The sequence below is a fragment of the Carcharodon carcharias genome, chromosome 22 (assembly GCF_017639515.1).
Source record: "Carcharodon carcharias isolate sCarCar2 chromosome 22, sCarCar2.pri, whole genome shotgun sequence".
NCBI lineage: Eukaryota > Metazoa > Chordata > Chondrichthyes > Lamniformes > Lamnidae > Carcharodon > Carcharodon carcharias.
Window position 1 is genome coordinate 68,017,594 of NC_054488.1, and position 207,500 is coordinate 68,225,093.

Sequence of the window (207,500 nt, forward strand, 5' to 3'; positions counted from 1 at the left end):
ACCTACACCACAGGACAAAACCGGGAACTCCCTCCCAACAGCACTTTGGGTGTACCTACACCACAGGACAAAATCCTGAACTCCACCCTAACACGACTGGGTGTGGTGTACATCCACAGGGAAAAATTCCTGGAACTCCCTCCCTAACAGCTCTGTGGGGGTACCTACACCACATGGACAAAATCCTGGAACTCCTCCCTAAAAGCGCCGTGGGTACACCTACACCACAGGGACAAAATCCTGGAACTCCCCCTCCCTAACAGCGCTGTGGGTACCTACACCACAGGGACAAAATCCTGGAACTCCTCCCTAACAGCGCTGTGGTACACCTACACCACAGGACAAAATCCTGGAACTCCCTCCCTAACAGCACTGTGGGTGCACCTACACCACAGGACAAAATCCTGGAACTCCCTCCTAACAGCGCTGTGGGTGTACCTACACCACAGGGACAAATTCCTGGAACTCCCTCCCTAACAGCGCTGTGGGTGCACCTACACCACAGGGACAAAATCCTGGAACTCCCTCCCTAACAGCGCTGTGGGTGTACCTACACCACATGGACTAAAACCTGGAACTCCCCCCCCCTAACAGCGCTGTGATGTACCTACACCACAGGGACAAAATCCGGAACTCCTCCCTAACAGCCCGTGGGTGTACCTACACCACATGGACAAAATCCTGGAACTCCCTCCCTAAAAGCGCTGTGGTGTACCTACACCACAGGGACAAATTCCTGAACTCCCTCCCTAACAGCGCTGTGGGTGCACCTACACCACAGGGTCAAAATCCTGGAACTCCCTCCCTAACAGCGCTGTGGGTACACCTACACCACAGGGACAAAATCCTGGAACTCCCTCCCTAACAGCGCTGTGGGTAAACCTACACCACAGGGACAAAATCCTGGAACTCCCTCCCTAACAGCGCCATGGGTGTACCTACACCACAGGGACAAAATCCTGGAACTCCCTCCCTACCAGCGCCATGGTTACACATACACCACAGGATCAAAATCCTGGAACTCCCTCCCTAACTGAGCCATGGGTACACCTACACCACAGGGTCAAAATCCTGGAACTCCCTCCCTAACAGCACTGTGGGTGTACCTACACCACATGGACAAAATCCTGGAACTCCCTCCCTAACAGCGCTGTGGTGTACCTACACCACAGGGTCAAAATCCTGGAACTCCCTCCCTAACAGCGCTGGGTGTACCTACCCCACATGGACTAAACCCTGGAACTCCCTCCCTAAAACACCGTGGGGGTACCTACACCACAGGACAAATTCCTGGAACTCTCTCCCTAACAGCGTGTGGGTGCACCTACACCACAGGGACAAAATCCTGGAACTCCCTCCCTAACAGCGCTGGGGTGTACCTACACCACATGGACAAAACCCTGGAACTCCCTCCCGAACAGCGCTGTGGGTACCTACACCACAGGACAAAATCCTGGAACTCCCTCCCTACAGCGCTGTGAGTACACCTACACCACAGGGACAAAATCCTGGAACTCCCTCTAGCAGCGACATGGGTGCACCTACGCCACAGGGATAAAATCCTGGAACTCCCTCCCTAACAGCACTGCGGATGTACCTACACCACATGGACTAAACCCTGGAACTCCCTCCCTAAAAACGCCGTGGGTGTACCTACACCACAGGGACAAAATCCTGGAACTCCCTCCCTAACAGCGCTGTGGGTGCACCTACACCACAGGGACAAAATTCTGGGACTCCCTCCCTAACAGCGCTGTGGGTGCACCTACACCACAGGACAAAATCTGGAAGTCCCTCCCGAACAGCACGTGGGTGCACATACACCACATGGACAAAATCCTGGAACTCCCTCCTAACAGCGCAGTGGGTACACTACACCACAGGACAAAATCCTGGAATTCCCTCCCTAACAGCGCTGTGGGTGTACCTTCACCACAGGACAAAATCCTGGAACACCCTCCCGAACAGCCATGTATGTACCTACACCACAGGGACAAAATCCTGGAACCCCCCCCCTAACAGCGCCATGGATGGTACCTACACCACAGGGACAAATCCTGTAATCACTCCCTCCCTAACAGCCCTGTGGGTGCACCTACACCACATGGACAAAATCCTGGAACTCCCTCCCTAACAGCGCTGTGGGTGTACCTACACCACAGGGACAAAATCCTGGAACCCCCCCCCTAACAGCGCCGTGGGTGTACCTACACCACAGGGACAAATCCTGGAACTCCCTCCCTAACAGAGCCATGGTACACCTACACCACAGGCTCAAAATCCTGAACTCCCTCCCTAACAACACTGTGGGTGAACCTACATCACATGGACAAAATCCTGGAACACCCTCCCTAACAGCTGTGTCGGGGTACCTACACCACAGGGACAAAATTTTGGAACTCCCTCCCTAACAGCACTGTGGGTGTACCTACACCCACAGGACTAAACCTGGAACTCCCTCCCTAAAACCGTGGGGTACCTACACCACATGACAAATTCCTGGAACTCCCTCCCTAACAGCGCTGTGGTGCACCTACAACACAGGACAAAATCCTGGAAATCCCTCCCTAACAGCGCTGTGGGTGTACCTACACCACATGGACAAAATCCTGGAACTCCCTCCCTAACAGCGCTGTGGGAGTACCTACACCACAGGGACAAAATCCTGGAACTCCCTCCCTAACAGCGCTGTGAGTACACCTACACCACAGGGACAAAATCCTGGAACTCCCTCCCTAACATCAATGTGGGTGCACCTACACCACAGGGACAAAATCCAGGAACTCCCACTCTAACAGCAATGTGGGTGCACATGCACCACGGGGAAAATCCTGGAACTCCCTCCCTAACAGCGTCGCGGATGTACCTACACCACAGGGACAAAACCTGGAACTCCCTCCCTAACAGCGCTGTGGAGTACCTACACCACTGGGACAAATCCTGGAACCCTTCCCTAACAGCGCTGTGGGTACACATACACCACAGGGACAAAATCCTGGAAGTCCCTCCCGAACAGCACGTGGTGCACCTAACCACATGGACAAAATCCTGGAACTCCCTCCCTAACAGCGCTATGGGTTCCTACACCACAGGGACAAAATCCTGGAACTCCCTCCCTAACAGCGCTGGGGGTACACCTACACCACAGGGACAAAATCCTGGAAGTCTCTCCCGAACAGCACGGTGGGTGCATATACTCCACATGGACAAAATTCGGAACTCTCTGCCTAACAGCACTGTGAGTGCACCTACACCACAGAGACAAAATCCTGGAACTCCCTCCCTAACAGCACTGTGGGTACCCTACACCACAGGGACAAAATCCTGGAACTCCCTCCCTAACAGAGCCATGGATGTACCTACACCAAAGGTCAAAATCCTGGAAATCCCTCCTAACAGCGCTGTGTGCACCTACACCACAGAACAAAATCCTGGAACGCCCTCCCTAACAGCGCTGTGGGTGTACCTACACCACATGGACAAAATCCGGAACTCCCTTCCTGACAGCGCTGTGGGTGTACCTACACCACAGGGACAAAATCCTGGAATTCCCTCCCTAACAGCGCTGTGGGTACACCTACACCACAGGGACAAAATCCTGGAACTCCTCCCTAACAGGCTGTGGTACACCTACACCACAGGACAAAATCCTGGAATTCCCTCCCTAACAGCGCTGTGGGTGTACCTACACCACAGGGTCAAATTCCTGGAAATCCCTCCCGAACAGCACGGTGGATGCACATACTCCACATGGACAAATCCTGGAACTCCCTCCTAACAGCACTGTGTGTGCACTTACACCACAGGGAAAAATCCTGGAACTCCCACTCTAACAGCGCATGGTGTACATACACCACATGGACAAAATCCTGGAACTCCCTCCCTAACAGCTTCGCTGATGTACCTACACCACAGGACAAAACCCTGGAACTCCCTCCCTAACAGCACTGTGGGTGTACCTACACCACAGGGACAAAATCCTGGAACACACTCCCTAACAGCGCTGTGGGTGTACCTACACCACATGGAAGAAATCCTGGAACTCCCTCCCTAACAACCCGTGGGTGTACCTACACCACAGGGACAAAATCCTGAAATCCCTCCCTAACAACGCTGTGGGTGTACCTACACCACATGGACAAAATCCTGGAACTCCCTCCCTAACAGCGCGTGGGGTACACCTACACCACAGGACAAAATCCTGGAACTCCCTCCCTAACAGCGCTGTGGGTACACATACACCACATGGACAAAATCCTGGAACTTCCTCCCTAACAGCACTGTGGGTGCACCTACACCACAGCGGACAAAATCCTGGAACTCCCTCCCTAACAGCGCCATGGGTGTACCTACACCACAGGGACAAAATCCTGGAACTCCCTCCCTAACTGCGTCGTGAGTGTACCTACACCACAGGGACAAAATCCTGGAACTCCCTCCCTAACAGCGCTGTGGGTGTACCTACACCACACAGGGACAAAATCCTGGAATTCCGTCCCTAACACCGCTGTGGGTGTACCTATTCCACATGGGACAAATCCTGGAACTCCCTCCCTAAAAGCGCTGTGGTATACCTACACTACATGGACAAAATCACGGAACTCCCTCCCGAACAGCACTGTGGGTGCACCTACACCACAAGGACAAAATCCTGGAATCTCTCCCTAACAGCACTGTGGGTCCAACTACACCACAGGGACAAAATCCTGGAACTCCCTCCCTAACAGCGCTGTGGGTACACCTACACCACAGGGTCAAAATCCTGGAACTCCCTCCCTAACAGCGCTGTGGGTGTACCTACACCACATGGACAAAATCCTGGAACTCCCTCCCTAACAGCGCTGTGTGTACACCGACACCACAGGGATAAAGACCTGGAACTCCCTCCCTAACAGCGCCGTGGGTGTACCTACACCACAGGGACAAAATCCTGGAACTCCCTCCCTAACAGCGCTGTGGGTGTACCTACACCACAGGGACAAAATCCTGGAACTCCCTCCCTAACAGCGCTGTGGGTGTACCTACACCACATGGACAAAATCCTGGAACTCCCTCCCTAACAGCGCTGTGGGTGTACCTACACCACACGGACAAAATCCTGGAACTCCCTCCCTAACAGCGCTGTGGGTGTACCTACACCACAGGGACAAAATCCTGGAACTCCCTCCCTAACAGCGCTGTGGGTACCTACACCACATGGACAAAATCCTGGAACTCCCTCCCTAACAGCGCTGTGGGTGTACCTACACCACACGGACAAAATCCTGGAACTCCCTCCCTAACAGCGCTGTGGGTGTACCTACACCACAGGGACAAAATCCTGGAACTCCCTCCCTAACAGCGCTGTGGGTGTACCTACACCACACGGACAAAATCCTGGAACTCCCTCCCTAACAGCGCTGTGGGTGTACCTACACCACAGGACAAAATCCTGGAACTCCCTCCCTAACAGCGCTGTGGGTGTACCTACACCACACGGACAAAATCCTGGAACTCCCTCCCTAACAGCGCTGTGGGTGTACCTACACCACAGGACAAAATCCTGGAACTCCCTCCCTAACAGCGCTGTGGGTGTACCTACACCACACGGACAAAATCCTGGAACTCCCTCCCTAACAGCGCTGTGGGTGTACCTACACCACACGGACAAAATCCTGGAACTCCCTCCCTAACAGCGCTGTGGGTGTACCTACACCACACGGACAAAATCCTGGAACTCCCTCCCTAACAGCGCTGTGGGTGTACCTACACCACACGGACAAAATCCTGGAACTCCCTCCCTAACAGCGCTGTGGGTGTACCTACACCACACGGACAAAATCCTGGAACTCCCTCCCTAACAGCGCTGTGGGTGTACCTACACCACGGACAAAATCCTGGAACTCCCTCCCTAACAGCGCTGTGGGTGTACCTACACCACACGGACAAAATCCTGGAACTCCCTCCCTAACAGCGCTGTGGTGTACCTACACCACACGGACAAAATCCTGGAACTCCCTCCCTAACAGCGCTGTGGGTGTACCTACACCACACGGACAAAATCCTGGAACTCCCTCCCTAACAGCGCTGTGGGTGTACCTACACCACAGGGACAAAATCCTGGAACTCCCTCCCTAACAGCGCTGTGGGTGTACCTACACCACACGGACAAAATCCTGGAACTCCCTCCCTAACAGCGCTGTGGGTGTACCTACACCACACGGACAAAATCCTGGAACTCCCTCCCTAACAGCGCTGTGGGTGTACCTACACCACACGGACAAAATCCTGGAACTCCCTCCCTAACAGCGCTGTGGGTGTACCTACACCACACGGACAAAATCCTGGAACTCCCTCCCTAACAGCGCTGTGGGTGTACCTACACCACACGGACAAAATCCTGGAACTCCCTCCCTAACAGCGCACTGTGGGTGTACCTACACCACACGGACAAAATCCTGGAACTCCCTCCCTAACAGCGCTGTGGGTGTACCTACACCACATGGACAAAATCCTGGAACTCCCTCCCTAACAGCGCTGTGGGTGTACCTACACCACACGGACAAAATCCTGGAACTCCCTCCCTAACAGCGCTGTGGGTGTACCTACACCACACGGACAAAATCCTGGAACTCCCTCCCTAACAGCGCTGTGGGTGTACCTACACCACACGGACAAAATCCTGGAACTCCCTCCTTAGCAGCGCTGTGGGTGTACCTACACCACACGGACAAAATCCTGGAACTCCCTCCCTAACAGCGCTGTGGGTGTACCTACACCACACGGACAAAATCCTGGAAATCCCTCCCTGACAGGGCTGTGGGTGTACCTACACCACACGGGACAAAATCCTGGAACTGCCTACCTAACAGTGCGCTGGGTGTACCTACACCACACGAGACAAAATCCTGGAACTCCCGCCCTAACAGCGCTGTGGGTGTACCTACACCGGACGGACAAAATCCTGGAACTCCCTCCCTAACAGCGCTGTGGGTGTACCTACACCACACGGACAAAATCCTGGAACTCCCTCCCTAACAGCGCTGTGGGTGTACCTACACCACACGGACAAAATCCTGGAACTCCCTCCCTAACAGCGCTGTGGGTGTACCTACACCACACGGACAAAATCCTGGAACTCCCTCCCTAACAGCGCTGTGGGTGTACCTACACCACACGGACAAAATCCTGGAACTCCCTCCCTAACAGCGCTGTGGGTGTACCTACACCACACGGACAAAATCCTGGAACTCCCTCCCTAACAGCGCTGTGGGTGTACCTACACCACACGGACAAAATCCTGGAACTCCCTCCCTAACAGCGCTGTGGGTGTACCTACACCACAGGGACAAAATCCTGGAACTCCCTCCCTAACAGCGCTGTGGGTGTACCTACACCACACGGACAAAATCCTGGAACTCCCTCCCTAACAGCGCTGTGGGTGTACCTACACCACACGGACAAAATCCTGGAACTCCCTCCCTAACAGCGCTGTGGGTGTACCTACACCACACGGACAAAATCCTGGAACTCCCTCCCTAACAGCGCTGTGGGTGTACCTACACCACACGGACAAAATCCTGGAACTCCCTCCCTAACAGCGCTGTGGGTGTACCTACACCACACGGACAAAATCCTGGAACTCCCTCCCTAACAGCGCTGTGGGTGTACCTACACCACACGGACAAAATCCTGGAACTCCCTCCCTAACAGCGCTGTGGGTGTACCTACACCACACGGACAAAATCCTGGAACTCCCTCCCTAACAGCGCTGTGGGTGTACCTACACCACACGGACAAAATCCTGGAACTCCCTCCCTAACAGCGCTGTGGGTGTACCTACACCACACGGACAAAATCCTGGAACTCCCTCCCTAACAGCGCTGTGGGTGTACCTACACCACACGGACAAAATCCTGGAACTCCCTCCCTAACAGCGCTGTGGGTGTACCTACACCACACGGACAAAATCCTGGAACTCCCTCCCTAACAGCGCTGTGGGTGTACCTACACCACACGGACAAAATCCTGGAACTCCCTCCCTAACAGCGCTGTGGGTGTACCTACACCACACGGACAAAATCCTGGAACTCCCTCCCTAACAGCGCTGTGGGTGTACCTACACCACACGGACAAAATCCTGGAACTCCCTCCCTAACAGCGCTGTGGGTGTACCTACACCACACGGACAAAATCCTGGAACTCCCTCCCTAACAGCGCTGTGGGTGTACCTACACCACACGGACAAAATCCTGGAACTCCCTCCCTAACAGCGCTGTGGGTGTACCTACACCACACGGACAAAATCCTGGAACTCCCTCCCTAACAGCGCTGTGGGTGTACCTACACCACACGGACAAAATCCTGGAACTCCCTCCCTAACAGCGCTGTGGGTGTACCTACACCACAGGGACAAAATCCTGGAACTCCCTCCCTAACAGCGCTGTGGGTGTACCTACACCACACGGACAAAATCCTGGAACTCCCTCCCTAACAGCGCTGTGGGTGTACCTACACCACACGGACAAAATCCTGGAACTCCCTCCCTAACAGCGCTGTGGGTGTACCTACACCACACGGACAAAATCCTGGAACTCCCTCCCTAACAGCGCTGTGGGTGTACCTACACCACACGGACAAAATCCTGGAACTCCCTCCCTAACAGCGCTGTGGGTGTACCTACACCACACGGACAAAATCCTGGAACTCCCTCCCTAACAGCGCTGTGGGTGTACCTACACCACACGGACAAAATCCTGGAACTCCCTCCCTAACAGCGCTGTGGGTGTACCTACACCACACGGACAAAATCCTGGAACTCCCTCCCTAACAGCGCTGTGGGTGTACCTACACCACACGGACAAAATCCTGGAACTCCCTCCCTAACAGCGCTGTGGGTGTACCTACACCACACGGACAAAATCCTGGAACTCCCTCCCTAACAGCGCTGTGGGTGTACCTACACCACACGGACAAAATCCTGGAACTCCCTCCCTAACAGCGCTGTGGGTGTACCTACACCACACGGACAAAATCCTGGAACTCCCTCCCTAACAGCGCTGTGGGTGTACCTACACCACACGGACAAAATCCTGGAACTCCCTCCCTAACAGCGCTGTGGGTGTACCTACACCACACGGACAAAATCCTGGAACTCCCTCCCTAACAGCGCTGTGGGTGTACCTACACCACACGGACAAAATCCTGGAACTCCCTCCCTAACAGCGCTGTGGGTGTACCTACACCACACGGACAAAATCCTGGAACTCCCTCCCTAACAGCGCTGTGGGTGTACCTACACCACACGGACAAAATCCTGGAACTCCCTCCCTAACAGCGCTGTGGGTGTACCTACACCACACGGACAAAATCCTGGAACTCCCTCCCTAACAGCGCTGTGGGTGTACCTACACCACACGGACAAAATCCTGGAACTCCCTCCCTAACAGCGCTGTGGGTGTACCTACACCACACGGACAAAATCCTGGAACTCCCTCCCTAACAGCGCTGTGGGTGTACCTACACCACACGGACAAAATCCTGGAACTCCCTCCCTAACAGCGCTGTGGGTGTACCTACACCACACGGACAAAATCCTGGAACTCCCTCCCTAACAGCGCTGTGGGTGTACCTACACCACAGGGACAAAATCCTGGAACTCCCTCCCTAACAGCGCTGTGGGTGTACCTACACCACACGGACAAAATCCTGGAACTCCCTCCCTAACAGCGCTGTGGGTGTACCTACACCACACGGACAAAATCCTGGAACTCCCTCCCTAACAGCGCTGTGGGTGTACCTACACCACACGGACAAAATCCTGGAACTCCCTCCCTAACAGCGCTGTGGGTGTACCTACACCACACGGACAAAATCCTGGAACTCCCTCCCTAACAGCGCTGTGGGTGTACCTACACCACACGGACAAAATCCTGGAACTCCCTCCCTAACAGCGCTGTGGGTGTACCTACACCACACGGACAAAATCCTGGAACTCCCTCCCTAACAGCGCTGTGGGTGTACCTACACCACACGGACAAAATCCTGGAACTCCCTCCCTAACAGCGCTGTGGGTGTACCTACACCACACGGACAAAATCCTGGAACTCCCTCCCTAACAGCCGTGGGTGTACCTACACCACACGGACAAAATCCTGGAACTCCCTCCCTAACAGCGCTGTGGGTGTACCTACACCACACGGACAAAATCCTGGAACTCCCTCCCTAACAGCGCTGTGGGTGTACCTACACCACACGGACAAAATCCTGGAACTCCCTCCCTAACAGCGCTGTGGGTGTACCTACACCACACGGACAAAATCCTGGAACTCCCTCCCTAACAGCGCTGTGGGTGTACCTACACCACACGGACAAAATCCTGGAACTCCCTCCCTAACAGCGCTGTGGGTGTACCTACACCACACGGACAAAATCCTGGAACTCCCTCCCTAACAGCGCTGTGGGTGTACCTACACCACACGGACAAAATCCTGGAACTCCCTCCCTAACAGCGCTGTGGGTGTACCTACACCACACGGACAAAATCCTGGAACTCCCTCCCTAACAGCGCTGTGGGTGTACCTACACCACACGGACAAAATCCTGGAACTCCCTCCCTAACAGCGCTGTGGGTGTACCTACACCACACGGACAAAATCCTGGAACTCCCTCCCTAACAGCGCTGTGGGTGTACCTACACCTCACGGACAAAATCCTGGAACTCCCTCCCTAACAGCACCGTGGGTGTACCTACACCACACGGACAAAATCCTGGAACTCCCTCCCTAACAGCGCCGTGGGTGTACCTACACCACACGGACAAAATCCTGGAACTCCCTCCCTAACAGCGCTGTGGGTGTACCTACACCACACGGACAAAATCCTGGAACTCCCTCCCTAACAGCGCTGTGGGTGTACCTACACCACACGGACAAAATCCTGGAACTCCCTACCTGACAGCGCCATGGGTGTACCTACACCACACGGACAAAATCATGGAATTCCCTCCCTAACAGCGCCGTGGGTGTACCTACACCACGGACAAAAACCTGGAACTCCCTCCCTAACAGCGCGTTGGGTGTACCTACACCACACGGACAAAATCATGGAATTCCCTCCCTAACAGCGCTGTGGGTGTACCTACAAAACACGGACAAAATCCTGGAACTCCCTCCCTAACAGCGCGGTGGGTGTACCTACACCACACGGACAAAATCCTGGAACTCCCTCCCTAACAGCGCCGTGGGTGTACCTACACCACACGGACAAAATCCTGGAACTCCCTCCCTAACAGCGCTGTGGGTGTACCTACACCACACGGACAAAATCCTGGAACTCCCTCCCTAACAGCGCTGTGGGTGTACCTACACCACACGGACAAAATCCTGGAACTCCCTCCCTAACAGCGCTGTGGGTGTACCTACACCACACGGACAAAATCCTGGAACTCCCTCCCTAACAGCGCTGTGGGTGTACCTACACCACACGGACAAAATCCTGGAACTCCCTCCCTAACAGCGCTGTGGGTGTACCTACACCACACGGACAAAATCCTGGAACTCCCTCCCTAACAGCGCTGTGGGTGTACCTACACCACACGGACAAAATCCTGGAACTCCCTCCCTAACAGCGCTGTGGGTGTACCTACACCACACGGACAAAATCCTGGAACTCCCTCCCTAACAGCGCTGTGGGTGTACCTACACCACACGGACAAAATCCTGGAACTCCCTCCCTAACAGCGCTGTGGGTGTACCTACACCACACGGACAAAATCCTGGAACTCCCTCCCTAACAGCGCTGTGGGTGTACCTACACCACACGGACAAAATCCTGGAACTCCCTCCCTAACAGCGCTGTGGGTGTACCTACACCACACGGACAAAATCCTGGAACTCCCTCCCTAACAGCGCTGTGGGTGTACCTACACCACACGGACAAAATCCTGGAACTCCCTCCCTAACAGCGCTGTGGGTGTACCTACACCACACGGACAAAATCCTGGAACTCCCTCCCTAACAGCGCTGTGGGTGTACCTACACCACACGGACAAAATCCTGGAACTCCCTCCCTAACAGCGCTGTGGGTGTACCTACACCACACGGACAAAATCCTGGAACTCCCTCCCTAACAGCGCTGTGGGTGTACCTACACCACACGGACAAAATCCTGGAACTCCCTCCCTAACAGCGCTGTGGGTGTACCTACACCACACGGACAAAATCCTGGAACTCCCTCCCTAACAGCGCTGTGGGTGTACCTACACCACACGGACAAAATCCTGGAACTCCCTCCCTAACAGCGCTGTGGGTGTACCTACACCACAGGGACAAAATCCTGGAACTCCCTCCCTAACAGCGCTGTGGGTGTACCTACACCACACGGACAAAATCCTGGAACTCCCTCCCTAACAGCGCTGTGGGTGTACCTACACCACACGGACAAAATCCTGGAACTCCCTCCCTAACAGCGCTGTGGGTGTACCTACACCACACGGACAAAATCCTGGAACTCCCTCCCTAACAGCGCTGTGGGTGTACCTACACCACACGGACAAAATCCTGGAACTCCCTCCCTAACAGCGCTGTGGGTGTACCTACACCACACGGACAAAATCCTGGAACTCCCTCCCTAACAGCGCTGTGGGTGTACCTACACCACACGGACAAAATCCTGGAACTCCCTCCCTAACAGCGCTGTGGGTGTACCTACACCACACGGACAAAATCCTGGAACTCCCTCCCTAACAGCGCTGTGGGTGTACCTACACCACACGGACAAAATCCTGGAACTCCCTCCCTAACAGCGCTGTGGGTGTACCTACACCACACGGACAAAATCCTGGAACTCCCTCCCTAACAGCGCTGTGGGTGTACCTACACCACACGGACAAAATCCTGGAACTCCCTCCCTAACAGCGCTGTGGGTGTACCTACACCACACGGACAAAATCCTGGAACTCCCTCCCTAACAGCGCTGTGGGTGTACCTACACCACAGGGACAAAATCCTGGAACTCCCTCCCTAACAGCGCTGTGGGTGTACCTACACCACACGGACAAAATCCTGGAACTCCCTCCCTAACAGCGCTGTGGGTGTACCTACACCACACGGACAAAATCCTGGAACTCCCTCCCTAACAGCGCTGTGGGTGTACCTACACCACACGGACAAAATCCTGGAACTCCCTCCCTAACAGCGCTGTGGGTGTACCTACACCACACGGACAAAATCCTGGAACTCCCTCCCTAACAGCGCTGTGGGTGTACCTACACCACACGGACAAAATCCTGGAACTCCCTCCCTAACAGCGCTGTGGGTGTACCTACACCACACGGACAAAATCCTGGAACTCCCTCCCTAACAGCGCTGTGGGTGTACCTACACCACACGGACAAAATCCTGGAACTCCCTCCCTAACAGCGCTGTGGGTGTACCTACACCACACGGACAAAATCCTGGAACTCCCTCCCTAACAGCGCTGTGGGTGTACCTACACCACACGGACAAAATCCTGGAACTCCCTCCCTAACAGCGCTGTGGGTGTACCTACACCACACGGACAAAATCCTGGAACTCCCTCCCTAACAGCGCTGTGGGTGTACCTACACCACACGGACAAAATCCTGGAACTCCCTCCCTAACAGCGCTGTGGGTGTACCTACACCACACGGACAAAATCCTGGAACTCCCTCCCTAACAGCGCTGTGGGTGTACCTACACCACACGGACAAAATCCTGGAACTCCCTCCCTAACAGCGCTGTGGGTGTACCTACACCACACGGACAAAATCCTGGAACTCCCTCCCTAACAGCGCTGTGGGTGTACCTACACCACACGGACAAAATCCTGGAACTCCCTCCCTAACAGCGCTGTGGGTGTACCTACACCACACGGACAAAATCCTGGAACTCCCTCCCTAACAGCGCTGTGGGTGTACCTACACCACACGGACAAAATCCTGGAACTCCCTCCCTAACAGCGCTGTGGGTGTACCTACACCACACGGACAAAATCCTGGAACTCCCTCCCTAACAGCGCTGTGGGTGTACCTACACCACACGGACAAAATCCTGGAACTCCCTCCCTAACAGCGCTGTGGGTGTACCTACACCACACGGACAAAATCCTGGAACTCCCTCCCTAACAGCGCTGTGGGTGTACCTACACCACACGGACAAAATCCTGGAACTCCCTCCCTAACAGCGCTGTGGGTGTACCTACACCACACGGACAAAATCCTGGAACTCCCTCCCTAACAGCGCTGTGGGTGTACCTACACCACACGGACAAAATCCTGGAACTCCCTCCCTAACAGCGCTGTGGGTGTACCTACACCACACGGACAAAATCCTGGAACTCCCTCCCTAACAGCGCTGTGGGTGTACCTACACCACACGGACAAAATCCTGGAACTCCCTCCCTAACAGCGCTGTGGGTGTACCTACACCACACGGACAAAATCCTGGAACTCCCTCCCTAACAGCCGTGGGTGTACCTACACCACACGGACAAAATCCTGGAACTCCCTCCCTAACAGCGCTGTGGGTGTACCTACACCACACGGACAAAATCCTGGAACTCCCTCCCTAACAGCGCTGTGGGTGTACCTACACCACACGGACAAAATCCTGGAACTCCCTCCCTAACAGCGCTGTGGGTGTACCTACACCACACGGACAAAATCCTGGAACTCCCTCCCTAACAGCGCTGTGGGTGTACCTACACCACACGGACAAAATCCTGGAACTCCCTCCCTAACAGCGCTGTGGGTGTACCTACACCACACGGACAAAATCCTGGAACTCCCTCCCTAACAGCGCTGTGGGTGTACCTACACCACACGGACAAAATCCTGGAACTCCCTCCCTAACAGCGCTGTGGGTGTACCTACACCACACGGACAAAATCCTGGAACTCCCTCCCTAACAGCGCTGTGGGTGTACCTACACCACACGGACAAAATCCTGGAACTCCCTCCCTAACAGCGCTGTGGGTGTACCTACACCACACGGACAAAATCCTGGAACTCCCTCCCTAACAGCGCTGTGGGTGTACCTACACCACACGGACAAAATCCTGGAACTCCCTCCCTAACAGCGCTGTGGGTGTACCTACACCACACGGACAAAATCCTGGAACTCCCTCCCTAACAGCGCTGTGGGTGTACCTACACCACACGGACAAAATCCTGGAACTCCCTCCCTAACAGCGCTGTGGGTGTACCTACACCACACGGACAAAATCCTGGAACTCCCTCCCTAACAGCGCTGTGGGTGTACCTACACCACACGGACAAAATCCTGGAACTCCCTCCCTAACAGCGCTGTGGGTGTACCTACACCACACGGACAAAATCCTGGAACTCCCTCCCTAACAGCGCTGTGGGTGTACCTACACCACACGGACAAAATCCTGGAACTCCCTCCCTAACAGCGCTGTGGGTGTACCTACACCACACGGACAAAATCCTGGAACTCCCTCCCTAACAGCGCTGTGGGTGTACCTACACCACACGGACAAAATCCTGGAACTCCCTCCCTAACAGCGCTGTGGGTGTACCTACACCACACGGACAAAATCCTGGAACTCCCTCCCTAACAGCGCTGTGGGTGTACCTACACCACACGGACAAAATCCTGGAACTCCCTCCCTAACAGCGCTGTGGGTGTACCTACACCACACGGACAAAATCCTGGAACTCCCTCCCTAACAGCGCTGTGGGTGTACCTACACCACACGGACAAAATCCTGGAACTCCCTCCCTAACAGCGCTGTGGGTGTACCTACACCACACGGACAAAATCCTGGAACTCCCTCCCTAACAGCGCTGTGGGTGTACCTACACCACACGGACAAAATCCTGGAACTCCCTCCCTAACAGCGCTGTGGGTGTACCTACACCACACGGACAAAATCCTGGAACTCCCTCCCTAACAGCGCTGTGGGTGTACCTACACCACACGGACAAAATCCTGGAACTCCCTCCCTAACAGCGCTGTGGGTGTACCTACACCACACGGACAAAATCCTGGAACTCCCTCCCTAACAGCGCTGTGGGTGTACCTACACCACACGGACAAAATCCTGGAACTCCCTCCCTAACAGCGTGGGTGTACCTACACCACACGGACAAAATCCTGGAACTCCCTCCCTAACAGCGCTGTGGGTGTACCTACACCACACGGACAAAATCCTGGAACTCCCTCCCTAACAGCGCTGTGGGTGTACCTACACCACACGGACAAAATCCTGGAACTCCCTCCCTAACAGCGCTGTGGGTGTACCTACACCACACGGACAAAATCCTGGAACTCCCTCCCTAACAGCGCTGTGGGTGTACCTACACCACACGGACAAAATCCTGGAACTCCCTCCCTAACAGCGCTGTGGGTGTACCTACACCACACGGACAAAATCCTGGAACTCCCTCCCTAACAGCGCTGTGGGTGTACCTACACCACACGGACAAAATCCTGGAACTCCCTCCCTAACAGCGCTGTGGGTGTACCTACACCACACGGACAAAATCCTGGAACTCCCTCCCTAACAGCGCTGTGGGTGTACCTACACCACACGGACAAAATCCTGGAACTCCCTCCCTAACAGCGCTGTGGGTGTACCTACACCACACGGACAAAATCCTGGAACTCCCTCCCTAACAGCGCTGTGGGTGTACCTACACCACACGGACAAAATCCTGGAACTCCCTCCCTAACAGCGCTGTGGGTGTACCTACACCACACGGACAAAATCCTGGAACTCCCTCCCTAACAGCGCTGTGGGTGTACCTACACCACACGGACAAAATCCTGGAACTCCCTCCCTAACAGCGCTGTGGGTGTACCTACACCACACGGACAAAATCCTGGAACTCCCTCCCTAACAGCGCTGTGGGTGTACCTACACCACACGGACAAAATCCTGGAACTCCCTCCCTAACAGCGCTGTGGGTGTACCTACACCACACGGACAAAATCCTGGAACTCCCTCCCTAACAGCGCTGTGGGTGTACCTACACCACACGGACAAAATCCTGGAACTCCCTCCCTAACAGCGCTGTGGGTGTACCTACACCACACGGACAAAATCCTGGAACTCCCTCCCTAACAGCGCTGTGGGTGTACCTACACCACACGGACAAAATCCTGGAACTCCCTCCCTAACAGCGCTGTGGGTGTACCTACACCACACGGACAAAATCCTGGAACTCCCTCCCTAACAGCGCTGTGGGTGTACCTACACCACACGGACAAAATCCTGGAACTCCCTCCCTAACAGCGCTGTGGGTGTACCTACACCACACGGACAAAATCCTGGAACTCCCTCCCTAACAGCGCTGTGGGTGTACCTACAACACACGGACAAAATCCTGGAACTCCCTCCCTAACAGCAGTGTGGGAGTACCTACACCACACGGACAAAACCCTGGAACTCCCTCCCTAACAGCGCTGTGGGAGTACCTACACCACACGGACAAAATCCTGGAACTCCCTCCCTAACAGCGCTGTGGGTGTACCTACACCACACGGACAAAATCCTGGAACTCCCTCCCTAACAGCGCTGTGGGTGTACCTACACCACACGGACAAAATCCTGGAACTCCCTCCCTAACAGCGCTGTGGGTGTACCTACACCACACGGACAAAATCCTGGAACTCCCTCCCTAACAGCGCTGTGGGTGTACCTACACCACACGGACAAAATCCTGGAACTCCCTCCCTAACAGCGCTGTGGGTGTACCTACACCACACGGACAAAATCCTGGAACTCCCTCCCTAACAGCGCTGTGGGTGTACCTACACCACACGGACAAAATCCTGGAACTCCCTCCCTAACAGCGCTGTGGGTGTACCTACACCACACGGACAAAATCCTGGAACTCCCTCCCTAACAGCGCTGTGGGTGTACCTACACCACACGGACAAAATCCTGGAACTCCCTCCCTAACAGCGCTGTGGGTGTACCTACACCACAGGGACAAAATCCTGGAACTCCCTCCCTAACAGCGCTGTGGGTGTACCTACACCACACGGACAAAATCCTGGAACTCCCTCCCTAACAGCGCTGTGGGTGTACCTACACCACACGGACAAAATCCTGGAACTCCCTCCCTAACAGCGCTGTGGGTGTACCTACACCACACGGACAAAATCCTGGAACTCCCTCCCTAACAGCGCTGTGGGTGTACCTACACCACACGGACAAAATCCTGGAACTCCCTCCCTAACAGCGCTGTGGGTGTACCTACACCACACGGACAAAATCCTGGAACTCCCTCCCTAACAGCGCTGTGGGTGTACCTACACCACACGGACAAAATCCTGGAACTCCCTCCCTAACAGCGCTGTGGGTGTACCTACACCACACGGACAAAATCCTGGAACTCCCTCCCTAACAGCGCTGTGGGTGTACCTACACCACACGGACAAAATCCTGGAACTCCCTCCCTAACAGCGCTGTGGGTGTACCTACACCACACGGACAAAATCCTGGAACTCCCTCCCTAACAGCGCTGTGGGTGTACCTACACCACACGGACAAAATCCTGGAACTCCCTCCCTAACAGCGCTGTGGGTGTACCTACACCACACGGACAAAATCCTGGAACTCCCTCCCTAACAGCGCTGTGGGTGTACCTACACCACACGGACAAAATCCTGGAACTCCCTCCCTAACAGCGCTGTGGGTGTACCTACACCACACGGACAAAATCCTGGAACTCCCTCCCTAACAGCGCTGTGGGTGTACCTACACCACACGGACAAAATCCTGGAACTCCCTCCCTAACAGCGCTGTGGGTGTACCTACACCACACGGACAAAATCCTGGAACTCCCTCCCTAACAGCGCTGTGGGTGTACCTACACCACACGGACAAAATCCTGGAACTCCCTCCCTAACAGCGCTGTGGGTGTACCTACACCACACGGACAAAATCCTGGAACTCCCTCCCTAACAGCGCTGTGGGTGTACCTACACCACACGGACAAAATCCTGGAACTCCCTCCCTAACAGCGCTGTGGGTGTACCTACACCACACGGACAAAATCCTGGAACTCCCTCCCTAACAGCGCTGTGGGTGTACCTACACCACACGGACAAAATCCTGGAACTCCCTCCCTAACAGCGCTGTGGGTGTACCTACACCACACGGACAAAATCCTGGAACTCCCTCCCTAACAGCGCTGTGGGTGTACCTACACCACACGGACAAAATCCTGGAACTCCCTCCCTAACAGCGCTGTGGGTGTACCTACACCACACGGACAAAATCCTGGAACTCCCTCCCTAACAGCGCTGTGGGTGTACCTACACCACACGGACAAAATCCTGGAACTCCCTCCCTAACAGCGCTGTGGGTGTACCTACACCACACGGACAAAATCCTGGAACTCCCTCCCTAACAGCGCTGTGGGTGTACCTACACCACACGGACAAAATCCTGGAACTCCCTCCCTAACAGCGCTGTGGGTGTACCTACACCACACGGACAAAATCCTGGAACTCCCTCCCTAACAGCGCTGTGGGTGTACCTACACCACACGGACAAAATCCTGGAACTCCCTCCCTAACAGCGCTGTGGGTGTACCTACACCACACGGACAAAATCCTGGAACTCCCTCCCTAACAGCGCTGTGGGTGTACCTACACCACACGGACAAAATCCTGGAACTCCCTCCCTAACAGCGCTGTGGGTGTACCTACACCACACGGACAAAATCCTGGAACTCCCTCCCTAACAGCGCTGTGGGTGTACCTACACCACACGGACAAAATCCTGGAACTCCCTCCCTAACAGCGCTGTGGGTGTACCTACACCACACGGACAAAATCCTGGAACTCCCTCCCTAACAGCGCTGTGGGTGTACCTACACCACACGGACAAAATCCTGGAACTCCCTCCCTAACAGCGCTGTGGGTGTACCTACACCACACGGACAAAATCCTGGAACTCCCTCCCTAACAGCGCTGTGGGTGTACCTACACCACACGGACAAAATCCTGGAACTCCCTCCCTAACAGCGCTGTGGGTGTACCTACACCACACGGACAAAATCCTGGAACTCCCTCCCTAACAGCGCTGTGGGTGTACCTACACCACACGGACAAAATCCTGGAACTCCCTCCCTAACAGCGCTGTGGGTGTACCTACACCACAGGGACAAAATCCTGGAACTCCCTCCCTAACAGCGCTGTGGGTGTACCTACACCACACGGACAAAATCCTGGAACTCCCTCCCTAACAGCGCTGTGGGTGTACCTACACCACACGGACAAAATCCTGGAACTCCCTCCCTAACAGCGCTGTGGGTGTACCTACACCACACGGACAAAATCCTGGAACTCCCTCCCTAACAGCGCTGTGGGTGTACCTACACCACACGGACAAAATCCTGGAACTCCCTCCCTAACAGCGCTGTGGGTGTACCTACACCACACGGACAAAATCCTGGAACTCCCTCCCTAACAGCGCTGTGGGTGTACCTACACCACACGGACAAAATCCTGGAACTCCCTCCCTAACAGCGCTGTGGGTGTACCTACACCACACGGACAAAATCCTGGAACTCCCTCCCTAACAGCGCTGTGGGTGTACCTACACCACACGGACAAAATCCTGGAACTCCCTCCCTAACAGCGCTGTGGGTGTACCTACACCACACGGACAAAATCCTGGAACTCCCTCCCTAACAGCGCTGTGGGTGTACCTACACCACACGGACAAAATCCTGGAACTCCCTCCCTAACAGCGCTGTGGGTGTACCTACACCACACGGACAAAATCCTGGAACTCCCTCCCTAACAGCGCTGTGGGTGTACCTACACCACACGGACAAAATCCTGGAACTCCCTCCCTAACAGCGCTGTGGGTGTACCTACACCACACGGACAAAATCCTGGAACTCCCTCCCTAACAGCGCTGTGGGTGTACCTACACCACACGGACAAAATCCTGGAACTCCCTCCCTAACAGCGCTGTGGGTGTACCTACACCACACGGACAAAATCCTGGAACTCCCTCCCTAACAGCGCTGTGGGTGTACCTACACCACACGGACAAAATCCTGGAACTCCCTCCCTAACAGCGCTGTGGGTGTACCTACACCACACGGACAAAATCCTGGAACTCCCTCCCTAACAGCGCTGTGGGTGTACCTACACCACACGGACAAAATCCTGGAACTCCCTCCCTAACAGCGCTGTGGGTGTACCTACACCACACGGACAAAATCCTGGAACTCCCTCCCTAACAGCGCTGTGGGTGTACCTACACCACACGGACAAAATCCTGGAACTCCCTCCCTAACAGCGCTGTGGGTGTACCTACAACATGGGGACAAAATCCTGGAACTCCCTCCCTAACAGCGCTGTGGGTGTACCTACACAACACGGACAAAATCCTGGAACTCCCTCCCTAACAGCGCTGTGGGTGTACCTACACCACACGGACAAAAACCTGGAACTCCCTCCCTAACAGCGCTGTGGGTGTACCTACACCACACGGACAAAATCCTGGAACTCCCTCCCTAACAGCGCTGTGGGTGTACCTACACCACACGGACAAAATCCTGGAACTCCCTCCCTAACAGCGCTGTGGGTGTACCTACACCACAGGGACAAAATCCTGGAACTCCCTCCCTAACAGCGCTGTGGGTGTACCTACACCACACGGACAAAATCCTGGAACTCCCTCCCTAACAGCGCTGTGGGTGTACCTACACCACACGGACAAAATCCTGGAACTCCCTCCCTAACAGCGCTGTGGGTGTACCTACACCACACGGACAAAATCCTGGAACTCCCTCCCTAACAGCGCTGTGGGTGTACCTACACCACACGGACAAAATCCTGGAACTCCCTCCCTAACAGCGCTGTGGGTGTACCTACACCACACGGACAAAATCCTGGAACTCCCTCCCTAACAGCGCTGTGGGTGTACCTACACCACACGGACAAAATCCTGGAACTCCCTCCCTAACAGCGCTGTGGGTGTACCTACACCACACGGACAAAATCCTGGAACTCCCTCCCTAACAGCGCTGTGGGTGTACCTACACCACACGGACAAAATCCTGGAACTCCCTCCCTAACAGCGCTGTGGGTGTACCTACACCACACGGACAAAATCCTGGAACTCCCTCCCTAACAGCGCTGTGGGTGTACCTACACCACACGGACAAAATCCTGGAACTCCCTCCCTAACAGCGCTGTGGGTGTACCTACACCACACGGACAAAATCCTGGAACTCCCTCCCTAACAGCGCTGTGGGTGTACCTACACCACACGGACAAAATCCTGGAACTCCCTCCCTAACAGCGCTGTGGGTGTACCTACACCACACGGACAAAATCCTGGAACTCCCTCCCTAACAGCGCTGTGGGTGTACCTACACCACACGGACAAAATCCTGGAACTCCCTCCCTAACAGCGCCGTGGGTGTACCTACACCACAGGGACAAAATCCTGGAACTCCCTCCCTAACAGCGCTGTGGGTGTACCTACACCACGGGACAAAATCCTGGAACTCCCTCCCTAACAGCGCTGTGGGTGTACCTACACCACACGGACAAAATCCTGGAACTCCCTCCCTAACAGCGCTGTGGGTGTACCTACACCACACGGACAAAATCCTGGAACTCCCTCCCTAACAGCGCTGTGGGTGTACCTACACCACACGGACAAAATCCTGGAACTCCCTCCCTAACAGCGCTGTGGGTGTACCTACACCACACGGACAAAATCCTGGAACTCCCTCCCTAACAGCGCTGTGGGTGTACCTACACCACACGGACAAAATCCTGGAACTCCCTCCCTAACAGCGCTGTGGGTGTACCTACACCACACGGACAAAATCCTGGAACTCCCTCCCTAACAGCGCTGTGGGTGTACCTACACCACACGGACAAAATCCTGGAACTCCCTCCCTAACAGCGCTGTGGGTGTACCTACACCACACGGACAAAATCCTGGAACTCCCTCCCTAACAGCGCTGTGGGTGTACCTACACCACACGGACAAAATCCTGGAACTCCCTCCCTAACAGCGCTGTGGGTGTACCTACACCACACGGACAAAATCCTGGAACTCCCTCCCTAACAGCGCTGTGGGTGTACCTACACCACACGGACAAAATCCTGGAACTCCCTCCCTAACAGCGCTGTGGGTGTACCTACACCACACGGACAAAATCCTGGAACTCCCTCCCTAACAGCGCTGTGGGTGTACCTACACCACACGGACAAAATCCTGGAACTCCCTCCCTAACAGCGCTGTGGGTGTACCTACACCACACGGACAAAATCCTGGAACTCCCTCCCTAACAGCGCTGTGGGTGTACCTACACCACACGGACAAAATCCTGGAACTCCCTCCCTAACAGCGCTGTGGGTGTACCTACACCACACGGACAAAATCCTGGAACTCCCTCCCTAACAGCGCTGTGGGTGTACCTACACCACACGGACAAAATCCTGGAACTCCCTCCCTAACAGCGCTGTGGGTGTACCTACACCACACGGACAAAATCCTGGAACTCCCTCCCTAACAGCGCTGTGGGTGTACCTACACCACACGGACAAAATCCTGGAACTCCCTCCCTAACAGCGCTGTGGGTGTACCTACACCACACGGACAAAATCCTGGAACTCCCTCCCTAACAGCGCTGTGGGTGTACCTACACCACACGGACAAAATCCTGGAACTCCCTCCCTAACAGCGCTGTGGGTGTACCTACACCACACGGACAAAATCCTGGAACTCCCTCCCTAACAGCGCTGTGGGTGTACCTACACCACACGGACAAAATCCTGGAACTCCCTCCCTAACAGCGCTGTGGGTGTACCTACACCACACGGACAAAATCCTGGAACTCCCTCCCTAACAGCGCTGTGGGTGTACCTACACCACACGGACAAAATCCTGGAACTCCCTCCCTAACAGCGCTGTGGGTGTACCTACACCACACGGACAAAATCCTGGAACTCCCTCCCTAACAGCGCTGTGGGTGTACCTACACCACACGGACAAAATCCTGGAACTCCCTCCCTAACAGCGCTGTGGGTGTACCTACACCACACGGACAAAATCCTGGAACTCCCTCCCTAACAGCGCTGTGGGTGTACCTACACCACACGGACAAAATCCTGGAACTCCCTCCCTAACAGCGCTGTGGGTGTACCTACACCACACGGACAAAATCCTGGAACTCCCTCCCTAACAGCGCTGTGGGTGTACCTACACCACACGGACAAAATCCTGGAACTCCCTCCCTAACAGCGCTGTGGGTGTACCTACACCACACGGACAAAATCCTGGAACTCCCTCCCTAACAGCGCTGTGGGTGTACCTACACCACACGGACAAAATCCTGGAACTCCCTCCCTAACAGCGCTGTGGGTGTACCTACACCACACGGACAAAATCCTGGAACTCCCTCCCTAACAGCGCTGTGGGTGTACCTACACCACACGGACAAAATCCTGGAACTCCCTCCCTAACAGCGCTGTGGGTGTACCTACACCACACGGACAAAATCCTGGAACTCCCTCCCTAACAGCGCTGTGGGTGTACCTACACCACACGGACAAAATCCTGGAACTCCCTCCCTAACAGCGCTGTGGGTGTACCTACACCACACGGACAAAATCCTGGAACTCCCTCCCTAACAGCGCTGTGGGTGTACCTACACCACACGGACAAAATCCTGGAACTCCCTCCCTAACAGCGCTGTGGGTGTACCTACACCACACGGACAAAATCCTGGAACTCCCTCCCTAACAGCGCTGTGGGTGTACCTACACCACACGGACAAAATCCTGGAACTCCCTCCCTAACAGCGCTGTGGGTGTACCTACACCACACGGACAAAATCCTGGAACTCCCTCCCTAACAGCGCTGTGGGTGTACCTACACCACACGGACAAAATCCTGGAACTCCCTCCCTAACAGCGCTGTGGGTGTACCTACACCACACGGACAAAATCCTGGAACTCCCTCCCTAACAGCGCTGTGGGTGTACCTACACCACACGGACAAAATCCTGGAACTCCCTCCCTAACAGCGCTGTGGGTGTACCTACACCACACGGACAAAATCCTGGAACTCCCTCCCTAACAGCGCTGTGGGTGTACCTACACCACACGGACAAAATCCTGGAACTCCCTCCCTAACAGCGCTGTGGGTGTACCTACACCACACGGACAAAATCCTGGAACTCCCTCCCTAACAGCGCTGTGGGTGTACCTACACCACACGGACAAAATCCTGGAACTCCCTCCCTAACAGCGCTGTGGGTGTACCTACACCACACGGACAAAATCCTGGAACTCCCTCCCTAACAGCGCTGTGGGTGTACCTACACCACACGGACAAAATCCTGGAACTCCCTCCCTAACAGCGCTGTGGGTGTACCTACACCACACGGACAAAATCCTGGAACTCCCTCCCTAACAGCGCTGTGGGTGTACCTACACCACACGGACAAAATCCTGGAACTCCCTCCCTAACAGCGCTGTGGGTGTACCTACACCACACGGACAAAATCCTGGAACTCCCTCCCTAACAGCGCTGTGGGTGTACCTACACCACACGGACAAAATCCTGGAACTCCCTCCCTAACAGCGCTGTGGGTGTACCTACACCACACGGACAAAATCCTGGAACTCCCTCCCTAACAGCGCTGTGGGTGTACCTACACCACACGGACAAAATCCTGGAACTCCCTCCCTAACAGCGCTGTGGGTGTACCTACACCACACGGACAAAATCCTGGAACTCCCTCCCTAACAGCGCTGTGGGTGTACCTACACCACACGGACAAAATCCTGGAACTCCCTCCCTAACAGCGCTGTGGGTGTACCTACACCACACGGACAAAATCCTGGAACTCCCTCCCTAACAGCGCTGTGGGTGTACCTACACCACACGGACAAAATCCTGGAACTCCCTCCCTAACAGCGCTGTGGGTGTACCTACACCACACGGACAAAATCCTGGAACTCCCTCCCTAACAGCGCTGTGGGTGTACCTACACCACACGGACAAAATCCTGGAACTCCCTCCCTAACAGCGCTGTGGGTGTACCTACACCACACGGACAAAATCCTGGAACTCCCTCCCTAACAGCGCTGTGGGTGTACCTACACCACACGGACAAAATCCTGGAACTCCCTCCCTAACAGCGCTGTGGGTGTACCTACACCACACGGACAAAATCCTGGAACTCCCTCCCTAACAGCGCTGTGGGTGTACCTACACCACACGGACAAAATCCTGGAACTCCCTCCCTAACAGCGCTGTGGGTGTACCTACACCACACGGACAAAATCCTGGAACTCCCTCCCTAACAGCGCTGTGGGTGTACCTACACCACACGGACAAAATCCTGGAACTCCCTCCCTAACAGCGCTGTGGGTGTACCTACACCACACGGACAAAATCCTGGAACTCCCTCCCTAACAGCGCTGTGGGTGTACCTACACCACACGGACAAAATCCTGGAACTCCCTCCCTAACAGCGCTGTGGGTGTACCTACACCACACGGACAAAATCCTGGAACTCCCTCCCTAACAGCGCTGTGGGTGTACCTACACCACACGGACAAAATCCTGGAACTCCCTCCCTAACAGCGCTGTGGGTGTACCTACACCACACGGACAAAATCCTGGAACTCCCTCCCTAACAGCGCTGTGGGTGTACCTACACCACACGGACAAAATCCTGGAACTCCCTCCCTAACAGCGCTGTGGGTGTACCTACACCACACGGACAAAATCCTGGAACTCCCTCCCTAACAGCGCTGTGGGTGTACCTACACCACACGGACAAAATCCTGGAACTCCCTCCCTAACAGCGCTGTGGGTGTACCTACACCACACGGACAAAATCCTGGAACTCCCTCCCTAACAGCGCTGTGGGTGTACCTACACCACACGGACAAAATCCCGCAACTCTCTCTCTAACAGCACTGTGGGTGTACCTACACCACACGGACGAAATCCTGGAACTCCCTCCCTAACAGCACTGAGGGTGTACCTACACCACATGGACACAATCCTGGAACTCCCTCCCTAACAGCGCTGAGGGTGTACCTACACCACACGGACAAAATCCTGGAACTCTCTCTCTAACAGCGCTGTGGGTGTACCTACACCACACGGACAAAATCCTGGAACTCCCTCCCTAACAGCGCTGAGGGTGTACCTACACCACACGGACAAAATCCTGCAACTCCCTCCCTAACAGCGCTGTGGGTGTACCTACACCACACGGGACAAAATCCTGGAACTCCCTCCCTAACAGCACTGTGGGTGTACCTACACCACACGGGACAAAACCCTGCAACTCCCTCCCTAACAGCGCTGTGGGTGTACCTACACCACACGGACAAAATCCTGGAACTCCCTCCCTAACAGCACTGTGGGTGTACCTACACCTCAGGGACAAAATCCTGGAACTCCCTCCCTAACAGCGCTGTGGGTGTACCTACACCACACGGACAAAATCCTGCAACTCTCTCTCTAACAGCGCTGAGGGTGTACCTACACCACACGGACAAAATCCTGGAACTCTCTCTCTAACAGCACTGAGGGTGTACCTACACCACACGGACAAAATCCTGGAACTCTCTCTCTAACAGCACTGAGGGTGGACCTACACCACACGGACAAAATCCTGGAACTCCCTCCCTAACAGCGGTGTGGGTGTACCTACACCACATGGACAAAATCCTGGAACTCCCTCCCTAACAGCACTGTGGGTGGACCTACACCACATGGACAAAATCCTGGAACTCCCTCCCTAACAGCACGGTGGGTGTACCTACACCACACGGACAAAATCCTGGAACTCCCTCCCTAACAGCGCGGTGGGTGTACCTACACCACAGGGACAAAATCCCGCAACTCCCTCCCTAACAGCGCCGTGGGTGTACCTACACCACATGGACAAAATCCCGCAACTCCCTCCCTAACAGCGCTGAGGGTGTACCTACACCACACGGACAAAATCCTGCAACTCTCTCTCTAACAGCGCTGTGGGTGTACCTACACCACACGGACAAAATCCTGGAACTCCCTCCCTAACAGCGCTGAGGGTGTACCTACACCACACGGACAAAATCCCGCAACTCTCTCTCTAACAGCACTGTGGGTGTACCTACACCACACGGACGAAATCCTGGAACTCCCTCCCTAACAGCACTGAGGGTGTACCTACACCACATGGACACAATCCTGGAACTCCCTCCCTAACAGCGCTGAGGGTGTACCTACACCACACGGACAAAATCCTGGAACTCTCTCTCTAACAGCGCTGTGGGTGTACCTACACCACACGGACAAAATCCTGGAACTCCCTCCCTAACAGCGCTGAGGGTGTACCTACACCACACGGACAAAATCCTGCAACTCCCTCCCTAACAGCGCTGTGGGTGTACCTACACCACACGGGACAAAATCCTGGAACTCCCTCCCTAACAGCACTGTGGGTGTACCTACACCACACGGACAAAATCCTGGAACTCTCTCTCTAACAGCGCTGTGGGTGTACCTACACCACAGGGTCAAAATCCTGGAACTCCCTCCCTAACAGCGCTGTGGGTGTACCTACACCACACGGACAAAATCCTGGAACTCTCTCTCTAACAGCACTGAGGGTGTACCTACACCACACGGACAAAATCCTGGAACTCTCTCTCTAACAGCACTGAGGGTGGACCTACACCACACGGACAAAATCCTGGAACTCTCTCTCTAACAGCACTGAGGGTGTACCTACACCACACGGACAAAATCCTGCAACTCTCTCTCTAACAGCGCTGTGGGTGTACCTACACCACAGGGTCAAAATCCTGGAACTCCCTCCCTAACAGCGCTGTGGGTGTACCTACACCACACGGACAAAATCCTGGAACTCCCTCCCTAACAGCACTGAGGGTGTACCTACACCACACGGACAAAATCCTGGAACTCCCTCCCTAACAGCACTGAGGGTGGACCTACACCACACGGACAAAATCCTGGAACTCTCTCTCTAACAGCACTGAGGGTGGACCTACACCACATGGACAAAATCCTGGAACTCTCTCTCTAACAGCGCTGTGGGTGTACCTACACCACATGGACAAAATCCTGGAACTCTCTCTCTAACAGCACTGTGGGTGTACCTACACCACAGGGACAAAATCCTGGAACTCCCTCCCTAACAGCGCTGTGGGTGTACCTACACCACATGGACAAAATCCTGGAACTCCCTCCCTAACAGCACGGTGGGTGTACCTACACCACATGGACAAAATCCTGCAACTCTCTCTCTAACAGCACTGTGGGTGTACCTACACCACAGGGTCAAAATCCTGGAACTCCCTCCCTAACAGCGCTGTGGGTGTACCTACACCACACGGACAAAATCCTGGAACTCCCTCCCTAACAGCACTGAGGGTGTACCTACACCACACGGACAAAATCCTGGAACTCCCTCCCTAACAGCACTGAGGGTGGACCTACACCACACGGACAAAATCCTGGAACTCCCTCTCTAACAGCACTGAGGGTGGACCTACACCACATGGACAAAATCCTGGAACTCTCTCTCTAACAGCGCTGAGGGTGTACCTACACCACATGGACAAAATCCTGGAACTCCCTCCCTAACAGCACTGAGGGTGTACCTACACCACACGGACAAAATCCTGCAACTCTCTCTCTAACAGCACGGTGGGTGTACCTACACCACACGGACAAAATCCTGGAACTCTCTCTCTAACAGCGCTGTGGGTGTACCTACACCACACGGACAAAATCCTGGAACTCCCTCCCTAACAGCTCTGTGGGTGTACCTACACCACATGGACAAAATCCTGGAACTCTCTCTCTAACAGCACTGAGGGTGGACCTACACCACATGGACAAAATCCTGGAACTCTCTCTCTAACAGCGCTGTGGGTGTACCTACACCACACGGACAAAATCCTGGAACTCCCTCCCTAACAGCTCTGTGGGTGTACCTACACCACATGGACAAAATCCTGGAACTCTCTCTCTAACAGCACTGAGGGTGGACCTACACCACATGGACAAAATCCTGGAACTCTCTCTCTAACAGCGCTGTGGGTGTACCTACACCACACGGACAAAATCCTGGAACTCCCTCCCTAACAGCTCTGTGGGTGTACCTACACCACACGGACAAAATCCTGGAACTCTCTCTCTAACAGCGCTGTGGGTGTACCTACACCACACGGACAAAATCCTGGAACTCTCTCTCTAACAGCACTGAGGGTGTACCTACACCACATGGACAAAATCCTGGAACTCTCTCTCTAACAGCGCTGTGGGTGTACCTACACCACACGGACAAAATCCTGGAACTCTCTCTCTAACAGCACTGAGGGTGGACCTACACCACACGGACAAAATCCTGCAACTCTCTCTCTAACAGCGCTGTGGGTGTACCTACACCACACGGACAAAATCCTGGAACTCCCTCCCTAACAGCTCTGTGGGTGTACCTACACCACATGGACAAAATCCTGGAACTCTCTCTCTAACAGCACTGAGGGTGGACCTACACCACATGGACAAAATCCTGGAACTCTCTCTCTAACAGCGCTGTGGGTGTACCTACACCACACGGACAAAATCCTGGAACTCCCTCCCTAACAGCTCTGTGGGTGTACCTACACCACACGGACAAAATCCTGGAACTCTCTCTCTAACAGCGCTGTGGGTGTACCTACACCACACGGACAAAATCCTGGAACTCTCTCTCTAACAGCACTGAGGGTGTACCTACACCACATGGACAAAATCCTGGAACTCTCTCTCTAACAGCGCTGTGGGTGTACCTACACCACACGGAGAAAATCCTGGAACTCTCTCTCTAACAGCGCTGAGGGTGGACCTACACCACACGGACAAAATCCTGCAACTCCCTCCCTAACAGCGCTGTGGGTGTACCTACACCACACGGACAAAATCCTGCAACTCCCTCCCTAACAGCACTGAGGGTGTACCTACACCACATGGACAAAATCCTGGAACTCTCTCCCTAACAGCACTGTGGGTGTACCTACATCACATGGACAAAATCCTGGAACTCCCTCCCTAACAGCGCTGAGGGTGTACCTACACCACATGGACAAAATCCTGGAACTCCCTCCCTAACAGCGCCGTGGGTGTACCTACACCACAGGGTCAAAATCCTGGAACTCTCTCTCTAACAGCGCTGAGGGTGGACCTACACCACACGGACAAAATCCTGGAACTCTCTCTCTAACAGCGCTGTGGGTGTACCTACACCACACGGACAAAATCCTGGAAACACCTCCCTAACAGCGCTGTGGGTGTACCTACACCACACGGACAAAATCCTGCAACTCTCTCTCTAACAGCACTGTGGGTGTACCTACACCACACGGACAAAATCCTGGAACTCTCTCTCTAACAGCACTGTGGGTGTACCTACACCACACGGACAAAATCCTGGAACTCCCTCCCTAACAGCGCTGAGGGTGGACCTACACCACACGGACAAAATCCTGGAACTCTCTCTCTAACAGCACTGTGGGTGTACCTACACCACACGGACAAAATCCTGGAACTCCCTCCCTAACAGCGCTGAGGGTGTACCTACACCACACGGACAAAATCCTGGAACTCTCTCTCTAACAGCACTGTGGGTGTACCTACACCACACGGGACAAAATCCTGGAACTCCCTCCCTAACAGCACTGTGGGTGTACCTACACCACAGGGACAAAATCCTGCAACTCCCTCCCTAACAGCGCCATGGGTGTACCTACACCACAGGGACAAAATCCTGCAACTCCCTCCCTAACAGCGCTGTGGGTGTACCTACACCACAGGGACAAAATCCTGCAACTCCCTCCCTAACAGCGCCATGGGTGTACCTACACCACAGGGACAAAATCCTGGAACTCTCTCTCTAACAGCGCTGTGGGTGTACCTACACCACAGGGTCAAAATCCTGCAACTCCCTCCCTAACAGCGCCGTGGGTGTACCTACACCACAGGGACAAAATCCTGGAACTCTCTCTCTAACAGCGCTGTGGGTGTACCTACACCACAGGGTCAAAATCCTGCAACTCCCTCCCTAACAGCGCCGTGGGTGTACCTACACCACAGGGACAAAATCCTGGAACTCCCTCCCTAACAGCGCCGTGGGTGTACCTACACCACACGGACAAAATCCTGGAACTCCCTCCCTAACAGCGCTGTGGGTGTACCTACACCACACGGACAAAATCCTGGAACTCCCTCCCTAACAGCGCCGTGGGTGTACCTACACCACACGGACAAAATCCTGGAACTCCCTCCCTAACAGCGCTGTGGGTGTACCTACACCACACGGACAAAATCCTGCAACTCTCTCTCTAACAGCGCTGTGGGTGTACCTACACCACACGGACAAAATCCTGCAACTCTCTCTCTAACAGCGCTGTGGGTGTACCTACACCACACGGACAAAATCCTGCAACTCTCTCTCTAACAGCACTGAGGGTGGACCTACACCACACGGGACAAAATCCTGGAACTCCCTCCCTAACAGCGCTGTGGGTGTACCTACACCACATGGACAAAATCCTGCAACTCCCTCCCTAAAAGCGCCGTGGGTGTACCTACACCACACGGACAAAATCCTGGAACTCCCTCCCTAACAGCGCTGAGGGTGTACCTACACCACACGGACAAAATCCTGGAACTCCCTCCCTAACAGCACCGTGGGTGTACCTACACCACAGGGACAAAATCCTGGAACTCTCTCTCTAACAGCGCCGTGGGTGTACCTACACCACACAGACAAAATCCTGGAACTCCCTCCCTAACAGCGCCGTGGGTGTACCTACACCACATGGACAAAATCCTGCAACTCTCTCTCTAACAGCACCGTGGGTGTACCTACACCACACAGACAAAATCCTGGAACTCCCACCCTAACAGCGCTGAGGGTGTACCTACACCACACGGACAAAATCCTGGAACTCCCTCCCTAACAACGCCGTGGGTGTACCTACACCACACGGACAAAATCCTGCAACTCTCTCTCTAACAGCGCTGAGGGTGTACCTACACCACATGGACAAAATCCTGGAACTCCCTCCCTAACAGCGCTGAGGGTGGACCTACACCACATGGACAAAATCCTGCAACTCCCTCCCTAACAGCGCTGTGGGTGTACCTACACCACATGGACAAAATCCTGGAACTCCCTCCCTAACAGCACTGAGGGTGTACCTACACCACAGGGACAAAATCCTGGAACTCCCTCTCTAACAGCGCTGAGGGTGGACCTACACCACATGGACAAAATCCTGCAACTCCCTCCCTAACAGCGCTGTGGGTGTACCTACACCACATGGACAAAATCCTGGAACTCCCTCCCTAACAGCGCTGAGGGTGGACCTACACCACATGGACAAAATCCTGCAACTCCCTCTCTAACAGCGCTGAGGGTGGACCTACACCACATGGACAAAATCCTGCAACTCCCTCTCTAACAGCGCTGAGGGTGTACCTACACCACATGGACAAAATCCTGGAACTCCCTCCCTAACAGCGCTGAGGGTGGACCTACACCACATGGACAAAATCCTGGAACTCCCTCCCTAACAGCGCTGAGGGTGGACCTACACCACATGGACAAAATCCTGGAACTCCCTCCCTAACAGCGCTGAGGGTGGACCTACACCACATGGACAAAATCCTGGAACTCCCTCCCTAACAGCGCTGAGGGTGGACCTACACCACATGGACAAAATCCTGCAACTCCCTCCCTAACAGCACTGTGGGTGTACCTACACCACACAGGACAAAATCCTGCAACTCCCTCCCTAACAGCGCTGTGGGTGTACCTACACCACACGGACAAAATCCTGGAACTCCCTCCCTAACAGCGCCGTGGGTGTACCTACACCACACGGACAAAATCCTGGAACTCCCTCCCTAACAGCGCTGTGGGTGTACCTACACCACAGGGACAAAATCCTGGAACTCCCTCCCTAACAGCGCCGTGGGTGTACCTACACCACACGGACAAAATCCTGGAACTCCCTCTCTAACAGCGCCGTGGGTGTACCTACACCACATGGACAAAATCCTGGAACTCTCTCTCTAAAAGCGCCGTGGGTGTACCTACACCACATGGACAAAATCCTGGAACTCTCTCCCTAACAGCGCTGTGGGTGTACCTACACCACACGGACAAAATCCTGCAACTCCCTCCCTAACAGCACTGAGGGTGTACCTACACCACACAGGACAAAATCCTGCAACTCCCTCCCTAACAGCGCTGTGGGTGTACCTACACCACACAGGACAAAATCCTGGAACTCCCTCCCTAACAGCGCTGTGGGTGTACCTACACCACACGGACAAAATCCTGGAACTCCCTCCCTAACAGCACTGTGGGTGTACCTACACCACACAGGACAAAATCCTGGAACTCCCTCCCTAACAGCGCTGTGGGTGTACCTACACCACACAGGACAAAATCCTGGAACTCCCTCCCTAACAGCACTGTGGGTGTACCTACACCACACAGGACAAAATCCTGGAACTCCCTCCCTAACAGCACTGTGGGTGTACCTACACCACACACGGGGACAAAATCCTGGAACTCTCTCTCTAACAGCACTGAGGGTGTACCTACACCACATGGACAAAATCCTGGAACTCTCTCTCTAATAGCACTGTGGGTGTACCTACACCACACGGACAAAATCCTGGAACTCCCTCCCTAAGAGCACTGAGGGTGTACCGACACCACACGGACAAAATCCTGGAACTCCCTCCCTAACAGCACTGTGGGTGTACCTACACCACACGGACAAAATCCTGGAACTCCCTCTCTAACAGCGCCGTGGGTGTACCTACACCACACGGACAAAATCCTGGAACTCCCTCCCTAACAGCACTGAGGGTGTACCTACACCACAGGGACAAAATCCTGGAACTCCCTCCCTAACAGCACTGAGGGTGTACCTACACCACATGGACAAAATCCTGGAACTCCCTCCCTAACAGCGCTGAGGGTGTACCTACACCACAGGGACAAAATCCTGCAACTCTCTCTCTAACAGCGCTGAGGGTGTACCTACACCACAGGGACAAAATCCTGCAACTCTCTCTCTAACAGCACTGAGGGTGTACCTACACCACAGGGACAAAATCCTGGAACTCCCTCCCTAACAGCGCTGAGGGTGTACCTACACCACAGGGACAAAATCCTGCAACTCTCTCTCTAACAGCGCTGAGGGTGTACCTACACCACAGGGACAAAATCCTGCAACTCTCTCTCTAACAGCACTGAGGGTGTACCTACACCACAGGGACAAAATCCTGGAACTCCCTCCCTAACAGCACTGTGGGTGTACCTACACCACACGGACAAAATCCTGCAACTCTCTCTCTAACAGCGCTGTGGGTGTACCTACACCACAGGGACAAAATCCTGCAACTCTCTCTCTAACAGCACTGAGGGTGTACCTACACCACATGGACAAAATCCTGCAACTCTCTCTCTAACAGCGCTGTGGGTGTACCTACACCACAGGGACAAAATCCTGGAACTCCCTCCCTAACAGCGCTGTGGGTGTACCTACACCACACAGGACAAAATCCTGGAACTCCCTCCCTAACAGCACTGTGGGTGTACCTACACCACACACGGGGACAAAATCCTGGAACTCTCTCTCTAACAGCACTGAGGGTGTACCTACACCACATGGACAAAATCCTGGAACTCTCTCTCTAATAGCACTGTGGGTGTACCTACACCACACGGACAAAATCCTGGAACTCCCTCCCTAAGAGCACTGAGGGTGTACCGACACCACACGGACAAAATCCTGGAACTCCCTCCCTAACAGCACTGTGGGTGTACCTACACCACACGGACAAAATCCTGGAACTCCCTCTCTAACAGCGCCGTGGGTGTACCTACACCACACGGACAAAATCCTGGAACTCCCTCCCTAACAGCACTGAGGGTGTACCTACACCACAGGGACAAAATCCTGGAACTCCCTCCCTAACAGCACTGAGGGTGTACCTACACCACATGGACAAAATCCTGGAACTCCCTCCCTAACAGCGCTGAGGGTGTACCTACACCACAGGGACAAAATCCTGCAACTCTCTCTCTAACAGCGCTGAGGGTGTACCTACACCACAGGGACAAAATCCTGCAACTCTCTCTCTAACAGCACTGAGGGTGTACCTACACCACAGGGACAAAATCCTGGAACTCCCTCCCTAACAGCGCTGAGGGTGTACCTACACCACAGGGACAAAATCCTGCAACTCTCTCTCTAACAGCGCTGAGGGTGTACCTACACCACAGGGACAAAATCCTGCAACTCTCTCTCTAACAGCACTGAGGGTGTACCTACACCACAGGGACAAAATCCTGGAACTCCCTCCCTAACAGCACTGTGGGTGTACCTACACCACACGGACAAAATCCTGCAACTCTCTCTCTAACAGCGCTGTGGGTGTACCTACACCACAGGGACAAAATCCTGCAACTCTCTCTCTAACAGCACTGAGGGTGTACCTACACCACATGGACAAAATCCTGCAACTCTCTCTCTAACAGCGCTGTGGGTGTACCTACACCACAGGGACAAAATCCTGGAACTCCCTCCCTAACAGCGCTGTGGGTGTACCTACACCACACGGACAAAATCCTGCAACTCTCTCTCTAACAGCGCTGTGGGTGTACCTACACCACAGGGACAAAATCCTGCAACTCTCTCTCTAACAGCGCCGTGGGTGTACCTACACCACACGGACAAAATCCTGGAACTCCCTCCCTAACAGCGCTGTGGGTGTACCTACACCACAGGGACAAAATCCTGGAACTCCCTCCCTAACAGCACTGTGGGTGTACCTACACCACACGGACAAAATCCTGGAACTCCCTCCCTAACAGCGCTGAGGGTGTACCTACACCACACGGACAAAATCCTGGAACTCTCTCTCTAACAGCGCTGAGGGTGTACCTACACCACACGGACAAAATCCTGGAACTCCCTCCCTAACAGCACTGTGGGTGTACCTACACCACACGGACAAAATCCTGCAACTCTCTCTCTAACAGCGCTGTGGGTGTACCTACACCACAGGGACAAAATCCTGGAACTCCCTCCCTAACAGCGCTGTGGGTGTACCTACACCACACGGACAAAATCCTGCAACTCTCTCTCTAACAGCGCTGTGGGTGTACCTACACCACACGGACAAAATCCTGGAACTCCCTCCCTAACAGCGCTGTGGGTGTACCTACACCACAGGGACAAAATCCTGCAACTCTCTCTCTAACAGCGCTGTGGGTGTACCTACACCACACGGACAAAATCCTGGAACTCCCTCCCTAACAGCGCTGTGGGTGTACCTACACCACAGGGACAAAATCCTGGAACTCTCTCTCTAACAGCGCTGTGGGTGTACCTACACCACAGGGACAAAATCCTGGAACTCTCTCTCTAACAGCACTGAGGGTGTACCTACACCACACGGACAAAATCCTGGAACTCCCTCCCTAACAGCGCTGAGGGTGTACCTACACCACACGGACAAAATCCTGCAACTCCCTCCCTAACAGCACTGTGGGTGTACCTACACCACACGGACAAAATCCTGGAACTCTCTCTCTAACAGCGCTGTGGGTGTACCTACACCACAGGGACAAAATCCTGGAACTCTCTCTCTAACAGCACTGAGGGTGTACCTACACCACACGGACAAAATCCTGGAACTCCCTCCCTAACAGCACTGTGGGTGTACCTACACCACAGGGACAAAATCCTGGAACTCTCTCTCTAACAGCGCTGTGGGTGTACCTACACCACAGGGACAAAATCCTGGAACTCTCTCTCTAACAGCACTGAGGGTGTACCTACACCACACGGACAAAATCCTGGAACTCCCTCCCTAACAGCACTGTGGGTGTACCTACACCACAGGGACAAAATCCTGGAACTCTCTCTCTAACAGCGCTGTGGGTGTACCTACACCACAGGGACAAAATCCTGGAACTCTCTCTCTAACAGCGCTGTGGGTGTACCTACACCACAGGGACAAAATCCTGGAACTCTCTCTCTAACAGCACTGAGGGTGTACCTACACCACAGGGACAAAATCCTGGAACTCTCTCTCTAACAGCACTGAGGGTGTACCTACACCACAGGGACAAAATCCTGGAACTCTCTCTCTAACAGCGCTGTGGGTGTACCTACACCACACGGACAAAATCCTGGAACTCCCTCCCTAACAGCGCTGTGGGTGTACCTACACCACACGGACAAAATCCTGGAACTCCCTCCCTAACAGCACTGAGGGTGTACCTACACCACACGGACAAAATCCTGGAACTCCCTCCCTAACAGCGCTGTGGGTGGACCTACACCACACGGACAAAATCCTGGAACTCTCTCTCTAACAGCGCCGTGGGTGTACCTACACCACACGGACAAAATCCTGGAACTCTCTCTCTAACAGCGCTGTGGGTGTACCTACACCACACGGACAAAATCCTGCAACTCCCTCCCTAACAGCGCTGTGGATGTACCTACACCACACGGACAAAATCCTGGAACTCCCTCCCTAACAGCGCTGTGAGTGTACCTACACCACACGGACAAAATCCTGCAACTCTCTCTCTAACAGCGCTGTGGGTGTACTCACACCACACGGACAAAATCCTGGAACTCCCTCCCTAACAGCGCTGTGGGTGTACCTACACCACACGGACAAAATCCTGCAACTCTCTCTCTAACAGCGCTGAGGGTGTACCTACACCACACGGACAAAATCCTGGAACTCTCTCTCTAACAGCACTGAGGGTGTACCTACACCACATGGACAAAATCCTGCAACTCTCTCTCTAACAGCACTGAGGGTGTACCTACACCACATGGACAAAATCCTGGAACTCCCTCCCTAACAGCGCTGTGAGTGGACCTACACCACACGGATAAAATCCTGGAACTCCCTCCCTAACAGCACTGTGGGTGTACCTACACCACACGGACAAAATCCTGGAACTCCCTCTCTAACAGCACTGAGGGTGTACCTACACCACACGGATAAAATCCTGGAACTCCCTCCCTAACAGCGCTGTGGGTGTACCTACACCACACGGACAAAATCCTGCAACTCTCTCTCTAACAGCGCTGTGGGTGTACCTACACCACACGGACAAAATCCTGCAACTCTCTCTCTAACAGCGCTGTGGGTGTACCTACACCACACGGGACAAAATCCTGCAACTCCCTCCCTAACAGCGCTGTGGGTGTACCTACACCACAGGGACAAAATCCTGGAACTCCCTCCCTAACAGCACTGTGGGTGTACCTACACCTCAGGGATAAAATCCTGGAACTCTCTCTCTAACAGCGCTGTGGGTGTACCTACACCACAGGGACAAAATCCTGGAACTCTCTCTCTAACAGCACTGAGGGTGTACCTACACCACAGGGACAAAATCCTGGAACTCTCTCTCTAACAGCACTGAGGGTGTACCTACACCACAGGGACAAAATCCTGGAACTCTCTCTCTAACAGCGCTGTGGGTGTACCTACACCACACGGACAAAATCCTGGAACTCCCTCCCTAACAGCGCTGTGGGTGTACCTACACCACACGGACAAAATCCTGGAACTCCCTCCCTAACAGCACTGAGGGTGTACCTACACCACACGGACAAAATCCTGGAACTCCCTCCCTAACAGCGCTGTGGGTGGACCTACACCACACGGACAAAATCCTGGAACTCTCTCTCTAACAGCGCCGTGGGTGTACCTACACCACACGGACAAAATCCTGGAACTCTCTCTCTAACAGCGCTGTGGGTGTACCTACACCACACGGACAAAATCCTGGAACTCCCTCCCTAACAGCGCTGTGGATGTACCTACACCACACGGACAAAATCCTGGAACTCCCTCCCTAACAGCGCTGTGGGTGTACCTACACCACACGGACAAAATCCTGCAACTCTCTCTCTAACAGCGCTGTGGGTGTACCTACACCACACGGACAAAATCCTGGAACTCTCTCTCTAACAGCGCTGTGGGTGTACCTACACCACACGGAGAAAATCCTGCAACTCCCTCCCTAACAGCACTGAGGGTGTACCTACACCACATGGACAAAATCCTGCAACTCTCTCTCTAACAGCACTGAGGGTGTACCTACACCACATGGACAAAATCCTGGAACTCTCTCTCTAACAGTGCTGAGGGTGTACCTACACCACACGGAGAAAATCCTGGAACTCCCTCCCTAACAGCGCTGTGAGTGGACCTACACCACACGGATAAAATCCTGGAACTCCCTCCCTAACAGCACTGTGGGTGTACCTACACCACATGGACAAAATCCTGGAACTCTCTCTCTAACAGCGCTGAGGGTGTACCTACACCACACGGAGAAAATCCTGGAACTCCCTCCCTAACAGCGCCGTGTGTGTACCTACACCACACGGATAAAATCCTGGAACTCCCTCCCTAACAGCACTGAGGGTGTACCTACACCACACGGACAAAATCCTGGAACTCCCTCCCTAACAGCACTGTGGGTGTACCTACACCACATGGACAAAATCCTGGAACTCTCTCTCTAACAGCGCTGAGGGTGTACCTACACCACACGGAGAAAATCCTGGAACTCCCTCCCTAACAGCTTTGTGAGTGGACCTACACCACACGGATAAAATCCTGGAACTCCCTCCCTAACAGCACTGTGGGTGTACCTACACCACACGGATAAAATCCTGGAACTCCCTCCCTAACAGCGCTGTGGGTGTACCTACACCACACGGACAAAATCCTGGAACTCCCTCCCTAACAGCGCTGTGGGTGTACCTACACCACACGGACAAAATCCTGCAACTCTCTCTCTAACAGCGCTGAGGGTGGACCTACACCACACGGACAAAATCCTGCAACTCTCTCTCTAACAGCGCTGAGGGTGGACCTACACCACACGGACAAAATCCTGCAACTCTCTCTCTAACAGCACTGAGGGTGTACCTACACCACACGGACAAAATCCTGCAACTCTCTCTCTAACAGCACTGAGGGTGTACCTACACCACACGGACAAAATCCTGCAACTCTCTCTCTAACAGCACTGAGGGTGTACCTACACCACACGGACAAAATCCTGCAACTCTCTCTCTAACAGCACTGAGGGTGTACCTACACCACACGGACAAAATCCTGCAACTCTCTCTCTAACAGCACTGAGGGTGTACCTACACCACACGGACAAAATCCTGGAACTCTCTCTCTAACAGCGCCGTGGGTGTACCTACACCACACGGACAAAATCCTGCAACTCTCTCTCTAACAGCGCTGAGGGTGTACCTACACCACACGGACAAAATCCTGCAACTCTCTCTCTAACAGCACTGAGGGTGTACCTACACCACACGGACAAAATCCTGCAACTCTCTCTCTAACAGCACTGAGGGTGTACCTACACCACACGGACAAAATCCTGCAACTCTCTCTCTAACAGCACTGAGGGTGTACCTACACCACACGGACAAAATCCTGCAACTCTCTCTCTAACAGCACTGAGGGTGTACCTACACCACACGGACAAAATCCTGGAACTCTCTCTCTAACAGCACTGTGGGTGTACCTACACCACATGGACAAAATCCTGGAACTCCCTCCCTAACAGCACTGTGGGTGTACCTACACCACAGGGACAAAATCCTGGAACTCCCTCCCTAACAGCACTGTGGGTGTACCTACACCACATGGACAAAATCCTGGAACTCTCTCTCTAACAGCGCTGTGGGTGTACCTACACCACATGGACAAAATCCTGCAACTCTCTCTCTAACAGCACTGAGGGTGTACCTACACCACACGGACAAAATCCTGCAACTCTCTCTCTAACAGCACTGAGGGTGTACCTACACCACACGGACAAAATCCTGCAACTCTCTCTCTAACAGCACTGAGGGTGTACCTACACCACACGGACAAAATCCTGGAACTCTCTCTCTAACAGCGCCGTGGGTGTACCTACACCACACGGACAAAATCCTGCAACTCTCTCTCTAACAGCGCCGTGGGTGTACCTACACCACACGGACAAAATCCTGCAACTCTCTCTCTAACAGCACTGAGGGTGTACCTACACCACACGGACAAAATCCTGCAACTCTCTCTCTAACAGCACTGAGGGTGTACCTACACCACACGGACAAAATCCTGCAACTCTCTCTCTAACAGCACTGAGGGTGTACCTACACCACACGGACAAAATCCTGGAACTCTCTCTCTAACAGCACTGTGGGTGTACCTACACCACATGGACAAAATCCTGGAACTCCCTCCCTAACAGCACTGTGGGTGTACCTACACCACATGGACAAAATCCTGGAACTCCCTCCCTAACAGCACTGTGGGTGTACCTACACCACATGGACAAAATCCTGGAACTCCCTCCCTAACAGCACTGTGGGTGTACCTACACCACATGGACAAAATCCTGGAACTCCTTCCCTAACAGCGCTGAGGGTGTACCTACACCACACGGACAAAATCCCGCAACTCTCTCTCTAACAGCACTGTGGGTGTACCTACACCACACGGACGAAATCCTGGAACTCCCTCCCTAACAGCACTGAGGGTGTACCTACACCACATGGACACAATCCTGGAACTCCCTCCCTAACAGCGCTGTGGGTGTACCTACACCACATGGACAAAATCCTGGAACTCTCTCTCTAACAGCGCCGTGGGTGTACCTACACCACAGGGACAAAATCCTGGAACTCCCTCCCTAACAGCGCTGAGGGTGTACCTACACCACATGGACAAAATCCTGCAACTCTCTCTCTAACAGCGCTGTGGGTGTACCTACACCACACGGACAAAATCCTGCAACTCCCTCCCTAACAGCGCTGAGGGTGTACCTACACCACACGGACAAAATCCTGGAACTCCCTCCCTAACAGCGCTGTGGGTGTACCTACACCACATGGACAAAATCCTGCAACTCTCTCTCTAACAGCGCTGTGGGTGTACCTACACCACACGGACAAAATCCTGCAACTCTCTCTCTAACAGCGCTGAGGGTGTACCTACACCACACGGACAAAATCCTGGAACTCCCTCCCTAACAGCGCTGTGGGTGTACCTACACCACACGGACAAAATCCTGCAACTCCCTCCCTAACAGCGCTGAGGGTGTACCTACACCACACGGACAAAATCCTGGAACTCCCTCCCTAACAGCACTGAGGGTGTACCTACACCACACGGACAAAATCCTGGAACTCCCTCCCTAACAGCGCCGTGGGTGTACCTACACCACACGGACAAAATCCTGGAACTCTCTCTCTAACAGCGCCGTGGGTGTAACTACACCACACGGACTGCAGCGGCTCAAGGAGGCAGCTCACCCCCCACCTTCTCAAGGGGCAATTAGGGATGGGCAATAAATGCTGGGCCCAGCCAGCGAAGCCCACAGCCCGAGAATGAACACGAAAGAATGGCTGTGATCTTTCAATTGTCCCCTGCCTCTGGGGTAGGCGAAGGGGCGGAAGGTGGGCGGAGCATGGCAGGTGGGCGGAGCATGGCAGGTGGGCGGAGCATGGCAGGTGGGCGGAGCATGGAAGGTGGGCGGAGCATGGCAGGTGGGCGGAGCATGGCAGGTGGGCGGGGCTTCGTGTGGATCTGTCGAAGCGGGTGGAGGCCCGCGTGGGCGGGGCTTCGTGTGGGCGGTGATATCTCGGGAAGGGCCGGTCTCCCCCGGACTGTCCTGGCTTTGGGAAGTGGCCAATCGCAAGTTGAACGCTCGGCGTTGAACATTTCCATTGGCTGTGGCGGCTGTCGTCTGGCGTGCTGTGACGTGAACATGCGTCTACGTAAATACGTCAGCGGTTTGCCGGGCGGCTTCTTGGAGCGGCGGAGATGGAGGCGGACGCGGATTTAGGGACCGGTGGCAGCGCGGGTACTGAGGGCCCCGGGCCCATCGCCCCGGACACTGAGGGCCCCGGGCCCGTCGCCCCGGACACTGAGGGCCCCGGGCCCATCGCCCCGGACACTGAGGGCCCCGGGCCCATCGCCCCGGACACTGAGGGCCCCGGGCCCATCGCCCCGGCTTCTCCCTCCCCTGCACCGTCACCCGGCCAGTCCCCGGCCCCGGGCAGCCAGCGCCTCCTGTTCGTGGATGACCTGGTGTCCGGCACCTACAAGGGGGCCCTGCGGCACGGCATCGTCGGTCTGATTCATGGGGAGGTGAGCAGCGGGGAGAGCTCGGACACGGACGAGGAGGGAACCGGCCGGGAGCGGCCTCTCAAGAAAGGTTATGTCCGGGTGCAGTGGTACCCGGAGGGCGGTAAACAGGATGTGAAGGAAATTAAGGTGAGTCGAGGGGATGCGGATGGTGATGAAGCCGAGGGAGGGGGAGGGGGGGAGGGACTGGAGCCCGGGTGGGGGGCGGAGGAAAGGGACTTGAGCCAGAGGGGGGGAGGGGCAATGATGATGGTCCTTTTTTGTGGGGGGCGGCGTGGTGAGCTTCCTCCTCCTCCTCCTCCCCCCCCCCCCCCGGGTTGGGGAGGGGATGTTGGTAATGATTGATGATGGCCCCGGGGGTGGGGTGGGACGGGACAGTGACGATGACGGGCCCTGGGGCTGGGGGTGTGGGCACATGGGATGCAATGACAGCCCCTGGGGGTTGGGCAGGGATGCGATGAAGGCCTCTGGGAGGGGAGGGGGGTTTGTGGGGGTTAGTGATGACGGTCCCGGGTGGTGGGAGGAGTGATGGTGGTCCTGGGGTGGATTGATGATGGCTCCTGTCGGGGAGGGGGGGAAATGGTGATAGTACCTGGGGGAGGGTGGGATGCCAGTGATGCGGATCACAGTGGTCCTTAGGCCCCTGTGGGGGTGGTGAGGGGTGGTTATAACCCTCCCAAAGGTGGGTAGGGGTGAATTTGATGGTCACTGGAGACGGGCATTGTAGGGGAAGAGAGAAGATAATGGTGGTCCCTGTCATGGATAGCGGGGAGACCATGATGGTCCCTGGGGTGTGGGGGGGAATGATGGTGATACAGATGTAACATTTGCAACTCTCCTGTCCTTTGGCACCTTTCCCATATCCAGACATTTGGCAAATGTGAAAGCGTTCTGGTATGGATAGCATCTGAGTTTGGGGACTTTTTACTTTTAGGGCAATTAGCGTTTTTGATCATTTTTTTAAACTAATCTCCAGTCGAGGCTCTTTCACATTATCATACAACCCCGCTTTCAACAACCTCAAAAGGATGCAGCATACTGGACATCTCTACCATTCTCACTGTCAGTTACATGATTATGCCCTTAGTTTGCTATCTTGTTACTTGCACATAAAAGTCTTACTATTTATTTTCATTTTGATTGCTGGTTAGCTCTGCATTAGTTTTACCAACGCATTTCTAGTATATTTTTCCATCTATAATACGCTGCTGGTTTTCTTTCCTGGTACTCCTGGGTTGGTACTGTCAGTGTAACCATTAGCTGCTGCTGACGAAGTCATTATGGTGGAAATGAAGAAATTACATTCTGAATTTCAGCAGGAAAGAGCCCTTGATTATATTTGACTGTTAATGTAACACCCCAAGATAAAAGCTTTGAAAATTTGCACCACCCTGAATAAAGACAGGGCTGCATCAGGCGTTCATTGTAAATGATCTGATATTCCCTCTGGAATAATGCAAATGGTTCTCGGAGTGATGTAATGGAAAATGCTCAATCCATCTTATTGTGGTAACACCTTGATCTCTAGTTATTTCTTATGAAATAATTATATTCCTTCCCTAACCTTTCCATCTTTTAAAATCCACTTTAACGTGCACCTTTTCGACCAAGATTTTGGTTACCCATCCTAATGTCTCCTCCTTTGGCCTGGTGTCAATTTTTTCTGGTTCTGTTTTTGTAAAGCACCTTGGGATGTTTTACTGCATTAAAAGCACTATCAATTGTTGATCTGGTTGGTGTTCAAATTCACCATGTTTCCATACGTGTTCTCACGTGTAAATTGCAAATTATGAAATATTATGCTATCTATAGAACAGAGGTAGCACCATATAATGCAGCCTATTGTTGTATTCCCAGTTCAGTGCCACTTGCTGGAGATCACAGGCTTGAGCAGCCTTGCACCATTTTAGGAAATCCTTAGCTCTGAAATAATGACATTCAGCGAAGGCAACATTTTGGGAAAACAGCTTGAACTCCTACCCATATGATGCTCTAATATAGTTTGTTAACATAACATTGTCATTACATTGCTGATCTCATTATTTAAGAAGTTTTGAAGTCATAGAAACATTTGTCTCCTTTCTGTACTTGTAGGATAGATTTGTGGAATAGTAGTGTTTTTAAAAAAAATCTGCAATCACAGCTTAGATCTGTCAGAATTCTCAATTTGCAAATACTGTATGTGGAATTGGCCAGTAAATTAAAGTTCTTGATTTTATTCGGCTAAAATAGCATCCTGACCTCAAATTGGAAGTTGCAATGTGTTTTCAAGAAAAGTTCCTAGTTTGCTCTTGTGACTTTCTAGCTATGTACTGTCTTGTCTGTACAACTGGCACAGTGATCTTGTGTCTTCATAGTGCTGTTCACTTGCTAACTTGTTCAAGCATCCTCTCATATTGACCTTTTCCCAACATGCTTCTGTCGAAGACACCTTGCTAACACTTGGCCTACTTGCCTGAACAGAATTTTCTTTTACTTGTTCTTGGGATGTGAGCATTGCTGGCAAAGGTAGCATGTAATGCACATCCCTAATTATCCTTGAGTTGGTGATGAGTTGCTATCCGAATCACTGATGTGCATTTGGTGCAGGTACACCATGTTGCTGTTAGGGTGAGAGTTCTAGAATTTAGACCCAGCAACAGTGAAGGAACAGCGAGACAGTTCCAAATCAGGATGATGAAACACTTGGAGGGGAACTTGCAAGGGTGGTGTTCCCAAGCCTCTGCTGCCTTATCCATGTAGGTGGTAGAAGCCACTGATTTAGAAAATACTGTTGAAGGAACCTACAGTTGCTGTGGTGCATTTTGTAGATGCTACATACTCCTGGCGCTGTGCATCAGTGTGGCAGGGTGAATTTTAAGGTGTTGGATGGGGTTCTGATCAAGGGCTGCTTTGACCTGGACGGTGTCGAAATTGAATGTTGTTGGAGTTGCAGTCATCCAGACAAGTGGAGAATATTCCATCACGCCTGACTTGTGCCTTGTAGATGGTAGACAGGCTTTGGGGAGTCGGGAGGTGAGTTACATATCAGAATTTCTAGCCTATTCTTGTAGCCACTATTTATATGGCTGGTCCAGTTAAGTTTCTGGTTGATGCTGCTGAAGATGGTTGGGCCAAGGACAGTACTCCTGAAGAACTATGGCAGTGATGTCCTTGGACTGAGATGACTGACTTTCAACAACTACAACCATCTTCTAATTTGTGCTAGGTCTGACACCAACCATTGGAAAGTTTTCCCCCTGGTTTCCATTGACTTTAGTTTTGCTAGGGCTCCTTGATGCCACACTTAGCCAAATGCTTCCTTGATGTTAAGGACACATCGCTCTTATCTCACCTCTGAAATTAAGCTCCTTTGTCTATATTTGTAATGAAGTGGGAACTAAGTGGTCCTGGTGGAACCCAAACTGAGCGTTGATGAGCAGGTTGTTTTTGACTAAGTGTCACTGATGGAACTATTGATGAGACCTTCCATCACTTTGCTGATGCTTGAAAGTAAACTGGGGTGGCAGTTGGCTGGATTGAATTTGACAAAATTTTAGTGACAGAACATACTTGAGTAATTTTTGACATTGTTGTATAGATGGCTGTGTTGCACCTGTACTGGAACAGCTTGGCAAATGGTGTGACTAGCTCTGGAGCTCAAGTTTCTGGTACATAGCTGGGATATTGTTAGGGTCCATAGACTTTGCTGTATCCAGTTCCATGAGCCATTTCTTGATATCAGGTGGAGTGAGTCCATAAGACCATAAGACATAGGAGCAGAAATTAGGCCATTCGGCCCATCGAGTCTGCTCCGCCATTCAATCATGGCTGATAAGTTTTCTCAACCCCATTCAAATTTCTGAAGGCTGTGTATATGCTGTGGTGTTCAGGAGGAGCCTAAGATAAGTCATCCACTTGGCACTTCTGGCTGAAGATGTTTGCAAAGGCTTTGGCCTGCTCTTTTACACTGATGTAAAAGTGATTGCTATGTACAGAATTTTTTAAAGTATATGTTGTAGAGAGCAGCATCAGTTTGGATGGTTTAAGTGGTCATTCCCAAAGTAGTAGTGAGTAGCCTTTAGTGACATTTTTTTGTTGCCAGTTTGTGAGCCACCAGCAGCGTATCTGTGTCTAACCCAATAACACTGAGTCAGTTACCAGATCCTGTAGTCTTTTAGAACATTCATTGTTTCCTCAAATGATGTAATCTATTGTCAAAGTTTGAATATGTGGTACAGGGGCAAAACCTGTGGCTGCTTCTTTGCAATGGTATCTTCTAGAGAATGAGAAGTACACAATACTATTCTCCGTTTGAGTGTATGTGCAGCTTGTCATGATTGCAGTGTTGGGTTTGCATTCCTTCATTTGTTGCTTTGCTTTTTCACAATTGTAGTGTCTTTAGTTTGAGCGATGAAACAACTGTTTGATTTTGGGTGGAGGTGGTGCTTGTTTTGCTGTGTGCTGACCCAGCTCTGCTGCATTGAGGAGAGCTGCTGAACAGATGTGCCACTATTGTGCAGTGCAGGGTGGGGGAGGAGCCTCTTGTTCACACCAGGAGATTGATCCTGCGCTGTCTGTTGCTGGATGCTGAATTTACAGCTGCCACAGCAAAGGGTTCTGACTTTTGGGCCACTGTAGTTTAGTTTATTCAATTGAAATTTCCTCTGACCTTGTGCTATTTGCAACAAGAAATGCAGTCTTGTGTAACAGGGCCGATGGCAATCAAGTGCTATGTGTTAAAAGCAAAATACATTGGATGCTGGAAGTCTGAAATAAAGTGCTGTGTGACCCTGGTAAGCTATAAACTGTAAAACGCACACACAACTGATGTGTTCAGTAGCTGGCATGCCTGTAATATTCTATGTAATAAAGATTGTGACACTCATTTGAGACTGATGATGTTTACAGCATATCATGTGGAATCATTCCATAAACTTCTTTATTAAGCACCAAATATTGTTCCAAAACTATATTTGCCTGCAACCATTTTCATCATTACTGTCCATTCCATTCCATTTGAATACAACAAATCGAATTCTCTTATATTGAGGGTTTTCAGCTTTTCCTTTTATCCATAGATTATAGAAGCCTTGGTATAAACGCCTTGTTGTAAATTATAGAAAGTTTGTTGCATATAATTCCGTGTAATTGTTCTGTGGAATAATAGTGGGGTGGTGTTGGCAGGTATTGGGGGGGGGGCATTGTTGGGCAGTGGCAAATAAAGCAGAAGGTGTCATGAAGCTATTAATGTATGTAATGTTATTGGAAATTTTTTTAAAAAATAGAGGTTTAGACTGTGGGTGTGTCAGTGTATTTTAATTGGATTAAAGCTAGCTAATCTGGGTATGCTAGTGTATACTAGTTTTGAGATGTAAATAGAGTTAGAGGGACATTTGCATTTTGTTGAATAAAGCATTCAAGAAGGGGAGTGTAATCTTGCACCTAGCTAGGAGACACCAAGCAATATTTTTATATTACTAATAAAATTGGTGCTATGAAAGGGGTTTTGTTGTTAGAAGAGGTGGAGTTCAAAGGGCCATATGCCTTGACTGTACCTGAACTATCTCTTCTTTAACAGAACAATGGGCTGTCTTTAAAGTTTTGCCACCAATCTTTACTCATAATTTACCTCAGCCAGATCATTTCCCACCCCATTGATGTTGGCTGTCCTCCAATGAATTATTTTTGCTCTGTATTGCCCTTGTTCTTCTCCACTACCAGCCTAAACCTTATGATCCACTGTCCCATAAATGTTTCCTTACTGGCATTTGATCCTCTTTTCCTTACTCATTCCCAAGAGCCAGGTCCAGCAGTCTCTCCTTTCTCATTGGACTGGAAAATATTGATGTAGAAAATTCTCCTGAACACAATCTAGGATCTGCTGCTCAACATGACTGGACAGCCTTGCTCAAAATTAAGCTTGAAAAATGCTTCCTGGACTTATAAGATGAGCTGCCGTGTGATATATCTGACAGTCCTCATGGCTTGCTGTGTCCAAGTATACATGGGCTTCCCAAAACACACAGAAGTGATGTCACTTTATGGCCTATCTTATCTATTACCGGTTCTACACAACATGAATCAGCCAAATAGTTGGGTGAATTGTTACAAAGAGTTTTGAGCAAGTGTTCCAGATACAAGGTGAAGGATTCCTTTACATTTGCAGACCATATAGGACTTGCATATCGATAGCAATGCTGTGTCCATGTGCTCATTTAACATTGCTAGCCTCTTCACCAATGTCCCACTTAAGGAAATCATAGATATTTGCGCTGCAGCACTATATCATGTCGTTCCAGACCACCACCATTGCATGAATCAGTATTCATTGAGCTAATGAACTCGGCAACTTGCACAGTTGAGTTCAATTTTAATGACACTATGTATACCCAAAGAGATGGTGTTGCCATGAGGTCCCCTCTAGGCCCAGCTCTCACAAACATCTTTGTTGGATTCCATGAGGAACGTGTCTTTGATGAAATGACACCTAACCTCCTATCCCCTCATGTTTCCAATATGTGGTTGAGACGGTTGTTATATTTTAATCCACAGCTGCATGTAATAATTTCCGTACATGTCTGAATGGGCTCCATCCTGTGCTCAAATTCACCTTTGAAATGGAGCAGTCAAATTAACTCCCCTTCCTTGACTTACCAGTTGAGAAATCTGCCAGGGGGTTCTCTACCATGGTCTACTACAAACCTACCTTCACTGGTCAGTATATGCTTCAGGATTCTTACGGTTCCACACGCTATAGGATTTTGGTCTTATCAGCAACCTTGTAAATAAGGCCGGAGCCATTTGCTGACAATGGAAGCTTGATGCTGAAATAGGGCATATCAGAGGCATCCTGCAGGCTAATGGCTACCCTGATCAGATCATTTCACACTGTATATCACACTCATGAACGGGCCCAGTCTACCTCAGATTACCCTGGAAGGGCAAGGTATCTCAAAAATATGAGCAACAGCTGTTTCACGCTGCTACTATGCTGTAGCAATTCAGCTGGTATTTGCTACTAACAGGATGCTGCCATCGTCAAAAAGATGTCCTGTCTATCACAAACGAGTAATGTGGTGTATGAATTTCAGTGCCAGTGTGATGCTAGCTTTGTAGGGTGTATGTCCCAAAGACTGGTGGATCGTACCGAACAGCATGTCCCTTCCGCTGTTTGCCACGGACAAGGTACGGACTGTACCCAATCAGTCCGTGCTTGCAAAACTCAGAACACAGTATCCAACATTAGATGTGATTCCGCAATTTATTCCGCTAAATAATCCTTGGTGTGCTAAGAATTACGCTGACAACCAATTTAAGATTGTCTTTCAGGCTCAGTGTGGTGCATTTGTGTGTACTGGAAGCTACATATAATAATACACAGAGCCCTGTTCTTTACAGACAGGAAGAACATGTACACACATTGCGCCTGTTTCATCTAAACGAAGTAAGTGACAGCCATTTGCTGCTTCATTCCCCAAGGCAATGTCTTGACCAATTGGAATCAAGCTGCCTGGTTAAAATTTCAAACAATACTTGTAATTGTCAATCACCATTAAATGGTCCATTCTCCATGGCAACGCCTCTACCAATCAGAGCACGCTTGCAATCAGCACTCTCTTCTCATGTAGTGTAAATGCTGTTTCCCCTGACATTGGTATAAAGTTCTGTATCTTCAGATGACCATTTGAGCTCTGATTCTTGTATGTCTCTAATTTCCTTGCAAATTTGTCCCTCTACATCTTTCTCACTAGTTGGCCTGTAGACTGTTAGCTCTAACCAAGTAGATTCTGTCCTGGCCCCCCTGGGACATCATCTCTCATCAGCACTGCAATGTTCTCCTTAACTAACACTGCCACCCCTCCTCCTTTTCTTCCTTCCCCATCTTCCCTGTGCACCTTGTATCCAGGAATTTTAATACCCATTCCTGCCTTCCTTTGAGTCAGGTTTCCATTATCAATACAACATCATGTTTCCATGTGGCTATCTGTGCCTGCACCCTGCCAACCTTATTTGCCACACTCCATGTGTTAACATAGATGCACAGTAATTCTAATTTCAACTTTATTACGTTCTCCTTTCTCTGAACTCATCTAACACCTTATTATTTCCTATTCCAGTGCTGTATTTCCCAATTCTCTGTAGACCTTGACGTTCTTCTGTAGGTTCACCTCTCCAATGAATAGTCAAACAGGGAGGCAAGGCCTGATTGACTTGCTGCTCTCTGTCTCAGTGTTGAACAGCTTCAGATACCATAGGTTGAAATTCAAATAGGGAAACTTTCACTCTGATGTCAATAAATGATGCTGATGGTGCAGGATTCACTGCACAAGCTGGCACACAAAAGCTGTGTGCAGCAGAATTCATTGTTGGTGAATGTTTGGTTAACTGCATGTGGTCAAAATGTGTTTATGTCAATAGGTAAAATCTAGAATTCTTCTGTTAATGGCTATTCAATTCTTTTGGAGAGTGCCATATTCCAAAGGCATGCAGAAAGTATCTGTCAACAGGGCAGATATTGATGGCTGAAATAAATTGCTATGCATACTTGGCAACAAAAGCAATAACTTGCATTTATCTGGCGCCTTTAATGTAATAAAATGCCTTGCAGTGCCTCACAGGCATTATAAAACAAAGTGACATCGAGTCATGAAATATTAGGGCAGATGACTAAAAGCTTGGTTAGAAGTGTGTTTTAAAGGTCTTCTTAAAGGAGGAATTGGAGTTGGAGAAGTTTAGGAAATGAATTCCAGAGCTTAGTGCCCATGGACCTAAAGGCACGACCAGCGATGGTGTAGCCATTAAAATTGGGGTGTCTCAGAAGATGAGAAATAGTAGAATGCAGGCATCTTGGAGAGTTTGAGGGCTGGAGGAGATCAGAGATAGGGAGGGGTGGGACCATAGAGGGATTTGAAAACAATTTTAAAATCGAGGTGTTGCTTGACTGGGAATCAATGTAGGTCGGCAAGCACAGGGAAAATTGGTGAATAGAACTTGGTGTGAGGTAAGATACAGACAGCAGAGTTTGCTGAAGGTAGAATGTGGGAAGTCAACCTGGCATGCATTAAAATAGCCAAGTCTAGAAGTAATAAAGATATGGATGAGGGTTTCAGTAGCAGATGAGCTGAAGCAGGGGTGAGGTCAAGTAATGTTACGGAGATGGAAATAGGCAGTCTTAATGATGGTAAAATGACCATTTGGAAGCTTTTCTTGGGGTCAGATATGACGCCAAAGTTGCAAACAGCCTGATTTCAAACTCTGTTCCCAAGGTGGTGGCTATGAAAAGAGTTTGTGGCAGGTATCGAAAAGAATAGTTTTCTTCTCAATATTTATTGACATTTTTTGCTCATCCACTACTCAGTATTGGACAAGCAATCTGACCATTTTGATTCGATGTAGACAGACCAGCTCTTGTTAAACCTGGACAATTTCAATGTTGGATGGAGTAGACTTAGAGAAAATAGATTTCTAACCATATGGTGGATTTTAGATATATCATTCATGAAGCTGGTAATGATGGGAAGATGTTGCTGAATTCTGGATTTTCAGATAATAATTCAGTTCTCTCTTGAATGTCTTGATGGAAGAAATCTCCACCACATGCTGCATGAAAAAGTTTCTCATGTCGCCATTGCTTTTTTTTTTGCCCATTACCTTAAAACTGTGCCCTCTTGTTCTCGATCCTTCCACCTGTGGGAACAGTATTTCCCTATCTACTCTGTCTAGATCCTGCATGAATTTGGATACCTCTATCAAATCTCCTCTCAACCTTCTTTTCTCCAAGGAAAACAATCCCAACTTCATCAAAAGGTGTGAATCAGTAGGTAAGCCTTAATGAATATATTTTCATTTAAGGAGTGAGGTGAGATTGTCTGTGGTACCCATCATATTCCTTGCTCTCACTAATGAGGTTTGAGCGTTTTGTTCGAAGTTCCAAAATTTATTCAGAAGCGCTCCTTTTTGAATTTCATGCATAGATATTGGACTTGCCTAGGAATCTTGTGCAGTTCATCTGAGCCACCTTGGATGGGAGAAACAGCTCCTCTTTTTATAAAGTATTATAGTTTGCATGTCTCAAAGAGATCCCTAATTTCAAAGAAAAACTAAATACTTCAGCCCAATTTGATTTTTTAAATTAAATAAGTTAAAACAGTCAGACTTTGGGACCAAGCAGTTAAAACAGCCAGATCTTGGCAAAAACAGCAAGGGGAGAGCCAGGAGTTGTAGTTTGGTGGAAAAAGTGAAGAGTGAGATTAGAGGAAAGCTGTAAATTGGTTGGTTGGTGATAAAATGCTGTTAGACAGAGTGTGGAAATAGCTGGAAATTAGAAAAATGGATATTTAATTTTTTTTTAAATGGTAAAGGCTATTCTCTTACTATGGTTAAAATTAAAGTGAGTGATGCTAAGGAGAGGCACGAAATCAAAAAAGTGAAATGAAATAATTAAAATTAAATAATTAGTTAATTAAAGCACATTAAGGATGGCAGGATAGGTGATGTGTTGTGCCTGCAGAATGTGGGACTTCTTGGATGCAAGTGTGATCTGGGACAAACATGTCTGCAGCAAGTGTTTGTGGCTTGAAGAGGTTTGTCTCAGTGTCATTGAGCTGGAGGCTGAGCTACAGGCACTGTGATATACCGGAGGGGGATATACCAGGAGGCGGCCATGCCTCTTAGGATAGCGTCTTCTGATTTGGTCAGGGGCAGGAAGGTGTGTCTGCAAGTAAGGGGACCCAGAAGACAGAAGTGCAGGAGCCTCAGCCCTTGCAATTGTTTAACAGATTTGAGATTCTTTTAGCTTGTTTGGATGAGAGTGGGGCTTCACGGTGGATGAACTAACTGACTAGGGCAAGAAGCCATTCCAGTGGTGTCGGGGTGGGGGGAGGGGAGGGGAGGGGGGAGGTGTGGGGTGGGGTGGGGAGAAGAGAGTAAATAGGAATGTAGTGGTAGTAGGGGCTAGTATAGTCAAGGGATAGAGACAGAAATCTGCAGCTGAGAGTGAGAGTCCAGATGGTTGTGTTGCCTACCTGGTGCCAGGATTTAGGACATCTACTCTGGGCTGGAGAAGCACTTGCAGTAGGAGGGGGAGGATCCATTTGTCATGGTCTATGTAGATGCCAACAACATAGGTAGGACTAGGAAGAGGTTGTACTGAGGGTGTATGAGCAACTAGGAGCTAAATTTAAAAAGCAGAACCTCAAGGGTAATAATCTCTGGATTAATACCTGAGCCATGAGCAAAGTTGGTGTAGGATTAATAGGATTAGGGAGATGAATACGTGGCTCAAAGATTGTTGTTTGTTTTTATTCATTCTTGGGCATCACTGGCTGGGCCAGCATTTATTGCCCATCCCTAATTGCCCTTGAGAAGGTGGTGGTGAGCTGCCTTCTTGAGCCACTGCAGTCCATGTGGTGTAGGTACACCCACAGTGTTGTTTTGGAGGGAGTTCCAGGATTTTGACCCAGCAACAGTGAAGGAACGGCGATATATTTCAGGATGGTGAGTGGGTTTGGAGGGGAACTTGCTGGTGGTGGTGTTCCCATGGCACTTGCCTGTGCGCGCCCCCAGCCCCCCCCAACTCATGTGCTCTCTTCACCCTCCACTTGCACTTGCTTGCGCTATCTCTCTCTCATAGAAATGATTGAAAAGTGATGCATTCGCCCAGCATTTAGGAAGCTCATTTAGCATAATAAAACATACCACGGCACTTCATAGATATGTTTTATCAAACAAAATTTGACACTAAGCCACATAAGACAATATGTCAGATGACCAAAAGCTTGGTTCAAGAGGTAGGTTATAAAGAGTGTCTCAAAGGAGGAAAGCAATGTGGAGAGATGGAGACATTTAGGGAGGGGATTCCAGAGCTTGGAGTCAAGACAACTCAAAGTGCAACTGTCAGTGGAAGTTTGATTTAAAATCAAGGACGTGCGAATGACAAGAATTGGAAGATTGCAGGTATCTTAGAGGTTTGTAGGTAAGTAGGAGGTTAGAGTTAGGGAGAGGTGACGTCATAGAGGGATTTGAAAGCAGCGATGGGGAATTGCCAGACTGGAATTCAATGTTGGCCAACAAGCACAGATTGATGGTTAAGTGGAACTTGGTGTGAATTAGGATAGAGATATTCTCTTTCTCCAGAATACCTTGTAAAATTTTGTTAACAAGATCATGTTTTTTTTACGGGATGTATGTATGTAGTTCTTAAAAGGTCATAGGGCAAGTTGAGAAGGTAATCGAGGAAGTTATATTTAATCTGTAAAATACTCAAGTGCATCTCAAGTGTTGTAACATGTAGGGCTATAGACCAAATTCTGGAAGGTGGGATTAGAATGGGTGGCTCGTTTTTTGGCTGGCTCAGACACAATGGGCCAAGTGGCCTTTTTCTGTGCTGTAAACCTTCTATGATTCTAACACTGGTGGACCTCAGCTGGAGTATTGTGGCCATTTCCAGGCACCATTTTTTATGAAGAATGTTTAGGACTAAGACTGTAAGAAATAGGAGCAAATGTTGGCCATACGGCCTCTAGAACTTGCTCTGTCATTTAGTTAGATGATTGCTGATCTTCCAACCTTATTACCTATATTGCATGATTCTCTTCATGCCCAAGAATCTATCGGTCTCCGTCTTAAATGTACTCACTTAGCATCCGCAGCTCCCTAGGGTAAATAATTCAAAAGATTCAGAATCCTCCTGTGGGGGGTGTGTGGGTGTGGGGAGATATCACTTCCACCCTCAGCACCGTCCTTTCTGGCCTGTTTCTGGGGTATTCCCAGCTGTCCCTTTTCTTCCCTAGCTACTTGCCTTCCTTTCCCCTCCCCACCTTCTATCGATCTTGGGTTTGTGGGAATGACAGAAAAAGGATTTAGATTCATGGACCACCTCATGATTGTCAGCCATCTCTGCTACCTGAATAGCTGTTTTAACCCTCAGGTCTTCAACATGGGTTCTAACTACTGGGGGAAGTGAGTTTTTAAATTCTTCCAAGAGCATTATTTCTCTAAGAGCTTCTTACGTTGTCTCTACCTTTAATGCCCATATCCAATGGTCAAAGGTACTTTGCTTTACTCCCTCAAACTCAGTATAGGCTTTCCACGGCTGTTTCCTTATATTCTGAAATTTCTGCTTATATCCCGCAGGGACTAACTCATATGTGCTAAGAATGTTTTTTTTTTTTACTGCATCATAATCTGCTGATACCTTCTTCTGAAAGTGAAGCATAAACTTCATGAGCTCAACCCACCAACCTACTCTGTAAGAGCAATGTCCACGTTTCATTTGGCCACTTCATTTGCCTAGCTACTTTAATCAATCGAAATGAAGAATGCCTCTACATCCTTTTTCTCAAACTTTGGGAGGGCTTGTACAAATTTAAACATCTGCAACCCAAAGCCTTGTGGGGAGGCTTTTTCATCATCAGAACCTTCCTCAGTATCTGAGGTCTCCTTTTTTTTAAGGACCAGCCTTTTAAGCTGGCATTCCTTTTCTCATTCCTTCTCTTTCCTATGCCTCTTTCTTTATCCTTCTCCCTTGCCTGAAATTCCAGCTCCAGCTTCCTAAGTGCTCTTTCTCTTTCCTTTTCTGCCCTTTTTCTTTCTTTTTCTTTTGCCTCTAATTCAAGCTTTTTCAGTTCCTCTTCATGTTCAAGTCGCTTCATTTGCAACTGGATCCTTGCTAACTTAATTGACTCCTATCTCTTCTCAAGAATTCCCCCAGCAACACACACACAAAGGACAAAGAGTTTCTCTGCAGAGTTAGGCTTTGGAGGATGGGCATCATAAAATAAAGGATAAATTCCAAAGTCTCGACGCTGTCGACCTGCCGCTGGCCCTGGTGGATACATTCTCACCACTGGTCTCAGCTTTGCAGACCCAAATGCAGACTGCTTACACTGGGATGAGGATTCTCTGGCAACAGATTGATAGCTGCTCACAATTTTAGGCAAGGTAGAGAGAGGGGGAGCCAGTCAAGGGAGCCTTGTTTTGTCAGCTGGTTCTCGAACAAAAGCACCTTCCAAACAAGCAAGCTCACAACTTCAATTTTTTTCCCTCTGCCATGTGATCGCCTTTTTGTCTCCCAGCATTTCATTAATTGAAGTGCTTTGCAATTCAACACACACAAGCAACTCCTCAAGTACCATTTGGTCAGGTGATTTCTTGGAAGAGGTCTGCTAGTTTACAGTTCCAAGGTGAACATATAACCTTTTAAAAATATCCCAGCATCTACATGTCCAGATCATATAAATCCTTCCTTTTCGTAAAAGGAAACTTCAGTCTTGAGAGATATGGTTCTGATGCCAGCTTCTGACCTGCTTTTCTAGTCACAGCATTTATATGGCTGGCCCAGTTCAGTGATAATGACCAGGTTATTGATGGCAGGGGATTCAACAATGATAATAAAGTTGAATGCCAAGGAGAGATAGTTAGATTCTCTCCTGTTGGAAATGGTCATTGCCTGGCACTTTTGTTGTTAGGAGCAATGTATATTTGTATTTGGCTGTTAAGAAAGGTGAAGCCTGGTTTTAAGTTTCATTTAGAGGTTCTTGAGAGCTGGGTGCCGGAAAGCCTGGGGCCCTGTTGTATGCATGCGTTTTTAATGAGGCTGTACAATTCTTGAAGTGAAGAGGTGGGTTACCAAGAGGTTAGTAGTTTAGTGAAGTTAAGAGAAATAGAAAAATCTGTGCTGTTGCCTAGCGACTGGGGTCCAGAGAGACACAGACAGGGAAACGCAGAAGGGTGGTCAGTTAGGTGTGTGTATACCGGAGAGTGCAGACAAAAGGCCTAATATCTTTCATAAGAAATCCCTTGAGCCTGCTGGGGAACTGAGTTTAGGGGACTCGTGTTCACTCTGAAGTTGAAGTAATAGTGAGTTTAGATTGCAGTTTTTGGGTGTCTCAGGGAGAGATATCAGCTGTAGAAAAGCATCTGCTGAATGCTCAGAAATCTGCCGAAAGAAAACTGTTTGAAACCGAGTTAAGCCAAGGAAGAAACCTTGGTTTCTCTCTCCTCCATCCCCACCCCCTTTCCGATCCCCCTTTTTTCTCCCCAATAATTTATATAGATTTTTCTTTTCCCACCTATTTCCATTATTTTTAAATGTATTTCCATCCATTGTATTATCTCTACCTTTTAGCCTATTTCGATCCCTTCCCTTCCCCCCCACCCCCACTAGGTCTATCTGTACCTTGCTCGTCCTGCTTCCTGCTTAATTACCACATTCCTTAGATAATATCACCACCTTCAACACCTCTTTGTCCTTTTGTCTGTGACATCTTTTGGCTATCTCCACCTATCACTGGCCCTCTATCCAGCTCTACCTGTCCCTCCCCCCCCAAACCAACTTATATTTCACCTCTTTTCTATTTTTACTTCTGTTGAAGAGTCATATGGACTCTAAACGTTAACTGTGTTCCTCTCCGCAGATGCTGCCAGACCTGCTGAGTTTTTCCAGCTATTTTTATTTTTGTTTTGGATTTCCAACATCCGCAGTTTTTTGCTTTTAAGAAAACTTGGTGTTGAGACCGTGGTAAATCTTCACTGGGGTTTTTGTACCTGTAAGGGTTGCTGGGATAAAATGAATAGAGAGTTTGAATCATTTTCTGGTATTTGTATTGAAGTCTTTCCAACCTTTTTGCCTAGTGTAATGTAGTTAATATTTTCCTGTTTAATAAATGTTTTATTCTTTGTGTTAACAGTCTGCACTCAGTGCTGTCTTGGGCTGTATTTGAGTGCTTCATTTAGAGTTGATGAGTGAGGGAGTTTTAAGAGTTAATTTATTTTAAGGATTAATTTCTATCAACAGTTTAGTCTTTATTTAATTAAGCAATTAACGAAAAGTTGTTTTTTGGGTTGGGAGAAGGCGAGTTTTAGTCCAGTTTTAAAACAGGGCTTATTCAGGCTCTGCTTGCAGCTAGTTAATTGGATAACTGACTTAAACAGGTTTTCAGAACCTAGATTCAGGGAGCATTAAAACAGGCTGGTTGGTGGCCGAGTGGTTGAGGCGATGCATTTGCAGTCTTTGGGGTTTTCTCAGGTGGTTTGAATCCTACAGTGCTGCCTTGTCTGCACTGATTGCTGTCTTGGGCTGCATTTGAGTGCTTCAGCTGGAGTTTGGTGAATAGGGAAGGAGTTGATCCCTTAATTTTCCACTTTTCCTCTGAAAGAAGAGCAGTGGCCTTATTAAGTAGGACTTGATGAGCCTTTCTACTGTCCTTAATATTTGCTAAACTAAAGAAAGTAAAAGTAAAGGGAGCAATTTAAGGGTAAGTCATGGCAGGGCAGCTCGGTCACATAGAATGCTCCTCCTTTGGGATGTGGGACACTCCCAGTGTCAATGGTGACCACGTGCAGGAAGTGTTTCCAGCTGCAGCTACTTGAAATCTGCCTTTCTGATCTGGAGCAGTAGCTGGAGTCATTGTGAAGCATCCGCAGGGCTGACATCTTTGTGAATAGCACATACAGTGAGGTGGTCACACCACAGGTAAAGAGTGAACAAGTAGAAAGGGAATGGGGGACTGCCAGACAGAGTAAAAGTCACCAGGCAGGTAGTGCAGGAGTCTCCTGTGTCTATCTCCCCCTCTAACAGACTTTCCATTTTGGATACTGCTGGAGAAGATGGTTTCTTAGGGAATGCAGCGAGAGACAAGTCTTTGGCACCACAGGTGGTTCAGCTGCATGGGAGTGGGGGGGGTGGGTGGTGTTGGGGGTGGGCTGGTGGGGAGGAAAAAGAGTGAGAGAGCAACAGTGATGGGGGATTCTGTCATAAGGGAAATAGATAGACGTTTTCGTGGCTGCAGACGTAACGCCAGGATGGTATGCTGCCTTCCTGGTGCCAGGGTCAAGGGGTGGGTGAACAGCCAGAGGTTGTGGTCCATATCAGTTCCAATGTCATAGGTAAAAAGAGGGATGAGGTCCTGCAAGTAGAATACAGGGAGCTAGGAAATAAATTAAGAAGCAGGACCTCAAAGGTAGTAATCTCAGGATTACTCCCAGTGCCGTGTGCTAGCAAGATCAAGAATAGGCAAATAGACCGCATGAATGCGTGGCTGGAGAGATGGGGTAGGAGGGAGGGATTTAGATTCCTGAGGATTGGGGCCAATTCTGGGGAAGATGAAACCTGTACATGCTGCATGGGTTGCACCCCAGCAGGACCGGGACCAATATCCTCACACGGCCATTCGTTAGTATTGTGGGGGAGGGTTTTTCTAGTGGCAGGGGCATGGGAACCTTAGTGAGGAGACACAAGAGAGGGGAACAAAGATTGAAATGAAAGACAAAGTTAAAAAGCAAAAGTGGAAGGCAGAGGAAATGGAGGCTTGCAGCAAATAGGGCCATAATACAAAAAAATGTGAAAATACAAGTCTAAAGGCACGGTATCTGAATGCACGGAGCATTTGCAATAAGGTAGACAAAATTAACAGCGGAAATGGCTGTAAATGGGTAGGATATGATTGTGATTACAGAGACGCAGCTGCAGGGTGACCAAGGCTGGGAACTGAATATCCAAGGGTATTTGATACTTTGGCAGGACAGGCAAAAAGGAAAAGGAGGTGGCGTGGCATTGTTAGTTAAGGATGAAATCAGTGAGAGATGATATTGGCTCAGAAAATCTAGATATAGAATCAGCCTAGGTGAAGCTAAGAAGCAACAAGGGTAGATAACATTAGTGGGAGTTGTCTATAAGGCTCCAAACAGTAGAGGTAAGGTAGGGGATGGTATTAAACAGGAAATTAGAGATGTATGTAACAAGGGTGCTACAGTAATCATGGGTGACTTTAATCTACATATAGACTGGGCAAACCAAATTAGCAATAATACTGTGGCAGATGAATTCCTGGAGTGTGTACGAGATGGTTTTTAGACCAGTATGTCGAGGAACCAACTAGGGAGCAGGTATTCTAGATTAGTTTTTGTGCAATGACAAACGGTTAATTAATAATCTTATTGTGCAGGGCCCTTTAGGGAACAATGACCATAATATGATAGAATTCTTCCTTAGGTTGGAAAGGGAAGTAGTCCAATCCGAAACACGGGTCCTAAATCCAACCAAAGGAAACTACAAAGGTATGAGGCGTGAGTTAGCTAAGATAGATTGGGGAACTTTGTTAGAAGGCATGATGGTGGATAGACAATGGCTAATATTTAAGGAACGAATGTATGCATTGAAGTAGTCGTATATTCCTTTCTGACAGAAAAACACAGCAGGAAAAGTGGCGCAGCCATGGCTAACAAAATAAAGTAAGGACAGTATTAGATCCAAAGAGGAGTCTCATAAAGTTGCTAGAAAAAGTAGCAAACCTGAGGATTGGGAGCAGTTTAAAATTCAGCAAAGGAGGACCAAGAGATTGATTAAGAGGGGAAAAATAAGAAGATAAAAGCGTGCTGTAAGAGCTTCTATAAATATATGTGAAAGATTGGTGAGGATGAATGTGGGCCCCTTGCAGTCCGAAACAGGAGAATTTATAATAGAGAACAAGGGAATGGCAGAGCAATTAAGCAACTTCTTTAGTTCTGTCTTCACGGAGGAAGACACAAGTAATTTCCCCGAAATATGAAGGAATTGAGGGCCCAGTGAGAAGGAGGAATTGAAGGAAATTAGTATTGTTAAAAAACAGTGCTGGAGAAATTAATAGGACTGAAAGCAGATAAATCCCTAGGGCCTGATGATCTACATCCCAGTGTACTAAAGGAGGTGGCCATGGAACTAATGGATGTGTTGGTTGTTATCTTCCAAAGTTCTGTAAATTCTGGAACAGTCCCAGCAAATTGGAGGGTGACAAATGTAACCCCTATTTAAAAAAGGAGGGAGGGAGAAAACAGCGAATTACAGACTGGTTAGCCTAACATCAGTGACAGGGAAAATGCTAGAGTCTAATATAAAGGATGTGGTAACAGGACACTTGGAAAATATCAACAGGATTAGACAAGGTCGACATGGGTTTATGAAAGGGAATCGTGTTTGACAAACCTACTGGAGTTTTTTGAGGATGTAACTAGCAGAATATATAAGGGAGAACCAGTGGATGTGGTGTATCTGGATTTTCAGAAAACTTTTGATAAAGTCCCACATAAGAGGTGTGTGTGTAAAATTAAAGCACAAGGGATTGGGGGTAATGTATTGGCATGGATTGAGAATTGGTTCGCAGACAGGAAACAGTAGGAATAATAAATAGGTCTTTTTCGGAATGGCAGGCAGTGACTAGTGGGGTACCACAGGGATCAGTTTTTGGGCCCCACCTATTCACAATATATATCAATGATTTGGACGAGGGAACCAAATGTAATATTTCCAAGTTTGCTGATGACACAAAACTAGGTGGGAGTATGAGTGGCGAGGAGGATATCAAGTGGCTTCAAGGTGATTTGGACAAGTTGAGTGTGTGCACAAATACATAGCAGATGCAGCATAACATGAATAAGCGTGAAGTTATCCACTTTGGTAGGAAAAACAGAATGGCAGGGTGTTATTCAAATGGTGATAGATTGGTAAATGTTGATGTACAAAGGGATCTGGGTGCCCTTGTACACCAATCATTGAAAGCAAACATGTAGGTGCAGCAAGCAGTTAAGGAGGCAAATGGTATGTTAGCCTTCATTGCGAGAGGAGTTGAGTACAGGAGCAAGGATGTCTCACTACAGCTGTACAGGGCCTTGGTGAGACCACACCTGGAGTATTGTGTGCTGTTTTGGCTTTCCTTACCTAAGAAGTGAAAAACTTGCCATAGAGGGAGTGCAGTGAAGGTCTACCAGACTGATTCCTGGGATGGCAGGATTGTTGAATGAGGAGGGATTGGGGCGACTAGGCCTGTATTCACTGGGGTTTAGAAGAATGAGGAGAAGATCTCATTGAAACATAAAATTCTGACACAGCTGGACAGACTGGATGCAGGGCTGATGTTCCCTCTGGCTGAGGAGTCTAGAACAAGGTGTCACAGTCTCAGGATATGGGGCAGGCCATTTAGGACTGGGATGAGGAGAAACTTCATCATTCAGGGTGGTGAGCCTATAGAATTCTCTACCACAGAGGGTTGTGGAGACCAAGTCACTGAATATATTTAAGAAGGACATAGCTAGATTTCTAGACACTAAAGGCATCAAGTGGTGTGGGGAGGGAGTGGGAGTATGGCATTGAGATAGAGGTTCAGCCATGATCATATTGAATGGCGGAGCAGACTAGAAGGGCTGAATGACTTACTGCTGCTGTTTTCTGTTTCAGTGTGTACTGGCAGACTTCAGTGTGCTCTGTAACTGACCTCCACACTTTCTTAAAGAAAACAAAGTTGGGATCCAACAAGCCAGGTTTCACGCTGGGATCATAACAGTGTGGTGCCACTTATCAGCCAAAACCTGGATGTTGCAAATGAACAGGGACTGTTTCAGCATCTGAGAAATTGTCAATGGTCGTGAAAATTGTGCAGTCATTAGCGAAGAGCCCCCCCCCCAACCTTTGTATTGGAGGGAAGGTCATTGAAAAAGCAGCTGCAGATGTTGGGCCCAGGACATTACCCTGAGGAACATCTGCAGAGAGGGCTGATATGATTGGCTTCCAACAACTGCAGCCATTTTCTGATATGTCAAGAAACAGTTGTGCCAGATAATGACCACCTTCACAAGAGAAAATCTAACCAACCCCCACTCCCCATGGCATGATCATTGTTCAGTCCCTCACTATCATCATTCTGGTGCTACCATTGACCAGGAAAGTAGACCAACCACATAAATATTTTAGCTTCAAGAGCAGGTGAAAGGCTGGGTATTCTGTGATGAGTGACTCACCCCCTGATTTCCCTCAAGACCTTTTCACTACCTACAAGGATGGGATATTCCTCACTCGCTTGGATGAGTACAGCTCAGCAAATTGCACAGGGATTAATCTGGTCATGACCATCCCTAGGACCCTAACTCTCACTGCCTCCACATAACTTCCAAATTATATCCTTTGTAGCTGGCTTCTACATAGACCATGACCCCTGCCTGCTTTCCCTCGTTTCAGAAGGTTTTCTAATTGCTCTGTTATGCCTTTCATCCTGTCCTGACGTTGAGCATCTGATTGTTTTGGTCAGTTTTATTGGCTTAGAATAAAGGCATTGTAATTCCTGTATTGCAGGATGGATTAATCTACACAGTTCAATTATATTTGATGATCGGTCTAGTGAACAGCTTCCCTTGTTTTTCCTTTATAGCTGAAACTGGAAGACCGATCGCTGATGCCCCGTGACTTGGTTCGGCGTATGGGTAAAAATGCTGTAAGTTTATTGCCTCTGCAACATATTTTCTCCAGTGGAGCCTGAAGCATTTCTCACTTTGCTTCTGTCAGAGATGTTCATGTACTTGGTTCTTTGCTAAGATCAATGTTTACTATCCTCCATCAGTATTTTTCCTCCCCACCCTTTCCCCTTGCCCTTTTCTTCTGCAGTGTGAGGGGTTTGCAAAATTCTGCTTTGTGGAGGTCTGTGCAAGTGATTTGAAAAGTTTTTCTGCAGTGCATAAACATTAATACTGATTTACCTTCAACTGATTTTGTGTCTAATGCAGACAGGATGATATTGTAGCCTAGTGTAGTCATTATGGTGCTAGAATAGTGAGTTTAGTTCCATTTCCACTATGGCCAAGGATGAATTCCAAGGGAGCTGCATGTTTTTGAGATGGCACCAGAATACTAATCATGGAGCTATCAGATTATTGGAAAAAACACTGGTTTGTCAATATAATTCACGGAAAGGATGTTGTCATCCACACTTGGATGCTAGTCACACACTATGTGGCTCTTAACACCCTGCGTTTGGAGGTGAAGGATGAGTGAAAACTGAAGGACAGAAAACATCAGGAAGGTTAGCTGCCCAAATGATGATAGGGAGGTGGAGGTGGTGGCCTGGATAATTCGCCTTGTTCAATCCCGAATGACCTGTTTGGTATTGCAGCCTGGATCCTATTATCTGTTTCTTCAGTTGATGTTTTGATCTATAAGCAATATCATGAGGTATATGTTAGATCTATTGCAGTAATTTCACTTACTTTAAGAGGATACCAGCAAAATGTTTGTGTTTTAAAAAAACTGTATGAGCCACAGGAACGAAGGGCCCGCTGGATTCTTCCTGTCGTGTATCATTTTGATTTTCACCTGGAAGGCCCCTTCTTTGACCCTGATTTGTGTTAAGTGAATTGATCTGAACTGTGATGGAGATGGGGCATTATAACTGGCGTTGGTGCTAATGGGCTGGAGAAGAAAATCCTGTGCAAGACCCCACTTCTTGCTATGAAGGCACTCAATTTTGCACATTGTCCACTTTCCTATTTTTCCCTGAAACTTTGGTGCTGTGGAGCTGTTGGTGTTGCTTCTTGGTTCATGGGATGAGTGTGTCGCTGGCAAGGCCAGGATTTGCTGCCATCCCTAATTGCCCTTGAAGGTGCAATTGCAATACTAGAATTAGCTGCCTTCCTTAAAACACATTGGGCTTTTAATCATTGTTTTTGTGAAATTATATAATTGAAATAACAGTTAATGTTTTGCCATCTTCATTGTGTCTTCTGTTCTATTGTAGTGAGATGCACTCAACTTGACTAAACATTTTGGACAAATGAAATTATGCAATGGTGTAGATTTTCTTCATTTTGTGTCTAACCTTTTACAGGATAATCAATGTGGAACAGTGATTGATGTGAATATGGAGTGCACGCTGAAGATTCTGGGAACAAATTACATTCTTCACCCAGTCAACAGCAGAGACTTGCAGCATATTTGGGTGCGTGATTGGGAAGCTGCAAGATTGTCATTTTTTTGCTAATGTTTACATTGCTTTCTGCTTTTAAAAATTAGGATTTCTTGCCATTTCATTTTTGGGATAAAACTTTTCAGATTATTGAGGTTTTGCCTATGGGTAGAACAGCTCTTCATGGAAAAACATAAACTATTGGTGTAATAAAAACCAAATACTGGGAAACCTCGGCAGATCTGGCAGCTTCTGTAGAGAGAGAAACAGAGTTAAAGTTCTGAAGCAAAAACAGAATTACCTGGAAAAACTCAGCAGGTCTGGCAGCATCGGCGGAGAAGAAAAGAGTTGACGTTTCGAGTCATGACCATTCAGCAGGGTCATGAGGACTCGAAACATCAACTCTTTTCTTCTCCGCCGATGCTGCCAGACCTGCTGAGTTTTTCCAGGTAATTCTGTTTTTGTTTTGGATTTCCAGCATCCGCAGTTTTTTTGTTTTTATCTTAAAGTTCTGAGTCCAATATGCCTCTTCAGGGAGTAGGAAGGTGATGGGTTTTATGATGTTGAGAAAGGGGGAGAGGCAGGTGGAACAGTAGAGAACATCAGGGACAGGTTAGGTCGGGGAGATTAAATGACTAAGATGTCGTGGGACACTAGGCAAAGGGAATGGTAATGATAGTGTTAAAGACACAAAGCATTGGTCCAGAGTAGGTGTTAATGGCAGAATAAAAGTTAGCACTGCCTGAAAGCAGAAACAGGAGCACTTTTTTGGAGGGTGGGGGGTAGGAAAGAAAACAAATTGGAGGACAGAGCTGACTGGAACATTGCAACAGGCCAAGGACAGAAATGTGAGCATGAGTGCAACTTGGTAAATAAAAGTCAGGGTCATGTTTCTGGGCTGAGTGAAGTACAGTGCAAGCTGAAGGAATAGCACCTTGTTTTCCAATTAGGCACTTTACAGCCTTCTGCCCTCAACTTTGAGTTCAATAATTTCAGATCATGAGCTCTGCCCTCCATTTTGAATTCCATCTCCCACCCCTCAAGTGCCAATCTGTATTTTGTTCTCATGTTTTTGCTTTCAGAAGGTGCTGACCTTTATTCTGCTATTAAAATAGCTAATCCGGACCAACACTTTGTGCCTTTAACCCTATCATTGCCACTTCTGCATTGTTTCCATTTCCTTTCCTTGTGTTCCGTGACATCTTTGTCATTTGATCCCCCAGCCCTCTAACCTTTCCCTGCCTCTTTTGCTCCACCTGCCCCTCCCCCCTTTTGCTTTTGAACCTTCCTACCTCTCTTCAGTTCCAAAGCAGATTCTTATTGGACTCAAAACGTTAACTCTGTTTCTCTCTCTCCACAGAAGCTGCCAGATCTGCTGAGGTTTTCCAGCACTTTTTTAAAATTTCAGATCTCCAGAGCCTGCAATGTTTTGCTTTTATTTAAGCTATTGGTTGTGATCTATAATGTTGAAATGATGTAGTACACTATGTGTAGGATGTGCAGCACAGGAATAGATCTTTCAGACCAACGAGTCTTTGCTGGTGCGTTTCCTTCTTCAGGAAATAATGTCAGTCACTCTATTTAGTTTACTGATATTTGTTTTAAATTCATTATGATTTCCTTCATCTTTTTGTCTGAAATAGATTGAGCAACAATTTTAATGTATCAAGTTTATAAATGTAAAGAGAGTTATTTGAATTTTATAAAACAAATCCAGGAATTAGAATAATGAAGTAGTGCCTGCAGGTTCTGAAGAATCTTTCTACAATCCAAGCCAGCATTCTGATTTACATTTCAATTGACTGTTATCTTTGAATTAACTCGTTCAGTGTTCCTTATCTATTAAACTTTATAGCCTTAAGGAGCAGACACTGACATATTAGTAGAAATATATATCTGTAGGTTGAAGCGCCACCTTTCCTGCAAAACTTTCCTCTTTTTTTTCACCTGATTAATTTAGCTAATGCTTTTGCTCACCTGATTTCTACAAGCCTGACCCCTAAGGTAAGTGTAACTGTTGTCATTGCCCTGGAATCTCCCAGTTCCATTTCAGGAAATGTCCACCGTTCCAGTAGTCTTTGGCCCATTGCTGGTTATTCCCCGACGCAGTTTTGCTGCCCTACTCTAATCTTTGCCTATGTTAAGCTAAGTAGAGCTTAGTCAGAGCCTGGCCTAAAGACCCAACTGCAGTGTTAGCCCCAATGGAACAAAGCTGTTTTACTACAATGTGTTTAGAATTCCTTCAGGACCAAGTGATCCTTAAGAATCCTGTGGTAGGAAAAGCGAATTTGGGGAACATAACTGAAGAAATAAGAGTGGGAGTAGGCCATTCGGCCCCTCAAGCCTGCCCTGCCATTCAATAAGATCATGGCTGATCTGTCCCTGGCCTCAATCCTCTTCTGTGCCAGCTCCTCATGGCCTCAACTTCCCGATATTTCAAAAATCTACCTACCTCCTCTTTAAATACTTTGTGATCTAGCCTCCACAATTCTGAGGTAGAGAATTCCAGACATTCACTACCCTCTGAGATGAGAAATTCCTTTGCATCTCAGTTTTAAATGAGGTCCCCTTATTCTGTAACTATGTTCCCTAGTTCAAATTCCCCACTAGTGGAAACATCTTCTCAACATTGACCCTGTCAAGCCCCCTCAGAATCTTGCACGTTTCAATAAGATCACCCCTCATTCTTCTAATCTCTAATGAATAAAGGCCTAACCTGTTTAGCCGTTCTTGATAAGTCAGCCCCTTCATCCCAGGAATCAGCTTAGTGAATCTGTTTTGAACAGCCTCCAATGCCAGTATATCCTTTCTTAAATGCAGGGACCAAAACTGTACACAGTACTCCAGGTGGAGTCTCACCAACACCCTAGATGGTGACTTCCCTATTTTAAACTCCAACCCTGTAGCAATACAGGCCAAAATTTCATTTTCCTTCTTAATTACTTGCTGCACCTGCATGTGAATGTTTTGCGTTTCATGCACAAGAACACCCAGATCCCTCCGTGCTGCACTTGTTTGGAGTCATCTCCATTCGAGGAATATAGTCTGCCTTTTGATTTTTCCTACCAAAGTGCATAACTTCACCATTTCCTACATTAAATTCTATCCGCCAAGTTTTTGCCCACTCACTCAACCTGTCTATTTCTCCTTATGTCCTCATCACAACATGCCCTCCCACCTGTTTTCGTATTGTCAGCAAATTTGGATACATTACACTCTGCCCACTCCTCCAAGTCATAATGTAGATAGTAGGGCCTAGGACTGATCCTTGTGGCACTCCACTAGTTACGTCTTTCCAACCTGAAAAAGACCCATTAACCCCGACTCTGTCTTCTGTGTGGTAACCAATCCTCAATCCATGCTAATACTTTACCCCCAATACAGTGAGCTCTTGTGCAATAACCTTTTATTTGGCACCTTATCGAATGCATTCTGGAAATCCAAATACACTACATCTACTGGTTCCCCTTTATCAACTCTGCTTGTTACATCCTCAAAGAGCTCTAGCAAATTTGTCAAACATGATTTCCCTTTCACAAAACCATGTTGACTCTGTTTGGTTGTGTTAAGCTTTTCTAAATGTCCTGCTATTTCTTCCTTAATAATGGGCACTAGCATTTTCCCAAATCATGTTAGGCTGACTGGCCTCTAGTTTTATGCTTTTTGTCTACCTCCCTTCTTGAACAGGGGTGTCAGATTAGCTGTTTTCCTATCCGCTGGGACCCTCCCGAAATGCAGTGAGTTCTGGAATATTTTGAGCAATGCCTCCACTATCTCTGTAGCCACTTTCTTTAAAACCCTTGGATGCAAGCCATCAGGTCCTGGTGACTTGTCTGCCTTTAGTCCCATTAGTTTGTCAAATACTTTGTCCTTCATGATAGGGACTATTACAAGATCTTTCCTCCCATTAGCTCCTTGCTTATCTGATACCTTTGGAATGTTTATTGTATCCTCCACCGTGAAGACCGATGCAAAATATTGGTTTAAATTATCTGCCGTTTCCCTGTTCCCCGTTATCAATTCTCCAGTCGTATCCTCCAAGGCTCCCAAGCTCACTTCAGCTACTCTTTCTTTTTATGTACTACTCCAAAGCATTTTAAATAATTGAGCTCCTCTTCTCCAACCCAGTCTTCATTAACCAGATCTTGAAGACATAGTCCATTATCTGAAACACTACTTTGTTGAGGGAAAGATTGCTTGTTTCTCTGCACTGATACGGATTAACAGGGCTTATCATTTTGCTGCCACAAGGCACTGCTCCAAAAGTATTATAAAGACTTTTTTTTCCTCCTTTCCTTTCCAAATGGTGATGAACACCTCTTCCTCTCTCTCCTTTCAGCTCCTGCCACTTAGCCTCATACTGTATGTCCACAGAATCATAGAATGGCTACAACACAGGAAAAGACCAGTTGAGCCACTTGTGGCTCCCTGAAAGAGCATTTTTTTTTCTATTCACTCATGGGATGTGGGCGTCGCTGGCTGGGCCAGCATTTATTGCCCATCCCTAGTTGAGAAGGTGGTGGTGAGCTGCCTTCTTGAACCGCTGCAGTCCATGAGGTGTAGGTATACCCAAAGTGCTGTTTAGGGATGGAGTTCCAGGATTTTGACCCAGCGACAGTGAAGGAACGATGATATATTTCCAAGTCAGGATGGTGGATGACTTGGAGGGGAACTTCCAGGTGCTGGTGTTCCCATGTGTTTGCAGCTCTTGTCCTTCTAGATGGCAGTGGTCATGGGTTTGGAAGATGCTGTCTAAGGAGCCTTGGTGAGTTCCTGCAGTGCATCTTGCAGATGGTACACACACTGCTGCTACTATGTGTTGGTGGCAGAGTGAGTGAATGTTTGTTGATGTGGTGCCTATCGGGTGGGCTGCTTTGTTCTGTGTAGTGCGTTGTGGGAGCTGCACTCATCCAGGCAAGTGTGGAATATTCCATCACGTTCCTGACTTGTGCCTTTGTAGATGGTGGACAGGCTTTGGGGAGTCAGGAGGTGAGTCACTTGCCACATGATTCCTAGCCTCTGACCTCTTTAAGCCGCAGTATTTACATGGCTAGTCCAGCTTAGTTCCTGGTCAATGGTAACCCCCAGGATGTTGATAGTGGGAAATTCAGCAATGGTAATGCCATTGAACATTAAAGGGGCGATAGTTAGGTTCTCTGTTGTTAAGTTGGTCATTGCCTGGCACTTTTGTGGCATGAATGTTACTTGCCCCTTGTCAGCCCAAATCTGGGTATTGTCTGTGTCTTTCTGCATTTGGACATGGACTGCATCAGTATCTGAAGAGTTGCGAATGGTGCTGAACATTGTGCAACCATCAGCGAACATCCCCACTGACCTTATGATGGAAGGAAGGTCATTGATGAAGCAGCTGAAGATGGTTGGGCTGAGGGCATTACCCTGAGGAACTCCAGTGATGCCCTGGAGCTGAGATGACTGACCCCCAACAACCACAGCCTTCTACTTTTGTTCTAGGTATGGCTCCAACCAGCGGAGAGTTTCCCCCCGATTCCTGTTTACTCCAGTTTTGCTAGGGCTCCTTGATGCCACACTTGGTCAAATGCAGCCTCAAATGCAGTCACCCTCACCTCAGCTTGGGAGTCTAGCTCTTTTGTCCATGTTTGAACATTTAGCTATTCCCATACCTCTGCACTTTTTCTGTAGTCCTGTAATTCCTTTCCCTTCAGGTTCTTATCCAATTCCCTTTTGAAAATCACAATTGAATCTGCCTCCAACACACTTGTGATTACAATCTAAAATGTACTTCATCTTGCGCAATTAATTTTTTTCTTCTATAACCTTTGGTTCTTTTGTGAATCTCTTTACATTTTTTCCCTCTGGCACTCAACCCTTCCAGCAATGGGATCAGTTTCACTCTATCAAATTTATCTGAAGGCCTCATGATTTTACTCACCTCAATCAAACACCCTCAACCTCTTTAAGGAGAACATCCTCCACCTTCTCTAATTTATTCATGTCATTGAAAACCCTCATCCCTGGGACCGTTATTCTGCAATTTTTTTCTGCACCCTCTCTAAAGCCTTCATATCCTTCCCAAAGTGGGATGCCCAGAATGGACACAGTACTTGGCTGAGCCTGTGCTTTATAAAGGTTGGTCATATCTTTACTTTGTACTCTATGCTTCTATTTATAAAGTCCAGGATTCTGTGTGCCATCTTAACCACTTTCCCAACCTGCTTTGTCTCCTTCAATGATGTGATCATAGATGTCTCCATTCCTGCATTTCCCTTGAGAATTTACTCGAGTTTATATTGGCCCTACGTGTTCTTCCTACCAGAGTGACTCATTTAAATTATGTTAAATTTCATCTGCCACTTGTCCACCCATTTCATCAGCCTGCCCCTGTCCCCTTGAAACCTCTGTCAATCCCTCACTCTTGAGAAATCTGCTTCGTTGTGTTTTGGTCAGGAACATTTCACAAACCCTGTACCAACCTAGCACCAAAGGACGATGATTGTGGTTGTTGGAGATCAATCATCTCATTCCCAGGACATCACTGCAGCAGTTCCTCAGGATAGTATCCTAGGCCTAGCCATCTTCAGCTGCTTCATCAATGACTTTCCCTCTATCATAAGGTCAGAAGTAGAGTTCTTCACTGCTGAATGCACAGTGTTCTGCGTCACTTCCCACTCCTCAGATAATGAAGCAGTTGGTGTCCATATGCAGCAAGACCTGCACTACATCCAGAGGTCAACGTTGGGCCGATAAGTGGCAAGTAACACTCATGCCACACAACTGCCAGGCAATGATCATCTCCAATAAGTGAGTGCCTAACCATCTCTCCTTGAAATTCAATGGCATTGCCATGCTGAATGCCCCACAATCAACCTATTAGGGGTTAGTATTGACGAGAAACTGAACTGGACCCAGCCATATAAATACTGAGGCTACAAGAGCAGTTTGGAGGCTGGGAAAACTGTGGTGAGTAATTAGCTTCCTGACTCCCCAAAGCCTGTCCGTCATTTACAACGCACAAGTCAGGAGTGTGATGGAACTTTCTTCACTTGTCTGCGTGCTCCAACAACACGCAAGATGCTGGACGTCATCCAGGAGAAAGCAACCACTTGATTGGCACCCCATCCACCACCTTAAACATTCACTCTCTCCACTACCAGCGCACAGTGGCAGCAGTGTGTACCATCTTCAAGATGCACAGCAGCAACTCACCAAGGTTCCTTTGACTGCACATTCCAAGTCTGCAACCCCTACCACTTAGAAGGACAAGGGCAGCAATGCATGGTCACATCACCATCTTCAAGTTCACCTCCAAACCACTCAGCATCTTGACTTGGAGCTACATCGCCGTTCCTTCACTGTCGCTGGGTCAAAATCCTGGAATTCCCTCCCTAACAGCATTGCATGTAACCACACCACATTGTCTGCAGCAGTTCAAGAAAGCAGCTCACCACAACCTTCTCGAGGGCAATTGGGAATGTGCAATAAATGCTGGCCTTGCCAGCGAAGCCCTCTCCTGTGAAAGGAATTAATAAAACAAAACCTTACCTTCCCATCCCTGTGTCCTGGCCTACTTGCACTCCCAAAAACTATTTGGTTGATTTCCAACCCAGGCCATTCTCTGCTGTTGGAGAATATTTTCTTAAATGCGTCTCTTCCTCAGCCTCATTCACTGTCTGGACTAAAGAGTTTTATTAGTTTAGTGGACTTTCTAACCATGATCAGTCACAGCCACTTTTTCCTTTACTGTTTTATACAACACAGGAGGATGTCCATCATGCCTGTGTTGACTCTTTAAAGAGCTGACTAATTAGTCCCATGCCCCTGATTCCGCACCACCCCCCACCCCCCAAAACACCCTCCACCCATAATTTTTTCCTTCTCTACTATAACTTTGGTCTTTCTGGCCTGTTGCTGTATGTTCCTGCAGTTAACTGTTCCTTCACCCCAGTGCTTGCGATACCCAAACCCCCTCAGCGTTGCCACCGAGTCTGCAGAAGCTATTCATGGAACTAAACATCTGTTTGTACAAGCATACATGCTTTCACATAACACTGATGACTCAACAAATTATTTTTGAAATGCATGATTGTTTCTGTGTGGCATAATGCATTTTGTGTTTTTAAAAAAAAGATTTTGATGCTAAATTAGAGCTGACTCCTTATTTAAATCTAACTATTTAATACCAAATGTTTTTTTCTCAGCCATTTGTCTATGGTGACTACATAGCCTTTGATTGCTGGCTAGGAAAAGTTGACAACATTGTGGCCCAGCTTATCCTAAAACTATCAAACGGAGCCAGGTACCGATCACTCCATGATCTATCATTTGAATTGTGAACATTATTATATGGTTGTGTTAAACGGAGCTATGGAAAGAGTGACTTGTCCTAGTTTGATTTTATAATAGTCACTGGGGCAGCAGTAGAAATATTGCAATTGACTTTTCTCATGTCGAGGAAGGTAAAGAATTAGCCAGGGTTTCTGCTCCCAATTTGTAGTAGATGATCATTTTGATAAAGTTCATATGTATGGGTATCTGGTTTAACTGATAGGACCCCCATATTAGAATATGACTATTTGAATCAGTTTTCACTTCAGGCTATGGGCATCACTAGCCAGGCTGGCAATAGTTGCTCATCCCTCATTGCCTTTGAGAAGGTTGTGGTGAGATGCTGCCTTGAACTGCAGCAATCTGTTTGCTGAATGCACTCTCACAATGCTCCATGCAGTGCAGTGAGTTGAGCAAACGTTGGAGGGCATCTAGTGCCGATTGAACAGCACAAGGAGTTTAATCCCTTAGGCAGTGAGAAAGGGGAATTGTTGCAAAATCTTTTTTCTTTTGTCGTACTTTTTTATTCCCACTATTTTCTGTTTTAAACAGCACATAATGAGAAGTTCGGAATGTGTCTAGTAGCCTATGAACTTCCCATTTGTATATCTGCTGTGAATAAATGATTCCTATGTGTTTCTTAACTTAGCTGCGTTTAACTGTTAAAATATGGGAGGTTAGGGATCCTAGTTTCTATGTTCCCACACAGTCAATTTTTCCCACTCAATGCAGCAGATTGAAAGATGCAGGAAATATTTTACAAAAACTTTTGGAATTTGTAACCAGCGAACTTATATTTCTATAATGTCTTTCATGATCTCAGGATATGTGTGTTTTACAGCCAGGGAGATAACTTTTTGAAGTACAGGTACAGCTTTAGGAAACACAACCACCAATTTGTGCACAGCAAGGTCCCATAACCAGTAATGAGATAAATGGCCAGATATTCTGTTGTTGAGGGATAAATATTGGCCAGGACACAGGAGAGAACTCTCTTACTCTCTTAAAAGAAAATAATACCACAGGATCTTTTGTGCCTACCTGGTAGGGCAGACTTCAATTTTTTTTTTAACATCTCAGCAGAGAGATGGCACCTCCTGACTGCAGCTATCCCTCAGTGTTGTACTTAGGAGTGTTGGCACAGATTATGGACTTGGTTCTGGTTTGGGGTTTGAACCCACTACCTCCTGACTTAGTTCAGAGAGTGTTACCAACTGAGCCACAACTGACATCTGTTACGATTTAAATCTAATTTGTTCTGTTACTCCCTTTTCCCCAACCCTATGTTGTTAGTGTCTCCTGTGTTTAACTGTACCATTTATACCGATACCCTATGTTGCCCTGTTTTTAGATCTGGTTTTACTTTGTGGGTCCCACTTAACACCAATGTAGTCCATACTTAATGTATTGAATGACAGTTTGTTCCTCTTTCAGGTGCTCAATGAGTACCAGTGATGGCAGTAAGCTCGTTGATCTTTGTCCCCATGTCAGTGATTCGGTAAGTTTATAATTGCCTGAATGGGAGAGGGTGTGGGAGTAGAAATTATCTTGGTATTCATGCTAACGCATTTATCCAATTAAAAATTTACATATTTGGTTTCCAAGTGAATATTGACGTACTGTGAGTTGAACCAAAGATGTGAAGTGTTTGATTGGAATGTTTGTGTACATGGGCCTATGATTGATGGATTGCAAATTTGTCTCAATGATGTGTTCTTTTATTATGTTACTTGATTAAAGTCTCGCTTTTAGAGATGGTGTCTATATGTCTTAAAATAATGAGTGGGCCACATGATTATACAGTGACGAATTGCCTTGCCTGAAAACGCCAAGCCCAACAGGCATACAACAAATGATCCACCTGTATAAGTACAAAAATTGTGCATCAGTCTATCTATCCTTTCCACTTTCATTACTATTGGTCTTATGCTTTACCATCAATACAGGGTGACCATCTTTGGTGCCACTAGCTCACTTCATTCAGTGATAGTAAGACGATGAATACACACACACGTTCAATGTTAGATCCTCCTAATAAGCCACAATGTGTGAGCCACAATTCTTTGCCGCCTTTTATATCTTTGCAAACCATATGTCGCTGATCTATGTGCCCTTGAGAGTCATGCAACTACCCCTCTCAGCTGTATGTGTATGAACTGTTGAACTATTGAGGCTTCAAACCTCATTATTCCCTAGGTCCGAACATAGATAAGAGTTGGATTCCAGAGGTGAGATGAGTTGAGACTGCCTTTGACATCATTTTGATTAGGTAAAATCTGGCACCAAGGAGCCCAAGTACAATGGAAAGCCAATGATGATCGGGGCAACAAAGCACCTGCAATTCATTCAACTTGGAATTCAGGATACTGAGTTATAAGGTCTGCAGGAAAGCTGGGGAAAATGGTGGAAGGATAGGAGTATTCCCTAATAATTAAGGATGAAATTGCTTTAATGGAAGAGATGTCAGGAGAGATAAGCAGACATCGGAGACTGTGGGTTAGAATTAAGAAATAGAAAAGGATTCCAGACTGTTATGGGAGGAGCATACAGAACCCCTGGTAGCAGCAATGAATTGGTGGACTGTCAGTGCAGAGATAAGACAAGCAAGTGGCAAAGGCAGAGTGGTTTTAATAAGGGGTTTTAACTTCTAGATTGGGATAAAACAAACTAGCACGTCAGAAAGTTGGTGAATCTCTCGAATATGTTGGAGGATAATTTTCTGCAGCTGTATGTCATAGAGCCAGCAAAAGTTCATCTGTGGAATGTGATTGTTGCTGGCTAGGCCATACATAATTATCCTCCAGAAGATGGTGATAAGCTGCTGCCTGATACAGCTGCAATCTTTGTGGTGTAGGTACCCAACAGTGCTATTAAAGAAGGAATTCAAGGATTTTGACTGATGATGGTGAAAGAATGGTAATGTAGTTCCAAGTGAAGATGATGTGTGACTTGGAGGGGACCCTGAGATTGGCAATATTCCAATGTGCTGCCTCCTGTAGCTTTGTGAGCCTTGGCAAGTTGCTGCAGTGCATGTTTTTGGGGAGTCAGGAGCTGAGTTACTCACTGGAGAATTGCCAGCCTCTGACCTGCTCTTGCAGCCGTGTGATTTGCCTGGTCCTGTTAGTTTTTGGTTAGTAGTAACCCCCTGAATATTGATGGTGGGGATTCAGCATTGATGCTGTTGAAATGTGAAAGGTGATGGTTAAATTTCTCTCTTGTTGGAGCTGGTCATTCCCTGGCATGTGGGTGTTGTGAACGTTACTTGTCAATTATCAGTCCAAGCTTGAATGTTGCCCACTTCTTGCTGCATCCACAGACTGCTTCAGTGCCTGACGAGTTGGAAATGGTACAGAACACTGCACAATCATCTGCAAACATTTCCACTTTTGACCTTATGATGGGGCTGAGATGATTGGCCTCCTACAACTGTCATCTTCCTTTGTGTTTGTGTATGGCTGAACCAGTGAAGAGATTTCCCCCTGATTTCTAATGACTTCAGTTTTGAAAAGGGCTCCTTGATGCCATTCTTAGTCAAATACTGCCTTAATGTCAAGAGCGGTCACTCCTATCTATCCCTGGAATTTGGTCCCAGACGGTAGTATGGTGATATTGTCACTGGACTGGTAATGCAGATATGGTGATATTGTCACTGGGACTGGTAATGCAGATATGGTGATATTGTCACTGGACTGGTAATGCAGATATGGTGATATTGTCACTGGACTGGTAATGCAGATATGGTGATATTGTCACTGGGACTGGTAATGCAGATATGGTGATATTGTCACTGGACTGGTAATGCAGATATGGTGATATTGTCACTGGGACTGGTAATGCAGATATGGTGATATTGTCACTGGGACTGGTAATGCAGATATGGTGATATTGTCACTGGGACTGGTAATGCAGTTATGGTGATATTGTCACTGGACTGGTAATGCAGATATGGTGATATTGTCACTGGGACTGGTAATGCAGATATGGTGATATTGTCACTGGGACTGGTAATGCAGATATGGTGATATTGTCACTGGGACTGGCAATGCAGTTATGGTGATATTGTCACTGGACTGGTAATGCAGATATGGTGATATTGTCACTGGGACTGGTAATGCAGAGGCCCGGGCTAATGCTGTGAGGCACAGGTTCAAATCCCACCATGGCAGCTGGTGGAGTTTAAATTCCATTACTAAATCTTGAATATAAAGCTAGTCTCAGTCATGGTCACCTTGACAACCATTATCGATTGTTGTAAAAATCCGTCTGGTTCACTAATGTCCTTTAGGGAAGAAAACCTGTCATCCTTACCCAGTCTGGCCTATATATGACTCCAAACCCACAGCAATGTGTTTGACTCTTTACTGTGCTCTGAAATGGCCTAGCAAGCCACTCAGTTCAAGGGCAATTGGGGATGGGCAACAAATGCTGACCTTGCCAGTGACACCTGCATTGCATGAAAGAATTGTCTATTGTCCATGTTTGGAAGAAAGCTGTAATGAGGTCTGGAATAGAGTGGCCCTGGCAGTTGAACACCCAGTGCAAACTATCTGCAGCTCAGTGATATGAGCCCCGGTGCAATGAACCTTCAGTTAGGAATTGAAGGATCCAAAGCTGATCGTGTTAGTAAAATCCTCCATCTGTCGAATCAGGTATTTGAGCGATAGTGCTTCTGTGGGAAGCAAGAACTGTTTTAACAATCCTTTACTTGAACAATGAGTAAGATGTAATTTATCTAATTTGTGAATTAATAATTTGTAATTTTACTTACAAAGAGGCAGTGCAGAGACAGTCATACCCTGTAGCTAATCTGTGCTGTACCTGCCATAGCAGTGTTTTGAAGCTGACACTGGGTGGAAGAGTTCTGTTTACTTGCACTATTAACCAATCATTTTGTCTTTGTGTAATGTCGTGTCACTGCAATCTGAGTACTAGATGTAGTTGCCAGTCCAAGTGTGTTTTAGCATTGGAGAGCTATGCAGCCAGTGTATAAATCTCAAATCAAAAGTTGAAAATGCCCTTTCCCCCTATACATGAGGCCACTGAGCTTCAATTGACAGACATGTTACTTGTTGCTGACAAGACTGGTTGCTGCACCACTCACTTCTGGGTTCCAGTGCTGATTCATGGTTGGCATCTTCAAAAAATCAGACTTTAACCCAATTCAAATAATCCTATACTGAATTAGCAATGGTTTCTGAAATCTTCAATACAATTTAATTATTATTAGACACCTCCATTACCATCCCTGCGTATGTCCTGTCCCACCCATAAGACAACACGCCAGAGGTGGTAGCACAGTAGTGTATAGTTGGAGGGAGTTGCCACTACTGCTGGCCAAGTCATGAAGGACATATCTGCCAGACTGGGCCTGTGGCTGGTGGAGAGGGAACCAACCAGATATGGACAAGAGCCAGGAGACTGCCCTGGGAATCAAGGCAGCATTTGACTGAATGTAGCATCAAGGAGCCTGAACAAAATTGAAATCAGTGGTAATCAAGGGAGACTCTCCACTGGTTGAAGACATACTTAGCATAAAGGAAGATAGTTGTGGATGTTGGAGGCCAAGTCTCTGTCACAGGACATCGCTACAGGGTTTCCTCAGGATAGTGTCCTAAGCCCAACCATCTTAACCTACTTCATTTATTGACTTTCCCTCCATCATAAGGTCAGAATTGGGATGTTTGCTGATGAATGTTCGGTACCATTCACAACTCCTCAGATACTGAAGTATTCATATGCAGTAAGACCTGAACAACATTCAGGCATTAGCTGCTAAGTGGTAAGTAACATTGGTGCCCCACAAGTGTCAGGCAATGACCCTCTCCAACAAGAGAGATTTTAACCATCTGCCCATGACATTGAATGCCATTAACATCGCTGAATCCCCCTCCTTCAACATCCTGAGATGGCGAGGGGTATGTTGTGCTGTGCAGTTATCATTGACAAACTGAACTGGACCAGACTCTAAATACTGTGGCTACAAGTGTAGGTCAGAGACTGGAAATTCTGTGAAGAGTAACTCACCTCCTGACTCCCCAAAGCCTGTCCACCATCTACAAGGCACAAGTTGGGAGTGTGATGGAATACTCCCCACTTGCCTGGATGAGTGCAGCTCCAACAATACTCGAGTTGTTCGACACCATCCAGGCCAAAGTAGCCACTTGGTTGGCATCCCAACCATCACCTTAAACATCCACTTCCTCCACCACCAGCACAGAGGCAGCAATGTGCACCATCTACAAGATGCAGTGCAGCAACTTCTCAAGCTTCCTCCCATGGTACCTTCCAAATCCATGACCTCTACCACCTAGAAGGACAAGGACAGCAGCCACATGGGAACACCACCACCTGCAAGTTCCCTTCCAAGCCACATACCATCTTGACTTGGAAATATATCGCTATTCCTTCACTGTCACTGGGTCAAAACCTTGGGCCTCCCTCCCTAACAATCCTCTGGGCGTACCTACACCACATGGACTGCGGCGGTTCAAGAAAGCATCTCACCACCACCACCTTCTCAAGGGCAGTTAGGGGTGGACATTAAATGCTGGTCTTGTGGACAATGCTCACATCCTGTGAAAGAGCAAATTCTTGAAGATACTTGAATTACAATTGCATTTTAAATTTGGAAGGAGGAACCTATAGCTGCACACCTTCTGTTCATTTTAATGCCTGGTTTCTGGCGATAGTACTGATGTCTGCCACAGGTGGGTCACTAATTTGCAGCCATTTCTTTCTGTTCAAGGGGCAGTTCTTTGATGAATCCTACGGTTTTTATCCAGGGCAAATGTTGTTTGGAGCAGCGAAAGTTTTCTCAAATGTTCAGTGGTTGTCTGGTGTTCGACCTGTGCTGAGCAAAAAGAGCAAGTTTAAAGCGGTGGTTGAAGAGGTAACTTTTTTTTCATTTTTAAGAAGCAAAGCAGAACAGTATAGATTTCAGCACAAGGTCTTGCTGTTTAATGTCCATCTTTCTAACCATTCCTGCAGATGATTTTATTTGAATGGAAACTCATTTTATGTTGCTGGGTTTTGGGTGTGCCCCAGTATGACCACCAAGAGAACCCTGATGAGGAGAGAGGCTTCACAGGATCAAATCCCAGGGGCAACTAAAGGAAATGGAATGAGCAATAACACCTCCAGGAATAAAAGATCAGTTCATCTTTGAAATGGAGTGGCTGGAAAACTTAAATTAGGAGCAGCTCCTACACAAACAGAGTGTGGATCTTGCAATAGTATACATGTCTTCTAAGATACTGTTGTTTAAAAGACTCCAGGAAAGGCTCCAATTTGCAAAGACTGTCCTGAGCTCCAGCAGTTCCTGCAATTACTATTAGTCTTAAAATTAGCTATACTAAGTAAAAGAAATGTTGCAAAGGACCATGTTCCCCACATACAGATCAGCTGCACTTTATGTGGGAACTGCATATGTTTGATACAGGGACCACAGCAGGTTATTGGTGAGCCGCTCTGGAGTCGAGGGTGTAGCTGGCATGGGGGTTGGTGGTGGTGGTGATGATCTAGGGTTGAAGGTGGATGGAGCAGAGAGCACTGGCTCTAACATCCCTTTTCTAAATTGATGCAAGCTGTACTTAAATCCTATTGAAGTATCTAAACTGTTCACAGGCTGTGTAGGCACCCTTGTGATTCTCACCCTGCTACAGTGGGAACTAAGCAGAGGCTGAACTGGCTTTTCACTGAATTTTGGCTCTGGGCAGCATCAGCCTGTTGGGTGCAAGTTGCCTATTCAACGCTTCCATTTAATAAAACGCTATATAGAGTGGCTAATCAGTTCTCTGAACTAAAGTGGCTGAAGTAATTTCATGATAGGGGGATATAGATATTTTTAGTACAAACAGGCCATTTGTCCCAATCGGCCCATGCCGGTGTTCATGATCCATGTGAACCTCATGATTCATGTGGACCTCCTCCCATTCCTCTTTTAAACCCTTTGACATATCCTTCAATTCCTTTCTCCCTCATTTACTTAACCAGCTTCTCCTAAAATTCTCCTGTGCTATTCACTTCAACCACTTCTTCAGATGATGAGTTCTACAGTCTCATTACTTTATGGTTAAAGAGGTTTCTCCCAAATTCCATATTTAGATTTATTAATTACTATATATATTTATAGTTCCTGCTTCTGGTCTTGTTTGATTTGATGGACTAACTGGGCCTCATTTCTTAGTACAAGTGACCTGGTGTGTTTTGTGTTTGTTCTAGGTGCAAGTGGTTGAGCTTCGAGTTTCCTGGATAACAAAGAGCTTTTGTCTTGGTGGAAGTGATAGTGTTTACCCTCCATCTCCAGTTATTACACAGGACAATTTACCCAGGTATGATGGGAGTTTGATTCTTTTACTTTTCAACAATTTGAAGGAGAAAGCTGAGCACTGAGGTGTGTAGAATTATATAGTGCTCCAAGTTCCTGTTCCATATTCCTATTAGAAATATAATAGAATGAAACATCACGGAAGGAGCTGTTTGGCCCAACATGCCTATGCTGGCTGAAAGATATCCAATTAATCCCACTTCCCTGCTCTTTCCAACCCCCCCTTACCCTTCCCCAGTAGCTCTGCAAATTGTGCGCTGTCAGTTATTTATTCCTTTTGATGGTCACTATTGAATTTGTTTCCACTAACTTCTCTGACAGTGCATTCCAAATCATAACATGAGGGACAAGAGGACATTTGGCCCTTGAGCCTGTTCTGCCATTCAGTTAAATCATGGCTGACCTGGAGCTCAACTCCATTAACCCACCTGTGATCCATGTTCTGAAATGCCCTTATCTAACAAAACTCTATCTGATTCACTCATCAAAGCTCCAGTTGACCCCCACAAGTTTTGGGGGCGAGGGTTCAAGATTTCCACTACCCTTTGCATGAAAAAATATTTACTGATTTGGGTCTTAAACAGCACAATGCGAATTTATGCTCCCTTGTTCATGGTTTCCCTACCAGAAAAACGAACTCCTCTGTAGCTACCCCGTCAAATCTTTGTGCTATATAAATTGCTAAAATTGGATCATCCCTCAGACTATTTACTTGAGTTAAATCATCTAGATTTATGCAACATGCCCTGGAAATTTAACTATTTTGTCTCCTTATATCAGGGAAGGGCAGGCACAAATTCTAGTGATAAGTGCACTGTGATCCGTGTTATGTAAAAGGAGTTAATAGTTTTCAAAGTGCCAGTGTTGTAACAGATAAACACAAATGAAATGTAACTGGATGAGACTTTAAAGTACTCAGCAAGGTTTAAAAAGGTGCTAGCTGTGTTTGCTAAGACCTGTACATCCACAGAATAACAACTTGCATTTGTATAGCACCTTTAACATAGTAAAATGTCCCGAGGTGCTTCGTAGGAACATCAAACAAAATTTGACATTGGGACTGTTAGCCGTAAATTTAATTGAAGAGGTAGATTTTATAGTGTGTCTTAAAAGAGAAAACATAGAACATAGAAGCAAGAATAGGTCATTCGGCCCTTAGACCCTGCTCTGCCATTCATTATGATCATAGCTGATCCTCTATCTCAATGCCATACTCCTGCTCCCTCCCCACACCCCTTGATGCCTTTATAGTCTAGAAATCTATCTATTTCCTCCTTAAATAGATTCAGTGACTTGGCCTCCACAGCCCTTTGTGGTAGAGAATTCCACAGGCTCACCACCCCCTGAAGTTTCTCCTGATCTCAGTCCTAAATGGTCTACCCTGTATCATCAGGACCCACCAGCCAGAGGAAACATCGTCCCTGCATCCAATCTGTCCAGCCCTGTCAGAATTTTATACATTTCAATGAGATCTCCTCTCATTCTTCTAAACTCCAGTGAATACAGGCCTAGTTGGCCTAATCTCTCCTCATATGACAATCCTGCCATCCCAGGAATCAATCTGGGGAACCTTCACTATACTCCCTCTATGGCAAGTATATCCTTCCTTAGATAAAATCAAATTGGCAGAGGTAGCCACGAGCAAGAATTCATAGTGTATTCGGGACTGTTTCCTAGAACAATTTGTTGTGGATCCAACCAGGGATCAGGTTAATTTGGATCTGGTAATGTGTAATGAGGCAGGCTTAATAAATGATCTCAGAGTAAAAAACATCCCCTAGGATGTCTGTGACCATAACATAGTGGAATTTAGCATCCAGTTTGAGAGTGAGAAACTTAATTTGGAAACAACTGTGCTAAATATAAATAAATACAATGGAACGAGGGCAGAGTTGGCTGCAGTGGACTGGGGAAAGAGTTTAGCAGAAAAGATGGTTGATGAACAATGGCAGACGTTTAAGAAAATGGTTCATGATTCTCAACAAAGATATATCCCAGTGAGGAAGAAGGATTGTAGGAAGGGAATAAACCAACCATGGTTAACCAAGGAAGTTAAAGATTGTATCAAAGTGAAAGAAAAAAAATATACAGTTTGGCAAAGATTAGTGGTAAGCCAGAGGATTGGGAAAGTTTTAAAAATCAACAGAAGATGACCAAAAAAGTAATAGGAGAAAATAAACTTTGAGCGTAAAATAATAAGTAATATAAAAACGGACAGTAAGAGATTCTTTAAATTTATGAAAAGGAAGAGAGAGGCCAAAGTGAACATAGGCCCCTTAGAGAATGAGGCTGGGGAAATAATAATGGAGAACCAGGAAATGGCAGAGGAGTTGAATAAATACTTCGCATCAAATTTCAAGGTAGAAGACACTAATAGCAATCCAAAAACACTAAATAATCATGGGGCAAAAAGGGGTGGGAGGAAATAGATACAATAACTATCACTAGAGAAAAAGTACTAGGGACACTAATGGGGCTAAAGGCCGATAAGTCCCCTGGAGCTGATGGGTTGCATCCGAGGATATTAAAGGAAGTAGCTACAGAGATAGTGGATGCACTGGTAGTAATCTTCCAAGAATCCTTAGATTCTGGAAAAGTCCCAGAGGATTGGAAAACTGCCAACATGACGCCCTTATTCAAAAAGGGAGACAAAAAACGTAACTATAGGCCAGTTAGCTTAACGTCCGTCATTGTGAAAATGTTAGCGCCTATTATGAAGGATATAATAGCAGAACATTTAGAAATACATAATCTAATCAAGCAGAGTCAGCATGGCTTCATGAAGGGGAAATGATGCCTGACAAATTTATTAGAATTCTTTGAGGAGGTAACAAGCAAGATAGATAAAAGGGAACCAGTAGATGTAATATATTTGGATTTCCAAAAGGTGTTCGATAAGGTACTGCACATCAGGCTGCTTAATAAGATAAGAGCCCATGGTGTTGGGGTCAGTATATTAGCATGGATAGAGGATTGACTAACTAATGGAAAACAGAGAGTTGGGATAAGGTGGGCATTTTCAGGATGGCAACCTGTAACTAATGGAGTGCCACAGGGATCAGTGCTGGGGCCACAATTATTTACAATATATGTTAATGAATTGGATGAGGGAAGTGAATGTACCATCACCAAGTTTGCGGATGACACAAAAATTGGTGGGAAGGCAAGTGGAGGATGACATAAGGAGTCTACAGAGGGATATAGACAGGTTAAGTGAGTGGGCAAAAAAAGGGGCGGATGGAATATAATGTGGAAAAATGTGAGGTTTTGCACTTTGGCAGGAAGAATAGAGGAGCTGAATATTATTTAAATGGAGAAAGACTGAAGAAAGCTGCAGCACAGAGGGATTTGGAGGTCCTCGTGCATGAATCCCAAAAAGCTAAAATACAGGTTCAGCAGGTAATAGGGAAGGCAAATGGAATGTTGGCCTTTATTTCAAAGGGAATGGAGTATAAAAATAGGGAAGTCTTGCTAATACTATACAAGGCACTAGTCAGACTACACTTAGAATACTATGAACAGTTTTGGTCCTCTTATCTAAGGAAAGAAATACTGGCATTGGAGGCAGTCCAGAGAAGGTTCATTAGGTTGATCCCGGGGATGGAGGGATTTTCTTATGAGGAGAGGTTGAGTAGGTTGAGCCTGTACTCACTGGAGTTTGGAAGAATGAGAGGTGACCTTATTGAAACATATAAGATTCTTAGGGGCTTTACAGGGTAGATGCTGAGAGGTTGTTTCCCCTTGTGGGAGATTCTAGGACCAGATAGTATAATCTCAGAGTAAGGGGGTGCCTACTTAAAACCGAGATGAGAAGGAATTTCTTTTCAGAGGGTAGTGAATCTGTGGAATTCTTTACTGCAGAGGGCTGTAGAAGCTGGGTCATTAAGTATATTCAAGGCTGAGATAGACAGATTTTTAATCGTGGAGTTGAGGATTATCAGATCAGCCGTGATCTCATTGAATGGCGGAGCAGACTCGATGGGCTGAATGACCTACTTATGCTCCTATGTCTTATGGTGTAAGACCACCAAAACTGCACACACTACTCCAGGTGTGATCTCACCCGGGCCCTGTTTAGCTGCACTAGGACATCTTTGCTCCTGTACTCGAGTCCTCTTGCAATGAAGGCCAACATACCATTTATATAAAAGCAAAAAACTGCGGATGTTGGATATCCAAAACAAAAATAAAAATACCTGGAAAAACTCAGCAGGTCTGGCAGCATCTGCGGAGAGGAACACAGTTAATGTTTCGATTCCGTATGACTCTTCAACAGAACTAAGTAAAAATAGAAAAGAGGTGAAATATAAGCTGGTTTAAGGGGGGGAGTGGTGGGACAGGTAGAGCTGGTTAGAGGGCCAGAGATAGGTGGAGATTGCCAAAATATGTCACAGACAAAAGGACAAAGAGGTGTTGAAGGTGGTGATATTATCGAAGGAATGTGCTAATTAAGGGTAGAAAGCAGGACAAGCAAGGTCCTAGTGGGGGTGGGGGAAGGGAAGGGATCGAAATAGGCTAAAAGGTGGAGATAAAACAATGGATGGAAATACATTTAAAAATAATGGAAATAGGTGGGAAAAGAAAAATCTATATAAATTATTGGAAAAAAAAGGGGGGATCGGAAAGGGGGTGGGGATGGAGGAGAGAGTTCATGATGTAAAATAGTTGAATTCAATACTCAGTCTGGAAGGCTGTAAAGTGCCTAGTCGGAAGATGAGGTGCTGTCTGTGCCACCTTACCATTCGCCTTTTTTAACTACTTGCTGCATCTGCATGCTTACTTTCTGTGATTAGGACCCAGGCCCCTTTGTACATCAACATTTCCCAATCTATTGCCATTTAAATAACACTTTGCCAATGTTTTTCTTACCAATTTCATGCTTGTTCACGTTATTCTGCATCTGGCATTTATTTGCCCACTCACTCAACTTGTCCAAATCACCTTGAAGCCTCTTGACATCCTCCTCACCACTTTCATTCCCACCTCGTTTTGTCTTCAGCAAACTTGAAAGTATTACATTTAGTTCCCTCATCCAAATCACTGATGTATATGGTGAACAGCTGGGGCCCACGCTCTGATCCTTGCGGTACCCCACTAGTCACTGCCTGCAATCCCAAAAAAAGACCCATTTATTCCTACTCTGTTTCCTCTCTGCTAGCCAATTCTCAATCCATGCCAATATATTACCCCCAATCCCATATGCTTTAATTCTGCACACTAACCTCTTATGTGGGACTTTATCAAAAGCTTTCTGAAATTCCAAATGCACCACAGGTGGAAAGGTTCAGGGAGGCAATTCGAGTTTAGAATTTTGTTGACTGAAAGCACGGCACCAATGATGGAGCAGTCAAAATTGGGGAAGCACAGAAACACAGAGGCCAGTATTGGAGGAGTGCAAAGATCTCTGGATTGTAGACTGAAAGGGTTAGAGAGATGGCAAGGAGCAATTTCAAAACCAGACAGAAGGTTTAAAATCAAGGTGTTGCTTAACCAAGAGTCAAGTCAGTGGGCCCAGGTGTAATGAGTGAAGCAGCAAACAGCACTGCTTGTACATGGGTCACTTGTGATTATCATTAAGGATCTCTCAGTTGAAGCCTCAGGGAAAGCTTTTAGTCCAGGCACGATACTTCTAATTATAGAGGGATAAGTAATTAATGCACAGATTCCTGTGACATGCACACCCTGGATATGTAACTGCCATACTTGGAGCTACAAATATACGTCAGTATTTTGTTTGGTTGGCAATGTTCGTACTCTTCTGTCTCTATTACAGGGTGGATTAAATAGCTATCCTGTGACCACAGTACTTGCTAACCTCTACTGCCAAATCTTAATCTAACCTTGAGGATTTGCCCCTGCTATTCAAAGCTAGACGTGTTCTTCCCACAGCAAGTGATTTTAAGAATTAACATTGTATAATTCCACTTTGCATATAAAGTTTGATTAAACTTGTATACAAACATTTTGCTAAGGGTGACCAAACTCTTAATGGGAAGGCATTTTTCTAATCGAAGGGCATATTAGTTTAAGAATCACTATAGCACCTCCAAAAAAAAAGATCAATTTGAAAAATCATACATACATTTCCTATACAAAAACCTTGCTTCCTTTTGTCATGTCCTTTTATGATGATTTGACTATTATAAATGAGAAATTTCCTAAGTGAATGTTAACTTTGACAAACCAATTAAATCACTGCTTTTTCAAAAAAACTTTATATTGCCACTTTTTCAGTAACTGACATGTATAATTCCTAAAAGACGGCTTTACACAAAAGGACTGCATTTTTTGCAATAGCTTGTTTAAACTTGCCCACTGACCTGGCTCGTGTCTTTTAACGATTTAATTTTGACTTCAATATTTTAGTTTGTGTTAAAAGCTAGGATTTAAAAATATATATATTGCCGCGAGTTATGGAAGTTCTAGCCATATTTGGCAGCATGCGCAATGTCATAGGTTGGTGGAATGGGCAGACAAGTGGCAGGTGAAATGCAGAAAAGAGCAAATTGATTCATTTTGGTAGAAAGAACTTGGAGATTCAATGTAGAATAAAGGGTACAATTCTAAAGTAGGCGCAGGAGTTAGACGAGAGGACCACATGTAATATATCTAAATTTGTTGCGGATCTAAAACTAGGTGGGAAAGTAAGCTTAGAGAAATTTGCAAAGAAGCTGCAAAGGAATATAGACTGCTTAAGTGATTGGGAAGAAGTTTGCAAATGCAATATAATGTGGGGAAGTGTGCGATTATCCACTTGTTGGGAAGAATGAAAAAGCAAAGTTTTTTTTTAAAAAGTGACCCACCAGTAAATGTTGATTTGGGTGTCAGTGTCATAAGGTGAATATATGTATACAGCAAAACAGTTAGGAAGACAAATGGTATGTTGGCCTTTAGTGCAAGAGAGTTGGAGGACAAAAGTAATGAAGTCTTGCTGCAACTATATAGGGCTTTGATGAGACCTCACTTAGGACTCCTATTTTACAGTTTGCTTCTTGTAGAAGAATATACTTACCTTTTACAGGGAGTGCAACAAAGGTCCACTAGATTAATTCCTGGGAAGATAGGGCTGTCTACGAGGAGAGAATGCGTAGAATGGGCCTGTACACTCAAGCTCAGAAGAATGAGAAGTTATGTCATTGAAGCATACAAAATTCTTACAGGGCTTGACAGGACAGGTGCTGAGAGATGGGTTTTGCTGGCTGAAGAGGCAGGAGCTGTTCATTTTCTTAGGATAAGAGATAAGCCATTTAGAAGTGGCATGAGGAGACATCTATTCACTCAGTTACGACCAGGGTCCTAGTGGACAAGATAAATAGGGCGGTCACAAGGATTTCAAATTTAGTGCATTGGTGGGTTGAGGGGAAGCAAGGGTTCAAGTGAATACTTGAAAACCAAAGGAAAGTAGCTTCTGTAGTCCCTCGGGATCAAGGATGACTTGCTTCCATTCTGGTTGAATGGATTCTGAAATAGCCGATAAGTCCAATATGCGATCTGCAGAGGCTGCCATATTTAAAGGCAGATGGTGCTTAGAGAGTTGGTTAGATGAGTTGTTTGCGGTTTTGTGTGCTCTCTCCGATCTCTTAACTTCATCTCTGCATGTTCTCGATGAAGTCTCTGTTCAGTACGTTCCTGAATGAACCTTCTCCATTTTAGTTGGTTACAAGTCAAGATCTCCCATGGGTCGGCAGGCATGTTTGTTCTCTTCAGAGATGCTTTGAGGACATCGAAAGCTTTTATGCTGTTCTCCTGGAAATTTCCTGTTGTAAACACATTCTGAGTGGAGTATTGAGCCTGAAGAGACTTCATACAGACTCGAAATGTTAACTCTGTTTCTCTCTTCACAGATGCTGCCAGACCCAAAGTTTTTCAAGCATTTTTTGTTTTTATTTTGAATTTTTAGCATCAGTGTTTATTTTATTCCGAGTATAGCAGTTGCATTAAGAGTCTGATGTCAGGCATATGAACAACCTGTTCTGCCACCAGAGCTGATTTTGAGTGATTATTGTAGCATAATAGGTTAATAGTTATAGTAATGAGATAGTGATGTGTGTCATGATGTAACAGTGACATCAGTGATGTGATAGAGACTCTGTAGGGCAGATGGACTAGTCTGTTCGTAAGAGATGTGCTTACCTAGTAGCTCATCATGTATATAATGTAAATAAAGTGGTTTTGAAGTAACCTGAGTCATACCACAGTTACTCATGTGTAGAGGGAAACCTTTCAAGCAAAGATTAGGTCATGAGACAAGCCACAAAACATGGAAGCAGCTGTGGTGACACCATCTAACAACGATTTGCTGCCATCAACAGAACACCTACGGTGAGAAAGTAGAAGAAGACTTGTTTGTAGCAAGAACCTGAAGTCATACTTTGGTGGGAGGCACACTGGGAATCGGTCACGAAGTCAGCGCCAGTTGAGCAGCCACTGCCCCATCCGCAGCTGTTCGAAAACCTCGAAGGTCCAGAGAGGCCAACGTTGGGAGATGTGAAAAAATAATTCCTAAGCATGCCGAAGAACAGAAGCACCAGGCTAGTTCATTGCTCTATCCTATAGAGCCTGCCGCCGAGATGGGATCGAAGAGCTTGGGGTAGACAGCTTGGCAAAGCTTGCCAACAAGGTCTCTTCACTAAAATTGACACTAATAGCATTTTTTGGCAAATACCCAACAACCAGGAGTCCAGGCTGTTAACAACATTTGTTATACTGTTTGGATGGTTCTGTTTTAATTGCCTTCCCTTCGGGATACCATCAGCTCTGGAGAAATACCAGCACACTATGTCAAACATTCTGGAAGGCAAATTGAATAATTTTGTCATATGGGTGACCACTTATCCATGGAGTCACAAGACAGGAGCATTATCAGAGTTTGTAAAGTTTTCAAAGCGTTACGAGAAGCAGGTCTCACCTTAAACGAGAAATGTGCATTTGTGAAAGCTACCATTAAATTCATAGTACACATCACGCAACAACGGGCCATAATGGTAGACCCTCAGAAAAACAAGTCATCAGTGACTTACCACAACCAAAGTGTGTTATTGATGTCCAGGATTCCTTAGGATGGTTAAACTGTTTGGCAAATTTATTCCACATTTAGCTCAATTAATGAACCTTTGAGAGAGAGGGCCAACAGTGGTTTTGGGACATTGAGCAAACCAATTTCAGTGAATAAAGGAAAGGCTCATCTCTTCAGAATTACTGGCGCATTATGATCCTAGATTGCCACGGTGGTGGCCATTGATGTATCCTCAACAGGCCTTGGAGCTGTACTCATTCAGGTCCAGAGGATGGTAACAGTCAATCTACTTTGCTTCCAGGACGTTGACAGAAACAGAACAATGCTGTGTGACTATAGAGAAAGAAGCAATGGCAGTGACCTGGGCATCAGAGATTCTCGGATTATTTGATGGGATTATCATTCCCGATTGAGACAGACCATGAAACGATTGGTCACCCTTTTGAATTCCACAAATATCATCAAAATGCCTCTATGCATACAATGTTTCAGAATTAGGGTGTATGTGCCAGGGAACTAGCAGACCACAGTTGATGCATTATCCAGAACTGTGGTTGATCACACCATTACCCCAGACCTTATAACTGTTTGAGGTGAAAGCCTTCTCTTCAATCATACCAAATTACATACCAGTCTCTGAGCAAAAACCACAAGAAGTCAGGAAGGAAGATGTGGAGTGCACCCAGATTATGAAATTGACAAACTTTCTTGGCAAAAACTACAGTCTGAATGGCCAGCTCCTACAAAAATACCATAAACAAAGGAAGCATCTAATGATGGTGGCTCAACTTCCAGTACTTAATTATCGCCTGGTAATACCCAAGACCTGAGTATTGCAGCAAGACCTGGACAACATCCAGGCTTGAGCTGACAAGTGGCAAGTAACATTCGTGCCACAGAAGTGTAAGGTAATGACCATCTCCAACAAGAGAGAATCCAACTGATCCAATTGATGTTCAATGGCATTACCATCACTGAATCCCCCACTATCAACATTCTGGGGGTTACGATTGACCAGAAACTGAACTAGCCATAATAAGTATTGTGGCTTAAAGAGCGGGTCAGAGGCTAGGAATTACCTGAGTAACTCGCCTCCTGTCCACCGTCTACAAGGCACAAGTCAGGAGTGTGATGGAATACTCCCCACTTGCCTGGATGAGTGCAGCTCCAACAACACTCAAGAATCCAGGATGTGCAATAAATGCTGGCCTAGTCAGCGAAGCCCACATCCCCTAAATGTATTTATTAAAGAAAAGACTGAGGGAGGAGATACTTTGTAGAATCATGGCAGTCACTTGGGAATAGCTAAGTGATCACATCAATCTGTGTGGTGGCCAGGCATTTCAAAGGCCATTCAAAACTGTCTTGTCAATGTTACTGTCCAGTTTGAACTTTTATTACTGTCTAGTTTCCCAGATAGACCTTGGAAAAGATTGGGACTAGACCTTTTTGAGGAAAAGCATATCTCATCATAGTGGAGCTCAAGGTGGTTAGAAGCGACCAGACTCCACAACGATGATTGAGACTGTGATAAGGGCATTACAGAACATCATTTCCATGAATGGGTTTCCAGACGAATTTGTGTAGGATAACGGGCACAGTTTGTGAACAAATACTTCAAGAAATTTACAGATGACTGTGGGTTCAGCCATGTTACTAATTCTCCACTCCACCACAGGCCAGTGGAGACACTGAAAGAGCAGTGAAAACCATTAAAATGTTAATGACCAACGATACTAACTGGAATTCAGCCCTGCTGAATTAGAGCTACAACTTTTAAGTAATGGCTTTTCACTGGCAGAGCTGCTTATGGGCCGACGGCTGAAGACACAAATTCCTTTGCTACACAACATTACAGAAAAGGCCATAAAAGAGTGAGGAACATGGAGAGTGGTCTACATGAAAAACAGAAGAACTGGTATAACTCCAGACACAGGGTCAAGACTTTAGCCCCATTAGTATCAGGTCAGAAAGTTTGGATTCAAGATCGAATTGAAGGTGGTGGTTACCTGGCACTTATGTGGTGCAAATGTTACTTGCCACTTATCAGCCCAAGCCTAAATGTTGTTCAGATTTTGTTGCACGTGGACACTCATTGCTTCAGTATCTGCAATTTGGGGATGGTGCTGAACATTGTGCAATCATCATCAAATATCCCCGCTTCTGACCTTGTGGTAGAGGGAAGGTCATTGATGAAGCAGCTGAAGATGGTTAGGCCTAACCTAGGCCTTAGCAGCCTCTTGCACTGATGTCTTTGGGCTGAAATGATTGACCTCCAACAACCACAAGCATCTTCCTGGGAATTTATTGGCGTTTTGTCCCTTAAGTTTTATTAATACCTTTTTCCTTTGCTGTTATTAATTACCTTGAGTTCCTCACACTTATATGCTCCTTGGCTCCCCTCTATTTATGAAATGTAATTTATGCCTTCAACATCCATGCCATTTTCCCCTTCCCATGATGATGTCTCCTGTCTCTGGCTTTAAGGGACCAACATTTAGTTTAGCTACTCCCTTCCTCTTTATATACTTGTAAAAACTCTTACAGTTTGTTCTTACATTCCTGGTTAGTTTACTGTCATACTGTTTTTTGCAATCTTTTGGTCACCTCTTGCTGGTTTCTAAAACACTCCCAATACTCAGGCTCACTACTATTCTTTGTATAATATAAGCCTCCTTTTAATCTAACACTATCCTTAACTTCCCTATTAAGTCATGGATGGATATTTCCCATTGTTTATTTACCAATCTACTGTTAGTCTATTTATCCAACCAACCTTGGGCAGCTCTCCCTTTATATCTATCTAAACTGACCTTGTTTATGTTCAAAGTTCTTGTTTATGACTGGAGTTTAATATCACTTTCAATATGAAACTCAATTGTATTATAATTCTTTATCCTCCCCCCCCACCCCCAAAGGATCTTTTACTATGAGATTACTAATTAAACCTGCGTCATTGCACAATATTAGATCTAAAATAGGTCTATCCTTATTTGGTTCCATAGCATATTGTTCCAGGAAACTTGCCCTGGAAATATTCTACAGATTCATCTTCCCGTGGAGCTGAAGGAGCCGTATGGTCTACACCTGAGGTTAGGCTGATTGACCATTAAATACTGGTCTATCCTTTCCACCCTTTTTAAACAATGGTCCAATGTTAGTAGTTCTCCACTACCACATTTGTAGCCAGAGAGGACTGCAAAATAGTCAGAGCCTCAGCTATTGCTTCTCTTAGCAGCCCGGGATACACTTCATCCAGGTTTAATGATTTATCCACTTTTAAAAATGGTAAACATTTTAATATTTTCTCTCACTATGTTTACCCAAAATGTACAATCTCATTTATCTGTGTTGAACTTCATTTCCCAATAATTTGCCCATTCTGTGATTTTATTGATGCCCTAATGCCATTTGTTGCAGTCCTCCTCCATATTGACTATCACCCCCAATTCGATGCCACCTGAAAATTTAGAAATTGTGTTTTTGATCCCTTGGTCCAAATTGTGAACATCAGTGATACTTGTAGACTGCCATTTCCTTCTGTCGCTCTGAATAACCGCCCTTTATTCCAACTCTCTGCTTTCAGTCTTGAAGCCAGCTAGCAATCCCTTCTGCCCCTTGTCTCTGATCATATTCATTAGTCTATTATGAAGCACCTTACTGAAGGCCTTTTGACAATCCAGATAAGTTACATCTACTGTATTACCATCGTCTACTCTGTTACCTCAACAAAAAATTCAGTAATGTCGGTCAAACAGGTTTTCCCTTTTGAAATCCATGCTTCTTACTATTACTTTTCTCATTTTCTAGATGCTCTTCTATTCTCTCCTTTAATAAGGATTCCATTATTTTTTTCTACCACTGATGTTAAGCTGACTGCTCTGAAATTATTTTGTCCCCTTTCCTTAAATATAGGAATTACATTAGCTACATGCCATAAAAAGCAGCCATGGATCACTAAAGAGGTGTGAGACAACTTAAACTAAACGATAAAGCATACAAATTTTTTTTAAATCCGATGATCTCCCTTCCTTGCCCAAAGTACTTGAACATGTAGCCTCCAAATCCATGCATATCTTTTCTAGAGATCCATGTTTGAATCCCTATGATCAGATGACCAAAACAATTCTGATCAAAGTCACAAATCACATCCTATGTGGCTGACAAAGATTAACTATCTTCTTCATCCTCCTCTATTTGTCTGCAGCCTTTGATATGATAGACCTCACCGTCCCTTTTCTAATGCCTCTCCACTTAAGTCCAGCTGAGTGGGACTGCACTTGTCTGGTTCCATTCATATCTAATTGTAGCCAGAATATCACTTGCAATATCTTCTCATCGAAACCCTCCCCCATTGTCTCTGATGTAGGGAGTAACATATTGGCGTGGATACAGGATTGGTTAGCTATCAGGAAGCAGAGAGCAGGGAAAAAAGGGTTGGCAAGATGTAACCGGTGGAGTGCCGCAGGATTCGTTCTGGAGCCTCAACTATTTACAATCTTTATCAGTGGCTTGGATGAAGGGATTGAATGTATGGTAGATAAATTTGCTGATGACACACAGGGGAGGTAGAGAATCTAGAAAGGGATTTAGATAGGTTGAGTGAGTGGACAAAAAATTTGGCAGTTGGTATAATGTGGGAAAATTTGAGGTTGCCCACCAAGGCAGAAAGAATAGAAAAATACTATTATTTGAATGGAGAGAGATTGCAGAACTCTGTGGTATGGAAGGATCTGGGTGTCTTGGTACATAAATCACAAAAAGTTAGTATGCAAGTACAGCAGGTGATTAAGGAGGCAATGGGATGTTGGTGTTTATTGCGAGGGGAATTGTGTCTAATAGAATGTATTTTTATAGCTGTTCAGGGCCTTAATGGACTGCATTTGGAGTACTATGTAGAGTTTTAGTCTCCTTACTTAAGGAGGGATATAATTGCGTTGGAAGCAGTTCAACGGAGATTGACTTGACTGATTCCTGAGGTGAAGATCTCTTATGAAAAATGGTTGAATAGTTTGGGCCATACTCATTGGAGTTTAGAAGAATGAGAGGTGATCTTATTGAAACATATAAGATCCTGAGGGGATTTGACATGGTGGGAGTCTAGAGCTAAGGGACACAGTTTAAAAATTAGGGGTCTCGCATTTAAGACTTAGATGACATTTTTTCTGTTAGCCTGTGGAATTCTGTTCCCCAGAGAGCAGTAAAGGCTGGATCATTGAATATATTCAAGGCCGAGATCGACAAGGGAATTGAGGGTTATGGGAGGACAGACAGGAAAGTAGAGTTGAGACCACAATCAGATAAACCATGATCTTATCAAATGGTGGAGCAGGCTTGAGGGTTGAATGGCCTACTCCTCCTCATTCTTGAGTTGTGTGTTGGCCGAGGAGTTATCCTTGGCCCCCTTCTATTTTGACATCCAAAAGCATAGGGTTAGTTTTCTCATGGAAGCTGACACCCTGCTCTTCCTCTACGTCTCTCAATGACTCCGTAATTGTTAAATTATCAGAGCTTATCTGACATCAAGCACTGGATGAGCAGAAGTTTCTTCCAATTAATTATTGGAAGCCAGAAGCCATTGTCTTTGGTCCCCACTTCAAACTCTGTTCCCTAGCTACTGACACCATCCCTCTCCCTGGCAGGTGTTCACAGCCTTGGTGTCGTTCACCTCCAAGCTGATGCTCTGATCACACATCCATGCTATCTCTTAAAATTGCCTATTTCCACTTCTGTAACTTCATTCCTGCCTCATCTCCTCATTCGTGCCTTTGAAACATCTAGGCTTGACTATTCTAATGCAGCCCTGGCTGGCCTCCCACTTTCTGCCCCCTCTAAATTTGGATGGATTTTCCAAAACTCTGCTGCCTAATGGATTGCCAAAAAACCAGTACCTTTTCCTTCTGTAGTATAAATTATGATTGTTTGAAATTTGACATTCTTGTGTTTGTCCTGATGAGTGCAAGAAGAAAAGCTTCAGCAGCATGTCTCCCTTTTAACAATATTCTGTATTACCAAGTGACTCTTTAAATGAACAAACTCCACTTGAGAAATATTGTTCCTCTTTGGAGTGACAGTACCAAGTGCTGTTCACCTATCACCCCTGTGCTTGCTGATCGACATTGGTTCTCAGTCAATCAATGCCTTGATTTTAAAATTCTCGTCCTAGTTTGCAATTTCCTCCATGGCTTTGCCCCCCTCTATTCTTCAGGCCCCCACTCTGATAGCTGCACTTATCAAATTATGGCTAGTTGAGCATGCCTGATTACAACTGCCCCATCATTGGTGGCCATGCCATCAGCTGCTGGGGCCCTAAGCTCTGTCATTCCCACCATAAAGCCCTTTGACCCCCCACCTCTCTTTCTTCCTGTAAGCCACTCCTTAAAATCAACTTCTTTGACCGAACTTTGGGCCATCTGGGTTAATAATGCCTTATATGGCCCGGTGTCTAATTTTACTTTATTATGCCCCTGTGAAGCACTTTAGGGAGGTTTATTATATTATAATTGCACTGTTTGTCAATATTTACATTAGAGGAAGAAATTAGCATACTAGATATCCTAAGGAAACTAATATTCAGTTTCGAACAGGGACTTGCCCAAATTAATATGAGCAAAATAACAGTAATGAAGAAAATAATGGCACTAAAGGCTGACAAATCCTGAGGACCCAGATGGCTTCTATCACAAGGTTTTAAAAGAATTAGGTGAGAACATTGCAGATGCCCTCATGATCTTCCAAAGTTCTCTCGATTTGGAAACCATTCTGACTAGGGTCACTGTTTAAAAATAAGGGATCACCCGTTTAAAACAGATGAGACAAAATCACTTTCACTCTGAGGGTCGTGAGCTCTACAAAGCACTGGTTAGACCACATCTGGAAAGCGGTAATCACCTCTGGGTATCAAACCTTAGGAAGGATATATCGACTTTGGAGGGAATGTAGTGTAGATTTATCAGAATCATACCTGGACTCCAAGGAACAACCTATGAGGAGAAAATTTGCTGGAATTCAGAAGGATAAGGTTGTACTTGAACTTTTCCGGATCTTAAGGAGGACAGATAGAGTAGATAAAAAACTTTCTGCTGGTTGGGGAGTCTAGGACTGGGGGACACTGTCTAAAAATTAGAGCTGGACTTTTCAGGGGTGAAATTAGGGACCACTTCTATGCACACAGTTTGACTGAAGTTTAGAATTTTCTTAAGCAAATGGCAGTTGATGCTAGACTAGTTGATTTTTGTTAACCAAAGGTATTGAGGGATATGGACAAAAGTGGATACATGTAGTTAGACTGCAGATTAGCCATTATCTCATTGAATGACAGAACAGGCTCGAAGGGCTAAATGGACATATTCCTGCTCCTATGTTGAGGGGATTGTGAATGTTCAGTCAATGAGTACATTTAAAATTGATAGATTTTTGGGTACTTGAGTGAATCGAGGGATAGGGCGGCAGCTTAAGTGAACTTGATGTAGGAGTTCAGCCATGATCTTACTGGATGATGTAGTGGCTTGAATATGCTTTATGGCCCATTGTTATTCCTTTGTCCTGATTCTCAAAACATGAAGTTCAGTTCTATGTGGAATTGTTTAGTTGTCTTATGTGGTATGAAATAAAAAGCTTGCAGAATTTGTAGCACATCTAATGTTTCAGCCCAAGGCCCAAATTGAAGGACTGAAGTCTGGTGACTAATTTTCCTCACGTTTGCTTTTTTTGCTAGTGGAATAGCGAACTGGATAATATTCAAGGTCATTTTACTGAGATCTTAATTCTCTTTCTCTCTCCACAGATGCTGATGCTGTCTGACTCGCTGAGTATTTCCAGTGTTTTCTGTTTTCATTTCAGATTTCCAGCACCTGCATTATTTAGGTTTTGGATGATATGAAAGGCTTCATATTCCGCCAGAGGGCACCCTTGTGTTACATTTCTCAACCCCAAATGGCAAATGCATCAAACATATGCTGCAGAATTTGGGATTTGACCACAGTTTTCACAAATTCTGGGAAACTTTGATTCATGAACGTAGAAACATACGAAATAGGAGCAGAAGTAGGCCATTCGATCCCTCGAGCCTGCTCTGCCATTCATTAAGATCTTGGCTGATCTGTTTGCATTTCGAATTGTACATTCCCATCTACCCCTGACAATCTTTGATTCCCTTGTCTAACAAGAATCTATCTACCTCTGCCTTAAAAATATTCAATGACCCCGCCCCCACCGCCTTCTGAGGAAGAGAATTTTTAAAGTCTCAACCCTCAGAAAAAATTTCTCCTCACCTCTGTCCTAAAAGAACAACTCCTAATTTTAAAACAGTGCTCCCACAAGAGGAAACATCCTTTCCACTTTGTCAATACCATTCAGGATCTTATATACTTCAATCAATGCACCTCTCACTCTTCTAAATTCCAATGGAAACAAGTCCAGTCTGTCTAACCTTTCCTCAGAAGACAAAGCCGCTCATTCAATCTAGAAAACTTCCTCTGGATCGCCATTTACATTCTTGCTTAAATAAGGAGACCAAAACTGCGCACGATATTCAAGATGTGGTCTCACCAATGTTCTGTATAACTGAAGCATAACATCCTTACTTTTATGTTCAATTCCCCTCTTAACAAAGGATAACACTCCATTAGCTGCCTTAATTACTTGCTGCACCTGAATACTAACTTTTTGTGACTCGTGCACATGCACACCCAGATCCCTCTGCAGCTTGGAATTCTGCAGCCGTTCTCCGTTTAAGTAATACTTTTTTTTTTACCCTTCCTGCCAAAGTGAATAACTTCACATTTGTCCACATTATACTCCATCTGTTGTGTTTTTGCCCATTCACTCATTCTGTCTATATCCATCTGCATCCTCCTTACATCCTCTTCACAATACTCTTTCCTACCTATCTTTGTGTCATTTGCAAATTTAGCGATCATGTCTTCACTCCCCTCACCTAAGTCACTGATATAAATTGTAGAAGTTGAGGCCCCAGCAGGACTTCGTTCGTCACATTCTGCTAATCGGAAAAAGTCAATTTATGCATACTTCGTTTTCTGCCAGCCAGCCAATCTTCTCTCCAGGCTAATATGGTACCCCCTATCTCATGAACTTTTATTTTCTGCAATAAGCTTTGATGTGGCACCTTATTAAATGCTTCCAGAAATCCAAGTACAGCACATCTACAGGTTCCCCTTCATCCACTGTGCATGTTACTCCTTCAAAGAACTCCACTGAATTGGTTAAACATGATTTCCCTTTCACAAACCATGCTGACTCTTCCTGATTACCTTGAGTTTCTCTAAGTGCCCAGCTATAACCTCCTTAATGACTAATTCTAACATCATTCCCCATGACAGACGTCAAGCCAACTGGCCTGTATTTTCCTGTTTTCTGCCTCCCTCCCTTCTTGAATAGAAGAGTTATATTTGCTACTTTCCAGTCTGATGGAACCTTTCTGGAATCCAGGGAATTTTGAAAAATTAATACCAACGCACCTCCTACTTCACCAGCCACCTCTTTTAAGGCCCTAGGATGAAGTCCATCAGGACTCAGAGACTTGTCAGCCCACAGCTCCATCAGTTTGCTCAGTACTGCTTCCCTAGTGATTGTAATTTCACTAAGTTCCCCTCTCCCTGTCACCTCCTGATTTACAGCTATTACTGGAATGTTTTTTGTATCCTCTAGAGTGAAGACAAGGGAAATATTTGTTCATTTCATCCATCATTTCCTTATTATCTACTATTAACTCCCCACTGTCACTCTTGCTATTGGTTTTTACATTTCTAGCTAGCTTCCTCTCATACTCTAATTTTTTACTCCTGATTAACCTTTTAGTCATTCTCTGCCATTCTTTATATTCTGACCAATCATCTGACCTGCCATTCATCTTTGCACAGTTATATGCTTTTTCCTTAAGTTTGATGCTTTCTTTAACTTCCTTAGTTAACCATGGATGGTGGGTCCTCCCTTTGGAATTTTTCTTTATAGTAGGAATATACTTATTCTGAGTATTCTGAAATATCCCCTTAAATGCCTGCAGCTGCTTCTCTGTTGATCTATCCCCTAGCTTAGTAACCCTGTTCACTTCAGCTAGCTCAGCTTTCATGCTCTCACAGTTGCTCTTATTTAAGTTTAAAATACCAGCCTTAGACCCCACTCTTCTCCCTTTCAAACTAGATGTAAAATTCAATCATATTGTGGTCTCTGCTACCTAGGGATACGTTCAATCTGAGGTTATTAATTAATCCTGTCACATTACACAATATCAATTCTAATACTTTCAGATTGGTTCCAGAATGTGTTGCTCTAACAAACTATCTTGAAAGCATTCTATGAACTCCCCATCCAGGCTACCACTGCCAATCTGATTTTTCTAGTTTATATGTGGCTTAAAATCACCCATGATTATTGCCATCCCCTTAACACAAGCACCCAATATTTTCCCTTGTACACTTTGTCCTAAATTGTGGTTACTGTTAGGGGGCCTGTAGATCACTCCCACTAGTGACTTCTTTCCCCCTCCTATTCCTCATCTCTACCTAAACTGATTCTATATCCTGACCTCCTGAACCAAGGTCATCTCTAACTATTGCATCCTTGATCAACAGTGCTTCCCCTCCACCTTTACATAGCTTCCTATTCTTATTGAATGTCTTGTACCCTTCGATATTCAGGAGCCAATCCTTGTCATCCAGCAGCCATGTCTCCATAATGGCTATCAGATCGTATTTATTTACTTCAATGTGCCCTATCAATTCATTTTACTTTGTTATGAATGTCACGTGCATTCAGATACAGAGCCTTCAGTTTTATCTTTGTTATCTTTGTAACATCTAATCTTGACTATTAGTGTATTCTTATGTTTTTTCTCTCTGCCCCTTCCTGCTATTCTATGACCCTCATTTCCAATATTACTATTATGGCCTCCTGCCCTGAATGTACCCTTGATTTGCCACTTCTACCCAAACTTGATCCCTCACCCCCCCCTTATTAGCTTAAAGCCCTCTTTACTTCCCTAGTTATGTGATTCGCAGGAACACTTGTGTCAGCATGGTTCAGGTGTAGACCGTCCCAACAGTACAGCCTCCACTTTCCCTAGTACTAGTGCCAGTACCCCACAAACTGGAACCCACTTCTCTCACACCAGCCTTTGAGCCACACGTTCATCTCTCATCTTATTTTCCCTATGCCAATTGCACATGGCTCAGGTAATAATCTGCTTAATTTGGTACCTAGCTTCTCAGAACTGACTATGCAGAACCTGCCTATGTTGTTGATGCCTACATGGACCACGACAACTGGATCCTCCCCCTCCCACTTCAAGTTCCTCTCCAGCCCTGAACAGATGTCCTGAACCTTGGCACCAGGCAGGCAACGCAGCCTGATGAACTCTTGCTGTTTGCTGCAGAGAATAGTGTCACTCCCCCTACCACCACTATATTCCTGTTTGTTCCCCTTGCTTTAACGGCTTCCTAAAGTTGTATTTTTGACATCTGTGTAGAAAGGGAAGTGGCCATTTTATTTGTTTGACTGATCCTTATCTGTGGATGAGTGGACAGTGAATCTCCTGTTGTTTCAAATTCAATTTCTGTTTTGAAATGGATTGTAGCAGATAATGTACCCGTTTCTGTTTTTCCTTTTCTCTAGGGTGAAACGCTTGAACTGTTATGACCATGCTCGCATGGTCCTGGCAGAGCGAGCTGTGTACGTGCTCCCAGGAGATCCGGAATGTACAGCTATTTCTTCAGAGGTTCCAGAAGGAAATTCCATCATTGCTGTGAATTCTGTTGTCAGAAAGGTAACTTCAGTATGGAGATACTGTGCCTAAGGCAGGTAACTAATCAAGAGTGACTACTCCTTTAAGGAGAACATAGTAACTCTTGCCTGTTTGATAAATGAACTTCAACATAGATAAGTGTGAGGCAGTATCTTTTGGTAAGAAGAGTAAGGAGGTTTCATACTCCTTAAAAGTGTGTAAATGGAGTAGAGGAACAGTGGAATCTGGATGTACAAATACATAAATCACTAAATGTAGCAATGCAGGTCAATAAGACCATTTTAAAGAAAAGCAAACAAAACACCAGGGCTCTTCTCCAGAGGGATAGAATTCAAGGCCAGAGAAGTTATGTTAAACTTGAATAGAGCCTTGCTTAGACCACATTTGGAATACTGTAAACTGTTCTTGTTTCCATATTCAAAAAGGACAAAGTGGCACTGGAGAAGGTGCAAAAAAAGATTCTCCAGAATGGGGTACCAGAACTGAATGAATATACTTGTCAAGAAAGACTGAAGAAACTGGGATTCTGTTCTGAGAGAAGGGTGATCTCATAGAGGACCTTTTAAATTATGAAAGAATTTGATAGGGTAGGTGTAGAGATGATATTTCCATTTGCAAGAGAGAGATTGGAACTAAGGGACATAAATAAGTTAGTCATCCAGGGAATGGTGAAAATGTGGAACTGGCTACCAGAAAGAGCAGTTGAGGTGAATAGTACAGATGTGTTTCAGGGGAAGCTAAATAAACATGAGCGAGGAAAGATTAGATGGTTATGCTGATAGGGTAAGGTGGCAGGAGGTTCTTGTGGAGCATCAACACTGGCATAAACCAATTGGACTGAAGGGTTATTTGTGCTATAAAAATACTTTATAACATGCGTAATTGTATTTTAAAGTATTACTTTTAGTTTCTGGGCACCCAATTTCTAAGTCAGTTAGAAAGATACTTGCACATTTAAAATAATTTGCCTTGTTTAAGATTTACCTCAAGGGTAAGGTAAATAGATTCTTTAATTTTTAGTATAAGGGATTATTTGGAAGTATTGTAGCAATGTCTGTGTCTGGGTTCAAAGCTTTATCCTACCAAATTAGTTTGTCAATGTGCTGTACTTTGATTACATTTGGCAGCTGTATGACTGAACCAGCGGCAACTTGTCCTGTCTTTTCATTAGGTTAAACGCCTCTTTGACAAGGAGATAGTGAAGAAAATCTTGAATAATTTGGACACCCATGATGTGGATCACTCCGACAAGTTTACGGTCGCCTTGGGTGATGGCTCTGTCATGGTCACCTCCACTGTTTTTGGGCTCAGTAGCTCTAAACCAAGATTAGGTTGGGAGGGCACACCTCAACTGGCCATAGGACTGAAATCCCAGTCTGTAAATGGGGCTGTAGAGAAGGAGCCTGTTCTGTGCAATGGTCCAGTCCCTACTAATGCTGTTGATGGTCAGAGCCAGTTGGAACAAAGAGTGAAAGTAGGAAACTTGAAGGATATGGGCCTGTCTCCAGTGATACTAGGTGAAGACTTACTGGAAAGTAGCCAGACTCTGAAGCTGCAGTTTGCAGAACAGGATGCAGATGACGAAGGTGCTGAAGATACTGATGAAACCAGCTCGATTTCTTCTTCTGCAAGTTCAACTGCATCATCACAAAGTGGGGGACAGGGGCGTAAAAAAAGTATCCCACTTTCTATAAAAAGTTTGAAGAAGAAACACAAGAAGAAAAAAAACAAACCCTCCAGAGAATTCAAACCAGGTGACAGGTAAGATATTGAGCTCTCACAGAGAGAAACTGTAGCTTAAATGCTACTGGTTACAGATTGAAGGTCAGCCTTGTTTTTTTGTAGGGCTACACTAGTGCACACACATCAAACATCACCCATGCTGTAGCCCACAGGAAGTCGAGACCAGGAATAATCTTCAGGAGACACAGGGTTAGAGGTTGGAAGATAATTGAATAAATGCATGTAGAAGTTTTGTTTATGTTTGTTCATTTTTATTCCCATATTTATAATGGGATCGACCTACAAACTTGCACTGTAATTCCACCTCCCACCTGTGGTGGTGATGTAGTGTATCCATTAGGTGTGTGCAGTTACCAGCTTACATTATAAATTCCATGTTAAGGAAAAAGTTGACATGAGATAAGTGCAGACATGGACTGTTTGCCTTACTTGTCACTTAGTTATTTCTATAAGCACATTCGAGATATGAGAGGAGGTGGTGGCGTGGTGGTATTGCTACCACAGCAATAAATATCCCACTACAGCAATAAAGATCTGGAATTAAAGTATAATGATGACCATGAAACCAGTGTTTTTTGTCATAAAAATCCATCAGTTCACTAATTCCCTTTAGGGAAGGAAATCTGCTTTCGTTATCTGGTCTGGCCTACATGTGACTCCACATCCACAGCAATGTGGTTGACTCTTAAATTAGGGACAGTCAATAAACACTGGCCTAGCCAGCAATGACCACATCCCATCAATAAATAAAAAAAAAGAGACAGAGGATAGGGTCAAAGTAGGATAGGGTCAAAGTAAGCCATTTTAATACCTTGAGGACACAATTTTCAACTGGGGAAGAAAAGCAGAGTTTGAGCTAATTTTTTTCTGCCTTTGAGAACTGGATACTTGATCAAAAACCCTGAGAATGTTGAGCTGTTCACAGGTATCTGCAGCTGGCTGTTATTAGTTGCAATTATTTGAAAAGTTCTACAGTCTGAGCAGCAGAAGATTTACAATAGGTACCTGTATGCAGAGGGAAAAAAGTTAACTAGAGCCTCTTCCATGCTCACTAGTTATTTTTCTTAGTACTATTTGAAAGAAGAAAACAGGCCTCTGAGGTGTAAAGTCGTTTACCAGGAATGCAGGATCTTTACTCAAAGCTGCCAAACCTCCTTTCTTTGAAAAAGCTAGTGAGTTTTTTTAAGAATTCATTCACGGGATGTGAGCTTTGCTGGCTGGGCCAGCATTTAGTGCCCATCCCTAGTTACCCTTGAGAAGGTGGTGGTGAGCTGCCTTCTTGACCCGCTGCAGTCCCTGTGGTGTAGGTACACCCACAGTGCTGTTAGGGAGGGAGTTCCAGGATTTTGACCCAGCGACAGTGAAGGAACGGTGATATATTTCCAAGTCAGGATAGTGAGCGACTTGGAGAGAAACTTCCAGGTGGTTGTGTCCCCATCTATCTGCTGCCCTTGTCCTACTAGATGGTAGTGGTGGTGGGTTTGGAAAGTGCTGTCTAAGGGGCCTTGGTGAATAATCCAGTGAAATGTCTTGAAAGGTTTTGGTAGTTGGAAGTTGGTTAGTGGTGTTCCACATAGTTCTAATGAAACTTACTTGTATAAATTAATAATTTTGATATGGAACTAGAAGGAGTGGTGTCCAAGTTTTCAGGTGATATTAAAATAGGAGGCACGTTAAATAATTGAGGACCAGAGAAAGGTGCAAAGGAGCATTAAGATGGTGAATTGGGCAAAAAAGACATAGAATTCAATGTCAGTAAATCTGAGGTGCTTTAAAAAGTAAATAAGATTATTGTCATGAATAGTTGGGTGATATGGGGGAGCAGAGGAGTTTGGGGGTTCTGGTTTACAGAGCATCTAAGCAGCACTTCAAGTGGATAAGGCTATAAAATGCTGATGAAATACTGGGCTTTATGATGAGTGGTATAGAGTATAACAGTTGAATTGCAATGGCCAATCTATATAGTAAGACCACAATTAGAGAATTGTGTGCAGCATTGAGCACCAAGTTTTAGGAAGGATGTTGAAGCTTTAGAGGACAGCAAAGATTAACTAGGGTGTTGTCTAGTACAAGAAAACACTGAAGCAAAACTTTGGAAAGCCAGCTATTTTCTTGGACTAGTCGAGAGTAGGGTTGATTTTGGAGAGGTGTTGACGTTGCTGTGTGGATGGGATAGGTTGGAGCTCAGATTTCAGTGGTTGAAGTTCACGACAAGGAGCAGGAGAGGCACTTGTAACACAGGGTTTTGAGGATTTGCAATATGTTACTGGAGGTAATGACTGAATCAGAGACCAGGTCATTGTTTTAGAATCAGTTGGATATATGTTCAGAAGATCTTGAGTGGGTTTCATTGTGCAAGTAAGAAAATCCTAGATTTACAACAGGAAAGCCTTCATTTGTTCGGCTGGTAAATGGCTAGGTTGACACCCGGCAGGGCAAATGTATCAGTAGTGAGATAGGTTGAGGGTGATGAAGGAAACCTACTGAAATTGGAATCAGTGGATGCACATCTGTGAAGTGGGGGTTTGGGAAGAGAATTTGATGTGGGTTTGTTTTGAGTTTCACGCACTTGCCTCTATGGAGTTACAGATTGTTTTACAAAGAGTTGGGATGGACTCAATGGGCCGAATGGCTGTCTTCTGTGCCATAATGACTCTGACCTCAGGTGCTGGGTAAGCACTATTGCAGCAGTGCAGTAATGGATGGACTTGAATGTTTTGTCATGCTTTTGAGCCTTGGTCAATAGGAGCAGGAATATTTGTAGCCTCTTGCAAGGAAGTGGGACACAGGAAAATAGTATCTTTGGGCTTTTTGGTGTGAGGATGAGTAGTTGGATAAGCTGAAGAGGGTATGTATGGGAAGGAGGTTTTCAGTTTTTGGGATCAGGGTTGGGAAAGGAGATTTTAGTTCAGATTTTAAAGGCTTAAGTTGAGGACAGGTTGTATAAACTTGGCTAGTATTCACCTGAGTTTAGGAGAATGAGGGGTGATTTAATTGATGTTTAAAAGGATTATATTTTTTCAAATTCATAAAATTTGTGCATGTACATGAAGTATGAGAGAGAGAGGTAACGAGCTGGGCTTTTCTCTTCCATTAGGCAATTACCTGCGCCTACTACTCCCGTTTTGAAGTCGGAGACTTTGGATGGTTCTGACGCTTAGCAAAGTAGTTACCCAGAAAAAATTATGTTTAAAACCAGTTATAGTACCTTGGTAACTAGGGTTCTGACACCTCTCCCCAACCCATCCTCCCTACTTAACCTTCTCTCTTGTCTGGGACTTTTCAACTTGCATGTTTACAGCAGCTAGTGCCCTAAAACGCGTGTGTGGCTTCACTTTCCGCTGACACTGCTTCACTGCACATGTGTGGCTTCACTTCCCGCTGACACTGCTGCACTGCACATGTGTGGCTTCACTTCCCGCTGACACTGCTGCACTGCACATGTGTGGCTTCACTTTCCGCTGACACTGCTTCACTGCACATGTGTGGCTTCACTTCCCGCTGACACTGCTGCACTGCACATGTGTGGCTTCACTTCCCGCTGACACTGCCGCACTGCACATGTGTGGCTTCACTTCCCGCTGACACTGCTGCACTGCACATGTGTGGCTTCACTTTCTGCTGACACTGCTGCACTGCACATGTGTGGCTTCACTTCCCGCTGACACTGCTGCACTGCACATGTGTGGCTTCACTTCCCGCTGACACTGCTGCACTGCACATGTGTGGCTTCACTTTCCGCTGACACTGCTGCACTGCACATGTGTGGCTTCACTTCCCGCTGACACTGCTGCACTGCACATGAGGCCTCCTGGAGCAACAGTTCTGCATATTTCTCAAGCCTGGGTCAGGAGTCCAGGCGAGAAATATGCAGCTTCAGGCCAAGGTAAGTATAAAGGAGCACAGTGGCAATCCAAAGGTGATTGCCACTCCATGGAACTCTTTCAGCAGGTTATTCACTCGAACTCCACTGCTTTAACCAACCCTGCCATTGCTGCACAGCTTCTTGACTTCATGAAATCCTTCAGGGTAGCAAACTTTGCATCTTGGAACCAGCTGCTGTATCCCAACCAGCTGTTCTGTGGCCCAGCATCCTTTGCTAAGTGTGCTGTTGTAATGTTGTTTCAGCATAACCAAGCAAATAAAATACAGCTCTTGTCTCTAACAGCCTCAAGGTGCAGCCCCCTTGCTCCTTAATTATGGACCCATTCTGGGCTCAGTTGTTAATTTGCTGCTTATTTTTCCTTGTTTATGGCAACTAAGATCTATGTATCAAAACTTACTGATGTCAGCCTCTTGCTCTCAACTTGGGGTTCTTGTTAACTCTACTATCCATTGTGTAAATTTGAGAATTGGTCCATTCCAAATTCTAATTTTCATCTTCTCCTAGAATTGCTGTGGAGATTCTGAAAACCAGCACCAGTGTGGATGTGATGTGGCAGGATGGTACAGTAGAGAAAAATATTCGATCCAATGACTTGCTGCCAGTTCATCACGTGGATAATAATGAGTTCTGTCCTGGAGACTTTGTGCTGGATAAACGTGGTAAGTGTGAAGAAGTGGAATATGAGACCTCATTCTTACAAATGATGGGTAAATAAATGGATAAAAACAATCACCTCCAGGACCGAATAGCTGTCCATGTGGTTGTTATAGAATTTCTTCCTCAGGTGTGGATTCCAGCCTCACTACAGAATTGAGGGAGTCAAAAAGGAGTTTTAAAGTATTCTTTGTCCTGTTAACATTTTTTTCTGCTTTTGCCTCACCCAGGAGATTAGATGGCTGTGGATATAAGAAGGTAGGCAGGGAGTGCTTAGCCATGATGATCAAACCATCCTGGTATGGGGTAGACTTGATGGAACAACTGGACTTTGCCACCTATCATTTTTATATGTTTGTACCAGACTGTAAATGAGTACACTTCAGAAGTGACTCATGAGGTGTGCAATATTGAGATACCCTTATTCATCCAAGTTAAAGTGACCAAACTTGACCAAGCCATATAGTGACTGGTGTAGTGTCAGCCTAAGCTTTGCCTCGTGTTGGCTGAAACAATGGATTTCATGTTGGGATTTTTTTTAACTTCTAAGCTAATGTGCAAAGGTACCCCCACCAGGTGTCCTACTGAGGCAAACAGATCAAGAAGCTTCCAGATTCAGTTCCTGATGTCTGCTGGTTTTATTAATCTCTGGTTGGGATTTGAAGTGTGGCAATTAGTTTCTACCTGTCCTCTTGTTCCTTGTAGTTGTCCTGCTGGGCATTCATTCTGTAGGTTTAACCAGCATTTGGCTGTGGTGCCATTGCCGAGGGAACTATAATTCCAGCAAATTACAATCTTCAAGAAGGGCGGAGGAATGTTAAGATTCAAAGATATTTTAAGAAAAGGAGTGCTAGAGACTAGGATGTCATCCAAACTGAGTTAACTCCTTTTTTTCTCTTCCTTTCCACCCCACTCCGCACTTTGCTTCCATCTTTTTCTTTCTCCTCCCTTCTGTGTTCTTACATTAAAGCCAAGAAACTATGCTTAACCAATATATAACAATTCAGTCCCAGCAGTGTTGTGTCCAATTCTGGGCCCCACACCTTAGGAAAGACATGAAGACTTTGAAGAAGATACAGAATAGATTTGTTAGAATGGTTCCAGGGGTAAGGATTATAGTTATATGGGCAGACTGGAGAAGCTGTGCTTAATCTCAGAGCAGAGAAGGATAAGAGCAGATTTGTTACTGGTATTTAAAATCGTGATGGGTTTAGATAGTGTACATGTCGAGAAACAGTTTTCAGTGGCTGAATGGTCAATAGTCAGGGCACAGATTTAAGGTGATTGACCAAAGGAACAGAGGAGTGTGGGGGCAAGGGCAAAACATTTTATTTTGGTTAGGGTTTGTCATGTGCAGCCTGATGAGGTAATGTGCACAGTTTCAGCTGTGGTTTTCAAAAGGAATTGGATAAAAATTTAAGAGAAAAAAATACATGGATATATGGAAAGAAATGGGAAGTGGGACTAACTTAATTGCTGTTTGGAAGAGCTGGCGCACACGCTGTGGGCCAGATGGACTTCTATCCTGTACTATTCTGTGATTCCCTCTCCCTCTTTTCATTTGCTATATTGGAACTTTGGATCCTTTCAGCGATAAATCATTAAGTGTGGAGTTTGGGAACCATGCATGCAAAATTTGTGAAAGTGGAAACTGAAAATTGTTAAAAATTTTTAGTTACATGGCTCCTACTAATTGAGAATCAAATAGATGAGCATTTCCAGATTCCAATGCTGGCAGTTCATATCAGCTATTGTGATTTATAAATGGCAGATAGTTTCATAACTTACCGGACAGATATCTGTATACGGAACAGTTATACAAGTGATGGTCCATGGCTCACATGTCCCCAAGCCCTGAAAATCTCCAGTTCGGTTGCATAGGATTACATAAATGCAGCACAGAAATGGGCCACTTGGCCTAATGAGTCTGTGCCAATGTTTATGCTCCACTTGAGCTCCATCCACCTTTTCTCATCTAAATCTACTGTCATAATCATCGATTCCCTTCTCCCTCAAATGCTGTCTAGCTTCCCCTTAAGTACATTTGTATTATTCATTTCAACTACTCCCTGAGGTAGCCAGCTCCACATTCTCACTACTCCTTATGAGTGAAGAATTTTCTTTTGAATTAACTATTGGATTTCTTGGTGACTGTCTTACATTGATGGCCTCCAGCTATGCTCTTCCTCACAAGAGCAAACATGCTTTCTCCATCCCCTCTATCAAAATTTTTCATTATTTTAAATACTTCGATTATGTCACTCCAGAGCCTTTTTCTGAGAGAAAAAGAGACCCAGCCCGTGGAGCCTTTCCTGATGTGTATACCCACACATTTCTGGTATCATCCTTGTAAATCTTCTCTGCACCCTCTCTAGTATGTCTCTATATTTTTATAATGTAACCAGCACTGCACAGACTACTGAGTGTGGTCTAACCAAGGTTCGATACGAGTTTAGCATAACTTCCTTACTTTTCAGTTCTATCCTTCTAGGAAAGCCTGTTGCTTGTTTGTTCTATTTATGGCCTTGGTAATCAGCATTACAATTTTCAAATGATATATTTGCACTCCCAGATCCCAGACCCTTGACCCTATTGATACTTGCACTTTCCAAGTAATAAGTGATGACCTATTCTTCCTATCGAAATGTGCAACCTTATTTATCTGTGTTGAACTGTATTTGCCAGTTGTTTGCCCATTTTGCAATATTATTAATATCCTATAATTTGTTGCAGTCTTCCTCAGTATTGACCAACACTCCCAATTTGATGTCACCCACAAATTTAAAAATTATGTGTTTGATTCCAGAATCCAAATCGTTGATGTAAACTGAACATCAGTTGGCCCAGCACTGACCCTTGTGGAAGACCACTTCCCACCATCTATCACTCTGAATAACTACCCTTTACTCCCATTCTCTGCTTACTGTCTTGACGCCACCTAGCAATGCATTCTGTCACGTCCCCTGACTCCACATTTCTGTCTTTTCTGTTAGTCTATTATGGGGCACCTTATTTTTTTTCATTTACAGGATGTCGGCTTCGTTAGCTAGGCCAGCATTTATTGCCCATCCCTAATTGCCCTTGAGAAGGTGGTGGTGAGCTGCCTCCTTGAGCCGCTGCAGTCCATGTGGTGTAGGTACACCCACAGCGCTGTTAGGGAGGGAATTCCAGGATTTTGACCCAGCGACAGTGAAGGAACGGTGATATATTTCCAAGTCAGGATGGTGAGTGACTTGGAGGGGAACTCCCAGGTGGTGCTGTTCCCATGTATGTGTTGCCCTGGTCCTTCTAGATGGTAGTGGTCATGGGTTTGGAAGGTGCTGTCTGAGGAGCCTTGGTGAGTTTCTGCAGTGCATCTTGTAGATGGTATACACACTGTTGTTACTGTGCATCGGTGTTGGAGGGAGTGAATGTGGATGTGGTGCCAATCAAATGGGCTGCTTTTGTCCTGGATGGTGTCAAGCTTTCAAGCTTCTTGTGTTGCTTGAGTTGTACTCATCCAGCCAAGTGGAAAGTATTCCCTCACACTCCTGATTTGTACCATGCAGATGGTGGACAGGCTTTGGGGATTCAAGAGATGAGTTACTCGCTGCTGGATTCCTAGCCTGTGACCTGCTCTTGTGGCCTCAGTATTTATATAGCTAGTCCAATTCAGTTTCTGGTCAATGGTAACCCCAAGATGTTGAAAGTGGGGGAATTCAGTGATGGTAATGCCATTGAATGTCAAGGGGAGATGGTTAGATTCTCTCTTGTTGGAGATGGTCATTACCTGACACTTGTGTGGTGTGAATGTTACTTGCCACTTGTCAGCCCAAGTCTGGATATTGTCCAGGTCTTGCTGCATTTGAACATGGACTGCTTCAATATCTGAGGAGTTGTGAATGGTGCTGAACATTGTGCAATCATCAGCAAACATCCCCACTCCTGATCTTATGATGGAAGGAAGGTCATTGATGAAGCAGCTGAAGATGGTTGGGCCTAGGACACTACCCTGAGGAACTCCTGCAGTGATGTCCTGGAAATGAGATGAACAACCACAACCATCTTCCTTTGTGCTGGGTATGACTCCAACCAGTGGAGAGATTTCCCCCTGATTCCCATTGACTCCAGTTTTGCTAGTGCTCCCTGCTGCCACACTCAGTCAAATGCTGCCTTGATGTCAAGGACAGTCACTCTCACCTCATCTTGGGAGTTCTGCACTTTTGTCCATGTTTGAACCAAGGCTGTAATGAGGTCAGAAGCTGAGTGACCCTGGCGGAACCCAAACTGTTCCTCGGTTGGCGGGTTATTGCTAAGCAAGTGCCACTTGATGGCACTGTTGATGATCCCTTCCATTACTTTACTGATGATCAAGAGTAGACTGATGGGGTGGTATTTGGCTGGGTTGGATTTGCCTTGCTTCTTGTGTACAGGACACACCTGGACAATTTTCCACATAGCCAGGAAAGGATTGAGTGTAATGTATCGATGACTGACAATGTAAGCCATGTGGGGCAGCAAACTGAGGAGATTGCAAAGAAGCTTAAAAGGCATAGAGGCAGGATAAGAGAGTGGGCAAGAATGTGGTAGACAAAATACAATGTGGTGAAGCCTGAAGTTATCCACTTAGGAAAAGTAAAAAAGCAGAACGTTTCTTTTAAAATAGTGGGAGTCTGAGAAATGCTGTAGTTGTACTAGAACAGCTTGACTAGGGGTGCGGCAATTTCTGGAGCACAAATCTTCAGTACTATTGCCGAAATATTGTCAGGGCCCGTAGTCTTTGCAGTGCCTTCAGCTGCTTCTTGATATCACATGGAGTGATTGAATTGGCTGAAGGCAGGCAGCTGTGATGCTGGGGACCTCTGGAGGAAGCTGAGATGGATCATCCCTTTAGTACTTCTGGCTGAATGCCTTTTGAAAATACAGACTATTTTGTATTACCATTGTCTACTCTCGCTGCTGCCACCTCAAAAAATTCAATAACGTTGGGTCAAGCAAGATTTTCCCTGATGAAATCTATGCTGCCTATGCATTATTATATTTCTCATATCTAGATGCTCTTCTATTCTCTCCTTTTAGTAGGGATTCCATTATTTATCCTGCCCCAATGTTAAGCTGACGGGTCTATGATTTCCTAGACATATTCTGTTCCCTTCCTTAAATATAGGGATTATGTTAGCTTTTGAAATGCTGATGGATAAATATTGGCCAGGACACTGGGGATAACTCCCCACCTTCTTTCAAAGTAATGTCATGGGATCTCTAACATCCAGCTGAGAGCTCTGTTTAACTTCCCTTCCGAAAGACGGCACCTCTGGAGGCGCAAAGCTCCTTGGTACTTGGTTTTTTGCTCAAGTCCTGGAGTAGAACTTGAAACCCAGAACCAGGACTCAAAAGGTGCGAATGCCTATCAACTAAGCCATGATTGACATATGAAAACATCATAGAAGAGACAAGCAAACTTGCAGACTGGATGTGTAAATGGAAAAATAATTTCTGTGTAGATATCAGCAACGCCTTTTGACAAGTCATCTAGTCCTTCAAAAATGTTTAAATGAGGTGGAGGCACAAAATCATTAAAACAGCAATTCAAATTAACTAAGCTATAAAAAGTGCAACGAAGCACTGGGGTGAATTTCTAAAATAATGGAATTGGGAAAAAAGAAATTATGTTAAACCTACAAAGAATTTTGGTTAGACCACAGTAGGAGCACTTAGTGCAATTTTGGTCTCTATTTTATAAACAGAGTATAGAGACACTGGAGAAAATGCAAAAGAGATTCCAGGGATAACAGCTGAGAGGGTGAGCTTCTCAGGATGGGAGAACACTGACGCGTGACTTTAATAGGGCACATGTAAAAATGATTCCTCTTGTGAGCAAATCTAAAATTTGGGTTCATAACTATAAGACAGTCATTAATACAATGGGGAAACACCTGAGAAATTGAGTCTGGAGGTAATAAATAGAGAGGAACTTTGGCAGTTGTGATTGGGTAAGAGTAGAGATGGCCAATATAATCGATCAATTTAATCACTAGTATTGGTGAACATGGCAGTCATTTTGCAAACAGCAAAGTGATGAATGACTAGCTAATTTATTGTAGTCATGCTGGTTGATTTTTCCAAAACAGCTGGAGAACTTCTAATTTTATAGGCATGGCCCCGGCGCTTGGTTACAAACTGTATAAAAGGCTGTGTCTTGCTGTGAATTACTGTTTTCTTATGCTGTTGGCCTATTCTAAATACTGCATTCTGCCACTTAGAAGTTGGGGTAATGAAATAATTTCCTGTGGGGCAAAAATACAAAATTATCTCTGATCTGCAAGTTGAATTTTGCTCTGAATACTAGAAATAAAACAATTTTCGCTTACTACTTTGCTACTTTTGTTTTTCCTGTTTTGCGTGAACTCACTGTTTCCTATAAGCTCAAGGTCCTCAGGATGTCGGTGTGTATGGAGTTGTACAGTCTGTTGACCATATTGGGCGGACATGCTCAGTGAAGTGGTTCAAACCAAAGGCAAATGGCACTGAGATTGAGGTGAGGAACTTGTGAAGTACTGATAACGCAACTGCACGTTTTCCCACTTGTTCTTGACTATTGGATATTGATTAACTATTAAGATACCTATAAAATAATATTAAGATACCCATAGGATTAAAGACTTGAGGATGCTGATACTTTTAGAACTCTAGGTAGTGATAACAGATGTTGCAGATAGAGAGATGGAGCTTGGAGTCTTTTTTACTCTTTCATGGGATGTGGGCTTCAGTGGCGAGGCCAGCTTTTGTTGCCCATCTCTAATCGCCCTTAACAATGAGTGGCTTGTCAAGTTATTTGAGGCACAGTGAAGAGTCAGTCATATTGCTATGGGTTTGAAGTCGCACGTAGGCCAGACCAGGTAAAGGTGGCATATTTCCTTCCCTACAAGGACATTAGTGAACCAGATAGGTTTTTTAAACAATCGGTGATAATTTCATGGTCATCATTACTGAGACTAGCTTTCAATTTCAGATTTCATTAATTGAATGTAAATGCCACCAACAGCCATGGTGGAATTTGAACCCATGACCTAGGACATAGAGCTGTGGATTACTACATACAAACATACGAACAAGGAGCAGGAGTAGGCCATTCAGCCCCTCGAGCCTGCTCCGCCTTTCAATAAAATCATGGCTGACCTGATAGTAATCTCAAATCTGCATCCCACATGCCCCCGATAACCTATCACCCCCTTGCTTACCAACAACCTCTCCACCTCTGCCTTAAATATTCAAAATCTCTGCTTCTACTGCCTTTTCAAGAAGAGAGTTTCAAAGACTCTCGACTCTCAGAGAAAACATTTCACCTCATCTCTGGTTTAAATGGGCGACCCCTTATATTTAAACACTGACCCCTAGTTCTAGATTGCCCCACAAGAGGAAACATCCTCTCCACATCCACCCTGTCAAGACCCCCTAGGACCTTATGTTTCAATCAAGTTGCCTCTTATTCTTCTAAGCTTCAGCAGATACAAGCCTAGCCTGTTCAACCTTTCCTCATAAGACAACCTGCCCATTCCAGGTAATTAGCCTGGTAAACTTCTGAGCTGCTTCCAATGCATTTACATCCTTCCCCTAAATAAGGTGAGCAATATTGTGCATTGTACTCCAGATGTGGTCTCACTCGTCCTCTGTATAACTGAAGCATAACCTCCCAGCTTTTGTATTCAATTCGCCTCGCAATAAATGATACATTCTATTAACTTTCCTAATTACTTGCTGTACCTGCATACTAGTCTTTTGCGATTCATGCACTAGGACACCCATATCCCTCTGCACCTCAGAACCCTGCAATCTCCCCATACCACTTAGATAATATGCTTCTCTTTTATTCTCCCTGCCAAAATGGACAGTTTCACATTTTCGCACATTATACTGCATTTGCCAAATCTTTGCCCACCCACTTAACCTTATGTCCTCTTCATAACTTACTTTCCTACCTGTCTTTGTGCCATCAGCAAATTTGGCAACCATCCCATCCATCCCTTCATCTAAGTGATTTCTATAAATTGTAAACAGTTGAGGTACCAGCACTCATTATATCTTGGCAACCTGAAAAAGACCCGTTTATGCCAACTCTCTGCTTCCTGTTAGCCAGCCAACTTTCTATCCATGCCAGTATGTTACCCCCTATATTATGAGCGTTTATTTTCTGCTGTAAACTTTGATGTGGCACTTTATGAAATGCCTTCTGGAAATCTAAGTACAGTACATCCACCGGTTCCCCTTTATTCACAGCATTTGTTACTTCCTCAAATAACTCCAGTAAGTTGGTTAAACATGATTTCCCTTTCACAAAACCATATTGACTCCTCCTGATTTACCTTGAACTTATCCGAGTATTCTGCTATAGCTTCTTTAATAATACTGGTCTGTAGTTTCCCACTTTGTCTCCCTCCCTTTTTGAATAATGGAGTTACATTTGCTTTCTTCCAATCTAATGGGACATTCCCCAAATCTAGGGAGTTTTGTAAAATTAAAACCAATGCATCAACTATCTCACTAGCCACTTCTTTTAAGATCCTAGGGTGAAGTCCATCAAGACCCAGACACTTGTCATCCTGCAGCTCCAACAATTCATTCAGTACCGCTTCTCTAGTGATTGTAATTTTCCTGAGTTCCTCCCTTCCTTCCATTTCCTGATTTATAGCTGCTTCTGAGATGTTACTTGTATCCTCTATAGTGAAGACTGATGCAAAATATCTGTTCAATTCATCTGCCATTTCCTTGTGTTCCATTATCAATTCTCCAGACTCACTATTTATAGGGCCAAGGCTCGCTTTGTTAACTTGTTTCTTTTTAAAATATTTATAGAAACTTACTATTTACTTTTATATTTCTGGATAGTTTTCTCTCGTACTGTACTTTTTCCCTCATTAATCTTTTGGACATCCTTTGTTCCTTATATTCTGTCCAATCTTCTGATCTTTCATCCATCTTTTGCACAATTATACACTTTTTCTTTAAGTTTGATACTATCTTTAACCTTTCTAGTTAACCATAGATGGTATGTCTGTCCTTTGGACTTTTTCTTACTCATTGGATTCTATTTTGTGTATTCTGAAATATCCCCTTAATTATTTGCCACTGGATCTCTATTGACCTATTCCTTAACCTAATTTGCCAATTCATTTTAGCCAGCTCTGCTTTCATGCCTTCATAATTTCCTTTATTTAAGTTTAAAAACATTAGTCTTGGACCCACTCCTCTCTCCCTCAAAGTGAATGTAAAAATCAATCATATTATGGTTGCTGCTCCCTAGGGGCTCCTTCACTATGAGGTCATTAATTAATCCATCTTGTTGCACAATACCAAGTTTAGTAAGGCCTGCTCTCTGACTCCAGAATGTGCTGTTCTAAGAAACTATCCCGGAAGCATTCTATGAACTCCTCATCTAGGCTCGCTTTGCCCATCTGACTTTTCCAGTCTATATTAGATTAAAATTTCCCATGATTTTTGCCATGCCTTTCTGACAAGCATCCATAATTTCTTCCTTTTGCTCCATCCTACTATATGGTTACAATTACGGGGCCTGTACACGACTCCTACAAGTGACTTCTTGCCTCTATCATTTCTCATCTCTACCCAAACTGTTTTTACATCCTGATTTCTGAACTTAGGTCATTCTCCTCTATTGTGCTAATACCATCATTAACTAACAGAGCCACCCCTTCACCTTTTTCCTCACTTCCTATCCTTCCTAAATGTCCTATACCCTTTAATATTCACATCCCAATCCATGTCCTCCTGCAGCCATGTCTCTGTAATGGCTACCAAATAGTATTTATTTACTTCTGTGTACTCTCTTAGTTTATTTGTTTTGTTTCGAATGCTTCGTGCATTCAGATACAGAGCCCTTAGTTTTACCCTTAGATTCTTTTTATAACCTCTAGTCTCATCTGTTGAGTTACTGTTACATTTGTACACTCTATCCCTTCCTGTCATGGTATGTTTTCATTTCCTGTCATAATACCTTTCTCTTTTGCCTTGTCTCTACTCTTTGGTTTCCCACATCTTCCCAAATTTGTACCCTTGCCCCTGCTACTTAATTTAAAGCCCGCTCTACATCCCTAGCTGTGCGGCTCACAGAACCCTGGCCCCAGCACACTTCAGGTCTAGACCGTTCCAGTGATCTAGATCCCACTTTCCACAGTATTGGTGCCAGTGCCCCACGAACCAAAACCCACTTCTCCCACACTAGGCTTTGAGCTACACATTCATCTCCCTGATCTGATTTGTCCTATACCAATATGCACATGGCTCAGGTAATAATCCAGAGATTATGATCTTTGAGGTTCTGCTTAATTTGGTGTCAAGCTCCTCATACTGACTATGCAGAACCTCCTTTTTTGTCCTGCATATGTCGTTGGCACCAACATGGACTCTGACGACTGGGCCATTCCCCTCCCACTGCAAGTTCCTCTCCAGCCCTGAGCAGATGTCCTGAACCCTGGCATCGGTTGGCAATACAGTCATCTGGACTCACGCTCTTTGCAGAGAATTGTGTCAATCCCTGTGGCTTTATTGTCCACTACAACTAAATTCCTTTTAACTCCCCCTGCTTGAATGGCTTCCTGTACCACGTCACCATGACCAGTTAGCTCATCACCCAGCATCCCCACTCTCATCCAAACAAACTGAAAAAACCTCAAACCTGTTGGACAATTTCCAGGTCCGAGGCTCCTGCACTCCTGCCCTCTGGGTCCCCTTTACCGGCCTCACGTGTAGCCACGCCCTCCTGTCGCTGACCATTGACCAAATCAGAAGAAACTATCCTAAGGGGTGTAACTGTATTCAGGTAACTTTCCCCCTGCTTGATATGCTGCAGTGTCTGTAGCTCAGCCTTCAGCTCAATAACTCAGAGCTGAAGTTCCTGCAGCCGCAAACACTTACTGCAGCTGTGTTTGCCCTGGATCACACTGGTATCCAGAAGCTCCCATATCCTGCAATTGCAGCACATCGCCTGCCTTGCCATCTCCAATATGTTAATTCATTAATAATCACAAATTACTTAATTATAATGAATAGAGCCTACACCTCCCAGCAGGTTTTGGCACTGCCAGTAAACTTTATAATACTGATAAAGCAATACAGTACTTATAATACTGATAAAGTTAATACCAGTCACTGGTTTGCCTGCTTCTGCTACACCAAAGTGAAAACCAAATACCAGAGGCTGAAAGAGTAGAAAAGAAAAAGCACCTCCCTGCCCTTCACCAAACTCCCCACTCAGCACATTTTACTTTTGCAGTAAACCTTACCTAAAGCACTACTTTCCCCCCATACACCAAATCACTACTTTGAACCAAATTCCCAAATATACTCACTCACTCTTTACTAATTCAGTGACAATATCACTGTCACCATCTCCCCATAAGTTCTGGAGCATGGGGTTTGAGGCTGTGCCATTCACGAGAGAGATCTATGGGGTTTAGTCCTGCAGAATCAGCACAGTTTTCTTTAGTCTTGTTGAAAAGAGATTCCTGTTGAAGCTTTTCATCTTACATTCATCAGGACAATCGTAAAAATACCAATATCAGGGGGAGCAACAACTTTATACTGTATGAAAAGAGAGGGCTGATTGGTTGGCAAGTGGACTCTGACTGTTAGAGGCCTTGCTATGGAGAATGCACCAGTTAATGGTGACTGACAGTTAACTGCCAAGCATTGTTTGAAATTTAAACCCGGCAGCTTGACTCCAGATTAGATGAGGCATTGCCCTGAGGAATGGCTCTCACTTATTTTGTTTAGCTGAAACAAATGCAATGTGTGTACATGTTCTTTGTCTGCCAGACATCTCAGACACCACCATCACCATCCCTGTGTATGTCCTGACCCAGTGGCAGGACAGACCTACCAGAGGTGGCAGCATGGTGATATGCAGCCAGGAGGGAGAAAATTGCCTGGGAGTCATCAACATTGACTCTGGACTGATTGAAGTTTCATGGCATCAGGTTAAACATGGGCAAGGAAATCTGCTGATTACCACCTACCACCCCCAGTGCCCCACCTACTCATCAGCTGATGTATCTGTACTTCTCCATGTTGAACACCAATTGGAAGATGCACAGAGGGTAGCAAGGGCACAGAATGTACTCTGGGTGGGAGACTGCAATGTCCATCACTAAGAGTGCCTTGGTGACACCACTACTGACCGAGCTGGCTGAATCCTCAATGACACAGCTGCTAAACTGGGCCTGTGGTAGATGGTGAAGGAAACAACAAGAGGGAAAAACCTACTTGACTTTGTCTTCACCAATCTACCTGTCACAGATGCACCTGTCCATGACTGTATTGGTAGGAGTGATCACTGCATGTTCATCATGGAGACAGTCCTGTCTTCACATTGTGATACCCATCGTGTTGTGTGACAGTGCCACTGCTGGATGGGATAGATTTCGATCAGAGCTGGCAGCCCAAAACTGGACATCCATGAGGCACAGTGGGCCATTAACAGCAGAATTGTATTCGATCACAACCTGTAACCTCATGGCCTGTCATATCTCTCCCCCCCCCCCCGCCCCCCCCCCCAACCCGGCCACTCTACCATTACTATCAAGCAAGGGGATCAACCCTGGCTTACTGAGGAGTGCAAGAGGGCATATCAAAAGCGGCACCAGGCATACCTAAAAATGAGACGTCAACCTGGTGAAACTACAACACGTGCACTTGCATGCCAAACAGCCGAAGCAGCTAGTGACAGACAGAGCTAAGTGATCCCACAACCAACAGATCAGATCTAAGCCCTGCGGTCATGAATGTTGCTGGACAATTAAACAACTAACTGGAGGAGGAGGTCCCACAAGTATCCCTATCCTCAATGATGGGGTAGCCCACCATATCAGTGCAAAAGATTAGTCTGGAAGCATTTGTAATCATATTCAGCCAGACGTGCCAAGTGGATGATCCATCTTGGCCTCCTCCTGAAGTCCCCTGTATCTCAGGTGCCAGCCTTCAGCCAATTCAATTCACTCCACGTGATATCAAGAAACAGCTGAAGACATTGGATATTACAAAGGATATGGGCCCTGATTACATTCTAACAATAGTACTAAAATTTGTGCTCCAGAACCAGCTGTGTCTCTTGCCAAACTGTTCCAATACAACTACAACACTGGCATCTACCCGGCAATGTGGAAAACTGCCTAGGAATGTCATGTCCACAAAAGGACACATCCAGTCTGGCCTGTGACTGCCACATCAGTCGACTTTTGATCATCAACAAAGCGATGGAAGAGGTTGTTGACAGTGCTATCAAATGGTACTGACACAGCAATACAGGGATAGTGCAGGAAGATGGTGTTGAAGTAGGAGATCAGCCATGATCTCATTGAATGGTGGAATGGGCTTGAAGGGCTGAATGGCCTACTTCTCTTATGTTCCTGTGCTCACTGGTGCTCAGTTTGGATTCCGCCAGGGTCACTCAGCTTCTGACCTCATTGCAGCCTTGGTCCAAACATGGATAACAGAGCTGAACACGAGGCGAGAGTGATGCTGTTGACATCTAGGAAACATTTGACTGAGTATGGCATCAAGGAGCCCAGGCAAAACTGAAGTCAATGGGAATCAGTGAATACTCTACACTGGTTGGAGTCATACCTAGCTAAAGGAAGATGTTTGTGGTTGTTGGAGGTCATTCATCTCAGCCTCGAGACATAGCTGCAGGAGTTCCTCAGGGTATTGTCCTTGGCCCAAACATCATCAGCTGCTTCATCGACTACCTTTCCTCCGTCATAAAGTCAGAAGTGGGGATGTTTGCTGATGAATGCACAAAGCTCAGTACCATACACCATTCCTCAGGTGTAGGAACTGTCCATGACCATATGCAGCAAGATATGGGCAATATTCAGGCCTGGCCTGATAAGTGGCAAGTAACGTTTGTGCCACACAAGGTCTGCCAATGACCATTTCCAGCAAGAGAGAATCTAACCATCTTCCCATGACATTCAGTGGTATTACCATTGTTGAATCCTCACTGACAATATCCTGGCAGAGAAACTGAACTGGACCAGCCATATAAATACTGTGGCTACAAGAGCAGGTCAGAGGCTGGGAATTTTGTAGCAAGTAATTCACCACCTGACTCGCCAAAGCCTATCCACTATCTACACAGCACAAGTCAGGAGTGGGATGGAATACTCTCCGCTTGCCTGGATGAGTGCAGCTCCAACAACATTCAAGAAGCTGAACACCATCCAAGAAAAGTAGCCAGCATGATTGGCACCCTATCCACTGCTTTAAACATTCACCCCCTGCACTACTGATGCACAGTAGCAGCAGTGTGTGTACCATCTACAAGATACACTGCAGCAACTCACCAAGGCTTCTTCAGCAGTACCTTCCAAGCTCGTAACCTCTATCACCTAGAAGGGCAAGAGCAGCAAATGTATGGGAACACCAGCATCTGGAAGTTCCCCTGCAAGCCACCCACAATCCTGACTTGGAACTATATTGCCATTCCTTCTACTGATACTGGGCCAAAATCCTGGAATTCCCTTCCTAACAGCACTGTGGGTACCCCTGCAACACCACCACCTTCTGAAGGTGATTAGGAATGGGCAATAAATGCTAATCTAGCCAGCAAAACACATCCCATGAACGAGTAAAAAACAATATATGTAATCCATCAGGTTAGGAATGGAGGAAGAGAAAATCTGCACCTTCTCCCTAATAAAATTAAACGTGTTCCAAATTAGAGCATTGGTTGGATAAAAAGCTCTCTACATTCCACCATCACTCAGCTTATTTACAGCACCCGCCCCCTGTCACTTGTCCACTTGCTCTCTAACCTTAGATATAAAGAAAGTCTATTTAATATGCAGGGCCAGATTGTAGACTGTAAGCTGGTCAGGTACTCTGAGATTGTAAATTGATGGATCAATTGGGCAAAGTGATAATGCTGGGAACTGGTGCTAAAACCACCTTGAAACAGTCCAACAATGTGCCATAAAGTGCAGAGTGGCATCTGTGTCAGTAACATCACCCCTCCTTGTGGCTGTGATTAGCAATCCAGTGACATCTTGTGGAAGTTGTTGCTAATAACGTTTGAGACAGCCAGGGAGGAAGTCTTGGAGAGGTACTTACTGAAAACTAGGATGGTGAAAGGATACTTGAATTCCATTTGCTCAAAAAGCTTTGTTTGAAACTGCAGATGCTTGGACACGAGGAGGATATTAGTGTTTATGACATTGCTGATCATCCGGATTTCCACTTTCGCATCACTGATATCGTGATCCGCATTGGGAACGTGGAAGAAGGGAGAGCCATGCTGAACGACAGTGAGGTAATGTAAACATTATTCCCTCCTCTCCAATGACAGCATGTATTTTGATGAGACCAGTTGATACCCTACGGTTTTTTTAAATTGGGTTCCTATTTTCAAAATAATGGTGAGTTCAAATCTTGCAAGATAGTGAATCCACAAAATGGGAGTTGGTATTTGTTTATATAGCTAGTGTCCATTATCTCTTTGCATAGAAAGTAATCCTATTGTAATTAGAGAAGGTGTCAGTTATGTTGATGCAACATAGTTTTGACATTCAGGCATTAACGGTTCGGTTTTATTTATTTGTTCTTGAGTGTGAATGCCAGGATTTATTACCCATCCCTAATTGCCCTTGAGAAGGTGGTGCTGAGCTGCCTCCTTGAACCGCTGCAGTCCATGTGGTGTAGGTACACCCACAGTGCTGTTAGGGAGGGAGTTCCAGGATTTTGACCCAGTGACAGTGAAGGAACGGTGATATAGTTCCAAGTCAGGGTGGTGTGTGTCTTGAAGGGGAACTTGGCAGGTGGTGGTGCTCCCATGCGTCTGCTGCCCTTGACATAAGTGGTGGAGGTTGCAGGTCGATATGTTGAGAGAAGTGGCATTTTGCTGGCAAGAACATACGAGCATCCAAAATAGGAGCAGAGGTAAGCCCCCTCTGCAAACTTCAGATGCAGAAAGCAGCGGCTTTAAATAGAGTCACAAGAAGCCAATTGGATTAATGACTGAAAAACTCTTAGCCATACTGCATTTTTTGCTGCCTTGGAAATAGAATCATAGAAAAATACAGCACAGGAGGAGATCATTTGACCCAGCAAATTCTTTGAAGAGCCATCTAATTAAATCTACTCCCCTTCCCCATATTTCCAGAATTTTTTTCCTTCACATATTTCACCCAGTTCCCTTTTGAAGGCTATTATTTAATCTGCATTCATCACCCCATCAGACAATTCATTCTAAATCCTACCGCTTGTTGCTTAAAGTCACCTCTGGTTCTTTTGCCAATTGCTTTAGTAAACTTTTTACTAAGGTTTGTGAATTTTTGGAATTATTTACCCGAGAGCTGTGGATGTTCAGTTATTGAGTATATTCAAGGCTCAGATTGATAGACGCTTGAACTCTAAAGGAATCAAGGGATATGAGGATTGGGTGGAGGATCAGCCACGATCTTAATAAATGACAGGGCAGAAAAGATTTGCCCTTCTTATGTTCATGTGTTCTTAAATCTGTGCCTCCTGGTTATTGACCCTTCGGCCATTGAAAACAGTTTCTCTTTATTTTCTATCTAAACACTTCATGGTTTTTAAAACACTTCTAACAACTCTTAGTCTTCTCTGCTTTAAGGAGAGCAAACTCAGTTTCTGCAGTCACTCCATGTAACTGAAGCTTCTAGTAAATCTCTTCAGTACTTTCTCTCAAACCTTCAAGTCTTTTCTAAAGTGTGGTGCTCAGAATTGGACACAATGCTGCATCTGGGGCTAAAGTAGTCTTTTTATATAGATTTTTAGTATACTTCCTGGTTTTTTGTATTCTACCTCCATTTTCTTAAAAGGTTTTGTTAACCTGTCCTGCCACTTCAAAGACTTGTGTACATATGCTCCCAGTTTTTTCTTACACCCCCTTTAAAATTGCACCATTTAGCTTGTATTGTCTCTCTTCATTCCCCTACCAAAATATATCATCATATACTTTCTCCATTGAATTTCATCTGCCATGTGTCTGTCCATCCCACCAGCCTATGTCCTGTTGGAAGTTTAGCACGCAGGGAGGAAGGTAATAAACTTCAAGTTTCATTTCATCTGCAAATTGTAAAATTATGCCTATATCCCCAAGTCCAATTCGTTAATGTAAATCAAAATCGGCAGTTGTCCGAATGCTGAACCCAGTCAAATACCAAAAAATAGTAGGGGGAACTTAAGTAGGAAATTAGGAGAGCAAAAAGGGGGCATGAAAAAACATTGACAGGTAAAATAAAGGAAAATCCAAAGTTAGTTTACAAGTACATTAAGAGCAAGAAGATAACTAGGCAAAGAGTAGGGCCCATTAAGGACCATCGTGGTAATATGTGTGTGGAGCCAGAAGACATAGGTAGGTTCTAAATGAATACTTTGTGTTGGTGTTCACAAGTGAGAGGGACGAGGTGGGTATGGAAATCAGGCAGGAGGACTGTGATATGATCAAAGAAATTAGCATAGAAAGGGAGGAGGCTCTAAGTGGCCTGACAGGCTTAAAAGTAGATAAATCTGCAGGCACGGATGAAATGTATCCCAGGCTGTTGAGTGAGGCAAGGGAGGAGATAGCAGGGATGCTGGCAATAATTTTCAATACCTCTCTGGCCACAGGAGAGGTGCCAGAGGACTGGAGGACAGCCAGTGAGTGTGGTATCGTTATTCAAGAAGGGAGGAAGCGATAAACCAGGGAACTACAGGCCAGTCAGTCTAACCTCACTTGATGGGGTGGGGGGAGAGGCTATTGGAAGCAATTCTGAGGAACAGAATTAATCTACACTTGGAGAAGCAGGGTTAAACAAGGTCAGTCAGCATGGTTTTGTTAAGGGGGTGGTCATGTCTGACCAATTTGATTGAATTTTTCGAAGAGGTGACCAGGTGTGTAGATGAGGGCAATGCATTTGATGTAGTCTACCTGGACTTCAGCAAGGCTTTTGATAAGGTCCCGCACGGGAGACCGATAACAAAGGTAAGAGCCCATGATTTCCAAAGCAATTTGGCAAATTGGATCCAGAATTGGCTGGGTGACAGGAAGCAGAGGGTGATGGTCGAGGGGTGTCTTTGTGACTGGATGCCTGTGTCCAGTGGGGTTCCACAGGGATTGCGGTTGGGTCCCTTGCTATTTGTGGTATATATAAATGATTTAGACTTGAACGTAGGAGGGTTGATCAGTAAATTCATGGATAACACGAAAATTGGTGGGGTGGTAAATAGTGAGCAGGATAACCTTAGGTTACAGGAGGATATAGATGGGCTGGTCAAATGAGCTGATCAGTGGCAAATGGAATTTAATCCGGATATGAGTGTGAGGTGATGCAGTTGGGCAGGACAAACAAGGCTCAGGAATACATGATGAATGGTAGGACCTTGGGAAGTACTGAGGATCAGAGGGACCTTGGTGTGCATATCCACCAGTCCCTTAAGGTAGTGGGACAGGTAGATAAGGTGGTTAAAAAGGCATCTGGGATATGTGCCTTTATTAGCCGAGCCGAGGCATTGAATGTAAGAGCAGGGAGGTTATGCTGGAACGTATGAAACGCTGGTTAGGCCACAGCTAGAGTATTGTGTGCTGTTCTGGAATCTGCATTATAGGAAGGATATGATTGCACTAGAGAGAGTGTAGAGATTTACCAGGATGTTGCATGGGCTGGAGAGTTTTAGTTATGAGGAGAGATTGGATAGACTGGGGTTATTTTCCCTGGAGCAGAGGAGATTGAATGGGGAGGACATGATTGAAGTGTATAAAATTGAGGGGCATAGATAGGGTAGACAGGAAGGAAGATCAGTAACCAGGGGGCATAGATTTAAGGTAAGGGGCAGGAGGGTTAGAGGGAATGTGAGGAAGAATTTTTTCACCAAGGTGGGGTTGGAATCTGGAACTCACTGCCTGAAAGGGTGATAGAGGCAGAAACCCTCAACATTTAAGTATTTGGATGTGCACTTGCGATGCCATGGCGTACAAGGCTGTGGGCCTAGTGCTGGAAAATGGGAGTAGAATAGTTAGGTACTTGTTTGACTGGCACAGTCTCGATGGGTCGAAGGGCCTTTTTCTGTGCTGTAGACATCGATGACTCTGACCTCCTTCTGGTCCAGATAACAGCCATTCACAATTACTCTGCTTTCCAGCTCAGCCACTTCTGTGCCAAATATGAACCCAGCATGAAATTACCAGCATTTGCTGCAGGATGTTGTGTTTTTTTATTCATTCATGGATGTGGACATCACTGGCGAGGCCAAATATTGTTGCTGACTCCTAACTGCCGTTTGGTGAGATACTGCCTTAAGCTGCCACTGTCGGTGTGGTGTAGGTACACCCACAATGCTGTTTAGGAGGAAGTTCCAGGATTTTGACCCACTGTAATGGAGGAACACCGTAATAGTTCTGAGTCAGGATAGTGTGAGACTTGTTGATTGTGTGTGTGTGTGTGTGTGTGTGTGTGTGTGTGTGTGTGTGTGTGTGTGTGTGTGTGTGTGTGTGTGTGTGTGTGTGTGTGTGTGTGTGTGTGAATGTATGGGAGTGTGTGTGTGTGTGTGTGTGTGTTGGGGGGGGTGGGGGGGCGGTGGTGGGGCAGGGGGGACTTGCAGGTGGTGCTGTTCCTATTTGTCTGCTGCCCTTGTTCATTTTGTGGCAGTGGTCGTGGGTTTGGAAGGTGCCATCAAAGGAATCTTTGAGTTTCTGCTGTTTCCTGGTTTCATCCCTCCATCGACTGGTTGCTTCCTGTTGTGCTGATAGTAAACGTTTCAGCTCGGTGGTTGAATTCCGGCTGGTATCTTCTAGTTCTCTTAGCTGGATTTCAACTCCAAGTTCCTTCAGGGAGAACTCGTGTTCAAGGGTTGCTACCTGCTGCCATGCTTTCCTTCGTATGTCCAGATGCTTCATACTGCTGCCACTCTGCACTAGTGGTGGAGGGAACCAACGGTTAAGGTGATGGACGGGTTACCAATCAAATGGGTTGCTTTGTTCTGGATGGTGTGGAGTTTCTTGAGTTTTGTTGGAGTTGCACTCATCCAGCTAGCTAGAGAGTATTTGTCTCACTCCTGACCTGGGCCTTGCACAATCACTATTGTTGCAGTGCAAGAGGCGGCTATTTGGCTCATCGTGTCTGCACTGGCTCTCCGAATGAGCAACTCTCCTCGTAACATTCCCTGCCTTTGCCCTGTAGTCCAGCACATTCTTCCTTTTCAGATAACAGCCTAATTCCCTTTTGAATGCTTCAGTTGAACCTGCCTTCAATAGACTCTTGGGTTTCTCCTCCTATCACCTTTTTGCTTCTTTTATTAATTGCTTTAAATCTGTGTCCACTCATTCTTGATCCTTCCATGAGCAGGATCTGTTTCTTCCTCTCTACCCTGTCCAGATCCCTCATGATTTTGAATAACTCCATCAAATTTCTTCCCAACCTCCTTTCCATAAAGGAAAACAATCCAATCGTCTCCAATAACACAAAAGCAAAAAGCGGATTCTGAGAATCTGAAACAAAAGCAAAAAATGCTGGAAAAACTCAGCAGGTCTGATAGCATCTGTGGAGAGAGAGAGAGAGAGAGAGAGAGAGAGAGACAGAGATAACATTTCGAGTCCATATTACTCTTCTTCAAATCTAAAGGGAGGTAGAGATATGGTGAAACATATACTGATTAAGGGAGGTGGACAGTGAAACTGGATAGAGGGCCAGTGATAGGTGGAAGCAAAGGAGAGATGGCAAAAGATGTCATAAACAAAAGGTCAAAGAATTGTTAATGGTGGTGGTACTGAATAAAGGAGGTGCTAATGTTGACATTAAGAAAGCAAAACGTAATAATGGCTGGACCAGGGTAAGCACTCTGGAAAGTGACAGATGGCCCTAGTCTCAACGTTCTCCAATCTATCTTCATAACTGAAGTTCCTCATCCCTGGAACCATTCTTGTGAATCTTTTCTGCAACCTCTTCAATGCTTCCTAAAATGCAAGGTCCAGAACAGGATGCAGTACTCTAACTGAGGCAGAACTAGTGACTTATACAAATTCAATATAACCTGTTGTTCCATGTTGTTCTTTAACACAATGCTACCCTTGTTCTGCTATTATCACATTCTGCTTTCTTACCTTTATGCCACTATCGGCACCTTTCTTAGCACAAACCACTACCATTAACACCCCCTTTGTCCTTTAGTTCATGACATCTTTGTCAAGTCCTCCTTTGTCCCCACCTATCGCTGGCCTTCTATCCAGCTCCACCTGCCCCATCCCCTTTAAACAGTATCACAGAATCTCACAGTGCAGAAGAGGCCCTTCGGCCCATCAAGTCTGCACTGACACATGAGAAACACCTGACCTACCTACCTAATCCCATTTACCAGCACTTGGCCCATACCCCTGAATGTTATGACGTGCCAAATGCTCATCTATGTGGTACTTAAAGGATGTGAGGCAATTCGCCTCCACCACCCTCCCAGGCAGTGCACTCCAGAGCGTCACCGCCCCCAGGGTAAAAAAGTTTTTCCTCACATCCCCCCTAAACCTCCTGCCTCTCACCTTGAACATGTGTCCTCTCGTGACTGACCCTTCAACTAAGGGGAACAGCTGCTCCCTATCCACCCTGTCCATGCCCCTCATAATCTTGTACACCTTAATCAGGTTGTCCCCCAGTCTTCTCTGCTCCAACGAAAACAACCCAAGTCTATCCAACCTCTCTTCATAACTTAAATGTTTCATCCCAGGCAACATCCAGGTGAATCTCCTCTGCGCTCCCTCCAGTATAAATTTCATCACATTTCCACTTCTCTTCAGCTCTGAAGAAGGGTCATACGGACTCGAAACATAACTCTGTTCCTCCACAGATGATGCCAGACCTGAGTTTTTTCTAGCATTTTCTGTTTTTGTTTCAGGTTTCCAGCATCCGCAGTATTTTGCTTTTATTCAACATAGCCTCCTGGCCCTTGTACTCTATGCCTCTATTAATAATGCTCAGGGTACTATATGCTTTATTAACTGCTCTCTCAACATGTCCTGCCACCTTCAATGATTTATGCACATATAGACCCAGGCTCTGCTGTTCTCACACCCCCTTTAGCATTGTACCCTTTTTATTTCATATTGCCTCTTCATGTTCTTCCTACCAAAATGAATCACTTCACATTTCTGTGCAATGAACTTCATCTGCAACCTGTCTGCCCATTCCACTAACTTGTCTATCATTTTGAAGTTCTACATTATCCTCCTCACAGTTCACAATGCTTGCAAGTTTTGTATCAATTGTTCCCTGCACACCAAGGTCTAGGTCATTAATATGGAAAAGTAAGGGTCGCAACACTGACCCCTGGGAAACCTCGCTATAAGCTTTCCTCCAGCATAAAAAACATTCATTAACCACTACTGTTTCCTGTCACTCAGCCAATTCTGTTTCCATGTTGCCACTATCCCTTTTATTTCATGAGCTATAACTTCACTCACGAGTCTGTTGTGCGGCACTGATGTACACCACATCATCTGCATTGCCCTCATCAGGCCTCTCTGTTACCATTTTGAAAACATTCCAAGTTGGTGAAACATGATTTTCCCTTAAGAAATCCATGCTGGCTTTCCTTAATTAAATTGTATTTGTCCATGTATCTATTAATTTTGTCCTGAATTATTGATTCTAGAAGTTTCCTCACCACCGAAGTTAAACTGACTAGCCTTTAATTGTTGGCTTAACTTTGCACTTTTTTGAACAAAGATGTAATGTTTGTAGTTCTCCAGTCCTCCGGGACAGCCCTGGGTCGCAGTTATGAAAAATGATGGCCAGTGCTGTTGCAATTTCCACTCTCACTTCCCTCAGTATGCTTGGATGCATCTCATCTGGACCCAATGCCTTATCGGCTCAAGTACAGATAATTGATATACTGCCTCCTTTTGAATTTTAAACCCATCTGGTGCCTGATTTACCTCATTTGTTACCATGTCCTGGATAGCATCTTCCTTCGTAAAGACGGATGCAAAGTATTCATTTAGTACCTCAGTTATGCCTTCTATCTCCATGTGTAAACCCCTTTTTGGTCCCCAATCAGCCCCATTCCTCCTTTTACACTCTTTTACTATTTATATGACTAAAGGAGACTTTAGGATTCCCTTTTATGTTAGCTGCCAATCTCTTTTCGTATTCACTCTTTGCTTCTCTTATTTGCTTCTTCACTTCTCCTCTGAATCTTCTATATTCAGCTTGGTTTTTAATTGTATTTCCTACCTGACCCCTGTCTTAAGCACACTTTTTCTTCTTTATCTTGTTTTCTATCTTTTTTATCCAGGGAGCTCTGGATTTGTTTGCCCTTCCTTTCCCTTTCGAAGAAATATATCTCGACTGAGCCTGAATCATCTCCTCTCTGAAGATAGCCCAATGATCAGCTACTGTTTTTCCTGCCAACCTTTGATTCTAATTTATTCAGCCCAGATCCATTCTTATCCCATTGAAATTGGCTTTTCTCCAGTTAATCTTTCATACTCTGGACTGTTCTTTGCCCTTTTCCATAGTCAGCCGAAAGCGTACGATATAATAATCACTGTCCACTAAATATTTGCCTATGTGATCTACTTGGCCCACCTCTTTTCTAAGAACCAGGCCTAGCAGTGCCTTCTTCCTGATTGGACTGGGCACAAATTTCCCTGAACATGCTCTAGGAACTACCATCCCAGTCTATATTTGCATAATCAAAGCCCCCATTATAACTACTTCATAATTTTTGCACCTCTTTGTAATTTCAGAGTCATTGAATCTTTACAGTGCAAAAGAAGGCCATTCGGCTCATCAGGTCTGTGCTGGCTGTTTGAAAGAACATTCTACCTAGTACCACTCCCCTGTCTTATTCCTGTAACCTTGCACATTCTTTTCAGATAGCCATCCAATTCCCTTTTGAATACCTCGATCGAACCTGTCTCCACCGTCCTCCTGGGAAGTTTGTTCTAGACTTCAACCACCCTCTGGGTGAAAACATTTTTCCTCACATTGCTTTTACTCCTTTTGCCAATTATTTTGAATCTGTGCCTTCTAGTTGTTGATGTTCCCTTGAGTGAGAACAGTTTCTTACTATTTGTCCTGTCCATACCCCTCAGGGTCTTGAATACTTCCATCAAGTCTCCTCTCGGTCGCCTTTTCTCCAAGGAAAACAGTCCCAACCTCTCCAATATATCCTCATAGCTACAGTTCTTTATCCTGGGAATCATTCTTGTGAATCTCCTCTGTATTTTCTCCAGTGCCTTCACATCCTTCCTCAAGTATGGTGCCCAGAACTGCAGTACTCCAGATGAGGCCTAACTAGTGTCTTATACAAGTTCAACATGACCTCCTTGCTCTTGTACTCAGAGCCCTTATTAATAAAGTCTAATATACTATATGCTTTATTAACTGCTCTCTCAACATGCCCTGCCACCTTCGATGACCTATGTACATTTACGCCGAGGTCCCTCTGTCCCTGCACCTCCCTTAGAGTTTCTCCCTTTATTTTATACTGTTTCTCTATATTCTTCCTGCCAAAATGAATCACCTCACTTTCTGCACTGAACTTCATCTGCCTCTTGTCTACCCATTCCACCAACATGTCTCTGTCCCTCTGAAGTTCAAGACTATGCTCATCATAGTTGACAGTGTTTCCAATCTTTGTATCATCTGCAGATTTTGAAACTATGCCCTGAACACCACAGTCTTAGTCTTTAATATGTATCAGGAAGAGCAAGGGTCCCAACACTGACCCCTGGAAAACTCCACCACAAAACTTCCTCTAATCTGAAAAACAGCCATTTGTCACTACTCTCTGTTTCCTGTCACTCAGCCAGTTTCTTATCCAAGTGCCTACGTCTCCCTTTTATTCCATGAGCTAGAATTTTGCTTGCAAGTCTGTTGTGTAGCACTGCATCAAATGCCTTTTGAAAATCCATGAACATCAACCTTCTCTGTTACCTCCTCAAAAAAGTTCCAAGTTAGTTAAACATGATTTTCCCTTAATGAATCTACACTAGCTTTCCTTAATTATCCTGCACTTGTCTAAGTGACTATTGATACTGTCCCTAACTATAGTTTCCAGAAGTTTCCCTACAACTAAAGTCAAACTGCCTGGTTTGTAGTTGTTGGCTTTATCCTTGCACCCCTTTCTGAACAAGGGTGTAACATTTGCAATTCTCCAGTCCTCTGGCACCTCCCCTAAGGAAGACTGGAAGATTATCACTAGTGCCTCTGGAGTTTCCACACTCACTTCCTTCAGTACCCTTGGATGCATCTCATTTGTTCCTGGTGCTTTATCAGTTTTAAGTAAGGATAGCCTGTCTAACATCTCCATAATTGTGAATTCTTCTAGTGTACCAGTTGCCACCCCTCTCACCTCAGTCTGGGTAGCATAATCTTCCTTTGTAAAGACAGTTCAAAGTACTCACTTAATGCTTCTGCTATTTCTCCTGTCTCCACATGCACGTTCCCTTTTTTTAAGCCCTAATCGGCTCTACTATTTCTTTTACAACCCCTTTATTATTTACATGCTTGTAGAAGACCTTGGGATACCCTTTTATGTTAGCTGCCTGTGTCTTTTCATGCTCCCTCCTTGCTTCTCTTAGGTTTTTCACTTCCCCTCTGGTCCTTCAATATTCAGCCTGATTCTCCATCGTATTTTCTACATGACATCTGTCGTATGCGCACTTCTTCCTTTTCACCTTCACCTCTATTTCTCTCGTCATCCAGGGCCCCCTGGATTTATTTGTCCTACCTTTCTCCTTTAAGGGAAAATACCTTGACATTGCCTGCAATATCTTTTCTTTGAAGGTAGCCCAATGTTCAGCCAGTGTCTTTTCTGCCAACATTTGATTCCAACTCACTCAACTCAGATGCATACTCAGCCCATCAAAGTTGGCTTTCCTCCAGTTAATTATCCCTGCTCTGGATTGTTCCTTGTCCCCTTCCATTATTATACAGTGGTCACTGTCCCCTAAATGCTCTCCCACTGATACTTGATCCACCTGGGTCAACTTATCCCCAAGTGCCAGGTCCAACAGGGCATTTCTCTCATTGGACCAGGAACATACTTCTGTAGAAAATTATCTTGAACACATTCCAGGAACTCTCATCCCTCTTGTCCCTTTGCACGATTCCTATCCCATTCTATATTTGGATAATTGAAGTCCTCTATAATTCTATTACCTTTCTGTAATTTCTTTGCAAATCTGTTTTTCTACATCCTTCCAACAGTTGGTGGTCACTATACTACACCGATCATTGTTATTAAACCTTTTTCATTCCTTAACACGCTCCCTCGCTCGTGCCCGCTCCCTCGCTCGTGCCCGCTCCCTCGCTTACTGTTATGCCGTTGTTGATCAATACTGCCATTCCCCACCCCACTTCCTCCCCCTCCCCACTTTCTTCCTTTCCTGTCTCTCCTAAACACCTTGTACCCAGGAATATTTAACGCCCAGTGGTGCCCTTCTTTGAGCCAAAGCTATATTATCCTAATTCCATTTGTCAACCTGTGCCTGTAGTTCACCAATCTTATGAACCATGCTCTGTGCATTCTCATGCGTGCACATTAACCCTGATTTAGGCATTTTTTACTTTTTCCATTACTCTGACCCCATCTAATGACTTACTATTGCCTACTCTAATTTTATCAAACTTTCCAAGTATTCTATGCACCTTGATACTGCTCTCTGATATATCCTCCTTATCAGTTGATACTTGTCTACTTCCCACTGCCAGTTTTTCTTCTCTCCACTCTGAATTTCCCCTCAGGTTCCCATCCCCCTGCCATTCTAGCTTAAACTCTCCCCAACAGCATTTGCACACCTCCCTGCAAGGACATTAGTTCCAGTCCTGCTGAGGTGTAACCGTCCACCTTGTACAGGTCCCACCTGTCCCAGTGCCTCAGAAATTGAAGCCATCCCTCCTACTCCATTTCTCCAGCTATGTGTTGAACTGGTCAGTTGTCCTATTCTTATGCTCGCTAGCATGTGGCAGTGGGAGTAATCCTGAAATTACTGCTCTTGAGGCCCTGCTTCTTATTTACTTCCTAAATTCCTAAAGTCTACTTTTGGGGCCGCATCCCTTTTCCTACCTATGTCATTGGTCCCGATGTGGACCATGACCTCTGGCTGTTCACCCTCCCAAAGAATGTCCTGCAGACGTTCTGTGACATCCTGACCCTCGCACCAGGGAGGCAACATACCATCCTGGAATCATGTCTACAGCTGCAGAAATGCCTGACGCTCCCCTAACTATGGAATCCCCTACCACCATAGCATTCCCACTATTCCTCCTCCCCTCCTGTGCAGCTGAGCCATCTGTAGTACTATGAACTTAGCTCTTGCTACAGTCCTAGGGGCCCATCTCGTTCACCAGTATCCAAAATGGAAAAGCAGTTAGAGAGTGAGATAGCCTCAAGGAATTCTTGCACTACCTGTCTCTCTTTGATGCTCTGGCGGTCACCTGTTCCTTCTCTACGTATGTACTTCTTAAATGCAGTGTGACGACCCCTCTAAATGTACTATCCCATGCAATCCTCAGCCTTGCGAATGCACCACAGTGATTCCAGCCACTGCTCGAGTTCTGCAACCCAGAGCTCAAGCTTCTGCAGCTGGCGACACTTCCTGCAGATATAGTCATCAAGGCCTTTTGTGTCTGCATGACTTCCCACATCCTGCAGGCTGCACATTCCACATGGCCGAGCTGCACTGACATACCTTAAACTTGATATATAAAGTGTTTCCTACAGTACTAGCTTACTCATTTAATTCAATTACTTTTTTAATTAATTTAGAATAATTCCTATGTATACTGCAATTTATTGTGCTTATTTAATGTTAGTGCCACTCTCAAATAAAACAAGTTATACGTTTTTTAATTGCACAAGTGTATGCTTTAGGTTTTTATTTTAATAATTTTATTTTAACTATTTTATTTTATATTTTTTATTTTATTTCGAAGTTCTAGTTCTTGTTATTTATAGATCTACCTTAACTCCTGTGTCCTAAACTGCCTATTAACACACACTCCCTTACAGCAAGCATTTACCAGCCAATCAATTTACTGGCTTCCTGTGATGTCACAGTTTCTTTTTCACTCGGTTTCTTCAGCTGAGACACTGCTCCAGATTGTCTCTGCTCTGCTCCCTGGTAGGAAAGGCTGAGCTCTTATCACCGGGCTCTATTTATACTGCTTCTGACTCCCGACTGCTGCTGCTCTGCTCTGCTCCCAGGTAGGAAAGGCTGAGCTCTTATCACCGGGCTCTATTTATACTGCTTCTGACTCCCGACTGCTGCTGCTCTGCTCTGCTCCCAGGTAGGGAAGGCCGTGCTCCAATCCAAGAGCCCTATTTATGCCGCTTCTGACTCCCGACTGCCTGTGCTCCACTCCCAGGTAGGAAGCTAATTTCCTTCCAGATTTGTTCCTCTACGTCCTTCCCACAAATGAGTTGGTGCCTATAGACTACACCTGAGCAATGTAATTGCACCTTTTTTGTCCCTGAGCTCTATTTAAATAGATTCTGTCCTAAACTCCTCTGGGACATCATATTTCTCCAGCACTGCAATGCTTTCCTTTATCAATACTGCCAACCCACCTCATTTTCTTCCTTTTCTATCTTTCCTGAATACCTTGTATCCAGGGATATTTAATACCAAGTCCTGCCCTTCTTTGAGCCAGGTTTCTGTTATAGCCAGAACATCATACTCCCACTTGGCAGTCTGCACCTGTGACTCACTAATTTTATTTACCACACTCTGCATTCATATACATGCACAGTAACCCTGGTTTAGAGTTTATTACTTTCCCCTTGACTTTGACCCTACTCTAGTGCTATCTATTTCTCCTAGTATTCTGTGCACCTTTGTATTCCTCTCTAATATTATTTCCTGGTTGCCACACCTCTGCCAAGTTAGTATAAAACCTCCTTAACAGCACTAGCAAAACGTCCTGCAAGGAACTCAGCCCTGGCTCTGTTCAGGTGCACCTGTACAGCTTGTACAGGTTCCATCTTCCCCAGAGCTGGCCCCAATGTCTGAATCTAAAGCCCTCCTTCCTGAACCATCTTTCTAGCCACACATTATCCTCCTGTTTCTGTACTCACTTATGTGTAGCACTGTGAGTAATCCAGAGATCCTGTTTGCTAATTTTCTACCTAGCTCCCTAAATTCAGACTGTAGGACCATATCCCTCTCTCTACCTATGTCATTGGTACCGATATGGACCACGACTGCTGGCTGTTCACACTCCCACACCCTTCCTCAGGGTGCTATCACTCCACAACATAATTGACTTTGGCACCAGGGAGGCAACACAGGTAATAGACAGGCTTTGGGGAGTCAGAAGGTGATTTACTCTGATCCGTTCTTGTAGTCAAAGTATTTACGTGGCTGGTCCAGTTAAGTCTTTGATCAATGGTAAGCCACAAGATATTGACGGGGGATTCGGCAGTGGTAATGTTGTTGTACATCAAAGAGACATGTTTAAATTCTCTCTTTTTAGAGATGTGATCATTACCTGGCATTTGTGTAGTCACATTCAGTCAAATGCTGCCTTGATGGCACACCTGCCTCACTGCTGGAATTCTATTCTTTTCTGCATGTTTGGACCAAGGCTGTAATGAGGTCTGGAGCAGAGTGGCACCAGCAATTCCCAAACCGAGAATCAGTGAGCAGGTTATTAGTTAGTAAGTGCTGCTTGATAGCACTATGAAGAGCACCTGCTGATGAGTGAGAGTAGACTGATGGGACAGTGATTGATTGTATGGATTGGATTTGTCCTGCATTTTGTGGACAGGACATATCTTGACAATTTTCCACCTTGTGTTATGGACCGTGATGGGAGGAGAGTGCAGTTAACTCTAGTCCCACTTCTCCACAGGTTGCAACAAGAGTTTAAATGTTTAATTCACCCACAAAACTGACCAATTGTTTACTTTTGACACTGTATAAGCATAAAAAGAGTCTAACCAGGCTTCTTTCAGTAAGCACAAAAAAAGTTGATTTATTATAAAACAAGCTTCTTTTTAAAAACAGGTTACAAAACTGGTTAACATACAAGTTGTAATGTAGAAGTGTAACGATTTTCCCCTTTTTAAAAAAAACAGATATTCAAACCCATATACCCTTGTGCACACAAACGTAAAGCAAGACTAAATAAACACAGTTCCCATACAGAGGCTGGGGAATGGGAACATTTTTTTTTGAAAGGATAAAATTCAAAGAGATCTCGACACTGTTGATCTAACAGAATTCTGGTCATAATAGCTCTGGAAGTTCTTTCAGATGGACTTTTGGTGAAACTGTCCTTGATAACTCTTACTTATCACAACTTTGCAGACTTTTTAAAAAAAAAAAGTTATTCTGATACATTTCTGATGAAAGCTTAACTCACTTTAGACTGCATGTAACAAAGGTGGGGCAGAGAGAGAAAGAGCCTTCTGCTTACAACCTGCTTCTAAGGCACGCACATACCCTGAGTTTCAAAGGATAAAATGTTCAAAGTACTTCTCTCAGACCAGGTGTTTTTAATCATTCAGTAAGAGTCTTTCGCCTGGCAACAGCAGTTCTTTGTTAACTTAGATATACAAAGTATCTCTTCTCTCTCCAGGTGTTCACCACTGGACATCCACCTTGACCTGTGGTTTCGTGAAGAATGGCATATTCACAGCCCCGAGTTAACCTTGCAGAATTTTAAAAATAACTCAGGAGGAAGAATGTCCTAAATTCAATGACCTTCAGATTTTCCAATAACTGGTTCCTCACAATTGTCAGGTAGATGCCACTGTTGTAGCGTTACTGGATCAGCTTGGTTAGAGGTGCTGATAGTTCTCGAGCACAAGTCTTCAGCACTGCAGCCAGAATGCTGTCAGGGCTCATAGACTTTGTCGTATCCAATGTGCTCAACTGTTTTGATAGCATGTGGGATAATTCAAATTGGCTGATGACTGGCATCTATGATGGTGGGCACTTCAGGAGGAGGCTGAGAAGGATCAACCTTGTCTCTTCTCCTTGTGCTTGGCTCTGCTATCATTGAGGATGGGGATGTTCATGATGCCGCTTCCTCCCATTGGTTGCTTAATTGTACATGGCCATTCATGTGGATAGGGCAGGACTGCAGAGCTTTGAACTGATTTGTTTATTATGGTATTGCTTAGCTCTGTCTGTAGCATGCAGCTTCTAGCGTTCAGCATGTACATAGTCATGTTTGTAGCTTCAACAGCTTGACACCTCATTTTTAGGTATGCTGTGTGCTGGTTCTCCACTCCTCATTGAACCAGGGCTAATGGAGTGAGCGATATGCCGGGCAATGAGGTTGCCTATTATGGTAGAACAGAATTCTGCCTACAGATGGCCTACAGCATCTCATGTATGCTCAATTTTGAGCTGCTTATTCTGTTCTGAATCTCTCCTATTAGGCGCACTGGAAGTGCCACACACCATGATGGAGGATATCCTCGGTGTGAGAGCTGGACTGTCTCCACAAGGACTCCTACCAATACTGTCATGGATAGATGCATCTGTGACAGGTAGATTCATGAGGGCAAGGTCAGTAGGATTTTTTTTCCCCTCATGTTGGTGTTCTTGCCATTTGCCACCTGCCTCAAGCCTAGTCTAGCAGCTGGGTTCTTATGGACTCAACCAGCAAGTTCACTAGCAATGCTACAAAGCCACCCTTGGTGATGGGCATGAAGTCCTCCACCAGAGTGCGTCCTGTGCCCTTTGTTAGTACTGTGTGAAACTACTCTGAAAAGATCTAAGAATAAAACCAGGTGGACAGCATGTCATTGACATGGGGACCAGGCATGACAGAGGTACACCTAGCCCAGTTGACCCTGCAAAGTTCTCCTCACTAACATGTGGGATAGCTGTTCTCAGCAACTTCCTCACAGAATCAAACATCACAGCCAATGCCCCAGACTGCTCTATATCACTATCCCTGGGTATGCCCTGTCCCATCGTCAGAGATAGCAGCACCTGGCATACCGTCAGGTAGAGTTGCCCAAGTCTCATGGCATCAGGTCAAACATGCCAAGGAAACCTCTTGCTGATTACTAACTATTGCCCTCCTTCAACTGATGAATTCATGTTGAACACCACTTGGAAGAGGCACTGAGGGCAGCAAGGGCACAGAATGTACTCTGCATGGGGTCTTCAATGCAGCAGAGAACCAACAGGAGCAGAAAAACCTAATTGTTGCAACTGCATCTATCCATGACAATATTAGTATGCATGACTACTGCACAGTCCTTGCGAAGATGAAGCTCCATCTTCACATGTTCCATCTTCATACTGAGGATGCCCTCCATAGTGTTGTGTAGCACAACCACCATGCTAGATGGAATGGACACAGAACAGACTTGACAGCTCAAAACTGGGCACCCATGAGGCACTGTGGGCCATCAGCAGCTGTATTGTATTTAGCCACAAACCTTAACCTCATTGCCTGGCCACTCCCTGACTCTACCATTACCATCAAGCTAGGGCATTAATCCTGGTTCAGTGAGGAATGTAGGAGAGAATGCCAGGAGTATCACCAAGCCTACCTAAAATTGAACTAGTGGAAGCTGCTACATGGGACTTGCACGCAAGCAGGACATCAGAAGCAGTATGCTATAGACAGAGCTAAGTGAGCCCACAACCAATGAATCAGGTGAAAGCTGTGCAGTCCAAACACATCCAGCAGTAAATGTTGGACAATTAAATGCTAACAGGAGATTGCCAGCCAGAACTACTGGGTGGAGATTCCTCCTGGACTTCTCCTAAGATCCCCAGCTTAAGAGATGCTAGTCAGCCAATTCTATTCACTCTCAAAAATGATCTGAACTTATTGGATAAAGCAAAGGCTATGGCTCCTGACAAAATCCAGGTTGTAGTACTGAAATAGTGCTCCAGAACTAGCCATGCTCCTAGCCAAACTGTTCCAGTCCAGCTACAACACTGGCGTCTACCTGACAGTATGGAAAATTGCCCAGGTATGTCCTGTCCACAAAAACCTGGCCAATTACTGTTGCATCAGTCTATTCTCAATCATCGGCAAAGTGATAGAAGGTGTTGTCGACAGTGTTGTCGAGCAGCACTTGCTCAGCAATAACCTTGCAGATTCTTGGTTTGGGTTCTGCCAGGGCCACTCGGCTCTTGACCTCATTGCAGTTTTAGTCCACAAATGGACAAAAGTGTTAAATTACACCTGAAATGAGAGTGACTATTCTTGACATCAAGGCAGCATTTGACCAAGTTTGGCATGCAGGCGTCCTAGCAGAATTGAAGTTAGTAGAAGTTGGGAGAAAAACTCCACTGGTTGGAGCCCTACCTAGCACATAGGAAGATGGTTGTGGTTGTTGGAGGTCAAATCAGCTCAGTTGCAGGACATCACGCAGGAGTTCCACAGGGTAGTGTTCTAGGCCCAGCCATCATCAGCTGCTTGATCAGTGACCGTTCCTCCAGCGTAAGGTCAGAAATGTGGATGTTTGCTGGTAGTTGCACAAAGTTCAACGTAATTTGCAACTCCTCGAATGTAGAGCATTCCTTGTCCACATACAGCAAGACCTGGATGGCATTCAGGCTTAGGCTGATAAGTGACAAGTGACATTCATGCTACACAAGCAAGTGTCAGGCATTAACCATCTCCAACAAGAAGGAACCTGACCTCTCCATGACATTCAATGACAGTACCATTGTTGAATCCCCACTGTCAACAGCCTGGGGGCCACCATTAAGCAGAGCATTAACTGGACCAGCCATATAAATACTGTGTGGCTACAAGTACAGGTCAGATGCTAGGTATTCTACAATGAATAACTCACCTGACTTCTATGTACCATCTAAAAGGCACAAGTCAGGTGTGGGAAACTCTCCACTTGACTGGACAGACGCAGCTCCAATAACACGCAAGATCAACACCTTCACGGGCAAAGCAGCCACTTGGTAGGCATCCCTTCCACCAGCTTATACATTCACTCCCTCCACCACCAGCACAACGTGCTAGTGGTGTGTACCATGTATAAAATGCACTGAAGGAACTCAGCAAGGTGTCTTTGACAGTACCTTCCAAACCATGATCTCTAATACCTGGAAGATCAAGGGCAGCATGCTAATGTAAACAGCATAACCTTCCAAGTTGCACGCTATCCTGACTTGGAAATATATTGCATTCATTTCTCACCAGATCAGATTCCTAGAACTGTTTAACCAATAGCACTTTTGAACAGTGCAGCAGCTCAAGAAAGCAGCTCAGCACCATTTTCTCACAGGTAATTAAAGGTCGGTAATAAATGTTGGCCTTGCCAGCAGCACCCATATCTTGTGAAAGAATTTTAAAAAAGAATGTAAAAAGTTGCTAGATGTTTAGTTACAGACTCAAATCACTAATAGAGTGATGCATGAATTTGGGGAAACTAGACAAGTAAATAATGGTGAAAGGAATAGAATATTTTGGTGACAGGATTTGATATGAAGTAATGTACAAGGTGAAAAATAAAAATACCTGGAAAAACTCAGCAGGTCTGACAGTACCTGCGGAGAGGAACACAGTTAACATTTCGAGTCCGTCTGACTCTTCAATAGAACTAAGTCAAAATATAAAAGAGGTGAAATATAAGTGGGTTAAGGGGATGGTGGGACAGGTAGAGCTGGATAGAGGGCCAGTGATAGCTGGAGATAGACAAAAGGACAAAGAGGTGTTGAAGGTGGTGATATTATGTAAGGAATGTGATAATAGGTGACATTGAGGGTAGAAAGTAGAATGAGCAAGGTACAGATAACCCTAGTGGGGGTGGGGTGGGGGGAAGGGATCAAAATTGGCTAAAAGGTGGAGATAAAACAATGGATGGAATTACATTTAAAAATAATGGAAATTGGTGGGAAAAGAAAAATTATTGGAAAGGGGGATCGGAAAAGGGGTGGGGATGGAGGAGAGAGTTTATGATCTAAAATTGTTGAACTCAATATTCAGTCCGGAAGGCTGTAAAGTGCCTAGTTGGAAGATGAGGTGCTGTTCCTCCAGTTTGCTTTGAGCTTCACTGGAACATTGCAGCAGGCCAAGGACGGACTTGTGGGCATGAGATCAGGGTGGAGTGTTGAAATAGCAAGCGACAGGGAGGTCTGGGTCATGCTTGCGGACAGAGCGAAGGTGTTCTGCAAAGCGGTCACCCAGTCTGCGTTGGTCTCTCCAGTGTAGAGGAAACCGCATTGGGAGCAACGAATGCAGTAGACTAAATTGAGGGAAGTGCAAGTGAAATGCTGCTTCACTTGAAAGGAGTGTTTGGGTCCTTGGACGGTGAGGAGAGGGGAAGTAAAGGGGCAGGTGTTGTATCTTCTGTAGTTGCATGGGAAGGTGCTGTGGGAGGGGGTTGAGGTGTAGGGGGTGATGGAGGAGTGGACCAGGGTATCAGCCTCCTCCCACAGCACCTTCCCATGCAATCGCAGAAGGTGCAACACCTGCCCCTTTACTTCCCCTCTCCTCACCATCCAAGGGCCCAAACACTCCTTTCAAGTGAAGCAGCATTTCACTTGCACTTCCCTCAATTTAGTCTACTGCATCCGTTGCTCCAGTGCGGTTTCCTTTACATTGGAGAGACCAAACGCAGACTGGGTGACCGCTTTGCAGAACACCTTCGCTCTGTCCGCAAGCATGACCCAGACCTCCCTGTCGCTTGCTATTTCAACACTCCACCCTGCTCTCATGCCCACATGTCTGTCCTTGGCCTGCTGCATTGTTCCAGTGAAGCTCAACGCAAACTGGAGGAACAGCACCTCATCTTCCGACTAGGCACTTTACAGCCTTCTGGACTGAATATTGAGTTCAACAATTTTAGATCATGAACTCTCTCCTCCATCCCCACCCCCTTTCCGATCCCCCTTTTTTCCAATAGTTTATATAGACTTTTCTTTTCCCACCTATTTCCATTATTTTTAAATGCATTTCCATCCATTGTTTTATCTCTACCTTTTAGCCTATTTCGATCCCTTTCCCCCCACCCCACCCCCAACGAGGGTTATCTGTACCTTGCTCATCCTGCTTTCTACTCTTAATGTCACCTATTATCACCACCTTCAACACCTCTTTGTCCTTTTGTCTATGACATATTTTGGTTATCTCCACCTATCACTGGCCTTCTATCCAGCTCTACCTGTCCCACCCCCCCTTAAACCAGCTTATATTTCACCTCTTTTCTATTTTTTCTTAGTTCTGTTAAAGAGTCATACGGACTCGAAATGTTAACTGTGTTCCTCTCCGCAGGTACTGTCAGACCTGCTGAGTTTTTCCAGGTATTTTTGTTTTGGATTTCCACCATCCATAGTTTTTTGCTTTTATCTTAATGTACAAGGTGGCTTGCCTGACACATAAACACCAGCAAGGACCTGTTTAGCGGAATGGCCTGTTTCTGTACTGTAAATTCTATAATAGTGATGGTGAAATATGAACCATTTTCCCAACATGGGTGTTGTCTGTTAATAAAAGCAAGCTGTTGGCCTAAGAGAGTGGAGAGTCTTTGGTTCATCCTGGGGAGCCAAAGAGCAATTCGCTGTCATTCTCTGTAGCTTCTAACCTTTGGAGAAACTAGATTGTGTTTGATTTGAAAAGCAGGATTTGTATATTTGGACTGAACAATTCTCTCCTACTTTAGGAACCTTCTGTTGGTCAGGTGTCTCGTGTTGATGTTAGTGGGAAAGTTGAAGTAGTCTGGGCTGATAACTCCAAATCCAGCATACTACCTCAGGTAAGAAACTGCCCAGGGCCAGTGAGATCGCTACAAGGGTAAGAAGTGTTCATTCTAGCTTGAGAATAAAGGTTAAGTTGACTCATTCTGTTGCCTGCTTGAGAATATGTCGGAGAAGGTTTTGATAAGTGGGGGAAAAATATTAAACTGTCTTATAGCGTCGCAGTGGCATCTGCTCACTGTTATCTCTTGACTCGCTTGTCTATCAAAAGTTTGTCTAACTCTGCGTTGAATAAATTCAATGACCCAGTCTCCACTGATTCCTGGGGAATAGAGCTCCACATACTAATGACCCTTTTAGAGAAAAAAATTCTCCTCCTCTGTCTTAAATGCTAGCCCTCTTATTCTTAAACTGTATCCCCTGGTTCTCGTCTCTCTTACAAGTGGAAACATCCTCCTGGTATCTACCCTGTCAAATTCCCTCAGGATCTTATGTTTCAATGAGATCGCTTCTCATTCTTCTAAGCTCCAGTGGGTATTGGCCCAAACTGTTCAACCTTTCTTCAGAAGAAAGCCCCATATCCCACGAATAAGTAGAGTAACCCTCTCTGAACTGCTTCCAAGCAATTATATCTTTTGTCAAATGAGATGAAAGCTGTACACAGTATTCCAGATGTGGTCTCACCAATGCCCTGCACAGCTTCAGTAAAACTTCCCTACTTTTATATACCGTTCCCCTGGCAATAAGTGTTCTTTAGGGATGGAAATCTACTGTCTTTACCTGGTCTGGCCTACATGTGACTCCAGACCCACAACAATGTGGTTGGCTCTTAGATGCCCTCTGAACAAAGGCACTTAGGGATGGGCAATAAATGCTGACCTAGCCAGCGAAGCCCACATCCCATGAATGAAACATTCCATTTTCCTCCTTAATCACTTGCTGTACCTGGTGATTCAACTTCCTCAATTCCAAAAGGAATAGCCCTAACTTTTACACCTCTTCATAACTGCAGCCCCTCCATTCCTAGTAAGGTTTTGGTAAATCTTGATACCCTATCTTTCCTGAAGTGTAGTGCCCTGAGACCTAACCAGTGAGCATGGGCACCTTGCTCAATTACACTTTTCAAAGTCATGCAATTTCTGAGGGGGATAATTTCCTCATTCCTTCCAACATAACATGATAGGGTGCACTCTCTGCTTCAGTGTTTCACTGGAAAGAGTGTCTGCTTTGGTAATTAGCAAAATGTAATGTTATTGAATTGGACTCAGAGTGGTGAGGTGAGGGGGGTGGGGAGGAGGGAAGATCCTCTTACACCCACAGAAGTCACTTCATGATGTACTTCTCTTGTGTTTACAATTTGAATGCATTCGGCTTGCACTTTTGTTGAATCCGTTAACGGATACTTGCACAAATAATTTGCCTTCAATTCAATGAGTTTCAGCTAACAGCAACTTATGAAGGACTTCATTAAATACCTTTTGGAAGTTCCATGTAACAGTATTCACAGGCATTCCCTTGTCCACTGCTTTAATCACCTCTTCAAAAAATTCAATCAGATTCATCAAGCATGTCCTACACTTCACAAATCCATGCTGGCTCTCTGATCAGTTGATTTTTTTAATAAGTTGTTCAAGCCTTAATGATAGATTCTGGTAATTTCGTGACAGTAGATGTTGGGCTAACTGGCCTCTAATTCCCTGGTTTTCCTTCCTCGCCGTTCTTAAGTAACGAAGTGAATGGTTCCAGAATCCAGAGACTTTAGGAGATTATGGTTAAGGCATCTGTGATGTTTTCACCTACTTCTTTTAAAACCTTGGGATGGTGACCATCTGGTCTTGGGGATTTGTCACTGTGCCGGAGTTGCCTCTGCATGTTGCCAAACCCAAATTAATGAGTACCACCTTTTTCTTCCTCTTCCTACCCCCACCAAGATAAGACTTCAGCATCTCTCTTCAACCCTGTATTGACAGATGGTAAGGTCATCTTTGGAATATTTAGGCATCTGACAGCCTGAAGGACATTGAGGCATTGGGTAGGCCTTGAAAAGATCAATAAATTGATTCTTTGCATTTAAGTTATAGAGACCAGTAAAACTGAATTATTATTTGTTGGACAAAAGATGATATAAAGAAGACCTAGCCCAGTACTTTTAAATGCTGATAGGCAGAGATGTTGTAGTTCTGGACAAGATACTTAACGTGGCCTGACAGCACAGAACTAAGTACTGCTTATAATTACTGAGCTTCCAGTGCCACAGGTTTAAAATTTTCCCCTTTCCAATCTAACAATGGATGTGTGGGACACTGACACCTGGCAAAATCGATTGATAAGTACCTTCAGCAATGTGCTGGATAGTCATCTGATTGTAAACAGGCCTGGACATTTTAATAAGGAAAGAAAGACATCAAAATAATATAATTTCTGCTGCTGGGATCAGAAAAAGAATATACTTTGGATTAGAACAGGTCAGAATTCAGTGAGCATTCTACTTGATAACCTTTTAAGAGCAATGGAGGTTTTCTGCAGTGTCTGTCTTCAGGAGATTAGATGTAAGGGTAGATTGTACATCTTGTGTGTAAAGACTGGCCATGATTATATGATCATAAGAAATAGGAACATAGGAAATAGGAGCTGGAGAAGGCCATTCAGCCCCTTGAGCCTGTTCTGCCATTCAGCTAGATTATGGATGATGATCTACCTTAATGTTTTCCCACACTATTCCCCTATCCCTTGATAGCTTTAATATCTAGACATTTATTGATCTCTGTCTTGAATACACTCAAATGACTGAGCCTCCTCATGTCTCAGGGGTAGAGAATTCCAAAGATTCACCACCCTCTGACTGAAAGAATTCCTCCCCATCTCTGTTCTAAATCGCTTGGTTCTAGACCACCACCACCTCCCCCCGCCCCCCCCAACCCCCCCACAAGCCAGGAGAAACATCCTTCCTGCATCTACCCTGTTGAATCCTATAAGAATTTTGTATGCTTGAATGAGATTACATCTCATTGTTTTAAACTCTAGAGAATATAGCCGGCCCAGTCTCCTCATATGACAATCCTTCAATCCAGGAATCAGTCTGGTGAAACTTTGTTGTACTCCCTCTATGGCAAATATATCCTTCCTTGGGTAGGAAGATCAGAACTGTGCCGAATACTCCAGGTTGAGCTCCCTCTTTCCTCAGTGCTCATTCCAGTGCCCAATGAATCGAAACCCACATCTCCCACACCAATCTTTGAGCCACACATTCAACTCTCTGATCTAATTTTTACCCTGTGCCAATTTGCTTGTAGCTCAGGTTGTAAACCAGATAATGAGGCCAAATGACCTTTCCTATTTGCCTTCTCATGTCAATGCCCATTACTGAATTATGTTAATAAGTATCAAATTATCTTTAAATTTGAGCAACTTTTCTTCATTTTTTGCAAGCATCTGTATAATGTTGAGTCTGACATTGAAGAATCTGACCTGGACTCTTTGGACGGTACTTCTACTGGAGCAACATCTGATGAGTGGGAAGATGACAGTGATAGTTGGGAAACGGATGACGGTGTGACTGAAGACGAGATTGTAAAAGGAAGTGAGGCACTTGAAGTTGGAATAGAGGTAGCAGCACAATCGGAAGAAAGTAAGCCTGAAGCAGAGCAGGCACAGGCTGCTGGAACAGCTTCAAGCAGCACAAGTCTTGAGAAAGTTGCAAAGGATGGATCTCCCAAAGGTTTCCATGAAATAAAAGAAGCCATCAAGATTTTGGAAAGTCTAAAGAATATGACAGTGGAACAGCTGTTGACTGGTTCTGCAACTTCCCCAACAGTAGAGCCAGAAAAGCAAACCAAGGATAAGAAATTCCGAGATGATATCAAGAAACTGCAGGAAACTCTCCAGAAGACGCTAGACAATGTGGCCATAGTGGAGGAAGAGAAGATGGAGGCTGTTGTGGTAACGGAGAACAAAGAAGAGAAGCTGGAGGTACAGACTCCTATCAAGTCGGAGTGGTCCAGTGATACGCCTGTACTTTGCCAACAGAGCAGCAAACCTGGTGTGACTTTCACTAGTGCAAAAGGCGAAGTCTTCTCTGTACTTGAATCGGTGCCTGGTAAGTGCAAAAGTTATACCAATGTTTTTTTTGTTTGTTTTCCATTCAAAGCATGTGGCAAATTGTGAAGTAGGAAGTTGTGGCAGTGCCTTTGACAATCCATGGCTGTCATAGTGGGAGCATCAGCTGTGCCTGTGGTGCACTGCATAACTGAGGATAGCTGCTTTTTTCAGGACTGGATCTTGCTGGTCTTCTGGGCTGATATTCTGCTCTTGCTTCCTGAATACAACATGGTGGGAGGGAAGAGTTACCTATGAGTTAAAATTAGATTTTAGTGGTGAATCCAGAACAAAGAGGGTAGGGGTGGAATGGTGTTAGGGGTGATGTCAGGAAAGAATTGTTGATATGAAATAGGCAGCGCAAAGCTGGAAATCTCTGCCCCCCCCCCCACCCCCCTCAAAAGCTGTGAATACAGAGAATTAATTGGGGCTCACAAGATTGAGGTTGATAGATTTTTGTTGGGAACAGCGGTGGGTAAAATGAAGTTGAGACATAGATCAGCCATGATCTGATTGACAAGCAGAACAAATGGGAGTTGAGGGGAGACGATAGAGGCTGAATAGCCTCCGGCAGTGAATTCACTATTTTGTGGTAAGATTTGCTGATGGCTGTTAGGAACATGTGTTGGCGGTCTGCTAACTAAATCATTATATTTTTATCATTATGGTGCTGTGAAGCCCCTTGGTTTAATAGTGAAAGTGTTTGTGTGTGTCTCCTAGTCTATCTTTTCATTTACAGAAAGCCATGCATTCAAAAAAATGGAATTTCAACCAGCAGATTCCAAAAAATTTTTCAGCACGGTGAGAAAAGAGATGGCACTGCTCGCTACAGCACTTCCTGATGGTATCATGGTCAAAACATTCGAGGACAGAATGGCAAGTCTTCGCCAGGCTCCCAGCGAGGGTTTCACTGTTGCTTGGAAATAGCTATCTTAACCATAATGTGTTAAATGATAGTTTTGATTGTGTTAACTTTGACTAAAGTATGTGGTGGGCGGATGAGAGATAGGGAGAGCCTATTTGAGGCTTTCTCCCACACTTATTTCAATGTGTATATATTCATTGGGAATTGTCTGGTGAATGTCAAGCCCAGTAACTTACTTTCTTTCCATAGGACCTGTTCTCAGCTCTAATCAAAGGCCCAACACGCACTCCCTATGATGATGGACTGTTTCTCTTTGATATCCAGCTTCCCAATGTTTATCCTGCAGTACCGCCACTCTTTCGTTATATTTCTCAGTGCAGTGGCCGTCTCAACCCTAACCTGTATGATAATGGCAAAGTGTGTGTGAGTCTGCTGGGCACATGGATTGGAAAGGTATGCAGCTGTTGGTGATAATGATCCAGCTATTTGTTAGCAATATGTGATATGGTTTTACTGGAGGATTGAGTAGAAACCATGGGAAAGTCCTAGTTGATCATGAGTATTTTGGTTCTATGAATTATGGAGAGACTAGAGAAGCCTAAAGGGAGATTTAATAGAGGCACGATATTTCATGAAGGGTTTGAGTAAATTAAGATCAACTGTTTCTACTGGCAGGAGGGTCGATAACCAATGAACACAGATTGAAAGTCATTGGCTAAGAACCAGAGGTAAGAAGAGGAGAATTTTTTTTAACCCATTGGGTGTTTGTGATCTGGAGTGCACTGCTTAAAAAGATAGTGGAAGGAGATTCGATATTAACTTTCAAATGGGAATTGGATATATACTTGAAGGGGAAAGATCTACAGAGCTCTGGGGTAAGAGCAAGGGAGTTACAAGGTCAGAGCGGGGGAGCAGGATAGAAAGTGGAAAGGTGGGGTAGGGTGGGGGGCACAAAATCAGGAGTGAGGGTGAAGGATGAAGTGCCTGTTGCTTCTTGCCACCCTGGTGTTCTGCCAGAATGGAGGATGGCCCTGTAGCCCAGAGGCCAGTTGTGTCACAAGTGGTCAATTAAGGCCTCTTCCTGCCATTGTGCCATTTTACCAATGGCAGCTGGGCACTCCACTGTGGGGAAGGCTGCCTGGTAAACTCTGGCAATCTCCCTGCGGGCTTGGGGCAGAACCTTCCTAATCGGGCACTCAGGGCCCCTCCAGAGGCCATAGTCAGCAGCAACACCACTGCCCTCCCAGCCCCCCCTGTCGCCCCCTCACCCCGTCCCTCCTGTCCCCCACAGCTCCTGGTGCTGTTGCTGGGACTAAAGAGTTACCAGCTTTCCAATCGACCAGCAACTCTTGGTAGCAGGCTGTCATCCCTTAAAGGGACAGGAGCCCCAAAGGCAGCTCATTGGTAGCAGGCTGTATCCCTTAAAGGGACAGGACCCCAAAGGCAGCTCATTGGTAGCAGGCTGTCATCCCTTAAAGGGACAGGAGCCCCAAAGGAAGCTCATTCGCTGCTAGAAGGGCATAGAATCCATCCAAGGCTCTCCCAAGCAACTAAGGTGATGTTGCCCTCAACATTCCAGCCCATAGTCGGGGTCACTGCTGCCCCTGACAGGCCACTGCTCAGCTTCACTTGCCCTGCTAATGTTTGTGATAAAGATTCTGACATGACATAAAATCATAGAAACACTGGTATATCTGAGTTTCAGAAGGAAGAAAATGTCAATTAAGAATTTTGGTGAAGAGCATTTGTTAACTTAAATTTTATATAGTTGTGGCTATCCTAACAGGCATTACAAAGGAGCAGATTGATGATCGGACAAAACTTAGCTTCCTGTCATTGTCTTTTCTTGTTCCCACTTTTGAGAATAATGAACTATTACAGAATAAATAGACCCATCAGACATTCCCTCATGCACTGACATCTCCCCCACTCCCATACTCTATGCTCCACATACCCTTTAATTTATTGTTTTAAGCAACTAAGCCTATTTCCCTTAAAAAGATTATTGTCTAAGTGTCAGCAATGATTTGTGGCAGATTCCTCCTACCATTGGTGCTAGGAAGCTTTGTCAATTTTAACTTTTTGTGGTATTGCCCCATGTCATCTGATCACCCAGTGAAAGCAGCCCATCATTATTTATCTGGAACCTTTTATCATATTTTGAGACCTTTATCAGATCATCCCTTAATAGAAACATTGACATTTGTAGCAGAGAACAAGGGCATTTGACATGTTGTTCGTGCTAGCTCTCCAAGAGCAACTCACCTTGTCCCATTCCCCTGCTCTTTCCCTGTAGCCCTGAAAATTTGTGCTCTTTAGATAATTGTGCATTGCTCTTTTGACGGCCTGGTTTGAATCTGCATCTACCACACACTCGGGCAGTGCGTTCCAGATCCTAATCACTTGCTGCATAAAAAGAAAATGTTTCTCATGTTGCCAATTTTTTCTTTGGCCAATTGCCTTAAATTGGTGTCCTCTGGTTCTTGATCTTCTGCCAACAGGAGCAGCGTCTCCCTTTCTACTCTGTCCAGGGTCCTTGTGATTTTGAAAGCCTGTATCAAATCTCCTTTTAACCTGCTCATCTCCAAGGAGTACAGCCTCAGCTTCTTCCTCACCCCTGTGACCAATTCGCATGAATATTTTCTACACCCTCTCTAATGCTTTCACATCCTTCTTAAAGGGTGGTGCCCAGAATGGGACACAGTTGAAGCTGAACCAGTGTTTTATACAGGTTTAACATAACTTTGTTGCTTTTGTGTTCTATGCCGCTATTTATAATGCTGAGGAGTCTGTTTGTTTTATGAACCACTCTCAATCTGCCCTACCACCTTTGATGATTTGTGCACATAAACCCTCTGCTCCTGCACTCCCTTTCGAATTGTACCCTTTACTTTGTCTCCCTTTGTTCTTCTTACCAAAATGAATCATTTCACATTTCTCTGCATTAAGTGTCATCTGCCACTTGTCTGGTCATCCCACCAACTTGTCTGTGCCCTCTTGAAGTTTATCACTATTTTCCTCTCAGTTCACAAAACTTCCAAGTTGTCATCTACAGAAATTGAGCCTTGTATGCTCAAATCTAGATCATTAATGTAAATAAAAAAAAAAAAGCAGGGTTCTAACACCAACTGCTTGGGATTCTTGCTTTAATCCTTGCTCCAGACCAAAAAAACAACCATTCAACTAATCCTGCTTTCCAGCTCTTGTCCCATAACCATTTATTATTAATATTAATAATGTTATTTTATTTAAGAAACAGGTTTGCAATCCACAGGCTTACTTACCAAAAAGTTTACATATAAGTTAAGTAATCAAGTGAAGACATGGAAGCATAAAACAGTCATGTAATAACACAAATAGACAAATTCAGAGATAACAAAGTGGTGGACGGGATATTCAAAGAAGAAATATTGAATTCAAATTATATTAATTTTTTTTTATTCAACATGGGATTTAGGTGTGGTTGTCTAGGCCAGCATTTATTATCCATCCCTAATTACCCTTGAGAAGGTGGTGGTGAGCTGCTGCCTTGAATTGCTACAGTCCATGTGGTGTAAGTACACCCACAGTGTTGTTAGGGAGGGAGTACCAGGATTTTGACCCAACGACAATGGAGTAGTGGCGATATATTTCCAAGTCAGGATAGTGAGTGGCTTGGAGTGGAACTTCCAGGTGGTGGTGTTCCCATGTGTCTGTTACCCTTGTCCTTCTAGATGGTAGTTGTTGTGGGTTTGGAAGGTGCTGTCTAAGGAGCCTTGGTGAGTTCCTGCAGTGCATCTTGTAGATGGTGACACTGCTGCCACTGTGTGTCAGTGGTGGAGGAAGTGAATGTTTGTGGATGTGGTGCCAAACAAGTGGGCTGCTTTGTCCTGAGTGGTGTTGAACTTGAGTGTTGTGGGAGCTGCACTTATCCAGGCAAGAGGAGAGTATTCCATCACACTCCTGACTTGTGCCTTGTAGATGATGACAATCTTTGGGGAGTCAGGAGATGAGTTACTTGTTCATGATTCCTAGCCTCTGATCTGCATTTGTAGCCCAGTATTTATATGGCTAATCCATTTATTATAAAATTACAAACCAATATGCCATTCCTAAATTACAGCAGTGAAGTACGTATAGATATCATCATTTAAATATTTCACTGAGGACACAAATCATGTAAGGAATAGGGGACATCATTATCTTTCCATCCTGCATCTTATGGGATTGAATATAGTTTGACCTCCTGAGTTACCTTGGTTGCTCTGGGAGCATTGGCGATAATGAAATTCTGGAAAATTCTACAAGCTCAGTACAAATATTAACTCTCTTGTAGAGTTTTGAGCTTTATGATTTAAAGGGCATTGTTAATGACTGGTACTAAGGGGCTAAGATCAATCTGATCGCACAGTTCTGTATTCCTGAAAAAAGAGACCTGCCTAAGCTTTTTGTCTTGTGCTCATCAGGACACTCGCAAGAATACCAGAATGAGGGGGAAAAACAACAATTTATACTGTATGTGAAGAGGGTGCTGATTGGTTGGCAAGTGGCATTGCCATAGAGAATGCACCAGTTAATGGTGACTGACAGTTAACTGCCAAGCATTGTTTGAAATTTAAACCAGGCAGCTTGACCCTGAATGGTCAAGGCATTGTCCTGAGGAATGAGTTAGCGAATGGCTGTCACTTATTTTGTTTAGCTGAAACAGATGCAATGTATGTGCATGTTCTGTCTGTCTGCAAAGAACAGGGCTCTGTGTATTAATAGCTGTAGCTTCTAGTGCACGCAAATGCATCACATTGTGAGCCCGACTGACTATCTTAAACCTATGAAATGGAGCAGTCAAATGAACTCCCTTTCCTTGACCTACTAGTTGACAAACCTGTCAGAGATTGTTCACCTTGGTCTACTGCAAGCCTACCTTCAATGGTCGATGTAGATATTGGGATTCTTACAATTCCATGCGCTATAAGATTGGTCTTATCAGCAACCTTGTAAATAGGGCTGGAATCATTTGCTCACCATGCAAGCTTGATGCTGAAATAGGGACATCAAAGGCACCCTGTAGGATAATGGCTACCCTGATCAGATCATTCCGCACATTATATGCAAACTCATGAACTGGCCTAAGGCCACACTTTCGGGCTGAAAAGTGCCCAGTCTACCTCCGATTACCCTGGAAGGGCAAGGTATTTCAAAAATCTGAGCAATAGGTGAAGCTAGCTGTTTCACGCTGCTACTATGTAGTAGCAACACGAGCGATATTCACCACTAACAGGATGCTGCCGTCAGGCCAAAAAGACATTCTGCCTATCACGCAAATGAGTGATGTGGTATATAAATTTGTGCCAGTGTGATGCTGGGTATGTAGGCCGTACATCCCAAAGACTGGTAGATCATATCAAACAGTGAGTCCCTTCCACTGTTCGCAATGGGCAAGGTACAGACCTTACCCAACCAGCTCGTGCTTGTAAAATTCAAAACAGTGTCCAATATTAGAAGTGATTCCATGATTGGACAACATTTGCTAAATAATCCTCAAATGTGCTAAGAGTTATGTTGAGAGCCAATTTAAGATTCAGTTGGGCTTGAAATGTGGCGCATGTGTGTGTACTGGAAGCTATGTATATTAATACACAGGCCCCTATTCTTTGCAAACAGAAAGAACGTGTACATACATTGTGCCTGTTTCAGCTGAACAAAATAAGTGACAGCCATTCCCTCAGCACATTATCCTGGACCTTGGAATGTGTCAGCCTGCAACACTTGGTCAAGGGCAAATCTTTGTACTGGAAGTCCAACAAACTTTGGGTAGACAGAAGAGCATCCTTCACAGAGCTGGTCCTCCAACCGCAGTTGATGTATATCTCGGTGTGCACTCCTGGGAACTGCCAATGGAGCTCAAAGTCCCACAGGGCCTCTAGGATGTTATGTAAAGACCATTGACTCATTTATTGCGTATTCCTGTGACTTGCTTGCCCTCCCCAAATGCATTAGCTCAAACTTCTCCAGAATGAATTCTGTTTGCCACTTTTCTGTCCACTTGACTAGTCCATTCATATCTTCCTGCAGTCCACAACGTCCTTCCTCAGTAACAGTTGTACAGTTTTGGTCTCCATATTTAAGAGAGAATATACTTGCATTGGAGGCAGTGCAGTGAGGTTCACTAAATTGGTTACTTCAACTCTTTCTTGGACTCGAACTTAAGTTCTGTTGAAGGGTCGTGAGGACTCGAAACGTCAACTCTTTTCTTCTCCGCCGATGCTGCCAGACCTGCTGAGTTTTTCCAGGTAATTCTGTTTTTGTTTTTGTTTTGGATTTCCAGCATCCGCAGTTTTTTTGTTTTTATCACTAAATTGGTTGCTGGGTTATGGGGATTATCTTATGATGAGAGACTAAGTAAATTGGACCTATATTTTCTGGAGTTTAGAAGAATGTGAGGTGATCTCATTGACACCTACAAAATTTTGAAGGGGCTTGATAAGCTAGATGCTAAGAGATTGTTTCCATTGGTTGGGGAGTCTAAAACACGCGGGCACAGTCTTAAGATAAGGAACCAATCATTTAGGACAGATGAGGACAAATTAATTCACTCAAAGGGTTGTGAATCTTTGGAATTCTCTGCCTCAGAGTGTTGTGGGTGCTCCATCGTTGAATACATTTAAGTTTGGGATTGACAGGTTTTTGGAGTCTCAGGGAATTGAGGGATATGGGGAACAGGCAGGAAAATGGAGTTGAAGCTCAAGATAAGCCATGATCATACTGAATGGTGGAGCAGGCTTGATGGGCCAATCGGACTACTGCTCCTGTTTCTTGTGTTCTTGTGTATCAGCTGCACTGCTGTAATCCATTAATAAGGAGGTATTAGCAGGACAGTTAGAAAATCATAATACCAGAGTCCACATGGTTTTGTGAAAGGGAAATCATGTTTCACAAATTGTAGATGGAACAAGCTGGGTGGATAAATGGAAACCGTAGATGTAGTGTAATTGGATTAAAAATAAGGCTTTCAATAAGATACAACATAAAAGGTTACCACACAAGACAAGAGCTAATGTGTTGTGAGTGATATATTAGCATGGATAGAGGATTGGCTAACAGGAAATGCTCAGGATAAATGGGTTATTTTCAGGTTGGCAAGCTGAAACTAGTGGAATGTTACACGAATCAGTCCTGGTGCTTAAACTATTTACAATCTGCAATTAATGGCTTGGATGAAGGGACTGAGTATTGTAGCCAAGTTTGCTAATGATACAAAGAGAGGTAAAAGCAAACAGGCAGGAGGGTGCAAAGAGTTTGTAAAAGGATATAGGTAGACTGAGTGAGTGGGCAACAATGGCAGATGGAGTATAATGTGGGAAAATGCGAGGTCATCCACCTTGGTGGGAAGAATAGAAAAGCAGAATATTATTTAAATGGAGAGAGACTGCAGAATGCTGCGGCACAGAGGGATCTTGGTGTCCTCATATATGAATCACAAAGTTTTCATGTAGTTACAGCAAGTAATTTGGAAGGAAAATAGAATGTTAACCTTTATTGCAAAGTGGATGGAGTATAACATTAAAGAAGTCTTGGCCTTGGCTAAAAGAGCGGGAGGAGAGTGAGAGCGGTGGAGGTACAGGATAAAAGAGCGTAAAGACATACCTTGTAGTTAAAAATATAACCTTAGTTGTCAGTGGTACCAGCATTCAATAAACTCTGTAAGTTGTAGCAATGCCATACTTGAAGAAAGTAATTAAAGAAAATTAACAAAATAACACAAGTTAGAATGGCAGGACAGATGTTATGTTGCAGCTGTGAGGTGTGGGAGCATTTAGACGCCAAGGCGATCCATGACAAACATGTCTGCAGGAAGTGTAAGTAGCTTGAGGAATTCCAGATCAGGATTATTGACCTGGAAGCTGAAATGCAGACACTGCACAACATAAGGGAGGGGGAGAAATGCCTGGATATTTTGTTCCAGAAAACAGTCATATCTCTTAGATTAGGTCATCTGTTTTGGTCAGCAACAAGGGACAGGAGGATGTGACTGTCAGTGAGGCAAGTAATGGGACTGAGCAGACAATAGTGTAGAAGCCTCAGACTTCGCAATTACCAAACAGGTTTGAGGTGCTCACGACCTGTGTGGATGAAAGTGAGGTCTGCAAGGTGGAGGAGTTAGCTGGTCATGGCACTGGAAACATGGTACAGGAAACAATTCAAGTGGGGGGAGCAAAAAGAATGTAGTGGTAGTTGGGGGTAGTATAGTGAGGAGGATTGACACTGTTCTCTGCAGCAAAGGACGAGAGTCCAGAGGGCTATGTTGCCTGTCAGGGTTCAGGACAGCTGCTCAGCTGAAGAGGAACTTGCAGTGGGAGGGGGAGGATCCAGTTGTCGTGGTCCATATAGGTACCAATGACATAGGTAGAGCTAGGAAAGAGGTTCTGTAAAGTCAGTATGAGGAGCTAGGTACCAAATTAAGAAGCAGAATTTCAAAGGTAATAATCTCTGGATTATTACCTGAGCCATGTGCAAATTGTCATAGGGCAAATAAGATTAGAGAGACGAATGCATGGGCTCAAAGAGTGGTGTGGGAGAAGTGGGTTCTGGTTTGTGGGGCACTGGTATCAGTACTGGGGAAAGTGGGGGCTGTATCATTGGGATGGCCTACACCTGAACCGTGCTGGAACGAGTGTCCTCGTAAATCCCATAACTAGGGAGGTAGGGGCTTTAAACTAAACAAGAGGGGTGAGGGATCAAGCTTGGGTAGAGGTAGCAAGCAATTTCAGATGTCAAGACAGGAGAGCGAAATGGTAATATGAGAAATGGGGGTCAGAGAATGTTAGGAAGGGACAGAGAAAAAAACCTAAGATCACATCAACAGTCAAGTCTAGATGTTATAAAAGTAACAAAAAGAACAAAACCGAAGGCTCTTTATCTGAATGCTCATAAATGAATTGATGGCCTGTGTTCAACTAAATAAACATGATCTGATAGCAATTAAAGACGTGGCTCCAGGAGAACAAAGATTGGGTCCTTAATATTAAAAGGTACTTGACATTCAAGAAGAATATGAAGCTAGGTAAAGGTGGAGGGATAGCACTGTTAAGAGGGCATTGGTGCAGTTAGAGATGACCTTGCTTCAGGAGATCAGGATGTTGAATCGGTTTGGGTGTAGATGAGGAATAGTAGGGGAAAAAGTCATTAGTGGGAGTGGTGTACAGGCCCCCTAACAGTAACCACAGTGTAGGACAAAGTAGTTGAGAGAAAATATTGTGCTTGTGATAAAGGGATGGCAATAATCAGGGGTGATTTTAATCTGCACGTTAACTGGAAAAATCAGATTGGCAGTAGTCGCCAGGATGAGGAGCTTTTAGAATGCTTTCCAGGTAGTTTCTTAGAACAGCATGTTCTGGAACCAACCAGAGAGCAAGTTATATTAGAAACAAAAATAAAAATACCTGGAAAAATTCAGCCAGTCTGACAGCATCTGCGGAGTGGAACACAGTTAACGTTTTGAGTCTGTATGACTCTTCAACCGAACTAAGGAAAAATAGTGACCACTGCACAGTCCTTGTGGAGACAAAGTCCTGCCTTCACATTGAGGATACCCTCCATCATGTTGTGTGATACTACCCGTGTTAGATTTATAACAGATCTAGCAACTCAAGACTGGGCATCCATGAAGCGCTGTGGGCCATCAGCAGCAGAATTGTATTCTAATACAATCTGTAACCTCATGGCCCAGCATATCCCCCACTCTACCATTACCATTAAGCCAAGGAATCAACCTTGCTCCAATGAAGAGTGCAGGAGGGCATGCCAGGTGTCAACCTGGTGAAGCTATAACACAGGACTACTTGGGTACCAAACAGCATAAGCAACAAGTGATAGACAGAGCTAAGTGATCCCACAACCAACAGATCAGATCTAAGCTCTGTAGTCCTGCCACGTCCAGTCATGAATGGTGATAGACAATTAAACGACATAGATTTAAGGTAAGGGGCAGGAAGTTTAGAGGGGACGTGAGGAAGAATGTTTGTTTTCACCCAGAAGGTGGTGGAAACCTGGAACTCCCTGCCTGAAAGGGCGGTAGAGGCAGATACCCTCATAACATTTAAAAAGTAGTTGGATGTGCGCTTGCGCTGCCATGGTATACAAGGCTATGGGCCTAGTGCTGGACAATGGGGGATTAGAATAGTTAGGTACTTGTTTGACTGTCTCAGACTCGATGGGCCAAAGGGCCTTTTTCTGAGCTGTAGGCCTCTATGACTCTATAACTCACTGGAGGAGTCCATAAATACCCCCACCTTCAATGATGGGGGAGCCCAGCCTATCAGTGCAAAAGATAAGGCTGAAGCATTTGCTACAATCTTCAGCCAGAAGTGCAAGTGAATAATCCATCTCGGCCTCCTCCAGAGGTCCCCAGCATCACAGATGCCAGTCTTCAGCCAATTCGATTCACTGCATGTGATATCAAAAAACGGCTGAAGGCACTGGTTAGTGTAAAGGCTCTGGGCCCTGACAATGTTCCAGCAATAGTACTGAAGACTTGTGCTCCAGAAATTGCCGCATCCTTAGCCAAGCTGTTCCAGTACAGCTACAACACTGGCATCTACCCGGCTATGTGGAAAATTGCCCAGGTATGTCCTGTACACAAAAAGTAGGACAAATCCAACCTGACCAATTACTGCCCCCTCAGTCTACTCTCCATCATCAGTAAAGTAATGGAAGAGGTATTCAACAGTGCTATCAAGTGGCACTTGCTTAGCAATGACCTGCTTACTGATGCCCAGTTTGGGTTCCACCAGGGTCACTCAGCCCCTGACCTCATACAGCCTTGGTTCAAACATGGACAAAAGAGCTGATCTCCAGAGGTGAGGTGAGAGTGACTGCCCTTGATATCAAGGCAGCATTTGACAGTTTGTGTCATCAAGGAGCCTTATCAAAACTGGAGTCAATGGGAATCAGGGGGAAAATTCTCCAAAGGTTGGAGTCATACTGAGCACAAAGCAAGATGGATGTGGTTGTTTGGATGTCAGTCATCTCATTTCCAGGACATCACTGCAGGAGTTCCTCAGGATAGTGTCCCAGGCCCAACCATCTTCAGCTGCTTCATCAATGACCTTCCTTCCATTATAATGTCAGAAGTGGGGATGCTCACTGCTGATCGCACAATGTTCATCATTCGCAACTCTTCGGATTCTGAAGTGGTCCATGTCCAAATGCAGCAAGACCTGGACAGCAGTATCCAGGCATGGGCTGACAAGTGGCAAGTAACATTCATGCCAGGCAATGACCATTCCCAACAAGAGAGAACCTAACCATCTCTCCTTGAAATTCAATGGCATTACCATCACTTAATCGCCCACTATCAATATCCCGGAGGTTACCATTGGCTAGAAACTGAACTGGACCAGTCATATAAATAACGTGGCTACAAGAGCAGGTCAGAGGCTAGGAATCCTGCGCCAAGTAACTCACCTCCTGACTCCCCAAAGCCTGTCCACCATCTACATGGAGTGTGATGGAATACTTCCTACTTGTCTGGTTGAGTGCAGCTGCCAGAACACTCAAGGAGCTTGACACCGTCCAGGACAAAGCAGCCCGCTTGATTGGCACCACATCCACAAATATTCACTCCCTCCACCACCGATGCACAGTAGCAGCAGTGTGTGTACCATCTACAAGATGCCCTGCAGGAATTTACCAAGGCTCCTTAAACAGCAACTTCCAAACCCACGACCACTACCATCTAGAAGGACAAGGGCAGCAGATAGACAAGAACACCACCACTTGGAAGTTCCCCTCCAAGTCACTCACCATCCTGACTTGGAAAAATATCACCGTTCCTTCACTGTCGCTGGGCCAAAATCCTGGAGCACCCATCCTAATAGCATCGTGGGCGTAGCTACACCACATGGGCTACAGAAGTTTAAGAAAGCAGCTCACCACCACCTTCTCAAGGGCAACTAGGGATGGGCAATAAATGCTGGCATAGCCAGCAAAGCCCACATCCCATGAATGAGCAAACAATTGGGAAGGTAAATGGTATGCTGGCCTTCATCACAAGGGAATTTGAATACAAGAATAAAGATGTCTTGCTGCAGTTATATAGAGCTTGGTGAGACCACACCTAGAGGGTTGTCTACAGTTTTGGTCTCCTTCTCGAGTATATTACACTCCCTCTGTGGTAACACAGGATCAGCAGGCTAATCCCTGGAATGGCTGGATTATCTAATGAGGGGAAATTGAGGAGACCAGGGCCTGTTTTCTCTGGAGTTATGAAGAAAAAGAGGTTATCGGGCTTTACAAGGTAGATGTAGATTGGACATTTCCTGTGGCTGGTTAATCTAGAACCGAGGACACGGTTTCAGAATAAGGGGCAGGCCATTAAGACAGATGAGAAATTTCTTCTCTGAAGGTCATTAATCTTTGGAATTTCTGATGTGTGCTCACACGGGGTCTCTACTATTCATGCCCATGCTTGCTGACACCTGCCTTCACTTGCTTGTACTTTGGCTAGCTGTCTCTAGGGAACAAATAATCTGATGTTGGGTAGGGCTGAGCGAATGTTTTCAATTGATCAAGCCGTCCTAATGAGATCACAAACAATTCTTTTGATGAACATGTTCTTGTTTCCAACAGTGATGGTGTAATGGAGCCTTTCTCCTCCTTGTGAACTTAAAATATAATCCTATTAAAATTCAAATTAAGCCATTATTCCACATCGACATAGTATTACTGTGTGATCCTGCTTCAACCCAAGAAAGATTTTTTTTAAATTTTCTCTTTCCCATTATTTAATAATTTAACTTCTTTTTTGGCCTAGGGAACTGAGAGGTGGACAAGTAAATCCAGTCTCCTCCAAGTGCTGATATCAATCCAAGGTTAGTACTGAGCAAAGTGTTGAACTTATTGTATTTGTGACCGTTTGCTTACAGGAATGCAGCAAGTCTTGTACTGCCAGTTTTCTAGATTTTGCTGAATGACAGAAATGACCTTCCCTTATTAGTTCATGATTTTCACCCAAATTGTGTTGTTGCTTTGAATGTCACCTTCAGAATTTCTTTGGTAGTGTCTGGCATGTTACTCACACAAGCACCCCCTCTCCACCTGCCGAATTTTCTGAATTAAGCTTAACTTCACAGGAGCCAGTCGCCCTTTGGTATCTCATCCATGAGAAGTTGAGAACATAAAAAGTTTGAGCAGGAGAAATGGCCCATTGGACCAACTTTCGTGGCTGAATCAACTCCCCTTTCCTGCTTGATCTCTATAATCCTTGATTTCCTTAATGTCCAAAAATCTATTGATCTATGTCTTGAACATACTCAACAACTGATGAGTCCTCTGGGGCAAAGAAATTCAAAGATTCAAAACACTCTGAATGAAGAGGTTTCCTTATCTCAGTAATAAATGACGGATCTCTTATGCTGAGACTGTGACCCTCTAGTTATAATCAATCAGCCAGGGAAAACAACCCCTCAGCATCTACCAAGTCAAACCCTCTAAGAATTTTGTATATTTAAATGAGATCACCTTTTATTTTTCTTAACTCTAGGGCAACTTAGACCCATTCTTCTCAATCTCTCGTCATAGGACAATCTTTTCTTCCTAAGAATTAATCTGCTGACGCTTTGTTGCACCCCCTCTAAGGCAAATAAGGAGGCCAAAACTATAAATGGTAGTTGGCATGTGATTTCATCAAAGCCTTATATAATTATAGTATGATGACTTTATGCTTGTACTCCAAACCCTTTGCAGTGAAGCCTAGCATATCATTTGCCTTCCTGATTGCTATATCTGCATGTTAACTTTCTGTGGTTCATGGGCAAGTACACCCCAATCCCTGTGCCTACCAACACGCCTTTCAAAAAATATTCTGCTTTTCTATTTTCCAACCAAAGTGGATAATTTCACATTTTTCCCACCATATACTCCATCTGCAGCCTTTTTCTTCCTAGTCACTTAACTGATCTTTAGGCATATAAATAGTAAAAGGTGGTAAAAGGAGGAATGGGGCCGATTAGGGATCAAAAAGGGGATTTATTCATGGAGGCGAGGGGCATGGCTGAGGTATTAAATTAATATTTAAATTTGTTACTAAGGAACAAGATGCTGTAGATCATGGTGAAAGAGGAGATAATTCAGTTACCAGAAGGGTTTAAAATTGGTAAGGAGGAGATATCAGATAACCTGTCTGTACTTGAGTTGATAAAGCACCAGGGCCAGATGGGATGCATCAAAGGACACTGAGGGAAATGAGTAGATATTACGGCGGCATTGGCCATTATCTTCCTTAGACTCGGGAATGGTGCCAGAGGACTGGAGGATTGCAAATGTTATCTCCTGGCTCAAAGCAGAGTGTAAAAATAAGCCCAACAGCTACAGGCCAGTCAGGTTAACCTCGCTGGTGAGGAAGCTTCTAGAAATTATAATTCAGGGCAAAGTTTATAGTCACTTGGGCAAATATGGGTTAATTAAGGACAGCTAGTGCAGATTTGTTGAGGGAAAATTGTATTTAACTAACTTGCTGGAGTGTTTTGGTGCGATAACAAGGTTGAAGAGGGAAATGCTATTGATGTGGTGTCCATGGACTTTCAAAAGGCATTTGATAAAGAGCCACACAACAGACTTGTGAGCAAAGTTATAGCTCATGGAATAAAAGGGACAATAGCAACATGGATATGAAACTGGCTGAGTGAAGGGAAACAGTAATGGTTAATTTATATAAATAACCTAGGCCTTGGTGTACAGGGCAAAATTTGCAGATGATATGAAACTTGGAAGAATTGTGAACTGTGAGAAGGATAGTGTAGAGCTTCAAAAAGACAAAAGTTGGTGGAGTGAGTGGACAAGTGATAGGTGAAATTCCATGCAAAGAAATGTGCACTGAGTCATTTTGATAGGAAGCATGCAGAAACACAATATTAAATAAAGGGTACAATTCTAAAGGTAGCGCAGGAACAGAGGGACCTGGGTGTATATGCGCATAAGTCATTGAAGGTGACAGGACAGTTTGAGAGTGGGGTTAATAAAGCATCGTAGGCTTTATTAATAGAGGCATAGAGTATAAAAACATGGAGGTTATGTTGAATTTGTACAGAACACTGGTTTGACCCCAGCTGGAATATTGCATCCAGTCCTGGGTGCCACACTTTAGGAAAGACGTGAAGATTTAGAGTAACTGCAGAAAAGATTCAAAAGAATGGTCCCAAGGATAAAGAGCTTCAGTTATGGGGATAGATTGGAGAAGTTGGGACCATTCTCCTTGGAGTGGAGAAGGTTGAAAGGAGATTCGATAGAGGTATTCAAACTCATAAGGGTCTGGCCAGAGTAATTGGGGGAAAAACTGTTGCCATTGGAAGGATTGAGAACAGGAGGGTATAGGTTTAAGGTGATTAGCAAAAGAAGCAATGCTGTAATGAGGAAAGCTTTTTCTTGCGCGCAGCATGTGGTTCGGATCTGGAATGCACTGCCTGGGAGTGTGGTTGAAGCGGGTTCAATCGAGAGAAAATTAGATTTGTGCAGATCTATGGGGAGAAGGCAGGGGCACTAGCTAAATTGCTCGAACGGAGAACTGGCACAGACATGGCAGGTCAAATGATGACCTGCGCTATGACGATTCCGTGATCCATATTCCTTTGCAGATTCTTCTCGCCCTCTTTGCAGTTTACTTTCAAAGCTGGCTTTGCATTGTCAGCAAACTTGGTTATATTACTTATGACTTACATTATAAATAGCTGAAGCCCAAACACTGATGCTTATCGCACTCCAGTATTTGCATTCTGCCATCCTAAAAATTATCCATTTATTCCTGCTTTCTGATTCTGTCTGTTAACCAAACTTCAATCCATGCCAGAATTGCCCCTAACATTGTGCATCAATCTCTTGTGTGACTCCAAGAATGCCTTCTCAAAATTCAAATAAACCAGATTCATTGGTTAATCCCTTATTCATCCTGTTCGTGACATCTTCAAAAAAAAACACTAGCTTTGTCAAACATGATTTCCATTTCACAATGCCTAATTAATCTGTCATTTTCCAAGTGCCCTAGTACAACAGATTTTAGTTTTTTTTCCTATTAACTGGCTAACTGACAAGTAGCTCCCTGTTTTTTCTCCCCTGTCCTTCAATAATGGGGTTTAATTTGCTACCTTCCAATGTATGGGGATTGTTCTAGAATTTAGGGAATTCTGGAAGATCTGAAAGCAGTGTATTTACAATCTCTGCAACCACCTCTATTTTTTTGAAACTCGAGGCTGCAGGTCATCATGCCTAGGTGATTTGTCGGTGTTTAGTTCCAGTAATCTCTTTTGTATTCTTCCTTTGAATACTTTTAAGTTCCACACTCTCGTTAGCCCCTGGGTTCCTCACTATTTCCAGTATGTGCTGTGTTTTCAACAAAATATTTGTTTAGCATTTTTGCCATGTCCCATTGCCTTGCTTCACTATACCTGCCTTAAAAGACTTCTGGAAGCTCTGAAAATTTGCTTTAATAGTTGCTAGTTTACCCTCATTCTATTACCACCACCCCCCCACCCCCCCCCCATCAATTTCTTGGTCATTCCTTGTTGAAAATTTTAGATCTTCCATCTTTTTGGCAACATTTAAGTATTTGTTTAATACTTTTCTAGTTAGCTATGACTGTACCACTTTTCCAGTGGTGTTTTTATTTCCCAAAGGAATGTTTATTTTAACCCCTATTGTCTTGCTGTTCCTGGTCTGGATATCTGTACTGTTTTTGTATCCACTATTTTTGTTTGGAGTAGATTAGGTTTTTTTTTGCAAAAGCCAAGACTTGACAGCTTTTAAAACAATCTTTCTTCAACTGGGACCCCCTCTACCTTCAGAACTAATTGCTTTACCCTTCAGGGGTAAAGGGATAGGTCTGTGGATTTCAAAGGATTCAATGAGATTGAGCATATTGCCGTGTTTCTTTTAAGGCAGATATATGACATGCCAATACTCTTTCATGTTTTTCTCTTTCACTTGGAATCAAAGAGATTTCCATAGATTTGTGCCCGGAGCCGGTTGCTACACTGGGTCTGTGGCAGGTGGTGAGGGAACCAACAAAAGGGAAAAACTTACTTGACTTCTGTTCTCTCCAGTTACATGTTGCAGATGCATCTACCCATGACGGTAACGGTGGGAGTGACTACCGCTAAGTCCTTGTGTAAACTAAGTCCTACCTTCACATTGAGGATACCCTCCATTGCGTTGTGTGGTATTACCGCCTTGCTAAATGGAATAGGTATCAAATAGACCTAGCAACTCAAATTGGGCATCCATGATGTGCTATGGGCCATCAGCAGCAGCAGCAGCAGAATTGTATATAATCACAATCTGTAGCCTCATGGCTTGGCATATCACCCATTCTACAATTACCATCAAGCCAGGAGGTGAATCCTAGTTCAATGAAGAATGCAGAAGGGCATGCCAGGAGCAGCACTAGGTATACTTTAAAAATGAGGTGTCAACCTGATGAAACTACAACACAGAGCTATTTGCATGCCAAACAGCTGAAGCAGCACGCAATAGACAGAGCTAAGTGATCCCACAACCAACAGATCATACCTAAGCTCTGAGTCCTGCCACATCCAGCGGTGAATGGTGGTGGACAGTGAACTAACTGAAGGAGGAGGCTTCGCAAATATCCCCATCCTCAATGAGGGGGAGCCCAGCACATCAGTGGAAAAGACGAGGCTGAAGCATTAACAGCCACCTTCAGGTAGGAGTGCCGAGTGGCTGATCCATCTCAGTCTCCTTCTGAGGTGCCGAGTGTGCCGGCCTTCAGCCAATTCGATTCACTCAATGTGACATCAAGAAAAGGCTGAAGGCACTGGATAGTGCAAAGGCTATGGGCCTGACAGCAATTCAGAAATAGTACTGAAGACATGCCCCAGAACTAGGTGTGCCCCATGCCAATCTGTTTCAGTACAGCTACAACACTGGCATCTATCTGGCAATGTGGAAAATTGCCCAGATATGTCTTATACACAAAAAGCAGGACAAATCCATCCTAGCCAAGTACCACCCGATCAGTCTCTTTTGAGCATCAGCAAGTGATGGAAGGGGTCATCGACAGTGCCATCAAGTGGTACTAACTCGGCAATAGCCTGCTTAATGATGCTCAGTTTGGGTACTGCCAGGGCCACTCGGCTCCCGATCTCATTACAGCCATGTTCCAAACATGGACAAAAAAATGAACTCGAGGTGAGGTGAGAGTGGCTGCACTTGACATCAAGGCAGCATTTGACTGAGTGTGATAACAAGGAGCCTTAACAAAACTGGAGTCAATGAGAATGAGGGGGGAAATCTCTCCACTGGTTGGAGTCATAACCTAGCATAAAGGAAGATGAGTGCGGTTGTTGGAGATCAATCAACTCAGCTGCAGGACATCACTGCAGGAGTTTCTCAGGGTAATGTCCTATTCTCAACCATCTTCAGTTGCATCATCAATGACCTTCTGTACATCATAAGGTCAGAAGTGGGGATGTTCACTGATGATCACACAATGTTCAGCACCATTTGCAACTCCTCAGATACTGAAGTCTGTGTCCATGTGCAACAAAATTTGGATAACATTTAGGCTTGGGCTAATGAGTGGTAAGAAACGTTCACGCCACACAAGTGCTATTTCCAGCAAGAGAGAACCCAACCATCTCCCCTTGATGTGCCATGGCATTACCATCACTGAATTCCCCACTATCAACTTCCTGAAATTAAACTGGACTAACCATATAAGTACTGTAGCTACAAGAGCAGGTTAGTAGCTGGGAATCCTGTAGCAAGTAACTCACCACCTAACTCCTCAAAACCTACCCACCATCTATAAGGCACAAGTCAGAAGTGTGATGGAATACTCTCCCCTTGCCTGGATGAGTGCAGCTCCAACAACACTCAAGCTTGACACCATCCAGGACAAAGCAGCCTGTTTGGCACCCCAACCACCACCTTAAACATTCACTCACTCCACCACTGACAAAGTGGCAGCAGTGTGTGTACCATCTACAAGATGCACTGCAGCAACTCACTAAGGCTCCTTTGACAGCTCCTTCCAAATGCGACCTCTTCCATCTAGAAGGACAAGGGCAGCAGATGTGTGGAAACACCACCACCTGCAAGTTCCCCTCCAAGCCACACATCATCCCAACTTGGAACTGTGATGCCATGCCTTGTTGCTGGGTCAAAATCCAAAAACTTCATTCCTAACAGCACTGGGTGTACTTATGCCTCGTTGACTGCAGTGCTTCAAGAAGGCTGCTCATCACCTTTTCAAGGGCAGTTGGGGATGGGCAATAAATGCTGGCCTAGCCAGCAACACCCAGATCCCATGAAACAATTAAAAAGCACACCTTGTATCCAGGAATATTTAGTATCCAGTCCTGCCCCTTTTTGAGCCAGGTCTCCATTATTGCCACAACAGCATATTTCCACGTGGCTATCGGGATCTGCAGCTCATCAACCTTATTTACTACACTCCTTTTCATTCACTTACTTGCGCAATAAACCTAATTTAGGCCATTCCCTCCTTCTTTAATCCTGCTTAGTACTTAGATGGCACTGGAGTAGGAAAAATACTGACCTTCCCAATTCTTTGCACCCTGGTTTCCCCCTTTAATTGTACGTTGTGACTCCCACATCCCTGCCAACTTAGTTTAAATTCTCCCCAATAGTGCTAACATATCACAATGCAAGGACTTTGCCAGCTCTGTTCAGGTGCAACCCATACAGTCTTTACATGCCCCAAACCCCCCCCAGAAGCGGCCCCAATGCCCCAGGCATCTAAAATGGATCTGTTCCAGTATTCAGGAAAGATAGGGAAGAAAAGTTGTGGGTGGCAGCATTGATCAAAGAAACTATTGCAACACTAGAGATCACTGAGGTTTCAAAGATATTCCATTTGTTATGAAGGGATATGGAACCAAAGTGGGTGGATGGTGTTTGGATACAGATCAGCTATGATCTCTTTGAATGATGGAACAGACTTGGGGAGCTGAATAGTCTGCTTCTGTTCCTATGACTGCTGTTATGACAATGAAAATGAGAGTTGGTCTCTTGCTGTTTTTAAAGAATCATTTTATATGTAAAAGTTAAGGAAGGTTTTAGTTATATTAGTGAAAGACACTGATTTTTGATGATGCTCTACCTATTGGGTTTGAATCTTGCCATGGCAATTAATAGATCTGGAATATAAAAAGCTGCTCTCTAGTGGTGACTATGAAACTATCATTGCTGTAAAACCTATCTGGTTCACTAATGTCCTTCAGCGAAGGAAACCTGCTGTGCTTGCCTGGCCTAGATGTGACTCCAGACCCACAGCAATGTAGTTGACTCTTAACTGTCCTCTGAAGTGGCCGAGCAAGCCACTCAGTTTGAGGGCAATTAAGAATGAGCAACAAATGCTGACTTTGCCAATGACATCCACATTCCATGAAAGAATAAAAGACACTGTGGCAATAATGGAGACCTGGCTCAAAAAGGGGCAGGACTGGATACTAAATATTCCTTGGATACAAGGTGTGCTTTTTAATTGTTTCATGGGATCTGGGTGTTGATGGCTAGGCCAGCATTTATTGCCCATCCCCAACTGCCCTTGAAAAGGTGATGAGCAGCCTTCTTAGAACAGAAATTGAGATGGACCAACTATGTAGCCAAGATGCAAACTGTGTATTTTTGCCAGGGAATATTAGAGAAGCACATTGTCAAACAATGGTATAGTTCAGTAGTTTACATTTTCTGCTGTTAATTCTGTTGAATGTTTGTAAATTTGATTTGGAATCTTAAGTACGTGAACCAGCAGCACTTTATAAATGTATGTATGTGAGTTGTCATTTCATGTTCAAGTTTTCCTTTTGCTGTGTGAACTTAATTCTAAATACTCCATGATTTGATTTTCCAGGGCTGATCCTTGTAAATGAGCCTTATTACAACGAGGCTGGGTTTGACAGTGATCGTGGCCTTCAGGAGGGCTACGAGAACAGTCGCTGTTACAATGAGATGGCTCTTATAAAACTGGTGCAATCTATGACTCGGCTCATTCAGAAACCTGTGGAAATATTTGAACAAGAAATAAAAGAGCACTTCTACACCAATGGGTGGCGACTTGTGTACAGAATGGAGTCTTGGCTAGAAATCAATGAAATGATCCAAAGAAGCATTGAACTTGGCAATAGTGCTGAAGATGAGCCTACTCAGATCTGCTCTTCTGATGCAACAGATAGCCGAGCGGAGCCTCTCTTGCCATCTGCAGCACAGATGGTTGCTGAATCTGTTCAGGCCACTAAGGAGCTTGGAGTGGAAAATTCTGAAGATCATGTGAGCAATATGCAGCAGAAGTTGTTAGCAGAAGCTGGTTCAGATGAAAATATATCTCTAGAGACTGATTCTACTGAACAACTACCAACTGAAACTTGTTCCCTAACTTTGGAGCAGAAGGGATCATCACAAGCTATTGTCAAGCCAAAAAGAAGGCGGAAGAGTTATAGGAGCTTCCTCCCTGAGAAGCGTGGTTACCCTGACATAGGTTTCCCACTGTTTCCCCTCTCCAAAGGGTTTGTAAAAAGCATCTGTGGCTGCCTGCAGCAGTATAAGGCAACCTTAATTGAGTCTGGAATTCCAGAGCGGAGAGAGGAGAGATGAGCACTGCATCTATCCCACAGGTTTACAAAGTTTTCTAGACTTTTGATAATTGTGTAATATTAAAGCATAAGGATTGTGAGCAAATCAAGGCTGCTCACTTTTTGTATATGGAGTGGAGTAAGATGACTGAACATCATGAGGGGGGAACAGAAGCCCCGGCCTGAGCATTTTAAGCATGATACGTATGGTAAACTGCATCCCTGGCCTTAGAATGGTTACAAACTGACACCCATAAGAGATGTAAAAATTACATTGATAGATGTTTCTTCCAATAACATTAAACCTGAATTTGTAGCTTGAGATGTATACAGTATTTAATCCAGATTTAAATGTCTACAGATGTGGGCTTGAATTAAGTTCCGAATGCTTGGTTGCTTCCTGTTCATGTAGAAATTGTTCCTGTGAGTGCTCTTTTTAAAATTTATTTTCGGCTGCCTTATACTAGTGTAATATAAGACTTTACAATTAAATTGGCCTTAAAGATTTCACTGGACAAGGATTTCCACATCTCGACTTCATTTTCTGCTGTGTTTGTAGATTACAGGCACCAGTACTGCCTAGTAATATCAAAATAAAAAAGGTGTGTGGAGTTTGTGCAAGCATAGAACATTGTTGGCTACTTTGACAAGATGCATTTTGAAAAATGGGGGGAGAAGAAAGGCAGCTCTATTGCACGATGTAACACACTCAGATTACAACTCAAATAATATTCAGTTTCAAAACTCCCTCAATATTGCTGCCTTTTGGGTTCTAGACCTGCAATACTTGTGCTGGCAATGTGTAGTATTTGAGTGGATATGAAGCTACTTGTTGCATTCTAAGGGGAAGTGATGGTGGTAATGTTACTGGACTAGTAATCCAGAGGCCCAGGCTGATGCTTGGGGCATGGGTTTGAATACTCTGAAATGGCCTAGTAATCCACCCAGGAATGAAACCAGGTGGACCAACCTGGCAACAACCTAGACACCAGAAATGACAATGGCACACCCAGCACTGTTCTCCCTGAAAGCTATTCCTTGCCAAAATTGGAAGAGCTGGTGCACAGATGAGTCCAGCAACAGCTTGACATAGTCATACTCACCGAATCATACCTCACAGATGTCCCAGACATCACCATTACCACTTCTGGGTATGTCCTGTCCACTGAAAGGACAGACCCATCAGAGAGGTGACACAGTGTTATACAGTCAGGAGGCATTGCCTCAGGGGTCCTCAACATTGAAGTCTCATGGCATCAGATCAAACATGAGCAAGGTTGATTACCTGCTGATTACCACCTACTGCCTCCCTCCCTCACCAACTGGAAGAAGCACAGAAGGTGGCAAGGGCACAGAATGTACCCTGGGTGGGGTACTTCAATGTCTATCACCAAGAGTGGCTCAAGCTGGCCGAGTCCGAAAGGACGTATCTGCTAGAATGGGTCTGCAGCAGGTGGCGAGGTAACCAACAAGAGGGAGAAACCTTCTTGACCTCTTCCTCACCAGTTATCTGTCACAGATGCATCCATCTATGACCCTATTGACAGGAGTAACCACCACACAGTCCTTGTGGAGACAAAGTCCTGTCTTCACATTGAGGATACCCTCCATCCAGTTGTGGTGCTACCATTGTGCTAAATGGGATAGATTTCGAACAGATTTAGCAGCTGAAAACTGGGCATCCAAGAAGCACAGTGGGCCGTCAGCAGCAGAATTGTATTTAACCACAACCTGTAACCTCATGGCCTGGCATATCTCCCACTCTATCATTACCATCAAGATGGGGGATTAACCCTAGTTCGATGAAGAGTGCAGGAGAGCATGCCAGGTGTCAACCTGGTGAAGCTATAACACACAACTACTTGCATTCCAAATAAAAGAAGCAGCATGTGGTAGACAACCAAGAGATTCCGCATCCAACAGGATGTCCTGCCAAACCCAGTCATGAATGACGGTGGTCTATTAAACAACTAACTGGAGGAGGAGGCTCCACAAATATCCCCCACCCTAAGTGGAGGAGCCCAGCACACCTGTGCAAAAGACAAGGCTGAAGCATTTGTAACCACCTTCAGCCAGAAGTGTCAAGTGGGTGATCCATCTCGGCCTCCTGTTGAGGTCCCCAGCATCACAGATGCCAGCCTTCAGCCAATTTGCTTCACTCCATGTATATCAAGGAATAGCTGAAGGCACTGCTACTGCAAAGGCAAAGGGCCTTGACAATATTTCAGAAATAGTACTGAAGACTTATGCACCAGAACTAGCTGTGTCCCTAGTCAAGCTGTTCCAGTACAGCTATAACACTGTTATCTACCTGGCAATGTGGAAAATTGCCCAGGTATGTCCTGTCCAGAAACAGGACAAATCTGACCTGGCCAATTACCACCTCATCAGTTTACTATTGATCATCAGCAAAGTGATGGAAGAGGTCGGTGACAGTATAATCAACTGGCACTTGCTAAGCAATAACCTGCTCACTGTCACTCAGTTTGGGTTCTGTCAGGGTGACTGTGCCCCAGACCTCATTATCCATGTTTGGGCCAAGGCTATAAAAGAGCTGAACTGCAAAGATGAGGTGAAAATGACTGCCCTTGAGATCAAGGCAGTATTTGATGAAGTGTGGCATAAAGGGATCCTAGCAAAATTGAAATCAATGGGAATCTGTGGGGAAAACTCTCCACTGTTTGGAGTCATAACCTAGCACAAAGAAAGATGATTGTGGTTGTTGGAGGTCAATAATTTCAGTCCCAAGAATTTCTGCAGGAGTTCCTCTGGGTAGTGTCCTCAGCCCAATCATCTTCAGCTGTTTCACCAATGACCTTCTCTTCATCATAAGGTCAGAAGTGGGATGGTCGTTGATGATTGCACAATGTTCACCATTCGTGACTCCTCAGATACTGAAGCAGCCCATGTCCATGTGCAGCAAAGCCTAGATAACATTCAGACTTGGGCTGATAAGTGGCAAGTAACATTTGTGCCACACAAGTGCCAGGCAATGACATCTCTAACAAGAGAGAATTTAACCATCTACCCTTGACATTCAAAGGCATTATCATCGCTGAATCCCCACTATCAGCATCCTGGCAATTACCATTGACCAGACAGTGAAATGGACCTGTTATATAAATACTGTGGCTGCAAGAGCAGATGGTGAGTAACTCACTTCCATTTCTTCCCAAAGCCTGTCCACCATCTACAAGGCTCAGACCATAAGTGTAATGGAATGAGTACAACTCCAACAACTCTCAAGGGAAGGCGATGACGCAGTGGTATTGTCACTGGACAAGTAATCCAGAAATGCAGGCTAATGCTCTGGGGACCTGGGTTCAAATCCCATCATGACAGATGGTAGAATTTGAATTCAATAAAAATATGGAATTAAAAGTCTAATGATGACCATGAAACCATTATTGATTGTTGTAAAAACTCATCCCCATCTGGTTCACTAATCCCTTTTAGGGAAGGAAATCTGCTGTCCTTACCTGGTCTGGCCCATATGTGACACCAGATTCTCAGCAATATGGTTGACTCTTAAATGCCCTCTGAACAAGGGCAATTAGGGATGGGCAATAAATGCTGGCCTAGCCACCGATGCCCACATCCCATGAATGAATTTAAAAAAAAGTTCGACACCTTGATACCATCAGGACAAAGTAGCCTGTCTGTCATCTTAAACACTCCTTCCACTACTGAAGCACAGTAGCAGCAGTGTGTACCATCAGTGTACTTGCACATGAGCAGGGGAGAGACCTTATCCTGAGTGAGACACAGCCAGAGTGAATGTGGGTGTTAGCAATTTGGTGCACAGTGTGAGAGTTGGAGAGCAAAGAGAAAATGCGTAAGAGCACCTATACCCCTCTGCACCGAATTCCTTTCTTAACTAGAGCTGAGGTGAACTGAGTTGACTCACTAGTTAAGCTTCAATTAGTATTCAACACCTATTCAGACCCTAATCATGCTTCAGGTGATTGACCGTTAACTGTCTCACAGTCAGCTGAGTCCCCTTACCAACATTTTAACTAGACTACTGAACAAAAATTCTTTGCTCTCCAACTTCTTAAATCTACTGCTGGAGCAGTAGAGGCTACAAGGGAGAGAAATGACTGGTAAGTAGTGGGTAAGGTCGGGTAAGTAATTTACTACTTTTATCGCTTATAGTTTAAGTTTTTGTGGTTTATATGTTGTATATTATGTAGTAACGAGGATCAGGAAAGAAGGACCCGAGAGTAATTGATTTAAAAGGTTTAATTTAAAGGGATAAGTCATGGCAGGAGAGCTCAAAGCCGTGGTGTGTTCCTTGTGGGAAGCTAGGAACATTTCCAGTGCCTGGGACCAGCGTGTGTGCAGGAAGTGTGTCCAGCTGCAGCTCCTGGAAGCTCGGGTTTCAGATCTGGAATGGCGGCTGGGGACACTGAAGCATCCGTCAGTCTGAGAGCATCGTGGATAGCACGTTTAGAGAGGTGGTCACACCACAGCTGAAGGGACTTGAAGGAAGGGAATGGGTGACCACCAGGCAGTCCAAGGGAAACAGGCAGGTAGTTCAGGAATCCCCTGGGGTCTCGGTTGCAAATCAATATTCCATTTTGGAGGCTGATGAGGGCGCTGGTTCCTCCCGGGAGTGCTGACAGAGCCAAGCTTCTGGCACCATAAGCCTGTCTGTACAGGAGGGGAGGAAGAGCAATTGTAATAGGGGATTCTGTAGTCAGGGGAACAGATAGGCGCTACTGTGGCCGTCAACGTTACTCCAGGATGGTGAGTTGCCTCCCTGGTTCCAGGGTCCGAGATGTCACTGCACGGCTGCAGGGCATCCTGAAGGGGAGGGTAATAAGGCAGAGGTCATGGTACATGTTAGTACCAATGACATAGGTAGAAAGAGGGATGAGGTCTTACATCAAGAGATCAGGGAATTAGACAGTAGACTGAAAAGCAGGACCTCTCAGGTTGTAATCTCTGGATTACTCTCAGTGCCACATGCAAGCAAGCACAGAAATAGGAGAATAGTGCAGATGAATATGTGGCTTAAGAGTTGGTGCAGGAGGGAGGGTTTTAGATTTCTGGATCCCTGGGATTGTTTCAGGGGAAGGTGGGACCTGTACAAGAGCACGGTCTACATCTGAACCAGAGCGGGACTAACATCCTTGCGGGCAGCTTTGCTAGTGCTGTTGGGAGGAGTTTAAACTAATTCGGCAGGGGAAGGGAACACAATGTTAGCAGAATAGGGACACATCATAATACAGTAAAACAAGTCAGAGGGAGTTCAGCTGCATTAAGTTTCAAGGGAGTAAGGTAAGGCTGGATGGCCCCTCCTTTAATGCTAGGAGTATTACAGGAAAAATGGATGAGTTAAGGGTGAGGATTGACACGTGGAATTATGATATAGTAGCCATCACAGAGATATGGTTGAGGGAGGGACAGGATTGGCAACTCAACATTCCAGGATATAGAATCTTCAGGCGAGACAGGGAAGAGGGTAAAAGAGGAGGAGGCATTGCATTATTAGTTAAGGAGCCAGTTACTGTAGTGAGGAGAGATGATATCTTGGAGTGGAAATCGAATGAAGCTTTGTGGGGAGAGCTTAGGAATAAAAAAGGCAGCCACATTGTTAGGTGTTTATTATAGACCCCCAGATAGTCAGCGGGAAATTGAGGAGCAAATATGTGCACAACTTGCAGAAGTGTGTAAAAACAATAACAATAGGGTAATTATATTAGGTGATTTCAACTTTCCCAAAATTAATTGGGATAGACATAGTGTTAAGGGCTTGGATGGAGTGGATTTCTTGAAATGTGCACAGGAGAACTTTTTAGGTCAATGCGTAGAGGGTCCAATAAGGGACGGCGCAGTGCTGGACCTAATTCTGGGGAATGAAGCCGGACAGGTGGCTGAGATGGTGGTGAGGGAGCATTTTAGTGATAGCGACCACAACATGGTACAATTTAAGCTTGTTATGGACAAAGAAATAGACAAGTTGCAAAAAAATGTTTTTGATTGGGGGAGAGTGGATTTTAGTAAAATAAGGCAGGATCTGGCCAAGGTAGACTGGGAACAGCTACTTGTGGGGAAATCTACAGAGAAGCAGTGGGGGGGGCATTCAAAAAGGAAATGGGGAGGGTACAGGCTCAACATGTTCCCTCTAGGGTGATAGGAAGGAGTAACAAGCCCAGAGAACCACAGATGACCAGAGATATTCAGGATACGATGAGAAGAAAAGAGAGGCTCTTAACAGGTACAAGGGGAGCAAATCAGTGGAGGCATTAGTGGAGTACAGACAGTGCAGGGTGGAGCTTAAGAAAGCAATTGGGAGAGCAAAGAGGGGATATGAGAAAGCTCTGGCTGGTAAAAGGGAAAATCCCAAGATATTCTATAAGTATATCAATGGGAAAAGAATAACCAGGGAAAGAGTAGGGACCAAGGGCACAATTTATGGGTGGAGCCAGAGGACATCAGTAGAGTGTTGAACAAATACTTCACATCCATCTTCACCCAAGAGGATGAAGGTATGGAACTGTGGGAGAGAGACTGCGAGGTTCTTGAGCAAATTGATATAGGGAGTGACAAAGTATTGGAGGTGTTGGCAGGCTTAAAAGTGGACAAATCTCCAGGTCTGGATGATTTGTGTCCCAGACTGCTGAGGGAGGCAAGGGAGGATATAGCAGGGGCTCTGACCCAAATTTTTAATTTCTCTCTGGCCACGGGGGAGGTGCCAGAGGACTGGAGAACAGCTCATGTGGTTCCACTACTTAAGAAGGGTTGTAGAGATAAGACAGGGAACTATAGACCATTGAGTCTCATGTCAATGATAGGGAAACTATTGGAGAAAATTATTGAGGAGAGAATCTATCTCCACTTGGAGAGGCAAGGTTTGATCAGGGATAGTCAGCATGGCTTTGTCAGAGGGAGGTCATGCCTAACAAATTTGAATTTTTTAAGGGGGTGACCAGGCGTGTGGATAAGGGTAGCACAGTTGATGTAGTTTATATGGATTTCAGCAAAGCCTTTGATAAGGTCCCTTTGGGAGACTTTTAAAGGAGGCAAATGCACATTGGATGATACAGGGTAATTTGATACGGTGGATTCAAAATTGGCTTAGTTGTAGGAGACAGAGGGCGATGTCAGAAAGATGCTTTAGTGACTGGAAGCCAGTGTCCAGTTGCATACCACAGGGATCAGTGCTCGGTCCCCTATTATTCGTCATTTATATAAACGACATAGATGACTATGTGGGGGTAGGATTAATAAATTTGCGGATGTCACAAAGATTAACAGTGGTTAACAGTGAGGTTGAGTGTCTTGGGCTACAGGAAGATATAGACGGGATGGTCAAATGGGCAGATAAGTGGCAGATGGAATTTAACCCTGAAAAGTGTGAGGTGATACACTTTGGAAGGAGTAATTTGATAAGGAAGTATTCAATGAACAGCATGACACTAGGAAGTTCTGAGGAACAAAGGGACCTTGGCGTGTGTGTCCATAGATCTCTGAAGGCAGAGGGGCATGTTAGGGGGGTGGTGAAAAAGGAATATGGGACACTTGCCTTTATCAATCGAGGCATAGATTACAAAAGTGTGGAGATCATGTTGGAGTTGTATAGAACCTTGGTGAGGCCACAGCTGGAGTGCTGTGTGCAGTTCTGGTCGCCACATTATAGGAAGGATGATTGCACTGGAGGGGGCGCAGAGGAGATTCACCAGGATGTTACCTGGGATGAAACATTTAAGTTATGAAGAGAGGTTGGCTAGACTTGGGTTGTTTTTGTTGGAACAGAGAAGACTGAGGGGCAATCGAGGTGTACAAGATTGAGGGGCATGGACACGGTGGATAGGGAGCAGCTGTTCCTCTTAGTTGAAGGGTCAGTCACAAGGGGACACAAGTTCACGTTGAGGGGCAGGAGGTTTAGGGTGGATGTGAGGGGAAACCTTTTTACCCAGAGGCTGGTGACAGTCTGGAATGCGCTGCCTGGGAGGGCGGTGGAGGTGGGTTGCCTCACATCCTTTAGAAGTACCTGGATGAGCACTTGGCCCATAGCCCTGAAGTGCTGGTAAATGGGATTAGGTAGGTAGGACAGGTGTTCCTTTTGTCGTTGCAGACTCGATGGGCTGAAGGGTCTCTTCTACACTGTGTGATTCTGTGATCTACAAGATGCACTGCAAGCAACTCATTGGCCCCTTGAGAGCACCTTCCAAACCCACAACCTCTACTACCTAGAAGGACAAGGGCAACAGATGCATGGGAACACCGCCACCTGCAAATTCTCCTCCATGTCACACACCAGCCTGACTTGAAACCATATCAATGTCCCTTCACTGTCGCTGAATCAAAAATTCTGGAACTCCCTTCTTAACAGCACTGTGGGTGTACCCACATCACATGGACTGCAACGGTTTAAGAAGGCAGCTCAGCACCACCTTCTCAAGAATGCATCGTGGATGGCCACACCCTGTGAATAAATTAATAAAATGAGGGGGATTTTACTGTTCTTGTCTCTTGCATGTGGTTATGTGAAGCACCGCACCCATGAATCTATCATATTCATGTAAACATACAAATTGAATTTGTTTTCCAAAGGAGTTGAATCAAAATCTCCTACTGAAAGGTTTACAATAATTCCCCAGTGTGTGAATTTCCCTAATAAGCTAAACTTTGCCATCAGTCCTACCTTGAACACCCTCTTCCCCATGTTTCTCTTTCTGCATTAGGGCGGCAGGGCAAGTTGATGAGGTGACTAAAAAATCTTTTGGGTTTTTGGTTTATAGATAGAGGAATAGAGTGTAAATGCTAAGAGATTGTGCTGGAGCTGTTGAGGTCTCAGAGCATTTTGGTTATGGGTACCACAGTTCAGAAAAAAAGGATATAGAGATTTACCAGGATGTTACCAGTTTTGAGGAACTTCAGTTATAAGGATAGGTAGAAAAAATTAGGACTATTCTCATTGGAACAGAGAAGATTAAGAGGTGACCTAATTGAGATTTTCATAGTGATGAGGTTTTGATAAAGTAGATTAGGAAAGACTCTTCCCTCTGGCGACTAGGTAATCCTTTGGAGGTCCTGGATTCAGGGCTCCTATCCCAATCCATTCACCGAATCTTCTCTTTTCCTCCTGTTTCATTGTCATATTTACGTTCTCTGGTGTACCTTTCTCACTCCATCCTCTCCAGTTGTCCTGTGCTTGGTTCCTTGACACATTACTATCTTCTCATAATTTCCGTGAGCTTTAGTGAACAGACCTATAAAATCAATCTACAGATTCGTCCAAGGACCTTCTGGAGGCGGATGTGGCCTGAGCAACGCACGATTAAACTGAGATGGAGGATTGATCTGTAAACTCGGTAAACATTGATTCATATGTTGTTCCACATATTCCTCCATCCTTGGCTACCAACAGACACGTGACAACTCTTGCAGTGTAGCAGGTGCTGATGTGTAGTGCCCTGCTGTCGGGTGAGAGTGGAACATCTGTTCCCTTAACTGCGGGAATAAACAGAGAGCTAGGTTATCTTCTTTGTTACAAACCATCAGCAAAGAGGAGTCACTGCCCTGAGCTTGAAGTCTGGTCAGGTGAGCCCATGGTGTGGGTTGCCGAAGTGGACACTTCTGCTGATGCAGTAGGAATGATACAAGTTCTGTATCCCCGAAATGTCTGGTTCAGTTACTTTCGATGCAGCTGCAACTTCTGTGGCGGGATTGGATAAATCCCACCCTGGAAAGGTGAGACCCTCCACGGCTGCTTCTTCAGCTCCATTGTCAGCTTGATTATTACCTTTTGTATGTGGTGAGGAACCTTCTATGCCCGGATACCTTACCCACATGACATGGTGATGTTTCAGCATATTCCAGAGCGTGTGTAATAAATGTGTATGTAGGAAGCTTTAGCATCTGGTGAGCTATAGTGGATGACAAGGATGACTGTTATTAGTTCAGCTTCTTGTGATAAGCGGATGGGAATTTGGAATCCCATCGACTGATCAGGATTCACATCCACTACTGCACATCCCGTTTTTGGCGTTCCATCGAAATAAATATCTCGGCCTTCAAGAATAGGACTTTGTTCCATCTCTAAAGATGGTAGTGGTCACTGATGAGGTGTCCCCTCACAAGCTACCAGAGGTAGGAGTGTTGTTCTTCTGGGGATAATGTCTAAATCACGGTGTAGCAACTCAAGTGTCCATTTGCTAATTCGCTGAGGGGACACTTCTGTGGCCCTTGGCCTCCTAAAGAGATTAAGCAGTGTGTGGAGGGAGTGAATCTTCTGCAAGCCAGTTATATCGGTTCAATGACTAACTGCCCAAAAGGTAGCTAAGAGATGTTCACAGATGGAATAGGTACCCTGGTCCCTGTAGAAGCCGTAAGGCATATGCAATCGGCCTTAGTGAGTTTCGCCGTTGTTGGCTGTGGAGACTCGGTGCAGTGGAGCCTAACTCTCAGTGAAAGTGCTGCCCTGGGTCCGGCGACATCAGTGTTGTAGCCTGCATTGTTGCTTTTATCAGGTTCTCCGCGGCTCTCCAGGCAGGTTGGATGTTCTCTCCTTGTTCCCCTTTTTGACAGTTCATATAAAGGTTTAGCTAGCTCTGTGAAATTAAGAATAAAATATCTTTGATTCCCCACCTAACCTAAAAAGGATCCTAATGCTTTTACATCCTGGGAGAGGAAGTCTGTATCGTGGTTACTTTCTGCTGATCGGATACGAACCTAATGGCTGAAACCTTAACATCTAAAAATGTAACCTCCTCCTGCACCAACTGAGCCTTTTTCGGATTTATTTTCAGTCCAGACCTCTTCAATAAACCCAGCAGTGCGTTTAAGATGGTGATTTGTTCTTAATAGATCGTTGACATACTGCAAGACTGCTTCTGGCTTTGAGAAAGCTTCAATTACTTGTGCCATATGTTGGTGAGATACAGATAGTTCTGAAACCCCATGTGTGGCACAAGTCCAAGTGCAGCCTTGACCTTTAAGCGTAAAGGCGAATTTCTCCTTATCGTTTTCTTTGCTACTGAGATGTTCCAAAAACCATTAGCAAATGTGGGAAAGATAGTGGGATGGGCGGAATAGCTGACATTAAGGAAGGGGCCGGACTGACAGTGGAACTCTAACCTTAACCCCTGTAATCAACAGTCGCCAAGAACCATCCGGCTTCCTAACTGGCCATGTAGGGGAGTTAGTCGTAAAGGACCCGCTCCGTAAAACCCCTTGTTGCATTAACGAGCCAATGGCTAACCGTAGGAAAGGAACATTTTCCCGTGGGATAGGATACTGCTTACAAGGCTTATGTGAGTCCCCATTAATTTGAACCTCAGTATCAAATCGTCCACAATCATGTTTAGAGACAGCAAAGACTTCAGCATCCTGCTGGATTATTGTTTATTTCTAGTAGCAAGTCACAATCACAGAGTGCAGAAGAGGCCCTTCGGCCCATCGAGTCTGCACCGACACGTGAGAAACACCTGACCTACCTACCTAATCCCATTTACCAGCACTTGGACCATAGCCTTGAATGTTATGAGGTGCCAAGTGCTCATCCAGGTACTTTTTAAAGGATGTGAGGCAACCCGCCTCCACCACCCTCCCAGGCAGCACATTCCAGACCCTCACCACCCTCTGGGTAAAAAAGTTTTTCCTCACATCCCCCCTAAACCTCCTGCCCCTCACCTTGAACTTATGCCCCTTGTGACTGACCCTTCAACTAAGGGGAACAGCTGCTCCCTATCCACCCTGTCCATGCCCCTCATAATCTTGTACACCTCGATCAGGTAACCCCTCAGTCTTCTCTGCTCCAACGAAAACAACCCAAGTCTATCCAACCTCTCTTCATAACTTAAATGTTTCATCCCAGGCAACATCCTGGTGAATCTCCTCTGCACCCCCTCCAGTGCAATCACATCCTTCCTATACTGTGGCGACCAGAACTGCACACAGTACTCCAGCTGTGGCCTCACCAAGGTTCTATACAACTCCAACATGATCTCCCCACTTTTGTAATCTATGCCTTGATTGATAAAGGCAAGTGTCCCATATGCCTTTTTCACCACCCCACTAACATGCCCCTCCACCTTCAGAGATCTATGGACACACACGCCAAGATGTCTTTGTTCCTCAGAACTTCCTAGTGTCATGCCGTTCATTGAATACTTCCTTGTCAAATTACTCCTTCCAAAGTGTATCACCTCACACTTTTCAGGGTTAAATTCCATCTGCCACTTATCTGCCCATTTGACCATCCCGTCTATATCATCCTGTAGCCCAAGACACTCAACCTCACTTAACCTCCCGGCCAATCTTTGTGTCATCGGCAAATTTACTAATCCTACCATCCACATAGTGATCAAGTGATAATGGAGAGGCAGTGTTTCAGCTTTCTTAATCGTAAATATCCAATGGACATCCGAAACCTGCATTACACCTTTTTGCAGAGATGACAGCCATAAGCAATTTTGAGTGTAATCAATAACGATTCCTGCCTCTCTCAACGTGTATCAATTGCAGCCATAAACAAAGGTTCTTTCACTTTACGTTCCCCTCTTCCCACCCTTCAATTTAATGTTTTGTCCAGGAAACGCTGATGCATCTGTCGCTGTAACTCCCTGAATCAACTGAGGGGCTTTCTCCTGCGCTGGGCTTGGGGTATGAAGAATCTGTATCTATTAGCATCGTCCGCTGCCCCTGGCAGCAAGGCAGTAATTACTGGTCTCCCATTTTAGGCACCATGTTGGTGGGGTCTGTTCCTATCAGGTGGCCATTCTGGTGGTGAGGGTCCGGATGATGCTGGGCAAACAGGATATAATCTCTGATTTTGCTGCTGAGCTTGTATATAGGCCATTATCTGCACTGTAGATGACAATTTTTCTACTGTGCTGGCTAAGGCATCTATTTAATCTCCATTTGGACTCCGTGGGTGTGGAGTATGATCAGGTGGGTTATTTTAAGGGCTTCTTCTGTTCTGTGAACTTTAAACGGAGGTGGACCTCACCTTCCTCGATTTTCCTCTCTCCTTGGAGCCCTGTACTCCATTGCTATGTGTCCTGGCTTATTGTAATTATAACACTTCAAACGTGGTGCTAAAGGGATTGTTCTCGGTTCTCAATCACAGTTCCCCCTATCCTTATCTCTCGGGTGTTTACAGCCCTTTCGGAAATTAAAGCCATCTCTCGCATGTTCTATAATATCCTCCCATCCAGTATATTTATTATGAGAATATCCTAACATTCCCCTTAAGGAAGGAGTCAGACTTCTTAATAAAGTTATTGAAATGCTTCCTTACCCTCTATTTACTTCGTAGTGCTGTGTGCATTTGCTAACTGCTGCTTTATTCTTCAGCTAATTCCAGTTTATGCTGAACTGCGCCAGTCTGCACAGCGGTTAATGGCCACTGTGGTAGGGGGGCTTTGGAGGCTGCTAGCTGGTTGTGTAAATCATCTAGCTGTGCCTTCTGTTGCCTTAACTTCTCTGACTGGGTTTTAATATCATCATCATGCTGGGTGTAAAATGAGGCCACGCGCGTGAAGAGCTTTATCTTTTCCAGAGCCTAACCAGAACCTGCTCCTGGATAAACACAAAACTCTTTCCTTGAACGGAATCTTATGGTGTTTCTGTACACACTCTGCGAACAAAGTCTGGACATTTTCCAGACTACATTTAGTGCTCTAGAGACTGCTCTTTCCGTTATCTTTTTGCCACATAACTTGTACTTTCAAGAGAATCTGCTGGGCCAGTTTAATCGGCCACCCCTCTAAAAGGTTATTCCCGGCTGGAGTTATCGATGGCCAAACGAAGTTCCTACTTTCACGAATCTTAGCTCAACACACACAGTTCACAAACGAGTGAAACTTTCCAGGGTTTGGGCAGAAATTTGTAAGATCTGGGATTCACTCCAATCTCAGTCGTAATGCTCAAGACAATTACAAATGTCAGAATGAATTGGGAAAGTTATCTGAAAGGAACCTGCAGTTCCTTAACAGCTACAGACCACTCCAGGCACAAGAATGTTGTCACAAGTTTCACTGAATTTATTCAATTAATTGTAATAAGTACAAAATTACAATATTTAACAAGGCAATGGAGCAGTCCGTTAACACTGGAACACCAGCTCTCGCCTTCCGGTTGATTGTGGCTGCCTCTTGTTCTGTTGCTTTCTTCTTGCTTCATGTTAAGATGCGCTGCGCACCGAGCTACTGAAAAGGATTGCTTATTAGCTGTCGCTAGCAACTACCTCTAGGCATAAGATAAAAGCAAAATACTGCGGATGCTGGAAATCCAAAACAAAAACAGAATTACCTGGAAAAACTCAGCAGGTCTGACAGGAGAAGAAAAGAGTTGACGTTTCGAGTCCTCATGACCCTTCGACAGAACTTGAGTGAGTCCAAGAAAGGGATGAAATATAAGCTGGTTTAAGGTGTGTGTGTGGGGGTGGGGGGGGGGGGGGGTTGGGGGAGAAGTGGAGGGGGTTGGTGTGGTTGTAGGGACAAACAAGCAGTGATAGAAGCAGATCATCAAAAGATGTCAACAACAATAGTACAATAGAACACATAGGTGTTAAAGTTAAAGTTGGTGATATTATCTAAACGAATGTGCTAATTAAGAATGGATGGTAGGACACTAAAGGTATAGCTCTAGTGGGGGTGGGGGGAGCATAAAAGATTTAAAAATATTTAAAAATAATGGAAATAGGTGGGAAAAGAAAAATCTATATAATTTATTGGAAAAAAAAACAAAAGGAAGGGGGAAGAAACAGAAAGGGGGTGGGGATGGAGGAGGGAGGTCACGACCTAAAGTTGTTGAATTCAATATTCAGTCCGGAAGGCTGTAAAGTGCCTAGTCGGAAGATGAGGTGTTGTTCCTCCAGTTTGCGTTGGGCTTCACTGGAACAATGCAGCAAGCCAAGGACAGACATGTGGGCAAGAGAGCAGGGTGGAGTGTTGAAATGGCAAGCGACAGGGAGGTTTGGGTCATTCTTGCGGACAGACCGCAGGTGTTCTGCAAAGCGGTCGCCCAGTTTACGTTTGGTCTCTCCAATGTAGAGGAGACCACATTGGGAGCAACGAATGCAGTAGACTAAGTTGGGGGAAATGCAAGTGAAATGCTGCTTCACTTGAAAGGAGTGTTTGGGCCCTTGGACGGTGAGGAGAGAGGAAGTGAAGGGGCAGGTGTTGCATCTTTTGCGTGGGCATGGGGTGGTGCCATAGGAGGGGGTTGAGGAGTAGGGGGTGATGGAGGAGTGAACCAGGGTGTCCCGGAGGGAGCGATCCCTACGGAATGCCGACGGGGGGGGGGGTGCGGTGAATGGAAGATGTGTTTGGTGGTGGCATCATGCTGGAGTTGGCGGAAATGGCGGAGGATGATCCTTTGAATGCGGAGGCTGGTGGGGTGATAAGTGAGGACAAGGGGGACCCTATCATGTTTCTGGGAGGGAGGAGAAGGCGTGAGGGCGGATGCGCGGGAGATGGGCCGGACACGGTTGAGGGCCCTGTCAACGACCGTGGGTGGAAAACCTCAGTTAAGGAAGAAGGAGGACATGACAGAGGAACTAGTTTTGAAGGTAGCATCATCAGAACAGATGCGACGGAGGCGAAGGAACTGAGAGAATGGGATGGAGTCCTTAGAGGAAGCGGGGTGTGAGGAGCTGTAGTCGAGGTAGCTGTGGGAGTCGATGGGTTTGTAATGGATATTGGTGGACAGTCTATCACCAGAGATTGAGACAGAGAGGTCAAGGAAGGGAAGGGAAGTGTCAGAGATGGACCACGTGAAAATGATGGAGGGGTGGAGATTGGAAGCAAAATTAATAAATTTTTCCAAGTCCCGACGAGAGCATGAAGCGGCACCGAAGTAATCATCGATGTACCGGAGAAAGAGTTGTGGAAGGGGGCCGGAGTAGGACTGGAACAAGGAATGTTCCACATACCCCATAAAGAGACAGGCATAGCTGGGGCCCATGCGGGTACCCATAGCCACACCTTTTATTTGGAGGAAGTGAGAGGAGTTGAAGGAGAAATTGTTCAGTGTGAGAACAAGTTCAGCCAGACGGAGGAAAGTCGTGGTGGATGGGGATTGTTCGGGCCTCTGTTCGAGGAAGAAGCTAAGGGCCCTCAGACCATCCTGGTGGGGGATGGAGGTGTAGAGGGATTGGACGTCCATGGTGAAGAGGAAGCGGTTGGGGCCAGGGAACTGGAAATTGTTGATGTGACGTAAGGTGTCAGAGGAATCATGGATGCAGGTGGGAAGGGACTGGACAAGGGGAGAGAGAAAGGAGTCAAGATAACGAGAGATGAGTTCTGTGGGGCAGGAGCAAGCTGAGACAATCGGTCTACCGGGGCAGTTCTGTTTGTGGATTTTGGGTAGGAGGTAGAAGCGGGCTGTCCGAGGTTGGGCGACTGTCAGGTTGGAACCTGTGGGAGGAAGATCCCCAGAGGAGATGAGGTCAGTGACAGTCCTGGAAACAATGGCTTGATGTTCAGTGGTGGGGTCATGGTCCAGGGAGAGGTAGGAGGAAGTGTCTGCGAGTTGACGCTCAGCCTCCGCGAGGTAGAGGTCAGTGCACCAGACAACAACAGCACCACCCTTGTCCAGGATGGTCTGAGGGCCCTTAGCTTCTCCCTCGAACAGAGGCCCGAACAATCCCCGTCCACCACTACTCTCCTCCGTCTGGATGAACTTGTTCTCACGCTGAGCAATTTCTCCTTTAACTCCTCTCACTTCCTCCAAATAAAAGGTGTGGCTATGGGTACCCGCATGGGCCCCAGCTATGCCTGTCTCTTTATGGGGTATGTGGAACATTCCTTGTTCCAGTCCTACTCCGGTCCCCTCCCACAACTCTTTCTCCGGTACATCGATGATTACTTCGGTGCCACTTCATGCTCTCATCGGGACTTGGAAAAATTTATTAATTTTGCTTCCAATTTCCAGCCCTCCATCATTTTCACGTGGTCCATTTCTGACACTTCCCTTCCCTTCCTTGACCTCTCTGTCTCAATCTCTGGTGATAGACTGTCCATCAATATCCAATACAAACCCACCGACTCCCACAGTTACCTCGACTACAGCTCCTCACACCCCACTTCCTGTAAGGACTCCATCCCATTCTCTCAGTTCCTTCGCCTCCGTCGCATCTGTTCCGATGATGCTACCTTCAAAAACAGTTCCTCTGACATGTCCTCCTTCTTCCTTAACCGAGGTTTTCCACCCACGGTCGCTGACAGGGCCCTCAACTGTGTCCGGCCCATCTCCCGCGCAAACGCCCTCACGCCTTCTCCTCCCTCCCAGAAACATGATAGGGTCCCCCTTGTCCTCACTTATCACCCCACCAGCCTCCGCATTCAAAGGATCATCCTCCGCCATTTCCGCCAACTCCAGCATGATGCCACCACCAAACACATCTTCCCTTCACCCCCCTTATCGGCATTCCGTAGGGATCGCTCCCTCCGTGACACCCTGGTCCACTCCTCCATCACCCCCTACTCCTCAACCCCCTCCTATGGCATCTCCCCATGCCCACGCAAAAGATGCAACACCTGCCCCTTCACTTCCTCTCTCCTCACCGTCCAAGGGCCCAAACACTCCTTTCAAGTGAAGCAGCATTTCACTTGCATTTCCCCCAACTTAGTCTACTGCATTCGTTGCTCCCAATGTGGTCTCCTCTACATTGGAGAGACCAAACGTAAACTGGGCGACCGCTTTGCAGAGCACCTTTGGTCTGTCCGCAAGAATGACCCAAACCTCCCTGTCGCTTGCCATTTTAACACTCCACCCTGCTCTCTTGCCCACATGTCTGTCCTTGGCTTGATGCATTGTTCCAGTGAAGCCCAACGCAAACTGGAGGAACAACACCTCATCTTCCGACTAGGGACTTTACAGCCTTCCGGACTGAATATTGAATTCAACAACTTTAGGTCTTGCGCTCCCTCCTCCATCCCCACCCCCTTTCTGTTTCCCCCTTCCTTTTGTTTTTTTCCAATAAATTATATAGATTTTTCTTTTCCCACCTATTTTCATTATTTTTAAAAATTTTTAAAAATCTTTTATGCTCCCCCCACCCCCACTAGAGCTATACCTTTAGTGTCCTACCATCCATTCTTAATTAGCACATTCGTTTAGATAATATCACCAACTTTAACACCTATGTGTTCTTTTGTTCTGTTGTTTGTGACATCTTTTGATGATCTGCTTCTTTCACTGCTTGTTTGTCCCTAAAACCACACCAACCCCCTCCAACTCTCTCTCTCTCTCTCTCTCTCCCCCCCCCACACACACCTTAAACCAGCTTATATTTCAACTCTTTCTTGGACTCACTCAAGTTTTGTCGAAGGGTCGTGAGGACTCGAAACGTCAACTCTTTTCTTCTCCGCCGATGCTGCCAGTATTCTCTGCATGGTCAGTTGTGTCCTTTAGTTCTGTTTGTCTCAAGCAGCACATGATTAGTCCCTGATTGGTTAAATGGTGCGTGATCAAGGGTCTGTTTGGTCTCTTAAGGGTGATGTCATCTTGCAGATGTCACTTCCCACTAACTCCTAACTGGTTCCCTAAAATGTCAGTCACCTGCGAGGGCATCGTTTTCCTTATTGCTTTTCCTTGTTATTTTATTACGTTTATAGCTTTTCCACTAAGGCACCACGAGGTAATTTGTGAACAAAAACAAAAATACCTGGAAAAACTCAGCAGGTCTGACAGCATCTGTGGAGAGGGATACAGTTAACGTTTTGAGGCCGTATGACCCTTCATCAGAACGAAGGCATATAGAAATGAGATGAAATATACGCTGGTAGAGGGGGATGGGTGGGACAGGTAGAGCTCGATAGGGGGCCAGTGATAGATGAAGGTCAAGAAGAGACTGCCAAAGATGTCATAGACAAAAAGACAAAGGGATGTTGATGGTGGTGATAGTATCTAAAGGATGTGCTACTGGGGATATTAAGGGTAGAAAGCAGGATGAGCAAGTGACAGATAGCGCTAGTGGGGGTGGGGTGGGGGGAAGGGATCGAAATAGGCTAAAACTTGGAGATGAAACAATAGATCGAAATAAATTTAAAAATAGGAGGGAAAAGAAAAATATATTTGTAAAAAAATGATAAATTATTGGAAAAAGGGGGATTGGAAAGGGGGTGGGAATGGAGGAGAGAGTTCATGATCTGAACTTGTTGAACTCAATATTCAGTCCGGAAGGCTGTAAAGTGCCTAGTCGGAAGATGAGGTGCTGTTCCTCCAGTTTGCGTTGGGCTTCACTGGAACAATGCAAGCAGGCCAAGGACCGACTTCTGGGCATGAGAGCAGGGTGGAGTGTTGAAATGGCAAGCGACAGGGAGGTTTGGGTCATTCTTGCGGACAGAGCGAAGGTGTTCTGCAAAGTGGTCACCCAGTCTGCGTTTGGTCTCTCCAATGTAGAGGAGACCACATTGGGAGCAACGAATGCAGTAGGCTAAGTTGGGGGAAATGCAAGTGAAATGCTGCTTCGCTTGAAAGGAGTGTTTGGGCCCTTGGACGGTGAGGAGAGAGGAAGTGAAGGGGTAGATGTTGCACCTTCTGCGGTTGCATGGGAAGGTGCCGTGGGAGGGGGTTGAGGTGTAGGGGGTGATGGAGGAGTGGACCAGGGTGTCCCGGAGGGAGCGATCCCTACGGAATGCCGATAAGGGGGGTGAAGGGAAGATGTGTTTGGTGGTGGCATCATGCTGGAGTTGGCGGAAATGGCGGAGGATGATCCTTTGAATGCGGAGGCTGGTGGGGTGATAAGTGAGGACAAGGGGGACCCTATCATGTTTCTGGGAGGGAGGAGAAGGTGTGAGGGCGGATGCACGGGAGATGGGCTGGACACGGTTGAGGGCCCTGTCAACGACCGTGGGTGGAAAACCTCGGTTAAGGAAGGAGGAGGACATGTCAGAGGAACTGTTTTTGAATGTAGCATCATCGGAACAGATGCGACGGAGACAACGGAACTGAGAGAATGGGTTGGAGTCCTTACAGGAAGTGGCGTGTGAGGAGCTGTAGTCAAGGTAGCTGTGGGAGTTGGTAGGCTTGAATATTGATGGACAGTCTATCACCAGAAATTGAGACAGAGAGGTCAAGGAAGGGAAGGGAAGTGTCAGAAATGGACCATGTGAAAATGATGGAGGGGTGGAAATTGGAAGCAAAATTAATAAATTTTTCCAGATCCAGATGAGAGCATGAAGCAGCACCGAAGTAATCATCGATGTACCGGAGAAAGAGTTGTGGAAGGGGGCCGGAGTAGGACTGGAACAAGGAATGTTGCACATACCCCATAAAGAGACAGGCATAGCTGGGGCCCATGTGGGTATCCATAGCCACACCTTTTATTTGGAGGAAGTGAGAGGAGCTTAAGGAGAAATTGTTCAGTAATTTATGTGTCTGTTTACTTCTGATATGAAGATGTGTGGTGTCACTTCCGAATGATTGATGTCCATCTGGCTTATCATCCTAACTGATACATCTTACGGTGTTATATGTAACTTCTTCATGACTGCTGATGGCTGAAGTAAGTTACTTAAAACAAATAACTAAAAGTACAAGAGATACACAAGCTTAACCAAATACAGCAATACATAAAGATAATTGGTGTATTAAAGTTAATGTAACAATATACACATTACAAAATACCATATTCTATTAATATATTACATGTTCGCAAGAAATAAAAGTCACAAAAGCTACATTACTACAGCGCTATTACATAAACTGAATAAAAAACTTAGTAATGCACAAAATCTGTTCTGTACTTTGAAGGAAAGTGACTATTTCTCTTTAAACATTGTTAGGGGGGAATACAGGGGTACATTAAGAACTTATTGAAAGGGAATGGACTACTTAAAATATCCAAGCAGCCAATGCCTGCAAGTACAGTTAAAGGCCAGGCTGGACAGAGAGGAATCTGAACCTTGCACACCCTCAGAGCCTGTGACCATCATCACGGCCAGGCCGAATAGAGAAGAATGCAAATATGATAGATTGGTTGTCTTAGGAGTCAGACCTGAGCCTTATGTTAAAAAACAACCAAGATTGTGTCTGTATATAGTAGATAAGGAAAGAACAGATGGTCCTAGTTGAGTTAGGAGGGAAGGTCTCCGCCAGGGGTGAAAGTAGGGACAGATGATGCTTGTACCTTGGTACTTTTGTTACTAGAGAGATGTGTGTTTAATGTAAACCTATATGTTGATGAGATCGGAATCTGGAAACTGTTCTTGTACGTGATCAATAATGTATAAATATGGTGAACACTTGTAGTTTAGCAGAATGCTATCTCAAGCTGCATTGAGATGGTGCTCTCCTTGCAATTGCTCGAATAAACAATCAAAACCTATAACTGAGACTCCTGTGGTCTGTTTGTCAAAGACACCACATCAGCACTTTAAGTTTAAAAAACTAATACAATTTAAGACATAGAATTATAATTTGAGACCTAAAGCTATTTTACTTCACACAAAAGACTTTTAACAGGAATACAGCATAGGTGTCAAACCCCTTCCTAAAGCCTAATCTCTACAGCATTTCTGCAGTATTTTCTTTCACAATTAAGCTGGAAGAAACTTCACATGTATTCTCTAATCAAGCCATAAAATGTAGCAGTGAGCCTCCTTCAGCATTTGTCCTGTAGTAAAACCATAAAACGTAAACCTACTTTGGCCTAAGGCAACATAGCACATAGCCCTTGTCAAGTAGGAATGCATCTAAAGACAGAGACTAACATAGTATATAATACCATATTAAGTTAATTGATTAATACACTTTGATTCCTTGATAATTGAACATAACTTAACTACAACTATTGAAATTATTAAACATGGACTTCCCTACACTCTTACCTGAGATTGTGGTGTAGTTGATATAATAACTTTTAAAAGGGAGCTGAGAGTAAGGAATTTAAGTTATAAATAAAAGAATAGAGCTGAGAGACCAAGCATGACAGTTCCTTTGGAGTCAGCACAGGCACCATTAGCTGAATGACCTGCTACTGTGCTGCAGGTTTCTGCTTTAAAAGCCTTCTCAACACCCAAAGGATACCAACCACTTTTGTGCACAAAATTCAGATTCATAGTGCTCCTAGAGATGGTGTTAAGGAAGTCGATCACCCTCATGGGGATTTGTGCTGCGTTGCTATCTGCTTCCATTGCAACCTGGTGGCAGAACCAAATTGAATGGCACTTCTGCAGACACACCCTGCTTGTGCTGCAAGCTCCTGAATTGGTCCTAACATGACATCACATAACCTTTCCAGCTGGTATGATGCCCAAACAGCAAATTTGGAACATGGAGATCCATGAAAAGAATTTATTCTTTCTTGAATGACAGGTTAACGTTCAACTACAAGAGGAGCCCAGCACTAGCAATGCTTAAAGGCTTAGGCTCCAACCTTGCAGCTAAGGTAATTTTGAGTATCTTCTGCTATTGTAAATTCTCAAACTAGAATGTTTTTGCAGGTATTGTGGTAAGTTTGGCAGGGAATGTTGCTGCATTCTCTCAGGAAGAGGGTTTGGTGGCCTGTCCACATATAAGCTGCAACAGATATGAAGGCTTCAGTTGTAGTGCTGATGAACTAGTGTCCCATCCTGGGTGTACCCCAACTAGTGTCCATTGCCTGTTGGGATAGGTTCCAACTCCCCACGACACTAAATTGGAAACGTGAGTGAGTTGTCAGGTCTTTGGGCTAGCAGCATGACCAGGAGGAGAGGACAGTTTAAAAATAAGGTGGAGATGAGGAGAACTTTTTTTCTGAGAGTCATGAGTCTTTGGAATTCTCTTCCCTGGAAAGTGGTGAAAGCTTGATAATTGAATAATTTTGAGGCAGAGGTAGATTCTTGACTAACAAGGGAGTCAAAGGTTATCGGGGTAGGCAGGAATGTGGAGTTGGGACCACAATCAGATCAGCCAAGATCTTATTGAATGGCAGATCTGGTTCGAGGAGCCAAACTCATGGACCTAATTGATATGCTCCTTTGAAATGAGAATTGAGCAGAGGCTGGAGAGAGCTTGACAGTGACAGCAGGTTATTTGGCAGGCCAACCAATGTATCCAGCATCTCAGTGTGCATTCTTCTGTACACTGCCCCATCCAAGTCCCTATCTGCAAACTTGCCATCTGGTGAACTCCTACACAAACCATCCTTTGTTCCTAGTCTGGCTCGACCCATTTGTGCTTGGTGACTCAACACATACTGATCCCAACTCTATTCTAGCCTTTAAGGTACCTGCAATGCCAATAACTGAGTTGATGACTACAATGATCAGATCTAGCCTCTTCTTCAAGGTTCTACTTCAGCGCTTTCTCCAATAGATGGGCAGGCAATACTTCTTGAGTGTCTGAAAGCAGAAAGTAAGATGGGGAGGGAACAGGTTGGGGTAAAGGGAAGTGGGGGAAAGAATTGGAAGAAAGTGGATCATGGTCACACCATCAGCAGATTGTCCAGCATGGCAGAGAGCAGGATGGGGTATGCTAGGAGTTAACAGGTACATGGCAGGAACATACCATCATCCTGAATGTTGTCCATGACACTGGAGGCCACAGGCTTTGATACAGAGAAACATCTCCTCAACTGAGCTCAGGAGATGCAAGTTTCTCTGCTCCCTTGTAGAGTGTGCCACCTTTTCCTGCAAGAGACAGAAGAATGTCAGAAATTGTGCAGCCAAAGTAGGGGGGTTGTTGTGGAGGCAGTAAAAAGTCAATGTGGGGCAGGCAGCATTAATAGGTTAGGGTTAGGGTTAGGGTTAGGGATAGGGTTAGGGTTAGGGGTTAGGGTTAAGGTTAGGGTTAGGGTTAGGGTTAGGGTTTCAGGATAGGGATAGGGTTAGGGTTAGGGTTAGCGGTTCGGCTTAAGGATTGGGGTTAGGGTTAGGGATTAGGTTTAGGGTTAGGGTTAGGGGTTAGAGTTAGGGTTAGGAGTTATGGTTAGGGTTAGGTTTAGGCGTTAGGGTTAGGCTTAGGGTTAGAGTTTAGGGTTAGGGTTAAGGTTAGGGTTAGGGTCCGTTAGGGTTAGGGTTAGGGTTAGGGTTAGGGTTAGGGTTAGGGCTAGCGTTAGGGTTAAGGTTAGGGTTAGGGACCATTAGGGTTAGGGTTAGTGGTTAGGGTTAGGGTTAGGGTTAGGGTTAGGGTTAGGGTTAGGGGTTAGGGTTAGGGTTAGGGTTAGGGTTAGGGTTAAGGTTAGGGTTAGGGTTAGGGTTAGGGCTAGCGTTAGGGTTAAGGTTAGGTTTCGGGACCGTTAGGGTTAGGGTTAGGGTTAGGGTTAGGGTTCGGTTTAGGGTTACGGTTAGGGGTTATGGTTAGGGTTAGTGTTTGGGTCAGGATTAGGGTTAGGGTTAGGGTTAGTGTATGTGGTTAGGTCTAGGCTTTAGGGTTAGGGTTTGGTTTAGGGTTAAGTTTAGAGTTCTGGTCCGGATCCGGGTCTGCGTCATGTTCAGCTTCAGGGAGAGGGACAGGGTCAGGGTTAGGGTTAGTGTGTTAGGGTTATCGTTATGGTTAGGGTAAGAGGGTTAGGGTTAGTGTTAGGGTCAGAGGGTTAGGGTTAGGGTTAAGGTTAGGGTTAGGGTTAGAAGTTTAGGGTTAGGGTTAGGGTTAGGGTTAGGGTTCGGGTTAGAGGTTTCGGGTTAGGGTTAATGTTCGGTTAGGGTTAGATTTTAGGATTACAGTTAGGGTTATGGTTGGGTTTGGTGTTTGGTTTAGGATTAGGGTTAGGGTTAGGGTTAAGGTTGGGTTTGGGGTTAGGTTTAGGATTAGGGTTAGCGTTTCTGGTTAGGATAAGGGGCAGGGATAGAGTAAGGGGTAGGGTTATGGCGAGTGTTAGAGTTAGTGTTAGGAGTAGGGTGAAGGGTTGTTTTAGTGGTAGTGTTAGGGTTAGCGTTAGGTTTAGCGGTAGGTTTAGGGGTACGTTTAGGGTTAGTTTTAGCGTTAGGGTCAGGTTTAGAGTGAGGGGTTCGGATTAGGGTTAGGGTTAGGGTTAGCGTTAGGTTTAGGGGTAGGGTTTGGGGTAGGGTTAGGGATAGGTTTAGGCTTAGTTTTAGCGTTAGGGTTAGGTTTAGAGTGAGGGGTTCGGATTAAGGTCAGGGTTAGGGTTAGCTTTAGGGTTAGGGTTAGGGTTAGGTTTAGGGTTATTTTTAGTGTTAGGGTTAGGGTTAGGGTTAGGTTTAGGGTTATTTTTAGTGTTAGGGTTAGGGTTAGTGTTAGGGTTAGGGTTAGGGTTAGGGTTAGGGTTAGTGTTAGGGGATAGGGTTAGGGTTAGGGTTAGGGTTAAGGTTAGGGTTAGGGTTACGGTTAGTGTTAGGTTTAGGGTTAGGGTTAGGGTTCGGTTTAGTGCTAGGGTTAGGTTTTCGTGTTAGAGTTTAGGTTTAGGCTTAGGGTTAGGGATTTTGATTAGGGTTGGGGTTAGGTTTTAGGGTTAGGATTTGGGTTAGGGTTGGGGTTAGGGTTATGTGTTAGGCTTAGGTTTAGTGTTAGGTTAGGGTTAGAGTTAGGGTTAGGGTTAGGGTTCAGTTTAGTGCTAGGGTTAGGTTTTCGTGTTAGAGTTTAGGTTTAGGCTTAGGGTTAGGGATTTTGATTAGGGTTGGGGTTAGTTTTTAGGGTTAGGATTTGGGTTAGGGTTGGTGTTAGGGTTATGTGTTAGGCTTAGTGTTAGTGTTAGGTTAGGGTTAGAGTTAGGGTTAGAGTTAGGGTTAAGTTTTGGGTTAGGGTTAGGGTTGGGTTTGGGGTTAGGGGTTAGGGTTAGTTTTAGGGTTAGTTTTAGTGTTAGGGTCAGGTTTAGTGTTAGAGTTAGGGTTTGGGGAAGTGTTAGGGTTAGAGTTAGGTTTAGGGTTAGAGTTAGGGGGTTATGTGTTAAGGTTAGAGTTACGAATTGGGTTAGGGTTGGGGATAGGGTTTAGTGTTAGGGTTAGGTTTAGTGTTAGGTTTAAGGGTTTGGTTTAGGCTTTAGTTTTGTCTTAGGATTAGGGTTATGTTTAGGGGTTAGGGCAAGGATTAGGGTTAGGTTTAGAGTCAGGTTTAGACTTAGGTTGGTGTTAGGGTTAAGGTTAGGGTTAGAGTTAGGGTTAGATTGGTGTTAGGGTTAGTGGTTTGGTTCTGGTTTGGTTTTTGTATTAGAGTTAGGGGTTGGATTTCAGGTTAGGTTCATTTCTGGGGTTAGGTGTCAGGGTTGGTGTTAGGGTCAGGGGTTAGCTTTAGGGTTGGTTTTGAGTTTGGGTTTTGGTTAGTATTAGGTTTGCGATTAGGGTTGGAGTTTGGGTTAAGGATTTGGGTTTAGGGTTAGGTTTAGAGTTAGTGTTAAGGTTTAGGTTTGGGGTTAGGGTTACGGTTAGGGTTAGGGTTATGTTTAGGGTTAGTGTTAGGTTTAGGGTTAGGTTGATGTTAGTGTTAGGGTTAGACATTAGGGTTAGAGTTAGGCTTAGGGTTAGGGTTAGGGTTAGGGTTAGGTTTAAGGTTAGAGTTAGGCTTAGGGTTAGGGTTAGGGTTAGGGTTTAGGGTTACGGTTTGGGATAGCGGTAGGTTTAGGTTTAGGGTTAGGGGTGAGCGTTATGGTTAGGGGTTAGGTTAGTGGTCGATTTTTGGGTTGGATTTAGGGATAGTGCTTAAGTTTAGTGTTATGTTTAGGGTTAGGGTTTAGGTTTAGTGTTGGGGTTTGGGTTAGGTTTAGGGTTAGGGCTTAGTGCTAAGGTTAGGGTTAGGGTTAGGGTTAGGGTTAGGGTTAGGGTTAGGGTTAGAATTACTGGTTAAGTTTAGGGTTAAGTTTGGGTTTGGGTTTAGGGTTAGCGTTAGTGTTATTGTTAGGGTTAGCGGTTAGGGTTAAGCGTTAGGGTTAGGGTTAGTGTTTGGGTTAAGGTTTGGGTTAGGGGTTAAGTTTGGGATAGAGTCAGGGTTATGGGTTAGTGTTAGGTTTAGGTTTAGGTTTAGGGGTTAGAGTTAGGGTAAGGTTTAGGGTTAGGGTTAGGTGTTAGTGTTAGGGTTAGAGTTAGGTTTATGGTTCGGTTTACGGGTTAGGATTAGGGTTCGTTTTAGTGTTAAGGTTAGGGCTAGGGTTAGGGTTAGGGTAAGGGTTATGCTTCGATGTACAGTTAGGGGTTAGGGTTAGGGTTAGGGTTAGGGTCAGGGATAGGGTTAGGGTAGGGATTAGGTTCAGTGTTAGGGTTAGGGCCTAGGGGTTCGCGTTTAGAGTTGGGTTAGGGTTAATGTGTGGGGTTTTCGGTTAGGGTTAGGGTTAGTTGTAGGGTGAGGTTCAGGGTGAGGATTAGGGTTAGGGTTAGGGTTAGCGTTAGGATTTAGGTTTAGGGATTGTGTTAGGGTTAGAGTTAGGGTTAGGTTTTAGGTTAGGGTTAGGGTTAGGGGTTAGGGTTAGGGTTAGGGTTAGGGTTAGGGTTAGGTTTTAGGTTAGGGTTAGGGTTAGAGTTATGGTTAGGTTTTAGGTTAGGGTAGGGTTAGGGGTTAGAGTTTGGGGTTAGGGCTAGGGTTTGGGTTAGGGTTAGGGTTATCAATAGCGGTAGGGTTAGGGGTGGGGTAATGTGCAGGTTTAGGGTTACAGTTAGGGCTTTGGGTTAGGGCTAGGGTTAGGTTTAGTGTTTAGGGTTAGGGTTAGGGCTTAGGGTTAGGTTTAGGGTTAGAGTTAGGGATTAGGGTTAGGGTTAGGTTTCGGATTAGTGTTGGGGTTTAGTTTTAGGGTTAGGGTTATGGTTAGGGTTAGGGTTAGAGTTAGGTTTGGGGTTGAATTTGGTTTTGGGTTTGGTGTTGGAGTCATTATTAGGTTTAGTGTTACGGTTCGGGTTAGGGGTTAGGGGTTACAGTTAGAGTTACGAATTGGGTTAGCGTTAGGGTTAGTGTTTAGGGTTAGGGTTAGGTTTAGTGTTAGGTTTAGGGGTCAGGTTTCGGTTTAGGTTTATGGTTAGGTTTAGTGTTAAGTTTAGGGGTTAGGGTAAGTGTTAGGGTTAGGTTTTGGGTTAGGATTAGGGTTAGGGTTAGGGTTAGGGTTAGGTTGGTGTTAGATTTAGGGTTAGAGTTCTGGTTTGGGTTTAGTGTTAGAGTTAGGGGTTGGATTTTATGTTAGGTTTATTTCTGGGGTTAGGTGTTAGGGGTAGGGTTAGGGTCATGGGTTAGAGTTAGGGTTGGTGTTGGTTTTGGGTTTTGATTAGTATTAGGTTTGCGATTAGGGTTGTAGTTTGGGTTAGGGATTAGGTGTTTAGGGTTATGGTTAAGTGTTAGGGTTAAGATTAGGGGTTTGCATCAGGGTTCAGTTTTGGTGTTAGATTCAGGGGTTAAGTTTAGGGTTAGGCATTAGGGTTAATGTTTGGGTTAGGATTATGTATAATGTTAGGGTTTGAGGTTAGGGTTAGCGCTGGGGTTTTGGTTGTGGTTGGGGCTAGGGCTAGAGTTAGGGTTGGGGTTACGTTTGGGCATGATGTTGGGGTTCGGGTTAGGTTTGGAGTTGTGGTTGGGGTTGGATTTAGGGTAATGGTTAGGCTTAGGGTTAGGGTTAGTGTTATGGTTTGGGTTAGGATTAGTGTTAGGGTTAGGGTTATGGTTAGGTTGGTGTTAGGGTTAGTGTTCGGGTTCTGGTTTGGGTTTAGTGTTAGAGATAGGGGTTGGATTTTAGGTTAGGTTTATTTCTGGGGTTAGGTGTTAGGGTTAAGGTTAGGGTCAGGGGTTAGAGTTAGGGTTGGTGTTGTGTTTGGGTTTTGGTTAGTATTAGGTTTGCGATTAGTGTTGGAGTTTGGGTTAGGGATTACGTGTTTAGGGTTATGGTTAAGTGTTAGGGTTAAGATTAGGGTTTTGCGTCAGGGTTCGGTTTTAGTGTTAGATTCAGGGGTTAAGTTTAGGGTTAGGCATGAGGGTTAATGTTTGGGTTAGGATTATGGATAGTGTTAGGGTTTGAGGTTAGGGTTAGCGCTGGGGTTTGGGTTGTGGTTGGGGCTAGGGCTAGAGTTAGGGTTGGGGTTACGTTTGGGCATGATGTTGGGGTTCGGGTTAGGTTTGGGATTGTGTTTGGGGTTGGGTTTAGGGTTAGAGGTTAGGTTTAGTGTCAGGGTTAGGGCTTAGGGGTTAGGGTTTGGATTTGGGTTAGGGTTAATGTTTGGGGTTATGGATTAGGGTTAGGATTAGGAGTAGTGTTAGGGTTAGGGTGAGCCTTAGGTTTAAGGTTAGGGTTAAGGATTAGGTTCAGGGTTAGGGTTAAGGCTTAGGGGTTAGGGTTTAAGGTTGGGTTAGGGTTAATGTTTGGGGTTATCGGTTAGGGTTAGGATTAGGGGTAGGGTTAAGGTTAGCATTAGGGTTTAGGTTTAGTGTTTGTGTTAGGCTTAGAGTTAGGATTTAGGGTTAGATGTTAGAGTTATGGTTATGGTTAGGTTTTAGGTTCAGGTTATGGTTTGGGTTAGCGTTTGGGCTTAGGGGTAGGGTTTGGGTTAGCTTTAGGGTTATCGATAGCGGTAGAGTTAGGGGTAGGGTTGTGCTGGTTTAGGGTTACAGTTAGGGTTTTGGGTTAGGGCTAGGGTTATGCTTAGTGTTTAGGGTTAGGATTAGGTCTTAGCGTTAGGTTTAGCATTAGAGTTAGGGGTTAGGGTTTGGGTTAGGTTTAGGGTTAGTGTTAGGGTTTAGTTTTAGGGTTAGGGTTATGGTTAGGGTTATGGTTAGAATTAGGGTTGGGATTGAATTTGTTTTTGGGTTTGTTGTTGGGGTTATTATTAGGTTTAGGGTTACGGTTAGGGTTAGAGGTTTAGGGGTTACAGTTAGAGTTACAAATTGGGTTAGAATTAGGGTTAGTGTTTAGGGTTAGGGTTAGGTTTAGTGTTAGGTTTAGGGGTTAGGTTTAGGTTTAGGTTTATGGTTAGGTTTTGGGTTAAGTTTAGTGGTTAGGGTAAGGGTTAGGGTTAGGTTTAGGGTTAGGATTAAGGTTAGGGTTATGGTTAGGGTGGTGTTAGAGCTAAGGTTGGAGTTCTGGTTTGGGTTTAGTGTTAGAGTTAGGGGTTGGATTTTATGTTAGGTTTATTTCTGGGGTTAGGTGTTAGGGGTAGGGTTAGGGTCACGGGTTAGAGTTAGGGTTGGTGTTGGTTTGAGTTTTGGTTAGTATTAGGTGTGCGATTAGGGTTGTAGTTTGGGTTAGGGATTAGGTGTTTAGGGTTATGGTTAAGTGTTAGGGTTAAGGTTAGGGGTTTGCGTCAGGGTTCAGTTTTGGTGTTAGATTCAGGGGTTAAGTTTAGGGTTAGGCATTAGGGTTAATGTTTGGGTTAGGATTATGTATAATGTTAGGGTTTGAGGTTAGGGTTAGCGTTTTGGTTGTGGTTGGGGCTGGGGCTAGAGTTTGGGTTGGGGTTACGTTTGGGCATGATGTTGGGGGTTCGGGTTAGGTTTGGGGTTGTGGTTGGGGTTGGGTTTAGGGTAATGGTTAGGCTTAGGGTTAGGGTTAGGGTTACTGTTAGGGTTAGGGTTAGGTTTAGGGTTAGAGTTAGGGTTAGAGATTAGGGTTAGGGTTAGGGCAAGGTTTTAGTGTTAGGGTTTGGGCTAGGGTTAGGGTTACAGTAAGGGTTATGGTTAGGGGTAAGGTTAGGGGTTAGGGTTAGAGTTATGGTTACGGTTATGGTTATGGTTAGGGTTAGTTTTAGCGGTTAGGTTTAGTGTCAGGGTTAGAGCTTAGGGGTTAGGGTTTAGTTGTGAGTTTGGGTTAATGTTTGGGGTTATGGATTAGGGTTAGGATTAGGAGTAGGGTTAGGAGTAGGGTGAGGCTTAGGGTTAGGGTTAGGGTTAGGGATTAGGTTCCGGGTTAGGGTTAGGGCTTAGGGGTAAGGGTTTAGGGTAGGGTTAGTGTTAATGTTTGGGGTTATCGGTTAGGGTTAGGATTAGGGGTACAGTTAGGGTTAGGGTGAGGATTAGGGTTAGAGTTAGGGTTAGCATTAGGGTTTAGGTTTAGGGTTTGTGTTAGACTTAGTGTTAGGGTTAGGGTTAGGTTTAGTGTTAGGTTTAGGGCTTTGGTTTAGGTTTAGGTTTAGGGTTAGGGTTAGGGTTAAGTTTAGGTGTTAGGGTTAGGTTCAGGGTTAGGGTTAGGGTTAGGGTTAGGTTTAGGTTTAGGGTTAGGGGTTAGGGTTACTTTTAGGGTTATGGTTAGGGTTGGGGTTAGGTTTGGTGTTGGGTTTGGTGTTGGGTTTGGTGTTGGGGTTATTATTAGGTTTAGGGTTACGGTTAGGGTTTTGGGATTAGGGGCTACATTTAAAGTTACGAATTGGGTTAGGGTTAGTGTTAGGGTTTAGGGTTAGGGTTAGGTTTAGTGTTAGGTTTTTGGGTTAGGTTTAGGTTTAGGGTTAGGGTTAGGGTTAGGGTTAATTTAGGGGTTAGGGTAAGTGTTAGTGTTAGGTTTAGGGTTAGGATTAGGGGTAGGGTTAGGGTTAGGGTTAGGGTTTGTGTTAGGCTTCGAGTTTGGGGTTAGGGTTAGAGTTTAGAGTTATGATTATGGTTAGGTTTTAGGTTCGGGTTAGGGTTTGGGTTAGCGTTTGGGCTTAGGGCTAGGGATTGGGTTAGGGTTAGGGTTATCGATAGCGGTAGAGTTAGGGGTGGGGTTATGTGCAGGTTTAGGTTTACAGTTGGGGTTTTGGGTTAGGGCTAGGGTTAGGCTTAGTGTTTAGGGTTAGGGATAGGGCTTAGGGTTAGGTTTAGGGTTAGTGTTAGGGGTTAGGGTTAGGGTTAGGTTTAGGTTTAGTGTTAGGGTCATCGTTAGGGTTAGGGTTTTGGTTAGGGTTATGGTTACGGTTGTGGTTGAGTTTGGTGTTGGTTTTGGTGTTGGGATTATTATTAGATTTCAGGTTACGGTTAGGGTTAGGGGCTTCGGGGTTACGGTTAGAGTTATGAATTGTGTTAGCGTTAGGGTTAGGGTTTAGGGTTAGGGTTAGGTTTACTGCTAGGTTTAGGGTTTAGGTTTAGGTTTAGGTTTAGGGTTAGGGTTAGGGTTAGGTTTAGGGTTAGGTTTAGGGTTAGGGCTAGGGTTAGGGTTCTGGTTTGGTTTTTATTGTTAGAGTTAGGGGTTGGATTTTGGGTTAGGTTTATTTCTGGCATTAGGTTTTAGGGTTAAGGTTAGGGCCACGGGTTAGCGTTAGGGTTTGTGTTGGGTTTGGGCTTTGGTTAGTATTAGGTTTGCGATTAGGGCTGGAGTTTGGGTTAGGGGTTAGGGGTTTAGGGTTATGGTTAAGTTTAGGGTTAAGATTTGGAGTTTGCGTCAGGGTTCAGTTATGCTGTAAGATTTAGGGGTAATGTTTAGGGTTAGGCATGAGGGTTAATGTTTGGGTTAGGTTTATGTATTGTGTTAGGGTTTGAGGTTAGGGTTAGCGCTGGGGTTTGGGTTGTGGTTGGGGCTAGGGCTAGAGTTAGGGTTGGGGTTACATTTGGGCATGATGTTGGGGTTCTGGTTAGTTTTGGGGTTGTGGTTGGGGTTGAGTTTAGGGTAATGTTTAGGGTTAGGGTTAGTGTTAGTGTTAGGGTTAGGGTTAGGGTTAGGGTAAGGGTTAGAAATTAGAGTTAAGGTTAGGGTTAGGTTTAGGGTTAGGGTTAGTGTTAGGGTTAGAGATTAAGGTTATGGTTAGGTTAGGTTTTAGGGTTAGGGTCAGGGTTAAGTTTTAGCTTTAAGTTTAGGGTTAGGGTTAGGGTTAGGTTTTAGGGTTAAGTTTAGGGCCACGGGTTAGCCTTAGGGTTGGTGTTGGGTTTGGGTTTTGGTTAGTATTAGGTTTGCGATTAGGGCTGGAGTTTGGGTTAGGGGTTAGGGGTTTAGGGTTATGGTTAAGTTTAGGGTTAAGATTAGGAGTTTGCGACAGGGTTCGGTTTTATGTAAGATTTAGGTGTAAAGTTTAGGGTTAGGCATTAAGGTTAATATTTGGGTTAGGTTTATGTATTGTGTTAGGGTTTGAGGTTAGGGTTAGCGCTGGGGTTTGGGTTGTGTTTGGGGTTAGGGCTAGAGTTAGGGTTGGGGTTACGTTTGGGCATGATGTTGGGGCTCTGGTTAGTTTTGGGGTTGTGGTTGGGGTTGAGTTTAGGGTGATGTTTAGGGTTAGGGTTAGTGTTAGTGTCAGGGTTAGGGTTAGGGTTAGGGTTAGGGTTAGTGTTAGGGTTAGCGATTAGGCTTACGGTTAGGTTAGGTTTTAGGGTTAGGGTCAGGGTTAGGGTTAGGGTTAGGTTTTAGGTTTAAGTTTAGGGTTAGGGTTAGGGTTAGGTTTAGGGTTACCATTAGGGTTAGGGTTAGGGTTAGGGTTTAGTTTAGGGTTAGGGTCAGGATTTGTTTTAGGGTTAGTGCTAGGGTTAGCGTTAGGGTTAGGCTTTTGGTTAGGGTTATGGTTACTGTTGTGGTTGAGTTTGGTGTTGGTTTTGGTGTTGGGGTTATTATTAGATTTCAGGTTATGGTTAGGGTTAGGGGTTTCGGGGTTACGGTTAGAGTTACGAATTGGGTTAGGGTTCGGGTTAGGGTTCAGGGTTAGTGTTAGGTTTATTGTTAGGTTTGGGGTTAGGTTTAGGTTTAGGTTTAGGGTTAGGGTTAGGGTCAGGGTTAAGTTTAGGGGTTAGGGTAAAGGTTAGGGTTAGGGTTAGGGTTAAGTTTAGGGTTAGGTTGGTGTTAGGGTTAAGTTTAGGGTTCTGGTTCGGTTTTAGTGTTAGAGTTAAGGGTTGGATTTCGGGTTAGGTTCATTTCTGGCGTTAAGTGTTAGGGTTAGGGTTACTGTCAGGTTTTAGCGTTAGGGTTGGTGTTGGGTTTGAGTAAGGTTAATATTAGGTTTGTAAT

The 207,500-nt window shown here is 45.7% G+C and overlaps 1 protein-coding gene across 3 annotated transcripts; it reads left to right on the forward strand.

Moving 5' to 3' along the window:
• Positions 1–43,905: 43,905 nt before the first annotated feature.
• Positions 43,906–174,315, forward strand: LOC121293733 ((E3-independent) E2 ubiquitin-conjugating enzyme UBE2O). Of its 3 annotated transcripts, XM_041216964.1 has the most exons (18): positions 43,906–44,394; positions 65,424–65,486; positions 66,873–66,983; positions 75,128–75,225; positions 76,689–76,752; positions 82,000–82,143; positions 83,475–83,584; positions 104,228–104,378; positions 105,529–106,118; positions 110,491–110,645; positions 117,045–117,157; positions 125,810–125,941; positions 147,226–147,318; positions 150,689–151,355; positions 152,094–152,230; positions 152,469–152,672; positions 165,010–165,067; positions 173,083–174,315. In XM_041216964.1, the coding sequence occupies exons 1-18, from the start codon at positions 43,942–43,944 to the stop codon at positions 173,820–173,822; spliced, it is 4,083 nt and encodes a 1,360-aa protein (XP_041072898.1). In that variant the 5' UTR covers positions 43,906–43,941; the 3' UTR covers positions 173,823–174,315. The 3 variants fall into 3 exon arrangements, with proteins under 3 accessions (XP_041072898.1, XP_041072899.1, XP_041072900.1); XM_041216965.1 differs by lacking the exon at positions 82,000–82,143; XM_041216966.1 differs by lacking the exons at positions 43,906–44,394; positions 65,424–65,486 and having other exon boundaries at positions 66,968–66,983; positions 76,673–76,752.
• The last annotated feature ends 33,185 nt before the right edge of the window (positions 174,316–207,500 follow it).

What these genes read in the sequence shown, in the direction of transcription:
- LOC121293733 (XM_041216964.1), top strand. Translation starts at nt 43,942, where the DNA reads ATGGAGGCGGACGCGGATTTAGGGACCGGTGGCAGCGCGGGTACTGAG. An exon ending in GGCGTATGGGTAAAAATGCT is followed by an intron (nt 65,487 to 66,872) that starts GTAAGTTTATTG and finishes AACCTTTTACAG; the next exon opens with GATAATCAATGTGGAACAGT. An exon ending in TGTACTTGAATCGGTGCCTG is followed by an intron (nt 151,356 to 152,093) that starts GTAAGTGCAAAA and finishes TTTCATTTACAG; the next exon opens with AAAGCCATGCATTCAAAAAA.